This window comes from Microchirus variegatus, assembly GCF_963457635.1.
Source record: "Microchirus variegatus genome assembly, chromosome: 5".
Taxonomy (NCBI): Eukaryota; Metazoa; Chordata; class Actinopteri; order Pleuronectiformes; family Soleidae; genus Microchirus; species Microchirus variegatus.
In genome coordinates, this window is record NC_139806.1 from 14,720,237 (window position 1) to 15,008,594 (window position 288,358).

Genomic DNA, 288,358 nt, shown 5'->3' on the forward strand with positions numbered 1-288,358 from the left:
TGACAGCAAACAGTTGTGTTCACGTCACTGTGATCAAGGTTGTGAACAAGGATGTTTCGGAGATTTCTGATATGATATCAGCCTCTTTATTATGGAGTTGGACGCACGTGAGGATGAGATAAAAATCACACCGTCATGACAGCATGTCAGTGACACACTTATGATGTGTGTAAGATATGATGAGAGTTTCATCGATGAAAATCAAATCTTCTTTATTTTCAGTATGAATGATGCTCATGAGAAGGTGTTAATTTGTTGCCTTGTGCTATAATCAGTCGTGTCTTTAGCAGGACTAGACTGGGCACACACTGGTGGGCAGACATTACCCAACCCCAGTCCAACACACACACACACACACACACACACACACACACACACACACACACACACACACACACACACACACACACACACACACACACACACACACACACACACACACACACACACACACACACACACACACACACACACACACACACACAGAGTCATTTTTCACCCAGTCCTATTGCTCCTGTGACAGGTCTGGGACAGGGTCTGGCTCCATGTAAGGCAGACTGGAAGGACTGACACCTCCATATAGCGACGTTAATTATGGGCATCTGCTTGGACGCCCCTGTCTGGGGGCCTTACAGGGGGGTCCTTGGCTGTTGCCATAGGGACCAAGGAGAGCCGTTGGTGGTTTAGGGGGGCACACAGAGACCCCGTTATTCTCCTGAGGGGTGGCCAGACATGACCTCCCGTGACTCTTCCCTTTTGAGTTGGGTGGGAAACCGCGAGCAGCCAGTCAAGAGAGGGACACATCATTTCAGCTTCATTTTGTGGACCATGGGTGCAGATCCACAATGACAGCGAGCAAAGACAGTGTGAAGGTTGGCGCAATAATATTGTGGAAGTCTTTGTTCACGAAATTCAGAATAGTATATTGAGGTTTGGTGCAGCCCTGTGTAATGTTGTGTTTTAATTTAATGTATTATGACATAAATTAAAGACAAAGCTCATTAGAGGACATTGCATTGACTTGCATTCATTTCCTGGAGACTTACTGAAAGCTGAAACAGAATTACTCCTGGCCTAATCCTAACCCTGACCACTAACCTCAGCCTAACTTTAACGTCTTCACCTTAAAATCCAATAATTTACGTTATAGATGTCCCCATAATGTGACTTTGTAAACAGATTAGGTCCCCATAACATAAGAAATACCAGTTACACACACACATAGAAAAGCAGTTTTAGTTAACTATAACTAGTTAAATTGTGAAAGGTTTGTCTCATTAGGACCAAGATCTTGATCTCCTTGAATATTACTGGTCCTGTGTTTATCAGTGTTTATGCCAGAAAAGGTGCTAAAGAGGTAAAGGGGTAACAGATACAAGTACACACAAACACATGTAGAAGCACAGCACCCGCCCCATTTGCCCTCGGACACACAACTGGACTGGCTTTATCAACTGTGTATATATCAGCCAGTCTCTGTGTTCTGAAGTACATTGTTGTGTTTTCCACACCTCTATTTGATGTCCCTAGTGTGAATAACTGAACATGTAGAAGAGCAGATACATAGGCAGGAAGCCACAGAGGCAGTGGGCGACCCCTGCTGGACAATATGTGAAAAGCAGAGAAGAAACTCCTGCTGACGAAAATATTTGAAGCTTTTATTCGTTTTATAATTATACAAAGCATAGAGTCGTGGTGTAAGACAAAGGGTAATCAGGACACACAAGCAATTAGCAAAAAACAGAAAAACAGCCCAGAAAACAAAATGAATTTATATTGTGATGCATCAAAATGCATGTATTCACATTTACATTTCATATTATGTGTATATACACACTACCGTTCAGAAATGTGGGGTCACCTGTACAATTTTTGTCTTTTCCATTAAAACTGACACTTTTATTCATCAAAAGAGTTGCAAAATGATTAAAAAATTTAGTCAAGACATTGACAAGATTAGAAATTATGATTTTTATTCAAAAAAATAAACTTTGCTTTGGTCAAAGAACCAGGAAAACTGTTTTCAGCTGTGCTAACATCATTGCACAAGGGTTTTCAAGGGTTTTCTAATCCTCCAATAGCATTCTAACACGATTAGCAAACACAATGTACCATTAGAACACTGGAGAGACAGGGTATCTGCGGGGTCTTAAAAAGTCTTAAATGTCTTAAATCCAATAATTTGAATTTAAGGCCTTAAAATGTCTTAAATTCTCCTAAAATCTCATAAAAGGTCATAAATACTATTTTGAAAGGACTTAAAAATCTATTACCGTTACTTTTATTTAAAACATGCATAAACTTCAGTCTCGCTTTGAAATGTTTCTATTTTTGAGGATGCGATAACATAACTACAACATGGAACTAAAGTAGGTCACCTGTGCTGCCTGGTGACAATTTATCGAGCACCACTAGCTATTGCGCGCGCTGCGGTGTGTTACAGCTTATCATAGCAGCGGAGAAAACTTAATGAACGCCCACAGCTTAAGCCGAATTGCAAGTTCAACAATTTGTGGCTCCAATTTTCCTTCATGTCTTTTGTACTTTTTTGCCAGTATGGATTTGAAATGGGTCTTAAATTGTATTCATTATGGTCTTTAAAAAAGTCTTAAAAAGTCTTAAATTTGACTTGTTGAAACCTGCAGAGACCCTGGAGAGATGGTTTTGATTTATCCCTTATATATATATGTATACATGTGTAGTTCTCTATTCTTGCTTTTGATATGAAGCATTATGTGACAGTTACATCCACTAGATGGCCCTAAAACACCAGCATTCATGCTACTATAACAACGTCCTGAATTCCCTCAGAAATCCTTCACCTGATGAGAAGATACATTGAGTCTTGTGTTAAAACAGAAACAGGGTTAAAAAAAAAAGAAAGAAAAATAAATTCTGCTTATAGTCAAGAGTGAAAAGACAGAATAGCACAGGGTTTCTCTCATGGGCTGCATGGCTTTCATCACAGATACCTCTCAAAGTTTATTGCACATATTAGAGTCAGTCTGCCTGGTGTTGTCAGTGAAACCACTGAGGTTCCAGAGGCCTTGCTCATCACTTCCTGTCTGTCAGACTGAGTTTGAGGTGTATTTTATTGGACAAGCAAGAGCCAACTCAGTGCCCTTCAGAAAGCTCCTCCAAACATTCATTAAGCCAGAAGTAACTGAAAGAAACTGAGGCGTGGATGCGGGAGAATGTTTCCGCTGCGTTGCAGTGAGGAGACCATTAGTGACACAGTGTTGAGAAATGAGGAGACGTGAGGGCAAGAGGAGGCAACCTGATATCAGGACTGTGGGAATGTCACAGTCCACAACAGATCGGCTCTGCTCGGGCTGTTGAGGTTTTAATTAGAGCGACTTCTTTACCCTTGAGGTTAAAGAGCAGCATCCACTGTGTATGTGTTTGCATGTGTGTGTCCGTAGTTTTAAAGGTCCTGTGTGTAGGAATTAGTGATATCTAATGGGACTGCAGACCGCAACAAACAGAGGACTGTCTTTCTCTGATGGCCTTTTTCTAACTCCTTCACAACTCTCTCCTCTTCCTCACTCTCTGTCACATCCTCCATCTTTGTTGGTTTATGCATCGATTTTGTGCGAGAGCCTTTTCATCTTTGTTTGCACTGTAAGCTTCCACTTTAAAATGTGAAATGCACATGCACTGGGACTGATGTAGAAATATTCATTCATTCATTCATCTTCTACCGCTTTATCCTCCACATAAGGGTCACAGGGTTGCGCTGGTGCCAATCCCAGCTCTAGAAACATGACAGCACAAAATACACACACACAGCTAGACCCAACATGATTTTTTTTTTCTATTTTAAAGTGATTTTACACTCATGCAAACATACTAATGGGATGTATGAGCAATGCATGTTATCGTCCCTTAAGGATAATAAAGGTTCACTACCGTTCAAAAGTTTGGGGTCACTTAGAAATGTCTTTTTTTTTTTAAGGAAAATCGGAAAACGACTATTTTAGCTGCAAACATCTGGTTTTTAATGTAATATGTACATAGGTGTATAGAGGCCCATTTCCAGTGTTCTTATGGTACATTGTGTTTGCTAATCGCGTTAGAAGGCTATTGGACGATAAGAAAACCCTTGTGCAATTATGTTATATATATATATATATATATATATACTGTATAAATTATATTATGAGTTTTAATGGAAAACACAAACATTTGTATAGGTGACCCCAAACGGTGACTTCAAACTTTGTCGATACAATTTCTACCTGAACTCTCCTAAATGTTACACAGTGGACCTTTAAACCTAAGCTATGTGTGCTATAATGCTGAGACTGCAGAGTGTAACAAACAAAAGACTCCTCCACAACCTCTCCCTTTCTCAACAGCATCATTGAATTACAGTGGGTGTTGTTCTTCTTCTACAGGAGTTTCAACGATTCAGTTTCAAACTGGTTTATGGCGGCGACACAAGATGGCGGCCACCGTAAAGCAAGGCCCTTGAGTGAAGTGCACGTAAACAGTTTATTCTAAGGCTTCTGTCTTGAAGTCAAATTCAATTTCTGAAACAAGCAAACTCTCAGTAAATTCGACACACTTAGCCTCCAGTCAGAAACAAAACTGTGTGACTGTGAGGCACCAGCATTTCTGCTGCTGAAGGATTTACAGCTCTGTCAGAATAATCTTCACACAACACATCACCAGACAGACAGACAGAGCAAAGGCACCAGAGTATGAGCTTAGATGTTTAGTGGACACATTGTTGCTCAGAATGACAATGAGGCATGACAGGTAAATTCCAGAATGAATTATTTGACAGCGTATTTTGTTTATTTGCCCCTGCAATAAGAGGTTGGCGATGAATGGATGGATGAATGGATGAATGTTTATTTGCTTGGTGGAGACTATATTTGTATGCAAATATGTATAAAGCTACTGCCAGTAGGCAGTGAGCTGTAGGTCAACAGTGTATATATGAACACAGTTGAGCTTTTAGCTGCTAAAGAGGCAGATATTCACCACAGGAGTTGGTTAAAAAAAAAAAAAAACACAGTTCCCAACAAAATGGCCAGGACTTGAGCTGGATGGAAAAAAAAACCCATAAGGAGCAAACATTATGTTTTATATTGATTTCCTGGAAATGTCACGTATTTAATGACATACCACAAGAAAATGTTTATTAATTAAGGAACAAACAAGAGTTCCAAGGCAGATTGGACTCCACAAAACAGGCCCTGGGTTTGTATCGGGGGTTAGAGTTTTGTGTGTTTTTGAATTCTACTTTCTATGTGGCGCTCTTTAACTGGCACTCTTTTTATAAATGTGTGCGAGTATTTTTAATGGAGTCATGTTCTTCAAAAAATATGTTGGATTCACACTGTGTGTTAGTGTTCTGACAAGCCAAATGTTTTGTAATTAGGAAAAGCTAACAGATGGGCATTTTAATTAGAAGGCGTTAAGTGTGTGTGTGTGTGTGTGTGTGTGTGTGTGTGTGTATGTGTGTATGTGTGTGTGTGTGTGTGTGTGTGTGAGTTAATATAGTTATAGTTAATTTGCAGGTTTTGTGAGAAGTATCTAATCAACATCACAACAGATCAGTTTTATCGCTATTGTGCCAAAACATATTTTTATTCCACATCATGGTTAATAGAAGGTGTTTTATTTCTCACTGTTAAACACTGTGAAATGACCAAATGAATAATTCAGCATGATCAAATTCATTAGAACTTATGACTGATTTGCTGTTACATAAAAAAATGAATGACATGCATTTGTGTTTGCAGAGATGGGGAAAGAGCTAAGGTCTATGTTGAGGCAGCAGACTACGTTTACTGTCATATGAAATATTGTCCTTGAACATAACAAAACAACACCATTCTAAATAGAAATTGGAGCGTGTGTTTAAGGAACCATTTTGAGTGGTGATGTTAAAAAAAAAAAAACAGATGGAAGAAGTTGGTGTTAAAACTAGTGTGAGGAGGGAGGAGTGAGCCTGCATATGTTCTCGATGATTTCAAATCATATTTACCTCAGTGTCGACGAGGCAGAGTGAGGCAATGTGTCTGAAACACACTATTATGAGGCCAACTGGGGCAAGACTTACCTGCAGCAGTGAAGACAACAAAGGATCACAGACGTGTTTAGTTCTGATGTAACAGTTTACATCAGTGCGTGAGCAGATGCAGGTTCACTCACATTTTCTAAAACAAGTGCTATGATCATGTGTATGTTGTGTGTGTGTATGCCAGAGGGAGGTGCTGCTCCTGTTGTGTTTGGATTTTTGCAGGTGGTGAGTGGAGATGCTGATTGGCCAGGAGCTGATCAGGCCAGCTTTAAAAGGATGCCTTCTGCAATGTCTCCCCCCCCAGCCACACCATGCTGACCTGCATCGTGACATGTAAGTTTTATTGGTGTGAAGTGTGTATCTTCGTTTAAAAGTTGTGAACAAAGAAACCGTATTATTGAGTGCAGTCCTGGTAGGAAGAGGTGAGTAGCCATTTTGTTTTTCTCCTGTTTTTCTTTTCTATTTATTTGTGGATAGCCAAGTTAGTTTTCTATTGACATATATGTTCTTTGTTATTTTGGCCTTGCTCACAATGAATTTAAACTACCATGTGTTAAAAATACATTTGTGTTGGACTGCAACTTTGGTCGTCTTGCTCTCTGGGAATTGGGGGGAAAAGGAGAGCACTTTGACCTCTCTCTTTAAATGCAAGAGTGTACGCATCTGCTCATACTGCTGTGAAGTTCAGTGCTTCCCAGGGATTTTCTGTCTTTTAAAGGCGAAATATTATGCAAAATCAACTTTTTAATCATTTGAATACTTATATTTGGGACTCTGGAGGCCCTATCAGTCGGCAAAGTGTGAAAAAAGACTCACTGATGTTTTCGTGATCCTCCTCAGTCTAAGTACAGGAGATGAAACCTGCGATGTTGACTTCCGCACTCATTGTTACATCACATTGTGCAAATGCCTGGAATTGTCTCACGGAGCTCCGCTTTGTCTCTAAAAAATGCGACAAGCAATAGTATCCTGAAGAGCGGAAGTCTGCAAAGTGTTATATTCTTGGCTGCACAGTGCAGCACAGAGTTCTACACACACTTCCAGCCTCAGACGATTTACGTGTCCAGTGGATACATTTTATATATGAAGGCAATGTGGCGGCAAATGATGGCTTTTCCAAATGCTAACTGCTATTAGCTGCTGGAGCCTCAGTGACGCTGACGTAGTTTCCTGTGTCTCATTTGTATTTAAAGAGACAGTCACTCAAAACCGAGCGTTCTGAACAGGGCTGTTTTGTCAGGGTGATTGAACTACTGTGGTGCTTCATCCTTAAGGTATTTTGACCAAAGCATGTCACAGACATGTTCATTAGGACACCAGGGAACTAGGTTAACTTGGAGAAATGGGGTATAATATGTCTACTTTAAACAAACAAACTGAAAACCCAGAGTGTATCTTAATAGAGTCAAGAGAACCAATTATTTTCCATATTATTTGCAAGTAAAACTGAGCGTGAGTTATTTTTAAACGTTGCCTCAGTAATCTCTTACACAGACACACACAAAATGTCCATAACGTCTGAGAATTAGGTTGTACTTGCTCTTAAATAAACCTAGCTTACTTAAGGGATTAACACCCTAACCGCTCATTTCACCGCTCATTGCCTCACAAGGTCTAATTTTTGCAGTGTTGCAGCATTTTTCAGCAGACGGCCACAATATAGAACAATGTAATTTAAACTAATTGTTAAAGTAAACACAAAATACAAAAATATTTTTCTTAAATAAGAGTAAAAAATAAATGAGCGATAAGAGCTGCAATAGTTTACACCACTACATGGAGAGAAGAGCTAAGACAGAGTTGACTATGTACAGGATATAATAATCATAATGATTTTCTCTTGGAATATTTTTCAATGTCGTCTATCTGGGGCGACGCTAATGAACAATATAAACCTGCACTCAGCGTGTGTGTCTGTATGTGTGTGTGTGTTTTGCTCACCCACCATGTGTGCAAAATATAGTGTATTTGCTCAAGCCGCTTGCTCTCAAAGCTGTGTGATTTCCATTTGCTGCTGTGAGGACAGTGAATGCCACACATGCTGAATGAAAGCAGGAGGTGGAGACAAACGAAGGCAGACCACAGATGCTGCACAGGAGAGCTCATTAGACACACACACACACACGTTCATGTGCAGCATCCATAGTGAGGACACTCACAGACCAAATGCATCCCATAACACCTAACGTTGACTATCACAACTTAATGCCTCATCTGAGCTCCTGACATAAGCCACTTCTAACCCTTAACCTTCAAAGTCTTCATCTTCAAGCCTTCACCTTTATGTTGTGAGGACCAGTCAAAATGTCCTCACAAAGATAGGTTTGAATCAAAATGTGTCCACACAGTCGACTCCAGACCTACACACACACACACAGACACAGACACACACACACACCACAGCTGCTCCTCCGCACATGACCTGAATTTTAACTGCTAAGGTAGATCACTGCTTAATTGAGCATGTGAAAGGTTTTTTTTTTCTTTCAGTGTGACTGTGAATATATACAGGTGCATATCTGTATGTGTATCTCAATAAATTGGAATATCGTGGAAACGTTCATTTATTTCAACTCAAATAGTGAAAATTGTGTATTATATACATTCAGTACACACAGACTGGAGTAGTTTAAGTCTTTGGTTCTTTTAATTGGGATGATTTTGGCTCACATTTAACCCTAGAACACTATCGCTCAAATTCAAAACACCATCACTAACGTCGGGTGATTTTTACCCGAGATAATAACTACACCCAATAAAAAGTACTTGTCATCAAAATATATCAAAACAATGACAATACATGACATATTTGAGTAGTGTTCTTTTATTTTAAACTGTGTCATGTCTAACAAAATGAAAGAAAAGCATCATTAGGGGGCCATATAAAAATGCTCCAAAATTACTGGAAAATTAGCAATTTGGGAACAAAAAATTTCTAAAAAAATAAATAAATAAAGAAGATGAAAACATACATGTATTTGCTCGGGTGAAAACCACCTGGCAATGGTGTTCTAGGGTTAACAAGAAAGCAAAATTGTGTGTACTTAGGGTTAGGCATTAAGTGGTTCTGGTTAAGGTTAGGGATAATGCTTTGCCACAAGATGATTGGCTCACAGAAAGCGTGAAGGTTAGAGTTGGCATGAAAACATTAGCTCAGTAGAAAGTATAACTGAGAAATCATAAAAAGTCAATAGACCTGTTCATGATCTTCTCTAAATTTTCCTGTCACCCTTCAACTGTAAGTGTCAGATTCAGGCAGCGAATTTGGGAAATCCTAAATTCTACAGACACATGACATTTCAGACACAGAAAAGAGAGAATTGGGCCAAACCTGAACTAACGGCCCGTGGGCAGAGACCATTGATGTGTTCCATGTAGTTATCGCGTCTCCCTGACTTCCTCCATGACTGCTGCTGCTGCCCAGATGGGGTCATGTGGCGTAGAAGCACTTAAACTCAGCATGGTGGTGGAAGCCAGTCTGAACCACTGCTTTATCAGCACAAACACCGGAGTTCATAAATGTCCAGCTTAGTTTAGACTTCACTCTAAGAGGAGAGATCCTGTTTCCTTTCCTTTTTTTTTGTGTGGCTTGTTTGATCTTTTGCACACCATAAAATCCAAACCCATTACCAAATGAGACTGCCCAGTTAAAAAAAGAAAAAGAAAGAAGCAAACACAGGAGCCAAAACAGTCCACTTTGTAAGAAGGAAATCTTAATTCTGTATGCAAAGCTTCATTACCCTTTCTTTTTCTAATACGGAGGACACTGTGTGGTCCTTGGCAGCCGTGTTAAGGAATGTTGCTTCTAAAAATAAAGCGGGAGAAAAGTGGTTCTGTAAATTACTTTGCAAAATCGCTGGAATTAAAAGGTATCACAACATAACCTTTTAAGAAAAGATGATAAATAATGAAAACCCCTAGGATTTATTGAACATGTTTTATAGTCAATGCCTCATTATTACAAGGCTACGTCACAGGTATTTCACTAATGATCTTACAGAAAGTTGAGCTGAACTCTGGCAAGTCCAGATTTGTGTCAATATTTTCAACTAACACTTTTCACCAATCAAACACTTTAAGAAGCAAAGAAATATCGATTTAATCATTCAAAAATATTGTATTTTATTAGAAAATACACTTGTTCTTTGCGCTCCCTGATTTGTTCTTTGTGCCGTGGTTTTTTGTTTGTGGGCGGGCCTTAAGAAGCTGCCTGCTCATTGGCTACTGAGTTTTGGAGTGACGGCTTCAATGGACCGGAAGTCTCAACGGGTAAAACTTGGGGAACGAGTTCCTGACTCTAAATCGGGGAGCGCAAAGAACAAGTCGGGGGACACCTCAGTGTCTATTTTCAAAAAATAATAATAATAAGATACAATATTTTTATAGATTATTCAGGGTTTGAGCACAACTGTGCAAGAACCCTCTTGAAAGTGAAGTAGTTCTTCTTCTTCTGATTTTTCCTTGAAGTAAATGGCGTTTTTGAGGGACTGAACATTACCCCAAAACTCACAAATTTTTGCGACCGCATCAATCCTGCTGAAAATGTACATATTTACAAGGTTCAATGAAAAAGCGTGGAAAGTGGGAGGGGCAAGTAACTGCTCCGCCCCACAAAAGAGGCTGGCCAGAACATGAGCTTTAAGGTACATGCCCGGAACTTGGTACATGCGTTCATTAGGTCAGGACGGTCAAAAAATCTAGTGAAGACCTATGCTCTAAAACGAAAAGGGAAGCCGCCATCTTGGATTGAACTAATTGGCGATTTTGGCGAATTTGCACCAAGGCTACAAAATCTATCTAGTTCTTTTTTTGCTTCTTAAAAAGTGTTATTTGATTCGTCAAACCTTCACAGTTAACATCTCCTTCCACCCTGTTGCCGTGTTACCATGTTGTACAAGCTTGCAGTCGAGTCCCTTGCAGTTGTCAAGCTCTTGTTAAACAGACACAACTTGCATTTTACTGTGTTATTCTTGCGCTTTTCACAAACTAGTTTTCAAAATAAATGCAAATGCTTTCAGCCGTCTCACTTGCTCACACATGAGCGGTGACACAATCTGGTGTCTGCCTGCCTGCCCAAGCAGAAACGCTGCACATTTGTGGTGGAGTTTCTTTTTTGTGTCAAGTTTTGGTTCCCTCGGGAACATTCATCGCTACCGAGTAGAACAAAATCATAAAGCTGGCGAGAAACGGGAAACAATAATCACTATTTACAACAGAAGGAACACAGGCTCCACTCGAACACTCGAGTCACCTTCTCGCGTCACAGGCTGCAGAAATAGATCACTTCCTCTCAGGACTGAAGGCCATGTCACACTTTGTGCCAACTTCCATCAAACTCATTAATGGTTGATATATATATCATACACAATTACTCTTTATTGCTCCTATTTAACACTTCTAACAGATGATACGCCATGAATACTTACCGAAAATGATGTTTTGTATGTCTTATGTTGGAGAAATGGGATTATTTCATGCCTTACAGTATGTTAGCGTGATGATATGAAGGATGTTGATGTGAATGGTGTTATTTGGATTAAGTAGCCTACTCTGATTGTGTATCTCATTTAGGTTACTAACACTTAACCTTGTAACATGTTACTCCCAACAAAGATTGAAAGTATTAAAGTGGACCTAGACCGGAAGTTCCAATTAACGCTGTTTTTTTAGTGTGTATCTGCGTCATTACCTTGTTTACGAAGCCCTGAAGTTTCGAAGCAAACAGTTCAGCCGCTGCTGAGAACGCTGTGTTTTATTGTAATCTTGGGCTCAGCGAGATCTCTGAAACTCCTCATGAACAGCAGATCCTCCTGCTCCGGGCACTAGTCCGGGTACATCCGGTTGCGTACATTGTACCGCAGAAGAAGAAGAACGTCAGTTGTGGAGGTGTTTCACGAGCGACGGTGACTTCTGACTCTGGGTCTGACTTTGGGTCAAAGTCATATAAGAGGCTGCGGCGGGGAGTCGTGACAAAGCTGTTTTTAAACATTGTTAAAACAATGTTTTGATGACGAGTAGCAGTGCATCCACCGTTCCAGAGGGGGGAGCTGCGCTTCTGAGAGCAGGTGTGCTGATTATGTCACTTCCAGGTATTGGCCAATCACAAGACAGTTGGGAAGGCTCTAGGCTGGCTGGCCAATCACAACACAGTCTGTCTTCTGGGTGTGAGATTTCAGTCTGAAATATCGCGGCTCAGGACAGCATTAGAAAAGAGAGATTTCTGTCAGCTCATTTACAGGCACTATTAGGTTTTTGACCATAAAAACAAGTTAATGTATGTAAGTAGACCATAACTAACATATATGTGCAACATTCAGAAAGCGTTCCAGAAATCATTGTTGTGCCATCATCCTCATGGCACTTGTGCACTATACTAACTTCTGTATTGTGTGTTCACCATTGTGTGTGTATGGCTGCTCCATTGTTTGAGAGTGATCGACATTCTTCCTGTGTTTGGCGAGGTGCCTGACATTTCTAAAAGTCACGGCTCATATTAAGGCTGAGCTAAACTGCACTCTCTCTGTCTCTTTCTGTGTGTGTGAGAGAGAGAATAGTGCATGTAAATGTTGTGAAAATCCCATTTCTCTTTTTTTCCAACAGTAACAAACCATGTCAGATATCCACCTTCACTTCCTGCGGTGAGAAAATACGTCGATATTTATGATTTATTATATTTTGTCAATACTGTGCTGCAGCTGTAGAGCAAAACTGTCTGTGCTGCAAAGACCGAGCGTTCTTATTCTACATGTGCTGATGATCTCTGAAGGTTTTCACATGTTCTCTCCCCGAGCGGCTCCCTCAGGCCTTTGCAGTAAAACTCTCTGAGTTGTGTTTAGTGCGTCTGCAAACACTTTTCCTCTCCTCCTCCTCCTCCTCCTCCTCGTCCTCCGCTCGTTTTCTAAAGGAATCTGAGATGCAATAAGAGCCAGATGTATCTCACACTTTTTGTGTGTGTGTGTCACTGCATGCGTCAACAAACTTGTTTGTAAATTTCGCTTGCCTTTGCAAAAAATGTGTGTATTTTTAGTGCTATCGCTGTCGGGACCTGTTAGACCTTATAAACACAGATGATGCATCAGGATCTGCAGATCGGTGAAAGGAGACTTTTTTTTCCTCAGCCATTTATTAAAGATTTATAAAAAACAAGCAAACAACAACAAATAATATCCATATCCATCAACGACTTACAAGTTGCGCTCAATAATCACAAACTGGTTCTACACACTTTTAGCATTAGTTGAACATTAAAAAATATTGAATTCATCATTTATAACGCATGAATACTCATTAGTATGTAGTTTATAAACACAGTTTTAAATGTTTTCCCTCATCCCATCAGCTGAGGAACAGTGTCCAAATAGCTGCTGTACTCAAGCAGCCAATCAGCATCCACCTCCAACAAAGAGCTCTTTGATCGACTTACAAAGGACTGCTCTCTCACCTCTCTGTGTGTCCAGCAGTCCCTCAGTACATGCTAACACTTATAACAGTGTTTAAAACTACATACTAATGAGTATTCATGCGTTATAAATGATGAATTCAATATTTGTTAATGCTTAACTAATGCTAATACTGTGAACTTGTTATAAAGTGTTCCCGAAAATGGGCGTTTTTTTTTTTAACAGAAACAAATCATCCTTTCTTACCATCCTATATTAACTCTTTAGTACCTTTTTAATGCAAACAGCAGCTTTTAGTGTCTCCATCATACTCGGTCAAAGGACTGGATCACACACTGCAGCTTTCCTCAGCTAACACTGAATTTGGAAAATCCTGTTTTTCTTACTGTGCACCTGCAACCTGGTATACTAGCACACTTTTATCATGAGGACCATTTAAATCTATAATTGCATCTTATTTTACTTCCAACTGCTCCTGTTTTTAGCTGGACCTCTCTGTTTTCATTATTTGTTTACTTATTTTTTGATATTTTGGATATGCTTATGTATTTTTTTTAAACGTTTTGTGTTTTGTTTCAGCTATATTTACAATATTATTGTAAATGAGGTTTCTCCTCAATATATTTCCGAGTTTAAATAAAGCTTATTATAATAATAATATCCACAAAGTAAGTTGTGATTCATTTATCTCATTGAAATGTTTGGTTTGTGTTCATTATATTCTATTTAAAACACTATTTGGCGTTCGAGAAAGTGCTAAAGCATTATTAAACATTATGAACATTACACATTTGTTGTGCATACATTATTTTATATTGTGAATATGCACAATAGTTTGTCATCTTTAAAAAGTTTAGGAACACTTTTATACTTTTTTAATTAACAGCGGTTAGAGAACGGCACCATAAAGAACGCATTATGTCTCTGACTGTCCTCACTATTATAGAATAATACGTCTTTGTGCATGTGTTTGTATCTGTTGCTTCTTGAGGACCTTTTCTGACATAAATACTGACCTTGTCAGGACCAGCAGTCCCCGTGGAGACCAAAACCTGGTCCTAATGATGTGGAACCTCATTTCTGAGGAGATGGTTAAGTTTAGGTTCAAGAATTGGGGTCAGGTTATAGTTATGGTGAAGGGTAATGTCCAAATAAATGGAAGTCAATGCAGTGTCCTAAGAAGAATAGCTACACAAGCCTGTGTGTGTGTGCGTGCAGTGCTGTCATTTGTCTCATAAAAGTATTACAAAACATGCCATTGTGTTTGGATTCTAGTGAGACTGACCCAAGAGACGAGGTTTGCAACAGGATTAGAGACCAAACCAAAATGCAGCTGTGTAAATGCGATTACACACTAATATGTCTAAGATATGTTTTCCGAGTCATCAAATTGTGTTGTTTTCTTCAGAATTGTTCAATATGAAAGACTTTAGTGTGTGTGTGTGTTCTGTGCAGTGACTGTAAAACAAAGAAAAATAACATCACCACACCAGGGAGGTGATTAGATGGCTGAATGAACTTGAACATTTGCCTTGAAGATGTTCAGCTGGTTCATGCCTCATTGTCACACACATTGTGTCGCTCAGCTCTGCAGATTTATTTGCTGACAAAAAGGAAGAAAAAAAAAAAAGCTTTTGTGTCAACCCGGAGGTGCACTTAGCTCATATTTGCACTCCCCATTTCTGGCGTCTCTGCGGCTTCTCGCTTGCAACCGAAAATCAGACAATACCTCATGAATCTCTGTGATATTTATGTCAGAAGACGATAAACTGTAAGCCTACACTGTTCAATAACCGTAATGGACTGAATCAATAGTTGTTATTGGAAACTCTCCTTCCTCGGTGGACTGGAAACTCAGTTCAGTGGCACAGCGGACAGACGATCTGGCCTCAGCTTCATTTCCACAGGATCACTTTCCAGATGAATTACAACAAGTCTCTCTCTATCCGTCTCTGGGTGCAGTCGACCTTGTTTGTTATACAGTCGGCTCCGAGTCCCTTTGGTGTTAGAGCTGCGAGCAGAAACACAACAGTGTACTGATGTGTCATATTTTTGCAGGTGCTGAAGTTTTTTCTGAGCACAGAAAATAAACTTTTAATCTCTATGCTATGGTGTGTTTTTCCATGTAGGTTTAGTTCAACCGTGGATGGAATGACGGACCCACAGGAAATCGACTCACACTTCTTTTCAGCTATTGTTTAGTTTTATTCACAAACATGTTACTATTACAGATTCTAGTTCACCGTCACCGCTCACATTAGTCTTATCCCATGTTACGTTGACGGCTAAAGCGGACTAATAAACCCGCCATTAGCAGACGGATGAAGGTAATGAAGGCATTCAGCGGTGAGAGAAAGATATTTGCGGCTAAAACCAGAACATTAGGTGAAATAAATACTCCTTGTCTGTTGGATTTGTTTTTGTTAACGGCGCCATAAAAATGTTTGATGTTGTGTTGTTTACAGCTTTGCCAGTGGCCCAAAAAAAGAAAAAAAGAAATACAACTTTAAGTAGGATTAGATCAGAAAAGAAACATCTTATTCCTCTGTTCCTGTTACATATTTTTAGTATGTATCACATTGTACCAGCCCTTTAGTGAAGTCCTATGATGTTTATGTAAATTATTTAAACCCAGGACTTTCAGAGATTCTCTTGTCTTGTCCAATTCTCTTTACACTCTCCTCACAATTCAGCCCACTGGAAACTCTGACATTGCCTGCAATCATTTCAATACATTTATTCAGGTTTGAACAAAGTTCATCTGTGCAGAGGGAGGCTCTTATTCAATAACTCAGAGGCAGGTCTGTGAGGTTAAAGCAAAGTAAAACTGAAGGTTTGCAAAAAAGCTGAAAATCCAAGCTGTGTTACTTGACGTGGACTCTGACTAAAGTTTGTTATATTCAAGGTCTTTTACCTGCAGAAATAACAGACACGACGAAGGGAAATCAACCCTTTTCCTTTTGTTCAGATTCATCTTGATTGTCATAATTTGTGGCTCTATTAAGATTCTGAAAGTACCTCTTACCTCAAAGGGAGGATGCATAATTCAACAGACCTACAATATGATGAATAACAAAGAGGAGTCAGGTGTTCTTCTTTCACTTCATCGTGGACCTGTCCTGTGGCGAGATCAGCCAGTGTGTGTGTGTGTGGGTCACAAGAGTTCAGGTCTGAGATCTGCCCACGAGCAAGAAACACGCTTCCCTGCTCTTTATTTAAATTCCATTGACCGTTCGGCAGCAGCAGCAGCAGCAGTTGTGTCTGCTCAGCATCAGTCCAGCATATTCCTGCACACATTAAAATGCAGTGTAATCTGTAAATTGTCATGATGTGTAGCTGTGTGTGTGTGTGTGTGTGTGTGTGTGTACAGTATAATCTGCTGGACAGACTGTCAGTGTATAATCTGATGTAGATTCTAATTTAATTGACAGACACCCCGGATCGACCTTTTGAGGTTTATGTATGAATCGGATTATGGTCATATGAGGTGCACCCCCATCCCTCCAGCCTCTCTCACATTTTTTTTTTCACCCCTTAACCCTCCCCCCTTCTCTCATCCACACACCACCACCACCACCACCCTCTTTGAAAGGGGCCGTCTGCCTGTCACCGCTTGCCTCTTTGTTCAAACCGATTGTGCTTCTCTCCCTCAGCGTATAGCTTCTGGCGAAGAGGAGGAGGAAGAGGAGGAGGAGGAGGGAGCACCTTGGTGTGTGTGAGCACAGTGGATGAACGGGCGCAGAGGCTGCTGCTGCTCACTGAGGAGAGGATAACGCACCGGGGAAGGGAAGAGTGTGAACTCCAGGACGTGGAGCTCTGGTGTACACAGACACACACAGACACACACAGCCGGGTCTGTGTCTCTTTCTTCCTCCTCTGCAAAGTGCTGTTTCACGCTTGTTCCGTCGTGTGCAGTCTCTCTCTCTCTCTCTCTCTCTCTCTCTCTCTCTCTCTCTCTCTCTCTCTCTCTCTCTCTCTCTCTCTCTCTCTCTCTCTCTCTCTCTCTCTCTCTCTCTCTCTCTCTCTCTCTCTCTCTCTCTCTCTCTCTCTCTGTGCATCCTCTGGGAGCTTTAGACAGAGAGGGCACCTGCACTGAGGAGAAAATCTGCCGCTCACATTCCAGAGGATTGCACCATTAGGAGGCACCTCGTGCTGTCACATCAGGTAGAGTGGAAGATTTTCTTATTTTTTTTCTATTTTCATGCATGCTCTAAAAACAAAACAAATATCTGTGATATGTCTTCTTGTTGCTGTGTTTTCAGTTTCTTGGTTAAAACACACTTTTGGTGAAGCATGGTGCAACCCCCCCCCCCCCCCCATCATATCAGAGTTGTTTCACATGCATGCAGTGTCTAAATCTATGCGTAAGTCCAAGTATTAAGTGTTGTACCAATCACTGCATTCCTCACCGCAGCCTCAGCTTCACTCGTTTTGGAAAATCTTTAATTATTTACAAGGTCAACGCTTTTAATATTGGTCTATATTTACGAGCCGTGGGGGGGGGGGCATCGTATGCATAAATCATCGAGTCACAAAGTAACCTTGCCACAGTGTCCCTTACATCTTCTTTACGTCACAGGAACTTTGGTTCACGCTCACACACACACACAGATGTATAGAAAAACAAATAATCAGTGTAAAGAAAATGACAGGGTGGAGGTGATGCTGCCTTCTGCTCACTGGTGTAATTGTGGAGATCTGAAGGCTTGAACAGGTGTTTGTGAGCTCTATTATGGAAATCATCACCTGGTGAACAAACATGCTTTGAATATCTGCCAACTTACCCTCATTCAGAAGTGTCACCCGGGCATGACATTAAATGTATTATTATTTGGTTCATAGACAAGTCTGTGCTTCACTGTCCTAACTTTGCTTTAGTCGTGACAGCATAAGTAGGAAATTATGGTAATTAAAAAGAGTGTTTTCCTGGCGCCGAGCAGGTGAAAAGAACTCTGAGACGTGATGTGTTGATGACTGGCTGCTCTGTAAACAATCCCTGGCATGTACCGACACAGTGAAGGAGCAGAGCAGTTTGGGTCACCTTGACAAATGAGCTGTATTGTCTGAGAATATGAGAACCCCCTGTTGCCCAGCGAAGCCCCCGTTCTGGTTCTATTCACTGCTCCACTCCGGAGGAGTTCAAGGCTTTTTCTTCTTTTTCTTCTTCTTTGGCCTTGTTCGAGAATCCACCACCAGCTGTGTGTCAGTGCCATAAAGCAGGACAAGGTTAACTAGGCAACGGCACATTACAAACAGGCTGGAGTTGAGGAGAAGAGGAAGTGTGTGTGTGTGTGTGTGTGTGTGTGTGTGAGATAGAAGGGGAGAAGTTGTGTTTGTGGGATGAGGAGGAAGGTGAGGTGCGAGGCAACGAGACGCGACTGAAAGTTTACAGCATGCATTTTAGTGTGTGTACATGTCTGAAACAGGCTGCGAGGACACATTTTAATTCAAGCCTGTCTTTGTGAGGACAGTTCGACCTTCTGAAGATATTATCGCTGGTCCTAATAAAATGAAAGGGATATTTGTAGGTTAAGACTTGGTTTAAGGCTAAGGTGTAGAAGTGGGTTTAGGTTAGGGTTAAGTTAAGGGTTAGGGTCGAGCATTAAGTCATCAGGGTCCTCACTAAGAAGGCCGCATAAGACCACGTGTCCCACACACTACATGCAGTCGTTGTGTGTCGACGACTGCACTTTCTGAAGCAGAAGAATCAGAGAGCGAGTTGTGAGGAGCGAAAAAAAACCAGGCTCTGATTCTAAAATAGGAGTAGGAGCTCAGTTCAGTTGCAGCTCGCTGTCTGTTGCAGCACGGGCTGCACTCAGTCAGCCTCGGCCTTGTCGATCACGTCTGACGCCGTCCGCGTTTCCAGGAGTCACTCTGCATCAGTGCAATATAGGAAATGTGGATGAAATACTGTCGAGCTGGAAAGAATGTTAAAAAAAAGAACTAGTCACTCAACAGAGATAATTATTATTCAGCCCAAATGTCATCCCACTTTGAGAAGCTTCAGTTTTTTTCTTTATCAGATATAGTAGATGTCTTTAGAGGTCTGTTTGGAGGAAGCAGCAATTCTAGTTTTCCATTATTTCTTTAGCATTTTTTTTTAAATCAGTTATTTATCAGCTATGAAGATTTGGCCAAAACTGAAATATTAGCCGATTAACTGATTCTTTTGATCATCAATGAATGGTTTGAGTTATTAACAAAGCTGTGAAACATTTTATCCCTTCTGGTCTCAATTGTGCATTTTTCTCTGCAGTTCACTGCTATGAATGTGCACTGAGAGCCTTGCTGATGCTGTGTTTTCAGGAGAAGCCAAAGGTATTTATTAGTCATGGCTTCGCTATTGGTCCCTGTGGCATGAAAGTGACCATTCTCATGTGACATTTGGGTCATTATGATGCATATTGAGGCTCATACAGTGCTAATAGCTGACAAAATGATACAATATAAATGCAAATCAGCAGCAGTCTTCACGTAAAGAGGCCTAGGTATGATCACAATAAGCTCCACTCTATATTTACCCCCGAAAACGTGTTGATTTTGTTTTGGATCAGGACCTTGTTGTTGTTCAGTGCAGTAAATAGATTGGACTTCTTTGCTGCAGTCCTTGTTTTATTTTTCGCTCTTAATGTAATTCATAAACGGCACATTCAAGTGTGCACCAGACTGTAAACCAAAGTGGGAATTTTATGGTCCTTCTGAACTTTGTTGTTTGTTTACAGCCAGAAGGGGAATGAGCTTTATAGGCTAACAATGACTTCACAGCGACTGGAGCAAAAACCGTCTGTGGTTTCAGCACTGGACAGCTCTCAAATCTCAGAGTCCAACGATCCGTCCATTTGTCAAATGGTAAAAGAGCAGTTCATGTTTTCAGCTGAAGGATCTGTTTGTAATGGCAAACTGCATCTCTCGCTCCCTCTCACTCTCTCTCTCTGTAATATTGAAACCCTGTTCTCGAATCCCCAGCCACCAAACCCCAAACGGGATTGTGTAAACCGATCCATCAATCAGCTGCAGTCTTTAGCCGGGGCGGGACTAAAGCAGCCCACCAGGCCAATCATTACAAGCGTAGATGAGACCATGGCTGAACAGCTCACCCACACAAAGAGAGAAAGGTCCCTCTCTTTGTCTTTGTCCAGTGGAGCTCTTCTCCTCTAAGTGGAGACTGGTGGACGGCAAATGTTTGTCTTAAGAAGCTCATTAAAACAACACCAAAGTTGTATCAGTTGCTGCTGTGTGAATTTCGGTGATTACCATAGACTGGAAATAAAAATGGACTCCAGGTGTGAAGCCGCGGGATTCAAGAGACAGTTTTTGAAGCCAGAGATTCATAGACGTCACCTGCAAACAGGCCCCGACGAGACAATACTACCATTCTTTTGTGTTTATTTTCCTCTAAAGGAGACATCGTTTATTAGTGATTGAGACCATTAACTCATCAGGAGGTAACGGCTCACTTTCCCATAGACTTCATGGTGATTATTCAATTTCTAAGACAGTATAACTGTATGATCAAAGAAGATTCTTGGATGAGATCCCTCAGTGTCTATATTTGTGCAAATTATAGACGAACAAGGCGAAGACGAGTGTAGAGCGGTAGATTTTCTACACAGAGATGAATGTTCCTTTATTGGCTTTGTTACCGAGAGCCAACCTCCAAACCTTCACCTTTGAACTCTGGTGTTCTCTCAGACACAGCTGGTGTAGTGGTCACTTGAACTGCGCGCTGACAGCCCCTCGATACATGAGTTTGACCTCTGATCCTAAAATCATTGTCCCCGTCCATGTTGATGTTTAGTCAAACAAATTTACATGTATTCATTTGAGTAGTTTCAGTGGAACAGATTCTTAAAAGCTGCGAATGCTAAAAACAAGATAGATAGACAATAAGACAATAAGATACGTAAATTAAGTAAATTTACTACATATAAAAAAGGACAATATTAGGAATACGTGCAATATGCAATAATGTTTAATATTGCAATAAATAAAAACGTATACAGTGTTCATGTCTAAGCTGCTAACAAAGACACAAACAGTGAGAAGTTTTATCTTTTTATTCAAAAATTGGGTCATCTTCATCTTCAAAATGTTTTGTCCCCTAAAACATTATCTGCCACAGGTTTATTAAATGTCATTGCTCTGTTTGTTGTGACTTCCATCAGATTATAACATATAGATGACACATCTATATCATCTACAGTATTTTTCTGTACTGGAAAGTAAAACAAACACATGGAATGTTTCTCAGAGTTGTAAGTGTGTAAGTTTTAAATATGCAAGTTACCGTACATTCAAGCCCATTGTCAAATGAGTTCACAGAAAGCTGGATTAAAGCCTCTCACGCACGTGCAGCAATGTTTTATTTTTATGTCTGTGGTGACTTTGCTGTGCCGCACACAGAGAGATGAGTTTTATGTCACAGCTGACAGACTGAAGACCAAGGCTTAATGCTGGTTTCACACATACGCCCACTTGAGCGCTCGGTGGCTATCGGAGGTTAGCAGAGCGGTGTCTGTCAGTGATGAGTAGAGGCCTGTTTATACTCCGTTTATACTCCGTTTTACAACGCTATCTGTCACTACCCTACATACCTCAGTGCATGTTTTGCGTCGGTACGGATGATTACACAATTCTTCCTGTACAATAGGGGGAGTGTCGAGTACCAAGTTGCAGGCATCAACAAACATAGCGACAGTTAAAAAGGGTTATTTTTTATTGTGCTTGATCTGAAATAGACGGAAAAGAAAGGGGATTTCGTGGCGGTGGATTGCAAGACCACTAAGTCGTTGGTGTTGCCAATCAGAGCAATCGACGGCGAGGGGCATTTTCAATATTTCCATACGTCTGCCATGTCTTTTGACAGCTTGAACCAGCAAGCATCATGTTTTACAGTTGTTTTACTGCAGCTGTTGTACTGCAATTAAAAGATTTCTCTTAGTTCTTTTCTTGAGTGATTGGGCTATTGACTCTATACTGCCCCCATGATTTCAGGTGGTATTGCTCCGTTTCGTCTGTCATTGTATATATTGTATAAATGGACCTTAAGAGTTGTCAACATTGATAAAGTGAGCGTAATGTGATGGGTTAAATTTGTCCAACATAACAACCTTTTCTGAGAGCCCTGTCGTGTTTAAGCTAAACATAGAAAAGTGATTTCCTCAGTTGGTGTATTTGCCTACATGTTCTGATTGGCTGACAGCTACACTAATAACTCAACGTGAGCATTTGCAATATGGACCTAGAGTGACGCAGCAGTGTTTCGGCGACAGAAGTAACAAATCAATGAATCAATCTTTTATGATGCCTCTCAGATACGAGAGGTTGATTGATTCCACTGTGGTTGTTGCCTGGTTTCCATCTCCTCTAAAAGCCGTGTTTCAATACTCTCTCGTAGATATATCTGAATTGATTTTCTTTGTCCAACTTGTAGTTTAGATAACACACGCTCATCATACTCTATAAAAAATTACAAATAAGTCAGCGCCAGAAAAGAGGCTGAGGATGAAGAGGTGGAGAGACAAAATGAGCAAATGGGAGATAATCTGGTTGCAGGTCTGATGAGTGCAGCTCCTCAGCAGCTTAATGCCTCTTCACCACGGTTAGAAACAGATGGATGTTTCTCTCAGGTGTGAACAAATAATTGCAAGATACTGATGTTTAATGCATGGCATGACATGTATGACATCAGTATTACCTCGTGGATACCTGTGTACACTGCACAGTACTGAATAATTAATGAAATGAACATGAAAACTGTAAAAGCCAACTACACAATTTATAAGCTATACTATTACTTACAGTTACTCCTCACTGTTTCACGCTGACTTTATTTGTGTGTCAAGGATCCTTCTTCTCTGTGCTTTGCTGCACACACGCGTCTATCCAAATTTGAACTTCTAAACATGCTATAGAGCTGGTGTAATAATCCCTGTGTCTGTGCCCAGTGAGATCAGTGATTTCACTGTGAGAATATTGAGTGTGTAATCTTGAATCGGCGGGACGAGCAGCTTTCCAAAGTCCTCTTGCCATCTGAAGCTCAGGCCAGAACTGCATGAGTCGTTGGTTGCCTCGAGTGCGATTAGTCACCACGCATAAACGCAAAAGTCTGTCTTTGTGTGCAGGAAGTGAATAAATGATTCAGTTCACTTCGCTCTCCCTCAGCAGTATGTCTTTTCTCTTTTTTTAATTTCTTAAACAATTAGTGTTCACGCATGTTGGGTTAATGTCACTTGTATTACCCCCACGCATCAACTGCAACGTGATTATTTTTTCCTATATCTTTACAATTCATGAATGAAAATGGCTTCTGCGTGAGAAATGTCGGCGATGCATCTTTTTGCAGACTGACTGGCTTGCGGCCTTTTTTCCAGCGAACTGCAAATGAAGAAAACGTAGAGCCTCCTACGCAGCTCGTCTGAAGCGATTTCATCATGGAAGTGTTTTGTTGTCACATCCTTGATAAATTGACCCTCTTTTCGTTCCTCTTACTTCACTCTCCTCCTCACCACTTTGTCTGTCACTCATGTGGTGATGTTACTCTGCTGTGTTCACTGTACGCGACTCACTCCAGGTAATAGTTTTATGTAACCTAAAGACAAAGGTTAAGGGAGGAACCGTCAGGTCCTAGGGTTTTATAGTCAAAGATTTATCTTCAAGTCTCTTGAGTTACTTCACATTTTTAGACTTTAACGCTGCTGTTTCTCCTTGCCGTCATGCTGTTGCTCTCCAAAAGGTCACTATTAAAATAAGAAGACATTTAGAAATGCATTTCCCTGAACTCACATGTATTGAGGAAGAAAAATTTTTCCAACCAGAACGATTTTTATTTCTGTGAAAACAAAAGTGACAAAGTACAAATAAAAACAGGGACCAAAACATTATAAATAACATATTGGATAATGTGTTCATCTGTATGTATTTTTTTTTTTTTTTCTTTTTTTAAAGAAAAAATATTAGATATTACTTGTAAATATCTAAGACATTTTTACAATTACCTAACTGCATTTTTGGAACTGGTTTATAGTCTATTAGAAAAAGCCTCGTTCAGGACTGACATTCATTTTGTGTTTATCAGAATTTATATTCACAACATTTTTTTTTCTGTATTTAGTTTGGGAAGGTTCACACAAATCAGACACATATTTTCTATATTCATACATATTTCCTTTTTTGACTAAAAGCAAAACATATGAGCAAACATAAATCTGACTTCTGGCTTCTTTTTCTAAATATGTTTATCCATAATAACCATCCAAACACTGTTATTATTCACTTTTGACCAAATTGCTGCCTTTAGCAAATAATGTACTATAACCATGCAATGTCTATGTTCTCCTGTTTTCATTCGGACACAATATATTTGAATTGTTTATCATTTGTCATCATGCAGGATGTAATATTTAATCTAATATTTAATAGAAACCAGGCAGTAGTATTTGTAGGCTACATGTGGTGTTTTCCTTCATGGAAATGTTTCACCATGTGCAGAAGTGAAGAATATTTGGGTCAAGACATCACGCTGATCACACAGATCACAGTTGATTTCCAGCCTCAACAGATTGACAGCTCCGAGCTGCACTGTGATGTAAGCCTGCCAACCTCATGCATTAGCTCTCTTTGGACCTCTGTCTCTGCGCTCCCCGGCTCTTACAAAGCGCTAAGAATGCGTCCTATTCACGCGACGTCGTGAAAATGTGTCAGATGGACGTCCACATTGATGTCCACTGAAGCATTTTAGAGACTTCTGGCTCTTTTCTCCTCAAGACACAACTGTGCCTATGGAAGTGAAGCGGGGCGTTTTAGAGGGGAGGCGTTTACAACATCTGATGCTTCATCCTTAACAAAAAGTGCTTGTGGTTTAGTATGCAGCTGGTGTGACTGGATGGTCAATGCGCTGTATGTTGTAAATTCCCCGGGGGGAAAACTTCGAATGGCGAACACAGTTTGCATATTGCAACCATAGAGATGTCCATAAGCAGAACTTTGGATTCTGTTGCTGTGGTAGTAGCTGAGGCCCCTGCCAGGCCAAGGCACTCATACACAGCACTCTCCAAATGCTCGCTGTTCGCAAGACTGGGCAAACTCCTCCGTGTCATGACCCTCTCCAAACCTTTAGAAATCTCTTGTCGCCCTCCCAGCAAGCTCAACCAATGATGCAAGTCCCTCAACATGCAAAGAGTCCAACGGCTCGACCCCAATCTGTCACAGCCCATCACGGGGTCCTAACCCACCTTTATGGTAGGATGCCTCAAAGTGTGTGGCACAGTGGGATCTCACCCTCACCAGAACACCTCTTTACTTTCAGCCTGAGACCACTTAAAAATCACCCTACAAATAGTTTTTTAAGGTGATACCAGGCAATTTATGAGAAACGTTATCCTTTGACTCACGCGCTCCACTTTCATATCACAACATTTAACTGAGCCTTCACATGGTCAGAGAAGAAAGCCGGCATTATCCCTGTAATTTATAAAGGGTCGAGTTGGTGTTGCATAAGCCTCTCTCTGAGCATCAGGGATGCTGTTGGCATGAGTTACTCTTACCTTGGTGAATGCAAAGAGGGCATTTACTTCCTTGGATTGATTTTTTTTTAAAGGGAAATCTATGAAGTTGGACCAATATTTGCTTAATTTGCTTTATCGTCTTTAAAGAGTCTTCTTGTAAGCTCCCGTTGGTAATTCCCGTAAAGTCGGGATGGTATAAAGAGACATTTTTGTCCACAAGTAAATGAATAATTTAGACCAGAGTTATTACAGCTGCTTTAGGATCAGCATTACTGTAAAATGTAAAGCTGTGTTTACTTCAAATGGCATATCCCCCTCTTCATCTCCATTTCATACCCGTGCAAGGCAATAAAGCTTCTTCTCGGGCGTCTCTCCATCGAACTGAGAAGCATCGGGCCCCAAGCCAAAATGCTCTGGCAAAGTCAGCAGCTCATCTCTAATGTGTGGTAGAATTTCTTCTATGTGGTGCAGCAGGAATGCACCAGAATCATCCTTTTACTGCAGCGTGCTGAAAGTTAATCCAGACTCATAGTTTTCATACATCACAGTTTTACCATGTGTCTGCCATGAGATCAAATCCTTCTTAACGATGCCTGATAACCTGGTATAGCTATGTATGCCATCATTGCTGAATACCATTGTTTGTATTAGTGACAGCGTTGGCTGTAACATGGACGAAAAATGGAATTGGAAAAAAAGCTTCTGCAAAATAAATGTAAAGCAACCGAATGGGTATCCTCCAGTCTCTAATAGTGAATGGATTAGCTCCATGGCTGCAGTGTGCTGAATGAGCAGTTTGCCTAAGCTCCAATAAACTGTGTCTTTAGTCTTTAAGTATCCTCACCAATTATATTAACTTTTTATTTATTTATTATGTTATTTAGACCAATAAATAATGGATTTGATACATTACTACATTACAAACTGTCCCTCTGTGATGCTGCCGTCTGTGCATGCAACTGAATCAACATGACGTTTACAATATATAGATAGCAATATTCCAATATTAAAGATGCAGTAACTTCTAGGAGAGTTTATCAGAAACGGACAGATTAAATATATTTTTTTGTACTATGTAGTGTATATATACTGCAAGTGTACATAGTGATTTATAAGAAGAAAAAAAGGTTTCTGTAGCATTGGAAAAAGCCTTTTATATGTGCGTCGCCAAGGTTATTGCTTAATGGAGGCCAGTATCTTACGGCGCTGTGCTTCTACTGCAGCCTGAATGGGCAAACCAGTGTGCATTTTGAAGCAGAAGCTTACTAGGCAAACAAAAAAGAGTAACATCTGTGACCTTTGATACCTGTACAAAAATAAAAAAAAATTACTGTATTATTCAGATTTAAACTGGACTTTTAAAATACCTGTAAACATGTTAGTCTGAATTTCTCCGAGTTGGACTAACTAACAAATTACATGATTGGTTGAATTGGTGTTGTATGTATACCTTCAGTCAGACCACAGTTGTGGGCTCTGTGCATGCACCACAGTTCCAGCCCACACAGAAGAATAAGCAACAAAAACATGGTGAGATTCAGGTCGGTACATTTGTTAGACTGACGACGTGTGCTTGTATACCGCGATTTCTAATTACCCTGAATAGGGTCACGTCAGAATGAACAATAATCGGGTTAAGACGTGTGTGGTCACACTATAGGTCTCATTATGCAGGTTACATCTTAATTGCATTATCATGTACTGTTTTGTACGTTTACATTTAAGCATTTAGCATACTTACAAAAGAGGACATAGAAGTCATCTTGGACAGAACTCCACTAAATAGGAAGAGTGGACTGGAACTGTAGATCTAAATGCAGAAGGAGATGGGGTTAATGCTAGGGCAGAAGATGATCTTGGAAGAGCAGGGTCTTCATGAGCTTCTTGGAGATAGACACGCCCCTGTTCTGTTAGCGATCGGTCGGTCATTCCACGAACATGAAAAGAGTCTGGATTATCTTGTGCGGGGTGTTAGCACCGCCAGACGACAATCCTTTCATGAAAGGAGTAGTCGAGGGAAACCACGAGCCTTTAGGAGAGCATTTAAGTAGGTCTGAGCAGACCCATGAAGCCCTTTTGTAAAGTTGAGTCACAAATGAACAGGAATATAAATGGAACATTAGCAACTCATGTAAACTTCATTTACAAGGACGCTTTGGAGGTGTGGTCAAAGGTGAGCTGGAGGACAAGATCATTAAGATGAGTAACATGTGGTTATGACAGAAGTAAGTAAAGGTCAGTATCACAGTAAAAAAACATTTAATTCCGGTGAGGTGACATCTCTGTTTTACAGCTTTTAGCTCACTTTGTTTGTATCACAGTTGGGTGGATTGAAATGCTCTAATTGGCTTCAAAGGGGTTTGACAAAGCTAACAGCTGTGGAAGGTTTTTTTTTTCAGGCTCACACAGGAGCGAGCGGCTCCTCATCTGCTCATTCAATTAAAAAGTGCCAAATTGTTACATAGGACAGGAAAATGGACTGCATTTATGGAAGGTTCTTCACAGGTCGTCTCTTGTTTTCCCACAAACACCGTGAACAGTGAACACGTGTAAGGATTAATGAGTGTTAGTTAGTTACTGTTTCTATTTGTCTTCAAGGGGAAAGCAGGCATATTAATATGGTCGGGGATTACACTTTTGTGTGCACAGGATCATCATCATCATCATCATATTAAATGAAAGTGCATGAAAAATGTATTCAAATGTATAATATGTTTGCATTTGAAAGATTTTGCACGGTTTTAGCAGTTAAATAAATTAAATGTTTCCCTTATTTGTCATCTCTCTCTTTGCAGGTCCACCATGGGTCTCGCTTTGTGTGACGCTGGGCGGCAGATCATCTTCACTCTGATGCCGCTGCTGCTTTATTTAGGCTTCGGTAAGTTCTGTTCTGTCCAAGTTCCACTCTTAACCTTTTCATCTCTAAGTGCTGCAGAAACTACTCGATATATGTGTAAAGGAACAACTGTCAAAGAGGGTTCAGCGAAAGAGAATGGAGGTATTGAACAGGAGGAAGAGAAAGAGGACAAATGGGACGACGGAGTAAAGGGCTGCATATGGACCAGAAAAGAAAAAAAAACCTCACATTATTCTTTTCAAAGACACAAATACACAGAACAGGTGTGCACTAATTTGAGTGCTGTACGTGAAAGCTGAGGATGTTTGCAGACACCCATGTTGGAATTGAGCTGGAACACCTCCAAACCCATTTGTGCAAGTTTAGTTCACCATCTGTTCCATTACAACTATGCATAAAACTTACAATTATGGAACAAAGAGACTAAAAAAATGTCTGAGCTGTAAGTCTCTGGTGGATAGTATTGAGGGTTTGCTGTCCCACATGGAGACTGACTGCTGCCTGTTGTAAAGATTAGCTGCTCTCCTTATTTATGTTTGGAAGTCGCGGTGGTCGCTGGTCGAGTCCTGGCACTTTCTCCTTTCAAGGAAATTAGAAACCGTCTCTCTTGTTTCTAAATATAAAATATGACCTTAGCCATTTTTTTTGCAAAATGCTGTATTAAAAAAACGCTTTTAAACATTATTTATTGTATTATACAACATGAATTCCTACTTACAAGTTCACGCTCACATTTTTCAGTCATCAAGTATTGGTTAAAAATGTCATTGTCATGTTTGTGGGCATGAAAATGCTCAAATTCAATTTCACTCTGAAAACTGCAGCTTTATTAATACAATTATCCATAATGTGGACGGCTCAGTGGACTGTGGAGAAGAAAGAGCAGGAATAAGAGACGGCATCTGTTAATGACAGAGAGTGTCCTTTCATGTCACTCCCAGCTCTCTGCTCCTCTTTGTAGGCTGTTTGTCTTTTGTCCCATCTGTCATCACCATGCTACAGGACACACTTGTCATCCAAAGTCCCTCAATTTGCACCATTCAGTCGCTTAGAATCTCCTTCCTTCCTCCCCCCCCCCCTCTTTCTCTCTCTCTCCTTCCCTCCCTGCCTCATTCTTGCTCTCTGTCATGTTCTGGCTCTTGTGCTTTTCCCTGGTATTTGTGATTCTGTGATTACATCTGATTTGCTGCGAAGGCGGAGGCTGTGTTTTTTCAGCGCGGGGCGATGCTCTCGGGGGCTTAACTTGTGGAAACCTTCCAATATAAATGCAGATTAAAATGCCGTTCAGGGATTCAATTCTAGTGGGTGCAATATTCCACATTAATCTTTCTATTTTTTTTCTTTTCTTTTCTCTATTTTCTTTTACACATTATGCTCATATCAGTTTTCTACATATTGGTGTATTTGTTTAGTTTTTGTCAATTAAAGTGTTGCATTAGGGTCCTCTGCATTTTTGTATGTGGGCCCTGTAGCACAATATGGGCAACTACACTATGATACTCTGGATTATTAATGAGCAGGCAGTCAAAAGTTAATATAGATTCCCCAAAAAAACCTTTAAAATAAAATAATAACAAGTAAGAATAATGGCTGGCCTTTACATTTAAATAAGGTCTACACAAACTGAAACCACAATAATTGATTTGTCAGACAATTTCGCTGTAGATAATTATGTTGTCTGTGTAGATGATCACGTTGCCATGGTAACACTGAGCCTGTATCATGGTCACCAGACTGGTTGCCCATGAGCATTTATATCCGGCTCATCACATGAAAATGTATTTACGCTGATACGTCTCTGACATGTAATGATGAGATAAGTAATTTGTGATGATAAAGCAAATGTAGTGAGTGAGTGATTACACACAGTCTGGGTCTGAGTCGGCTGTATGCTGTTGTACACAATCTCTGTTTAATTCCTGGCAAAATGTGAATAAAACGAGCGCCACTCAGACGCACACGGAGCAAATAAACAAACAAAAGAATAAGAAACAAATGTGTTTTAATTAAGTCATTATCTATCGCTTTTACCTCCACATAAGGGTCGTGCAGAGCTGGAGCTAATCCCTGCAGGGCCAACATACAGAGACTGTCAACCATTCACTATCACACCTTTGGTCAGTTTAGAGTGTCCAATTAACCTGTGCATGTTTCTGGACTATTAGAGGAAACCGGAGAACATGCACACCCCACACATAAAGACACATGGGGGCGGAATGGGTCGTGAACGTGGACCTTCTTGCTGTGAGGCAACAGCGCCAGCCTCTACCTGCCGTATGACCCTAAATTTGCATAAAGAAAACCAAATAAAATATGTATACAGAATACAAAACATAAGAGATGAAATAGTCACATACCTAGTCCCTGGCATATCACAGCAGAAAGGGGAGAGGTCATGCAGAAGAATGCACAGGGGCTTCCATACAACAGTGAAAACAAAACTACAAACTCGCTTGCAACATTTTAAAGGAGACATACTATGCAAAATCAACTTTTTAATCATTTTAATACTTATGTGGGACTCTGGAGGCCCTATGTGTAGGCAAAGTGTGAAAAAAGATGACTCAGTCATGTTTTTGTGGTCCTCCTCAGTCTAAGTACAGGAGATAAAACACGCGATGTTGACTTCCGCGCTCACTGGGACGTCACAATGAGACATTTCTGGAATTGTTGTCTCACAGAGCTCCGCTTTGTCCCTAAAAAACACGAGAGTGCAGGCGACGGCAAGAGTATCCGGAAGAGCGGAAGTGTTCTATTCTTGGCTGCACAGTGCAGAGTTCTACACAAACTTCCAGCCTCAGAAGATTTACGTGTCCAGTGGATACAGTTTATATATGATGGCTAGAGTAGGCAAATGATGGCTTTTCCAAATGCTAACTGCTGTTAGCTGCCGGAGCCTCAGTGACGCTGACGTAGTTTCCTGTTTTCCTGTTTCCTCATTTGCATTTAAAGAGACAGGCACTCAAAACCTAGCGTTCTGAACAGGGCTGTTTTGGCAGAGTGATTGAACTGCTGTGGTGATTCATCCTTGAGGTATTTTGACCGAAGAATGTCACAGACATGTTCATTAGGACACCAGGGAACTAGGTTAACGTGTAGAAATAGGCTATAATATGTCGACTTTAAATCGCACATTTAACTAATGTTCTGCTCTGGTGTTGTTACTCTCCAGGCGACGCCTCCTCCATCGTGAACATGCGTAGGATCACCCATCCTACAGTTCAACAAACACTGGCAGGCAAAGCCGTCCTCCCGTGTGTCTTCACCCTGCAGAGCGGCTCGTCCAGCGAGCCTCCACACCTGCTGTGGACTCGCACCAGTTTACCAGGAGGAGATGGTGACGCTCAGGAGCAGATTGTGCTCTCAGCTAAAGGTAAAACAAAGTCAAAATAACATTACTGAGGGTTTTTTTTTTTTTTTTTTTAAAGCTGTGCTAAATATTTTATAGTAACACTGGATCTTGTGGCTAAGTGTAAGTGGATATTTCACAGATTATTATCACCCTGACTCTGCAGTTCTACTGAGCTCAGGGTGAATCATGAATACGTCAGACGGCCAAAATGACAATAGCAGCTCCTGGTTTTAAAATTATAAGTGTTTTTATAGTGGAGTGGAAGAGTGTCCACAAGTCAAGTCTAGGTACGGGTTGAATTAATGGCCCTTGGTCCTTTTGTTTTATAGTTTGAATTCATTATTTTAGTGCTTAAAAATGGCTGTCATTTGCTGGTGAACACTGGAGCATTTAGCAGCTAAAGAGCCAGATTGAGTGCAGCCTGAATCCAATTTGAGGATGATAGTCAGTGAATATTTTACTTGCATTTGTGCAAACACGATTCCAAATATTGAAAAACATAAAAAGATTGTGAGGTGTACTTTTAGTATCCTCTTAAAATGGTGAATACACATGATGATTATTATAGGGGCTAAAAAGCTGATTCTTAGGGAATCTGAAGGAAAAAACAATACAAGCTGACACAAGCATTCTAATTGTATAATAATTGTAAATCTTTTTATCTTGGGTTCTTTTAAATGTTCCCGTCTATCATCATTTAGATAGATATGATCGATGCCTGTGGACGTTTGTTGTGAACAAACATCTTTTTCTGTGCCAAAGGTGATGTAATCAAGCTGAATAAGGCTTTCAGTGGCCGTGTCATGCTGCCAGGGTACGCTGCCAGTCCTCTGAATGCTACCATGGAGATCTCCAGCCTCCGTACCAACGACTCAGGCACTTACCACTGTCAGGTTGTCATTGGTAACGACTACGAGAGAGACACTGTGCCCCTGGTGGTCTCTGGTAAGTGCAACAGCCGCTTTCATTTCATTTCACGAGAAAAGTTTAGTGCCACCACACCCTGAAGAAAATGTTTAATTTGACAGACAGTAATAACACATCCTTATCCGAACTTCATTAACCTTTGTGTGCTATTGTATTGCGTCGCTAATTTAAGATGTGGGAGATATCAGATATAAAAACAGAAATCTGACCAACAGTTTGTTTTTTGTTGATTTGCCATATCAATATTATAAAGATTGACCCCACGTAGCTTTTAATTATCTTGGTTTGTTTTGCTTGTATTCATTTCTTTCCAATTGAGTCACTGCAGTTTTCTTAATTGGACTGAACACTGGTGGAAATCCCTCTCTTCGAATCACACAATAACATGCTTGTTGTTTACATCTCACTAATATATTGATTTTCAAATTCAAATGTGCTTTAAATAAGAATTGTAAAAGTTCACTTTAAAGGCGATATATGATGCAAAATGCAACTTTTTAATCATTTTGATACTTATATTTGGGACACTGGAGGCCCTATGAGTAGTGTGAAAAAAAAATGACTCACTCATATTTTTGTGGTCCTCCTCAGTCTAAATACAGGAGATAAAACCCTAAAAAACACGAGAGTGCAGGCGAGGGCAATAGTATCCGGATTAGCGGACATATTCTATTCTTGGCTGCACAGTGCAGCACAGAGTTCTACACAAACTTCCAGCCTCAGAGGATTTACGTGTCCAGTGGATACATTTTATTATATGACAGCAATGTGCCGGCTAGAGTCGGCAAATGTTAGCTGCCGTCATTGATGCAGACGTAGTTTCCTGTGTCTCATTTGCATTTAAAGAGACCGCCACTCAAAACAGACAAGGTTGTTTTGGCAGGGTGATTGAATTGCTGTGGTGCTTTATCCTTAGGGTATTTTGACCAAAGCATGTCACAGACATGTTCATTAGGACACCAGGGAACTAGGATAACTTGTAGAAATAGGGTATAATATGTCTACTTTATCACTCACAGCTTTGTCTGCCCATCCAGGTGTGGTGTTTCACTACCAGGCTCCCAGTGCCCGCTACACCCTCTCATTTGCAGATGCACAGCGAGCCTGCCAGGAAAACTCTGCTCAGATTGCCACACCAGCCCAACTGTGGGCCGCATACTATGATGGCTTTGCCAGCTGTGCAGCCGGATGGTTGGATGATCAGACCGTGCGGTGAGAAATAAGTTGCCTCTGCTCGTTCCAACTTCATATATCATGGTTTCTTGCTAGTTGCATCGGGTTGCAACGTTTGTGTCAACTGTATCTTCAATGTAACCTACAGGTCTGTAACTTTTCCAAAAGTGGACCTGAAACTATTAACTGGACATTCTCAGCTTGTTTTTCCACAATTTTAATTTAATTAATGGTGACAATAATCATGAAGCATATTACAATCAGAGCTAAACAATGACTTGTTTTCAAATCAAAATTGCAATTTGAAAGAGCGCAATAAGCAACTTGCAAAGGCTGCAGGTTATTCATTCCATTTTTGATTATTAATGTATTGTTTTATATTCGGTGTCAAATTAAAAATGCAGTTCATATTTTTAGGTTCTCATCTATATGTTATAGGAGTCACTATTTGATGGTATCTCATGTAGCTAACTATAACATATTTCTACATATGCCAGTTAATTATCTTGTGTGAAAACAAATGCTTTGTTTTGTATACTAATTGTTGTGTCTCTTGAATGATCTGCTGTTAATAGTCACTTCTGGACCACGTCATTATATTTCAATCTATTTTAACACCTTGCCTGTTATTCTGATTTGAAGTTTTAATAAAACCCAATACTTTCAATATGATATTGCTCAGACAGTAACAGTCGCCGAGATATTTATGCAGCTTATTTCCAGTGATTATTGAAACGAAACAAGGTAAAACCCATTTGTAACTCCCACATGGTCATCTCCACAGTTACTCTGTCCAGCTACCCGATCTTGGTTGCTATGGTCACAAGGAGTACTCTGCCGGAGTGAGGAATTATGGGAAGAGGGATCCGAAAGAGCTGTTTGATGTCTACTGTTTTGCAAAGGAACTTGATGGTACACACACACACACACACCAAAGACATTATATACACATCAATCAATAAACATACATACAGCAGTGAATTGATCTGCTATGTGTGTCACCAGTTAATCTAGTTGCTCCTGTGTGATTGACTCCTTAAAGTAGTTAGTAGTAAGGGTGGCGTTTCCCATCATGAAAATGAAAAATTAAGTAAAACAGTTCCAGACAAATGCCCCATTTGTTCCCTCTGATACATTATTGGTATATTTTAGGAAATAGGATGTTTATATTTGTCACATATGGCTTTGATAAGAATGAATATGAAACCAACAGTCTCATCCTTTAAGCACCAGGACCGGTGTCATTTCGACTACTTCACATACAGTTATCTCTCCAGATGTCTCCGTGTGAGAAATCCCTAAGGTTTTTTATTTTTTTGACATGCTGTCATGTTTTGCTCCTTCAGGTGAGGTCTTTCACTCCTCAGTCCCTGGCAGGTTGTCTCTATCCTCAGCCTCAGACCGCTGCGTGTCCCTCGGGGGACAGCTGGCCACAGTGGGGCAGCTTTATCTGGCCTGGAGAGCTGGACTGGACAGCTGTGCCCCCGGCTGGATGTCTGATGGCAGCGTCCGCTACCCGGTGACTTGGCCTCGCCCAGACTGTGGTGGGAGCCAGCCGGGTGTCCGCACCATCGCACCCAACAACACTGCCGACAACACCACAGTGCTATATGATGCTTACTGCTACAGAGGTATTGTAACTCTGGTGGTAAGCCAAAGGCTTTGTCTGTATACGACTTTGGTTTAGGGGAAAATATAGCACTGAATCGTAGATTGTTTAGATGGCAATAAACCAGTCTTGACATAAATATCGTTTTTGTAACGTGTGGAGCAAAAACGGCCAAGAAATGAAATACTGCACTGATTTTACCTCCGTCTCCCTCATGAGAGAAAGTGTTGCTGTTGCCGTGGAGGCTCTGACAGCTATTAATGCAGTTTCAATGAAAACAAATGACATTACCACTGTTGTAGCTATGGCAACTCTGATTCCTGATGCACATAATCTACCCGAACCATCATGCATGTGTGAAACAGTTGGAGTGACAGGGGAGGAGAACAAAAGGACAGGATCGTAATATCAACTACCTAGATGTGTGCTTCCGTGATAAGCTTTAGACTGTAGACTGATATTGGCCTAATCCCGTGAAATTACAACGGTAAAACCAACTGCATGATATCATCCAGTGTGACTGCCATGTGGACGGCCAATCTCATCAACTTGTTTCCTAGGTAACACGAAGAACACAGACTCCGTCTCTCAGATTTACACCTCCCTGTGGAAGCCCTGGAGCTACCTTACAGGCTTAAGTGATGCTGACTCTACAGGGACAGAGACTCCCGACCTGACTACACAGCAAACTGTCACTACAAGAGGTTTTACATTTGTCTCTAATCAGCTGATAATAATCAGAAAATCAAACGGTAGATTTATATTATATATATTTGTGCAGGATCCTTGCACGGTGGTGATGGTTCACCTACCAACTGGACAGGATTGGTGGATCTTGAAGAGGAGGCTGCTCTTCAAAGCACTGATGCTCGTGAGTCAAATATTGATGTCTGTAAATAGCGTTGTTTGTATTTTGAGGTGTATTTGATAGTTTGTCTTCTCACCGACAGACCCCTGGTCCTCAGAGTCTTCAGCGTTCTATGTGACTCTCCAGCTGATCCCAGGACAGAGCTCCTTGGACTGGGGAGAACTGGAGCCTGGTCCTGACTCAGAGGAGTTTCTCAAACCTCCAGTTCAACCAACTCCTGCTGAAAAGAAGGTTGGTCTGATTTTTAGGATTTAGTTATGAGGTTTGAAATACATGGAAAATACAGCAAAAACAAAAATAAAATCTGTTCATATATGTTCATTAATTCAGGTGATGTCAAAGATTGTCAAGTCCATTTGGAAGCCTTGGAACTACCTGTCAGGGACTGGAGATGAGGAGGGAACACAGTCACTCATTGCAAAGGCTGAGGAAGAGGAAACAGCAACAAAAGAGACTGATCAGCCCAGTACTTCATCACTAGGTGTGTGGATGATTACTGTACAGTTTAGTAACTGAGTGTCCTATCAGATGGGATTTAATCACTGATTGCACTGATGTGCCAGTATTTGTTTTGAATATATTTATCTTCAAACGTAGTTAGTTCATTAAAGTGAGCATTTTATTTTGGCTCAAGTGAACCGTTTGGTATGAGATTAAGAGACAAACAGACAAGAGAGCTCATGTGTTTCTTATCCAAACAATGTCACAGTCGGCACTACACACACACACACACACACACACGGGTGCCTACAGGAGTGTATTGCATTCACTTGAAAAAACAATTTTGGCTGTGTTTTTCTGAATTAATGCAAAACACATTAAAAATGATCTCATTAATTCTGGGAAAACTAGAGGACACACACTGATTCCCTCAGTAAGTCACCTACCAAGTCTGAAGCTTGTCAAGTGACCTGTTTGACAGTTGTGCGATTAACAGTCAGATTTATTGATACATTTTCTTCATCTTCATCATTAGCGTCGAGCACAAGTGAAGCTGTTTTTGCTGTTCACCCATAACCAGAAATAGAAAAAAAAGGCACTTGTTTCTGTCACCACAGGTTTGCACATACGTCTCACAACTGTCTTCCTTTCGCTGCATTCTCATTATTCACACAGGGACACGTTTATTGTGGGTTAAAAAGATCAGATTCTGTAAACATGGCCACAGGCAGGCGATGTAGAAAATGGTGAAATTTAACTCGACACCATGTTCTTCTTTGTGCTGGAGACAGCCTTTCCCTTGGGGTCTTTGAGGTTTACAGGGTTTTATGCGGTGTCTGTTGAGGAAAATCGGTTTTAAAATGGTCAGGATCTGTGTTACAGAGTTGCTGATTATATTTTGAGGCAATTTGTGAGAGCATGTAGGTTCTTAGTTTCACACTTTGTTGTCGTTGTGAGTGAGTGTCTGTGTCCACAGGCAGGGTCACTGTCTATCCCTCTGTTTCACTGAATCATCAACAGTTTAATTAGGTGCTCATGTGTCATCACATAATATTCATGATGTTTTACCATGTTTTTGATAGTGATGCCTACGATATGCATCTCTGAGGTCAACTGGTGTGTAAAGCAGTGTTTCCCAACAATGCCGCTACACTCTTAGAAATCTAAGTAGAACCATATAAGGTTCTTCGGCTTGTCCTCATAGGAGAACCCTTTTTGGCTCCAGGTAGAACCTTTTTATAAAGGTTCCACCTGGAACCCTTTTGGAGGGTTCCACCTGGAACCCTTTTAAAACCCTTTATTCAGGAAAGGGGTTTTAAAGGGTTCTCTGGATCAAAATGGTTCTTACTAGAACCATTAGTGTTACCAAGAACCCTTGAAAAACCCTTTACTATTATTCCAAAGAATATCATGTGAGGATTACAATAATATAATGTCTATTTAGCACTACTAGTTGTTCCTTTGGTAACACTTTAGATTAGGGAACACATATTCACCATTAACTAGGTGCGTACTAACATGCATATAAGTAGCATAGTAGCCCTTTATTAGTAAATATTAAGCACATATTAACACCTTATGTAGGAAAAGGTTCCACTAAACATATCACAACATCCCTCCTGTTTAACTATGTACCCCAAGACTGTCAGAAACACTTTTTCTCTCCATATATTGGTTATTATTTGCGAAATGTAGTGGCTCTATTTCTTTCAAAACTGTAATTTAACAACACAGGAATGTTGAGTGTTTTTTGGTTCTGCTGCATTAGAGTCAGTTCCACAAGGTGGTGACTCCCCTGGCCTTCATCCAGTGATTGTGGCTCAGCGAAGTGGATTATTTTTCACATACTGTTGCATTTGTGTGTTGTACGGAACACACAGGTGGCTCCTGAAATGCCTTATCGTATTTCCATTTGGTGTTTCCATTCCACCTAACTCTCTAGCTTAGCTTATTGAAGTTTTGCACGACAACTGCAGGGCGCCATGTTCCTCTCTACTTGTTCAACACAGTCACATGTTGTCCAGGGTGGAGAGCGGGGTAGTTGTTCATCACCGCTGTTCTGTGATCCACATGCTGCCATTGTCCTTCTTTACCTTCGGCTTGGCAGTTAAGGTGGTAACAGGTGTGCCAAAGATCAGTTTTGTGGTTGTGGTGAAGCTATTTGCAAAAGTGTGCCTCTCTGAATCCTCTGTATGTATCTATATGTTGGGTCTTGGTGGTGCTGCCTGCAGTGGTTTTGCACAGATGGTCACAAGTTGTTTGTGGTCTGTTATTATCACAGTGAATGATTTGCTATAACAGTAAGTGTGATTCCATGTACTGTTGACTGGCAGCCTTTCAGTGTCTTTGATATGAATGCAATTGGTCTGCACCCGGTTTCTGCACCAGTGCTATGCCTAAGCCAATCTGTGTTACATCCACTTCACTGTCTTATTTTAGCAGGTTTTATGCCGCTGTCTGTGTAATGGTTGCAGAAGAATAAGATGATCTTCTGCTTTATTATTATTTTGTCACTGTTAAACACCGTGCCTGCTTCAGGTGATCGTTACAGAAGGTTGATCGGTTGTGATCTTCCTCGTCCTTGCCACACATTGCTGTGTCATCAGCTATGTTGACCATGTATGGCCATGGACGCCCTTGAAGATCTGGTCCACATTGGCACATTGGAGATCTGGAGAGACACTTTAGTCTGAATGGAAGACATTTCCATCTGCCAAATAGAGTGAGAAATGTTATAAGGAGCTGAGAGTCTCTGTCAAGACATGTGGACCAATAACCTGCTTTTGCATCAAGCTTGCTGAATACTTGTGCATTTGCAAATTTTGGATGGTGTCGTTAGGCGATCCATTTCCACTGCCATCATGAAGCATTATCTGGAGGCAATGATGAGGACTGGAGAATAAGATTTCATGTAACATTACTCCATGTTAACTTGGGCACACTACACACATACAGAGCTCATTACGCTGTTTACATTGTAACGTATCACCCCACTTAGGGAGGTAATATTGTCCCACTTTTTTTTTTTTTTTAAACTTACACTTCAGTGAATTCAGTGTTATTTCTTCAAAAACATTGATTTAGCCCACTTTTTTTGGTCACGTTGGTCTTTTCCCCCACTGGTGAAAAACCCATTAACACCCACTAACATCTGGATTTGGCTGAACTGGGAATAAAAACCATCACCATTCCCTCGTAGGTCTAATGAGTGAGGTAAACATGACACCTGCAGCTTCTGATACCTTTAAGACCATTCATTGCACACGTGAATATATATATATATATTCAAGTCTAACCACTTTATTCTGTTTACCTTACATAACAGCACCTGGATACAAAAGCAAACTATTCCACAGATTTTTTTTGAGTGGCTGTGTCTGTGTTGCACCTGCGTTTAACCACGAAATATGGTGTAAAAGACCTGCAGGTTAGAGAATTATCATACAGCACACAGTATTTAATTCTGCTCTGTGCAGGGGAAATGCTGTAGGTGATTTAGATTTTTTAAATGTTGTCATTACGGAGTTCACAGAGCGTTTCTTGCCAGCAGGAATTATATTAAAATAGAGATGGTGCAAGTCTAGTGAAAGAGGAAACCAGGTGAATAATACTGTATCTCAGGACAGCTGTTTATTATGTCTCCCTCCTGGAAAGGTAGAGAAAATCCATGAAATGATTTGACTGTTCATCACTCTTGGCTTTGTCTTTTGTTCTTTTCTCTGTGTCTGACTTCACTCACTTCTTTCTGTCTGTGTTTTTCATGCCCTCTGCAGGTCTGTTTTCTTGGGGAAGTTCATGGTTCAATAGTGCCCCGAAGGAGAACTCTGCACCAGCCGGTGAAGACTCGCCTACTCCTCTGGCATCTACATTTGCTGCCTCCAGTATTGCTGTGACTACAGAAAGCGTTAAGAGCTGGGGGACTTCAGAGACCCACAAACCCACCACCTCCAGCTCTGCACCTGAAATCACCTCATCCAGCGGAGATAGCTGGGTCCGTGTTGAAGCAGAGACCACAACCAAGCCGAGTGACAAGAGGGAGGCAACGGTGGCCCCTAGAGGGAGTGGGAGAGGTGGCAGAGGGAGGGGGAAAAAGTACAGAGGGGAGGACAAGAGCAGAGGAGAAGAGAAGGGGAAAGGAGATGACGAGGGGAGTGGAGAACTCACCGGTGCAGAGGCAAAAGGGGAAATTCAAGTCTCACGGCGACCAGCAGGAACAAATAAACCAAGAGAAAGATCCAGAGAAAGATCTAGAGAGAGGGGTCACAGAAAAGGACAGTCTACCACCACCACCACCACCTCTACTCCCACTGCCAGCTCCCTGGAGCCCACAGTGATGACCACAATTGACGTGGAAAATACCAACTCGTCCACATTCAAATCCTTTTCTACTTTGCCAGCAGAAACCCCATCACCTTCAGTCTTGGCAGATACACTATCCACCTCAGCATCCTCCTCTTCTGAATCATCTCCATCTCAACCCATGACTGAATCCCACACTCCCTCCCTCTCACCATCTCTTTCCTCTTCGTCCTCCCCCTCTCCAAACACCACCTCACCTTCACTGACTTCCCAGAACCCATCACTCTCACCATCATCATCACCCTCTTCCCAGTCCCTGTCTCAAATGGTGGGATCAGGAGACCCATCGCCTGACTACTTAAATAACCAGCACAGCTCCACTAACCTCTCAATAACACTGCTTGACTGGGTCCCAGTGAAGAAAGCAGGTCAGAACAGCTCTCTGGATTATCCTCCACTGCTATCTGGGATTGTGGATGAGGAGGAGCCGGCTTGGTCTCATGCTGTGGGCTCGGGGGCCCTGTTACCTGGCAACATGGAGGAGGAGAGCAGCAGAGGGGCGAATGTCAGTACTGTAACCCTGGGACCAACAAGTAAGTACTGTTTGTCATGGCATATTTAGAACTTACAAATGTTGAATAGATGATGATGAAGGGGCAGACACTGGGGCCACAGGTGTAATGCTACAGGTGACTTCCATACCACTATATTTATAGTGTTCTCCACGTGAGTGTAGATCATTTTCAGTTGTAATCCATACTAAAATACTTTATATTCAAATACAACAGGACAGGAACAGGAAGAGTGTCATTGACCAGACACAACAATGACAAAAAGTATGCAATAGTAATGCAAGGAACTGCATCATCGTTTTTGTCAGATTATCTGAATAATGTGAATAATGTTTCTTCGTCAACTAGCATTAAATATAAAGACAAAGTAATCATCAAATCCACTGCTAACTGCGGCAAGATAAAAAAAAAGGGTAATGATACTGAATGACTTGATATTGTGAATCAATGAATCCCTTCCATTTGTTTTTTATGATATATATATATATCTATATATATATAGATATATATATATATAGATATATATATATCTATATATATAGATATCTATATCTATATATATAGATATAGATATAGATATAGATATATATATAATGTGTGATTGAAACATCCTCATTGGCAGCTGTTTCTGTCCTTGCTGCAAAGCCACTGATTTCTGAAACACAATCGTCACCAACAGGAATATCAGTCAAAAGATGAAAATAAGACCCGCAAGACTGTTTTCATTACCCTTGCTCTGTCCTCTCCTCTGGCTTATTTTTTATTCAAAAGAATTTATTCCGACCAGAAGCAGAGATCACATCACTGTCACCACACACACACGCACGCACAATCAGGTGATTAAGTCTGCACGACTGTAACGGTGCTTTTCAGTAAAGCTCCCGGCTGGCCACCTACTTTACTACTTCTTTTTTACTTGATAATGAGAGTGCATGTGGGGGGAAGAAAATCCAGCGCCTTAAAGCCCCGCAGACATGATGCGATCACACATTTCTAAGGGTGATTTATTCTGCTGCTGCTGTTGATGTTCCTGCTCATGTCTGCAGCAGATACGACTGAGCTTTCCTGTTCATGGTGTGAGGAGTCTCCAGATAGAAAACAGCTGTAAACTGTACTGACAAGCAGCCGAGGGCGTCCATCTGGACTGCTGCTGTACAGTAGCAGAGGAGATTGATTGACTCCGAGACCCTGGAGTCGTGCAGCCAGAAGGCCATAAACATACAAACACACTGATAGATTTGAGGGGAAAGGATGTGGATGGATACATTTTCAGGAGATTGGAGCAGAGTAATGGCTTTCAGCTGACATCTCTCTCACTCTCGGCTCCTGTTCAGTCTCCTGTGGTCGGGGCTCATGTCGGTGGTCAGCAGTCTTCACTCTCGTGACTGGATCACGGAGCACTTCATCAGTCTGCTCAATCAATGAAAGAGGAAAGGAAAGAATTGGATTCATGTACATGAGCACACACAGACACACAAATGCACACTTAAGCCTCTTCCACATTGAAAAAAAGGGATTTGTAAACCCAGGTGCACCCACTTAAAACGGCAATAAACACTGCCCAGTGGTGGGGTTTTTCACCTGGTTTCCTCTTTCACTAGACTTGCACCATCTCTATTTTAATAGAGATGGTGCAAGTCTAGTCCTTTAGTGATAATGTTAACAGAGGTTAGTAGTTTGCATCTTTTATTTCAGTCTATATTTAAATCAATTGTTTGGATGATCTGATTGATGGCACTGAGCACTGCCCCAAGTTTTAAAAAGTAAGGATCGCCAAAAACGGAGCAGACGAAGAAGAAATCAGGGTATTTACCCGAGTCGTACATAACCACTGATGCCAATCGAAGACAAAGCCAATATATATATATTTGTCCAGTGGGATTGGGGGGTATTAGTCCACTAAGACGCTCTTCTCTCTCCTGTTTTCATCTTATATCCTCTGCCATCACAGAAATGAGTCTCCTTATCCAAAATCATATTTCCAATGCAAACCTTATTTCTTGAGTGTCTGCAGCAAAGACCGTGTGTAATGTGCAGATAAATACTTCTACGCGATCTCAGCGTTGCATTATCCACTCGCACTTTTATCTCTGCAAACGTATTAGTCGGCTTTTTTGCTGTTGCTCGGCTTATTATTGTTGTTCGTAGCGGCGCTGTCAACCGCTGCATGTGGAGCGAGGGACAGTCCACTTTGTCAGTTCCTTCTACCAGCTATTGATTTTTCTGCACCACTCGCTATAATGAATGGCCAGTCACGCAAGGTTTATCTTTCACACACACACACACACACACACACACACACACACACACACACACACACACACACACACACACACACACACACACACACACACACACACACGAACGTACACATACGCACACTGTAGTAAATCTGCTTGTCATAACAGCTTATATTTGTCAAGACGTGCCATTGACCTTCGCTGATGCACTGGGTGCAAGTGCACGTTGGGTGAGACTGCTGTACATTAAATAAAATGCATGGCTGGTTTTAGCACCTGACTTCAGCAGCTTTTCAAATCATGAGCCGAGAGGTTTACTTTGTAAAGTTTATCATAAATCTATAACGGTGAAGCCGAAAATGGAGTTCAAGTTGAAGCTATTGAGGTATTTCTCTCTGCTGGGGTCCTTGTGATTGAAACCCTGTCAGTTTTGAGACGTGAGATTTGGTTATAGTTATTGGGCAGGAATGGCTGCAGGGATAATCATCGCCGTGGTATTGATTTTCGCTCATCGTACGGCGTGAATGCAAACGCACAAACCTGCACAAACACACACACCGCGTTGTCTTCACAAACCACCTCCCCCTAAGCAGTCCTCAGTGTCAGACAGAGAACTGGCAGAACAAAGAGTCCCACAGCCGAGCTTTTGCGGCCAGGATGAACGAGTGTAATAATGAGCGGTTCAGGGGAGAAACATGTGGTGTTGTGTCAATTGATATGGAAATGTGTAATTGTGGAAGGGGACCACACACGTGAAGACATTTTGGGGGTGAATAGCGGGGCCAGGGCGCTCAGCAGGAGGTCTGCTCGTTTCTGTTGAGGGTGGCTAATGTCTGAAGTTCTCACGCTGCCCACTATGCTCGGCGGAGTGAGCCAAGGCTCGCTTTCCATGCGGTAACCATGACAACTGTGGCTGCGAGTGGATGGAGAGGTTGAGGCTCTGTGGCTTCTGATCCCTTTGAAAAGACACAGAGTGTGAAATGGATATGCGCGAGTTGTAACCGCCGCCTTTCAGCTGAACTGCAATTATGGAAAATTAGGGTAGCATGTTTTTGTGTTTGTATGACGCGGGTGTTTATTTTATCCTGAATCCAGACAAAGGTTGAGGGAAACTGTGTTTAAGCCATACAAAACATGAGAGTCATCATGGACTGGTGAGAATTTAATGTAAGATTCAAAGGCCTGGTGTGGAAGTGGGAGGTGGAATTATTTAGATTCTGAAGAAATGGAACCTAAAATAGTTTTACTGAGGCTATTTTTAAAATATACAAACACCTAAATATACACATTGTTGTTTTCACTACCACAGACTGAGCCTTTATGCTTTACACTCCCATGTTGGACCACCATGTTTTTATCGACTAACTAAACACATTTTGAGTTTTAATGATAACTAAGGCTATATGCTTGTAAGGGAAGGTTGAGGTGAGAGCTGCAACATGCATGAGGTTGCTAAATCCTACACATTGCTAGCTGTGGACTAGTGGTTAGGGCTTCGAGCTCGAGACCGGAAGGTAGCCGGTTCAATCCCCGACCAGTCCGCAGCTGAAGTGCTATTGAGCAAGGCACTTAACCCCCTCACTGCTCCCCGAGCGCCGCTCACTGGCATGGCAGCTCACTGCGCTGGGTTAGCATGTTCTCCACCTCACTGTGTGCTGTGTGTGTTCACTAACTCACTGCAGAATTGAATTTCCCCTTGCGGGACTTAAAGGGTTCTTAATCTTAATTGTTTCTTTAATTTAGGGCTGTAAAAACATATTGATCAATCGGCAACTATTTTTGATTAATCAGTTCATATATGAGGTAGAACTGATACAGTAATTAGTATTGGTCCAATAATTGCCATAATCACTGGGGTGGATAACGGAAAAAGAACAAGAAAAAGTGCTTCACTAACCACAGACAGCATGCTGTAAAGAAAGATGTCATGTGATCAGGACTGCTAATGTCTTCAATGCAGTTGGAGCATTACGTTTTTGAGAATGCTGAGTATAGCTATGTGGTAAATGTTTATCCGACTCATATCTATATCACAAATTGAAGGTTGTGATATTGTATTGGACACAAAAGTGGTCTCCTGAACTGAATATTTTAAATAAAATCAACCATTTTCTGACAGTTCCAAACAGACAGGACCAAACAAGTCATTGAAATGGGAAAAGGGATTGGATCAGTTGACAAAGAAAATTAATTTTATCACAGTCGTATTTACCTATTTGGTGATTTATTAGTGACACGCTTCGTCCCCAAATCACATTAACAATCACAAAGAAATGTAATTTCCTAATTCCTCCTCCACGCTCTTCCATGTGTGTCTCTTTTAGTGGAGGTGGAGCCCTGCGCGACAAACCCGTGTCTGCACGGAGGAAAGTGCCTTCCTCAGGGAACCGGCTACAGCTGCTACTGCCCACAGGGGTTCACTGGGGAGAACTGCGAGATTGGTGAGTAACACTTAAACCCACGCGGCACAATGAAGTCAGCTCTGCATCATTCTGTGCATATTGATGTCAGGCTCTTTAACGGCATAAGTCCACCCCAGTGTTTGAGGAGGTTAAGCAGTGGTCGGGGTCAAAGGTGAGGTTTAAACAGTCAGAGAAGGGTCATGGTTCATTCCCCAATATGGTAGATTTTACTGGCAAGGTTTTTATAACAAACATTTTTATTGTTGTTGTCATTATTGTGTCATACCTAGAAAATATGGCCAGCCCAAACAAGCTACCATTAAAAACAGAGAGTTACAATTCAACTTTGGGAAAAAAGACTGCAGATCCATCACTTAGTCAGGAAGTGAAACTAAGAAATAAATGAATGAAGCTGCAGCTGTTAAAAATGTTGTTGTTGCAGAAGTCTAGAATTTTAAAATAAGTGATACAAATCTGACAAATCGTGTTACACTATTTTCACAATTAAGGAATTGACAGCCCCACAAATCATATTCAACACATTTCTCCAGGCTTTAGACACATAAACAGCCACATATATACATGACATTAAAGGACCATTCCACTGTGTCACCATCAGTGCACCAGAACATTTTATTCCATTAAGGCGTTTTAATTCATCACGATGAGGACAATAGCAGTCAATTTTCTTCCTGAACAGTTTTAACTCTGCCAACTTCCAGGGTGAGCGAAATGATTCCTGAGAGACTTTTGACTCTGTGATAAGTTTGATGTAACGTAAACATTTCAACAAAATAATTGTGCTTGATTGAGTATATTTTCAAGAGGATGATTCCATCACGAGGTCATACTTATTTTACACAAGTACAATATAAATGTATAATATCCCATGCTCAATCTCTGATTATAATGTAAATAGTATTGTGGAAATTGTCTATAATGTACTCTATACGTTCTATTTACATTTTTTATACTCTCAGTGTTAATGTCTTTTTATATGGTACATTTTTTGGTAATGCATGTTTACTATTTATTATCCTTATACATATATCCTTTACTGTCTTGCTGCTGTAACGCTTTTCCCACTGCGGGACAAAGGGACTATGTAATCTAATCTAATATACAATCTGTATAAAATCTACTCATCGGGCCACTTAAATTTCCATTTGTGCTCACATCAACAGCAGTTTTAGACGTCAAAGTGTAATTTAATTTCATCATGGCTTAACAAATATGTCGTTGGAACTGTAAATCTTATGTTCAGGGCTATTGATGCTAATTTAAATTCGGCTTTGTCACTGTTGCACTGTTTTCCTGAGTGGAAAACTTACAAAATAAAGTACATATTAGTTAATTAATTTGGAGTGGATGTTGATGGACGCTATTATCCCACAATCCAATACAGAGAAGACATGGACAGACTGTTAACAGGTGAAGCAGAGTTCAGATAAGTTGTGGATCTTTTGTCTGGAAACAGTAAGAACAACATTAAATTGAATTTAGGCAGAAAATGTCTGAAAGGCTTTAGGATTTCAGGAATTGTGCTATATCGTGATACCATGAATACATGATGTGTATGTTGGTATTGCTCTTCACCCTCATGCCTCGTGTTCTAAACTAAACTGGTTAGATTTAGAGCAGCTGCTCGCGAACACTACTGGTCTGACACTTTGACACAAATGTGTAAATCTGTCTTCAGAGGCCTAATTTGTTCCTTAACACATGTTCAGCTCATTAGGCAGCCGTTCCTCTTGGAAGTGATCACTTTATGAATAGAAATAATTCACACACAAGGCAACATTATCATCTGTATTCACGGAGCCATTTGGGCTGCGAACACCTCAACACCTTGTTATGTGTCACAGAGAGAGGGACGGACAGACGGAGAGACAATCAAAGTGACAGTCTGTCGCTGATGTACGACTGTATGTTGTAAGGATTTGTTACGGATTTGCGGGAATTTGTAGTACTAATTCTCTGAGGAGAAGCTTCACCCTCTGCATACCAGATGAGAGAAAAGAGAGAGGCGCTTTTTATCGTCAACAATGAGGCGCTGGACTGATTTTTATGGGGAGAGAATTGAGTGACGCGTCTTTGACTGTGTGCTCGCATACATCAAGGTCATTCAATGACATTCATTAGTGCGGTATATTTATATGTAAATATTTATATAAAATTTAACGACGTGTTCAGATTGCAAAACATACTTTGACATTTAAAGAACCGGGCTCCTATTGGACGATTCCAGCTGTCAATCACACTCGGTGGCCACTCATGTGTGTCATGTTTTTTATGGTCCTCGTTTTCCTCTAAATTTAATATAAAATTGACATCATGTGCTATTGAAGAAGAACATTTGGTAACACTTTAGATTAGGGAACATATTATTAAGCACATATCAACACCTTAATTCATGTCATAATAGAGGTAGAATAAGGTGTTAATGCGTGCTTAATGATAACTAATAAAGGGCTAGTATGCGACTTATATATGTTAGTAAGCACCTAGTTAATGGTGCATTATGTGTTCCCTAATCTAACGTGTTACCGAACATTTTAAATTGAGTGAAAAGGAGGGCTTTTATTCTCTTAACAGTCAGTGCAATCACCGCTTGGTGCTACTTCCTGCTTATGGCTTCACTTTTCAATCTGGTGACTATTATTGCAACCATTTAACATTTTAGTTTTAACATGTAGTCATCAATTATATTCTCCGGTGTTAATAAAAGATTCATAAAATAAATAATATAGGAGCTGCTGCTAATCCTTATCGTATATCATCTCACAATATTTTGCAAACTTAAAAAGCTAGTGTACTATGTTTTTCTGCCACGGTGTTTCCCCCACATATGGTGTTTTTATGATTTAAACCAGTGAGCCCATCTGTGTTTTTAAAAAAAAAGCTGTCATTTAAAACATGTCTGCTACTTTAAAGTCTAAACGATATTTGATCTCACAGATAAACAATGACTGACCTTTTAGCTCACTGAAGATTTTACAAGAAAACACAAATCTGTGGTTTCGGGGAAGAAGAAAACAGCACAGTTTTCCTCCATCACTGTGTTCAGAGCTGCCATCTTTCAAAACAGATAAATAGCCTCTCCTGTCAGATTAAAGCCAAACCTAAAACAGTTTGATGCCACAGAAGAAGTTAAAGCTTAGGAAATGTGATTTAAGATGATTCAAAAAACAGTTTAGGCTCAAGGTTTAATGAATAACTTTAAACCTTCAGTGTGTAGAGTGAGGACAGTGTGGCAAATGAAACCTTGTGGGAGGCTAGAGGTCATTCTAGTTTGATCTGTCTGAAATGTTTACAGTAGATTTTCACAGTCGAGAATTTTAAACTTGTAAAGCTTTCTTCTCTGCACACTCGCTGTTAGTTTTAATAGTTTTCTGCAGTCCTGGGGTGCAGTGTATGTCTGTTATCCTGGGACCAAAATAACCCCACAGTGGTGAAAGAGGATAACATGCACCACATTTCCAACGATAAAGCTTTGCTCTATTGATCCAAGAAGAGGAATGTTCCTTATGCCGGTCACAGAGAGGTGAGAGAGCACAGTGAGCTGCAGAGCATGCTGTCCTGGAGCTGGGGGCTCGTCTGGTGTTATTTAAGTCCTCCTCACTGTGGTGGACGACATCTGCTAAAATGGGGACCCGAGTCCAGGCCAGGTCCAGCCTGTGTGCTCATTTGTCCTTCAAATTTATGTCCTCTCTTTAAACAGCTTTAAGAAAAAAAAGCAAAGCAGTGTGCAGACCTCTGTCTCTCCCTCGTGCAGCCTTTTGTAAAGAGTGACAAAGAGCGAGAGACAAAAGAAAAGACGGAACACATGGAAGGCGTTTTGGAGAGTGAGGGGACAAAAAAAAATGTAGAGGGTTAGATTAGACGGTCTGTATTCTCGTCACACTCTGTTTGAATTACGACACTGTACACACCAACATGAAGACGTTCCGCTGTTTAAACCAGCGTTTCTCACGTCAGGACGTCTTGAACACATGCAGCAGTTTCCCCCCTCTTGTTTATGAACAAAATCTGAGAGCTGCAGAAACCATCTGTTTATGCCTGCCTTTTCCCTCTCTGCAGATGTTGATGACTGCCAGTCTGAGCCATGTGAAAATGGAGGCACTTGCATCGACAAGATTGATTCATTCCTCTGCCTTTGCTTGCCCAGCTACGGCGGAGACACTTGTGAGAAAGGTGAGAGGCAGAAAGCACGCACACACACACACACACACACACACACACACACACACACACACGCACACTGATGAAGAACACATGACTCCATGCTATCTGAGGTGGATTTATTATGCATTGTGTTACTGGATTGTGGAGCACCAACACATTCAGGTGCATTGTTGTGTGTGTGTGTGCAGCCGCTGTGGTGAGCTTATTAAGATTCGCAATACCAACAGCAAAAGGTGCCGGTGGAAATAATCCTGATTAGTGTGCAGCCGTGCAGCACCGTGAGACACTGTGTCACACACTGTGATGGATACCGACCGGCTCTTCTTTCAGCACAAAAATGTATTCACCATTTTCCACGTGGCACTTTCTACGTACACAATCTGTTAGTTGTTGTCTCCTATTATATGCACACATGCCTGCATGTTTTGTGGTTCGTATACAACTCGTCAAAAACAAAACTCTTTTCTTGTGTTTTCTTTGGTAGTAAAAAATGATTTTTTTTTTATGGCTTGAGATGACTGAAGTAAGTGAGTTGTTTCGTGTTCATAACAGTTATGATTACAGTCAGTACATCATTCGGCAAATTAAGTTTAAATGAACTCATGTAGGTGTTATCAAATTGAAGTAATATTTTTAGGTTTTTCAACAATTTTCTTCTTTTCAGTATATAAAGTGTAATGTGTAATATATTTGCAATACAGCTCAATTAGATGTTTTTTTAAATGATGCATTACTGCCACCACCTGTTGATCAGCAGGACAGTGTGAAAGTGGACGTGCATTTACAAAAACAGTGACTCACTCCTTAAGACAAGGGTGTAAAACTCATTTTCACTGAGGGCCACATCAGCATAATGGTTACCCTCAAAGGGTCAGATGCAACTGTCATACAGAATAAATGTAACCAAATATAATGTAAAATAAAGGTAACTACTCCGTAACATATTGCTAAATAACTTTCTGTATTTATTACTTATTCAGGTTACAAATATGATGCATTATAGATGTAACCCAGTCCGCGTCTCTTGACAAATTAACAGTTTTAAAAGTCTGTATCTGGTCAGGGCAGACCTGCTCACACACCTTCAGAATGCACTGCTTCAAAAACAAACCCTCAGACTCTCAACCCTCATCGTTCACATGATGCATATTCAATGATACACTGCGAGCTAGTGGCAGAATGCCGTTACTTTGTGAGTAACGTAATCGTCATGCATTGTGGGAAATGTAGTTTATGGTCAACGCAGATTTTTAAGACCAATTAATCACTCACGGGCCGCATAAAATGACATGGCGGGCCGCATCTGGCCCCCGGGCCTTGAGATTGACACGTGCCTTAAGATTACCATTTACAACATTTGAACTAGTACTGATCTAAAAAAAAAGGCAGGCAAGCACAAAGTATTATTTTCCTTTTTCCAAGTGGACTCAAAGCAGCTTTATAGATGAAAACAGAATAATTAAAGTGTTTCAAAAACCAATGTATGGTATGCTAGAACTTGGAACCAGGAGAAGCCCAAACATGACTCATTTGTACAGTTTGTGCATAGTGAAGCATGTGACTTTTGAAGGCTTTTTGGATTGTATCAGATTTAACATTTTTATCTGTCTGATATCCGATCCACCAGTATCCGACCAATACTGACCGATACCGATTCCCATCCCTAGTGCATATACTAGATTTTTCTGCTTTTGGATCCTAAAGTGTCATACATGGCACTAATAACCCCCCATACAACACTCAAACCTAATTGCACACAAACACAAGCACTGATTATACTCTGAATATGTTTCTTTTTTTGGCGAGTGTAGGTTTGTTTACCCTTACAGTTTCAACTGCACTCCCTTCAACATATATATACACACACACACACACATATTTATATATACATATATATGTGTAACACCAGAGCTCACAGCAACATCACGTGACACTGCTGAGCCTGATTGCAGGAAGTGCAGTCGAAACTATAGAGGTAAACAAACTTACACTAGCCAAGAAAAGGAATGTAGTCAGAGTATCATTTGGTGAGCCAGAATGAACCTTTTTCAACCTGCTTGCTTCAGCTATCTCCACCTCCTGTGTGTGTGTGTGTGTGTGTGTGTGTGTGTGTGTGTGTGTTCGCGCGTGTGTGCGTGCGTGTGTGTGTGTGCGCACTAATGAGGATTAATGAATATCTAACCTTTGCAGTTTTACATTAATCCAGAGGCATTGGTGTTATTAATGAATCCTAATGGTGCAGAGAGAGAGAACTATGTGTGCAACGAATTGAAAAACAGTCCTGTATAATCACAGTTCTTGCATTTAGCCTCTCAAGATGCCAGAGTTAAATTGTTCTTCTGCTTCCTCCCTCCTCCTCTCTTAGACACACTATTTTATCTTTCTCCATGTTCCTGCTCTTAACGATGCTTTTACGTGCCCTTTAAGGAATAATTTTATTTTACCTCATTTCCCCTCCTTGCTTTCTCTTCATCTCTACAGACATAGAGGGCTGTGAGCATGGTTGGTGGAAGTTCCACGGCCACTGCTACAGGTAGGAATGATGAAAAAAAAAAAATGGCTGCACAGAGAGAATAAATGGAGTCACACAATATATTTATCTGCTGCAACCTCAAGTGCCCCATCTATCTGCATTACTTCTTTATACCCTTGAGTTATCCGTGACATACTTACTGCTGCGCTCTGAACCATTTACACTTGTCTCGCTGCATAATGTATGAAATATGTTATTTTCATTTCCACTTTCATGGCATTGTTCCTCAGGTACTTCACCCACAGACACACGTGGGAGGACGCAGAGAAAGACTGCAGAGAGCACAGCGCTCACCTCAGCAGTGTCATCTCTGCTACAGAGCAGAGCTTCATCAACGGTGCGTTGGTGTCTGTGGGTCGCAATTTGTTATGGAGTATTTTCAAAGCATGCAAAAGTAAAGTCGTGTAAATTCACCCTCAGAAATTTAGGAACAACGAATATGTAATATACATACAGGGCACATAACAAAAAGGCAGGAGGTGGCACCCAGTGTGGTCCTCTGTATACTGTATACTGAGGTTGTAACAAGTAGTTGTTTCAGTTACAGTTTACATTGAACTCTACATTGAGCAGAGAACTGCTGCTCACTTGATATTTTCCCTCTTTTTTGGACCATTCTCTCTAAACCCTATTAACGCTGCTGCATTTAAACCCCAGTAAAACAGCAGTTTGATCGCTTAAATCACCTAATTCGTGATGGAAAATGAAGAAGAAAAGACAGATAGACTGATGCTTAATATGCGTGAATGGTTGAGCTTGTCACAGTGTGATTTAATTAAAGATTCAATTGTACTTGTGTCTTTTTTCCAGGTCTGGGTCACGACAATGCCTGGATTGGACTGAATGACCGTACGGTGGAGGAAGACTTTCAGTGGACTGATGGAAATGATCTGGTTAGTGGTGCATGAGAATCATCATTTCCAGTTATGAAACTTCAAATGGCGAAAACTGGTTTTCATAAAATCACTGAACGATTAAAGGCTGCATTTCTGAAGAAAACACAGTCGGTTCTTATTGCCTAAAGGTGCAGTAAGTAGTTTATAGTGACATCTAGAGGAGAGGCTGAAATTTACAACAAAGAACTGCTCCTCTGCTCACCCCCTCCCTTCCCTGAGCGCTACGGTATCCTCAGCTGGTCAAATGTCGTCCTCGTCGTCTTTCTCCGTGTCAGCAGATGAGGTTTGTGAGGTGAGGGAGAGGGCGAGCTACCGCGGCCGTAGCAGATGATGCGGAGAGAGTGGCGGCGGGACTTCCGCTACAAGTAAAGCAACGCTTGATTTGTTCTCTCGCGTTTGTCCTTACAGGCTCCGGTAGAAACATGGCTTCGTGGCAATGCAGTAGCGGCCCGCGACCATGTTATTTTACATGACTTTTTGAAACACTACGAAAATGAAACAAAGAATATTATACAGCGACTAGACAATGCAGGAGCACATAATATGTATAAAAAAGTGGATTTTGGGTCATATAAACCCATAAATACTACACTTTAAAGGTGAAGTAAGTAGTTTATAGTGACATCTAGAGGAGAGACTGAAATTTACAATAACGAACTGCTCCTCTGCTCACCGCCTCCCTTCCCTGAGCGATACGGTATCCTCAGCCAGTCAAATGTCGTCCACGTCGTCTTTCTCCGTGGTGCGGGCGTACGGTCAGCTACTGGTGTTCCTTTATCCACTGTAAAATACGTGTGGTCCTCCATTCTAAACGCGTAAAAATATCCGCTCTCAACCTCGTCTCGGCGCTCGATTTGTTCTCTCGGGTTTGTCTATACAGGCTCCCGTAGAAACATGGCGTCGTGGCAATGCAACAGCGGCCCGTGACCATGTTATTTTACATGACTTTTTGAAACACCATGAAAATGAAACAAAGAATATTATTCAGCGACTAGACAATGCAGGAGCACATAATATGTATACAAAAGTGGATTTTGGGTAATATAAACCCATAAATACTATGCAGTGTCCCTTTAAGAATGTATTACCCCAAAAAACACTGATACATAAGGATACACTTTAGCTGTTAACCTGGCAAAACAAATGTGGATTTGTGAAGGACTCTGTTGCAGATGCTGATAGAAAATATTTTCGGGACCTTTAAAGCTTAATTTTGCAGTAAAACTCTCTTCACAAGCAAAATTCTCTTTGTAATTGTAAGAGAAAAACCTATTATTCAGCCTTCTTCAAATTAGCAACTCGCATTCCTAAAAACACACATCTAACAAACTCAGGACAAGGCCATCTGCAACTCTGTGTCGCCCTGGCCCCATCATTTGTCTACAGTCTAGAGTGTGCCTCATTATATCTCTGTTGAACCTCACCTAACTGGGGCAGAGGATAACGATAACTCGACGACGCAGTCCTCCCCAAGGTCGACTCTCGGTATCAGCAGAGGAAGGCACCATACATTTTGACCTTCTCTCTCCCCTCTCCTTCTTTAATCCAAAACCTCAGATATACCATAACTCTGGGATTCACAGGCAGACTGACAGAGGACGGCCAACTCCTTGTTTGGCGTTGTCTCAGTTCTCCTCACATCTGAGCTGTTTCCAATAACGCTTATCAACTTAACTCTTCACTGAAACTCCATCCTTGCTCGTCTCACCTGATAATCACATCTCCGCAACAGTAGTTGGACAATTTATCAGAAAATGGGGGGAAATTGTTGCTTTTATAAAGATTAACCATCAGCAATATTTCCAGAGCAATAATAATGACACATGGAAACCAATGCAGTTGAATTGTGGCGTTTGCTCCTGTGCAGGTTTATGAGAACTGGAGGGAGAGCCAGCCCGATAACTTCTTTGCAGGTGGCGAGGACTGCGTGGTGACCATTGCCCATGAGGACGGCAAGTGGAACGACGTGCCCTGCAACTACAACCTGCCCTACATCTGCAAGAAAGGCACAGGTACCGCAAAAGTAGTACTGGACTCAATGGACTGTTTGGTTTTATTCAATATATTATACATGTCGTGTGCAGAGATTTGGCTGTTTTCATGTAATATGGTTGCTTGAGTGTTATTGCCGACCAGCTGGTCACCTGTTGTGCCTTTTAAATAGAGATTATTTCTCCCTCACAAACCTTCAGGAACAACAAACAACAAATTATTTTGAGCTGTTGAAAACTAAGCAAGGAAACCAACTTTCTTAATCTGACTCAACAAGCTGTAATTGGTGAAATCAGTGAGAAAGCTGACGATACGGAAGATGTACAGGATGAGATAGAAAAGGATGGAGAAAGATGAACAAGGACAGGGAGAAAAGTATGAAGTAGTTTGAGTGTTTGTTAAACTAGCTGTGGTCTCTCAGGGTTCTGTGGTTTGGCTGTGTTCCATGTCTGTTGCATGATTACCTTCCTCTGGTCCCTCCACGGTGCGCGTCAACAATCACGTACAGCAACAATGCTGCCATCTACAGGCAAAAAACCCACCTGTGATGTTGTGCATTGCAAAAAATAAATAAATAAATAAAGGACTGTGGCCTTATTTGTATTCACATGTAAAAGTGGAACTCCAGACTAGTATATGCATGAAGGTCGTGTGCTCTTTGATTCTGGATTGATAGAAACATGGGGGTAACACTTTATAATAAGTACACACTATTAGTATTAGTTAAGCATTAATAAATATTGAATTCATCATTTATAACGCATGAATAGAGTTATGAATGTTTTCCAAAAAAACAGTTCTTTGATCAACTAACAAAGGACTGTTCTCTCACCTCTCTCTGTGTGTCCAGCAGTCGTGTTACATGCTACATACTAATGAGTATTCATGCGTTATAAATGATGAATTCAATATTTATGAATGCTTAACTAATGCTAATAGTGTGTACTTATTATAAGGTGTTACCAAACAGGGGTAATAACGTTTATACAGCTTTTATCTGCATTATTACATTATTTAAGTGAGTAACACTTTCATTCTTTTTTTGACAGTGTTGTGCGGGACTCCGCCCACAGTGGAGAATGCCCACTTGATAGGTCGCCGGAGGTCACACTATGACATCCACTCAGTGGTGCGCTACCAGTGCGCTGAAGGTTTCTACCAGCGTCACATTCCCACCACTCGCTGCCGGGCTGACGGGAGCTGGGAGAGACCCAGGATCATCTGCACAAAGTGTAATTCAGTGTTACCCAATATGTTGGATTAGATTGCTTCAGTGTCACAGGACACACTTCTTTGAACTGGATTCCAATGCGTCTTTTAAGAATTTAAGAATATTTTGGATTTTATAGCTAATTTATCTTGCTTGGAAAATAATGTATAAAGAAAAACCCATTCATTTTCAGCAACTCATGCATTATTCTCCTAAACAGGACACTGGAATCTGGTGCTTCTTATATTTTCTATGAACATTTTTTGCATGGTATTGTCCTTGGTTTAATTTGAACGAAAATGTATGATTTAAAACCTGGCACATTTTTGTTTTCAATAGCCAAATTGAATTACTTCTCTGATATTGGATTTTTGTGCTTCCAGTATTCTGCGTGAGTATTCTATTCCACAAAATACAGATTTATTTAAATAGCGTCCATGTCGTGTGAGCCACTGGCTCCAAAACAATGGCAGATTGTAAAATGTAAAATATTATTACCCTAGACAAACAGGACATACTTTTCTTACTCTTCTTATGTCAAGGTGAAGGGGCAACAAAAAGTCAGAGTTAAAGGTCCAGCGTGCAAGAATTAGTGACACCTGAGACTGCAGTTTGTAATCAAAGGCTTATATTTTGTGCAGCCGGAGACGACAGAGAGGCTCTCCGACAGGCTCTCCGGCAGGAGTGTAAATTGGGCTTTAAGTCCTCCTTTTCCAAAGTGTGTCAGGAAGCTACGGTGGCCTTCTCATACTAGAAAGGATATAAATACTCTTTCAAAACTCTCTGACATTCTCTCTTTTTTCTCCTGTTAATGTGGGCAGAGCTGCTCTTCATGCGTCGAAACTTCTTTGTTTCCCTTCTCTTTGTAGCCCGGCGATCACACCGGTACCGACGACACCACCACAATCAGCACCATGAACGCCACAGCCACAGGAGACACGGAGGAGGAGGAGGAGGAGGAGGAGGAGAGGGACACAAGGCCAGAGAGGACACACACAGCTTCTACTGAACCAAATAACACAACGTCTGCGATGCCTAGGTGCTAACCATGGCCTTTAAAGAAAGACAGTCGTTTCTATCGCTCGCTTTTTCTTTTCCTGCTTTATCACGCTCTCTGTTTAACTGATAACAGGTTTTTCTTACCGTCTCATGGCGTTTATCTCCATAATCCAATCACTTTGGGTGTTTTATTGCTTTTTTTTCCTCTTTGTTTGTTTGTTTGTTTGTTTGTGATCTCTCTTCCTTTAACCAAGGTCCATGCGAACACTAACCCGTCTTAACGCTAACTCAAATGAACGCCCTCCGTCCGCAGACATTTCAGTGTAGTCAATCCTTCACCTGTCTATGAACTGAAGGCCTCTTTAGGCAGCAGTATGTGAACCTGTGTGAGCGTATGCATGTAGGAGAGACGCATCTATAAGTGCTGAGTCACTTCAAGTTCGAAAAATGTACTTCTTCTACCTTAAAACGCGACTCGCATCCTAGTATTCTGTTTACAAGCACAGATGTAATTGATGCAAGACAGCATTCAGTCCTTGGTAGCCCTGACTTTTTTTGTACGTGTACTGTAGCTGTTACTTTTTCTCTCCATAGAGTAACTGAATAGTTGGTCTGTCTTAATCTTACTGACATTTGCTGTTTTATGTGTATTGTTACTATTTATTATGGATCATTTGCAAGTGAATACGCTTTATTAACTCCAGAGAACCAATGTAACACCTTTTTCTATACAAGTCCAACAATCAATCAGTAACAAAAATGAATCATTTGATTGCCTCTAATCTCTGTATTGTAAATATCGTGGTGTTTGTTATTGGCTGATTTTGGTCAATCATCATGTCCAATCCAATAGGCGCCGTCTAACTCCATGTAAAAGCACCCTCGACTAATCCATATAACCCAGTGACAGTTAGTTTGGATGGGTTTATACTATATACTTTCTTGAGGTAACTACATGATTGTATCTGAATTGCTAAATTCTTTTGATCTTTGCACGGCTATATTTACATGCTGGGTAGAATGTCACAATTTTTCCTTTCTCTGGTCCTTTTTGATATTTGATGGGTCATCCACTATTTTCGGTGTTCTTATGACTTTTTGTCCTGCTGTTGTATTTCATTCTTAGTAAAGTGAGAAAAAAATTAATACGGTTACTGTTTATTCTTGACTTTATTGGCCTTTAACTTCTCAGACCAAGCATGGTTGTAACACATCATGTGACCATTGCAGTCTGAACCCTGGTTCACTGCTTATCAGTTTGACAGCAGTTCAGTGCACATAGGGCACAATGACATCACCAGATGGGGACAATATTGACTTCTGCAGAACGTGATTTATTAAACCGTTGCTGAATCATAGAACATCAGCGTGTTTCGTACAAAATTATACAACTTTAAAGTGATCATATTATGCAAAATCTACTTTTTAATCATTTAAATCCTTATATTTGGGACTCTGGAGGTATCAGTCGGCAAAGTGTGAAAAAAGATGACTCACTCATGTTTTTTGTGGTCCTCCTCAGTCTAAGTACAGGAGATAAAACACTCATTGCTACATCACATTCCCGGAATTGTTGTCTCGTGGAGCTCAGCTTTGTCCGCAAAACACGCGAGAGTGCTGGCGAGAGCAAAGGTATCCGAAAACCGGAATTACGCGAAAGGTTCTATTCTTGGCTCCACAGTGCAGCACAGAGTTCTACACAAACTTCCAGCCTCAGTGGATTTATCTGTCCAGTGGATACATGTGATATATGATGGCAATGTGTCTGCTAGAGCCTGTAAATGATCACTTTTCCAACTGCTGTTAGCTCCCAGTAGCCTCTGTGGCTGATATCATTTCCTGTCCCTCAAGTTTCGTTTTACTTTTTTTAAGGTGGACCTAAAGAGATACTACTAAACCGAGCAAACAGGGCTGTTTTGGCAGGGTGATTGAACTGCTGTGGTGCTTCATCTTTATGGTCTTTTGACCAAAGCATGTTACAGACATGTTCATTAGGACACCAGGGAACTAGTTTAACTTGGAGAAATAGGCTATAATATGGGACCTTTAAAAGTTCAGATGATCAGAGAGACTCGGAGATATTGCACCATGTTTTTATTTTACAAAATAAAAACTACAACAGACACTGAGATAACAATTACTTTACAATTACTCAAATTAACGGACAGAATAGAACAGGTGGAAGTTATTGGTCGTGTTCATTTATCCTGATAATGTTAGATCAGTAAAAACAAAGTATAAGCTCTACTGACTTATGTTCCAGCAGTGTGTCGTCAACCTGTATATTCAGGTAGTTTGTGAAGATACCATCTGTGTATCTGTATGAGTCACCTCAAAGCTGTGCAAGATGATCACAACCCTCAACTTCATCTACTGCTTTCTTATCAGAGTCCAATAGTCCATGCAGGGAGTGCTGTTCGTTGTGATTAATGTTTTTTTTTTTTTTTTTTTTTGATTTTCTCCGGGTTTTACGGTTGAAAATGTGTGTTTGAAGCACTTAAGAGAGTCCCCAGAAAACATTAGCCCTGTCACAGTGTGAGGTATTCTTTTAGAGTCTGTGCGGCCAGTGTGCCGTTTAGTCTTTCTTCTTCCCGTTGCTGGTCTGGCCCTGGGGAACAGGTTTCATAAAAAAGGCAGGATTGGTGTAGCAGCGCAGCGCCAGCAGAATTGGCACAGCAGCGAGCAACACGTTGAGGGCGATAACAGGCCGCCATTTGTCGACTGGGACCCGGTACGTGTAGGGAGTGCGTGAGTGCAAGGATGCACCAATATGGCACCACTGGCTCTGAAGAGAATAATGGCAAAAGATAAGACATCAGACATTTTTATTATTTACTTTTTAAAGTAAGGTTTTCAAACCCCATTTCTTTTTTCTTTAAAACTAATGTTTCTTTTCCTGCAGGTTAACTTTTTAGTCAAATTTATTTGTGCATGATAATAAACCTGCCATATCTCGTATCTTGAAGATTACAACCGCAAAACGGCACATAACCAGTTACCTGAGCCATGGCTCCAGCAAAAAAGATAGTCCAGTCCAACATCCAGCTGCACCCAGGTGTTTTCAGACCATAGATGAAAACAGTCAGCAGCGGCACAGCATAAAATGAATACACCAGCATCTAAAAGAAGTGTGCAGAATAATGAGCAAGAACATAGGGTATATTGTAAATATATATAGGGCTGTGCAAAACTCTTAGATTGACTGAACTTTGGTGTACAGCTTATATATAAGCTGTCAATGTGTTTAACTTGTATAACGTGTGTATTTAATGCTCAAGCATGTCTTGAATGTACTGGTGAAATAGACCTTGATGTTTTACAGCATGCAATAGTAGGGCAAACACATGATTACTAAATACTCGACACTTTAACCTGTAGAAGCTGTTTATTTTGAGCCATATTTTCTGGACGTGTTCCAGTAAAGTGATTGAGAAATAATTATACAGCACTGCTAAAAACACTACAACATACCGTAACCCTGGGGAAGCCAACTGGGTCTTTGAGATATGGCTCATACTGATAGATGTAGGTGAAGCAGGTGTCCAGAGGACAGTCAAGCACCACCTGGAGCAGAGCATGTGGAGAGATACTGCATTAATGTTCACGTTCATCAGTGTGATTTGAGGCGGCAGGAATACTGAAAAACAACACAAGCGTTGATGCTTGTTTTACTCACAAAGCCTCTGAAGACACAGAAGGCCATCGCTCCCATCAACAGAAGAGAGAAAAGCAGGTCGAGCGGTCGGGACAACAAACCCTTCTTCTGCTCTTCTGCAATCTTATCAACAAACAACAATTCTCAGTAAGTGGGCTATGATTGATTTAGTGTCGGTCACAGTAATAAATGTAACGCACATGTGTTTACATATAGTCCAATTAGATTTATATAGAAAAAAAAACATTGTTTTTTGATGTGCCAAAAACCACAATTCAGATATTTAGAATATTGTAAATGTCTCTTAATGTGTAACTTACCTTGTCTGCTGTGATAACGGGCATCTCTCTGGGTCTGCTAAAGAGCAGGGAAGCTGCCCAGAAAGGCACCAAAAAGAAGGGGACGTTCCTCCAAAAGGCTGGCCGAATGTTTGAGCCATATTTACCTGCACAAATCAGCAGATAAAACAAGACTCAGTGATCTACAGTACGGTAACACAAAAGTGCAAAACACTGATTCTTCAAGCAGCCCCTCACCAATGACGACTCCTGGAATGAGAACAATTTGATGGGCGATGGAGGAGCCGGCCCACAGCAGGCCCAGGCTCCGATACGACTTCCTGAATAAAGAGAAAATCGACACATTTCATCAAGAGCCGACTCCAGACGCACGGAGATAGAGCTCATACCACAGCTTACCCTTTGAACATGCGATGGATGATTGTTTGGAAGAGGACAAAGTGGACAATTCCTTCCCAGTAAGACATCATAACAGCGTAGGCAGAGCTCAGATGGGGCTCACCCTGACGAGATGGCAACATATAACAAAGACGACCTTTACTTTTAACATCGGGACAACATCTTTTAGAGGGTCAAAACATGTTGTAAGATATCTTACCTTCTTTAGATAAAAGCCCATGAAGCCAGAGATGAAGCCATCTTGCTCTAAAGCGTTGGTCAGGCCGACCATGCAGGTGAAGGAGAACTCTGCAAACACTGGAGAAACACACAAAAACAAAACTGCTACATTATCACTCTATCCTTCACAATACCGTTAATTGTTTCTTTATCTTACGGTACCATAGAATAAGGGGTCCACTGTCTTCTTGTGCTGCACGGTGGCGAGGAGGACCAATAGAACTGATCCTAAAATGACCATTCCCATCCCCAGGATAGGTAAAGTTCTGAGGAACAAGAGTAAGAGCTCATTGTGCACTGCAAGAATTTAACTCGAAATAACTCTGTCAAGGAGGTGATGTTTGAGAGCAGCATGACTCGAAGTCATGGCAGAGGTTTCAATAACTTCAGATAGATGAACAGAAAATGCACCAAAAACAATCACTATAAAAACGTTTCTTTTGTCAGATTTTGGTTTGTGTGAAACCAACCAATTTCAAGACACTCCAGGTTATGAGACTATTCTCAAGTCTATTAAGTGGATCAGTGGATTTACGGGGCAATGCATCCAGACAGCAGGCTGAGTCAGTGGGAACACACACACACACACACACACACACACGATTTCAGAAGACACTTACATGAATTTTTCTGGAGACTTACTCTAACCCACCTCATCCTAACCATACAACATATTCACCTTAAAAGGTAATCATTTATTTAATGGGGACAAAAAAAGAGAAGTCCCCATAATGTGACTTTGTAAACATATTTAGGTTTCTTCAATATGCGTAATACCTGGAACACACACACACACAGACGCAGACACACACACACTTACTCCTGAAGTGCAGGGATGTTGTTCAAGGTGTATAAAACTCCAGGAGCCAGGAGGGAAATGAGAAACACGGAGACTTCCACCGGCGGGATCATTGTTCAGACTTATTGTGTGACCTAATGGGGGGTGAAAAGGAGAAACGTCCAGAATAATATTCCCAGGTAAACCACGCGCCTAACGAGGCATGTTGGAAACCAGCGTCTTCTCCGCCGCTGCTTGCCAAGGGAAGGGGATACTTTAAAGGAGTGTCAGTCCGTTGGCTTTTGATCTGTGATGAAACAACGCACCGCTGCTCCAATGTTCTGCTATCTATCAGGTCTCAAAGTTCAACCGTGCTGTTGTGTCTGACTGATTTAAAGGACACGCGCGCGCAAAGTTCAGTTTAATGATTGCTGATTCGTGCGTAAAATGTGCATTCATCTGTCTTTGATAGATTTAATATTTGGTTACTGTTGGATCAACAGCGTTGATTACCATTAAACTCCATGAAAGGCACGTGTTTCTGGTAAATCGTCCAGACCACCAAGGACTATTCAGCATTTTAGTAGAGACTGCCACCTGCTGGAGGCGCCTTTCTGCCCCTGAACCATTTGTCTGAGCTGCCTTTATTATTTGGATTCTTGGTACATGATGAGTCTAAGATAAACCCCCCCTAGCATTTTTAATCATTGTCACATTGCACAGGTTGGACTGTTGTCTCGCCTCCTGTGGCCCCAGGAGTTCTTTTAAGGAGCCATCTGTCCTGTTTGGTGTAAGATTAAGATTAACTAATCCATCTGATGTCTCTTGTCTGATTTAATTCTGGATTCTTATATTATATATTTGAGAGAGCACATACATTTCAGACTGGATTACTGGATTGGATTGTGTTGTTGTTTGACTAGTTTGTTGTTTAAAACAAATCATATCATATATAATTACATCTCTTGTCAGATTTCATTGCATTAATATGGGCTCGTGCCACTGCAGATCAAGACCATGTGCATTATGCAACAACATCTTATGGATGAACAACATAAAGCAGGCCTTCATCTAATGCAACTTTATCTTCTGCAACAAAGCGGCTGAAGAGGATTATGCTGCTGTTGCCACAGAAACTTAGTGACCAGTGGAAAGAGAGAGCAGAGGGGTGGGGAGTTCACACAGAGAGGGAAGAAGCTCACTGATTCAAACAGACGTACAGATAACCCGTCGCCCACACAGCTTTTTTGACATTGTCTTCTTATTCCGCCGCGATGTGGCACCCTTTAATCATCGGCATCATGACTGTAAACACATCTCTAACCGTCGTCTACTGGATGTTCATCCTGGGAGACGCTTACCTCAAGTGGGTGATGGAGCCAGAAGACAAACCGAAGAAGGTGGTCACCCCGGCCTGAGGGAGTCACTGTCAATATGGACCTACTTGACTGAGTGACTAGATGCTATTTTGCTTAAGGCTAGCACAGCTTGTAGTGCTTTCTGAAGAAACTCTAGAACGTGAATGGATGGTACAGTAGACGAGAAGGCAGTCCTCGTTACAGGTAGAGTCTGGCATTTATTTTACTTTTACACAAGAGAATATGTTGATGATTTGTTGTCTGTGAATTGAATATTTTTGGCACCAGCTCAAACTGCGCCTCAGGTGATGTTACTGTAAATGAACTCCATCTTCTGTTTTGCTGTTCGCTGACTGGGGGAAAGGGTGTTGCTTATGACGGTGGCATGAGTCAACCAAATCCTTCCAAGGATTACCATAGAAGATGCAGCCTTATTCTCCTGACCACCTCCATCCTGAGACACCATTCAGATCCCCTCACTGCTTTTCCCTCCGTCGCACACATTCATCTCATTTGTTTTTCCTTCCATCTCGATTTTTCTTCAAACTTGCCTTTCTTAACATCACTCAACATGACGCATACCTTCTACTACGGCCTCCACCCAGTCTCTTGGTTCATTCTCTTTGCGAATGTAGCCATCACCATCATAGAATGGCAGTTCCTCGTTAGACAGTTTTTGCAAATGCAAAAGTCTCCAAAGGAGGATGAGTCTAAATCCTAGAGAAAACAATGCAACAATGAATGGATAAAAGTGCATTTTTTTAAATCAGAATTTACTTGTAGTAAAAATCATTGATGGTGGGTTTCATTTTTTCCCCGATATCCAATGAGAGAGCACCTAACCCTACGGTAAGCCTTTTGTTTGCATGACCTTTACCTTCTGTCATGTTTGTGGTTATTTCTAGAGCTAATTTGAAAGTCCTTGTCATGCACAAGGCAAAGAAAAAGGCAGAGAAGCTGTTTCAAGTCTTGACTTCAAGGTAAGGAGGGGTGTTTTTTTTGTATTCGGTATTGAAAGGCTGGTTGCCATATTTCTTGTTCTTAATGTCATGTGACTCTTTGATAAGTGAGGGATATATACACCCATGGGAATATTTACTGCCTGGCTGAAGTTTTAAAATATCACCATCTGTTCTGTTATAAAGCAAGAAACGAGCCGTGAAAATTTAATGTCATACCGTATTAGTGGATTTATGTGACACGATATTTATGGAATGTGGTGGTTAAAGCACATGACGTAAAATTATGTCCGTTCAAACACAAAAGGAATGGTTTTACTGTAATACGCTGTACATATCCTATGTATCCATATGCAATATGGTCATGGAGGACCATAAGCCTCTTTGGCATATTACTGCCTATACCTCTCCTCACTCATATCTCTAATCCCTGCAGATGGAAAGCTGATATTACTCTGTGACAGACTCAATCCTATTAACTATGTCTGTCCTATATTCACCTCTCCTTCATCTCACATTCTTTGCTCCACTGGAATTTTTTTTTTACGAAGAATCCCTCCTTCTGAAAATCTTAGCGGGGGGGTGCTGGGATTTAAGTCTAGACGCCAGATTAGGAGAAGTGGCACACTTATGCTGTGAGATTCTTCTTGTCTGGTGAACTATGTATTTGTAGCACTGTTCTGTGACAGGGGACATTGGCTCCTGAGAGATAATATGATAATGGTTTTAACAATACATTTGTCAGTCGAGTTCCAGAAAATGTTGTAAATCTTCTAATACTCAGTTCCTCTTCACCCTCCTCCTCCTCCTCCTCGTCCCCTCTGATGCACCTGTATCACCAGTTTTCCACTGATGGAGCTCGGATCTACAACAAGACAATGAAATAAACGGCACTAACATTACACCGTAGTCACAACCAGCCTCTCCCTTTAAAGGAGCATCTGATCTTTTAGTCAAAATCACCCACAAGCCAACAATCAGTTATGTCCCTGAACGCCTCAGGAGGAGCTTCACTTTTGAACCTCACACAGATGGTGTTTGAGCACCGACGACTCCTCCAGCTGCCCAGAAGAAAGGAGGAGGCCTTTTTTGTGGACTACATCCCACCAGCAAGAGATGCTGTAACTCTGCCACGTAATGTGGTCTATGTCCTGGTTGGGGTCGTGTTGGTTTTAGTGGCCACTTACGCAATAGTGGGACACCTGATTAAAGATTTGATGCATGACCTGGCAGGTAACCCCAGGCTGTCTTGTCCTTCCCACTGCCCCATGTTGGTGTCCGTGTGTTTGTGGCGTCACCAAGACCTTTTTCTTACTCTATATTGTGGAATCAAAGTGGTGTCAACACTTCGCCTTCCCCTTTTTTGGTGGCCGTGTTTGTTTGATGACTTTCCTTCAGATTTAACCCGAGGTTTGTGTGAAAGGTGTCCCACTGTCTCTCTGTTACACCATTAAGATGAATACTAAAACATCATCAACAACTGAATGAAGAAGTTTGCTAAAGGTCTAATGTGTCAAATTTAGTTTATTATACTTAAAGGTGCCATATGTAAGAATGTGGCCAAAAACGGTTACTACATTCAAATTCAAAATACCGAGGTCTTTTATGTTTTGTTTTCTGACGTAACTGGCAACCCGTGGTTGCTCGGTAGCTGATACTCTACTGACTACAATGATTGGTAGACGGCGGTAGGTGGCGCCACATGCCAAATCATGATTTCAAAACATAAACATGATTTGCAGTCTGCAAAATATTTTCTGTACTGTTGTTGTTGGTGAGTTCAGTTTGTTATATGAACATTATTCCTGAGTCTTATATTAGGAGGATTTTATGGCCAGTTGCTTTAGATTTATTACATGATGCACTCATTTTTCTATCAATATACAAACCTTACCCAGAATGGAGGCCTCCATTTTGGACCACCATGTTTTTACAGTAGCCCACAATGGACAAACTAAACATCTTTTGGGTTTACCCTAACTGAAGGCTACATAGGTTATCCAATACACTTGGAAGGAAAGGGTAAAGTGAGGGATATTCAGCTGCAACATGCAATTTCACCAATAATTGTTGCTAAATTTCACACACTGTACCTTTAAGCAACATAGACATGCTGTCATTTCGTCAAAGATCATTTATTTCCCATAATTAAAGTCAGTTGTAACTTCAATTAGATATTTCATGCCTACTACAATGTTCTTGAAAACTCTGTACATCCCTATATCATAGAAAATGGGCTCTAAATGTAAGTTTCGACAACATCATTATTTTTACAAATTAGTCTTCCAGAGCCACAGAAAAAATTAAATAATATGGAATATATAACATAACTCTTTACAGGCTTCACACAGTAATTGAATTAAACTTTATGTATATTGCCCCTTTAAAAACGCACTATTACTCACTATTACTCACTGAAAACACTTTTATTTCTCCCTCACAGACTGTATCCTTGGTCCCAAACCAGTGGAGGATGACACAGAGGAAGGCAGAGCAGACAGTGAAGAAGAGCGACGACTGACTATCTCTAGTACGCTAATGGGAAAAGACATGCTGAGGATGGAGAGGGAAAAAGATGGCCCGCTGCCCGGTTTCCACCTGGGAGAGGGAGAGTTTCATCATCCGTCCACTGCTGTGGCACCGAGAAGTGCCATCTCTTCATCGTACCCTGGAGAAAAAAGGCTGTCTCGAAGCGTGACCTTCACCTGCCCTGTGACTCCTTATGTCACTTCCCTCTGAGTTTTTGTGAATCAAATGTAGTCCGAAACGTAGTTGAAGTGCATTTTTGTCACATCTCATTTCAGTGCAGTGCTGTGCAGCGTTGTCTCTTTGCCGTAGTGATGCTGAAGCTTGTTGTAGTTTGTGCTGAACTGACAAGAAAATGTTGTCTCCAATGACATCTCCAGTGAAAAAGTCGATGCATTTTATCATGTATTTTATTTGCAGATTGTGAATTGCATCACTTGAAGTCACTTTAATTATGAAATTGAATTAAATTTCTGTTCATTTTTCCATAAATGTCATTTGCATTGTGTCCATGCTTGTTGCTGTAATGTGTTACCGATGTTAATACATCTGTTTTCCTGTTCCGATGTCTGGATCAAGCTTTCTCTCCAGTAAACAACCCACTCACACAGTTGTGTCTTGTCTGCTTTCATTAATCCATCTTACCTCACTCTAATACCTGGCTGAGTCAGCGGCAGTGACCTTCACTTATAAATGCCAGGGATTATTCTATATCAGCCATATTAACTACTGTCCAATAATGATGTCTGTGTAGATTCTTATTAATCGTTATCCAAAAGTCATCAACAAGAAAACACTTTGAGTCCAGTTCCTACAGATTCACTGTGTTTTGGATGTCCAGTAACGAGGCACACACAGACAGCATAGATGTCTTTGGAAGCTGCTTCCACAGTCAGTCCTCTGACCTTGTATGACCTCAAGCCACTGCAGCTAATCTTTTTTTCCAAATGAGCAGCTCGACAAGCAGACGGACAGGGAGGGAAACAAAATGAAAACACCTTCAGGGTGAGAGATATGGATGTGCTTTCATGAGAAGGTTAACTTAAAGACAGCTAATGAAGTTTGTTATACAGGGGCATCTTAATGACACACAGAAATATTGGACAGTAGATAGTGGATAGGCCACTGGCTGATTAGAGATCTCTGAAGACTACCACGCGACGATGGACGTGCCAGTGGAGAGCTTGAATATCCGTTACAAGGCGGACGACGGGACCGTGCTTTTTGAGTCATATATACCTCCATCTCGGGACGCCATCCACCTGCCAACATACGTCCTCTACCTGCTCATGGCTGTCTTCATCGTGCTGTCTGTTCTTTATGCCATCATCGGGCACCTCATCAAAGACCTCATCCACGACTGTGCAGGTTTGTTACTCCACCTGTGCGCTTCAGTGCATTCTAATGTGTGTGTATGCATGTTGGTGTAGATGATATGTGCAGGAGTGTGTATATAAGTACAGATTATGTGATGAAATGTTGACGAAAGGAAGCCGTGTTGATTAATTAATCCACATTTCACTCTTTTGCTAATGAATGCGGTTGATTTGATTCGTATGTCTGCATTTGATATGAACTTTTGTTCTTCATTATGTTCAAAATAACTGAACTAAACCTGTAGCTCTTAACAGAACAGAAAGTGCACAATTATTTCACTCACTGAGCTTTTTCCTCCTACTCATTCTAATTCTTCTTCCTCCTCTCCGGCTGTGTTCCAGATGGGATGCTTGGAGAGCAGCCTGAGGAAGTGGTGGTCAACTACTGCGAGGCAAAGGATAAGTTTGTGGCTGACTGGTGCCCGGAGACCTCACCTGAACTGGAGGCGATGGCTCGGGCTGAGGAGAACAAGAATGTTGACAGGGACTTCATTAAAGCCCCAGCCATCTGGTTCATCTCCACCGAGCCTCAGACGACCAAGACAGGAGCCAGAGTGGCTTTTGGAAGGAGTACTTAGTGAAGACATGAATGAGGAGGATCACGTTTTCTTCAAAGACTTATTTGTTATTTTATTTTCTTAATCTGGGATGAATACATGAATACTGCTGCATTTTTCTATTGTGTAATGATGGTCTGTGTTGGGGGTTATTCTGCAGGCTGGGGCAACATTTAGATGGTCTTTGAAGGACATCTAGTGTTGGTTGTGGTAACTGATTTACAACAGCACAGTAATCACACACACACAACAGTGAGCAGAAAGTGTGAGATGAACAATCACTACAAAATACATGAATTGCCATTAGATCTCAGATTATTTAAAATCTCATCTCAATCTTGCGTATCTCTGTTAATAGCTGATAGTAGAATATGTGTACAGTACGTCTCTGTAGTATCTATTCATGCTCATCCATAGACTGATTAATTAATATGCAAGACATTTGGAATAAAAGCAATTGGAATAAAACAGTTGTTTCAATTTCACATACTGTATGTCTTACATGTGCATATATATATATATATTTATTTATTTTCTTTCTCATCATTATTCAGTTTGTTACATTTTATTATATTGGAATTGACATAAAAACACAGAATACAGTTCAAAATATTGCATTAAAACAAACAAAAGGAAAAACAAACCCATTTAGCTAATGTCATTATTATTATTATAATAATAATGCAATGATTAATGTTATATACACATGCAACATTGATGAATTATGCATGGTTTACATTTGTGAAGAGAAAACATGTGTAAATATGTTCTAAATATATCAAATGCCCTTGTGTCTTATTGTTTTTTTTTTCATATCTGAATAATGGTTTCATTTGTATCGCACCGAATCACAACATATATTATTCTAAGGCACTGTACATAATAGTGAGGCAGGAACTTTTACAATATTATAAAGAGGAGATTGATGATAAGATATTAGACTGATATCAGTTTTAATCATAGCATAATAACTGGCCACACACAAACTAGGGAGAGAAAGAATACAGTAAGTATGATTCAAACCAGCAGAGGGCAGTATCTGACATCCCAAGAGTCTGCTTCAGTGGATATTTGGGGTATTTGAATAACACTGTGATCCTTGACCCTCTCTAATCAATGACATTAAAAAATCCTGTCATCATATGTAATCACAATAAAGTAATCCTAATCTTTGCCACACGATTAAAATAAATGATGAGTGTAAAGGGAAACCTTTCCCCCAAGAGAGGGCGCTGTGGTTCATAGTGGTGACATACAACACACCTGCTCATCTTCAGGTGTTTTTCAATCAGCTGATGACCGTTGATTGTTTCCGCTTCCTCCTCCTCCTCATTTAGCTTACTCCGGCCAACAGTCCGGTGTTGTTGCCTTGAAGAGAGGCTGCGTAAAAGAGTCACAAAATTAAAAGTACAGAAAACTTCAGAAAACGTTACGGGAGGAGAGGCGGTGGTAATGCACCAAATCGTTGTTTGCCAACCGACTTACAGTCTCAAAAGAATTAGGGAACTTTGAAAAAGAACAATGAAAAAGTAGAAAACTACCTGCGGCGTGACGTCAGACGCCGAAAAGTTGGCCTCTTGCTCGGCTTCAGGAGATGGCGGTGTTCGACCTGGTCCAGCCTGGTGGCCAGTTCAGAATGGTGAGTAACTTTTATCAAGTTATCTTAATGGTGGCTCTGTTTGCTGAATTATATGCTCAAGTTTAGCCCTTCACTGTCAGCTCAATTCTGCCCTAATTTTAGCTATTTGCTTAATTTCAGCTTTGGTTCAAGCTACGCGTCATTGTAAGTTAAATGTTTGGCTTAATTTTAGCTTAATTATTTGACCGGGCCTCATTATCAGTGTAATGTTGGCTTAATGTTAGCTTAATTGGTTGCTATAGTAGCAAGTAGCATTTGATCAATTTTATCTTTTACCGGAGCAGTGCTTCATTGTAAAATCAATGTAGTATGCTTATTGTTGCTTATTTGTTCAAATACAGCTTTGACTGGCATAATTGTTAGCTCAATATTTAGTCTCGGCTTATTGTGGCCCATACTTTGTACCTACCAACTAGAAATATTTGAGCCAGTTGTGGTTAATTTCAGTTATCTGAATTGGCAGCCATTTTGTCAGTTCACAGCAGTTAAATCATTGGTTCAAATGGGTCTGCAACTCATTTTTATTTTCATTCATCTGTGATTTATTTTCATGTTTGGTACATGCGCAGAACTCAAACACTTAACCAATCCAGTATCTAAATGGACAAAAACAAAACAAGACTAAAAACAGGTTGAAACCTGAAAGTTAAAATGCTGTGCCATGTTAATTCACTGTTGCATTCATGGTCATTTCCAGTTTTTCACTGGAAAGATTTATTTGTTTTATTTTTAATGTGTTAAATGTTTAAAGGCAGATTCAGATACACATGTCTTTGATATAATGTAATGTAGTCATTAAAATACAAACTTTTTAAAGGAACAACCTTCTGCTTCCTGCTCACGGAGACCTGGTTGGACCCGTCCTATACAGAAGTCAGAGACTTTCAAAAAGTGAGTGACTATTTACTACCCTTATGAAAATGTTATGGCTAATTAACATAAATCTATTTAGCTCATTTCTTTGTTTCACTGTTGGGTAGCTTTTTCCACCAGTGTAAAATAAAATAACATAAGCCTAAAATAACATAACAGGCTTCAAATGCTGAAAATATCTAGTGATGTCAATCAAGCCTTTGAGCTCCTATTTAATGTTCTGTCACATAGGGTGCAATAGCATTCATATAGGAGCATGGCAAACTAAAAACAACGGTAATTAAATGCAAACAAGTCTCCAAATACATTGTGAGCTGAGACGATACAGTGACCAGCCACAGTGTAGATTGTCTACAGTGTTATATTTACGTTTCAGGTTGTCATGAGGTGTTTAACATTTTGACTCGAACATGAAAAACAAGGCCATACATTTTAGTTTGTAATATTCTTCTCTACTCAGAGAATGTGTATAATTTAACCACTGGTGTATATTCAGCATATAGCATTACCTCCAATTAGGATATGAACGCTTAGTTTGATCACTGATTGACTAATAATACTTTTTTAAAGTAGCTGTGATCTTAAAACCTGGATATTTATATTCCTATGATCAAACAGGCATACAGTTAAATACTCTCATACTGCCACCTACTGGTAGAGAGGGTGAAAATCACTAATTGTCTATCTAATCTCTAATTTCGTTCCTCAGATGTAAAAAAAAAAAAGCAAAATAAATTGTCAAAACAAAATTGGGCTGTTTATTTGAATTTGGTTTTCTCGTTACTTTTTCTTTTATATTTTGGCAACAAAAACTGTTTTTTCGTTTATGGATAAAAATGAAAAACAATGGTATTTCCGTTTTCTCGCTCATTGGTTTAAAAAAAAAAAAAAAAAAGTCTAAACGTACATGGATTCTCACTCCTGGTCCTGGGGAGCCACTGTCACTCCTCCCCAGGACCAGGAGTGAGAAACCCTGCTCTTTAGTCACAAAGTAACACAATAACTTACTGATGGAGGCAGCAGCGGACCAATGACGTGTGCTGTGATGTAAAATCACTAGTTTTCTCTATGGACTTAGGAGTGGGAGAGAGCATAACAGACCCTATTAAATGATATGTTCACTGATTTATATCCATGTTTAAGATTATATAGAATTTGTGCTGGCAGCAATCTTTTTACTGAAATGGTCTTTATATCTCAGGCTCGGTGAACCATGTGTGTACCTCATACAACCACTAGAACACCTGACATAGTTATTTTTCACTTATAACAGGAACTATATATTTTTTCTCCCCAGATTGATCTTCATGAAGATTCTTCTAATAGTAAGGTGTCATGATTTAATTATGGGTGGCCGCTGTGTCCCCACTCTTTCTTGGCCACTGCATGGCCTATATCTATCTGTATTGTCCATCATGGCCACGTTCTTTCTATTCTCCAGCTTTCCATCTGTCATAGCTGAGGGTTATACATGGAGCATTTACCACAGGTTGGTTTTGCATGTTCCTGGTTAAAGTCTGGTCCTTGTTGGTTATGTTTTTGTGGAACTGCTGAGCGAGTGATTTGAAAGAATGAGGTGCGTGACTGATGCAGTGTTTGAAGTTCTCTGGCAGCTTGTCTGAAAGAAGTGTGCGACTGACTGACTGGATTGAATAGTTGAGATGCTCTGACAATAGGATTCTGTTCAGCAGTTCACATTATAGTAGATATGTTGTGAAGATGCATGTTTTGTCTTGAAGGGCTGCCGTTCCAAGTCTTAGAAGTTGTAATGCATTAACTTTTCCTTTTTAGGTCTGTCTACAAAGGGTGAGTCCATTTTTTTTTCTTCTTTGGGTGGATACCTTGTTGGCCTCCAAGTGTGGTAGGGTATGCAGAGTAGGGGAATAAACAAGATAAAAACTTGTTGTCTTTCTTGAAAGTGAAGGTACTTAGGTGTCAGCAACTGACTTGCTAGCCAGGCTGCCCACAGCTAACTACTGAGTCACACTGACAATTTCCATGCAAAGGTAAGAACACGCCTCTCTATGAAGGCGTTTTCTTCCCTTGTCACTTTGCCCTGAACTACTTTTTCATTCCAACTTTTTCGTGTCTAAAATGAAAAAAAATCAACTTAGATTTTAGAGAATGGAACGGTTTGCTTAAGCACTAAACTTTAGTGATGTTGGAGGACCAGATGTTAAATGAGGTAGGAATACAATGTTGTGCCTTGTACGCTATGTCACAAGGCTTAGGCTTCTTGGCCTCTGTGACATTTTTTTTTCATCTTTTCCATCGTGGCCATTAATCAAATGTTAGCCCTAGAACGTAAAAATAGATCCTGGTGATACACAAACATAGGTCCTGGCTTTGTCGTCCCATAATACAAGTCGGCAATGACGGCCGTCTACCCTCACGGCCTATTTGTATTATTGTACGTCAGGCCTTGCGCGTCTAGGGATTTTACATAGGCCAACATGGATGCCAATCCGCATCCATGTACGGTAAGTGACTAACCATACTTTTCAGCGCATCATGAAGAGGAGCACCAGACATCCATGAATGTCCAACCTAATTAGATTGCGTTTTAGTTAAATAAAATTACAGAGTAAGTGCAATTTTTTTTTTTTGTGCCATTACTATACCTGCGCTGATCTTTTTCACATCTGTCTCTTCATTCTTCATGGCCACTGTACTTGGTCTTGGCGGCCGTGCCAGTCTATAATTTCTGATCTGTTTTTCCTACTATATTTTACTGGATTGAGTGTGTGTGTGTGTGTGTGTGTGTGATGACTGACTTGGACTGACGTTTATCTGACCTTTGGACCAAGACTAACACTCTAATTGACTTTACTGGACCAGGAAGGTCTCTGTCTCTCGCTCGCTCTCTGTCTCTCTCTCTCGTGCGTGTCTGTTCCGTCTGTCTGTATCGTGTGTCTTGTATGTGTGTATGTCTGTCTGTATCGTGTGTCTGGTCTCAGTCTGTCTGTATCGTGTGTCTGGTCTCTGTCTGTATCGTGTGTCTGGTATCAGTCTGTCTGTATCATGTGTCTGGTATCAGTCTGTCTGTCTGTCTGTATCGTGTGTCTGGTCTCTGTCTGTCTGTATCGTGTGTCTGGTCTCTGTCTGTCTGTATCGTGTGTCTGGTCTCTGTCTGTATCATGTGTCTGGTCTCTGTCTGTCTCTATCATGTGTCCGGTATCCGTCTGTCTATGCCTCAAGTCTGGACCCCTGGCACCCCTCGCAAGGTAATGCAGCATCAATTTAATGCTTTGCATCACTGGATGAACAGTAATGTTACCAACTTCTTCACGAAAATCATACTCATGTTTGAAGGTAAACTGGGCCTTTGAGACATCACCTGCCCCCAGTGGTGCTGAAGAAGATGAAGGCCTGGATGTCTGACTCACAGGTGATTCGCTCTGGATCCAAACCCAGGAAGGAGCTTGAAGAACTAATGGCACAAGTCACATCACTGGAGGCACAACTAAAAAGCCCTGGACTGGAGGGAAAGGGTCAAGCAGAAGAGGGGAAATGTGCTACTTTGCCTGGGTGAGTGGACACAGACTGCAAGATTGTTACCTTTGGTGCCTCTGTAATCTCACTTTACATTATCTAGAGTACGTATTAGTCTCCAAAATCATTGTTGAGGTTACTTGTCCCTTTAAATGCTTTCCCTTCCTTTACAGGAAGTACAACTCTCTGATCCAGGCACAAGCTTGTGAGCTGTCCTACCTGAGGCAGAGAATGAGCGGGACAGGGAGTCTGCCATATCCTCACCCAGCACCTGGGTGACACCATTAAGGTGCCACAAGCCATCCTGCATCAACTGACTTCTTCATTTAATGATATCAGTTCAGTTTATTTGTCAAACTCGAGGTTCAAGTAATTATAATAAAAGCAACAGACATTAATATAGTCATCACTATTGAGTTTTTCACTGAAAAGATTTATTTGTTTTTAATATGTTAAACGTTTAAAGGCAGATTCAGGGTGACGCATCATTTTTTATATATATATATATATATATAATTCTAACTTTTAATGTCATCATTAAAATACAAACTTTTTATTAAAGGAACAACGTTCGACTCCCTGGTCACAGAGACCTGGTCGAACCTGTCATACAGAAGCCAGAGACTGTCAAAAACAGGTGAGTGACACCTATATACTACCCGTATCTAAACTGTATGAGGTACTGACATTTTTACACTTGTCTCTCTGTCTTGTGTCTGTCTCTCTCTCTCTGTCTGGTCTCTGCCTGTCTGTATCGTGTGTCCGTCTTCGTCCATCTTTCTGTGCTTTGTCAGGTTTAGTCAGGGTCTCAACTTAAATGGATGATTTTATTTGATTAATCTTGAGGCTTCCGTTTTCTGCAGGAAATTATTTTACCTTAATTTTAAATAACTTATATTTTTTGGTCTTGAACCTCAGTTCTCATAGTTGCAACTTGTTGACAAACTTAGAAACTGATGAATCCTGTGGCAAAGGCATCAAAGTTTGCTGTAACTTGTCAAAAGTTGTTTGAAAGTGTTTTTAAAATGTAGTAATTGATCATGACGAGCTAGAGCAGATATCCCTTTGTCAGCTGGTAATTGCATTGATAACTGGTTCCTGATTTGATTATGAAGCTAAACTTTGATTGATATGCAAGTGTAGTCACTTTAGCTTTTAGGTGTTATTCAGCCCATGGATAATGTTATGAAATGCGGCAAAGCTGCGATTTGTTGGCTCATTTTTATATCCATTGAAGTCTTAAACTTCATGTATGGCCATAAGCCTTTGTAGTCGCTAACTTAACTGGAATTCAATATTAATGCTGACTTGTCTCACTCTGTCAAGTTTATTCCTTCTAAAAACTGGTGTTGAACCTTTTTGTGTTCATTAAGCCTTTTTGCGTGTCATGTTGGGAGGCCTCCCAGCAGGGGATTTACATCATCCCCTGCAAAACTCTGCGTTACTCGTCTCAGGGATGCAGGGCTATCCTGCATAGTTTCTTTCATAAATAGGATTTTAAGTTGCAGGTTTAGAGTGCGTTTCTTTAGGAGGAAACAAACCTGGCAGAGAGACAACTCGGATTATTTAACTGAATGTTACACCAAATGTTAAAACTTTTATCTTTACATACGACACACTTTTGACACTGATTTATTTAAATTAATTTTTCATTTTTTGATTTGTTTCTTGGATTGACTTGGTGTCAGGAGCTTTGTGGTTTACCCTGATCATGTAAACTTGTCAACATAAGTTGTCTTTTGTTTCTAATTTGCAAAACTGGCAATTGGTGGAAGTGATAGGACTTTATGGTTTGCCCAATGTGGGGTTTTTGACCGAGCTTAGGGTTAACTACTCGCTAGCAATTTCAGCTAACAAGTGTCTTTCTTTCAAATTCAAAATTTGACATCGACAGCCACTTGGCCACAATTTAGGCAGCTTGTAGAGTCAATTGGATGAAGCTTAATCCCAATGTCTTGCTTGGTTGCGTGAGAAACTGCTATCTCTTAGATGTGTTGGCGAAGTTCCTCCTCTGATTTTTGTAGACTTGCCCTAAAGTTTCTGTCAACTTTAACTCTTGTTGAACTATGCATTAAATGTTTCCTCCGACTTGTCTCCATATCAATGTTTCCTCCCTGCAGCCTTCCACCACCCACTGCTGCTGTTGCATCTGCAAAAGGTAGCGGTATCCTGATTCACTGCGTCTTCATGTGTTGGGTAAGACGTGTCATTCGACTGCTGACGAAGCTAATGCCTTTAAATGCTTGATCTAATTTACCCATATGGTTCATCAGTTTAGGACAAAAAAATCATTGAATTGGGTGTTCTTGTGGTCAGTAACCTGACCTCTAAATGTTTGGGAAACCATGCAAAAGATCGCAAGCTCTCTGCATGACCCAACAGAATCGATGTTTGAGTGACTTAATTGCTAAGTTTGTCAATCAGTCAAGATTCAATAAGCTGGGTCTTGTTCACACAACAGAGAACAAGGTTAATTGAGTCGACTCGTAACATGGTAAGGCATTTTGTCCTTCCCCTTCTTCTCTGTGTGTGAGGAAATCTGGCCATGGATCCTGACTGAGTGGCATACCATGGCTGTGCAGTTTCCAAAATCAGACAAGGATCCATCTGATTTTGTGACTCAGCTTGTCATGATATGCATTTATCTTCCTCCAAAACAAAGGATTGGAGTGGACAGGTTTGTAGTGTAAATTACTTTTAGACAGTGAAGCATTTGTTTAAATTAGTTATCAAGCATTTTCAGGTGTCTGCTTTGTCAATTCTCTGGTGCCACATCTTGCTGAACACAGGAGAAGTTCTGAATTGTGAAACTGCTGCCTCTTGCAGATGTTACAACAGCAATGGCTGTTGAAAGGCTGCAGGGAGAGAAAATGAGATCTGAGGGCAGGAAAGTGGAAGTAATTTCTTGCTTAGCAAAATGAGGGTTTAAGCCAAGGACCTTTTGTGATGAGGCTACAGAATCAGAAGGAACGTTTGTCTAGGCAACTGGGAGATTTACAGTTTGTCATGTAGCCAACCAAGACCATGAGGTTAGCATCATCACAAATGGCTGGCAAAGTGAGGCACAAAGTGAGTGGATCACTTGTAACTGTCCGTGTAGAACAGGAAAGGCAGGTATAGATTAGGGAGGGCAGCCATTGGTGGGCCCTGACTGGATGTGAGGACCTCAGGATTTTGTCCCGTCTTGGATGGCTGCGGTGAGGACCTCGTCCAAGATGAATCGACCCTTCTACGAGGACGTGGTCACCAAGCTTGTTTTTTTTTTTTTATAAATGGACTTTACCACCTCATGCCAGAACCCCCACTGACCCACAACCACACTTGACAAAACACTGTACATGCACATGATACATCACAACACTAAAATACAGACACAGCTGCTTACAGCCTCTAATGGTTGACATTGAAACCTGCATTTATTGCCCTCTTTATATCAAGTAAAACTTTTGTTCTTAACTTGATGGTTGACTTGTATTTTTTTTCATTGGTTCTCGAGGTTCTGACGAGTGTTATTGTGACAAGTTAGTTCTTTGAACTTAAGATGTGGAATTATTTAAAGACAAATTACAATAACCTGTTACTGTAGACTCTGCACCTTTTGACACTGCTTCGTACAGGTCCCTTTTTTAAGACCCTTTTGAGACGCACAAACTAGGGAGAGAAAGAATACAGTGAGTATGATTCACCAGCAGAGGGCAGTATCTGAGATCACAAGAGTCTGCTTCAGTCTCTGAAATAGAATCCATGTCAACTATTTGGATATTTGGGGCATTTGAATAACACTGTGACCCTTGACCTTCTCTAAGCAATGATATATAAAAAAACAACTCTAACAAGAGTAATTAGCCCTTGTTTGTCTACAATGATCCTGACATCATGTATAATCATAATAAAATAATCCTAATCTTTGCCAGACTGGGGCCAGATTCAACAAACAAAAATAAATAATCACTTTAAAGGGAAACCTTACTCCCAAGAGAGGCCACTGTGTTTCACAGTGGCCCCATGTGTCACCTGCAACCACAGCTGAAGCAGTAAAGGAAATGCAGGTGTATGGAGGTCTTGTACTATCAATCAAAGTGGCTTTCTGTAAAGGCATAAATGTTTGTTCTTTCAGAGAGCTGACGTTTCATTCTCGAGACAAAACTGTTTCTGTCTTAAGGACAATTAGTTCTTCGGTGGCCTCTAACAAGATTATCAAAGCAGCCGTATCCCTCTTCACATCCTCAGCATAATTTGGCACTGAGTGTGAGGCAAACAATGGCATAATCTTATTAACTTTGTCCCTCTCTAATCCCTTTCTCTCCCAGAGCAGGACCCCTGAGATGATTTCACTACCTTCACTTTGATAAAAGCAGCAACCGAAAAAATACATGAAGAGGAACAAGGGGTAAAAAACCCTGCAAATATTACAAATCATGATAATGAGAGTGTGCAATATTCCATTGGTTAATTCATCCAATAAAGAAAAACATGTTAATCTGCCTGCATGATTTAAGACTGGTGGAATGTCTAATCTGAGAAAGTAAATAGTACCAACATATTCAGAATATTTGTGTGTACAGAAACAAATAAACTGGGACAGCGTTGCAAAAGCTTTTCACATCTGTAAAGTGTGAAAGGATGTGCTTACTGCCTGTCAATATGCTGGATTTTATCTCATCTTCAGATTAGATTGAAGGAGGAAACTGTCACCCATTTTTTTCTCACCACTTTGGAAAAACAAATGAAGCATAAAGTGAAAATCAGTATGATGCTGCTGCGTTTGTTTTATTAGTCCAAATTTCATTTAGTATATTTTTTTATTGATTTATTTTTTATTTTGTTTTTTTTTTAGATCTTTTACTCCTAAAACTTGAGGTGTAAGGGCTTTTATTTTCTTTGATGGAAGTGATATTTCTCAATTGTATGATTATTATTTTTTTTTTTTCAATCCCAACTTACTTTGTTGTTGTTGGAATGAGACAAACAAAAAACAACTGTATTTTTGGGGTGAAGTGGCCCTTTAAGTTAATATCTGTGTTTAAAAGTGTGATGTGTTTATGATGACTGAGCTCAGCAGCAGCAGCTCTGTGAGGAAGATGAGGGAGGGGGGATTTTCCCTCTCCATCCCGCTGCTGTTTCAGGGGCGCATCCTCACACTCGCACACACACACACACACACACACTGACACACTGACGGCACAGCAGACCTGTCCTGAGTGTGTGCGCTGCGTCGACGGCGTAGACAATGTTCCTGAGCGCTTGTTCGATCCGCGATGATGACTCCGTTAAGATGACTGACGCACGGCTGATTTGAAGACAGCGGCTCACCGGCATGGATGCCCGTTGTCTGAAGAAATAGCCTTTATGGATTGGAGCTCGTCATCGGCGGAGCTGACCTGGGGACAGTCAGAGAGGTGAGGAGAGGCGTGCGTGTGAGTGCGTGCGTGGCGCTCTTTTGGCATTTTATCATAACCAGTACGGTTCGAGCTTTAATTCTGGGCAAACATACACACACACACGTTGTATGTTAATTCCACTTCTGTGCCGTAAAGAGCACTAACAATAAAGGCCTCTCCTCCACAAAGGACGTGACTGTGTCAACACAGTGGCCATCTGCAATTTTCTGCACGCTTTACAGATCACTGAGAGCCGCGAAGCCGTCGTTGATTTCACTGTCGTGTTGCGCCGTTTTTACCCTCGTACTTCCATCATAGGGTTTTCCTCTGATGGTGGAGTAATTGCATTCAAAGAGGCTAATTTGACCCACTTTGCTGCTGAAGAGCACTCTGCAGTACAGTGACACGCGTGTCCCAGCTGTGTGTTTTAGGTGATCGAGTCAAGGAGACACTTAACCAGAGCCGGACAGAGCCTTTATGGGGCCCAAAGCAAATTGTTATTTGAGCCTCTTTATATTGACTGTTCAGTATGAGGACATGGCGGTATAAACATTAATTGCTGTTAGTCCGACTAATACCTGACTTAAAATACTTGTACAATTAATCCTGCCCCACACTAGAGGATAATTGACTTTGATTTATGTCCCAAACTGGACCTTTTGACAATCGAGGGGGCTGATTTTAGGCCGATTTGAACAGGTTATCTGGCCAAATTATCCTGTAGTGTCTGGGGTTACAAGACACAATTATTCAGTCTTCCAAATTTCAAATTGTAATTCTTAAATATATTTGGATATTTATGGGCTACACGGTAGTGGTAAGTGCTCTCGCCTTTGCAGCACGGAGACCAGGGTTCGAGCCCTGGTTGGAACGAGGGCCTTTCTGCATGGAGTTTGCATGTTCTCACCATGTGTGCGTGGGTTTTCTCCGGGTTTCCGGCTTCCTCCCACAGTCCAAAAACATGCAGATTTGGGGATTAGGTGAATTAGTCACTCTGAGTTGACTGTAGGTGTGAGAGTGTGAGTGAATGGTTGTTAGTCATTATGGCCCTGCGATGGACTGACGAACTGTCCAGGGTGTACCCTGCCTATCGCACTATGTCAGCTGAGATAGGCATAGACTTTCCAGTGGAGGATAAAGCGGTAGATGATGGATGGATGGATATTTATGACTGAACAGTGATTGGGGCGTGAGCAGAACCTAACATAACCAATGAGAGCGACTCAACCGGGAAACGGACATTACGTACTTTTGTTTAGAACCGAGCAAAGTTTATTCCATGACCTCATCCACAGTTTTTGTTGAGTTTCTCAGCACAAAACATAGCACACACACTAACTGACACGCCGTCTCCATGTTTGTTTATATTCTCACGTTAAATCACACGAGTTTCAGAGCGATCCCAAATCTCCTCCTCCCTGAAACTGTTCGACTAAACGCCAAGTGTGTTGTCCTGCGTCTTGACTGGATCGTCTGGTATGTTCTTTCACAAGATTAAAAACAAAATCTGTTACAAAGTTCACTATGTCTGTGCTCTGTGGTCTACCACATTTCTAAAATCTAGTCAGATTTGAAAGTCCTCCGACAGGCTCTAGTCAGACTAACATTTTATTGAACTGATTTTCTCAAAGTCGGACACACCCAAATAATAATAACGGTTAGGAGTCATGTTCAAGTGGACTCACACTGGCCGAGTCACTCCACAGTTCCCATCCCAGGCTTTGACCAGGATCTTAAAGAGGAAGTCAGTGCACAGAATAATAATGTTATTCTAATAATACCAGTTCATGTTTGACCTGACAAGGAGACAGAATCTATGCTCTGTCAGTTTTAAGAATATTTTGAAGTTAATTGGATTGTTGTAAGACTTGAGTCATAAGGGTGCTCAATAGCTAAAGTTGTTTTCATCTATGATGTAATCGGTAAACCGTGCATCATCACCATCTACGTTTAAAAGGCAACAGCCAGCAGGAATCGGTTCATCTACTAGTATTTGTTTGAATTTGTTGAATTTTCAGGAAATGTCTGCAATGAGACCAGAAACAAGTGATTAAACACTATCACTATTTTGTGGGGGGCTGAGCTGCCTTGGCGCAGGTCTGCGCTCTCCGAGTGCTTTTCTAGTTAACATAGAATGCGGTTAGCACTGTTGCCTCACAGCAAGAAGGTGCTGTGTTCGATTCCTGGTCTGGGACCTTTCTGTTGGTTGGTTCCTTGTGGCGTTGCGCTCAATCGTCCTCCACCTGACCGAGAAATTACGTTTGTATAAAGATAATTTCCTTCCTTAAGTGCTCTTGGGGGCCCCATAGCAGCTACGATGTTAGCGTATGTGTTTTGCTGTCTCTGCTTAACACAACGGGTCCAGATGTAATAATGTCAAATTGAACAGTCCAGTTCTGGGAGTGTCTGTAAATTAAAAAAAAAGCCCAACATATAATCATTATGTCAGTCATTTACTGTAAAACGAGGCTAATCTACAGACTAAAGGTTAGTGCATGGTCAAAATTCCTCCCACAGACTGAAACCAATGTCAGATATGTGGAGTAAAATAAAGAGCACTGGTGCACAGCAGTGACACCACCGCAGCATGGGCTGTTCCCCCACCTGGTGAATATTTAAATCTCTGGCACGCAGCAGCAACTGTCTTTACATTTTGCGTCGCGGCAGCTGACCGAGGAATTTACAACGTGCAGAGTGTGGAATGAGGAGGACCGATGGGCAGTAAAGCAGCAATGTAAAAGACGCCGTGATATGGCAAAAATAGTGTTTCTCTAAGGCCACGCGTGGTGTGGTACTTGCACTGCCATGTTTTTTTTTTTTAATTCTGTAGCTTTTTGCCGTTTATTTAATTAGTGTATTGTTTTGTGAACATGTGTTAAAATGCTCTCTAGGAAACAAGTATTCCACTGATTTCTTAGAGGGTTAGTGGTTGAACTCTGACCCCCTGCACCCCCACCCTCTTCCCCCCTGCTGTGACCCCTATTCTCCCACAGAGATGCAAATTGAGTCATGCTTTTACAGTGAAATGGTTTTTAGTGGCTTTTTCAGTTGAGATCTAAGCTCGTGGGAATGACAAAGGCAGTCAGTCGGTGATCTTGTGTGATATTCATGCCTCTATGAAGGGAAAGAATAGGCTGCTGTGGGCGTGCAATATTTGTCACAGGTTTATTTCTTTTCCTAGCTCGCTCGTGTTAAGTGTATTGATCAATACCTTTGTTTTTTGTTTCACTCCACAGCGCCGTGAAAGAGGACATTTCATCCAAGAACACAGGTCACATGACAGGTACATATCTCTCATTTTAGACTTTAAAATACATGATAAATTCTTTTATATCTGGCAATTTCTTTTAATACTTATTTTGTCCTCTGTTTAGATTTGTGCAGCGATGAAACAGGCAACTCCCTCCCTCTTCAGCTGCACACACTCAAGGAGTTTGAGCAGGTAAGAGCCTTTATTTTGAAAGATCTCAGAGTTGTGTTCCCCTATCACTGTGGCTGAGGCTGATTATGGACTCCACAGGGCCATCGTGTGGATATATGTGTTACTGCATGACTTGATGACCTGATTCAGTGATGTTGCATTCAGAAGCAGACTTTGTCGTCTTTATGTTTTCTAAGGACATTCAGGAAACATAATGAAGCGTACGCACTGTGTGTCTTTAATGAAATACTGTGCGGAAAAGTAGAACACCTGTAGCCAGGGATGGAGAGGGAAAACACCCTGGACTGTCCTGGTGGTTAAAGTCCGCCTCGGGCTACAGCATGGCCTACTTTCTCAATGTTGCACAGTTTGAGTGTTGTAATGATCCCTGAGAACTGTATACTGCAAAAGTGTTGTGCAGATTTGCTGCTGGAAAGTTGCATTTAATAATGTGGAAACTGGAGAAAGTGTGTCCTTTTCAGGACTAAAAATGAAACCGTGTAAGGTGGTTGGAATAAATAGTGTAGCTAATGAGTCCCGAAAGAAATTGACCTTTGAAAAAAAATGTATTCCATTCCAATTCCAATGGATATTTAGTATATGGGCATTTGTGTATTTGTGTCAGACAACTCTAATTCTCTCTAATGAACACACTATAATCATTGAAACAATTTGTGGACATGCAATGGCTCTAACAGACATTTTTCAGTTATTTCTGTCATGCTAAAGTTGCTGTTGGAGGAACATAACATGTCCCACCTACCTTTTAAGTGAATCAGATTCTAATCTAAACAACTGTATGGGTTTAAATCGAATGTTAAATAATTTAACATTAAATAATTTTCTTCTTATTTATTTATTGTTTCAGGACAATGCACATTAATGAACATATACAAAAGTACATGAAAATGCCAGATTATAGCCCAGGGGCTCATTTCCATCTGTAGTCCATTATGGAGTTCTTGTTTTCTTCATTCTCTATTTGGGTATGGAATTCTTTAGGGGAGGTCAGAAACGTTCAAGGAACAATCATTCAATTTTGTTGGTTTAAAAATCCAGATGTGGATCTGGATTCAGGAATTTGTTTTAACTAGTTACTGATGGGAAGTTACAGCACTGTAGAAAAAAAACCCAAAAAAACAGAGAGGTCACACCGTGAAAGCACAGTGGCACCTGCCTTTTCTAAAAACAAGCATGAACAGTGTGAACATGCAGAGGCAATCTGAGTCAGAAATCCCTGATAATCCTGGTGGATTGATACATCGGGAAGCTGGTCGACTGTCAAAGGACATTGTCTTTGTATGCCTGTCGTTCAGTACTGGACCTGTCAGAATCACTGTGTATCAGTGTTCTCTTAGTGTGCAGCAATGTAACCGATGTAATCAATCCACACCAACCCAACCACTGCATCCCACTCAGCACCGAGTCAGAAGATCATTTGCGTTAATCCCTGTAATAGACACCTCACTGAACTACTCCTGAGAGCTGCTGCTAACGCTCCAGACAAAGATTTCACGATTAAAGATTTGATGAAAAGACAACAACTTTCACTGAAAACTCACCTGATACCCAGTGAGTCTTGGGAGGAGCTAACTCAAAGCTGGAGTCACTCTCATGGCTGCTACATGTCACCAACATAACGTGACAGTCCTCTCTCACGAGCATGAGAGTGAGGACGTGGCTGCATGTGCATAAGTCGTTCAAAAACACACTTTATGATCATGATCTAATCCCTGATGTCATATAGAGACTCTGCTTGGCGCCCAGCCTATCTTCTCTCTGAATTATTTAGCAGCAGCAATGTAATGTGACACTTTAATAGCCACACTCACAGAAAGCGTCAATAATGACATAACTGCATAGGTTGCATGTCTCAAACACTGGATATTAACGTGAAACGCGATTTGTGTGTGAGGGATTTTGCTTTTGCTCATAGATCAAATCGTTTAATCGGAGAGAGCCTGTCTCCTTTCTGATTCTTTTTGCTGTTCACTCATCTCTGAGGAACATTCCGGGATTCTCTGCTCTGTGAGATTCAGGACACCTTCCTATTAATAGATCCATGGCTCAGTGGTCTCAGCCAGCTCTCCTATTTCATCTAGCCTCTCACCTGTCTTCCCCACTCCCATCACCAGCTCTGATCACAGGGAGAATCAGTGACACATAATATGACAAATCCTCTAAGGGACTCGGGGTCTGGGTGGAGGACGTGATCATGGAGGTCACTCCAAAATACAAACATTTGTATTTTATTAGATTATATGAATATGATCTACCAAGTGTCTTGGACTGTTCCGATCCATGACAGCCATGTTGTGTTTGTGCTGATAAAGGCCTTGGTGACTGAAACACATTGGCATTGTTTTTAGTGTTAATATGATTTATCCGCTTTATCCTCCACATGAGGGTCACGGGGGGTGCTGCACTAATCTCAGCTGACAAAGGGCGATAAATACTTTTCTTTTCCATTTTACCATCTTGAGTGCCTTAGATTTTTTTTTGGTTTCTCAAACTGAAGAGCACCAGAGGGACATATTATTCACCACACTTGAGTAGCACTTCTGGCATGTTCTTTGTTTGTTTATTGACTGCTCCTCTGGTTAGATGATATGGCTTTAGTTTTAGGCACTCTTGGAAATAAGGGTTCCAAAAGGGTTCCTACCTGGAACCATTTGCTTCTGAAAAGCCCTTTCCCGTAGAAAGGGGTTTTTCAAAGGTTCTTGGTAACACTAATGGTTCCAGTAAGAACCATTTTGATCCAGAGAACCCTTTAAAACCCCTGTCCTGAATAAAGGGTTTTAAAAGGGTTCTTGGTGGAGCCAAAAATGGTTCTCCTATGAGGACAAGCTGAAGAACCTTATATGGTTCTACTTAGCACTTTTATTTCTAAGAGTGTAGTACCCATGCACACACTGGGAGAACATGCAAACTGGAAAGGTCCTCAGTCAGACTAGTTTGTGTCCTGGATTATTGTATAGTATGTCCCCAAAATTAAGCTTACAGTACATAAAAACAGTTTTCCCTTCCTTGATACATTTGTTTTAAGCAGCCTGAGTTAGTTCTAACACCAGAATAAAACAAATCATCATGGAGACAGTCATACCCTCAATGTAACTGAGACTAAATTGCAGTAATTGAGTGTTGTGGTTACATAAGATGGAGGCTGAGACTCTCAGCTGTTCCCTCAACAGGGGTCAATCCCCAGACTCAAGAAAATTAAAGGAAGGATAGGGTAATTTTTTTAATCTGGACATATAGGATTCTTTATCAAGAGAAAGTAGATAACATAAAAACATCAAAAAAGGGATCTTCTCCCTCTCACTTTGTGTCTTTACCTTCCAACAGCTGTGTGTTTTGCAGACGGTGAGATTTGCCTTCATGTCACAAGTGCTTGTGAACCCTGAGCCTTTTTACACCCCCCCCCTCCTGCCCTTCCTCCCTCCCTCCCTCCCTTCCTCCCTCTCTTCTCCCCTTCCACCCATCGTGTCCCTTGGCAGTCTGAAATTCCAGGGATGTCTCCTCCAGTAAGATAAGCTGCTGTCCGGTCCCATAGCCGAGCAGATCTCACCATGGAGCTGAAATGGCTGCATCTCTGACCGCCCGGGCTGCAGAGTCGCCCTCTGCACTGCAAACGCCCTATTAGACTTTAGTGTGTATGTGTGTGTGTGTGTGTGGGTGTGAATGTCTTAGTTTTTGAGTGTGTGTTTTGTAGATGGTATCTCAACGGCCTGTTAGAAGCTGGGATGCTTCTCTGTAAATATTTGTACAGCACTATGCTCTTTTGGAGTAGGAGGTAGCATGTCTAACGGTTGCCTGACTCTAATACAAGGACATGGCAGGACAGCCCATGTCCTTTAAAATGGACTCTGTATTCCCGTACAGCACGGAGACGTCAAAGACGACCGTTTATTTCTGAACTGTACATATACAAACGGACATGTGGAGAAGTGTCGGTGCCCTCTGATGGACATGTCTAACGGTTACCGAACTTTGTCACAGCACCTGAATGACCTGAAGAAGGAGAACTTCAGCCTCAAGCTCCGCATCTACTTCCTGGAGGAGAGGATTCAGCAGAAGTACGAGGAGAGCAGCGAGGATGTTTACCGCACGGTGAGTACAGCGCCCACTGAGTATCTGTTTGACTGCTGATCAATGAGATTATATACTGTAATTGGTCTTCAGTAACATTAACAGACTCATTAATGGTTAGCACTAGTTGATTTGTGCTTTGTTGAACATGTGAGTAGATACTTAATGAGCTGATTTGTGCCTTGTTTATTTAGTGTTACTATTAGATGATAACATTCCCACTTCCAGCTGTACTGATCTGAGGTGATGGGACCGTCATGTGTTTGTTTTATCAAGTGTTTGCCACTTAGGACTATACTAGTTTGTTCAGGAACTTTAAATGTGTGTGTGTGTGTGTGTACCTGGTTTCCAGTCACATTTGTGTTGCAGTGTTTTGTTGTCTCATACTGGGATTTGTGAAGATTGGATGTCTTTTATTAAGACATTTATAAATGAAGTCGTAGCCCACGGCCCAGCAAAATCCAACTGCAGAACTGTGGAGGGCATAAACCTGTGAACCTATATTAAAATCTCAGTTACTCAAACATACTGATTTGTGGCAGAAATGATTAAAAACATGTCTTTAAAGTACCACTTTTAGCTCTAAATCTTTATTATAGATTAAGTCAATATTATTTGACATTTAATAGATTACACAGTTTCAAAAAGTACAATTTATATTATTTTAGTAGTGATCCTGCTGGTCTATTTAAATAGATACATTTGTCCCACTGTGATTTTTATATTATATCACTGCATCGACTTCTGCTGCCAAACAAATGTTTTTTTATAGAGAAGAGTGAGGCAGAAAAAGCAGTTAAAATTTCTGCCTTGGACAGTAAATAGAGCTGCAAAAGCAGTGTGTTGTGTGTATTGTGTGTATTGCGTGTACCGACAAGGTGACCCTGCTCAGCTAATGTCCGTTTACGTGAGCCACTCTGAGCATTTAAAACTCTTCACTCCCATCTTCATTCCAAATCCCTGTCGATAATTGACACGGTATGAGAAAATGATGCAGCTGAACAAGTCCTCCACGTCCAGACTCTTAAAGTCCACAGTTACTGTTTAACTTGCAGCACTGACTGAGTAAAGAGTAAAGTATGGAAGACGACAAAATAACTTGCTGCTGGTGCACTTTTCTATTCACCTGCACAAAACCCTGATCTACACAGAATTGTTTTCTCTGCCAGGCAGAAGTAGTCAAACTGAACCCTCACACATCAGTAACCAATCCTGCTCTAGACTGAGCCGCGGAGCCTCCTACTTCATTTGCATACGACACAGAAATACAGAAATAAATACATGTGTAAATAAATAAACACATAAATAAATCATGCTGTGGCTGAATGTTAATCACCTGTTGTTTTTTTTTTTTATTGGAGACTAAATCGCTGCACCATTGTGTTATCAGACCTGCTGCCGTAGGAACATACTGATCTCTCCCAGACACTATTTATAGAGCAGGCTTGGGTCCACTGATTCATTTAGCACATGTATGCTTACGAGGATCAATATGACACAAGACACAATTTATTACATGGGTTGGTGTGAGTTTGTGTGCGTGCGTGTGCGTGTGTGTGCTTCCTTTCAGGATTTATTGCAGTGGCATTATTTGTGAATGTGTTTGTGTCAGTTCAATACTCGCATTACAAGATAAGATAAGGGTAACACGTTAGATTAGGGAACGCATATTCACCATTAACTAGGTGTTTACTAACATATATAAGTAGCATACTAGCCCTTTATTAGTAACCATGAAGCACGCATTAACCCCTTATTCTACCTCTATTACAAAATTAAGATGTTTCCTACACAAGGTTAAAATGTGCTTAATATTTACCAATAAAGAGCTAGTATGCAACTTAAGCTAAGATACACATTGTTTATCCCTCATCTGGGAAATTACCTGTTACAGTAGCAAGGGGTTAAAGAAAGGTCAAACAGGAAAAAATAGGATAGTCTATGAGCATATGTACAAGTTATTATGATTATGATTTAGGCTTCCCATCTTAAATAAATTGTAGTTGGGATTATTAGGCCCACTTAAACAGAATAATCTGATAGTTTAGTCTCTTTCACTCAGTATTCCCAGAACCTAACAGCACCTGATGGTGAAAGCTTGTTATGTTGGATTTAAAAAACCAGTTCAAAATCCAAAGGTATTTAAGGGCAGGGTCAATATTCATTTTTATTCTGTCTTATTTATATCTGGTGTATTATATGTCCTTTGCTGGCTGTTTGTGTGTCTGCTGGCTATTGTTCTGCAGCTGTTGTTGCACTATTGCCCCCAGGTATATTTTATCTGATTTGACTGGTATCAAATTTGTATAGTATGTATACACAGTACACAGTATACTATGTAAAGCAAACCATCTTGATATATGAGAACCTAAAACAAGTGGATTCTTGTTTGTTTTATTTCGTTTTTTACTTGAAAATGATAATGTGAGTTAATGTTAAAGGTCCAGTGTGTAAGTGAGCGAACTCATCAAGGAACTACAGTACTCTGGCCTTCACATACCAGATATTAATGTTAGTTATTGGAAAGCTCACATTCTAACAGTATTGTCTGTTCAGGCTCCTGCAGAAACAAGATGGCCACCTCTGCAAAGAAAGACCCTTTGCCTAAAGTACATATGACAGGCCTGTGTTCAGGCTATGAAGTGATTATACACTATTATACATATATGTTCAATTTCTGCAATTACACACTAGACCTTTAAGAGACAGTACAAGATATTAATCTTATTTCCATAATAAAACAGAATGGTTATACCTGTGTGTGATATACTGATGTATGATGAATCAGTGCAGTCATCTTTCTCCTCCTTCACTGAACGGTTATTATTGAACCTGTTGCTGTGGCCCAACAGGCCAAGAGGGACAGGAATAGCAGGTGCACTGTGATGGGGGGTCTGACTGTCTATATTTAGAGTTGTTTTCAAGATGTCTCGCTTACTGTAAACCCGCTTTAACACAGACGGAGAAATGCATGGGCATCTCACACGTGTGCTACATTATTTGTTGTTGAAGCATTTTGGATTAGCAGGTGCTATGATTAGCTTTGCAGAATGGTACACATGCTGCACCTAAGGCAGCAACTAGTGATTATTTACATAACTGATTAATCCAGTTCTGGTTTGGTCTATGAACTGTCAGAAAAAGGTGAAAAATGTTGATCAGTGTTTCCCCAAATGACGATGTTCTTGAACGTCTTGTTTTGTCCTCAAACCAAAATTATTCCATTTAATTGACGACTAATTTAGTAATCTGCTGTATTGAAGAGTACAGTGCTTTATGGTCATATATACATATGGTCATAGGTTGGTCTCAGTCTACACTTAGAAATAAGGGTTGCAAAAGGGTCCTTCTACAAGGGCTGAGGTTCTACCTGGAACCATTTGCTTCTGAAAAACCCTTTCCTGAAAAAAAAGGGGTTTTCAAGGGTTCTTGGTAACACTAATGGTTCCAGTAAGAACCATTTTGATCCAGAGAACCCTTTAAAACCCCTGTCCTGAATAAAGGGTTTTCAAAGGGTTCTTGGTGGAACCCTCCAAAAGGGTTCCAGGCGGAGCCTTTATAAAAAATATTCTACCTGGAGCCAAAACGTTTTCTCCTATGAGGACAAGCCAAAGAACCTTATATGGTTCTCCTTATCACTTTTATTTCTCAGAGTCTAAGAGGGTTACTGCACGTGTAGGGACAAGGACAGTGGGAGGACAACAGACTTGATCATGCATGTCCAACATTTCTAGCAGGGAGACAAATCCAAGCTGCACTAACACACTGTTGGTGGCTGAAGCAATAACAGCAATTATCTGATCTGAGTCCATCACTCAGACTGACAGATAAACTGTCCTCTCTCTAAGGTCAGAATGGAAAGAATGGGCACCATCATTCCCCCCTGTTTAAATCTTCTAATCCAGTTTAAGAGTCCTGATTGGCCCGCAAATGTCCCCCCACGGAGTCGAGCAGGTAAACAAACTGCAGAGTTTAGCCTTTTGGTCTCTGAGTACTGAGTATCTGAGCTGCCTCCGAGTCCCCCAGCTCTAAATATACCAGCCATGACAGCACGGTCAGATGCTAATGATACACAACACCCCCACCAGCCGTGATTCACTCAGCAAAGACACCAGAGGATGAGAGGATTCAGACCAACGCAGTGAACATAAAAGTATGCAGAACAGGAAGAGCAACATGCGTTTTACCTACAGATGTATTATCCTAGTTAAGATTTTTAGGTATTTTGTCTGTGTAGTATAGGGCATTTATATTACACATTAGACATATTCAGTTGGTTTATTGTAAGGATGGGAATCAGTATCGGTATCTGTAGCTATATCGGTCCAATATTGGTCAAATTCACTGGATGGGACAGATAAACATGTAGACTCCGATGCAATCCACAAATCCTACATATATCACGTTTCACTATCCACAGTCCGTAAAAATACGAATAAAAGTCAGTAAAAGCATTTTAGCTGAGTCATCTTTGGATTTTTTTTATTACTTCTTTGTTGGAGAACAATATTAGTTACACAGTAGGAGAATTATGTCTTTGAAATGACTCGGCACAAATGTTTTGTAAACGTTCATAAACGGTCTAAAATGACTGTATCAGAATAATATCACTATTGGTATTGGACATAAAAAAGTGGTATCGTCCCATCATTAGTATATTGTATTTGTACAAACACAGTGAAACTATAAAATGTCCGAGTTGGCGTAGATTCAGTCCTGATGTGATACATTTGATAACTTCCAATATCATGGCTTATGTACAGGGTTCTCCTTTCAAACGTCTCATAGCCACAGTCCTGATTGTGTGAAAAGAAATGTGGGTGGGTGAATCATTTCTTCGTCTACTAAGACACTTTGTACTTGTCACAGATGGCACTGTGAGTAAAAAGCCTCCCCAGAACACCATTGCTATTTGTATTTGAAAGCTTTGTACCAGATGTAGTGGATATAATGATAAGTTATGCAGGTTAACTTGCAGAGTTTACTTTCATTTTTTTTCATTCAAAACGGGTTATGAATGAGCATGTGGACAAATAATATGCTGAGAACTTATGGTGGTGGTGCACAGACAAACTGGGGAGATTTAATGATGATGATGATTGACTGACTTCACTGCTCGTCTCTGTCTGTTGCAGAACATCGAGCTGAAAGTGGAAGTAGAGAGCTTGAAGCAGGAGCTCCAGGAAAAACAGCAGCTTCTGGACAAAGCCCTGTATGTATTAATACTAATCCTTTCCTCCTAAACGAACACGCCTCAGTCTGTCCGTGTGACCTCAGTGTCAGAACGATGAAAGTCTCCTGTCAGTCTAACCGCAGACGAGAGCAACAACGACACTGTGTATATATACATCCCGTTATATCATTGTGTTCTTCATGCAGTATATAGAGTGTATATATCAGTGCAGGCATGTACACAACTCTCTGCAGTGGGTTAAGATATTTATAACACAGATGAATTATCTGCTGTGTTTCCTCACCCAGAGATTAGCTGGGATTCTCTACATGGTCACGTTTCAAGTGTTGTTTAATTGTTTTCATTGCAGAACAACCTGCTGACTAGGATTGTTTAGAATCTTTACGACTAAAACTGTGAGAGATGCTCGTTAAAGGTCATGCTTGGTGAACTTTAAATTCATCAGCATCATTTGCAAAAAAGATACACAGGCTCTTATTACTTGTCTCTATTTTAGTCGCTGTTGTCGCTCCCTTCCTGCGCATCCTTTAGTGGTTTTATGTTGCAGGATGTGAAAAAACTGACTTTGTGCTACACTCACATATTTTTTTTTTCTTTACCTTTCAAGGCTTACAACAAGCTCCTGTAAAAGCTACACGTCTGCATATGTTTGATGAAAAACACATTTGAGTTGTTTTTTGTTTTAGTCCACAAATCTCACATGATGCAACTTATTGGTGGAGTTTGTCGTTATCATGGAAATGTTTATCTGTAACTGCAGATTTTTTTTAGCATTAACACCATCATTTCCTTTTCTGCACATATAACAAAAACACAAACTACATTCTTGGAAATAAGGGTTCCAAAAGGGTTCTTCTACAAGGGCTCAGGTTCTACCTGGAACCATTTGCTTCTGAAGAACCCTTTACAGAAGAGAGGGTTTTTCAAGGGTTCTTGGTAACACTAATGGTTCCAGTAAGAACCACTTTGATCCAGAGAACCCTTTAAAAGCCCTTTCCTGAATAAAGGGTTTTAAAAGGGTTCCAGGTGGAACCTTTATAAAAAAAAAGTACTACATGGAGCCAAAAAGGGTTCTCCTATGAGGACAAGCTGAAGAACCTTATATGGTTCTACTTGGCACTTTTATTTCTAAGAGTGTACAATAGGTTGGACTCATGACTAGGTGCTGATAAGTCGTTTGCAATTGGTTTATGAGCTGGGAGTTTTTCGGTCGTTTTTTTATATGAATTTTTCCTTTGCTCTGAGTTGAATTTTTAATGGCTGTTCCCATCAGTTTATTCAGATTATTATATATTATATTATTATATTAAATACACTGTTTGGGAAATTTACAAAAAATGTACCTTTGAAGATTGACAGGAATGTATGCCCTCATCCCTAAATGGAAAACCATCATAAATTAGATGTATGTAGATAAGACAACATATTCTCTCTTGCTAAAACAGCTGACTTCTCACACTGGTGCTGTAAACCCAGACTGAAGATCTCGTCCTCTACGCATACATGACACTTGTCCATGAGACAGACATCTGCATTACTCAGGCTGGTTCAGAATATCTCAGTTATTTGAGCTGTTGCATGTGGTGGACAGAGTTAAAAATGTATGTCGAGAGCGTCTAGAACGGGAGTCATGGGCGACAGAGCGGCGTGTGCCATTCTGGGACAGGGAATTCTGGGATTGTTGGTGGACTAAGTGATGTAGACAGATGCTTGCACAGTCGGATTCCAAAGACGTGAGAGAAACACTTCACGTCAAGAGCCGCAGTTGTTGGAGAAGACAAAGAAACAGGATGTTTTAAGGCATCAAATATTCATCATGCATTTATGACTTCACCGGGGTGGTGCAGCTAATGATTTACCACAAAAAATACATCCATTCAACCTTCACTTAAGTAATATGAGTGTCTGGGTAAAACTAGGGCTGAACAATTAATCGTAATTTTAATGAAATCGCAATATGGCCTACTGCAATTTTCAAATCACAGGAGGCTTAATATTGGTGCAAAAATTGGCGCAAAATGTGTGTCAGCATATAATTTTAGATGAATTATCTGCACAAATATCACACAGTTATCGTTTTAAATATGTTTTTTGAATGAAAATGAGAATAATGATGTAAAAATTACCAATTCCTATCATATCCTATTGTTCAGCCCTATTTAAAACCTTTTTCACTACTGCCGAATCATGAACATCATCATGAGTATCTGACTGATTCCTCTTATTGTTTGGTTTTGTCGTCCTGTTTGAACGCCTTTTATGTGTAAGCATACTGGGAAAGTCAAATCCCTTGTCTGTGAACTCCTAAAGTTGTGATTCTGATGTGGTGACCACGTCTCTCTCTTCGCTAGCACATCAGCAGAGAGCTTGACCAATCACAATGAAGCAGAGGTGCAGAGAAGATGTCGGGAGAGACAGCAGGAAATCGATCACATGCAGCAAGTGCTCGAGACCAAGATCCAGCTCCTGCAGGAGGTCAGTCCACGTCGTTCACCGCTGTTTAAAGTGACGCCAAGCTTCCTCTGACTTTTCAAATCATAACCACTTCACTTGTGTGTGTGTGTGTGTGTTATCAGGAGGCCCAGCTCGCACGCAGCGAGACAGAGCGAATGGTCTCACTGGCTGGATCACACTCCCACGCCTCTGTCCTCTCCCTAGACAACCCTATGGAGGACATCCCAGAGGATGAGAGCCCTCCAAGCATCCTGTCGCCATCCAGCACCAACAAAGACAGGTGCAAAAAAAAAAAGAAATCATAAAATCTACAATATCCTATTACGACTGGTTATAAAATCAGTTTAATCCTGGGAAAATGGGTTTCAGTGGGAATGTGTTTAATATGGCATTAACTTCTGGATCATATGATTGCAATGTATGCAGGTTTGTATTGGTTTTGGCTGCGATCAGCATTAATGGGTTGGCAAGACCCAGGGGAAGGAGCTAAATTTGTATTTGCAGCAATGCATTGTTTGCACTATAATGCACATTCATCTTCTGCCCGTTAGCGATTAGTGTTTGCAGCCAATGTTAACAGCGTGGGATAGCGCCCAATTTTCTGTGTTTTATCAGATCAAGTGAACGATTGATTGAACAAGGGACGAAAGTTAAAGATAGAAAAAAAGTTACTGAGGCATGGTGCCGTTTTCTTCTTCCTCTGAGTCCCAATTCACGCACAGGTGTCACAGTCATGAATAAACACCACAGTCAACAGCAATGGTGTTAATTGCCCTTTTTAGCAGCTTTACCTGAGTTCAAAGATTCAATTTTAATGTGAAAGAGGCTCTAGTGTCACTGACTTTTTCTCTGCTTCTCTCTGTCTGTGTTCAGGTTAATAGAGGATCTGACCAAAGAGCTTTGCTCCAAAGAAGCTCTCATCATGGAGCTCAGCGGAGAGAAGACGACGCTCACACTCAGGGTGGGAGAGCTGGAGGGACAAGTGCAGGAGCTGTCTTCATCTCTGCTCCAGAAGGACAAGGATGTGGAAGTACGGATGTGCCCCTTTTAAATGACAACTAACAAACAAAGAGACTTCCTTTGTGTAACCTGGGGAAGTCTTTTTACATATAATTTCTCCTTTATCTATATGTGAGTTATATCAGCAAAGAAGACACGCTTTCATTATCTCTGCGTTCTTCTGGACCGACATGATTTTCTGGTCAGACAGGCTCCTGGTGCAGCATATGTGACATTCCTCTGCCTTTTTTTAAACAGCTATTCATGTAGGTCACAGTTTACACGCCCAAACCACTATTGAAATAAACACAGATGCTTATGAAAGTACTGACATACTCACGCACGCCAAAAATAAACCCCATAACATGAGGTCATCTGATTAAACCATTAACTTCATATCAGTGAAAATGTACGCCACAGTTCAAAGGTTTGGGGTCTCCTATACCATTTTTGTTGTGTTTTCCATTAAAACATACACTTTTATTCATCAAAAGAGTTGCAAAATGAATAGAAAATATAGTCAAGACATCGACAAGATTAGGAATAATGATTTTTATTCAAAATAATAAACTTTGCTTTCGTCAAAGAACCAGCAAAACTGTTTTCAGCTGTGCTAACATCATTGCACAAGGGTTTTCTAATCATCCAATAGCCTTCTAACACGATAAGCAAATACAATGTACCATTAGAACACTGGAGATGGGCCTCTATACACCTATGTACATATTCCATTAAAAACCAGACGTTTGCAGCTAGAATAGTCGTTTACCACATTAACAATGTATAGAGTGTATTTATGATTCATTTAATGTTATATTCATTGAAAAAAAAAGTGCTTCCCCCATAAATCTTAAGATAGATTATAATAATATATGTTGTCATTTCTATGTTAGTACATACAGTAGATTTATACTCTCCCCTCTCTCATTTTTTAAACAGTTCTATCAGGAGGAACTTGGTCAAGAGCGTCTGCGTATCGAAGAGGAAATGCAGGTACGTGAATCCCTGAGCTGGATCACTTCAGTTATTGTAAATAAAACATCTTTTCCCCTCTTTGTTCTACCACGTGTTATACCACAGTCTTTCACAGAGTGTCAGAGCAGCATCACTGTAGAGCTGCAGAGCACTTCATTGGACACACTCTGCCTCCTAATGGAGAAGTGACACATAGCATAGGTTTTTTGAGGAGCTGATGACTTTAAATATAACATAATGTGTGTGGTACAGTGCAAATACACCCATGGATAATTTACTGACCAAGCTGAAAGACAAAAATAAATTCGTAGTGGAACAACGTCGAAAATGCTGCACATTTTTCTGGATCAATATTTGAGTTGAATTATGATTAAAAACAGAGCGGAGGAGGAGGAGCAGAATACAAACAGAGCATGATGACTTATAATACAACATTCCAATTTACCCCAAATCTGCTTGTCTTTGGACTGTGAGAGGAAACCAGAGAATCTGGAAAAAATATAATACACCGAAAAAAGAAAAGAGCAGCATACTGTTGGAATAATCTATTTACCAGATTTTTAAAGATGACAAAAAGTGACAAAGACACTTCTTTTCCCTCAGGCTGCCCAATCAAAAAACCCAAAGTGAACTAGTGTGCAGGAATATGCTGCTTGTTTGTGATGCTCGGCAACAGTCAAGTCAGTTCGGTTGAGAATCTATTTAGTGTTGGTGGAGCCGAATAATTGATTCAATGAAAAAACAAACAGTCTGTTGTAGCTCCTCACTGTCAATAGAAATAACAGACTCACACTCTCTCTGGCGATGGTGCTTAGTTAGCTTAGCTTAGCTTCTGCTGAGTGTTTTCATCCTAGCAAAATCAATGCAACAGAAGCGTCATTTTATTATAGATAAAAGAACTGACCGTCAACACTGTCATGGTCAAAAGTAGACAGTACAGACCAATAATACATATTGTGCAGCTAGAACTAACATTTAGAGCAGGAGCACGACAGTGACAGAGATGATCACACCTCTAGTGGATGGATTATGACGTGATGCTCCCAGTGAGAGTATTTATTTCATCACTGTAAGTGTCACGATCTCATTACATTTACAGGCTTCACCTGCACTGACATCCCGAGGGACATATGTCTCCCCAGCTACATAATGAATCTGCAAATGAGGATTGGTCATTACCCAGAGAGCAGCTCTCTATCTCTCACTCTCTCTCTCTCTCTCTCTCACCCAGAGTAATAAACCATAACAGTAACTGTAGCATAACCTGTGTAGTGTTGGCTCATGTTATTTGTCTATGGCCCGGACGTGTGTCGCAGTGTTTGTTGCCAGTATATTTGTTGTCCTCGATGTTTTAACTTGTAAATCAGGTTGGGATGAAGTATGTAAATGTGCTCGCCAGGCACAGGCGCAGGCTCACTGCTCTGATTGTGGACGCCAATCAAAACACTTTGTACAATGATGGACATGTGCACTGTTTATGAAAGACAGGTAGTCACTAAGGGAACAGTGGGGCTTTTTGTATTATTATATTATATTATAATTTGCATAGCGTGGAAAAACATGCAGCTTTAACATGAGTGCAGCAAGGAGTCATGTTTGTTTCTATGATAGTTGAATGTGTTGGATTTGGAATTGTTGGAGCAGTCGTGTAGGACTTTTGACTTTGTAAAACAAAAATATAACAAAAAATGTAGTTATAGGACTATATATATGTATATAAAGTGTTGATATATGTTCTACAAAGAGCTACATTTGCAACTTCTCACAGAGATCAAGTAAGGATCTCTCTATTTGTGTGTGTGTGTGCGCCTGGTATTCCTTATGTTGTGGGGACATAAATCTGTTAACACAGTCACATTATGGGGACTTGTCTCCCTTATGGGGACTTGACTTTTGTCCCCATAACATAAATGACTACCTTTTAAGGTGAAGACATGTTGAGCTGAGGCTGAGGTCAGGGTTAGTTCAAGGTTAGGGTCAGGGTTCAGATTAGGCCAGTAGTAATTATGGTTAACCCTAGAACACCATTGCCAGGTGAAATGGTTTTCACCCGAGCAAATACATTTATGTGAAATTTTTTGTTCCCAAATTCCTAATTTACCAGTAATTTTGGAGCATTTTTATATGGTCCCCTCATGATGCTTTTAACCCACATGACACAGTTTAAAATAAAAGAACACTACTCAAATGTGTCATGTATTGTCATGTTTTGATATATTTAGATGACAAGTACTTTTTATTGGGTGTATTTATTATCTCGGGTAAAAATCACCAGTGTTAGTGATGGTGTTTTGAATTTGAGCGATAGTGTTCTAGGGTTAAGGTCAGAGTGTCCAGTCTCCAGGAAATGAATGTCAGTCAATGCAATGTCCTCTGAAGTCATGGAAACCTGTGTGTGGGTGTGTGTGTGTGTGTATGTGTGGGGACACATTCCCATGGGGTGCCCTCTTTCATATGTGATGCAAGCATCTTACTGGTTGGCAGTTTCGTGGCTCTGGTTTCAGCGGGGTTGTCGATAGGTCAGGTTGACCTTAACACAATCTGTGACCCTGATGCAGATGTATCAAGTTGTGTCGTTTCAGACCGACGCCCACCACAAAAATGGACACCGCTGTCCATCTTAATTAGTTCTGGCGCAGACACCACAGCCATTAAGAACAAAAAATCTATGTCTGGGAAAAAACCAAGACGCAGGATTGATTGTTAAACTTTTTTTGAAATGTACTTCATGACGTAGACATGTGTAAACATTCAATTGAGCACAGAGCAGCTCAGCACTGGTTTCTCATCGCATTTTCCTTTTCTCTGGCTTCTTCTCACAGTCCAAAGACGTGTAGATTTGGATTAGGTTAGCTGAAGAAGTAGGTGTTAGTGTGTGTGGGAATTGTTGTGTGTCTCTGTATGTTGCCATTGTATTACCGCCCAGGGTAAACCCATAGAACAAATATATAAGCATATGGTAGTCTCCTGGTTTGCTGGCTGACTTTATTGAACATTCACCTAGGAGCAACTCCACTAATGGAAATCTATTGGAAAATTGCCTACTTCTCACATTTTCTGAGGAAGTAAAGGGGACAAATTATGCAAAATCAGCTTTTTAATAATTTAAATCCTGATATTTGGGACTCTGGAGGCCCTATAAGTCAAACACGACATTGACTTCCGCGCTCATTGGGACTCAATTCCTGGCATTGTTGTCTCGTGGAGCTTTGCTTTGTTTTTTTTTGTTTTTTTATAAAGAGATGCTACTAAACAGAGCATTCTAAACAGGGCTGTTTTGGCAGGGTGATTGAACTGCTGTGGTGCTTCATCCTTATTACCATCCTTAGGTATTTTGACTAAAGCATGTCACAGACATGTTCATTAGGACACCAGGGAACTAGTTTAACTTGGCGAAAATTTTATTTTCATTTTCCTCCTGGTTGGCAGTTTCGTGGCTTTAACTCCTTTAAATTTCCATTAAAGGAGTAATTGTATACTCTATTTAATAGAGTATACAATTACTCCTTTAATGGTCTCAATCGCTATTTACATGCCAATGAAAGCTGTAAATGATGTTCTTATTCAGAGGATAAAGCCCAGCACATATGAGTGGACACCCACATCATCCAGTAGGTGCCTGATTGCAGGTGATATCTGTGAACATCAGGTTGCAAACACTGTCATGGTGCTGGATTGGTTCCAGCTGCCTTTGTAACACTCAAAGAATAATAAATTACTTTTTTAAATTCAGCTGGATTCCTCTTACATTCAGTATATTGTTATACATCTGCCTTAAAGAAAATGACTTCAAATTAGACTTCAAATAATCAATAATGGAGGACCACAAAGCAGACCTTTGGACCTACGACTGTGACTCACACGTCGATGTCGGTGTGCGAGATCACTCTGTCCCTGAAACAAAGGAAGTGCTTTGAGGGTGAAAGCGTATGGATGAACGTCACTGGATGTTTTTTCCATGGTTTATTTGAGAGGGCAAGTCACACTGTAGCTGCATGATCCAGGATCCATGTGTGCCCTCAGGAAAACAAAAACTGCGGTTTCTGCACGGGACAAAGATGCACAGTCAAATGCAAGAGAAAGACCTGGCTGTGAGATCGTCACAGTCTAAGTGCTGCTGGAATATTTGCACCATGACGACAGGAAATATTGAAAGTAATAATCCTGAAGCAAGAGCATGTTACACTGTTCTATCAAGAGCAATATTAAAAGACCATAACTAATACACTAAGCAGTATGACTAAACTGTATATTACATCATATGCAGTTCATTTAATTGCTGTTATGAACCAGTAGTCCCTGTATTTATATATCATAACCTAATATTTATTGATTATTTAATCAATAATATATAAGTTCTCTAAACAGTTACTAGTTATATACAACAGTAGTTTGTGTAGTTATTAGGCCATGTGTTGTCATGGTAACCATTTGTGAAAATAGATTTTTAGCTGGAATCAGGGCTGGTATTGTGGATGACAAGTATTATTGATTAAAATGTTGATTTTTATTTTTGAAAAATAATGCATTTATTCTAATAGAGCATTTTAAATAGCACATTTAAATCATTATTAGCTACAATGCTATACAATGAAAAATATTGTTAAAATGATTAGAATATGAAGATAGATTATTGTCTAAAGTCTCAGTTGTATTTAATTTCCAGGGCGTCACTAATGTCACCATCACCATGATGATGCGACTCAGTTTTGAGCTGTTCAGCGAGGCGAACCGGGCAGGGCGAAGTCACAGACTCCCAGGGGAACAGCGCTTCTTCTTTTTAACAATAAACCACCAAATACCGTTTATCTTCGCTGTGTTTGTGCGACATTCGTTATTGCGTGTCACATTAAATGCGTGTCTATGAGTCGGAATCACAGTGGACGTTAAATATTCCTCCTCCGTGAAGGATTGCACCGGGCTTCCCCACCCCCATGTTTCCTGAATAGTTCGCTCCGCCGCTGCAGGTCTGGTTCAGCCAGCCACAGCCTTATCTGCCCGAACGATCTCCGGCGTCTGTCAGCGCAGACTCGCGGTCTCCGTCTCTCCGTCTGTGGTGGTCGGTAGCGGCACTGGAATAAATGAGGAGCCCGTTCTTCCGACGCAGATACCGGGGGAAGACTCAGACGACCGTCCCGGGACGCGTGTTATTGCTCCGTGTCCGTCTAAAGGGCAGTGGATTATTATCGATCACCACTCGTGATGAACGTGACAGCAGCGGCGCGGCGCAGCGCGTGTGTCCGTGATGTTGCAGAGGATTGTGGAGGATTGCTCTGTTGTCGGGGAAATGCCGAACATTTTTGCGGATAAAAAAATATATCCATCTGACAGAGGAGACATTAGTAGATGTAGGTGTGCGCCATATTCCCCACGCACCTGCACCTTCAGGAAATGATCCTGTGATTCTGAGGTGATGGTGACAGTGTCTTAGTGATCGTGACATTTATTAACCTACATCAACCACCTGTGCTACCATTTTGTACAAGCCTATTTTTTCTACCTCATCTTAAAGTTTTTGAATTAATTGTCATTGTAAGGACGATTTCCTCTACATCAGAAGCTTTTATTGTGATATGGTTGTGTACGCTGCTTTTTGTGAATCATCATAATGATCCAGGCGTCTTCATACTAGATCAAAACAGACATTTTTTTTTCCAAACCTGGATGAGAAGAAACCTGTGGAATGCTCGATCTCAAGATGAAGGAAACGTGTCGCGTCTGTGGCCGTGAGCTCTGCGGTAACCAGAGGCGATGGATTTTCCACCCCACCGCCAAACTCAACCTGCAGGTGCTGCTGTCCCACGCTCTGGGGAAAGAGCTGGCCCGGGACGGCCGTGGAGAGTTCGCCTGCTCCAAATGCACCTTCATGCTGGACCGCATGTACCGCTTTGACACGGTCATTGCTCGCGTGGAGGCCCTGTCCATCGAAAGGTTGCAGCGGCTCCTGCAGGAGAAGCATAGGCTGAGACAGTGCATCGGTGGACTCTATCGGAAAACAAATTCAGAGGATGGAGCTGTCACATTGGGTGGAGGCGAAGAAGGGCCAGTTGATGGCATGGTGGACTTTTCAGGCCTCACTCATGCAAAGTACTGCGCCCTGCTCCAGGACGACCTGGTCTACTCTTTGTACGAGTCTTGGGCTGACGACAGCCTGGACGGTCACCATCACCACCACTACCACCCAGCAGCTTCAGGGTCAGAGGTTACAGTTGCAGGCTCACAACGCTGTCTGTCCAGCACTCCCAGGAAGTGCCAAGGATGTTCCTACTGGAGAGTGACAGACTCTGATTATGAGGCTGTTTGTAAGGTGCCCAGGAAGTTGGCACGGAGTATTTCATGTGGGCCGTCAACCAGATATTCAGCCAGTGTTATCGGGGGCAGTGTGGTTGGAGGAGTGGGAACTGCTGAAGAAGAAGAAGATGAAGACATACAGAGTGTGGACAATTCAGAAGAACCCCCATCTTCTTTAACTCTGGTCCCTGGTTCTCAGGATCCCTCAAGGAGATCAGACAGTGATCGCACACTGGCTGGACATGCCAGCTCCAGCCCCTCTGTAACATCTCTGGAGACAGCTGAGGACTATGTCCAGCCTTCAGCCATAACAGATGGTCCTCTGAGTTCCCCTAGGGAACCCATGGATGACCAGATATTTGACTCCCTCTCTGAGGAGCACATGGGAGCCCAACACAGTCAATCCTCATCTGGGCTCAGCCTCTCACTGTCCCTGTGTTTGCTGCAGAGCTACAGCATCTACCGGCCAGTCAGGACCTCCAAGGGGAGCAAACTGCCAGTACTGCTCAGACGGAGCTTCAGTAATGGAGGCACAAGGCTGGGATACTCTGATCCTGCCTTTGGAATAACGTACGGAACTCCAGACAGAGAAAGGGACCACAGCGTGCCAGTTCCCGGGCTGGAGACCCCTCTGATCAAGCTGGAACAGGATGTGAACATGGCTTATATGGCGGATCTTTTTGAAGATTTGTACAAAGAGTATCCTCGCCCACCTCCTCACCAGGTATTAAACCATGAAGAAGATGGTGATGGAGCTGAGTCAAAGTCTTCCACTACTGTAGAATGATAGCACTTGGTGTAGGAGGGAGATGTGTCTATGCAGTCTGCAGTATCTGTATGTTTGACATACAAACAGTGAAGCCTTCCCACAAAAATTATCATTCTCACCATTTTTAAGCTCAGTTAGCCGTATGATCCAGCTCTCAGTCGCTGATGAGGATGTGATCTGTAGTGGGATTTTTTTGCATAGTTGTCTGTGTTGAAATCCATAACATGAGTGGTCAGGTGTGTAGGGTGTAAGCAGTCACACACACACACAACATGACCTAATTACCTAATAGCATGTGTGCACAAAGAGGTCAGTGGTCATGGCAACAAAGTCGAAAATACAGACTATAGAAGGGGGGAAAATGTGGCATTTTTCCTCAAATGTAAAACCAGTATTTTATCTTAAATTGAGGCCATGTATCCACAGTGACACACATATAAGAAGCTGTTAAATACTCAGGCATGAACACAGCCTGCAGACAAACTCAAAGTCTCCCTGTTTTTCCAGTTATAAATTATGTTGAAGCACAGGATTTAAAAAAAATTAAGCTTCCTCAAGTTAATATTTATCTTTTTTATTGCCACAGGGATCATTTTACAAGGACTTACTAGGTGACTTAACTAGGAATATTTAATAAGAGTGCGTGATCTTGGTGCAGGGGCTGCTGACTGAAGTAGGTTAGATGTGGGGAGATGGTAACACAAAGTGACCCCACTACTGGCCTATTTTCACTCAGACCTTGAGGCAAAGTGATCCATGCAGTGTCAGACCTCCCTGTCATCTCAGTACTGCTTGGCTACTACAGTAACAACATTGTTTATTATATTATAATTTAATCTCTATATGCCGTGACTTCGCCATGTATGGATGTTTTCAGTCGGCGTGCATCATATTGTTTTCCTTCCTATTTAGCTTTTAAGAGCTGGCATTGTTGAACAATGGTTATGTAAAGACAATAGTCGCACAACGCAGTTTGAACCCACTCCGATGTGCTAACTCATGCATGCAGATGCTCACACACACACACCACTCAAGAGGCTCTCTCTCCACATCTCCTGCCTTTTAGAAAGTACACACACATGAATGAGCAGAGTTTCTAAATGTCCATGCACAGTCTTACACAAGGCACTGTGAAAATGAAGCAGCCTCTGCCCTCAAGATGTCGCTGACATTACAAAGCCAGCAATTAGTGTATTTGGTATCCATTAACCCTCACTTCTTGCATGATTGTCTTTGTTCCAGAGTCTTGTCGAGGAGCAGCAAAGCCAGCTCAACCAGTACGAGTGTGCGGCCGGTCAGTGTGTGAGTGAGCTGCAGAAGGCCCAGCTCCAGGTCCAGTCCCTGCAGGCCAAGATCCACGAGGGCGAGGCCAACAATATGGTATGGCACATTAAAAGCACGTCATCACAGTTTAATTTGTCTGAAGACTACCTAACAACGACCTCTGTTTCCGCCTGTAGAAGCTGCAGGAGAAGCTGAGTGAAATGGAGTGTGAGCTGCGTTCGCTTCGCCAGGAGGCTCACAGTCAGGAGAGAGCCATCCAGGGCCTCACCGAGTCTATTGGTACAAAAGACAGTGAGGTGAGTGTGTCGTTGTTGTTTTTTTATTGTGCTTTTAGTAGTTGAATGTACCAAGAGTTGAAATCTGCATTCTGATGTCAGGCTCAGGAGCTGTATCAACTCATCGAAGGGCAAAATGCCACTCTGTGCAAGCTGCAAGAAATAGCCCATCGCAACCAGCTCACTCAATGCAAGGTAAGGCCTGATTAAATAGCACTATGACACAGCTTTTACGACATGGGTAAACATCAAAGACAGCCTACTCACTCACATCTCCTACACAGTATACACTACCGTTCAATAGTTTGGGGTCACCTATCCAATTTCTTTGTGTTTTCCATTAAAAGTCACACTTTTATTCATCAAAATGAAGAGAAAATATAGCCAAGACATTGACAAGATTAGAAATAATGCTTTTTTTAATGTTATATTAATTGAAAAAAAATGCTTTTCAAAAATAAGTTTCTAAGTGAACCCGAGTCGTCAGAACCATGTCAAGATGACTTACTCGTGGTGCAAATCCCAAATTATTCATTTGGATAATAAGAAATCTTTTCACCATGCGGATTAGATTAGATTAGATTGTGTCTTGTCTGACCTTGATCTGTTGTTATTCCATCTCTAGGTTCCAGAGGGGGTCAGCGAGTCCTTGACACTCGCCCAGCTGCAGAGCGAGCTGGTGGGCGTGCAGAGCTCCCTCTTCACCCTTGGTCTGGAGCTGGAGGCCAGCCAGAGGAGTCTCAGACAGAGTCAGAGACAAGGAGACGACTTGGTGCGGTTCAAGAACAGACTGAACTCTGATCTGCAGGAGGCGCTGCAGCACAGGGAGGTGACTGAAAAACACAACCAGGTGAGTGCATCTGAGAACATTAGTTAGTGTGAGTGAGACAAACGTTTATTTATCATGAAGTACTAACAATGCGGGCATGTGTCACTGTCTTGTCCCCCGCGCTGCAGGACTTGCACTGTGCCCTTCAGAAAAGTCGCTCTGAGCTTCAGGCCAAAGAAGCTGCGCTGAAGGAGAGCGAAGCAGAGAAAGTCTCCGCGGTGCAGGAAAAGGACAAGACCATCGCACAACTCGAGCACTCTCTGCAGGACAAGGAGCAACAAATACAAGTAACACACAAACCAGCACCTTGTGCATGGCTATAGTATGTGTATACAAAGCAAATGCACAGATATCTGATGTTTGTCATATCTTTATAGGAATACTCGGACATGCTGGAAACGACAGCAAACTCCAAATCGAGAGATGCCCTGCTGGAGAAACTAAGAGAGCGGATTAAAGATAGAGACAGGGCTTTGGAGGTAAAACACAAACACACACACAATCATACACACACCTAAAAGTTAAAAGACAAGTCTACACGTCCTTAAAGAGCAGAGGACGGTGGCCTCTGGGTGCCCACAAATAGCAGCAGTGTGATTTTTCTCCTGCAGCGCTCCATCGACGACAAGTTCCGCAGTCTGGAGGAGCGTGAGGGTCAGGTGAGGAGGCTACAACTGGCCCTCAGGGAGAAAGAACGAGACTTGGAGAGGCTGCGCTGCATCCTGTCCAACAATGAAGAGACCATCACGGTATATGCTCATTATAATCATTACAAAGATACGCCCTGATCCACATTCTAGACGTAGTATATGATGGTGGTGTGTTTTTTTTTTTTACACCTGTTCATGACTGTTCTATCAGAGTCTGGATGGTTTGGTGCGTAGTAAGGAGCTGGAGCTGGAGCAGGCTGCAGAGGCCTACAGGAACCTGCAGTGGCTAAAGCAGCAAAGCGAAGAGCAGGAGAGAAACACGCTGAGAGAGAAAGAGACCATCATCAAGCAACTGCAGGCAACTCTGCAGAGCCAGAGCCTGGAGACGCAGGTAAAACTCACACACACACACACAGTTAAACTGAAAGTGAAGACAAGTAACACAGGTTTGTCTCCCTGAGCTGGTTTTTAAGAGCTTTGAAAATGACACACCAAACAATTCAAGGACAATAAAACCATCTCTATCTCTTTCTCTCCTTGTGTACAGGACCTGACAGCTGCCCTCATTGCCAGAGTTCAGTCTGGTCCCACTGATATCGTGGAGGAGCTGAAAACTCGTCTGGCACTGAAGGAGAAACTGTTCCAGGAGCTGCTCTCTGACCGTAGCCGCCAGTCCAATCATCACCAAGCACAGGTCCAGGATCTGTTCAACGCTCTCAGCTCCAAAGACCAGTATCTGCAGGTAGCCCTATGTCGCTGGTGTTTTCAACTGCCTGACCGTAACGAAAAGAAGGAAGTTTTTAAAAACCCTTTTAACCGCTTGCCGCTTCCTCTCTCAGGACCACACCTACAGACTGTCCTTAGTGATCGGTGAGCGCAGCAGCCAGCTGCAGGAGCTGCGCAGGCAACTGTCGCTGAAAGAACAGGAGCTGTGCGACGTGAGACGGGACAAGGAGAGAGACGCGGGAGGAGAGACGGAGCGTCTGCAGAGTCTGCTCAAAGAGAAGGAGGCCTTCATCAAGGTACCAGTGCGTGGCATGAATTCCCCCCCCCCTCCCTCCTCTGTCTCCTGGATACCTGATCTTCACACTTTTCTCACCAGGAGCTGATGCAGAGCCAGGAAGAGGCGATGCTGCAGCTGTCGTCTAAAGAGAGTGACGGAGAGATGAAGGCTCTGCAGGAGGAGCTGCAACTGGTAATGAAGAAGGAGAGGGCGGCTCAGGTATGTGTGAGATCAAGCATAACTACTATCCTTAGTGTATAATCATCATTCTGACAATTACAAGTCCTGTCTTCATTTCCTCTCGTGGCAGGAGGAGCTGTCTGCTCTGCGTTTATCTTTAGCTCACCAGCAAGGAGTTGCCAAAAAAGCCAGCAGCGATCAGCAAGTAAGATTTGTCTTCTGTCATTCTGCAGCCAGTTTTTAGGAGTGCGACGAATGTAATAAATATCTCTTTCCTTCTCAATCTGACTCAGTGTGTGCTGGAGCAGCTTGTATCAGAGTACAACAAGCTGAATGATGCCCTGAGGGTAGAGAAGAGATTGTACCAGAATCTCATGCATGTGCACAACAAGAGTGATAGGTAGAGAAACATAGCACCTTTTTTTATATACATATATACATTTAACTGTACAGGGGTTTTATATGTACGTCCTAAAAATGCTTCTCTCTTCTTCTCCACGCGGCAGCAGCTCAGAGAAGATCCAGGCGCTCCACACTGAGCTCGACTCAGTGCAGGCACTGCGTGGACAGCTGGAGGAAGTCCTGGCCAGGACCTGTAACATGGCCCTGGCACTGGAGAGGGCAGCCAAAAGGCAGCCTGACTTTGGAGGTGGGGACAGGAAGGGTGGAGCATCCAGGGCTGCAGGGGGCGCTGTTACTAACATTCAGTGATGTCACAACAGCACGACAGGATGATGCCAGTTGTATGTGAGAGGAAGCGGCCTGTAGCCACTGACGGTCATTTTTTTTTTTAGAATGGAAACAAAATCCTCACGAGAAATAGAGCTGCAAGTAAGGATTATTTTTGTAATCGATTAATCTGTCGATTATTTTCTCGATTAATCGTTTGGTCCATAAAATGTTAATCGATTAATTGTTTCAGCTCTAATGAGGAATATTCTAGAGTCTGTTTGAATGAAAATGACTCTCAGTCCAGGCTACAGAAAGCTTCAGATAGCACAAGCACTACTCACCCAGTATGAAGTGACAACATGCAACTCAGAGTTTTATTTCATTTAATATATTCAGTGAGTGTGGTGTTTTTTTGTTTTATTTTATATATTGTTTTATGGAAACTGCCTGCGTATTTCTTTGCAGTGTGACTGTCATGTACTGCCATTTCTGTGTACTGTGTCTCTCACCCGGTGTTCGCTCTTCCAGCCTTAACTGTCACAGTGAAGTCACGTCTTGTGGAGAAACTCAAGCGCTCATGCCTTACAGTCGAAAAAGTCTCACCATCCATCGTTTATTTTATGTCATCTGTTCGTGAACTGGATGTGCACACGTAACACGGCCCCCTCCAAAAAAAAAACAAATCCAAAAAAGAGTCAGACAAAAAGTTCCGTTGGACCTTTGCTTTTCTTTGCTTTCATTCTCACTTTAACAAAGTAAACCTGCTCTGCTCTAGTTACACTTTAGTCTGCATTGTTTTTAGTTTATTGCACAAACTTCAGTTACAAGATAATAGTGAAATATCATAAGTTCTTCTACAGTTTGCACCCTGTAAATCACATGAGACGTGAATGCCAGAAATAACTCTTACTTATTAATTATACATATATCAGGCAGAGTTCGTCGTCCTGGGATTTTTGTCCTGATCTCTCATCTAGTATCCTTGTCAACACATCTTTTTTTTTTTTTTGTATGTTAAATTAAACAAAATAAACGTGCTGGCTTTTTATCAAAAGCACTTCTGTTATGGATGTTTCTTCATTGTATTAAATTGGTTTAGAAATGTCCCAAACCTTAAAAACCCCCCACTTGGCCCCACATTGTTGAATCCATGTGAACCATACATACCTACTATAAACACTTCTGTTTTTCTTTGTCCTAAAAAGCATTTAAAGTACAAGTAAACATATTATTAATGGTTTGAAATATTGACAATAAATATCAGAAACTATATGAATAATTACCTGACATTTCTAATCTAAAGAAGTTCTGTTGTTTATGTCCTTGCTCCCTCATGCATGAGACTGTGGCATGGTTTTCACGTTTGCATGGCTCTTCCATTTGAGTTTAAAAGTGTCCAGAAATGTACAAATATAACCAAGCAAGGGATGCACTTTCAAACTATTATAATATACAGAAAACACACAACATATACCCTTATTTTAAATGACAGATAACAGACACAGTGCACAGCTACAGTGTCTCTGTATGTAAACAGAGGGCCCCACATTGAGTCAGTTCAGCTTACAGAGCACATTGTTCGATCAATAATAACCCGCAGGTTTGACTCGAATTACCTGCCCAGAACAACAGTACAAAGACACATAGTGCATTTAAATGTCATCTATTTTTAGTATCTTACAGTTGGTTATTTATTTGAACTTCCCCTAATTGTTAATAATCCCATTTTACATGTACAACAATACACTGAGCAGCTGTAGCGATACACACCCATACACGTATATGACTCACACCTATAGCCCTGCACAGTGTGTGTGTGTGTCTATTGAATATCACGAAGACTGTACAACAGTTTTCCTTTTGAAATTCCTGCCTGCTTCTTTCCACTGTGCCTCAGCTTCCTGGCAGCAAACCAGTGTCCATTTATGTGTGTTTATGTGTGCCTCACTCGCTCTTTCTCTCTGTGAGTCAGTTAGTGTCTGTGTGTGTGTGTGTGTGTTCAGTACTCTCTCATAAACACCACCAAAAACATTCACGTATGTGAATATAAATGAACCATGATCCAATAATAAACCTGTTTTTACTTTACATGGTTGGACGTTATCCTCATGAACACACACACACACACACTGGGTTGTACTGCCTTGAGTGAGCTGTTGGCTGGTTCACAGTGTGTGACATAACATTTCCCTTCAGTCCCATGACTTCCAAAGTGGTGATGCAGTGTGCAGCCAGAGCAGAATGAGCACCAGACGAGGACACATTTACAACAACACTAAAGCACGACTACATTTGGAAAAAACGTTGGATTTGGACAAAAAGAGCTTGAATTAAGTGAATGTTTATTCGTGTGATTCCAGAGCTCAGTACAGAAGAGGACGAGGAGGAGGAGGAAGGAGACGACGAAGATGGCAGCAGCAGCGACGAGTTCACCGACAGCATAGAGGAGGATGATGACAAAGTGACGGCCTTCACTCAGGTAGAATGTTTGAGTGTATTTCAGAGAGTTACTTAAACCTTTAACCTGTAAGTTGACTTAAACAAAGGCTCTGACTTTTTTTTTTAGGTGTCTGAGAAGTCATGTGAAGGTGTGGCTGCAGAGCTGGTGAGGGGAGTTTTGTCCCAGAGAGCTGATGTAAAGCAGCTTGAGGAAGCAAGGAGGATGCTAGAAGGCCAGCTTGAGGAAATAAGGTCACACCTGGAGAGAGATGGCTTCACATCAGTGGCCCAGATGAGGTGCATGTTTGTGCTGGAGACTCTGGAGGAAACTGTATATTCTAACTGTTGTCTCTGTCTTCTGATCTTCTTGCACCTGACGTCTCCTTCATACTAACGTCGGAGTGGCTTCATGTCTCGCAGGAGTGCGCTGCAGAACCTGCAGGAGGAGAACCAGGCTTTGAAAGAAAGCCAGGAACGAGCTGGAGTCCTGAGGACAAACACAGAGAAGAATCTCAGGAGTCTCACCTGGGAAGAGGAGGAGGATATTGAGGAGGAGGAGGAGGAGGAGGAGGAAGAGGAAGCACCTCAGCGATGGAAGAGACAGTGTACAAGGCCTTGCTCTCTGGACCTGGACACACAGACGTCCCATCATCACGCACAGCAGATTGAGAAGGTACCACGTACACACTGAAATATGAATTAAATAACGTAGATCACAGTTTGTGATACAATTCATTGAAATGATTAATTAACGTATCTTTAATATGTGCATGTGTTAGTCATGTTGTTATTTATATAACTCGTGGATATAAAGGGACGTCAGTTGGCATCGTGCTCACTGTGATGCAAATGAAAACATGAACCCCTGTGTGTTTAAGTGATGGAAATTGCATTCCTGTGACATGTGATCTTTGCAAACACAACACTCTCGCAGGAGGCGGAGCCTGCTGGTAACAGGAGTGAAGTGGGAGCACCGTGGCAGGATATCGACGAGGGCCTCCGCGAGCAGGCGACTCACCTACGCTCTGATCTGGCTCTGAGCCACCAGGAGAACAGAGAGCTGCAGGAGAGGCTGATGGTGTCTGAGGCCACAGTCCACGCTCAGGCCGAACAACTCAAGGACTACAGAGATCTGCTCAGTGAGTCACTGGCAAAAACAAGTGTGAAGAAACACACACAAATTGTACAAAACATAACCAATAATGTCTCTTCACAGCAGAGACGTCAGTCCAGCAAGCCAGTAAACAGGTGCAGGTGGATCTTCAGGATCTGGGATATGAGACATGTGGTCGCAGTGAGAATGAGGCTGAAAGAGAAGACACCAGCAGTCCAGGTAACAAATGGAGATGATAACTTTATGTTACTCATGTTAAATGCAACTACTAATCACACAACAATAATATCTTCCTCCTACAGAGTTTGATGATCTGGAGATGTGCACGTCACTGTCCCATCAGCAGGACTATGACGGTGTGGGCAGCAGCTGGTACTCCGCTAAGAGCGGCAGTAACAGAGGAGACTATGAAGTGGGCGATGACGCCTCTCTCCAGCATCTTGTCCTCGATCTGCGCTCACAGCTGACACGCTGCCACAAAGTGATCCGTGGGCTGCAGCTCCGCGTCCGCTCCCTGTCCGCCACCAGCGACTATGCCTCTAGTCTGGAGCGCACGCCTCGCAAGGTAATGCAGCGTCAATTTACTGCTTTGTATCTCTGGATTAACAGTAATGTTACTCGACTTCTTCACGAAACTCATACTCACTATCGAAGGTAAACTGGGCCTTTGAGACATCACCTGCCCCCAGTGGTGCTGAAGAAGATGAAGGCTGGATGTCTGACTCACAGGCGATTCGCTCTGGGTCCAAACCCAGAAAGGAGCTTGAAGAACTGATGGCAAGAGTCACATCACTGGAGGCACAACTAAAAAGCCCTGGGCTGGAGGGAAAGGGTCAAGCAGAAGAGGGGAAATGTGCTACTTGGCCTGGGTAAGTGGACACAGACAGATTGTTACCTTTGGTGCCTCTGTAATCTCTCTTTACATTATCTAGTGTTCATATTAGTCTTCCTTGTGTCCCTTTAAATGCTTTCCCTTCCTTTTACAGGAAGTACAACTCTCTGATCCAGGCACAAGCTCGTGAGCTGTCCCACCTGAGGCTGAGAATGAGAGAGGGACAGGGAGTCTGCCATATCCTCACCCAGCACCTGGGTGACACCACTAAGGTGCCACAAGCCATCCTGCATCAACTGACTTCTTCATTTAATGATATCAGTTCACTTTATTTGTCAAACTCAAGGTTCTAGTAATTATAATAAAAGCAAAATAGAAAAATAAAAACATACATTTATGATTAAGTTAAGTTAATACCAATTTTTCCATATATAACAACAGCAAAACAACAGGAGCGATATATATAAACAGTACATTCTTGCATGTTGGCTTGCACAAGGACCAGTATGTGATCTATTTTCCATACATCACCACCACAATAATAGGCCAGAGGACGATCTATGGCTACTATTCTTGTAGTTAATCAAACTCTCTGCACCTTTCAGGCCTTCGAGGAGCTGCTGCGAGCGAACGACATTGATTACTACATGGGTCAGAGCTTCAGAGAACAGCTGGCACAGAGCACTGCGCTGGCACAAAGAGTGGTCACCAAGATCACTGGACGTAAGGAAACATCTTCACCCACAACATTTTTAAAAAGTCTTCATATCTGACAGTTTTAAATTGCTTTTGTCTTGCTTTTAATACCTAAAGATTTTTTTTTATTATTTATAGTCAGTTATTTTTATATTTTTTAAAGATTGTTCTGCTCTGTTTTGTTGTGTTGTGTTACCCAGGTGACTGTGCAGAGAGCCACGATGAAAAGATGGGTCATGAGCTGCTTGCCTTGCGGTGAGTGACAGTATACATGTACAGGGTGTAAATCAATTTTGGGGGAAAAAAAGGCCCTTAAAAAGTATTGAAAAGTCTTAATTGAGATATCATGAGGTATTAAATTGTGTCCATAGATTTTGACTGCAGGCACCCTTTTGGAGGGTTCCACCTAGAACCCTTTTAAAACCCTTTATTCAGGAAAGGGGTTTTAAAGGGTTCTCTGGATCAAAATGGTTCTTACTGGAACCAATAGTGTTACCAAGAACCCTTGAAAAACCCTTTCTTCTGGAAAGGGTTCTTCAGAAGCAAATGGTTCCAGGTAGAACCTCAGCCCTTGCAGAAGGACACTTTTGGAACCCTTATTTCTAAGAGTGTATAGATTTAATTGCAAACTAAAACTGTTAAATTTAAATATGTGTTGCTGATTACAGCTTCAAGTGGCGATAAGGTCTTAAAATATCTTACAAAAATCTTACATGGGGAATGAAATGAACTTCTATATAGATCTTATTGCACTTTGTCATTTGACAAATGAGTCCCTTTACCACGTGAACAAATGCCAGACTGTGGTATCACCTGCTGATCTCTGCAGAGCCCGAGCTCTGACCCACTGATGAGTTTACTTTGTCATGTGACGCTCTGCAGCACGCGAGAAGCCTCTCACATGTAGAGAGGAGGCACAGGGTTACTGTTAATCCACATACAGGCATTAACTGTTAAGTTGCTTTACTTTGACAGATTCACAGGTGTCCCAGCAGCCAGGCTTAAGAAGCCTGTCCTGGTTGTATCTCACTCTCTTGAATGTGAGACTGTTCCTGTTGGATCATAACATTGTTTTTGTATATATCTCGGGGAAAGAACCAGGAGAGATTTTTTTTTTTAGAAGAAGTGGCCTGGTGCTCGGCTCTGTTTGTTATGCATTGAGGATTCATACTGCGGTGGGAGCATGGCCCCGTTGTGGAAATCTATTTTTTCTAAGAACAGCCACATGTACAGGGATTCTCTGTGGTCTTTTTCTGTGAGTCGAAGCCAAACCAGAGAAGCGGCCTTTGTTAGAATGCTGTTGGAGAGAAACAGAGAGTTAATACTGCAGCTGAAACAGTAAGAGATGTCTTTCATTCACACAGGCGGCTTTGTGAGATGTTAGCAGATTCAAATGCAGCAAAAATGATTCCTGAAATGGAAAGACTCTGAGATTTTTACATTTATATTATGTCAACATTTTTTTTTATGACAAAGTAATGAAACAATGTGATTGAATCTCTGATTTTTGTGTTCAGTTTATTTCATGTGTGGAAAATATTTTTTTTATATATATAAAAAAAGTATATGGACAAGTTATTTCATTTTCAGAAAAACTGCTTTAGTGGTGATATTTTGTCCTTATCAAATTAAACATATCATGTATATTAACTATAAACCAGTCATAACTAATAACCAGACTCGAGTGTAACGTTTCGTCCTCATGTTGTGCCCCTACAGGCTGAGTAAGGAGCTGCAGCAGAAAGATAAAATCATCGAGTCGCTTCACACCAAGCTGCAGCAGCGTCCCGAGACCCCGTCCAGCTGCCACGCCCTCTCGGAGACCACCGACCAATCGGACAGGACCTCGTTGGTGTCCGAAGAGTACAGAACCAACGAAGACCTGGAGCTGTGCTCTGACTTAGATGGCAGAGAGTTTCAGGAGGAGGAGCAGCAGCGGCTGCAGCAGCCAAGACAAGGATCAGAACCAGAAGGTATTGTTGCAGCTTAATTCTTTCTCTGTGTGTGTGTGTGTGTGATGCTTCCTATTCTATCCTTTCACCTTCCATTCCCCTCTTTTAGTTCGTCCACCTTTCCTTCTTCCTCCTCCTCCTCCTCACGGACTTCTCAAGTCCTCCAACAGCTGTCCCAACATGCATTACTCAGCCCCTGTGACTTTGACCAGTCAGGCCTCTCGAGGTATGGCACTCGCAGATGGCGATGACTTGAATCAAAGAATTGATCAAATCAGACTTTCTTTTCGTCCTCTTCCTCAGTGTTTCTGTATTTGTCACTTCCTGTCATTCTCCTCCAGCCCTTTTCAGTGAACCCGTTTCCTCCTTCTTCCCCGTCCCTCCTGGCCCTGACGTCTGGGGTAAAGAAGTTACTTCTGACCCCCGGCCCAGGGCCTTGTCCGTGATCGCTGTTCGCCCAGAGCTGGACACGCTGTACAGACAGATGAATGAGCAGAACAGGGGTGAGGGTTCAGGGAGAGTGTGTCGTGTGAAATCTGTTTAATTTAACTCTACTTAGGGTTGGGCAATAAGTCAATCATGATATACCACATCGTTCTCTTCAATATCTATATCACAAAGGTGCTGTATGTCAATATAATGTGTGAATAATCTTTAATTATCTGACATTTTCTCGATTAATTGTTTGGTCCATAAAATGTAAAAAAAAAGAAATGTTGATCAGTGTTCGCAAAATTGGAAATGTTCTCGAATGTCTTGTTTTGTCCACAAACCAAAATGATTCAGTTTGAATGATTTCTTTGTTACATGGAGCAAAGAAACGAAGAAAATGTTCACATTAAAGAAGCTGAAACAAGCAGAAATCTTGTTTTAATCATGAAAAAAGCTTCAAACCGATTAATCAAAATAGTTGACTATTAATTTAGTATCGATTAATTGTTTCTGCTCTAATCAATATCTTCTCATAGTCCTCTCTGGTCATTTCACACACACTTGTTTAATATAAATGTGTATGTGTGTGTTTATGATGAACAGGCTTTGCAGTTCCCAGTGACAAGGCCACGTTCCCTCTCTCACCTGGCGCTCACAGCCACAATGACCTCTCCAGCTACAGCCTGCTGTCCCATCATGCCTTTCAACAGTACCAGCTGGGCGGCATCCCTGAGGACCGCTCGCTCAAGTCTGACGTAGGACCAGTGACGGGCGGGACGCTGTGGGACATGGAGAACATGGTTCAGCAAGTAGGGAGCTATCCTGGATCATCTGGGCTCCAGCCAGCTCCAAGCAGCCATGCAGGTGTGAAAACGCTGTACGGTGTTATTTAATCCACCCCCCCCCCCCCTGCCCTAGATGATCACTGGAAATGGCAACGCTAAATTTCATCTCATTGTCTTTAGGGGTGAATGTGATAGAGGAGCACCTGCAGGAGGTGAGGTGTCTCCGTCAGCGTCTGGAAGAGTCCATCAGGACTAACGAGAGGCTCCGCCAGCAGCTGGAAGAGAGACTTGCTCATGGTGGGCATGGTGGAGGTCAGTTGAGAAACACCAAACAAGATCACCGGTGTCTCTTGAAGAAATAATATAAAAGCGTGTGTATGTTTTGTTTTTTTCAGGGGCACCAACAAACATCTACATACAGGGACTGGATTCAGTCACTCAACTGTCCAACGAGATCAGAGTCCTTAAGCAAGAAAACCTGGCCCTGCAGTCACGCTTGCAGGCTAGCACAGGTACGCTGTCTGAAAGCCAACTGAAAAGGCCACTCTTCTTCATATACACAGTAAACTACCACCCCAAAGCTCAAAAACATATAATAATTTTGCCCTTCAAACTTCGCTTTGGTCAAAGAACCAGCAAAACTGTTTTCAGCTGTGATAACATCATTGCACAAGGGTTTTCAAGGGTTTTCTAATCATCCAATAGCCTTCTAATGCCATTAGCAAACACAATGTACCATTAGAACACTGGAAATGGGCCTCTAAACACCTATGTACATATCCCATTAAAAACCAGACGTTTGCAGCTAGAATAGTCGTTTACCACATTAACAATGTATAGAGTGTGTTTCTGATTCATTTAATATTATATTCATTGAAAAAAGGGCTTTTCGTTCAAAAAATAATGACATTTCTAAGTGACACCAAACTTTTAAACGGTAGTGTATATACGTTAATTCACTTTCTCTCCCCTCAGACACTTGTGAGGAGGTCGCACAGTTGCGGGAGGCTGTGTTTACGGCACAGGCTCGCCTGAAACAAGCAGAGCTGGAGGCCCAGCAGTGGAAAGAGGAGCTGCGGCGGCTTCAGAGTTACAGGCAGGAGCAGGGAGAGCAGATCCACACGTTAAGGCAGGAGAGACAGGCCAGTCAGGAGAGAACCAACAGGTCGGTGTGTTCGTCTTCAGCATTTCAGCGTGCAGTATAGTCACAGTATATGTTGAACAATATTTTCATTTATGTTCATCCTCAGGCTCCAACATGAGGTGTCGCTACTGCAGCAGCAGCTGTGTGAGGGCAGAGAGCTCATCCACTCCCTGCAGAGTGAACTGCAGGTCTACGATCGAGTGTGTTTCAGTGCAAAGGCCAACAAAGGTAAGAATTTATTTATACTGTACACAAGCTATGGTAGATATTAAACCATTTTTAAATATGAAACACATTGAATTCAAAGGATTCTTTTGTCAAATGTTACTTTAGCACCATCTTGTGGTAGTATAAAGAATGACACTGTGGCAGATCTTCTGCAAAGCACACAAACACAAACAATATTCATATTGACGTGTTGAACAGGACAATAAAAGTTCTTTAGCCAATTTAATGTAACATCTGGGAAGGTAGAATCCAAAGCCAGATAAAATACCCTTAGCTTTCTGCAAGCACAATGCTTTGGTCAGATTCTCCTATTTTTTTTTATTATTATTATTATTATTACTATTTCTGTTGTTTTGAACCAGTCTAGCCATTCTCCTCTGACCTCTGGCATCAACAGCAACAGCATTTTTGCCCAGAGAATGGTTGCTCATTGGATATTCTCTCTCTTTTTTTGGATTATTCTCTGTGAACCCTAGACATGGTTTTGCAACAACCTCCCAGTAGATCAGCAGTTTCTGAAATACAACCATGCCACATGCAAGAGTCACTTAAATCATCTTTCTTCCCTGGTCATCTTCACCATGTCATCATTACATTGCTGCCCTGTGATTTGCTCATTAGAACAACAAGCAGTTGAGCTGGTGTTGAATGCAAACCAGTGGTTGGAGGGAGTGAAATGGGGTCAACGTGTGTTGTGCATATTTTTGTCTCTAGGCTACATGTGCGGTGAGCCAGTGGAGCTGGGCGAGCTGCTCGGAGAGGTGAGGAGTCTCCGGGCGCAGCTGCAAACCAGTGTCCAGGAGAACAGCGCTCTCAAACAACTGGAGCTCCACAAGCAGCTGGAGCAGAAGCTGGGTGTCGGCTCTCCTCGGTCCCCGTCCCTCTCTGCCCTCACTGCCAGCCCTCAAAGGGAAAACTTCTACAGACGACAGCTGCTCCACGGTAAGGCAAAAAAAAAAAAATGGGTGCGACCCAAACGTAGCATAAACACAAACTGATTGTGAGGCTTCAGTGTGCTGTGGTGTGGTTTTGCACTGTGTCCAAGCCTGGTTTGTGTATGTGTGTGTGCTCCACAGACCCAGCTCCGTCTCCACCAGTCAGGGACATTGGTCTGTTTAACTGTGGATCGCCTGGTCCTCCCTTCTCAGACCTGGACGACAGCCATAGCACTGCTAATGGTGTGAACTGTGCATGACTACAGCTTAATATGCCTCCACTGTGCTGGTTTATCGTGAGACATCGCTTGTAACTAATGAACTCGTCGTTGTGATTCTACTGTGCTTTTTTTGTCATTTTGCTTCTGAACTGCATAACGTTATTTCTTACAATGCCAACAATGTCGTTTTAAAGTCCACTTTTTTCCTCCAGTAGACTCTCTGGACCCTCACTGTGAGCTCGAGGGGGAGGCCCCCGATGGATCTTTTGCAAACCGTAATGGCCGCCACGCCATCGGCCATGTGGATGATTTCAGCGCTCTGCAACAGCAAGTCCTCGAGGGGCGGAGCCTCGTCCAACGCATGGAGACGACCCTGCAGGCCTGCCTGGGCCCAACTCTGCTGGACGCCAATGAGAAGCACAGTGGTGAAATGGTGAGAGACTGAGGGCCAAAGAAACTTTTTGACACATCATGACGTGATAACTGCAGAGCACAAACATCTAACTGAGCTCTTGACGCAGGTTGTGGACTCTGGGTGTGTGAAGAGTCTGCTGTCCAGTACCAGGACTCTGAGGCAGATCCTGGAGGAGTCCATGTCTCTGCTGAAGATGTTCTGGAGGGCAGCGCTGCCCAGCAATGATCTCACCATGCAAAACCTTAAGAAGGTTTGGAAACAATGATGTTTGTCATTGAGCTGAACTTGCAATAGCTATAAACATGTTGTGTGTGTGTGTGTGTGTGTAGGAGCAGTGTATGCAGGAGGAAATCTTGTCCCTGAAACTGCGTATATCAGAGCAGGATGAGGTCCTAAAAGGGACGATTCAAAGACTGAGGAGCACCAGCCGCACCAAGGAGAGCATGGAGCACTTCATAGTTAATCAGTGTAAGTGTCTGCAGAAATATACAAAGGACAAGAGTAAAACACACAAACAAACAATCTATGTGTAGAACTTATATCTAATGTTCAGATGTTGTTTTTGAATCATGCCGCAATAAATCTATGTCTCACCGTTTGCAGTGTCAAGGACTCGTGATGTCCTTAAGAAAGCCAGGACAAATTTAGAGGTAAGTGAGTCTCACTTATCTGAGATAGAATATCCCACAGGTCACAGTATGGCCGTAAATCAGTAACGTGTCCCTTCTTGTTGTTGTCCTAAACATCCTTAAGTATTCGTATTTGTAAGGTAAATTCATCACTTTTGGATTTTTTGTCTCTCTCGTTCCTCCATTCTCCTCTCCTTTCCTCTCCTCTTTAAACCCCCAGAAGAATGAGCAGAGACTTTCCTCTCTAAGCTCGTCCTCCTCCTCTCCTCATGCTGGTAACTGTCTGACATCACGTGGCCTTTTGTTCATAGGTAGACGTTGTCCCAGACGCTCTTTGCAAAGAACTGCATTGATTTAATATCAGTATTAGCCTATTTCCTCTGGCTACACTACAAGTTTTAAAGTACCTTTCTGTAGTCTGGGGCAGCTTTTACCTCAGTGTGGAGTTGGTTTTGTCGACTCATGCTCACTTCACCGCTTCATGATCACATCCAACAGCGAACTCCATCCTGATTTAACAGTTTATTGTCGTATGTTGTAACTGAATGCATGTTTTCAGGGGCGTACACAAAGAAAACACCCATATCTACATATATAAGACAACACTGCACCTAAGTGTTAACTTTGAGTCTATTTCGAGTGTCGAGACACCCAACAGTGACCTCCACGCTATGCATAGTTTCCGTGTGTGTGTGTGTGTGTGTGTGTGTGTACACTATAACAGAATCGCACAAATGTGTGTGACAGCTTCATGCAGTCTTGGGATTTTGTTGATGTCGTAAACGTCTAAGTTTCCACCACAAGATACACAGCACACAGACAGTGTGTGTGTGTGTGTGTGTGCGCCCGCGCGTGCGTGTGTGTGATAGACTAACGCCACTGCTTATTCTCTAACGTCTCATTCCCAGCTTTTCATCTGCAAATGGTTGCCTTTTGGAAACTTTATTAAATGGAATTAAACAGTTGTGCTACTTATTTAAAAAATATAAAAAGATACATTTTAGGGTAGAGACAATTACATTGAATCAAATTGAAGTAAATTAAATTAAATTAAATTAAATTAAATTAAATTAAATTAAATTAAATTAAATTAAATTAAATTAAAATTATTAAAATGTACAAATGAATAAAATCAGATTGCTTCATTACTATTGTTTCTTTGATACATTTTGGAGTAGAGACAATAAAATGGAATTGAATTGAAGAAAATAACATTAAATTAAAGTAAATTCAATTATATTAAATTAATAGAACAGGTTGCAGACTTCCATATTTATAAAAGTAAAACAGTAAAAGTAAGTTTTTTACTTATATACTCCCTGTTATATTTGTGTTTTTACTCCAAGCCAGAATCATAACATCTTTCTATGAGTATGTCAACTAAAATATGAAGCAGGCCAAACTTATCTTACCAGAGCCAAAGTGTTTTGTCTTGAGTCACTTTGAAGGCTGAGCACAAAACATCATAAAAGAAAACCAAGAAAAGTAAGGACAAATGTATTATTGTGTAACTATGTCTTCATCTCTAGTGGACAAGAGTAGTATTACTGTCAACTCTGAAACAAAGTAAAAAAGCGAATTTCCTAAAATGCTGAAATGCACCTTTAACATTTCACCTCACTAGCAGTGTGTCAGTGTTCCTGCTCTTCTGTTCTGAATACACCTGTGACGTAGACGTGTGTGTGTGTGTGTTCCTCTCTTCTTTTGTCCCTCACTGAAGCTGAGGAGCCAGGAGTTGCTTCCGGGGAGTGGCCTGCTGATCGCACTGTCCTGACAACCAGCGCCGCTTCCGGAGCTGCAGCCAATCAGCGACCGGCGACGAGGAAGCGCAACAGCCAATGTCTGCTCTAGACTTTATTCGAGAAACCAGCCTCAATGCTACCACCTCTGACCTCTATGCTCAAACAGCCAAGACCCATCTAACACCCCGCGCCCAGCCCACGGCCCTCAACAGCTGCCATGAGAGTGTGTCCACCCTTCTCTCCTCTGGTGTGAAGTTTACTTTACTTGAGCCTTAGCAGAATCCCCTCGCTCCCTCACTCCCTCCCTCCTACACCCATCCGTGTTTTTGTCTTTGAGTGACGTCGTCAGCAGTTTGCCTTGTGTGTGACAGAAGAAGGTGTTTGAAATGTTCTCCCGATGGATTCGGTGTCGTGTGTCCTTCTGATGGAGCTGGTGGAAGATGCTCTTACGTGCTGATCTCAGACCAGATTTTGGTCTTTTCCTTAATCTGGTGTCAGTGGAGACCCGAGGTCTGAAATTCAAAGATTTTCTATCAAATAACTCAAAATGTACACTAGCGTTCAAAAGTTTGGTGGTCACCTATACAATTTTTTTGTGTTTTCCAGTCACACTTTTATTCATCAAAAGAGTTGCAAAATGAATAGAAAATATAGAGACAATGACAAGATTAGAAATAATGATTTTTATTCCCTTTCGTCAAAGAACCAGCAAAACTGTTTTCAGATGTGCTAACATAATTGCACAAGTGTTTTCTAATCATCCAATAGCCTTCTAACGTGATTAGCAAACACAATGTACCATTAGAACACTGGAAATGGGCCTCTATACACCTATGTACATATTCCATTAAAAACCAGACGTTTGCAGCTAGAATAGTCGTTTACCACATTAACAATGTATAGAGTGTATTTCTGATTCATTTAATGTTATATTCATTGAAAGAAAAGTGCTTTTCCTTCAAAAATAAGGACATTTCTAAGTGACCCCAAACTTTTGAACGGTAGCGTATCCTTAAAATGAACGGAATTGGCATCAAATCCAAAGTTTCTCTACTGTCTGCCCTCAGATCAGTCTACACGAGCATCCTCTCCTCTGAGAAACCTGTGGACGGAGCAGATGTTCATGCATGTTTAAAAAGGCTTGTGGGATAGAATTCTGCACACACGTACACACACACACACGTCTATGTGTGTGTGTGTGTGTGTGAGATCAATCAAAGCTCACTCAAAGACAAGACACACTCAACTTTGACTGCCACACAAATGTTTACCTCTTGTGGCACTCTCATGAACAAGGACATCTTCTTTCTTTCTTTTTTGCCAATGCAATGCAAAGAAAAAAACCACGCCCACAGTGTTGTCACTGTGACACAGTGGAGGAATGTGTGTGCTATATGTCTGTATTTGTGGAGGAAGCTTTTGAACGATATGTAAGCCATCAGCCGAGAGTGAAGATAGACGCCGGAAGAAAGTTCCACTTGAGTTACACGCCTCCCTTTTTAGCTATTAATGTGGGGTTTTTTTTTTGGTTGTAGTTGTGAAAACTGAAGACGTGCGATTTGGATCAGTCACGTTCTTAAAGCCAGCTTCTGTTTGATCAAGTGTTATTTCTAAAGCTGGATGTGTGCACTGCAATACATCAAAAGAAAAGAGAGAGAAAAAGTGCTCAAGTGGAACCAGGCTAAACACGCGTATTCAAGCTCCTCTGTAGGAGTTCTCATACGAGCATGTGCAATAATAATGTTTCTTGAATAATCATGCTGCACCAGGATATTATTATTATTTCTTTGCCTGACACTGGATTATTAATCACACTCATAATGATAATGTTATGACTTCAGTGAGTGTTATATACGATTGTACCTTTTTTTTTTCTCTGGAGTGTCGATGCATGACAAAGACTGACAAAACGGTCAAAACTGAGCTATGGAACAGGGGATTGCCAATACTCGCCAAAGTTTTGAAGTCGAAACTCTTTATTTCGCTTTGACTTGCCTTTGACCATGCGATTGACAAACGAGACAAAAAGAGACAAATGCAAAGATGCATTGTGTCGACGAGGATTGAGAAACACAGAGACGGTAACCGTTAGACTTCATTCTCCTTTTTTTTTTGGACCAAAAAAAACAAACAAAAACGGTGCGTATTTTTGCACGGCATTATATGCTACAGTGGTCATGTTATATCTTTTGGTTCAGGCCGTCTTTAACATTCCCATGGCAATGGCAATATAGGTTATAAAGTTCTGATAGATGACACAAACTTTGGCAGGGCACTGGTATGATCATTGTTCTATAATTCATCAGTTCTGTTTCACATTTACTTTTTCTCTTGCTGTACATTTGCCATTTCATGCTGTAAATAACCTGCTTATTCTTGTGTGTGTGTGTGTGAGCGCGCGTGTGTGTGTGTGCGTTTGTTAAGAAAAAAAAAAACATCCAACATTTGCTTTTTGCAAAGTTGATTATCTGGGTAGCTGTGCAATAGCTTTATATACTTCATTTTGATGTTAAACATCATCGTATTACAAGTATGTTTGCGACATTCACTCCCTGCAATGTTTTGAATTATATGCAATGTACATTAGAGGATTGTGTCCCTTTGAATCAGTTAGTCACATCGATGGGGAACTCCGTCATTGTCCATCGACAACGAGTAGTTTTTTCGCTTGCCTTCACATTTCGCCCGAGAGCTTCTTCAGTCTGCTCTCTGTGGTAGCGCTCGTCTACCGGAGATCTGCCAAATTAGGTTTTATTTGTGCTCGAGTTGTTGAAAGAAAAAAAGAAAAAGCCAAAAGTATTTCAATACAGGTAAAAAGTTTGATATTTCCTTTCTAAATTGAAGACATTAAAGGAAAAGTTTTGAAGACTTGTCTGCTGTAAGGAAAAAGCCAATGACGAAATTATGAAAAGACTGGAGTGGTGAATCCACAAAGCACCTTTTTATAGCGTAAACAAAGCCTTATTGCTATTTATTAAGAAGGGAATTAGTGAGAGGTCGAATTAAACGGCAGTTTGTATACCGCGTATTGTTGGTCCTGAGTTGCGTTTGTATATACCGCTATTTGATTGGTGCAGCTTTGTTTCTGATTGTACGTATAATGAAGTAGAAAGCCGATGCAGGACTCATATCGATCTTGTCTCTGACGACAGTTAAGAGTGTGTTGTGTTGGCACGGGTAGTTATCAGTTAAAAGAGTTTGGAAAAGATGGAATAAAACCGTTGAAAACATGTGTGGTTTATTTGTGTTGATTTGAATTGCTTTGAATTTATAACTTTATAATTCATAATATAATAATAATCTATAGAGCACTTTTCTAAACTTTTTGACATAAAAAAAAACAACCATGCCCCATATAGTACATATTAGCATATCGTTAGCCTAATAGCATAGTTGCCTAAGTCATGTTTGAATGTTTTCGGAAAACAAGAAAAAACAAATTTTTTAGCAAGCACATTAGGCAGATATCACGATTACGAAGATTAAAATTAATTTCAATTAGCCTAATAGCAATTACGCTATTGCTATTGGTACAGCAATTATGCTATTGCTATTGGTGCAGCAATTATGCTATTAGGCTAATGATATTATATTTGGAAGAAGCAACTCCCTAAAGCAAATAAAGAACAACCAGTAGTAGGCTGAGCAGAACGTTTGTTATATTCTGCTGACTTATCATTAGACATTATGAATTCTTACATACTGCACCTTTAATGAAGAAACAGCCTTAATGGTGCTGTGTGTATGTGTATGAGGCTTTACAACGCAATTCAAAGACTTAGTCCTGAGACTTTCAAGAAAAGGTAATTTATTTTAAATCTATACAGTTGACATGTAAAGTATTCTTCTACTTTTTTTTTTTACATACATGTATTAGCATTACACATAATATACTAACTAAAACTATACAAACCACGGCGTGTGAATTCTTACACGAGACAGAAAGACAAACACAGAAGTTAGGACCAGCTTTGTCCTCTCTTTATTTGCATACAAGTAAAACTATGCAAAGTGGATGTTCACACTGGTTCTCCAAAGACTATTAAAACATTCATGAAACAGTTGTAAAATTCAAGTTTTGGTTGTAGCCCTACATAACCACTGCCATGGCATTAGTCCAGACCCCCTTCTTATATCTGTCTAAAAAAAACCTTTATAATTTTAAGCATTCACAAAATACTTTCACTCTCATGGAGTCACTTAATATCTCTCTGTACAGTTAAGTTAACTGCGGATTTATGCTGTAGTGTAAGTGCAGACGATTAATGATACAACTTACAGGACAAAAACGACTTTTAAAGACTGTAATTCAAAATACAGATGACCTATGTATAAAAAGCACACGCAATGTGAACAAACTTTATGTAATGTTTAAAATCATGGCGATATTCATACTCATAGCCCTGTTTTGAGGTGCGAGTGGTCAAGCTGCTTCTGCACGTGAACCGCAGAGAGTGCCATTTCTTTGAACATTGCAGGACATTCAACACATGCAAAGCAGTAACTTGAAACAGCTTGGAGATCCATGCATCTAAATGTGACGACACATGTAACATACAGTACATTTCTATTTGATAAACACATTAAATCACTGTCGAGTTCACCATATCTAGAGTAAAGAGAAAGCAAAAAAATGGGCCCTATAGTCCAGAGAAAGACTTGCCTTTCTACATAGTTAGAAGCTTTTGTCAACACTCCTGCTCACAGGATGGTAAAGTGCTCGCAAAATGCCAAGATCGAGGCAATAGGACTAAACTTCAACCTTTCACTCTTCAATATTTTGAAAGCAAGTTTTTCCTTTTAAAATAGGGATGTACCCATACATAGTTACCATTACATGAACAGAAAGTCAATGCCTGCTAATACCAGCTTCTGCTTCAGTACTTTCCTTCCACAGCATTATTGCACTTCATATTCAAGCAAAGCCAAGTCTGCTGCTCCCTTCACTGGCTTGAACATGACTGGGCACCTAACAAAGTCATTCTGTGATTCTGCACCAACTTTCCAGCAAACAGAGTTTCAGTGTTAGGGCTTGCGATATAAAAAAAAACACGTTCAAGTCCAACTGTTGATCCACACCAGAAACACTCAAAAGCCCTCACATAATGATGAGATCATTCCTGAAAAGGATAAATTACTGATCCTTCTGCTTCCCAAGATGGCACATGACAAAGATATTCACCCAATCTTTACACACCAAAGCATGCAGGGAAATCACGTGGTGCAGCAAACAATCAAATGCACACAGTGATTTGAGTCCCTTATCCGTGTGTAGTAATCACAGGTAAAAGCCACAGTATGGTTTTCATGTCACAGTATGGACACCACACAAACACATAGGTCCAATGTAGCAAGAAAGCCACGGCTAGAGGCCTAAAGCTCACCTGTAAACTTGTCTCAGTGCAAGATTTGGCTAAATGTGATTATATAAAAAGAAAAACAGCAGAATACAAACAAGACTGCTCTCTAAAAGCACCGTGGTGCACCCATGTTGATTTTTAGATGGGCTTATAAAGCAGAGAAGTGACATATTTCTTCTTGTATCTGTGAGTCGCACTCAGCACCATCACTCCATCCTACACACAGAGAAAGACAAACATACAGGCAGGTTAGTGAGATAAAAATCCCCTTTAGGGAAATAACAGTAGTATTTCAGTTATTTCTAATGATCCTACCTTTATTGAGAGAGCATAGAGGTGATTTAGCATGACGTGGTTTGGCTCAGGCAGCAGAGCAGGATCACACTAGGAAGTAAAACGTAAAAGAAAAGGTTACAATAAAATCAAAACATGATAAGCAGCAACAGAGACAAATTAAATCAAAGCCTAGACACTGACGGATATATTTGTATCTTTGTTGAGTATGACTTGAAGGAGGTGAGGCGGGAGGATGGGCGGGGCTTTGAAATGCTCCTCAGGTCTGCACACATACTGTTCCTGTCCGTATGGACCTGGAGGAGAGCTGGACAGATCTGTGAACACAGTACACACACACACACAATCACACTGCTGACAAAAGTTTAAAAGTGTTCCAATGCTCAGTACAAATAAGTTGATAATCTAATCTGGCCAAGTGAAAAGCAAAGCCAGCAACTAGCAAGGTTTCAGACTCACAAAGCAAATCTCTTCGGCTGGTTTAAATCTGGTCACACGCTTGTTTCATCACAAAGCCAGCAGCATTTCAATTATTTCACAATCAACATTTGTCACCCTAATAACATTTGAACAAAACCAGTGTGTGAATGTTCAGGGACGGCCAAACCATCCATGTTTGTTTGTGTGTCTTAAAACATTAAACTTCCCTGATTAAACATCATTAGAATCATCAGAACCAGTAGAAACAGTCTCGATGCACACTGACCTGATGTGTCTGAGCTATCCAGAGAATCCACCTGCAGAGCGTCAAACACCTCAAAGTCAGACTTCTTCACTTGGATCAGGTTGTTGATGGTGCCGAGCTGACTGGTTACCACTGGCTGCAAAAGATTAAATGTTGCCAAAGTTCATGGTAGAGCATTTCATAATTATTATTTAGAATAATTTGAGATGATGATGATGATGATGTACCTCTGAGGGATCATGGACCCACTGCCCATCAACAAAAAACTTGTACTGGTGCTCTCCTTCAGGAAGGTCCAGGATCGCTACAAAATCATTGTGGCTTTGAAGAGAGGAAAACAACAAGACAGACGATGAAAAGTCCATCACCAGTCATATGTGGCAGTGAAAGTGAGAATGTACTGACATCTGCAACTAAAACCACCCAGTTTACCTCTTATTTAGCGGTATCTTCGTGCCCCAGCTATTAAAGGAACCAGCTATGTAGACCTCCTTTCCTCCACCTGCCCATCGGATCACAGTGGGCCGAGCCTGAGGACCAATCTTCACCAGGTCATCCAGATCTGGAGTGAATTCCTTCTCTCCCGATACCTGAAACAATCAATTCATTACAAATACAAAAAAAACATCAAACATAACTAACTGTATTGAACTTGACACGTGTTCTTAAAGAAAATAATTATAATATAATAATAATTCTCCATTATAATCCATGTTTCTCTTTGAGCACTACCTTGGATTCAGACCCGTGTGTGTTGAAGATGTTGGGGTCATCTGTGCTGTCCATCATCTTGTTGCTGGGTTCCTGTTCTTTCTGACTGCCGCTGCTGTCCGAGCGATGGGCTTTGGCTCCATGGCGATCACTGGACACTCGGTCACTTGTGTTTCCCATTATGCTTCACTATTTGAAGTGCTAATGAAAAGAAAAGACAAACTGTGAACTATCAGGGAAACATTTAATGCATAATATCCCTAGTTTTTAGTAACAAATCAATGTGATCATATTGCTATTATGTACAATATTACAAGATGGAATGACATCACAAGACAGGGAAAATCAGGGGCTGTCCAAAATGTGGTAACTACATATATACTGTTGATATTAAATTACATAACTAATATGATGACGCCAACATTGACAGGGTAATAGGGATTGCACAATAACACTTTTCAAACTGGAGTATCTGTCAATACACCGGTGTAGTCATTTTACACCTGCTAAACTATGACACTGATAACAACACATTTGTGCTACACATTTCAAGCTATTGTCAAACTGTGTAACACATATTCTTGATTGATTGGAATTTCAAGATATATCAATTACAAACACAATGAGCAGCAGTCCAGTTCACAGACTAGGCTAAACGGTTTCCCAAACAGGCTAAAAACAAAAGCTTATTAACAGATGAGACAGACAGATGTGGCTGTCTGGTCTGGAAACTGTGAACATGGACTTGCCAGAACAAATCACACCAAACCACAACAAGGCGTTCACAGTCATACTAAGAGTTGCAAAACATAATAAACATATATTAACTGTTTCGATAAGCTTAACTTAACACACTGAAACACACATTGCAGTACAGAGCAAGCATGTTATCAGTAACCTACCACTGTGTCCCCGCGGGCTGCTCAGCTGTGTCCACCCGCTGTTGACTATTTTTAGCTGCTAGCTAAACTAGCCGCTAGCTGTCACTTTCTGACAGACAACAAACTAAATATTTTGTTTGCAGCGTCGGCGTAGACTAAGACAAAGCGACGGAAACCAAAGGTAATCACCGTGTAAACATAGACAGAGTGGACGAACCCGGCAGTTGTGACTGTTATTTTACTCCGGAGCTTATTATCAGCAGCGCAGGAACAAACTATGAGACAATCCTCCTGCTGGCGTCAACAACCGCTGCAACACCACCGCCGTGCTCTAACTACGGTGCGCAGTAAGGACAAAAAGGATAATTTTACCTCAATGGCCAGAAGGACAAACTAAAACAGAAACAACAAAAGGCCCTGATATCCTCACAAAACATGCAAAACAGATATACTGAGACCTTTGATCTACCTTCATTAAATGTACCGTTGCCTTTAATGAATTTTAATGTCCTATTGGAAAAGTTGCAGGAAATAGGGAATTCAGATTTCAATATGGAGGAAAATAAAACAGATGTCTCACCTTTTCAAATCAAAAGTAGTATACAAATCCAAAATATTCTAGAGCCATGGTTCTCAAACTGTGGTACGTGTAACAGAAGTACGCAGCCTTCTTCTGGTAGTATTTGGGAGGAAAATCATTACAGAACACAGATATAAATAAAAACATATTGTCTTCTTGTTTTTGAGTAGGCAACAACCTCTGCGACCTGTTATGCCTTCATGCTGTACTCTAGTTATCTGCTTAATTACATTCATTTATTAGGGTATTTAGGGTGTATTATGTTATTTCAGAGTTTCTATTGAAGCCCATATTGTCATTTTACCTGCTTCTGCTTTGGATAAACTATATAGTAGGAAAGGGAAGGAAAGAAAGAAAAACAAACATAATTCGAGAACAAAAATACTTTTATGACCTGATTTATTTACTGTAATGCCATTAAAACAGTATTGAACTAGTTCCACTTTTGTTTTATTCTTTATCATCCTCTCCACAGGGTGGAGCTCTTATCATGCCCCGTAATCTTTAAACCAGAACACACTGGAAATGGGTGACCTTGATATCAGTGATACCGTTCTTAGGAAATCCTTCAATCAAAGACCATGTTCAACTTCGACATGAAGTTTCCACGTGTTCAGGTTAACGACATGAGTGTTATTCATTACATTAAAAAAAGAGAGAGAAAAAGTCCACACTGACAACTCATGAAGGGAAACAGAAAGCTGACTGCAGATGGCAAATCAACCACTTCATAATTCCAGAACAATAAACAGAAGTAATAATAAGATCACATTGTGGTTGTTTACGGTGGTGATAGAAGACTCTTCAATTCAGTGACAAAAAAAACAGTAGTGTTGCTTTAAAAACACATTAAACAGTAGTAACCATCACTAAAACCATAAATAAATCATAACTATAAAATATACTGTATACATACATGTATTAAACAAATATACAGTATACTTATATACGTTAAAAAACAAACACCTGCTGATGTGACAAAGTTCACATCGAGTGGCTGTAAGGCACATTTAAATGATAACATGGCCCTTTGAATTACTGATGTGTGTGTGTGTGTTGTCATACACACAGTATTCCAGTGTTAACATAGTATTGATTTTCAAGGCCATTTATTTTTAGCCGACAGCCGGTGACTGGAGCAGTCTTTGTCTGGAGCTAATGTCCCTCCAGGGCAGATGTTTATTTTGAAAGGTATTAAATTACCTTCAACCAGTGGGCATGTAAAAACATTCACAAGTTGGCCTGGTGTAAAAGGTCCTGGATATGAGTTTAAATAAGATATTAAACCGAGCATGTACAGGCTTCATCTTTCTCTGAAGAAAACATTTTCTTTAGAGGAGCACAACAACGTGTCCCACAGAGATTACATTTGGGTTGATCACAGTCTCAAAAATAAAAACAGTAGGATAAATTAAATATAAAATTGTAATTGTACGGTTTGTCTCAAGTAATGCTTTGTAGAGCGTGTTATATGTGTAATAGCAGAATAAAAATTAAAGCATGCGTACCACAAATCCTTAATGCTTATGCTACAGACAGACAACCCTGGAGTACATGCAGTTCTCCATTGACAACTCATGTCCTGTGCTGTGCTGTGCCAGCTCAAGGAAGTCATGCTCCGTGTGTTTCGTGGCCATCTCTTTTTGGACTTCAGACAATCATGGTAAATGTTCTTTTTTTTCTTTTCGCTTGCATTATCGTTTGGAGATTCCTAAGCCGCTCTTCATGTATTCGTAAACCACATAGCTAATGCTGACAGCAGGAATGACTTTCATGAAGTTTGGCAGGATGCCCCTGTAGAGTCCAAAAAAACCATCTTTGGCAACGATCTTCTTCATGAGGGAACTCATGGAGGGCTGGTCTGATGGATCCAGAGATGCTGTAAAGAGACATTAGGTCAGTTGTTGTTTCCAAATTTCACTCATATTCATATTATTGTCCAAGAGATAGTTAAGCCTTTATGTAATTCTAAGGTTTTTTTTTCTTCCTATTTATCCAGGCTTGGGACCAGCACGAATAGTACACTCTTAGAAATAAAAGTTCCCATACCATATAAGGTTCTTCAGCTTGTCCTCATAGGAGAACACTTTTTGGCTCCAGGTGGAAAACCAAGAACTCTTTTAAAATCCTTTATTCAGGAAAGGGGTTTTAAAGGGTTCTCTGGATAAAAATGGTTACTGGAACCATTAGTGTTACCAAGAACCCTTGAAAAACCCTTTCTTCAGGAAGCAAATGGTTCCTGGTAGAACCTCAGCCCTCGTAGCAGGAGCCTTTTGGAACCCTTATTTTTAAGATTGTACAATGGATGTGGGTGAGGTGAATTTAGAATGTCCAAATAATCTGACGGGGCTTTGAACTGGCAACCCTCTGGTTACAAGCCCAATTCCCTTCCACTGGGACTGTAAATGAATCAATATTTATATGATCATGATTTATCCATTTTAGTTGACCCCAGGACGTACTTAAACTGCAGTGAGTAACGTTTGAATACAAACAAAATGTCCTTGAGATTCAAATCACGGTCAAATAAGTTCGCACCGTGCTGATTAAGCCGGTCACGACTTTCAACCAACCTCCCTAAGTCAGGTGTGATAGTTGACAGAGATCGTTTTCAAATGAAGGACGCAGCATGCAAAATGATGTTACACTGTCTCTGTTTACCGAGGCAGAATAAACACACCAACAACAAACATGACCAAAGGTTAGCCACTGCAGCTTTAAATCAATAAAGACCATTTATCACAGTGTGTACAATTCATTCAACAATGTCTTGCTTCTGATGACAAAACATGCTGTGCAGTAATAACTTATGTACATACTGTAAATAATAGATGTTGCAGCCGTTATAATGTATATCTGTATGGATTATTTATTAATATTCATTCTGAACACTTCGATCTCGTCGGCACAGGTTGGGAGTGGCGGCAAGATAAACGTGCTGTTGCTTTTGTGATATAACATAATATAAATCAGTTTTACAGGCTATGGCGTAAATCAGTCCAGATTAGGTTTATCAAGCCTAGAATCTTGGCTTTGGTTTTATCTTGTCATTTTATGGCTTTGAATAAGGCAATAATCACCACAGTCGTTATCAAATGCAACACTCAGTTTACCTTGTGCCTGCATTCGTGTGCGTACAAGTGCCAGTGGATAGCTGGCCAGCTGACCACAGGTGCTAGAGATGGTCCCGCAGCCCAGCAACACCAGAACTCCAGGGTTAGCCGAGTCTTTGGCATGGTACGACAACCACGTGTTCTTTAGACTCTGAGAAAAAGGTGTACATCAGCAAAACACAGACATAGACTTCTCTGATTGGATTAAATGCAGTCTTGCAATTGCAGATGATTTGGTTTTTTTTTTAACCCTTATGAATTAGTTCATTAAACAAAGTGCCCTCTGGAGTAAAATATCGTTACTTACCTCATAAACAGCGAGGTCTATCCCAGCGTAGGGAATGATGCCCAATAAGTTTGGAATGTAGCCCTTGTAGAAAGCTTTGACTCCCTCCTTCCTCAGGATATTCTTGGCACAATCGAACACTCCTGAATACTGGCCGGTCTTCCTCAAAGTCAGTCGGGTTTTCAAAACCTTAACATTACAAAAGAAGATAATGTGTTGATATCTGTGACATTTCTAACAATGTATTTATTTCTTTAATTAATTACTTATTTAATCAATTAATTAATGATGTTGTTATTTATTTATTTAATTGTGTATTTAATTAATTAATTATGTTGTTATTTCTTTAATTATTTCTTTAATTAATTAATTAATTAATTAATTAATTAATTAATTAATTAATTATTTCTTTATTTAATTATTTCTTTATTTAATTAATTATTTTATTATTTATTTAATTAATTAATTGATTTTAAAAATGTATTTAGTCGCGGTCTTACCTCCATTGGGTAGATGGACGTCTGTGCTGTGGCTCCTGCCAGAGAGCCAGCCATAAATCTCTTGTAAGTCTCGATAGTTTTGCCTTCTGAAGATAACAACTTCTTATACTGCAACACAATCGCATAGCAAGAAATAAGCAGCACGGCAAATTTTTGTCACAAATGTTTCCCTTCACAGAGGCGCTCTCTTACTTGTTCATATGCCATGAATTTGATCGCTGTCTCGGGTGCAATCTTTAAAACGTTAATTCCATTTCCCCTCCAGAGTGACCTCAGGCCTCCCTCTCTTATCATTTGCCTGAAGCCGCCGACCAGGCCTATCTTGTTGGTCTTAGAGGAATGAACCTGCAGTAAAAAAACAAAAAACGATAATAATGTCAACTCCATCTCTTAAGAAGGAGAGGAGACATTTGGTCATTTTCTTCACCTGCATGAAGACTTTCATCCTGTCCAGAGGGGCAGTGCCAGTGCGAGAGATGGCTCCTGCCACAGCGCCAGCAAAAAGCTGCTTCCACCAACCGCCAGAGCTTTTCTCTTCTGCGGTGAACTCATCAGGAATGGCGAGGCTGTCGCCGATATCCAGCATCTAGTGTGTTTAAAAAAACAAAAAACATGTTTACTCACTTACTTGTATTGTCTTTAAATCCTATATTTATGCTGTTTTATTTGGAGGGTGAAGCAATTGCTGGCATACGAATTTTGGGAAACACATATTCACCATAAACTAGGAGCTTACTAACATGCATATAAGTCACATACTAGCCCTTTATTAGTAAATATTAAGCACGTATTAACACCTTATGTAGGAAAAAACGTAATGCATGTCGTAATAGAGGTAGAATAAGGTGTTAATGTGTGCTTAATGATTACTAATAAAGGGCTAGTATGCTACTTATACTAATAAGCACCTAGTTAATGGTGAATAAGTGTTCCCTTATCTAAAGTGTTACCGAATTTTGTTCTTTACAATTATGATAACAGATGCATCACAAATTAAGTAGTCATTGGAGAAGAAAGAACGTTTTTTAATTAATGCAATCATTGAGAAAACAATTTGGATAACAGCCAAATGAACCAATCAAACAGACAAATATTCAGAATAACTGAATATTCCTGCCCATCGCGAGAAAGTAAAGTTATAAATAAAGACATGTGGGGTCATGGAGAGTGTAGAGAGTGTACAGCGGGTTGTCTTCCCACCAGAGGGTATTCATGGTTTGATTCTAGGCTCTGCTCGTCTACATCAGCACGAGTCCCTGGGAAAGACACTTAATCACAAGTTGCTCCTGACATCAGAGCATGTGAATAGCTCCGTTAGTCGGGGAAAAAAGCATGTGTGTGTGTGTCTGTGTGTGTGTGTGTGTGTGTGTGTGTGTGTGTGTGTGTGTGTGTGTGTGTGTGTGTGTGTGTGTGTGTGTGTGTGTGTGTGTGTGAATGTGTCAAAGGCAAAAACTGTAGCGCTCCAAGTAATCATCAAGACGAGAAAAGTGCTGCATAAATACAGGCCATTTACATGTATGCTCTTGGCACGCTTTAACTGTGTAGCATCAAAGAGACAACACTATATACAAAACCTTAAAGGTTATGTTTTTATCCAGGTGCACATCAGGTATAGCCCTCTTTTGTGGTGTATCTATTCAGTTTTTAAAAAGGCCACATTGTGAGGAAACACTAAAAGTGCTGCAGTAGTCACAATTTTACACAAATCAACAACTTATCCTTTAGCTGGAGGTGCTTGTGAAACCCTAATCACTGCGCTGACTGAGCCCTCATCATACATGTTTTAGCCGTTTCAGATAAACAAGTCCACTGTTTTCCTAAAAGCATTAAGGTGTCTATTACAAACAATGGTATATGGCAGCAATTTAATTCAATGCAGGGCCTGCGCTTTAGTCGTGCACATGTACTGCACGTAAAATATGATATAGGAAAGCAACTCTGTCCAGGTTTGTTTTTCATTTTCCCCACAGTGGAGCAAAAAGTCAGAAATCTTTATTTGCACTAAGAGGTAGAAGACGGTGTAGTACAATGACCTCATTATCTTGGAGAGTCCACTCATTTTAAACGACTGAGAAAATGTGGACTGTGGTGAAAATCCATTCTGTCAAACACTAGAGGAGTAGAGTGTGTGATTTATTCCACTGCACCATTACCCTCTGTATGTGTGGGTGGAGTGTTTGTGTGTGTGACTCTTGTACCGAGGAGTGTTTCCAGTAGCGTATGATCTCTTCCAGGTTGTGGCCCGGGTAAAACAGGAAGTGTTCCCTCCACTCAGTCCAGTCCACCATCATAGTGCCGTCAATGTCCATACTGAGAAAACAAACACAGAGAATAGATTACTTAGACGACTGAAAGCATCTCAATTCTCCATATTTGTTTTGGGTTAAACTGGATAGAAACATAAGTCACAAAGTGGGTCAAGGTGAAAGTCAAACCTCTGTAAGATTTTTAGGGCATCCTCTCTGCTGACGTCCATGCCCAACTCTGCAAGACTCTGCTGGATCTCTGTGGCATCGATGCGGCCTAAGGCGATAAAAAATACAACCCTCTACTGAAATATGTGCCAGTAGAGACAATAGGCACGTGGCCTAGTAAACATTCTCTGGCATTTGTCATTAGGTGTGAGCACTCGTGCCAAGCATTTTAGCAACGAGGCAACGTTTCACTCACTGCCCTACCATCATTGTTTCTGTCTAAACTCTTGAACGTCAGCCGCAGCCTCTTCTCATGCTCTTTCAGGTATCTGGTGAACTCGTTGAAGTCCAGACTCCCATCTTTGTTCTGGTCACCAGACGTCACGATCTTCTGCAGAGATCAAAGACCAAAGATCGAACATTAAAGATCATAGATTGTCTGTGTATGGGTCACTACTCGGTCAACTGATTAGGAGCTTCCAGCTGTGCAGGTCAGTTAATGAATTTTTGAATATCAAAACACATCACTGATCTCCCACTAACCCGCCAATCTACTGCCGAGCGGCAAGAAGCATTTATTCAGTCAAACTGCTGTACGTCCAGTTGTTTGTTTGTTTTACAGTAGAATTCACTTCTGAATCCTAACTGCTGTATTCCAAACTGTTGATGTTATGCTTCCTCCTTGCACTTCCTGTATATTGACTGTCACTACACTGAGAAATACACAGAGAGAGTTGCATGGCACTTGTGGGCGTAATCAGCACTGTGTGGACTTATTTGGCAGCTGCCTGAATGTAACGACATGGACGTTCTTTTACGGTCAAAAGTTTCACACTGCAGCTTTAATACTTAATACTTTATTATCTATATTTAAAATATTTAAAGAACCAGTACGTAAGAATTGGTGACATCTAATGGTGAGACTACAGATTGTAACAAACACAGGACTCCTTCACTCAGTACGTTTACATGCACAGTTTAATCACGCTAATGCCATAGTCTGACTAAGACAGGCAATCGGACTATACATGCGGAGGATGCATTGGCTGTGTACGTCTGACTTTGTCTCCGTAGGTGGCGCTGTATCTCTCTATAAGCTAGTGAGTGTCCGTTTCCTGTTGACCTGTACGTCACAGAAAAGCAGACAGCGAACGTCTCTTTGTCCGTCCAAAAGTGGGTCTTCTGCAGAGCTTTCGCTCTCGCCGGCACAATCGTGTCGTCTTGTTTTTTTTCCCAGGAAACAGAACTGCAGTTTATACTTTGTCTACGTCTTCTACTTCCTGGTCAAAGACCGGGGAGGAATGTTCTGTGCATGTGCAGAACGCTTAGTCCGACTAATCATGCAGGAGTAATCGGACTATGTGTTGCATTATCCAGGTATGTTAGTCCGACTAAGACTGGCTTGATTTTAGTCGTCCTAATGTGTTTGATATAAAGAAAAACTAATTATTGTCTTAGTCCAATTAAAATTGGACTTTTACCATGCACGTAAACGCACTGACTCGCTGTCCAACTCCATAAAGCAAGGCCCTTGTCTGAGTACATACATAAGGCTTATTCTAAGGCTGTGAAGAATGTTCACAAACCTCTGAGAAGGAGAAGTATGCATTCAGTTTTCACTGCAGTGTAGACACAAAAGGTTTGAGAGACCATGATCATATAGTTCAAGAGTTTGGCCAAACATATCAGCCAAAAATAAACTGCATCGAACTGTACATAATACAGTTTCATGAGCTGCCAAGCTCAGCATTGGTGATAAAAAATGACACATCGGTCGAAACTCTGGGATATGAAAATGCAACAGCAGCAGAGCAGGATCTGACGCCCTGACTCTACCTCGACTCTACCTTGACTCTACCTTCTCGTGTCCCATATGTGTGTTTGTTTCACCTGTGCAGCCCCCTGGCGGAACATGCCCATCGCCTTCAGGCCCGCTCGCAGCTCAGCGACATCCACCTTCCCATCTTTGTTGGTGTCGAGTCTCTCGAACAACTCCTGGTATGACTTGCTACTGTCGGCATCCCAGCACCGAGCGCTGGACAGTAGCGCAGCGCGTAACGCCTCATACATGGTCACTGAATGTGGAAGTCGCGTCCGAACAGACGAGCCCTGCTTCCTGTAGTCAGGTCAGGTTGTGGATGTTGTTGTTTTTTTAATCCATGCTGAAAAACCCACCCGTGAATCCTGGAGAAGCTCTGACACCGAAGCTCGCGCTGAAAACACTTGTCCTCTGCAGTTACTTTATTTTGCAGCAGCTCGCCCAGCGCGAAGGAGGAGGAGGTGTAATAATCGTAGTGTTTCAGTTCTGCAGCAGTCCAGGAGGGCGGAGTCAAGGAGGTGACGTAGCGCCTCGACGTTTAAGGAAAAAAAGCAGGAATTATAAGAATGTAGGAAATGGGTATAAAAACAACAAACCCCGGATTAACTGAAAATATAATCTGCATTAGGTATCTAACTGTGGTGTTATTTTACACTTAATCCGTTACACATGCAGCAGCATGACACATTATATCTAATCTCATCATCTGAAAGGAGGTGTCATTTCCCAACACACACACATACAGTATCATGTTCCTGCAACGCAATAACGCAAGTCGCCACTAGAGAGCAGTGTTTCATCAGACAAGACAAGTGTGGTCTAAACGTGTAGTCTAAAGGTGTAATATAAGTGTGTAGTATAAGCATGTAGTATAAGTATGTAGTCTAAACGTGTAGTCTAAAGGTGTAATATAAGTGGGTACTATAAGTGTGTAGGCTAAGCATGTAGTCTAAGTGTGTAGTCTAAACGTGTAGTCTAAAAGTGTAGTATAAGTGTGTACTATAAGCGTGTAGTCTAAGCATGTAGTCTAAGTGTGTAGTCTAAACGTGTAGTCTAAAGGTGTTATATAAGTGTGTAGTACAAGCATATAGTCTAAACGTGTAATATAAGTGTCTAGTATAAGCATATAGTCTAAACGTGTAGTCTAAACTTGTAATATAAGTGTGTAGTCTAAGCACATAGTCTAAGCGTGTAGTCTCAGCACGTAGTCTAAATGTGTAGTCTAAACGTGTAGTCTAAACGTGTAATATAAGTGTGTAGTCTAAGCATGTAGTCTAAGTGTGTAGAATAAGCATGTAGTCTCAAAGTGTAGTCTAAATGTGTAATATAAGCGTGTAGTCTAAGCATGTAGTCTAAGCGTGTAATATAAGTGTGTAGTCTAAATGTGTAATATAAGTGTGTAGTCTAAGCATGTAATATAAGTGTGTAGTCTAAACGTGTAGTCTAAGCATGTAATATAAGTGTGTAGTCTAAATGTGTAATATAAGTGTGTAGTCTAAACATGTAGTCTAAGCATGTAGTCTAAGCGTGTAATATAAGTGTGTAGTCTAAATGTGTAATATAAGTGTGTAGTCTAAACGTGTAGTCTAAGCATGTAATATAAGTGTGTAGTCTAAACGTGTAGTCTAAGCATGTAATATAAGTGTGTAGTCTAAACGTGTAGTCTAAGCATGTAATATAAGTGTGTAGTCTAAATGTGTAATATAAGTGTGTAGTCTAAATGTGTAATATAAGTGTGTAGTCTAAACATGTAGTCTAAGCGTGTAATATAAGTGTGTAGTATAAGTGTGTAGTCTAAACGTGTGCCTGTAGTCTAAGCGGTCAGCAAAAAGTAGGACTTCCCTGTTCACCCAAAAACTCACAAATGTGACTTTACTAGTAATGCTGACGTAACACCATGTGACTCATATCCCCATATGTGACCGTCGACATATTCAGTGACCATGCAAAGAGCCGGCATCTATAATAAGTCGGATACAGTCATTTTTATATTCTCCCACGTTGTAACAATAATTCTTTTATACAGTGTATAGGATTTTTGGATTGTATCGGATTTTACATTTTCACCTGTCAAATATCCAATCCAATGATTTTGACCAGTATTGGACCTGTACTGAGTATCGTATTGGCTCATCCTGACCTAAAATTAAAAGACAAATGCATATGGAGCCGGACTGTGGAACTGTTTTTACATTTCAAGACTGATCTGATCGAAAATATATGATTCTTTGAAGCTTGATTTCAAACCTGAAAGTCAAACTTTATTTTTCCCCTCATTATTTTCAATGACCGCTCGTGGCCTATAATACCCAGACCACTACAAGATAAAAGGTATTCCAAGGACCCCCTAATATATTTCCTTTGGAATAATTTCACTATTAATGTATTTGTATTTATTTCAAAGATAGCATCGTTAGTTTAAAAGGGACAAAGCATATTTAAGAAAATCAATATGCCAGAGTTAGCAGAAGCTTGGCAGGTGACAGACAAAACATACTGTAACTCATTTTTTTTAAATATTTAATTTAATATTTGCTGATAAAAATGCCCGTTCAATTCCCTGCAAAGATGAAAGTATAGATCAAAGATCAAATCTGATCATGTTCTCTGTCTGTTTACGTGTCTCACACACACACACACACACACACACACACACACACACACAGCCTCACAGATAATCAGTGGCTGATTAATGACATAGCCTTTGTGACAAACTTAAATACTGTTAAGTACTGGAAAACGTCTTCTTTTTCATTATTTTCCATACTGATTGAATCAGGTCTTTAAACAGGTCAGTGGGAATTTGAGTATGACAGATGTAGTGATTACACTGATGTCTCATTTATATTTCAGGATTTTATATTATTTAGAAAAAAAAATTGTATTGACTGATTTTTTTTTAAATCTGGGATCAACAAATGGTGTATAGACATTTTTGCTTCTTGCTCTCATCAGACATATCTACAACTCAGTATTGGGGCCAAACTGAAAAGAAAAAAAACATTATGAGCATAAACTTGTAATATGAAGAGAATAAAATCATTATAAATCAAGGAAAGATGATTATAGCAGCAACCTGCGACAAGATGCGAAACATTTTGTGAAGTTCTATTTTGGTTTGGGGCTTCACAAATAAGGAAATACTTAATCTTTTGACACATCAGCACCACATTATCATTAGCATCAGGACTTTGAAAAGATTGTGCAAGAAAGTGGGTTTGTTTTTTCGAAGAAACAAATCACACAGACTTGGAGAAAATCATCAACTCTATTCTCGAAAGATTCTGTTTTTTTTTCTTTGTTGTTTGGCCCTAATTCTCTGTGTACATATCTGTGTGTTCTCACCAGATAAAAATGTAAGCCTAAATGAAAAGCCAGAGGTTTTGCAAGGCAGATGTGTTGTTCTCTGCTCCAGCGAGGCCCCACCCACAGCTGTTGGCCCTAAGCCTGTCCGGGTTGAAACGCCCCTGTAACACAAGCATGTTGTCCTCTCATTATTCAGTCATTATAAGGAAGAATGTCAATCACTGACGATACAGAAAGTTACTTTTCCTATAAGTGCATGAGAGTGTCTGCGTAAAAGTCCCAAACATTACAGCCATGACCTCATAGTTGACTCTCTTCTCTTTACTTTTTTTCTTTTCAGTGTCCAATGAAACCGCAGAATCTTCTCCACGTCACAAACCTGACATGTCAGTGGGTGTGAAGGAGGAGATTTGAACTTTGAGACTTCATCACAGCAACAGTGTGTCTGCAGTGACAGCTTTATAAGAGCAGCACAGCTGTCTGTGTGTCTGTGTGTCTGTGTATGTGAGTGAGTGAGATTCACCAGCAAACACCATGTCGTTCATCCTCATGAAGAAGAAGAGGTTTAAATTTAAAGTGGACTTCGACCTGGAGGAGTTGTCCTCGGTGCCTTTCGTTAACGGAGTTTTGTTCTGTAAAGTCAGGCTTTTAGATGGAGGCTTCGCCCAAGAGTCGACTCGGTGAGAATGTTTGCTATTTATAGTTTGACTTGCTGCTGGAGTTAAATTTAAGCTTAACCTGTTAACTTGTTTTGTCCATTTACTTCACTAACTTACATGGTTATGGTTTGACTTTCTTTTTTGGTTCGAAATTCTACAGTTTCCAAACAAATGTAACTTATTAGCTACATAAACTCAAGCTAGCTAACTAACTAAGCTACACTGTATACTTGCATTGGCTAAAGGCTAACGCTAAACAGAGCTGTTTTATGTCAACAACTGAAGAAGTGATGCAGAAAATGCTGTGATTTGATATGATTTTTTTAAAGTGTCATTACAAAAACAAGAATTAGTTCACAACACACAATGTATTTAATACAAATTGATTCATAAATAATATATACAAATAAACAATATGTATCTATGTAATCATCTATTACTATTTTTATTCTTGTTATTATTATTAGTGGCTGAAGATAGTGTATTATATGGCTGAAGAGCCTGTTTTTTTCATTGTTTGTATGTTTGTTATCTATTTGTTTTCCTATTGTTTTGCATTGACTTGTGTTTCAAAGAAGCTCACGTGGTCAGTCCTTCTTTTTGGTACATGATTATAACTGTTCGTAGCTCGTAGCACTTAAATGAGTCACTCTGGAAAAAAACAGACACAGGCTCATTACTTTGCCATGGCAACCGCCTGCTGCAACAAACTATAGTGTAAGCACTACCAATTTGAGTTTACCCACGCTCCAACCACAGCTTCCCGTTTTCCTATTGTTTAATTAAAATATTCTCATATGATGTATGTAGTTTTACAGTATTTCTATAACACATTTTCCTTAATACTGTGAGTTCAGTTTTTAATATCTTTTGCCTGAATAAACTAAAGTGTGTGTCTCTCTCTCTCTTTCTCAGGGAGCCAGTCCAAGCCCACTGCGTACACTGGAGGAAACGATTCACTTTTGTGTGTAAGATGAGCGCTAATACTGGGAAAGGTGTACTGGAGCCCTGTGTGTGCCGGGTGTCTGTGCGCAAGGTAAAGGAAATGCCTTTGTTGCCATCATCATGTTTTGTTGATGCCACATAAATGTATTACAATGCATTTTTTTGTGGTATAAATGCATTGTAATGCTTTTTTTGTCCATAGCAGAGTTGAGTCCAGACTGTTAACTGATGTTTTAATGGCAAATTTAACTCTTAACTTATTTTTTGTGTTTTGTCATTTTCAGGAGTTGAAGGGTGGGAAATCGTTTGCAAAGGTAATGCCACATCTAAAACATACATACTGCCATTTGTTGTAAAAAGCGGCTTCAGCACAGATGACCCATTAGAACAGTCTCGCTAGTTTCCGGCTTTAGTTACTGATTTAAAAATTGGTGAAAGAAAACTCGCACCATGTTAATCAATAACTTAAATGATCAGTTATAGAATGAGGTTATTTCAAGGTCTTATGTCAGAAACCCGCACTGTTTCCTCTAATCTGATAGTGGATTGATTTTCTCAAATGTAGTTTACTGTTTTAACAATAAAAACCTCAGGACAATGTTTTGGCCTGACATTTGTGAGCACTTGTGCTATTCAGTTTTTAACGCGTTAAACAGACTGCTTAACTGTTCACACTGATCTGCTCTTGTGTGCAGCTGGGATTTGCTGACTTAAACCTGTCAGAGTTCGCTGGGTCTGGCAGCATGACTCGACGGTGTCTCCTTGAGGGATATGACACAAAGAACACAAGACAGGACAACTCAATTCTCAAGGTATGGTGATGAAGCAACACAGACAGTCCCACATCCATTTTATAGTGTGGGAAATGCCCTTAGGAGTCTTTACCACATTGTCATAGTGTTCCTTTAACATGATAAGCATACAAGACCACTTATCCTATGAGTGGATCTAAAGTAATTGTTGTAGCAACAATCAACACTATTCTGTTTGGGAAAGTGTGACTGATGAGTTTGATGGGAAAGTTCTGATCGTTAATACAAGACATGCCTGAGCATGTTACCTGGCTTTAAAGTATGCAGGTTATTCCTGGGGCACAGATCTATTATCCTACTTGTATCAAAGTCTCTGTTCTGAATAACAGAACACTTTACAGGAGAACTGTGCCTTTTTCTGCCTCAAAGTTTCAATTGCATGTCACTTTAAAACTAACTGGTATTATCGTTTATTGTATTTCACAGGTCATCATTACCACACAACTTATGTCTGGAGATCCCTGTTTTAAAACGTAAGTGCTCCTCTTGACCTCAATCATCTTCTAATTACTGCATTTATTCAGTTTGATAACTGTAAGTAATAAGTCGTGGCTTTTACATTTAACTATATTCATATAATATAGTTTTCTTTACAAAAATGATACACTCCTCTTGCCTGACACCAAGTTATGACCTGCTGTTTCGTAGCTGGGATCTTACCACACTCTTATCTAAGAGCTAAACACACCTTGGCCGGACATTAATCTGCCCAACCTCAGCAGTGAGCAGCAGCTGGTGTTGTATTTTCATTAAAGTCAAGAGCTGTGCGTTGGACGGTTTGTCACACAGGAGGTGATATCTTATCGTAATACTGACAGACTGTCACTCACCGGAGTATTTACCTGCATTCTTTCATGTTCCAACACCGGCTCTGCTGTCTAGGCAAATTTTTAGTCGAGGATAGCACAGTCATTCATCCCACGCAGTGTTACTCATTGTGTGGAAGACTTAACAGCTCACAGCACAAAGATGACGTTCACTTCTGACACATCTTCGTCCACGCCCTCACTTTTGTAGAACCTCAGCAACAGAGAAGCGAGGGTTTCCTGTGTTAGTGTCTCCTAAACTGGAAGTTGTTAAAAATTAATCTAGTATGTATGTATTTATCACCTTTGCACTTGTATAGTAACTTAGACATAACTTGACCAGAGACCTGTGAGGCACTGATGTGTTTCAATACCAAGAGTTTATACATAAAACCCTTTTTAAAACTATCTTCTATATGTGGTTTCTATAATTTAAAAACATTACATTACAATCTGGGTGTGAAATGTTTAAAATGTAATTTATTCTAACATATTTAAACTGGTTTAGAAGGTTTAGTTTATAACAATCCAAGGGAGTGTCTCATTCGAGATTGACAGATTACATTAGAAACCTGATGACACTTTTGATTTATCTGCCATCTGTGTTCCTGACAGTCCTCCATCTACAGCCATGACTCTGGGAATCCCACAGGATGAAGGAGAGCGCCTCCTAGAGGACAGAAAGGGAGGCAATATGCACATATTCCATTCACTCACTGGTATGTGCATGTGGTACTTGTTCTACGGCTTTGAATAATTTGCCGCCCTTTACAGTAGATGAACTTTGATTTTATTTGTGTGTAGTGGAGTGTTCAAAGAACAGTCCTCTAACTGAATGATGTACGATTACTGAACAGTAGTTTGTTCAGCGTTAAAAGCATTATTAAGAAAAGTAAACTTAATCCTCTTTCATTTCACCATGAAGAACCAACAATATCTGAGTTTAATTGTAGATTTTTTGACATTATCTGATCTTTTTAGAGACCCCAAAGAAGTCGGTATCAGTCCCAGAGGAGCTGGTCGTCTATGGCCACTCGAGAAAGTCCAGCTATGCAAGTCAGAAGTCAAAAATCTCAGGTACGACGCATTGAGGCACATACTTATTTCCTTACCAATTTTCAACAGTTTTATAAACCATTAAACATGTTCTGTCACACCTGTAGGTTACAGCTCAAATCACTCCAGTTTAATAGATCTGAGCCATCGGAGGAGTGCATCAGGAAGTTCGGCCTCAACAGGCACTGGCAGCATCCTGGAACCCGTTGATCAGCAGGTAGACAAAGGAGAGGGGGAGAGCAGAGTCACTCCACCTGCCTCTGCAACCGGTCAGCATGCACCTGAAAACCCAACCACCCCTGTCAAGCCTTTTAGGTAAACCACTCATTTGCAATAACTGACTGAAACTGACATCCACTCTTTTTCCACTAAAAAGTTGTGTTTGGTGTCAGGGTGAACTGATAAGACATGCTAAGTGCTATCATACACACAGTATGTAATACCAAGTACTTCAAATTGACAAAAAGCATTACGATTGTTATTTTAAAATATTTTATTATCGTCTCTGTAACTCGCCTTTCTTTTTCACTTATTTCTGTTTTATAGTATATTGTATGTATGTACGTGATCAGTGAACCCAATACAGCTGACAATATGGGATTGTTATAGGGGGCCACAAAGCTGTAAAGTTTATCCTGTCAAATAAAAGATTGTCTTTTATTTGAGTTTTGATTTGAATGCCTTTCCTTACCAAGGCCATATTTATTACATTCCATCTTCTGCTTCCCCAGTAGACATCCTGTCAAGCAAAACTCCATGGAGAATCAGTTGAAGAGAGTCGATGCCACCAGGGTGGACGCTGATGACATAATAGAGAAAATCCTGCAGAGCCAGGATTTCAGTCATGGCATCTTGGACTCCAGTGCAGAGGGTGTGTACACAATCTATGGATTTGCCTATGCTCGCTTGGAAAGTTTCCTACTATCCTGCTGATGGGATCGGATTACTGTCAGGCATTGCTAGTGCAACACAACACAAATACTTCTTTGACACGATGAGTGTTAAGTTACTGCTTATGATGATAAAATTTATAAATTAGACATTATGTTGAAAGTATTTATTGATAGAAATGTTATATACTACCCATATGTTTGTTTGTATTTTGGATTAGGTTTTCATAGGCTGAGATTTGGCCTTAGAATAAGGTCACTGTAGATTCCTCACATGCCTGGGCAAGGGAGGAGTGAGCCAAGGAATACCATTTTGGTTCCACTCCTCAGTCTCACCATTGGATGTCACTAATTCTTACACACTGGATCTTTAAGGTTGTTTATCAGTTATGATGTACAATATAGTAGAGCACAACATGCTGCTGCCCTGTTGTTGTCCTTCCTCATTGATATTGATGTTTTTAGTTGTAGAAGTGCATCTTTTTTTATCCTATACCTTAACTTTCATCTACTTCCACTACTATACTTTGAGGTATATAACATATACTGTCTCACCAGTTTCCCTACAGTATCCACAATCTTTAGTCAGTTTTGTAAATTGGTTAACAGTGTCTTGCATGTATGTGCTTGTTGTTACAGAGGAGGGGCTCAGCTTGTTTGTTGGTCCTGGTGGGAGTACTGCCTTGGGAAGCCAGCACACGAGGTGGGTGCGATTATGTAACTGTAAATTGTTGGGTCTGTGAAGACATAGGCATTAACTATAAATATTACCTATTCTATTTATATTATTATAACTGCGAATTACACATCTGGCCATAACACTGTTTCTAACATGTACTAAGTTGTACTAATATACCTTCAGTGCCACTACATAGTTAGATTTGCCCATAAAAGAATGCCCACTGTCAGATCAGATAACCACCCCATTTCCTGTCATATAAACAACATTGTGAAATTCTCTTTCAGGGTTGCAGCAGGAGCCTTTGAGCAGGTGGTGTTCAAGCGCTAGGCCATGGTAAGCACTGTCGGTGGCTATGGTAAGCATGTCCCTCTCATAAGGGTTGTTGCATTACACTAATGCAGAGGACACAAGACGTGAGTGGGGGAGATGCCAGAGGAATTTACTCAGGCCTCACCAGGACATTTCATTTCTCTTATGTAATCCCTCTGCACCGGACCCACAACTTCTGTTGACCAGGAGAGTCCTCTAGTGTTCATGTAGAGTATGTGAAGGCCACATTATCGGAACATTAAACTGTAATGATGGAAATAACTGTCTTCTTTGTGTGCTATGGAATTGTGAGACATGGGATTACTAATACCACCATTACAACCATTGTCTTTTTTACTATGTTCATTTTTATATATTTTGATATGAAGGTGTTGTGATTTTGTTATTGCAGGTGACAACAGGTGCTTTTTTAAAACATTACTACATTTACTGTGTAACAGATAATGTCAGAAATCGAGACAAATCTTGTCCTTAGTGTGCTATATCTCGGTAAATAGAAAAATAACCATGTGGTATTAATGTTATGTGGCACTGCTGTGTGTCTTTAACCCAAAACACCTCTGTTCACCTGGTTGTGAGGGGGCATGTCTGCAAATACATGTTTTGTATATGCATGGGTACGTGTGTTGTCTGTAAACCCCTTTTTTTTTTTTTTTTTTTTTTTTTTTAAATTGGCCAAACTTGTTTAACTGTACATTTGTTGTCATATTTTAAGTAAGCTATGGTCCATGTAATGAATGTAAGCTGTGTAAAACAAATTATCAAATTATGTTTTTTTTTAAGATATCTATGAGCTTCTGAATGTTGACTTTATTATTTAAGGCCAGATCTTTAAATAAAAAAAAAAGATATGCACTCTTGATAAGAATCACTTCCAGGTACTCGTTGCACTGGTTCTCAGTAATAACTATTTATAATAAAATAAAAGTTTGGAAAAATGCTATTAATGTGTAATGTGTATGTGTATATGTGTATTTAAAATAGCATAGTTAAAAAAACAAATGTTTTTTGTTTTTTTTTTAAAAAGCACAACACACATAACAAGTGGAAAGATTTATTGATTTGATCAATGATAACAACGATTATATGTAATTGGGGATATGTTTGCAGATCTATTCCACGTAGCTCACAACAACAACAAAAACATTGTTTAAGATATGTTAACGTTTTGGTTTTAGTCTGCTCCTCCATTTTCTTCTTACATTTTCAGATTATATGGCAGTGACACTGGGGAAAATATAAGGGATGGGAATCAATATTGTCAATTGTGTTTTCATTCACATTCAGTGTTTACATCTCAAAGTCTCAGAGTTGAGGTTTATAAAGTGCGAAAACTGGACATTTAAACACAACCTAGTCAGTCCTGGTCAGAACCTATGGTACTTTTTGTTTTTATTACATCTCAAATTTGATAAATTTCCGATGAAAAAGTGAAGAAGGTGACAGGAACCAAATACGGAACGGTCACTGTGGTGACGGAAATATAGTCACGGCTACACTTCCTCTCACACTGCACCAATATCGGTACACTTCCGCTTCCACCTCGCGCCAGGACTCAAGCTACGCCGACGGCGGGAAGCTGTTATTATCGATTTAGCCACAGATAATCAGCAGCTGAACCACCGAAATTGTTCGAAACCGACAATTCCTCATCTAATATTAATGGATCTGTAAGCGGAAATACGCTAACTGCACGCAAGTATAGCGGCGTGGGATTCATCTAGCATGGCTAGCGTCGGAAACCAGCTGCCAACACAGGCCGTTAGCAAGCCTCCGCCAGGGAAACATGGAAATGTACTGCCCCTGTGGGGCAACGAAAAGACTATGAACCTCAATCCTATGATTCTAACCAACGTGCTATCCTCTCCGTATTTCAAAGTTCAGCTTTATGAACTGAAGACCTACCATGAAGTTGTGGACGAAATCTATTTCAAGGTAACATTAGCGGCTGCTAAACCCGCATGCTAGTTAGGTAACCAGTGTCCAGGGAGCACCGCGTTACTGAAACAGAAGTGTGCTGCAGTCGCCAAAGACGAGAAACCCGTAACGGATAGTGTTACACTTTTATGTAATTTAACTGCATGTCCATGTATTGTATCTAACTTGTATCAAATAATTACGTTTGATTTTACGAAAGCTTTATTGACGATCGGTGGCTGCCATTGTAAACACGATAGTTCAAAGTGGCGCCTGTTTCACCCAGGAATTATTGAAATAGTTGTACTGTTTTGATGCTGTGTATGTTAGCTTCATGTTGGACTATTAAGACAGATGAACATGATTATTATGGACACGATATAAGCCGGAATTTGTTTAAATGGTATAGTACACTTAATGCTTTATTTTCAGCTTTTCTGATTTTCAGCATCCTAATTGTGAATATTTCCAGGTGTCTTTGCTCTGTAGAAAACTATAATGTTGGTCAAAACGAGACATTTGTGAACTTTAACCTTTTCTGACGTTTTATGCAATTAGAGTTACTAACTAATTAGGTCATGGTCAAGTAATGTTGATTATTTTCTCGATTTGTTCCTGAATGGACTGCAATGATTCATATATTATTCATCTATTGTTAAATATTTTGATAATGGATTTGGTCAGTTTGAGTAATTAAAAATAAATAAATAAATTAGGCTCAAAGATTTTTTTAGCTTCTAATAGGTGTTTGGCTACATCTGCTCCTATACATCTTGTTATATTTTGAGCTCTGCTACTGTGACAGGCGAAGGTTGTTAAACTCTATTATTTCCATTGTAGTCTTTCATTGTAGTGATTTTTCTGCTTTTTTACTCGACAAATGACTTTTCATAGTCGCACATCAAAATTCATGTTTTAACCAAAAACTTTGTCTCCCCCCTACATCGCTGCTATGTTCCCTCTTGGGAAACTCATGGCATGATGGTCTGTCGCTCCAACTTCCATCCGTTCTGTTCTACCATGTTGAAAACAGTTTGTCCAGAGGAGCTGTCATTTGATACCGCGGCATAATAAGAAGAGCAGCTCATGTTTGTTCTTGAGATAATATGACATTGACAAAAGTTTCAGTCATATAAACAAATGAGTTAGATAAGCTTCTTTTCTCTGTGCCCACAGGTGACTCATGCTGAGCCTTGGGAAAAGGGAAGCAGAAAGACTGCGGGCCAGACTGGAATGTGCGGAGGGGTAAGTGAGAAGTACGTGCCTTTTATTCCCCCATCTCTTACCCCTTGTATATCTTCTTGAGTAGTTTGGGTCGAGTTTCATATCCTTCTGAAACTTCACCAGATCCCATATTTTTTTGCATTGTTTTGATGGACCCACACTGAATGACTTTACAACTGTGTCCTTGTCTCCTTTAGGTGCGTGGTGTTGGAACTGGTGGTATTGTTTCTACCGCATTCTGTCTCCTATACAAACTGTTTACTCTCAAGTTGACTCGCAAACAGCTGATGGGTCTGATCACTCACACAGACTCACCATACATCAGAGCACTTGGCTTCATGTACATAAGGTATGTTTTTGTTTGATTGCAAAATTGACCCACCTCAACTCTACTCCCCCGATTTAATACAGTGCATATAAAACTAATGCATACAAATTGAATGAGATAAATGCAGCATGATTGTGTGGTTTGAGCTCTAATGTATTCTCCCCCAGGTACACTCAGCCCCCATGTGATTTGGTTGACTGGTACGATGGGTTCCTGGATGATGAGGAGGTATGTCATCTCGGGTAATACTTTAATGTTTCTTTCTCTCCATTAAATAAACTTCCACTACACACGTTAAATGCTGTCTGTTCCCCAGTGTGATGCTCATAACTGATTTTTCACCTTTGCCTTCATTTGGCTTAATTGTCCTCAGTTTTTGTCATCTAAACCTCAGTAGCTATGTTACTTGCTCACTGCTCTACTGCTGAGTTTTATCAGGGTAAGTACCATATATGTAATGATGAGTCACTTATTAAGTCCAATGTGATATTAAGGCATGCTTTCTTTTTATTCAAAGATGTTCTCAGGACTTGTTGCACAAATCAAAATTTTGGTAAATTGCAATTGGTCAGTTATTACACACAAAGACACTGAATGCACATATCAAACTTGGCATTATTCTAGTTTGCTTAAAACAGATCTTTTTCAAAATATAATTTGATCCCATGCTGTGCAACCAGGCCTCCTCTGATGTTCTGTTGCATTATATTTGAAGTGATCATTTGAAATCCTATTCAACTGGTTAATTGCCCTGTTTTTTTCTTTAGATGCCTATTGTGCGGCAGGTGAATTGGATATTGTATCTCAGCACTGTGTTGGTTTGCGTGTGTGAGTGCAAAGCAGCTGTTCCCTACCATTTTCATTAGATAACTATTCAACTGGTGTGCACTTACCTACCTGTTCCAGTCTGTGCTTACACTGTGAGCATTTCTTTTCACCCAAATGTTGGGAGAATAAAAAGGAAGCCACAGCTTCATTGGCTTTGTCCTTCTATTCTCTGTATTTATGGTCTTAAATAGTTAACTCATTCACTGCCAGCCATTTTCAGAGCAGTGTCCCATACTGCCACCCGTTTTCAAGCATTTTGACCCATCTTTCCCACAGACTATTGTGTTCTATGAATATATAAGAAGAAAGAATATACTTCTTTCATCTGGGAAAAAAGGTATATTTCTACCTGTTTCCGTTCTTTAGTAATCGGCATTAGAAAAAAGGCTGATTTCACCAAAAACAGTTTTTGACCAAAAAAACGGAGAAAACAATTGTTTTGTGAAAATAAGCATTTCAAGCAGATCAGTGACTTTGGGGCTGATATGTTTTACTTTAGTGACACCTCAGACATCTGAACAGTGTTTGCCTTCTATAAAACAACAAATACAACACTTATAAAAGGTGTTTGATGGCAAAACAATCATTTATTTACCAATGTACTTTATATCAACAAGTGTTACAACTGACAAAAAACCTTTTTACTATGTATGTTCATGTGTGTGAGTGTTCTCAACACTCAGAAAAGGCCTTTGATGGCAGAACAATAACTTATTTACAAGATTGTCAGTTGAGACTACACACGATGGAGAAGTGCGACTCTCACCGCGTCACCCCGGGTCCTTTTTTGAGTCCGCACGTCTCTGTAAACTCCCCCCTTTCATGATCACTTTGATCTCCCTCGTCACCGTTCACATTCGCGACACTCTTCGTCACCCAACTTCCACGACACACGCTCTGTTCCAGCGTGAGCTGCACCAGCTTGTCCTCTTCCCTTTCGCCATTTTCTCAGTCCGCATCTTTGGTCTTCTTCTTATGATCTATGCTGATCACCCATCCAAAAAGAGCAGTACTGCAATCTACAGGTTCAGTTCTTCATGAGAGACAATCTCAACCAGAGTGTCTCGCGACCCTCCTTGGCGAAAAACACAATTGACGTCAATGGCAGTGAATGAGTTCATTGGCTACTTCTGAACTAGCTTGATCAACAAATTGCACTTTGTAAATGCAGTCTATTGGAGCTAACAGGTAGGTTAGTTAAAGCAAACAGTTGTTATTTTGACAATATTGTTTCCTCTAGGCAGAAATTGTAAAAAAAAAAACATTTTATTGATATGCAAGATTAAGCTAGATGAACAGAGGTGAAGGTTCAGTATTTGGTCATCACAAATTGCATTTTGATATGAGGCAAATTTGTAAAAGAAAACAATCAGACTGACCTCCTTCCTGCTTGTGTGCTAACTGTCTCTTTATGGCTCTCGGCCAATTTTTCCTTATAGGAGCTTGATGTAAAGGCAGGAGGTGGTTGTGTGATGTCCATAGGAGAGATGCTGCGCTCATTCCTAACCAAGCTGGAGTGGTTCTCGACTCTTTTCCCCCGAATCCCCGTGCCCGTGCAGAAGAGTATTGACCAGCAGATGAAGGCGAGGCCACGTAAGATTGCTCAGAAGGAGGAGGTGCAGGAGGAGGAGGAGGAGGAGGAAGAAGAAGAAGATGAAGAAGCAACAGCAGCAGCAACCACATTTGCAGATTCGGGGAAGCAAGGGGAACGATGGCGCTCCAGGTGAAAGATTAACAATATTGTGCTGGGTGACAGTTATTGTGGTTGTATGTCAGGGTGTGTGTGGGGTCTTAAAAAGTATTAAAAGTTTATAAATGAGTTGTGGGGAAATCAAGGCACTTAAAAGGTCTTAATCGCAATTTCGTGAGGCATTACATTTTGTCCATACAGTTTGACTGCATAAAGTATGCATGAATGCATTTATTTTCCTCCCCACGTTTGTTAAAATCAACGATGTGCAGGCATGCTCGCCCTGTAAGATCAGCTCGGCGCCGCGCACGTAAACATATCTTGTGACAGGGAACTTGCTGCAAGTGTTACTTGTTTATTTTAAAAACTTTGCCTTTAGTTTAATTTATTCTTTCAAGCATGTTCCTTTTCCGCTTATGAATCCCTTTGTATGGTTGTGCTCTATAGATTTGATAGCAAACTAAAACTGTTTTGTAAGTTAAATATGTGTTGCTAATTACAGCTTCAAGTGGCGATAAGGTTTTAAAATATGAAAGTCTTAATATGGTGTTGTAATTAACTTCAGGATTCCTGCATATACCCTGTATTTGCCTGACGGTTGTGGTTCCTTTTGTTTGTAGGACACCCAGACGAACACCAAGCCCGAAAAAGTCGCCCAAACGGTCAAGGAGCAGGAGCCACCACCGTGAGCGAGACCGCCACGGCCCCAGCTTTGACCGAGAGCTGGAGAGAGAGCGTGATCGTCAAAAGAAGGAGCGAGAGGGCAGGGACCGAGATAGGGACAGAGAGAGACGGCGGTCCCGCAGTGCAGACAGAAACCACGACCGACGGGAACGTAGAAAAAGTCGCAGTGGCAGCCGAGAACGACGAGGTGAACGCAGAGACAAGGAAAGAGATGGGGGGGAGGACAAAAACAAGAGGAAGGACAGGGAGCACCATAAGGATAGAGGCCCAGAGAGTGAGCGGTCCAGGGATAAGAAGAGCAGGGGAGAAACGGATGACAGGAGGCACAAGGATGACAGGGAGAGGCACAGAGAAGAGAGGAAAGCCAAAAGGACGAGTCGGAGTCGAAGCAGGGAAAGGAAGCACAAGAGTGGAGAGGACAAGAACAGGAAAAAAGAGGGCAGCCACACCAGGGAGAGGGACAGGGACAGAGATGGGGAACGGCGCTCTCACAAACGTAGTCATAGCAAAGACAAGAGTCATCACCAGCGCGAGACCAGTAATGATCATAGTAAACGCAGAAGGAGTCACAGCACTGAGTAAATGTCGCCTTGCAGCAATATTACTTCTTCGGTTCCCCATTGGTTTCTTCTTTTTATCTTTATCCAGTTGTCTGATCCGTCACTTGTGTTAAAGACTAAGTATGTGAGCACGCCGGACTTCTGGATGTGTTGTCTTTGGCCAACCATTACTTTACCTTTCTATGTTTTTCTGCCTTTTTTCACTCAAGATTAGATCCTTGATAGTCTTCACTTGAAATTTGAAAAGAGGCAAAAAAAATGGCATTTTAATTTCTACGGTTGTTTTTTTTTTTTTTTTTTTTTTTTCTTTCTTGCCCCAGGATGAAATTGGGTTTGTATATAATGTTATTGAAGCCGTCTACACATCCTAAGTGGTCATGGTGGCCTTAATCACTGTTGTGGGTGCGGTCCATGTAGGAAACTCAGCTCAACACTGTTGTCATATAAATTATGAAGAATAGTTGTTATGTTCAGGCTGCACGAAAGCCATTTTTTTTACTATATTACAGTGATGTCTTCATACCTAAGCTGTTTTATCTGTTGTTTTTCCCAATTAAACATGCTTTGAACAGTCCAGTGCTGACGGTAAACATTCATACTTGAGAGGAGCGGTGATGTGGCTCACTAGCTTGAGATATCTGTCACCGATCGTGTGTACGCAGCCTGAAAATGTTTTATTCCTCCAAAGGGCAGTATGCAAAGGGTAATTATTATTTTTTTTTACCACACACACTTGAGCCCTGCTTGTGCTGTGATTGGGTTGTTGCTCTGTTGCATTTTGTTTTCTATTAAAAAAACACTTTTACTAACATGCATTTTGTATTTGAATGCCACACAGTCACAGCGCGCTGTAAGGTCAGTCAGACAGTGGAAAAAGAAAGGCAGAATGCAAATTAGGGTTTTAAAAAGCAGTTTTATTTGCATGTAGTGTGAAAATAATCTCATGTCAAATATACATTCTGAAAAGATCGCGTATACACATGTGAAATTGATATCACCAATACATAAATTATAAAAAACTGATTAAAATATAGTGAAGCAGGTGTTTAACAAAGCCCCAGATAAAAGATGTATAACCTCAACCAAAGGTAAACAAATCATTTACCTCTACACATGTATTTATCTTTGGTCATTTGAATCTTACATTGTAGTAACCCCAGTCTAACATTTCATTACATGACCTGAGATACAGTAAAAGCAGCTGACAAAAGTATCTGTCAGAGAAACCCACACTACCGCCCATGGTTTACCAGATCTAAAGTTATTGTGAATGTGTGAGCAAATGCCAGAAAGTGCTTTTTGATTACAACACTGTCACATGTATGTGCACAGACCTCCAGATAAGTCGACGATAGTTCATCCCCTGCCGTGTCTTGGATGCTTGTGAAAGTCAGATTGTGAGATATACGTTCTCCATACACTATACCAGAGGTGTCAAACTGGGGGCTTGTGGGCCACATGCTGCCCACCACTTAATATTATATCATCATGAAAACGTGGCTCATGAAAGAATATAGACAGAATATAATACTAAATATATTTGCCAGCAATATTTTTTATTAATAATAAGACTTTTTTTATTTTAAGTGTTATATTAACAGTAGAATGTGTTTGGTGTCTCAATCACAGTTGTCCACGGTATTTGGATTTGTTTTGCATCATAAATATGTTATTATCAGTATCAAAACAAGCACTTTTACTTGGAAATATTGTGCATATCTTTATTGTGATATCGTGATGGAATATTGTGTTATAATTTTGACCAGACTAGATGCCCATTGGCCCACAGGTCATCTGAGTTTGACACCCCTGCGCGATGCGTTCCTCATCATTGGTGGAGTTGTCCGAGTGTTTGTGTGATCTGTAGAGTTGGAGCTGGGAGGTCCTCTGTTTGGGTAAAGAAGACGGGTGTGAAATATTATTTCTGTGACCAATGACTTAGAGATTGTATTGAAGTATATTACTGTATATTAACAGTTTGTACACACACAAAAAACACAAACACCCACCATTCTGCATTCTAGTAAGATCTCCCCTGCTCCGTATTTATGGTCCTGTTATGAAGAAAAAAGCTCACATCATTTAATTTGCTTTTAAAAATGCAGCTGAATGCATTTCTCACCATGCACATCAGTTCCTACCTTAACTGATCGGTGCTTCTGTACTCTCTCCAGCTGCATTGCTGGCTGTGACGACCAGGTTACTGGAAGTGATGTTTGTGAGGAAGCAGCTCTGCCCCGACACTCTGCACATCTGAATCCGTGGTGTGACACTGTTGTCATACACTGTGTATTCTGAAGCATGCGCTGATGCAGTCCAATGAAGATGGGTCATGGGGCCAATGGGCATGTGCATTGAATATGCTGGTGGACAAGGAGCTGGGAAAAGAGAGACATTTAAAGCACCTTAAACAAAGTCAAGCTTTTACCACATAACCTGAAGTACTTTTTCGATAAATTAAATACCATATCAATAGCAGCTTGAAATACATTTTCGCCACAATTTGTAACAAACTAAAATAAAATTGGTTACATTCCAAGTTAGAATTATGAGCGTTTCTATTTATATACGACTCCTGAGTGGCCAGGATGATTGACGGCACCAGTTGCAGCATGTCTATTTGAAGAAGAAATGATGTATGTAAAGTCCTGGGAAGTGTCTGGTCTTGTCATTATGGGCTAGGGGCCTGAAATGTTTGGGAACCCCAGGCTTAAACACTTAGATAGTTTCATGTTGGCCTGTGAAATAGTAGTTTTTGATGATGGAACGATGGATGGACGACTTACTTGAACTGAATGGAAAAAAATGTTGTTTTTTAATGTTCCGATGAGTATGAGTATTTGGTGCACCGATGGTAAATCGCTGTGGGAATAATACACAACTCCTTATATGGACATCCTGGCTGGGGTGTGTGTATAGGTCACATATTCAGGCTTTAAAAAAAAATATTTTACGTTGTCTTATGTGTTGCTGAATCAAAGTTCTGATTCATTTTTTATCGCATTTTTAGTAGCGATATAAAGTAGCAACAATTGTGCAGAAGTCACAACATAGTGCGTTTTTCGTGAACTTTAACTAGTCAACCATTTGGTCGACTACACTTTAAGTCACTATATCTCATTGAAAAATGCATCAAGCTGAACTCACTAACACTTAATGTGACTTGTTCTGAATGTTGTACTTTATGAATTATGCAAACCAGGTTTATTATGAACAGACGTCTCAACCGTTTGGTAGAGGCCTGTATCTGTAATACTGTAGAGTAAAAATAAATGTTGATTGTCGTAATTATTATCATAAGTAAATAAAATAAAATAATCAAATATGCAAATACATTTTTTTTTCTTGGTGCGTACCTTAAAGGGTTAAACTGCAACGCATTTCCAAATTTAACAAATTCAATCAGATTTTGAACATTTTAGTACTTTTTGCTCAGGTGCGTTTATATAGTCAGTGATTGCCTAGGTGCAGAAAAAAGGATATAAGACACTATATTGCTTATAGCCTCTGTATATACTGTACGTTTAAACATAGTAATGGAAAAAAGCAGCCAAAATGCTCTGTGTTCTATCGACTGCAATGTGAATAAAAGACAGTATGACATAAAAAGTTCCTCAGCTCTCATGTACCTGTCGGTCCACTGAGAGTCTCGGAAGGATCGCTGGTACCAGCATCGTTTTTGCTCTGCACTGTGGCGTTGTAGAACGACCCACAGGGAAGTGGAATCTCAAAATATAAGCTCTTTGTCCAATAGGAAAGTATCTCAAACAGGGCCTGGCCGTCTCCCAGGAGATTCCCTGTTACTGTCACCAAGTACCAACTGTCATTACAGGAGACCTGGTCCCAGCTGAATAACAGCGCCTGGTCCGCCGTCTGCGGTGGCAGCACCAGCACTTCAAAAGCATCTGGAGGGCAGGGGACTGTGGGGGAGAGATGGGGGGAGGATTGAATTGATGTATTAACACACATCACATCACAACGTTATAATATCAAAGAGTCGAGAAGGAATAACATCCAGCTATTTTACCTGCCCCCTGCTGCACTGGGTCACTGAAGGAGCTGTTGCATGTGCCATCTGAGGCCTGGACGGTGAAATTGTAAAGTTCTCCACAGTCGAGTCCCTCAAAGGTACAAGATAGAGATGTGCTGTAACAGTACAGCATGTCTCCAGTCTCAGACTGAGCACAGCCGTAATACTCTGCAGCGTTCATGGCTGACATCCACGACAACTCTGCAGACTCGTTATTACAGTGGAACGCGACGGAGACTCCAGTGGGCTGGCAGGGACCTGGAAGGAAAATGTTATATTCTTAAAGTCCTGAAAGTGGAATGTGAAGTGGTTATTTACTTATGATATATTATGTTAATTTCCTGAGTACCACAAAAATAATAAGTACACACTATTAGCATTAGTTAAAGGTGCCATATGTAAGAATGTGGCCAAAAACGGTTACTACATTCAAATTCAAAATACTGAGGTTATAGGTTTTGTGTTTTGACGTAACTGGCAACCTGTGGTTGCTCGGCAGCTGAGACTCTACTGACTGCAATGATTGGTAGATGGCGGTAGGTGGCGCCACATGCCAAAACATGATTTCAAAACATAAACATGATTTGCAGTCTGCAAAATATATATTTTGAGCAAATATTTTGTCTGTACTGTTGTTGTTGGTGAGTTCAGTTTGTTATATGAACATTATTCCTGAGTCTCTGTGACATATTAGGAGGATTTTATGGTCAGTTGCTTTAGATTTATTACAAAATGCACCTTTAAGTTTGAATACATATTGAATTCATCATTGATAACCCATGAATACTAATTAGTATGTAGTTTATAACCTTCAACAAACAAGCTCTTTGATCGACTTACGAGGGACTGCTCTCTCACCTCTCTCAACACTTTAGCACATGAGGAAAACATTTATAACTGTGTTAACAAACGACATACTAATGAGTATTCATGCGTTATAAATGATGAATTCAATATTTATTAATGCTTAACTAATGCTAATAGTGTGTACTTATCATAAAGTGTTACCCAAATTGGCAAAATTAGACAAGCTGGACGCTTTCTCCTCAATTCAAACTCCTTTTACAATCTGAAGTGGTGGAGATAATACGTTTATTCCAGATCTAGCAGATTACAACATTTTAATTAGTTAAGGCAGGGGTATCAAACACATTTTAGTTCCCGAGCAGTTAAATAATAGGATAACTAGAAAAGCACTCAGAGAGCGAGACCTCATTTTTATGCACTATTATCAGAGGTGGAAAGTAACGAAATACATTTACTCAAGTTACTGTATTGAATTTCTTTGTGTATTGTGTATTTTTTAAGTACAATTTAAAATCAGGATTTTGTATTTTACTTGAGTACGTATTGACTCAAGTATTGTACTTAGTTACTTCATAAATCCTATCCGTTACTGAGTAAAAAAAATTCAGCACAATGAAGACCTACAGGGGGAAAATATACACCAGAACCAGACAAATGATGATGTGATTAGCACCAGCACAGGCGCGTGAACGTAGAGGACGTGCGCCAAAAGTGACGTAATATCCAGTGTCGCGCCGGGCGCGTGAGCTCCAAAAAAGTTTTGGATTTCTGACCCCTTGTCATATTTCTACTACCCTCACACCCCCACGCAAAGTAACTAAGTAACTTTTACTTAAAGTACATTTCAAATGAACTACGTTTTACTTCTACTTGAGTACATTTCCAGATGACTACTTTTACTTCTACTTGAGTAATATCTCATCAAAGTATTGGTACTTTTACTTGAGTACAATATTTTAGTACTTTTTCCACCTCTGACTATTATTATGACTCAAATGCGTTACCTGTATGTAGGTCGATGGTGGCACTTGGCTGACTCTCACACTGGCTGTTTTGAGCAGTTACTTGGAAATCATAATGTACACCACATGCCAGGTCTTCTACCTCACACGTGGTGTTACTGCAGGTGCTGCAGTTAGCTGTGTAGTCGGCTCCACCGACAGCTGTCACTGTGTAGCTGTCCGCCCCCAGAGCAGCGCTCCATGATATCCGAGCAGAATTAGTGACGCAGTCGATGTCACCGCTGATTCCCTGAGGCTGGCAGGGAGCTAGAGAGCAGATATAGAACTTAAAGCTGTAGTGCGTGATCTAATAAACACGGCAAGTTTTCCTTTTGTAAACCGCCATTTTGTGCTCACCTGACTGCAGAAAGGTGTTTTCACTGGAGGTGGAGTTACACTGCTGATTGGAAGCGGTGACCGATACAGAGAAGTTGTGCCCACAGTCCAAGCCTGTGACATTCAGTTCATTCGCAACAGACGTGGCTGTCGTCGAGACGCCACTGTCGCTCTGCAAGGAGAGCGTGTAGCTGTCCGAGCCATCGCCGGCCTGCCACGACACCACGGCGAAGTGCGAGGGACAGTTGTGATACACTGAGATTCCCGAAGGTGCACACGGCCCTGGACAAAGAAACAATGTTAGACGTGTTTGACCTTCAGTCTAAACTCATAGAAAGGTGTTTCACCTACATGTCTGTATGTAAGCGCGTTCACTCGAGCTGCCGGCACAGTGATTACTGTGAGGTGTGACGGTGAGGTTGTAGTCTTGTCCACAGGTTAAGTTGGTAAAGTCGGCCGTGGTGACGTTAGTCATGAGCTGAGTCATTGTATTTTCTGACTCAGCTTTTACGTAATATGTTTCTGAACCATTACTTGCACCCCAGGTCAGAGAAACAACTTTGGTGTCGCAGTCCGCAGAAGCAGACAGGTTCTCTGGCACACAGGGATCTGGGAAAAAGAGGGATGATGGAAATGATTCAGAGACCTTTTTAAATTATTCCTGTAAATGTACACTAGTGTTCAAAAGTTTGGGCTCACTTAGAAATGACCTTATTTTTGAAGGAAATGCTCTTTTTTCAATGAATATAACATTAAATGAATCATAAATACACGACTATAAACGACTATTCTAGCTGCAAACGTCTGGTTTTTAATGGAATATGTACATAGGTGTATAGAGGCCCATTTCCAGCAAAATCTCTGCAGTGTTCTACCGGTATATTGTGTTTGCTAATTGCATTAGAAGGCTATTGGATAATTAGAAAACCCCTGAAAACAGTTTTGCCGGTTCTTTGACAAAAGCGAAGTTTGAAGGGCAAAATTATTATTTTGAATAAAAATCAATATTTGTAATCTTGTCAAGGTCTTTCTATTAATTTTACAACTCTTTTGATGAATGAAAGTGTGACTTTTAATGGAAAACACAACATTGTAATAGGTGGCCCCAAACTTTTGAACAGTAGTGTATGCACAGATGTTGTGTAACATACCCATACAGATGACTGAGCTGGAGCTGGGCAGACTGGTGCAGTTGTCATATTTTGCTCTCACGACAACAGTGTAGCTCTCCCCACAGTGCAGGTCGTCCCAGGTGCAGGAGGTGGTGTTGCTGAAACACTGGTGATCGTGTCCGTCCAGGCCTGTCGCCTCAGCCACATAAGATTCTGCGCCGTCGCTTGACCCCCAGCTGACCGACCCCGTGTTTAACTCACACTGCATGTCGGTTGTCACATTCTGGGGGACACACGGGCCTATGGAGAGAGGAGGTGTATGAACATGCGGCCACACGGTGACACACAATACAAACTTGAATGTGTACAGAAGCGTACCAGTTTTGAAGAAGGCAAGACTGCTGGGGACACTTTCGCACACATAGCCCTGTCCTTGCACTGTGACGTTATAGTTCTGTCCACATGGCAGAGTGACGGACAGAAGGGTGTCTGTTGTATTGTAGTCTTTTACACACTCAAGGTTTCCTTTGACTCTAATGGTGTAATTCACAACACCACTCGTTTGACCCCAGGAGATCTGGACCTCCTCACTCTGACAGTGTGTCTGAACTGATGTAATCACAGGCTGGCAGGGCCCTGAGAGGGGAAAGAGGAAACACTCAGAAAGAAGGACAACATGGATTCAAACAAGTCAGTATATGAGTTAAAGTAGACATATTATACCCTAATTCTCCAAGTTAACCTAGTTCCCCAGTGTCCTAATGAACATGTCTGTGACATGCTTCGGTCAAAATACCTTAAGGATGAAGCACCACAGCAGTTCAATCACCCTGCCAAAACAGCCCTGTTCAGAACGCTAGATTTTGAGTGACTGTCTCTTTAGATGCAAATGAGACACAGGAAACTACGTCAGCGTCACTGAGGCGCCGGCAGCTAACAGCAGTTAGCATTTGGAGAAGCCATCATTTGCCGTTATATATAAAATGTATCCACTGGACACGTAAATCCTCTGAGGCTGGAAGTTTATGTAGAACTCTGTGCTGCACTGTGCAGCCAAGAATAGAACACTTCTAGAACACTCTTCACCCTTTCCCAACAGCAGCAACAGCCTGGAAAGATGCCACTGTCTTCTTGGATAGGTGAGTATGACTTTACCTGATGTGAGAGACACCACTGTGCTGTCAGAGCTGTTGTACTCTTGTCCCAGAGCTTTGACCCAGACATTGTACACTGTACCACATGTCAGTCCAGAGACTGTACACTGGGTGTTGGTTGTGGCAGCACAGGAAGTGCAGTGGCCACTTTGGTTGTCAACGTACGCAACATAACCCACAGCGAGGGCACTCTGGTCCCAGGAGACAGTCACAGTAAGACTTTCACAGGCTATATCGGCCTGGACATTTGTGGGTGGACAGGGTTCTGCATAAAAATTCAAACATACATTTATTAAGAAATTGTCCTAGTAATAAACACATGTATTTACAAGTCTTCTTGATCATGTAACCAACCTGTGAGGACTTGATGAGTTCCAGACATTGAACTGTTACACGCCTGGTTGTGTGCCATTACAGTCACGTTGTAGACCTGACTACACTGCAGGCCAGTCAGGAGGTAGCTGGTGTTGCTGGTGTCACAGGTGACCAGTGAGCCCTGGTCACTCACAGCTTCGACAGAGTAGGAGTCAGCTCCGCTCGCTGTGGCCCACGTCACCTCTGAGGTGCTTGCATTGTAATTGACGGAGAGAATCGTGGGAACGCAAGGCTCTGAAGAGAGTGGAAGAACAACACAGTTGTCATTTTTGGTTTGGTAAAACATGACCGTAAAAGTTCCAGTGTTTGACACTGACTTAGGAGAGGGTATTGGCATAAATTGAATATAATACTTATAGGTGTGTTTGTATAAAAGTATACTTGCTAGTTATGGCAAAGACATCATTCATGATACATATAGATTGTACAATGTTGACACATATATAATTATAGACTATGAGCTACACTACCATTCAAAAGTTTGGGGTCACTTAGAAATGTCCTTATTTTTGAAGGAAAATCACTTTTTCAATGAATATACCATTAAATGAATCTGAAATACACTCTATACATTGTTAATGTGGTAAACGACTATTCTAGCTGCAAACGTCTGGTTTTTAATGGAATATGTACATAGGTGTATAGAGGCCCATTTCCAGTGTTCTAATGGTACATTGTGTTTGCTAATCGTGTTAGAAGGCTATTGGATGATTAGAAAACCCTTGTGCAATGATGTTAGCACAGCTGAAAACAGTTTTGCTGGTTCTTTGATGAAAGCAAAGTTTGAAGGGCAAAATGATTCATATTAGTGTTTCATATTATATATAGAAATATATACAGCATATATATAGATATATATATATACACATACCTGTCTGGATGAACACAGTACTACTGGCCTGGCTGCAGCAGCCTTGACCATGAGCTGTGACAGTAAAGTTGTATGTCTCTCCACAGACCAGACTTGGGAATTGACAGGTCGAGCCGGTGGAGTTACACTTCTTCATCACTCCTCCTGATGCCTTTATAGCAGTTGCTTTGTACAGTTCAACATCAGATGTCTCCATCCAGGACAAGTCTGCAGTGCTGGAGCCACACTCAAGGTCAACAGTTACACCATTTGGTGGACAAGGACCTGAACAGAGGATACGGGTCAGATTTTGAACAATGATCTAGAATGATAAAGTCCATCAATGAGTAAAAGAAAAGTCTCACGTGTGGTGACGTTAGTGGGCATCATGGCTGTGATGCTGCACTCTTCATTGCAGGCAGTGATGTTGAGGTAGTATGTTTGCCCGCATGGTAGATTTGTCACATTACAGCTGTTCTGCTGAGTCATGCACAGAGTCTGACGACTTCCACTGACAAAGGCTGTCAGGGAAAAGTTTGCTGCTCCAGATGTTGTATTCCAGGACACAGTGGCAGCACCATCAGTGTTACAGTTGACTTCTGACACAATATCTCCAGGCAGGCACGGAGCTGAGGAAACAGTGCGAGTATTAGTGGATGCAAATCAATTCTAAATGCACACAACTTCTCAATGAGTCATTACCTGATGTAAGAGACGCCACTGTGCTGTCAGAGCTGTTGTACTCTTGTCCCAGAGCTTTGACCCAGACATTGTACACTGTACCACATGTCAGTCCTGAGACTGTACACTGGGTGTTGGTCGTGGCAGCACAGGAAGTGTAGTGGCCACTTTGGTTGTCAACGTACGCAACGTAACCCACAGCGAGGGCACTCTGGTCCCAAGAAACAGTTGCAGTGAGCTGTTCACACACCATGTTGGCCTGAACATTGGTGGGTGGACAGGGTTCTGGGTGAAGGGATACAACACACACTTTTATACTAGACATACAAAGCCAAACCTGGATGCACTGAAGGTTTTCATGTATTTCACATGTTCTGACAATCAAGTGACCCACCTGTCATAACTCTGTCGGATTCTGAAGTCACAGTGTTGTTGCAGGCCCAGTTTTGTGCCATCACAGTGACGTTGTAAACCCGACTACACTGCAGGCCACTTAGGACGCAGCTGGTTGTTGTGGTGTTGCATAACACCAATGGTCCCTGATCAGTCGTAGCCTCAACACAGTAATAGCTGGCACCACTGGCTGCACTCCACGTCACCTGGGCAGTGGTCGAATTGTAGTGGACGTTGAGATTTGTGGGGACACACGGCTCTGAGGGGGTGGAAGTAATCAACACAGCAGTGAGAGCATTCAGTGTGATGAAAATGAAATGCTGAAATTAATGCAGAAAACCAGCATATATTTGTCTTCTGGTCATAAATCAGTCAGAGGTGGAAAGAGGACTGAAATATTATATATACTCAAGTAAAAGTACCACTATTTTGATAACATTTTACTGAAGTAAAAGTACTTAAGTAGTCTAAAATGTAAGTTAGTTAAAGAGTAGCTTCTTTTTTTCCCCACCTGTCTACATCATTCACCTGTCCTCATAATTCACCTGTCTTCATCATTCACCTGTTCTCGTCATTCACCTGTCTTCGTCATTCACCTGTCCTCGTCATTCAACTGTCCTTGTCATTCAACTATCCTCGAAATTCACCTTTCTCATCATTCGCCTGTCTTCGTCATTCACCTGTCCTCATCATTCACCTGTCCCCATCATTCACCTGTCCTCATCATTCACCAGTCCTCATCATTCACCAGTCATCATCATTCACCTGTCCCCATCATTCACCTGTCCTCATCATTCACCTATCTTCATCATTCACCTGTCCTCATCCCTCACCTGTCCCCATCATTCACCTGTCTTCATCATTCACCTGTCTTCATCATTCACCTGTCCTCATCATTCACCTGTCCTCATCATTCACCTGTCTTTATCACTCACCTCTTTATCACTAACCTGTCCTCACCATTCACCTGTCCTCATAATTCACCTGTCCCCATCACTCACCTGTCCTCGTCATTCACCTGTCCTTGTCATTCACCTGTCCTCATCATTCACCTGTCTTCATCAATTACCTGTTTTCATCATTCACCTGTCCTTGTCGTTCACCTTCCTCGTCATTCACCTGTCCTCATTATTCACCTGTCTTCATCATTGACCTGCTTTCATCATTCACCTGTCCTCATCAAAGTTTCCGGTGAGTGATGTATTATTTTTATTCAGGCCAACATTTTTGACTCAGTACTTCCAAAAAATATACTTAAATAAAACTCAATTACTCAGTGTATCTGCCACAAAGAGCTGAAATGCTACAGACACACCTGTGAGAGCAGTGTACCTGTGGTGAGGTGTCCTGCCATCTGAGCGCTGCTGTTGCAAGTTTCCCCCAGAGCCATCACAGTGACGTTGTATTCCTCTCCGCACTGCAAAGAGCTCGGCTCACAGTCGGTGTGGTTCGTGGTGCAGCCCGCGGTGTGGCCTGATGTAGCTGTCAGCTCAGCAGCGTAGGACACAGCTCCAACACCGAGCTGCCAGGATATGGTAGCAGAGAGAGCGTCGCAGTCCATCACCGCGCCAATGCTGCTCGGTTGGCAAGGCCCTGTGGAATTATGGAAGAATGTGACCTAACATTTATAATTTGAATCATATTTAACAGTTTCTTAGCTCAATTATTCACTTAATTCATATTTACTGTTTAAATTGTATTCCTTTCTCTAGCCTTAAGATCAGTTTTAGGGACTCATAATGAAGACACTAGCTGAAAGCACTCTTTTTTTTAACCACCTCTGTGTTAAAGGCCCAGTGTGTAAGTAATAGTGACATCTACTGGTGAGACTGCAGATTATAACAATCTTCTCTGCTCCTCCCTTTCCCAACAGCAGCAACAGCCTGGAAAGATGCCACTGTCTTCTTGGATAGGTGAGTATGACTTTACCTGATGTGAGAGACACCACTGTGCTGTCAGAGCTGTTGTACTCTTGTCCCAGAGCTTTGACCCAGACATTGTACACTGTACCACATGTCAGTCCAGAGACTGTACACTGGGTGTTGGTTGTGGCAGCACAGGAAGTGCAGTGGCCACTTTGGTTGTCAACGTACGCAACGTAACCCACAGCGAGGGCACTCTGGTCCCAGGAGACAGTCACAGTAAGACTTTCACAGGCTATATCGGCCTGGACATTTGTGGGTGGACAGGGTTCTGCATAAAAAGTCAAACATTTATTAAGAAATTATCCTAGTAATAAACACATGTATTTACAAGTCTTCTTGATCATGTAACCAACCTGTGAGGACTTGATGAGTTCCAGACATTGAACTGTTACACGCCTGGTTGTGTGCCATTACAGTCACGTTGTAGACCTGACTACACTGCAGGCCAGTCAGGAGGTAGCTGGTGTTGCTGGTGTCACAGGTGACCAGTGAGCCCTGGTCACTCACAGCTTCGACAGAGTAGGAGTCAGCTCCGCTCGCTGTGGCCCACGTCACCTCTGAGGTGCTTGCATTGTAATTGACGGAGAGAATCGTGGGAACGCAAGGCTCTGAAGAGAGTGGAAGAACAACACAGTTGTCATTTTTGGTTTGGTAAAACATGACTGTAAAAAGTCCAGTGTTTGACACTGACTTAGGAGAGGGTATTGGCATAAATTGAATATATTGCTAATAGGTGTGTTTGTATAAAAGTATACTTGCTAGTTATGGCAAAGACATCATTCATGATACATATAGATTGTACAATGTTGACACATATATAATTATAGACTATGAGCTACACTACCATTCAAAAGTTTGGGGTCACTTAGAAATGTCCTTATTTTTGAAGGAAAATCACTTTTTCAATGAATATAACATTAAATGAATCAGAAATACACTCTATACATTGTTAATGTGGTAAACGACTATTCTAGCTGCAAACGTCTGGTTTTTAATGGAATATGTACATAGGTGTATAGAGGCCCATTTCCAGTGTTCTAATGGTACATTGTGTTTGCTAATCGTGTTAGAAGGCTATTGGATGATTAGAAAACCCTTGTGCAATGATGTTAGCATAGCTGAAAACAGTTTTGCTGGTTCTTTGATGAAAGCAAAGTTTGAAGGGCAAAATGATTCATATTAGTGTTTCATATTATATATAGAAATATATACAGCATATATATAGATATATATATATACACATACCTGTCTGGATGAACACAGTACTACTGGCCTGGCTGCAGCAGCCTTGACCATGAGCTGTGACAGTAAAGTTGTATGTCTCTCCACAGACCAGACTTGGGAATTGACAGGTCGAGCCGGTGGAGTTACACTTCTTCATCACTCCTCCTGATGCCTTTATAGCAGTTGCTTTGTACAGTTCAACATCAGATGTCTCCATCCAGGACAAGTCTGCAGTGCTGGAGCCACACTCAAGGTCAACAGTTACACCATTTGGTGGACAAGGACCTGAACAGAGGATACAGGTCAGATTTTGAACAATGATCTAGAACGATAAAGTCCATCAATGAGTAAAAGAAAAGTCTCACGTGTGGTGACGTTAGTGGGCATCATGGCTGTGATGCTGCACTCTTCATTGCAGGCAGTGATGTTGAGGTAGTATGTTTGCCCGCATGGTAGATTTGTCACATTACAGCTGTTCTGCTGAGTCATGCACAGAGTCTGACGACTTCCACTGACAAAGGCTGTCAGGGAAAAGTTTGCTGCTCCAGATGTTGTATTCCAGGACACAGTGGCAGCACCATCAGTGTTACAGTTGACTTCTGACACAATATCTCCAGGCAGGCACGGAGCTGAGGAAACAGTGTGAGTATTAGTGGATGCAAATCAATCCTAAATGCACACAACTTCTCAATGAGTCATTACCTGATGTAAGAGACACCACTGTGCTGTCAGAGCTGTTGTACTCTTGTCCCAGAGCTTTGACCCAGACATTGTACACTGTACCACATGTCAGTCCTGAGACTGTACACTGGGTGTTGGTCGTGGCAGCACAGGAAGTGTAGTGGCCACTTTGGTTGTCAACGTACGCAACGTAACCCACAGCGAGGGCACTCTGGTCCCAAGAAACAGTTGCAGTGAGCTGTTCACACACCATGTTGGCCTGAACATTGGTGGGTGGACAGGGTTCTGGGTGAAGGGATACAACACACACTTTTATACTAGACATACAAAGCCAAACCTGGATGCACTGAAGGTTTTCATGTATTTCACATGTTCTGACAATCAAGTGACCCACCTGTCATAACTCTGTCGGATTCTGAAGTCACAGTGTTGTTGCAGGCCCAGTTTTGTGCCATCACAGTGACGTTGTAAACCCGACTACACTGCAGGCCACTTAGGACGCAGCTGGTTGTTGTAGTGTTGCATAACACCAATGGTCCCTGATCAGTCGTAGCCTCAACACAGTAATAGCTGGCACCACTGGCTGCACTCCACGTCACCTGGGCAGTGGTCGAATTGTAGTGGACGTTGAGATTTGTGGGGACACACGGCTCTGAGGGGGTGGAAGTAATCAACACAGCAGTGAGAGCATTCAGTGTGATGAAAATGAAATGCTGAAATTAATGCAGAAAACCAGCATATATTTGTCTTCTGGTCATAAATCAGTCAGAGGTGAAAAGAGGACTGAAATATTATATATACTCAAGTAAAAGTACCACTATTTTGATAACATTTTACTGAAGTAAAAGTACTTAAGTAGTCTAAAAATGTAAGTTAGTTAAAGAGTAGCTTCTTTTTTTCCCCACCTGTCTACATCATTCACCTGTCTTCATAATTCACCTGTCTTCATCATTCACCTGTTCTCGTCATTCACCTGTCTTCGTCATTCACCTGTCCTCGTCATTCAACTGTCCTTGTCATTCAACTATCCTCGAAATTCACCTTTCTCATCATTCGCCTGTCTTCGTCATTCACCTGTCCTCATCATTCACCTGTCCCCATCATTCACCAGTCCTCATCATTCACCAGTCATCATCATTCACCTGTCCCCATCATTCACCTGTCCTCATCATTCACCTATCTTCATCATTCACCTGTCCTCATCCCTCACCTGTCCCCATCATTCACCTGTCTTCATCATTCACCTGTCTTCATCATTCACCTGTCCTCATCATTCACCTGTCCTCATCATTCACCTGTCTTTATCACTCACCTCTTTATCACTAACCTGTCCCCATCACTCACCTGTCCTCGTCATTCACCTGTCCTTGTCATTCACCTGTCCTCATCATTCACCTGTCTTCATCATTCACCTGTCCTCATCATTCACCTGTCCCCATCATTCACCTGTCCTCATCATTCACCAGTCCTCATCATTCACCAGTCATCATCATTCACCTGTCCCCATCATTCACCTGTCCTCATCATTCACCTATCTTCATCATTCACCTGTCCTCATCCCTCACCTGTCCCCATCATTCACCTGTCTTCATCATTCACCTGTCTTCATCATTCACCTGTCCTCATCATTCACCTGTCCTCATCATTCACCTGTCTTTATCACTCACCTCTTTATCACTAACCTGTCCCCATCACTCACCTGTCCTCGTCATTCACCTGTCCTTGTCATTCACCTGTCCTCATCATTCACCTGTCTTCATCAATTACCTGTTTTCATCATTCACCTGTCCTCGTCATTCACCTGTCCTCATTATTCACCTGTCTTCATCATTGACCTGCTTTCATCATTCACCTGTCCTCATCAAAGTTTCCGGTGAGTGATGTATTATTTTTATTCAGGCCAACATTTTTGACTCAGTACTTCCAAAAAACATACTTAAATAAAACTCAATTACTCAGTGTATCTGCCACAAAGAGCTGAAATGCTACAGACACACCTGTGAGAGCAGTGTACCTGTGGTGAGGTGTCCTGCCATCTGAGCGCTGCTGTTGCAAGTTTCCCCCAGAGCCATCACAGTGACGTTGTATTCCTCTCCGCACTGCAAAGAGCTCGGCTCACAGTCGGTGTGGTTCGTGGTGCAGCCCGCGGTGTGGCCTGATGTAGCTGTCAGCTCAGCAGCGTAGGACACAGCTCCAACACCGAGCTGCCAGGATATGGTAGCAGAGAGAGCGTCGCAGTCCATCACCGCGCCAATGCTGCTCGGTTGGCAAGGCCCTGTGGAATTATGGAAGAATGTGACCTAACATTTATAATTTGAATCATATTTAACAGTTTCTTAGCTCAATTATTCACTTAATTCATATTTACTGTTTAAATTGTATTCCTTTCTCTAGCCTTAAGATCAGTTTTAGGGACTCATAATGAAGACACTAGCTGAAAGCACTCTTTTTTTTAACCACCTCTGTGTTAAAGGCCCAGTGTGTAAGTAATAGTGACATCTACTGGTGAGACTGCAGATTATAACAATCTTCTCTGCTCCTCCCTTTCCCAACAGCAGCAACAGCCTGGAAAGATGCCACTGTCTTCTTGGATAGGTGAGTATGACTTTACCTGATGTGAGAGACACCACTGTGCTGTCAGAGCTGTTGTACTCTTGTCCCAGAGCTTTGACCCAGACATTGTACACTGTACCACATGTCAGTCCAGAGACTGTACACTGGGTGTTGGTTGTGGCAGCACAGGAAGTGCAGTGGCCACTTTGGTTGTCAACGTATGCAACGTAACCCACAGCGAGGGCACTCTGGTCCCAGGAGACAGTCACAGTAAGACTTTCACAGGCTATATCGGCCTGGACATTTGTGGGTGGACAGGGTTCTGCATAAAAAGTCAAACATTTATTAAGAAATTATCCTAGTAATAAACACATGTATTTACAAGTCTTCTTGATCGTGTAACCAACCTGTGAGGACTTGATGAGTTCCAGACATTGAACTGTTACACGCCTGGTTGTGTGCCATTACAGTCACGTTGTAGACCTGACTACACTGCAGGCCAGTCAGGAGGTAGCTGGTGTTGCTGGTGTCACAGGTGACCAGTGAGCCCTGGTCAGTCACAGCTTCGACAGAGTAGGAGTCAGCTCCGCTCGCTGTGGCCCACGTCATCTCTGCGGTGCTTGCATTGTAATTGACGGAGAGAATCGTGGGAACGCAAGGCTCTGAAGAGAGTGGAAGAACAACACAGTTGTCATTTTTGGTTTGGTAAAACATGATTGTAAAAGATCCAGTGGTTGACACTGAATTAGGAGAGGGTATTGGCATAAATTGAATATAATACTAATAGGTGTGTTTGTATAAAAGTATACTTGCTAGTTATGGCAAAGACATCATTCATGATACATATAGATTGTACGATGTTGACACATATTGAATTATAGTCTATGAGATACACTACCATTCAAAAGTTTGGGGTCACTTAGAAATGTCCTTATTTTTTGAAGGAAAAGCTGCAAACGTCTGGTTTTTAATGGAATATGTACATATGTGTATAGAGACCTATTTCCAGTGGTACATTGTGTTTGCTAATCGCGTTAGAAAGTTATTGGATGATTAGAAAACCCTTGAAAACCCTTCTGTTTATGTGTGCAGAGAAAAGCCTAAAGAAAAAAGGTGTCCTTTCCAGTATAAGAAGGTCACTGTCATTCCCTGACACACTAGTGAGTTTTGAGCTATACTCACCAGTAGTAAACATGGCAGGGGAGCTGACAGGTCCAGGACAGCCAGTGTCCAGTGGCTCAACAACAACCGAGTACTGCTCTCCACACACCAGACTGCCAAGGTTGCATGATGTCCCAGCCGCACTGCAGGAGGAGCTATGTCCATTGGTGGAGTTTGCCTGGACGTTATAAGCGTCCGCTCCGGCTGCACTGCTCCAGCTGACCACAGCTTCATGTGTGGTACAGTTCATATCAGCTGACACACTGGTAGGAGCACATGGGCCTGTAAAAAGAGAAAAGCACAGCGTAGGAGACCAGTACAAATGGGAAACATAAAATAGACTAGAATTATTTCGCTTTTAACTTGTTGAATATACCAGTCATCTTCTCTATTGGTGTGCTCATCTCGCTCATGCACACATCGGTGTGTCCCATCACGGTGAATGTGTAGAGTTGACCACAGCTCAGGTCCGGGAAGCAGCAGCTGCTCCCAGTGGACACACAGGTGGAGTTAGCACCCGATGCAGGAGAGGCGGTAACGTTGTAGTTCTGAACTGCGTTACACTCGCTCCACGTTACTGTCACGTTGTTGCTGCCACAGCTCTGCTCAGCGGTGGTGTTCTCAGGTTTGCAGGGAGCTGGAGAAAGTTGAAAGACAGAACCCCCTTTTGTTTATTCTTCTTCATCATAATTATACATACAGTATATACTATATATATATATACATGAAGGAGCAGTACACACCAGCCTGAACCATGTAGTCAGAGCCAGCAGTGCTGCTGCATTGAGAGGTGGACGGGGTGACAGACACCTCGTAGACTTTGCCACACTGCAGGTCACTGATGCTGCAGGAGTTACAGGTAGAATTACAAGAGCCGCTGTGTCCGTCAGCGCTGATCGCGGAGGCCGTGTAGTCATCCGAGCCAGTTGTCTGTGCCCAACTCACAGTCATCACATTAGTGTTGCACTCTACGTCTGCTGTGACATTTTCTGGAAGACAGGGAGCTGCAGGAGAGAGAATTTGATCACAGGTTAGCACAAGAATTTAAGTCATCATACAAAACTGACATCATGTCCTATTATACAAATATAAGTTAAAGGTGTCATATGTAAGAATGTGGCCAAAACGGTTACTAAATTCAAATTCAAAATACAGAGGCCTTTTAGGTTTCGTTTTTTGACGCAACTGGCAACCCGTGGTTGCTCGGCAGCTGAGACTCTACTGACTGCAATGATTGGTAGACGGCGGTAGGTGGCGCCACATGCCAAAACGTGATTTGGAAACATAAACATGATTTGCAGTCTGCAAAATATTTTTTTTTAATGCAAATATTTTGGCTGTACTGTTGTTGTTGGTGAGTTCAGTTTGTTATATGAACATTATTTGTGAGCCTCTGTGACATATTAGGAGGATTTTATGGTCGGTTGCTTTAGATTTATTACATAATGCACCTTTAAAAAATGATTCCCTGACATTGATGATACAAAAGAACACAAACTTCAATGCAGGTGACTCTCACCTGTTGTCAGCACCGCGGCTGAGCTTGGTTGGCTATAGCAGCCCCTGTCTACTGTTTGTACAGTGACTGAGTATGTTTCCCCACAGTGGAGATCAGTGAAATTACACGTGTTGAAAGAGTTTGAGCTGCAAGTGTGATTATGTCCATCATCTGCACTTGCTGTTGCTAAGTACATCTCTGCCCCTGCGACTAGAGACCAGGAGACAGTGTTGTCCTCACAATCTGGAGACACACTGACGGTAGTGGGAGCACAAAGACCTGAAGGAAATTGTAGAGAAAAAAAAAAAAGTTAAATGTTGTGTTTTTGCTTTCTGATTTGTAACCTGACAGTTGTAAATGGGTGATGGAGTCTTTGTGCACCTGAGCTGAAGCTGTAAGCAGCACTTTGGTTTCCTGGGCACGTCATAGAGTACGGCGTGACTGTGATGCTGTAGGTTTCGCCACAGTGAATATCAGGTACATCACAGCTGGAAGTGTACGTGTGAGAGTGGTGTGTGTGTCCATCCTGGCTCGTCAATGTCACGTTGTAGCCGATCGCACTCGGGCTTCCTGCCCACGTCACCGAGGCTGAGTGATTCAAACACCCCAGTGTGGCACTCACATTCTGAGGGATGCACGGAACTGCGGAGGGAAGACATGTGGGTGATGACAAAAGTCAAAACATAAAAGGCATCAAGTGACGACTGACATTTATTGAGACCCTTATTGAAACAAGTACACGAAGTAATAATAATAATAATAATGCATTATATTTAAGGCGCCTTTCAAGACACTCAAGGTCGCCGAGACACTCAAGTACACCTGCGTTACACGAAAAGATTGATCCAACATGTTTTTTCCCTTACAAAGTCATTTTCAATCAGTTAGCATACCTTAGCATAAGGACTGGAATAATTTAAAATACATTATAGCAGTTAACAAGAAGTACTAAAATAACAAGTTCATTAAGCAGGGGTCTCAAACTCGGGGCCAGGGGGCCACATTTGGCCCGCCAGTCAATGTCCTGCGGCCCTTCACTTATTTTACAAAATTCCACATTTAATTATATATAAGCCTTTCTAGTGTTTTAATTACAATGATCTACATGTATATTTCGAGTTAATGTTTTAATTCTGTTTTATTTCTGTCTGTTTTTGTTATTTACAGTTTCATTTTGCGTCATAAATGTATTTTTTTGTCTTGAACTATCTGTCAAAACAAACCCTTTTACTTTAAAATGGTGTGCGAATGTCAGCCTAAATATTTGTAATTGCAACATCATGATGGATTATCAAGATATAATTTTAATTTCTAATTAATTTTAATAAATTTTCCCCAAACTGTTGGACATTTTTCACTTGACCTGGCCCCTCCTGACCAGACTAGAAGTTCCCTGGCCCCCAAGTCATTTTGAGTTTAAGGCCCCTGGGGTTAAGTGTCTTGCCGAAGGACATAGTGGCATGTAGACTTGTAGACCGCTCCCTCATGACCCTCATGTGGTAAGTGAGTAAGTGATAAAAAAAATAAAAAAATAAACATCAATGATTAATTACTTTTTTGTGTACAATTGCTGTTAGCAGAATGTTCGTGGAATAATTACCTGTTTCCATGGATTCACTGGCACTTGTGGTACTGTTGCATTGTGGTCCCTGAGCTTGGACAGTTATATTGAAACACAAATCACAAGGAAGGTTGTGAAACACACAGCCGGTGTTTGTAGTGTGGCAGTTATCCTGATAGCCCTCTCCTGCGACGTGAGCCACAAAGCTGAGGCTTCCTGCGGGGTTAGTCCAGCTGAACTCAGCCGTGCTGGTGTCACAGGTATACTGCTTAGATATGACAGATGGAGAACAAGGTTCTGAAAGGAAAACAGACCACACGGTAACACAACCAGTGTTAACTTGGTGGAAGAAGCAAGAGGGGATTTCCTAGACACAGAGTCTGGTTTCCATGAAGCCTAGGAAGAATGCCCAAAGTAGTAGTTAGCCACTAGGGGCCGGCTCCACTGGTTGCAAACATTATTTGGTGAAAATTAGCCTAATTCTCACTCAATTTATAACTTCAGTAAACATTTACCTAAGGATTTAATGGTCTCAATTGCTAGTTGTGGGTTGTGGATATCAATTTTGTAAATTATTGTAACATTTAGAGGAATATAGACGATAAAACGCAACACATATGAGTGGACACCGGTGTGACACCCTGGCAGACACTGTCTCCACTTCATTTCCATATTTCTCTACTTGTGAAGTAAAAAAAAAGTGACCCATTTTCACATTTTGAAAAAAGACATCTCACCTAACTAGCAAACCAAAGGCTGATAAAGTGCATTTGCAGAGGGGGTTTTATGCTGCTTTATTGCTGCTGGAATTACACACACACTCACCTGTAGAAAAGTTAAAGCTCGGTCCAGGCGGGCTGTCACACTGGCTTCCTCGTGCAACGACTGTGGCAGTGTAGGTTTCACTACACTCTAGATTTGTTAGGGTGCATGTAGCAGTGGCTGGGTTACACGAAACCTGGTGCCCGCTTGTAGCTGTCGCGTTAACTGTGTAACCGACTGCATGAGCCATCGACTCCCATGACAGAGAGGAAGAACTGGTGCCACAGATGTTGGTGCTGTTGTGGATGGAGGGAGAGCAAGGAGCTGAGAGTGGGGAAACAGACAATGGGGATAAGGATCAATAATGTTGGATTTGTTGTCATCTTAAGTCTGTCAAGCTGTCCTCTCTTGTACCTGTCATCAGCACCGCTTCAGTGTTTCCAGTGCTGTTACAGCTGCCATCCCCGGCAGCTACAGTCAGGTTGTAAACTGTGCCGCACTGAAGCTGGCTCAGCTGACAGGAAGTTGTACTACTTGTATAGGAAGTAGAACTCTGACCGCTGGTATCTTGGACCACAACGGTGTACGCCACGGCCCCAGCACTGGCAACCCAGGACACTGTGGCCATGTCTGATCCACAGTGAAGACTGCTGGTCACAGTGACAGGGTCGCATGGTTCTACCAGAGGAGGAAATGAGTTGTGTGTCATAAGATGTGTTCCGAGTCAACAACAATAATAATAAAAGGTCAAAAATATGTTAACATCACCTGTTGTTAAAACAGTTTCAATGGGAGCACTGGTACAGTAGCCGTCTTGGGACGTTAATGAGACATTGTACTGACTGGAGCACTGCAGACCAAAGACAGAGCATGAGACGCTTGACGACGAGCAATTGTCAGAGAAGCCATTAGGTCCAGTCACTGATGCTGTGTAGGTGGTGGCACCAAGAGACGTGTTCCAGGAGGCCAGGAGAGAGTTTGTGCCACACAGGGCCTCTGCTGTTAGACTCTGAGGAGGACAGGGGGCTGCACAGGGCATCACAGTACGTCAAATACATGAAATTAACAATCATGATTTGATGTTATTGTTGTGTTTCTATTACCTGTCTGAACAGTTTGTGGGGAGCTATATGCTCCGCTGCAGTTGTCAGAGGAAGCTTTGATTGTGACATCATAAGTCCCTCCACACTGAAGGCCACTCAGAGTATAGCTGGCACTGCTGGTGTAGTAAGTCACTGCACTACCAGTCAGCGGCAGAGCAGTAACAGTGTAGTTAAAGGCATTAGAGGATGGGACCCAGCTGACTGATAAATCATTGGTTCCACAAATGGGATTCGTGCTGATGTTCTGTGGAGGGCATGGAACTAAGAGGAAGAAAAAAAAAGTAAGAAAGTAGTAGATTCACGTTGGATGTTGGTGTGAACTTTTGTTGCAGTTTTGAAAAACAGAACAAACAAAAGCAAAACAGATAGTTTCCTGTGCAAACTAAATCTTGCCAAGAGACTTTGTAATCCTCATAGAAACCAGTGTGTTCAGTTAAACTGTTATTTTACTATAGTATAGAAAAATATATGTAATATATATAAATATAGAGGACTGGTATAGCACAATGATTACCCATGGACAGAGTCAGGCTAGTTTCCTGCTGAAATGGTGAACGATTCCTTTAATGTGTGTCATTATAGGTTATGTTATAATGCCATGTTACGTATCACAGAATCTTTTAGGATTCATTAGACATTTTGCATTTACGTTATATCTGGAATTACCACATCAGATCTACAGCCAGTCAGAGAACATGAGTGGTAGTTCTGTTCAAATGTACCTGGGTCTTGGCTGAAGGCAGCGCTGAAATCGCTGACGCACATGCCATCAGTGGCAGTTACTTGAATGTCATACGCTTGGTCACAGACCAGGTTGCTCAGTGTGCAGTTGGAGCTGTAGCTGCTGCAGGTGAGAATCTGTCCGTCGCTGGTGGCTGTCACATTGTAGCTCACTGCGTTTGCGGTGGGGCTCCAGAACACGTGAGCAATGGCATCGTCGCACATCAGCTGGCTGTACACATTAGAGGGAGTGCATGGCTCTGGGGAGGGAAAAACACCAATACTGTATAATATACACACATACAGTCTTTATTTATCCTCGACAATAATATTGAGAAAACGAGACTGAGAGACGAAGAACAATTTGATCTATGTCATATCTACAGTAAAATATGACATCACACAGGTCCTCAGATCAATACAATGGCTTTCCACTGAATGGTCTTGGACCAAAATACATCCTTGACTTATTAGTTCCCGATGAAGCACCCAGATTCTGCTCCTCATGTGTGGAACACAATTCCTGAACACTACTGAACACTCGATAGCTTTTATTCAGTGATTTTCTCAGTGTATTTCTATGCCCTTGCAAAGCACTTTGCAAGCACAAGTGCTTTGCATTTTCTTTTTCCCAAATTACAACTTAAAAACCTATCAACATTGCTATGTTTTCTGGTAGTTTACCAATCAGAGCCTTAGAGATGACCAAATACCACTGCACTGATGAAAATCACATTTGAAAAGAGTGCAGTGGTGCATAAACATCAGTGATGATGAATCTCATAACAGAGTAAAGTACAAAGTGTAGTCCAAAACTGACATGAAAACAGCCTTAACCGCTGCATCAGTCACTGTCAGTTCTCACTGAAGTGAAGTCAGTGGTCAGTGTTTTGTTACCTGTATCCAGAGAGACCGTGTTGCTCAGTGGCCCTGTGCAGTTGCTATCAGCTCCTGAGACACCAACAGAGTAAACCTCTCCACACTGGAGCCCAGCGAGGCTGCAGGAAGTCTGATTGGTCGAGCAGTTTGTGCTGTGACCTCCGCTGCTCGTGGCAACAGCAGTGTGATATTCAGCACTGTCACTGGCTGCCCAGGATACGGCAACGGGAGCTGAAGAACACGTCTGAGCGACTGTGACGATGGTGGGGGGACACGGCCCTGAAGGGAAACGAGCATGAAGAAGCACTTTAAGTAGTACTTTAAGCAGTTATTTGCTTTTCGATCGTCAAAAGTTCAGTACTTTTTCTGTGGGGTGCCGAGCTATTTGGGCAACCTAAAGGGTGGGGCTAGCTAGACACAGTGTGCAGTTTATGAAAAACCATCACTTATGGGCAACAATGGGAAAAACACAAAACACTGCAATGTAAAATATAGTATTGTTGCCCTTTGTTTAGTGTTGCTTTCTAATTCTTCCCGTAATTGTTATGGTGTCACCCTATTTGCATAGAGTAGCTATTAGAGTAGTAGAGTTTACTGATCCAAAAACACGCTGCTGTGAGCTAAAATCCACTGTGCTCATAATATTCTTGTTCTTACATGTCTGCACTGTGACCTCTGTACTCGGCAGGCTTGAGCACATCCCAGTGGTGGATGACACCGTCACACCGTAGGAGCTTCCACACAGCAACCCTCCTGTGGTGCACTGTGTCCCCGTAGAGTTACACTGCAGCGTGTGACCCGCCTCGCCGGTGATGACAGCGGTGAAGTTGTCAGCAGGGAGGGACATGTTCCAGGTGAGAGTCAGCTCTTCAGTATCGCAGACCACACTGGCGATCAAATCCTCAGGACCGCATGGCACTGAGAGAAGACGACACACGTGATTTAAGATTTTGGACATTAGTCTTAGAGAGAGGGCCACATGGTTGGTGTTTCTGCATGGAGTTTGCATGTTCTCCCCGCGTGTGCGTGGGTTTTCTCCTGGTTCTCCGGTTTCCTCCCACAGTCTAAAAAGGGGGATTAGGTACACTACCTTTCAAAAGTTTGGGGTCACTTAGAAATGTCCTTATTTTTGAAGGTTTTAATGGAATATGTACATAGGTGTATAGAGGCCCATTTCCAGCAAACATCTCTCCAGTGTTCTAATGGTACATTGTGTTTGCTAATCACGTTAGAAGGCTATTGGATGATTAGAAAACCCCTGGAAAACCCTTGTGCAATGATGTTAGCACAGCTGAAAACAGTTTTACTGGTTCTTTGACGAAAGCAAAGTTTGAAGGGCAAAATTATTCTCATTCTCATTATCATTATTTCTAGTGTCTTGACTATAATTTTCTATTCATTTTGCAACTCTTTTGATGAATAAAAGTGTGACTTTTAATGGAAAATTTGGAAAAATCGTATAGGTGACCCCGAACCTTTGAATGGTAGTCCACACTCTAAATTGACCATAGGTGTGAATGTGAGAGTGAATGGCTGTCTCTGATAAAGCGCTAGAAGATGGATAGATGGACTCTTACAGAGAGAAACAGTTCACCGTACTGAGTTTATTACCTGAGTCCATGCTGATAGGCGTCGAGGTGGACACACAGTTTTCTTCTGAATAGGCAACAGTGACGCTATATGTCATTCCGCAGGGTAGAGCGCTGAATGTACAGTAGTTGACTGTGTCATTGGTGCAGGTGAGTTGAGTGCCACTTTGGTCCTCTATTGTTGTTGTGTAGAGGCCAGTGGGCTGATGGTTCGTCCACTCTATCCGAGCAGAGTTTTCATCACAGGATCTAAGTGCCTGGACGTTAGCCGGAGCACACGGTGCTGGAGAACAGGCGGAGGACTCAGTCAGTCAAAGTGCAAAAGATGCGGTGAATCTGACTTTGCCATACTGTGAGGAAGAAGAACGATCACATTTGGTGCCAATACAACCTACCTGTGGTGAAGGTAAGCTCCTCGTTGTTTGTACTGTTGCACTCGATATTTGTGGCAATGACTGTGACCGTGTAATTATTTCCACATGTCAGGGCCTCAATCAGGCAGTGGGAGCCCATTGACAAGCACCCATGGATGTTTCCATTTGACTCCTGAGCAATGACAATGTAGTATATGGAACCAAGGCTTGTGGTCCAGTTAACCCTTGCAGAGTCTTGGCTGCAGTCAACTGAAGCAGAGGCATTTTGCGGGGTGCAGGGAGCTGAAAAGGGGGCAGAAAAAGTTTACAGATAATCTTCTTGAGGACGACACAGAAAACAATACCGTACAGTTGTGTCTTGCAGCTCCCAGTACATACCCGTCTGAGCAATGTCTGCAAGCTGCGCAGGTGTGGTGCACATTTCATTGGATGCGGTGATCCAAATACTGAGGTGTTCACCACACGGCACACCAGTGATCTCACAGCTATTGGAGGTTGTGTTGCAGCTGTAGGTTTCGTCAGTGTTTCCCAGCGTCGCCACAGTGTAAACATCGGCTCCTTCAGCAGAGTCCCAGGCTGTGACTAGCTTGTCAGCGAGACACTGATAAGATGTCTTTACATTTCCTGGTTGACAAGGAGCTGCAGGGGAAAATATGAAGGGGAAGCATCAAAAAGTGTGTGTTGACTTCTCACAAGCTGATAGTGTATAGATGATAATTAAAACAGATTTTCATGCCATCTAATAAATATATTATACAAATTATATATTATAATCATGATTTGTTCAGTGATCAATTCATCTGCACTAAAATCAGGAACAATTACCGTATTGAACTGAATGACATGCACTGTCTTTGTCTTTCACACTTTGTTTGAGGTACAGCTGTTCATCGTGAAGACATAAATCATTAAAAGACCCAGTGCATAACTTATGGAACGGAAGGTTATGATGGTAGAATAAGGGTTCTTCACATCTACAGCAGTTGGTGCTCACCAAATGCTGTGGTTCAGTTTGTTTGCGTAGGTGTGAATGTTTTCTCGGCCCTTTGATGCGCACCAAATCAACCTTTATCCGCCCTACCTTTGGTACTGGTGTGAAAGCAACCAAACCAAATGGGACGAAGAGGTCTAGTTTAATGCATTATGGGTATGAGATACGGGATAACCCCGGATCTCCACCGGGCACGTCAGCGCCTCGGAACCTCAGCTGTGCAGTTTTGCGCCGTTTTCTGCCCAGCTTCAATCCCCAACGGGCGCGTTATGGCTGCGCATCGCTGCCATCAGCTATGAACTATGCATATTTGAAAGCGAACCGTACCTACGTCTGTTTGCTACATTGATACATTTTTCTGACTGGTGCAGACCAAAGCAATGGAACTATAGGTGTGAAAGCGCCCTTAGACACTTTAAAACTGCTTCATTGCTAATGAACAACATTTAATGGGTAGATTCTTGTTACAGTTTCAGAAACGACTTGTTTTCTCACTCACATGTTTGGACAGTTTTGGTCTGGCTGACATCACTGTTGCATTCAGAGGTCATAGCGAACACAGTAAACGTGTACACTTGGCCGCACTCTGCATTAGTGAAGTAACACTGGTTGTCCACCGTCCAGCATGTGGTCTCCATGCCATTTTTGTCCACTGACTTGGCTTCATAGGAAGTGGTTCTGTTGGTGTGGTCCCAGCTGAAGATGATTACGTTGGTGGAGCATGTGTGATCAGTCTTGACATTAGCTGGAGCACAGGGCGCTGGAGGAGACAGAAAGTGGAGAGAATTGCACAACAAATGAAAAAAAAAAAAAAATGAATGCAGGTTTTTCTATTTAACAACAGTTGACATCCTGCTGTGTCAGTGTCCACAAACATCATCCAAGAAACCAGAACCAGAAACTAGAACTCAATGATTTCCTTAGACAGAATTTCCATCACCATTTTGTTCTTTCCAGACTGATAGTTGACCTTTGGGACAGCTCACTGATTTCAATAGACTGTAAAAAGCAGTTGATTGTCTGGTGTTGGATGGCAGGTTATGGTGACTAATAAGAGGGTGCATTTCACCTCTCAGCATGAGAAAAGATCATGGGACACCATAGAAGAAACCTAAACTAGCCTCCCACAGGACAGACTTATGGGGTTAGCATGTGCTGCACTCACTTGTCTCGAACGTGGTGCCGGTGCTAGATGTGCTTGTACAGTCGTCAGAAATGCCAGCCACTTCGACCTGGTACGTCTCACCACAACTGATCATGGCGATCGTACAGCTGGTGGAAGCAGACGTGCAGTTCAGGGACGCACCAGTGCCGTCAACGACTACGGCTTTGTACGAGTTGGCCCCGAACACCAAATTCCAACTCACTGTCACCGAGCTGTCGGCGCAGCTGTAGTCTGTAGACACTGTCGTCACTGGATTTATATCTGAAAAAAATAAATAATGTGAAGGTACATGTTATTACAGGGATATTGTTACAGTAAAACTAGATATGTACAAAGGAGTATCTCAGTTAGAGCTTGGTAATCATCATCAGTGTAATACTTTCACATGAAAACACTATATTACAGTAGAGTAACAGCATGTTAATTCTCGCTTCCAAGCTATTACCTCAATATTGATGACAACATAGTATTTCCTCATACTATGACGTTTTGATCATTTTTGGATGACATATACTATATAGTATGTCATTTTTTACATATTTTGTACGACTTACTATACTAAGACGTTTTGACCAATTTTGCCCATTTTTGGACAACATACTTTACAATGATGTCTTTGACAATTTTTGACCAATTTTGGACGACATACTATACTATGACGTTTTTGACCCTTTTTGGACAACATACTATACAATGACGTTTTTGACCATTTTTGGATGACCACTGAATTATTACCATTTTTGTCAACAAGCTGGAAATTGCATTATAATCAAGACAATTCACCTTAATATGACCTTCCCATTATAGAATTATAACTGTGTTTTTATGTGACATTTAATGGGCTTTTCCCATACATATTCACATGTTCAGTTGCGCAAAAGAGTTGTGTAGCTGTGTTGGTTTGATTGTGTGAAACGCTTACTTGAAGTTGTGTATGAGACAGTGATGGGCTCCCCAGGCACCAGGAAAATATTATATGATGACACTCCAATTGTGTAGGTGGAGCAGGGTTCCAGATTACTAATATCCATAGATGTGCCACTGGTGTTTTTGGTGACTGGGGCGTTGCTGGGGTTGTCGGCGTCAGTCACAGTCACCGCATAAAGCAGGACATCGGTCACAGGGGTCCACGTTACATCCACTGTACTCTTTCCAGTCGATGTCACATTAGCTTCAGCTGGTGGCTGCTCCACTTGCAAAAGAAAACACAGGTGTTACCTCAATAAATTCAGAACCACTACCTTTGTTTTCATTTACTTCAGCTGATTCTGGTGAACTTACACGTCATGACTGTCTTTGTGGAACTACTGTCACTAGATCCAGCACTGTTTATGGCATAGATATAACAGTTGTATGTTGTTGTGCGCTCCAGGCCGTTCATTTGTCCCGTCAATCCCGTGAAGGTCTTGTTGTATTTTGTTGAGGGTGAATCAAACACCTCCACAAACAGGAGATAATTGACCACCCCTGCTTCATTGCTCCACTCAAAGTTTACAGCCGAACTCGAAATAGCTTCAGCAGAGATGATCTGAGGCTTATCAGGCACTGTGGGAATGTGACTGGATTAATTCATAATGTCGCTCGACAAAAGGCATTCCGATTTATTTATATGTGTGCATTTTAATGCTGTATTTACCTGTCGTTGTTGTGTCAACAGCTGTGCACGCAATTGAAAAAAACACAAAGACGTTCAGTGTAACCTGGTAAACAGTTCCAGGGCTTAACCCTTGAATCTGCTTCTGTGTGTAGGAAGCTGTAATGGTCACAATCACAGGGGCAGTAGTGGTAGAGTTCACAATTCTTAAGTCCAGTTGATAATATGTAGCTCCACTGTAGGGGCTCCAAACCACATCAAGCGATGATGCTGATGGGGATGACATTGACACAATGCCACATCCTGGAAAAGAAAAAAGAAAATCATTAAGAGCCATTTGATTTATTTCAAGAGGAAAGCAGTAGACCTGTAAAATATTTAAGAAAATGAATGGACGGGCGATATTGAGCGTGAAGGTAGCTCAGTGGTGGAGGGAGTCGTCGTTCAACTCCGAGGTTGTGGGTTTGATTACCGGCTCTGCTTGTGTATGTGCTGATGTGTCTTCGGGCAAGAGCCTTAACCCCACGTCAAGCTTTGTATTATGCGCTGTATGAAAATGTGAGTGGGTGAACTTTGGGTCATCAAGACTAGAAAAATGCTATATAAATTTAAACCATTAACAGGAGAAAAAAACATAGTACTTTGTGAGGTGTTTTTTTTTTTTGTAAAATGGCTGATGAACAAAACAAATTGGGAACACAGAGAACTGATTAATAGCATGAATACATTTGATGGTGGCACTAATGTTTATTATTTGAATATTAGTGGCCCCGTGTGGTGGAAACACGTTTTATTATTCTCACGTTCTATATTATTTTCTATGGAAGCGTACTGCTGCCACACATACAGAAAAAAGTGGGGTGCTCAGTATTACGTTATAATGAGAAACTATTACATTATAACGAGAAACTATCACGTTAAAACGAGAAACTATCACGTTATTTCGAGATAAGATGTTTTGACGTTACAACGAGAAAACATCTTATCTCGAAATAACGTGATAGTTTCTCATTATAACGTAATAGAAATAATGTGATAGTTTCTTTTTATAACGAGAAAACAGTTTTATCACAAAATAACGTGATAGTTTCTCGTTATAACGAGAAAACAATCTTATCGCGAAATAACTTGTTAGTTTCTCGTTTTAACGTAATGCTGAACCTTGTAAATACGTTGAAGGTAAATTAAATCTTTTGTTTTGCTACTTCTTCAAAAAAAAATACCACTCAGCAAGAGATTGCTCTTAATTGGCATACACTAAATAAAAAATAAAAAAAACAATTAGCTGCCGCCTCTATTGTGCAGTTTTTCTTTGATATAAATCAAATTAATTTCAAGACAATTTCAGAACCTTTAAGTCAAGAAGATGTTAAGTAACTGTAAATAATAATAATCATAAAGTGAAATGATCAATCCCACTTTTCTAAATAGTGATGGGAATCATGTAAACCACTCAACATAATTTAGAAAGTATCACTCACCTGTAGACAAAACATGTTGTATCTAAAAAAAAAAAAAATAATACAGAAGAAAAAATAAGACAATGTTTATTAACATAGATTAAGAATTTGACCATGATCAAATAACAAGAAAGCTGAAGGTATATGTTACCTGTACGACAGACAAAAAAAAGGCTGATAAATAAAGCGTCCACATTGTCTCTTTTGTCAGGCTGAAGGTTTCAATCAGTTACATCCATACGTAGGTTTTGGACTCAGCAGTTCATCTGAAATCTTAACAGACTGAGGTACTGTAGATTAACTTCATGGGAACCAATCAGGGCATCCTAAATGAGGACAGTCGATGCCTGTGGGCTCCCTGTCATCATGAGAAGGAAACAAAGTATGTGGTATGTTGGCTGGAGGTGGGGGCGATTTCAACCCACCTGTGCATCCCATTATGTCCAAACTGCACTTGTTCCTTGTTCCTGGAAGATTTTATGTCTCATGTCTTGGTTCATGTCTTCACGTGTCACATTGGAGTCTATATGATCTGTCTGAGCACGTAAAAAAAAAAAAGTTGTTTTTTTTTTGCTACAATTTCTTTAAAATGTGTTTTCTTAACTAATTCTGCCTTGTATAAAAAAAACAGGACTGGCCTGCTTTAAGGAAACATGATCTACTTCATGTGACTGAGTGACTCAAGAGTGGACTTACCCAAGTCCCCCTACTGCGTATTTCCTTCCCAGATTGATGTCATTTGTCTTCCAATCTGTCAATCTGTCATTATATAACGGCTGCCCATTATTGACTTGTGTCTGTCGTCGTTCAAACACAAATGTCCTTACTTTTTGTATTTGGTTAATTACTTCTCTGTTGTAACCATGCGTCTTGGCAATAAATCTTATACCATTGGAAAACCTGTTTGGTAACACTCTAGATTAGGGAACACATATTCACCATTAAGTAGGTGCATATAAGTAGCATACTAGTCCTTTATTTGTAAATTTTACGCATGTATTAACACCTTATGTAGGAAAAATCTTAATTTGTGTCGTAATAGAGGAAGAATAAGGTTATGGAGAATAAGGTGTTAATACTTGCTTAATGATTACTAATAAAGGGCTAGTATTGCTATGTTAATAAGCACCTAGTTAATGCATAATTATGTGTTCCCTAATCTAATCTAGTCTGTTTATTTCCCTTTCAAATGGTGCCACATTTGTGAGGAAAAATGCCTCTGTGGGTTGAGCAGCAGAGGCGATAAGCAGAGTTTATCAGAGACTACCTCCAGAATTTGGGAGTGGAGAGGATGGAAATTGGACACTGCAGATTGACCGTAAGTGTGAGTGTGAGAGTGAGAGTGAATGGTTGTTTGTCTCTATACGTGCCCCTGTGATGGACTGGCGATCTGTCCATCACCCTATGTCAGCTGCATGGGATTGGCACCAGTGGTCGAAGATGATTGCATGAATGAATGAGTGAGTGAATGACTAAGATAAAGTCGAGATCGGTGTCGTAAATGTGCCTCACTGAGTCATTCTGGGTTTGGTCAAGAGAAGTTTGTCTCAAATTTCTATTATTATTTAACATAATAATTTAAATATCAATATTTTGTTGTATGACAGTTACACAATTCCTTCCACAATTGTTAGGATTTTTCTTTATAATTAAATATAAAAACTTGGTTTCCCAATCTGACAGCACACTGTAACACGGGTAACGTTTCTATTCAAGATTAATGATTGATATTCAGTTACTTCCTGTGTTTGTGTCATGTTTTATTATTGAAAATCTAAATACATTTATTTATTCATGAGTTCAATCATTTATTTGGTTAATTTATGTATTTACATTGAGACAGCAAAAGTGATGGACTGAGTACATAACATGTCCGAGGATAAATATGTGGGCAGCAGCAGGCAGAGGATAGATTTGTAAATGAAATTCTATCTGGAAGTGGAAAGAGTACTGAAATATACTGTATACTATATAGTGAAAGTACAGTATATGTTGTGAAGGGGAAACCTTTCTCTTCTTTGAATTAGTAGATCAAGACATTGAACCACTGAGCTCATTCAGGAAACACTGAAATGTAAAATACTAGAGGTGCTCAGGCAGCTTTGGCTCAATTACAGAACTTAAGGTTAGTGAACGTCTATGTCATGTATTACGTAACAAGTATGGGCTGTTTTACCAAAATTTCTCCAATCTGATTTCAGATTATTTTGAAGAAGTCCACCCTGTGATGGACTGGTGTCAGCTGGGATTGGCACCAGAATGGCCCTTATTGTGGACGATAAAGCGGCAGATTATTTTGAAGCTGTGACTATAGTTCATGTCCCCAAACCCACACACCAGAACACACCATGTTGTGATGCAAAAACAAGGGTTTTTTATTGTTGTCATCTGTCAAATTGGAGAAAACAAATGCAATGAAAACAGAGGTAACACTGACTCTATCTTCAGCAATCTGATCAGACATATCATCCATATAGGACACATGCATGACTCCAGGCCAAGAACATGGATACCTGTTGTCCCGCTTTACAGACAACATAACCACAATCCATCAATGAACCAGACAAGTCAAGCAGCAGCCATATGAAGGTCTTCTATTTGGAGATATCCTAAAGAGTTATTTTGAATTTAGAATGAATTAAAAAACACTGTTTTTTTGTTTCTTCCTCTGCATTTAACTCTATTCGTCATTGCATGGTAAAAATTACATTGGGTTACATCATATACGGATAGAAATGAGGAAATGTTGAACAGAAATAATAATTCAAACATTTTAATTTGTGTTTTAGCTTCTTCTTCTTTTTTAATTCGAAGTTCGAAAAACTGTACGGATAAAACAGGATTATTTCTAAACAGGACTTGATGTTTTCATCTAAGTATACTAGATCTCCACAGTCTTCGCTGCCGGTGTAAACGCAGTCATTTGTGATTCCATGCTGTGATTCTCATAAAAGTGGAGATGTTCATCCTTAAAGACAAAATAGAGACAAAGAAATATCAAAATGTCATCAAAGTTTCAGCACTGATTCAATATCAAAGATATCCAAGATGACTGTGTCATGTCCCTACAGCAAATAGATCTATGTCTTCCTATAAATAAGTCGTGTTCCAGTCATTATTGCGCAGAAACATGACGTCTCAGAGGTAAAGACACTTCTCTGCTATTGTTATACAACTATGGACAGAGTGAAAGATAGCCTTCAGTCTATGACTCTAAGCCTTCAACTGCTTTCTTTATTTCTTTCTTTCACAGCACAATGTAAAGGAGAGTACGCTCACTCAGCTTTCACATGCCGCCGCTTTATCAGAACGTGAGTATCAAAATACCACTTACCATGTTTAATCGATTTGCCATCCCAGATCCAAGCCTTGAGAGGAAGGAAAGAGGCGACAGTTAAGTGCAACTGCAGTTTTTACTTTAAACGGACAATTTTGCTGTTCAGATACATAAGTCCATGTGCTTTTTTTTGTCGTTTGTTTGGCTGAGAGTTGTATAAAAAGATCGATGTATGTCATGTCTGGACACAACTTCAGAAAATGACTAGTTCCAGCTGAAAAATGTGTCAAGTTGATTCATTCTGAGCTGCATTTTGGTGAGAATGTATGAAGAAATTATGAGAATTTGGTGGTGATTTGAATACAAGTTCTGATTCTTTTTAATTTTCAAATGTTTCATTCTTAACCTTGTGAGATAAGAGTGTGAAAATGGAGTGGCCTTGGTGCAGGTTTGTGCTCTCTGAGTGCTTACTATTGCTCCCACATTAAAATGCGTAATGCTAAGCCATTCCTTGCTTTAACAACTGCAAAACAACAGTGAAGTAAAGTTGAGAGAATACTCACCCATACCATTACTATTTCCTGGGCAGGGAACTGAAAAACAAGACAAAACAAAGTGAAACCAAGATCACACGCAAATCATCATCTCATCATTTCTAGTATGACCTACCTGAGAATGTCCTGGACTGGCAGAAGTTGATCGTGACCCCATTGTGTCCTATTGGTGCCACAACTACTGTATAGATGTTACCACACTTTGTCTCCTGGACGTCACAATATGTGGTAGCAGGGTGTGCGGTGCAAGTGTAGTTGGCTCCTGTGCCGTTCATCGATACTTTGTGGCTGTGGATCCGAGGGCCCAAAGAACGCCATTGCACCCTGAGAGAGCTGTTAGCTCCATGATAGACCTTGATGCCTGTTGGACAGCAGGGACCTACAAGAAAGTGAGAGGGTTGTGAATATTTGAGTCACGTTCCCATGACTGAATACATTCTGTCTTTCCATTCTGGATCTTCTTTTCATGCACACATGGTTACCATGGGCTAACGTTGATGGCTCTTGATCACCACTTGAGGAAGTTATGATAATGATTGATGACAGTTATGATTTTTCTTACCCTACACTCTTAGAAATAAGGGTAAACAAAAGGTAGAACCTCAGCCCTTCTACAAGGGCTGAGGTTCTACCTGGAACCATTTCTGAAAACCTTCTGACGAACCGTTTCCCGAAGAATGGGTTTTTTCAAGGGTTCTTGGTAACACTAATGGTTCCAGTAAGAACCATTTTGATCCAGAGAACCCTTAAAAACCCCTTTCCTGAATAAAGGGTTTTAAAAGGGTTCTTGGTGGAACCATTTTGGAGGGTGGAACCTTTATTAATTGGTTCTACCTGGAGTAAAAAAGGGTTCTCCTATGAGGACAAGCCGAAGAACTGTATATGGTTCTACTTAGCACTTTTATTTCTAAGAGTGTAGAAATCATACATTGTATATAAAAATGGTCACATTCTTCCTTTTTATTTAAAAAAACAACCTCCTGTTGTTAAAGCCTCAGGGTTTGGGATCTGACCGGCACTAAGTCAGTTTTTGAAACCAGAAATTCACCAAAGTCAATTGAAACCTGGCTCCTATTGAACGACACTAGCTGTCAGACACAGGTGCTTTATCATCTATTTTCCTCAAAATGTGACAGAAATGACCAAATTTTATATAATGCATGATTGAAGAAGACCTGAGACCAGAAAATCAAGTGATAAATAGGGTAATTTAGCTATTCAATATATTTTTACAATTTTTTATGTCAAACGGAAAGTCTATGTCAATTTTTAATGTACACTCTATGATATAAATGCATGTATATTGTCCTCACTCGAAGAGAATCCTTGATATGTGCACTCTGACTTGTGTCCTGTGCTGCTGATGGCTTCCAGTGTAATGCTGTAGTTGGTGCTACAGGTAATGCATCCCATCAGGCAGTGGGTTCCCACAGTGTGGCATTTAGCATGTCCGTGCGAGGACGTTAGTGAGGTGATGTAGGAGCGAGCACCACCAGCAGGAGACCAGGTTACGTTCGTCATAGCCTGCGTGACCTGGGTCACATTCACATAATCGGGACAGCACGGAGCTTGTGGAGAGGAAGAACGTGAGATTTATTAGAAGAAAAAAAAACAAGCTTAAACTGTAAAGCTTTGAAGTGTTAAAGCGTAGCAATAACCAACCTTGCTCTCATACCTGTTTCCAAAGGTTCACTGTACCCAGGCAGACTCTCTCCCACAGTTGTTTCGGCCACTGCTGCGACGTCATAGACTGAACCACAAGGCAGCTGTGTGAGGTCACAGGTGTCGCCGCTCGTCTGGCACGAGTGTGTGTCATGTCCAGTGGCGCTGATGGTATAGTTTGCATCGGGTCTGTTGGGGTTGGTGATGAGGACACTGTACGTGTAGGGGTCTGTCTGAGTCATATTCAGGATCTCAGGAGAACACGGAGCTGTGGAAACACAAGCAGGACAGGGATTTGAGAATGTTATTCCAACTTATCAAGTATGAGATATTATTTTTTATGTATTTTTATCACTCTCTTCCCAAGACTGAGGTGAAAGGACTAACTATACTCAACAAAAATAGAATGTCATGACATTTGCTCAGATTCTTGATGCATTTGTTTATGGAATGATTTGTTTTGCTCAAACCCAGTAGTCCAGTGTCACTCCTACTGACTACAATCTCAGAGTATTTCAACTCACGAGTCATGGAGCATGGCAGAGTGGTGATCAATAAGTGTGACTAGTACACAGACACTCCTTATGGTCTGGTCAATAAAAGGGCACACCAAAATGTGCACTCACCATGCCAACGTGCCATTGGCATGGTGAGTGCTGGGTTGAGCGTTACAGCTGTGGCAACACAACTGAATGTGCATCATTCCGCTGTCAGCCGCCTGTGGAGAGACTGGAACGACAGCGAACCGTTACTGTTATTTTTGGATAGTTACTCTGTTTTGACACAAAACAATAACTACACGTTTTTCTTTGTGCGTTTATATATTTGTTGAGTGTACTTGAGTGTCTGTACAATATCTATAAAACTACCGACAACTCACTTAGCTCTGTCCAAATGTGTTTTCAAAAAACTACCAGTTTATTTATGATTATTTATCAATTATTTTATGAATACTATATTACTTTATTCTATGATTATGTGAGTATACACATATACAAACATAGTTGAGTATTGGAGTCAATTTCTGCCAATTAACCCCCCAAGATGTTACAAACGGGACCTTAATATGTCCGAAACTGTCAAACACTTTCTCCAATTAACCTATTTTAAGGAATCACGTAACCTGGTCCATACCCGTCTCGTGTGCGTGTGGTTTGCACGTGTGGTTGCATCCTCGTATGTCGCTGCATGGCGTGACCTTCACAGAATAGACCGTGTTGCACCTCAGGTCCGACAGGGCGCACACTGGTGCAGTGTCGTTACAGTGGATAGTGTCATGAGTCTCTTCTGCCGTGGTCTCGTACAGCTCGGCCCCGCTGACTGCAGACCACATGATCTCCAGGGTTTCCGTAGACACCAGCTTTATGACAACATCGTGTGGACAACAAGGAACTTGGGGAATAGGACGGGGGGAAAAAAACAAAAAAAATGGGTGAAGATAATAATCAACAATGGGCAAAGGACCATACTGGTGATTATACTGTATATTTGTTCCTTCTACCTTCCATATGAGCCATTGATTTCACTTCATGTCACCAATGTAGGCCTACTACTGTATATTTTTGACTTTTATCTGACTTTTACAGATTATCTGATGTTTCACGTGTCCTAGAAGCCATGCCATGTGCTTAGTATCAAGGATGTGGTGTTATGTCAAATGTGACCTGGGCTAGATGGAAAATGGCCAGCATTATAAATTACACCTGTGCTTTTCCCTTAACAGTTATTGTCAATGTAACCTGAAGTATTGTTTTTACAATGCCATGGCGAAACTCTCTGAGGCGCTCCGACATCTGAGATTTTGCAGGCAAATGTATGATGTCAGAGAACCAAACCAACAAGGTTTGGTAGGAGGATCAGCACGTGGCATGAATACGTTAAGTCATTCTACACAGTAGCTGTGATGAACTATGCCTTAGCCCAAGTTTCGTGACTGCTACTTGAATTGTGAAATGAAACGCCGTCACTGACACCAAGTGTCGTGTTACACAGACGATCTTTGGGAAATGAATGGAAGGTCGTACAAATAATCCAACACAATTTCAATGGTCCTTTGACCAATCAAAAAACTATATGAGTGGTCAGGCTATAGTAGGGTGCTTGTGTGCGGGAACCTTACTGGTTGTGTAGTTATGGATGGGTGAGAAAAGGCTAGCACCGGCCTGGTTGTAGGGGAAGACACTGGTGAGGTACGTGTGGCCGCACTTGCAGGTAAATGAGCAGTTGGTTTCAGTGGTGTTGCACTTTTGCTCGTCTCCATCATCTCTCTTTATGAAAGCCACGTAGTGATCCACCAGCAGCACTTCGTTCCACACCAGCGAGCAGCTACCAGTCTCAGGCTCCTCCACCGTGATGTTCTCTGGAGGACACGGGTCTGGAAGAGAAAGAGGGGTGGTGGTTCAGGTTCCTAATGAGATTAAAATGTGCTATTGCTTATCTGTTGTGTTTGAAATATACATAACTAAAAACCAGGAGATGTGTGTTTATACATTAAGTAGTTTCTTCAACTCTTACAATCTTTAATGTTTGATCTTGACTGTGATAAAAATGTCTGTGCTTGAGTGTGATATACCCACATGTGATATAATCTGCTGGTTCAGAAGGGCTGCTGGGACCAGCGCTGTTGTAGGCTGTGACAGTGACAGTGTGGTTCTGACCACACTGCACGAGCAGGTTACAGAAAGTATTTGCAGGTGCTGTGGTACAGTTTTGACCATCGGAAACGCGAACAATGTAGCTGTCCGCTCCCTGCACTCCTCTCCAGTATATGCTGACCTCATTAGACCGTCCCTGCGTCACTTGAATGTAGGACACATATGGGCTCTGTGGACCTGCAAATGAAAGCCAAATAGAAATGTTGTGACCACCCATTTATCGAACGCGGGTTGCACTTTTCTTTCACATGCACGTTCACCAGCTTAGGTCTTATGCTTACGCGTGATCTTGCAGTAAGTCACGTCATCTCCAAGGCGACCCTCTGCATCAAAGGCAGTGCCCTTGATGCAGTAGGTGGTCCCTGCTTCGAGGTCGTCAAAAGACCACATGGGATCGGTGGTGTTCACATCGAGGCGGGAGGTGGAGCCCTGCTGGATAATGCAGAGCGTGTAGAGGACAGCGTTCTCAACCACGGGCCAAGTCACATCCAGGGTGTTGTTGTCAGGGGAGGTGATGTGCAACTGGGGTGCGACCACCACTATAGGAGAGGTCAAACATGGTCTGATTAGGTATGATGGAAAACAGAAATTGGAATGGAGAAACAGATTCTATCTCTTTTTGTAAGGTGTGAAATGGAAACAATTTCGCTGTGATAATATTACGGTCATTTCTCCTTCAGGAAGGGAGACGACCAAGTTCTCATGGTTTCTTTTTTCATGTCATGAGAACAGTATAGTGCAGTGGGATGGATACAGTTTCCACCCTACTAAGTTGGCTGCAAAGAGTCGAGACTGTGTGACAATGGGCATGAAATGACATGCCGTTATGGCCGGCGGAACGAGATAACAATCTATTGTCCCACAGGAACAACAGAAAGGCTGCATTTCACTCTCCATACACAGATTATCACCTTGAGTACACTGCTTGCAATGTGTGTGTTTGAACAGGTGAGAGTGGACAGAAAATGTTAATTCATTTTATAAAGTATTTGACAGAATATCATCAGTAATAATCATTAATGTGAATTTAGTGAGTAGATCTGCCTGTTAAACAACAGCCTTTAACATCTACTATAAATGTAGAAATTTAGCCACAGCTTAAAACCAGGCATTTACTCTAATTTAGACCAATTCATCCGTACCCGTCCTGGTCTTCACAGGGTATGAGGGCTGGCTCCTCCCTCCTGTGTTGACAGACATGACGCTGATCATGTATTCTGTGTAGGGCTGGAGATACAAAATGGTGCCTGGGGTGCCGCTCACTGCCATCTCAAAAAAGAAGTCTTCTGCCTCTGCCCTTATGATGTAGCTGGTTGCTCCTGGAGACTGCGTGAACTCCACGGTGATGCTGTCACTGTGTTTGGAGTAGGCCGTTATGATGCTGGGGACCTCGGGAGCTGGAGAACAAGAAATATCAGTCAGACAGAAAACAAGAACAACAAAAGAACACCTATAATCCAATCAAAGTAAGAGGGCCCCAGAAAAGGGAATCTTGATGAGCCAATTCTAATCCTGAGCCAGTCCTAACCATAAGATCCACCAAGAACCTGCTCATAAATGATGAGTGGGTGCCTTTTGGACTGAACCTGGGACATAATTGATCATTGATAATTGAATATGAGCTCAGATGGAGCCATACCATATGGGCTTTGCAAGTGAGGTGGACATTTTTAGATTAATTTCTAAATTTAGCAGGTAGATCTATTTATTTGGTTCTTGTCAGTGCACAATGTGCTGTAGCAGTTATACAATAAGACACCCTGTTGTTGTTATAATAATAATAATAATTATTATTATTATTAACCCTTAGAACAGAGCATTTAGGCTGCTTTTTTCTATGTTTAAATGGCGATGAGAATATGCAACATAGAATGTCTTATATCCTTTTTTTCAGCACAATCTATAGGCAATTTGATGAAATTATTTTTTTATTTTTCATTTTCACCAACTATATAAACACACCTGAGCAAAAGTACTGAAATGTTTTAAAATTCGGATTGAATTTGTTCAATTTAGGAACACATCACAGTTCAAAGTTTGCTTGGCTTGTTTTTATGATCTATTGTGTGACTTCTGCACAATTATTAATCAACATAATTAATCGTAACTTTGACTCCACAACACATAAGAAGATGGAAAAAACGCATTTATTTCTGTAAAGCCTGAAGGTTTGACCTATAAACACACACCCCAGGATGTCCACATAAGGAGTTGTGTGTGATTCCCCCAGCAATTTACCAAGGGTGCCCCTGCGGCACGGATCTGAGCCACACAAGCACGAAGGGTTAAAGTAAATTTTTCTGAATCTCTTCAAGGTTAGACATGCAAAATTTAAGCAATTTTATGTCACTGGATGCAATGCCACTCATACACTTAGTTTGATAACAGAAAAAGATTCTGTTTGTTTTGTTTCTTAGATAAGTTTTCTAACAATACATTTCTCGATGATGGATAATGTAAATATAATTGGGCTGAGCACGGAACCCTGAGGAACTCCTTAATTAACACCAATGACATATAACTGAGTTTCTTCTTCTTCTGTTAACGAGTAGGTTTCGGCTTTGCCATTGTGAAGGGCCTTCTCATATACATATATATAGACTGCATGATATTTTTTTTTACAATGGTTTCTTCAAGATATTTATGCTGCTGAAACATTCCGTTTATAGAAATAGATAAAACGGCAGCAGGTCCTCACTATGACGCCACACAAAAAATACATATTTACATAAGTAATGCTGAATGCAGGACTTTTATTTATACTTAGTTTGTACCCAAGTAATGGTAGTATTCCTTTTATTCAAGTAAACAATTTGGATACAGCAGTATAAATACAACACACATTAACTATTCACATTTCTGCCTCTGTACAGAAGCTGAATATAAGCTGTCGTTTTTTGTACTGACCTGTCGTTTCCTCAGTGCTTGCACTGCTGAGGACATTGAGATCATTGTCCAAGGCTTCCAACTGCACTATGTACAGCGTATTTGGTGACAGAGAGTTGACTGAGCCCATCACAAAATAACTACTGAACTGAGCAAAGACGGGATCTTTTGAGGAGTTCTTGGGTGTCAGTGTGATCTTGAAGGAGCTGGCACCAGCTCCACCACTCCACTGCATCGTCATACTCTTAGATGTGACTGTAAACACTGAAAATGTGACGTCTGTAAGGGACAAGAGAAGAAAACAATGTTGAAATCTATATTTTTATAGGATTTTTTTTGTCGTTGTTGTAGCTTGCATTTGGAAGTTCAAGTTTACAATCATCACAAATTATCAAACTAGAAATGTAAGAAAAGTTTTTTTTACCATGGTCAGCAGATATAATCTGAAAAAAAAGCAAAAAAAAAAAAAGTGGATGAGAAGAGGAAATGACAGGACAAAAGTTATTTGTATTTTTCACATTATATCCTAATTATGAGCTGGATCATGTTCTTGGAGCATGAGAGGCAGCAGGCTGCACATTACTTTCACTCAACACAGATTTCAGGACTGGTCAGTGCAGGTATTTCTTTCAGGTTGGAATGAATTTGTCTATTGAGCTACATTTGGATACGCGACACACACTCGTTGAAAGCAAAGACATTCAAAAGAGCCAGTGTTCATTTTCAAAAGTCCCCCAGCTATTCACTATTCTTGATCTGGCTGTATAAAGTGTGTTTAACAACAAAAACAGGAAACCATTTACACCGATGATCACAAAATAATTATTTATACCTCATAGGAAATGAATATATGATAAAATAATCTCTTACCTCTGTAAAGGTCAATAAAAGTAAAACTTTTAGCACGTTTAACTGTGTTGCTCCCATGCCTTCAGCGCTGCTCTACGTTGCTGCCTGGAGGCGAGAGGAATGATGCTTGCTCAAAATGACTTCAGGGAACCTGCTCAAGCTTAATATTATTTTAGATTTTTTTTTTTCTCTTGCGCTCTCCCTCCCTCTTTCTCTCTCATCTGAAACGACAGGTACTTTATTGTTTCAGCAAATACCAAAGAGCCCAAAGGCTGTAACTCCTCCCCTCAGGGGCGTATGGGTGGTGTATCACAGCGAGAGGAAGAGGGCTCACCTGTGATAGATGAGGGTGCAGATAACAACACTTCTGTTGAAAGCTTCCAACTGGTTGTTTGTGCATGCATGACCTAAAAATGTAGAAAAACGTGGTGTTTTTGCTCTAAAATATTCACAAATCCACTAAATGTATTATGCCAACAGTAAAGAGACGTGCAGCCTCACACCTTACATTTTTGAAAAAAACAACTTGATATGGATTAATGACCTATTTGTGGCGCTTAAGGTTTCCTCCCAACAATGTTTGATTTGTCCCCGTTTCCACCTCGGTGGTATCTTGTGTCATTGCCTGAAGACTAAGCTGTAACATATTTATGTATTGTGTTTTGGGATGGATGTCCATAAAGTAGAGCATTTTATTTCAACACAAAAATTAGAAACAAAAACAAGCTGGATTATGTGACCACATCTCCAAATCCCGTTTGTTCATTTTGGCTAACTGTTCAAGCAGGATTACCGTCATACAGCATGTATATGTTCAAATACTGTATAATACTAATACAATACTGTACACTTCACTACTGCTTGTGCTTTGAAAGCCACAGAGATGACTTTTTAGCCACCCCGTTGAATATGTGATGTAAAAGAATACCTTTCTATTCCCCAATGGCACAGTATCTGCGTCAGGTGTGTATTATGAAAATGGGCGGGGTGGATCCTGAAAGGCTCATCTGTGGGGAAATGCTTTTGTGAGGAAAGGCCAAAGGAGAAAAATGATCATATTCAGCTTTACATGGATCCAAGGTTACTGTTCATAACATTTCACAGAGTGTTTGTACTCAGACCAGCCAGTCTGGCACCAACAAAATCACCCGTTTTCCCCCGTTCTAATGCTCGTTTTGAACTTAAGCAAGTTGTACTGACTTTGGCCCTGTTCAAACCTGGTGTTGACATCCATCCTGAATGTGTCCTCAGACCCTGTTCAGACCTGTATTTACATCTGCTCTGGGCCGATCTGTCCTTAATGTTTCCTCAGATACGAACACAAAAACCACATTTGGAGACTTTGTCACAGCAGCAAAGACAGTAGAGACAAAGAGAATAAGTAAAAAGAAAAAAACATGCATTTCCACATTATGTGAAAGTACAATACAGAAAGATAATAACAATACAACTATAAATAGTTAAAATAGAATGTACATTATAGACAGTTACCAGAATATATACAGTATGGGCTATAAAACAAGGATTGAACATGAGATCTTGTATATTGCACTTGAAAAACCCTTTCTTCGGGAAAGGGTTTGTCAGAAGCAAATGGTTCCAGGTAGAACCTCAGCCCTTGTAGAATGACCCTTTTGGACCCCTTATTTCTAAGAGTGTAGGGAAAGAAAAATCATAACTGTCATCAATCATAATCATAACTTCATCAAGTCACTTTATCCATCAAGTGGTGACTAAGAGCCATCAACTTTACTGGAACCATTAGTGTTACCAAGAACCCTTGAAAAACAAATGGTTCCAGGTAGAACCTCAGCCCTTGTAGAAGAACACTTTTGGAACCCTTATTTCTAAGAGTGTATGGCACTTCTAGAATTGTTATACATATATAAATTATTATCATCTGAAAATGTTGTTTATTGTTTTTTACACAATATGATAATTTGTGCTATTGAGGAACACAACCATTTAAAACAGTGGATATTTGAGATGAACTCTGTCATTCCACAACTTTGTCAACCAAAACAGGTTTTTATCATACACTGAACATGAGCCACTGAACTCATAACCTCCACACAGTCATACAGTGGAGAGGATGGAGGATGTGCGGTGTGGATGGTGACTCTACAGTTGTATTACAACGTGAGAGACAAACAGGAGTCATCGTGGGGGATCCACAGGTTCACCTGCTCTTTGAACAATCGGCGGGGACAGTGCGAGGAATGTTGTTTCCTCCTCTCCCGATACCCCCTTAAGAACAACAGCGAAACTGAATACCCAACAACAAACACCTCGGCACAGCCCGGCAGCAGCAGGCTGTGAGGGAGCCAGGAACACGGTCACAAAGCCATCCTACAGAAACTCAGTAAGAGGACACTGTTCCACGAGCACCCACAGGCCAGCAGGACAGCAATAGAGGCATCAAGTTAGCAAATTTGCTAAAAGCTAAAGGAAATGATATTCATTTGAAGTAAAGGTGCAGGGGGGGTTTTCCTGTTTAACAATATTAACAATCTGATCTGGATTAAATTTGATTTAACTTCATCTCCTTACCCTGCGGCTGCTTGTGTGTGCTGGACTGAGAGAAAACAACATGTAGATGAGACAATGTACTATTATTGAGCAAAAATACAGTTTATGCACCAGTTTTACTGGTGTTCTCTCCTGACTTGACTCAAAAAGAAATTTAATTGATTCATTAATTACTTTAATGAAACCCCTGGTTCACTTCACACACTATTGTTAATTCACTGTCTATATATAGATTTAGTGTTTCTTGTATCAGTAAATCACCTGCTCATTTAACTACCTTTTGTCTTTATTGTGCTTGCTTTTATATGTGCAAGTACATAGAGAAATGGAAAAAAAATCATGTGTACTCAAACTTAAAGTATACTTATGTTTTTATGGATACATTACTGATAAAAGCGAAGATCTAATCTTAGTAAAGTCATATTAATCTATAAAGCCTTCATTTTGTGTAGTAATATTAATAATATACTTAGAAAATGTTTAGAATGTGATTGAGATGCTGAGTGATTTTCATAACATTACATTTAAGTACCCTACGTTTAAACAAAAGCTGTCCAAAATCAAACCAATTCATATTTTTTTTTAACTTCAAAATAATATCAACTTTTTATTTTTAGAGTTTTAGAATCAGGTGCTTTCAGGCTTTTAGTATGTCTGTGACAAATACACACTAATGTACAAAAGCAGCAAACAAATCCTTAAATTACAACAAAAAGATATTTAATTTCCATGACATAAATATTTACTCTGTATAACATCTATCACAGGTAGGGCGAGCACTAGACCCATAGACGTCTGGGCGTCACAGTGCATGGTGTTTCCTTCTCCCTAGTGGCTGAGTGCAGTGCAGCTTCCTGTGGAGTTCAGCTTTGGCCAAGTCTGCTGACAGTTTCTTGGCCATGCGATCTGTGGTTCTTTTCATGCTGCGAGCCACTTCAATCGCCTTGTCCAGAGTTTTGTTCATGTCTTCATCCTGTGAAATAGCAGCAACCCTTCTAATGACCCCTATATTCACATACTAACTGCAGCATTACACAATATCATCATTATTATTATTACTATTCAGCAGATATGCATGTATGGACAGTTGATGAGATGACACAGATCTCACCTTGCTGCCTCTGCGTCTGCCTGTCCTGCTGGCAGACTTTGAGGACACTGAGACAGGAGACAGTGTCCGCTGGAAGTACACATTGCTGGGCAGGAGTGCTGTGTCTGACTGAGTGGATCGTTTACTGTGATGGGTCGGGGACTGGAGCAGCGGCTCCATCACTTTATAGCTGGATTTGATGATAGAAAAATCAAGTATAATTCAGCGTTTCACAAAGAGTGGGCCACGAGCTACTCTAAAGTTTCAAAGGAGTCATATTATACCCTATTTCGCCAAGTTAACCTAGTTCCCTGGTGTCCTAATGAACATGTCTGTGACCAATTTTTGTCAAAATACCATAAGAATGAAGCACCACAGCAGTTCAATCACTCTACGCCCGCACTCTCGCGTGTTTTACGGACAAAGCGGAGCTCATTGCACTAATTCAATTTTAATGCATTGTGATGCCCCAGTGAGCGAGGAACTCAACATTGCGTGTTTTATCTCCTGTACTAAGACTGAGGAGGATCACAAAAACATGAGTGAGTCATCTTTTTTCACTTTGCCCACTGATAGGGCCTCCAGAGTCCCAATATATAAGGATTTAAATTATTAAAAAGTTGATTTTGCATAATATGTCTCCTTTAAGTTTTGTTCTGAGGTAAAATCTGCATAAAATATATTAAAATATGTCTCACTACAGTCAAAATCAAATTTTATTCACAATTTCATTGTTTGTGAACACTTTGCTTCTCACTCATGTACAAAATAGCAGTTAAAGTGGCTGTGCGTTAGATTATTCATGCATCGATCATGATCATATTATCATAGTTTGATAAATATTGAGATATTGCATTATATGTGAATGTCCTCTGTTTACTTCAATGATACACTTCATTCTTGTTAGAGTAAAAATATATAAATATATAAATCTTTCAGCTTTCAGTGAGCGACAGGTGTGTTTACCTGTGTGTTTACCTGGCAGGTAGACTGCTGGAAGAGCAGTAGTTGACCTGGAGCAGGGGCTTCTGCAGAGATGGAGAAGAGAAGGGAGACCACCTCTCCTTGGAGTAAAAACTCTCAATCGTGGCTGCTGACAAGAGAAGCACATATTATTGGGTGCCCGACTAATACACAACAGTGCATTTATTTCCAATATTGATTCTTGTTTGATGCTGTAACACAGCAAACAGATTTGGACAAATGTATATAGTTTAATCACTTGGATTGAAATCTAAATGTTAGAAAATGTACTGACTCTGTGGTGTTTGTTTAGCAGAGCTGTCAGTCGCTCCCCCTTTCTCTCCTTTAAAACTGGAGCAGGTGATTACATGAGCTTTCACTAAGCGATTTCCTTCTGCGCCTAAAGCAGTAAAACATATTTTTTTGTTAAAGTTGACCCACTTTAGGACAAAATATACAATTATTAACAACGCAGAATGTACTGTGAAATGTAAGTGTGGCCCTGACCTCTGCTTTTTCCTGGTCCAGATTGTAAACTGCTGCCTCTTCTGCTCCCTACTGTTGAGTTGTGGAATTGCAGCATGACTTCTGAGGCTGCTGTATCACCACTGTCTGTACCTGGAGAGAAGATGAACAAACTTATGATGAATGAAGACACTTATACACTTATACACGCTCACACATATACATGTGTAATCTGCTCTTTGGTTTGATGGAGTACCTTTGCTCTTACTGGGGTCCATGTCTGTAGAAATCCAGTCCTCTACTCTTGCTGGACTGGAAGTAAGATTATTCATACTTTGTCTGCTGTTTGATCATTTCCATATACTAATGGATTCATTTTAATGATAAAATCAGTAATTGTACATCAAACTTTCACCTCTGACGAGCTGGTCTTAGGTGAGTCTTCTCTCTCGTTTTGGACCTGCGCTCCTGACGATGCTGTCTGTATTTGGAGGTGAGGTAATCCATCTTCTGTGCTAGGTGAGGCAGCTGGACTAAGCCGTCCTCCAGTTCCTTCTTCAGCCTGGACACTTCTGACTGCAAGGCCAGTATAGCCTCGCTAAACACACATACATGAACACACATACACACAGATATTGCAATGTTCTATGTGTGAAGAGGGGAGAGTAGCCAGGGGTGATTATTTTATAAAACTCAAACTGCTTGTAGCCTTAGTTTTCAGCAGCCAGCCACCAACAGTGCTAACTGTGAGGAAACACTGACCTATTACAGGAGCAGGAATACACTTGGCTGCCTCTATCCGGTGAACTCATGGTAGTGCTGAGTGCAGGTTCAGAGACGTAGTGACTGCGCTGAGAAGGCAGGCTTTGGTCCGATCCTGTCGAACGAAAGAGTGTTCAAGAAACGTTTGATACTATTTTTATTGACATGTTATGATGAAGGAAAAACAGAAGTTACACAGCAGAATGCTAAGATTAAAGGTCCAGTGTGTAAACATTTGTGGCATCTAATGGTGAGACTGCAGGTGATGGATGTCATTCTTTGGACTATGTCCATCCGGGCTGTTGTAGAAATATGACAGCAAAAGCAATCAAGGCCAGTACATTGAAAAGGTTTATTCTTAAGCATTTAAGGCCTCCTAAATGTTACACACTGGATCTTTAAAAAGATGAAAAACCACACTGATAGTAAAGCAATATGCTGCTCACCCTGCAGCTCGAGTGAAGGCTCCTTGGTGGTGCTCTCTACCCACAGCTCCACTTGACCACAGGACTCTGTTTGGACAGATGGGTGAGAGTTGGCCCACCGCTGGGTGTTCACAGACGCTGAATAGATGGTTGTCTGCAGTCTGGAGCCGCTCTCACTCTCTGAGCTACTTAGACCGTCATTATGGGACTGAACACTGGAATTAGGATAAACCCAAATAGTTCTATTATTCCAAGTCACATGGATCAATCACTGGATCAGTGTTTATGTACTGTAGCTTATGTTGTACCTTTCGATGAGCAGATTTGGTTGAAATGATCCAGACGCTGATTGAGTCAAGTAAGAGCTCCCAAATCCACTGTCTGCCTCTGGGCTCACAGTCCTCTGCACCCCACCAAACAGAACATCACTCAAAACGATGCCGCGTCTGTTTGCAGCACTGTGACTTTAACAACATCCCTGAAAATAAGCCGACTGTTATCTGCGACTGACCTGTGATGAACAAGAGGTGTTGAGAGGAGGCTCTGCGTGACTGTGTGAGGAAGGGGAGACCTCCACAGCCAGACTCGCACAATCGCCCAGATCACATTTACCCTCTGCGACACGGACGTGATCCACAGTGCTATGTCTGCAATAACAACAATAACAACAATAACAACAATAACAACAGTAAAGATTCGTGTGACAGATGTTAATTTAGACTGTGGAGTTACAGAAGATGATGTACGATTGTACTTCCTGTTTCTAGACTGACAACACACATATCCAGAAGTAGCTCACTTACTCTGAACCACATTTGTTCTGATGGTTCTGAAGACTTTAACATCACCACACTGACCTTTCGTGGGTCTGCGTTGAGGATAAGCTGATTCCACTCAGACACGCCTGGATGTTACGACGAACCGACCCCTCTGACAATGCAGAGGTTCTCTCCTCTTCGTTGCCATCTTCACCAGCTCTCTGGTTGTCCAGTCTCTCCACAGACTCCCGTGTGCCCCTGGAACAGGACAGAGAAGAAACACGGCTCACACCAATCCCAAAACACCCTGTTGCCTCTGCACGGTGGAACCCAACACCGACGCTGTACCTGTGCCTGAAACACGACCTGCCCACGGTAAGGCTGAGAACGTGTCTATTATTTGAACATAGACACACACGAAGCAGCACACTCTTAGAAATAAGGGTTCCAAAAGGGTCCTTCTACAAGGGCTGAGGTTCTACCTGGAACCATTTGCTTCTGAAAAACCCTTTCCCAAAGAAAGGGGTTTTCAAGGGTTCTTGGTAACACTAATGGTTCCAGTAAGAACCATTTTGATCCAGAGAACCCTTTAAAAACTCTTTCCTGAATAAAGGGTTTAAAGGGGTTCTTGGTGGAACCCTCCAAAAGGGTTCCAGGTGGAACATGTGTGGTGCATGTGCAAAGTACAGTGCAAAAATCTCTGGGCACCACTTTTTGTCTTTATTTATTATGTCTGTCAGATCCTGTGATCAGGGTCATGTGGTGGAGTAGTGGGTAGCACTGTTGCTTTACAGCAAATAGACCCAGGTTTGTCAGTCTGGAGGTTGCATCTGAGTGGGGGTTTTGCAGTGTCCTCCCACGGTCAGGCTAATAAATAAAAGGGTAGTAACATTTTCCGCAGCAGGTATTTTTCAACATGCAATAACAAACACAAATTAATTTGACTCCACTTCATTTTAAAAAAAAAAGGGTAGGTCACACTAAATACTTTTAGAATTGAATATAGATATAGATCATAGAGACTAGGAATATTAGTTAAATACAAAATGAGGAGGGGAAAAAAATCTAATTTATTATATATATCTATATATATAGATATATATAGATATATATGTTTTTTTTGTTTTTTTTACCATGAAGTACAACTTTTATGTCCAGTGTCCAGAACAGAGTCAAGGGTTCCGAGCTCACGGCTTGGCTCCACTTCCTCACTGGCCTCCTCCACTTCATCCGCTTTTAATTCCTTTTCGCATGATGTCTCCATCTTATAAACCACTGTGGAAAAATCTGCATGTGGTCCCTGAAACATGAAACCCAGTGAGATCTTTTGTGGTTAGTGCAATCTTACATGCGCACAATAGCAAAACTACTGAAGGAAAGTTAGCAGTGAAGAGTTGTTGGTGCGTCTGTGAGTCGATTACCTGATGCAGGGACGGTAGAGGTGAGGTTATGAGTGTGCAAAGAGGGCTAGGGCTCACATGAAGCTTCTCCTTCACGGGTGTGGGAGTGGACGATGAGTGAGGTGGAGAAATGAGCTCACACATGTTTTTGTCTATCGTCTCCTTGATGTTGTCCAGGTGCATTCCTATCCTGAATATGTCTCCCTCTATCAGCCTGAACACATGCCATGGATGAGTGAACATCATACTGACTTATCAACACGAGTGAAAAAGTAAATAATAATAATTAAAAAAGTATTTTCAACCTGTTTGGATCAAATAGGCCCGTGTTCCTGGACAAACCCCTGTAATTCTGCATTTCCATTGCTCTGTGTTCCTCCTTCTTACTGATGTACTTCCTCTCCAGCTGGTCCTGAGCCTCCATCATGCTCCTCAACATCTGACAAAAGCGAACAAAGGGATCTCCTTGTATCTCAAATGCTGCATGATGATCTTCTTCATGTAGTAGAATGTGAGAGGTTCTCACCATTTGCTGTTCGTCAGTGCTCATCGAAATGTCTTTGACACTCACTTTGAACTCTTCCACCTGAGTAGAAGACGGTTTGTTTGGTTGTTTGTTTGAGGCATTTTTTGCACAAACAGCTTAGTTCTACCTTCAGAATTACCTTCTGAATGAAAGGACCGATGATGTCTCTCAGCTCTGCAGTCATTCGTTCTCCTTCACTGGGACCCACCTCAGGTTGGCCGAGACAGGAAGAAGCTTCACCCTTAGTGTCACTCTGGTTTGCTGTTCCTCCCTTTTGCACAAAGTTTTCTACAAAAAAAACCCAAAAACTTATAAATGTACATCAAGAAAGAAATATGATAAATATTGAAAGTTAAATATTTCTGTGGTCAGGTTGCCGTCATTGTTAAAAGCAAAGTAGAGATGTTTGTCGTACTAGAAGAATGTAATTTGACCCCGTTTGTCTCTATGGAAACCAGTTGCACTTCACTGCATAATTTGCAGGTTGCAAAGCAAAGCAGTGATCTGTCATAATATCAGATGTCAGACACGGAGACGTACCTGATGGGGGACGATGAGGAGCCAAGGCTCCAACATGGCTTCCCCCTGCTGAGTTTCTCTGATGATCGCCATCATGCTCTGCATAAAGCTTCAGATCAGAAGAGGGCTGAGTCTGCAAAACAAGTTCAACAATTGTGCTTTGGTTTCTTTGGATTTATTTAGATTTCTGAAACACACGCCATGGTTTAGGATTTACGTACACTGATTCCCAGTCTCAGTTGATCAATAAGATTCTCTGCTCCGGCATATTTAGTTAATAATTTATCATATTCAGCCTAAAGAAATTAGACACAGAATAAATATTAGTCAAGTGCCTGGAAATAAATCAATTTACATATACACCATATTAAAGAGGGGTTAAATTTAAATTAGGGAACACATATTCACCATTAACTAGGTGTTTACTAATATATATAAGTAGCATACTAGCACTTTATTTGTAATCATTAAGCACGTATTAACACCTTATTCTATATAACCTTATTCTACCTCTATTACGACATGAGTTAAGATTTTTCCTACATAAGGTGTTAATATGTGCTTAACATTTACTAATAAAGGGCTAGTATGCTACTTATATGCATATTAGTAAGTGTTCCCTAATCTAAAGTGTTACCTAAAGAGGACACTAAAGCAAAAGAAGAAGGTGTAGGAATGATAATACGCTGTAAAGACGACATTCCAGAGGTTTTCTACCTGCAGTTGATGAACCAGTGCTGGTGGAGTTTGTTTCTCCTCATCTCTGAAGACATAAGGCTTCTCTGGTGGTTGGACAGAATCCTCCAGGACTCTGCCGATCACCTCTAACATACCTGGAGATGACTGGGCTCTGTGCATGGTGCTGAGGTACTGAGGACCAGGTCTGGAGGGTCCACTTGGAGCTTTGGGGATTTTTACCTTGGGGGCAACCTTAGAAAAATCAGGAAGGGGGTAATGGATTTGGCCTTGGCCATATTTCATTTCACTGAAGGACCTGGCCCGCATGAGTGGGTTTCTCTGAAGCTGATCATTGTCTTCAGACTTTTCCTGCTTCACTACATCTATGACACTGTTGTCTCTGCTGCTCTGGTTTGAGTCTATGCTGGACGCAACACTGTCAGCAACTGAGATGACGTTGATTTTACTTTCAGCTTCTTCATGTAAACTTAAGCTCTTTGATACACTATGACTCTTTTCATCAGTCCCACCAGAGTGACTCTCAGATTTACTTAGAGTAATCTTCTCTGAGAGGTTACTGTTTGTATTATTTGTGCTGTTATGTGTGGCAGCCAAGCTCAAAATGGTGCCCTCCATGCTCTCCAGCAGGGAAACCTCTGGCAGGGTCTCCGCCTTGATGAGTCTGTCAGGCAACATCAAATACACCGCGGGGAAGAGTTGCGACGATGATGCTGCAACATCACTGGGCATGGGAACATCATGTTTGGTGCAGGCAACCTCTTGTGATAAAGATGCTGGTTCCTCAGCAGTGTGCTCATCGAAAACCAAATGATTACTGGTGTCATCTCCATCTTTTGTAGTCAACTCAAGAAGACCTGCATCATCTGGACTTTCATGGACAGTTTCTCTTCCATCTGAGCTTGTGTTGCCCTCAGTGCTCGGTGTCTGGTTGAAGTAGAGGCTACCGAGGTCATCATACGGCAGATCCTCCTGATCCTCGTCACTTGTATTTTGCCCTGAGTCCTCGTAACGCCGCTTTGAAAGTGGAGCATCTTGCATTTTGTTTGGTCTTTGGACAGACACGTGCAATATACTGCTCTTTGTCTTGTTCTCCAGAACCCTCTCACTTGGACTGGTTACATTACTGGACTCTGAGGAGGTGTCATCCAAAGCTGACAACTCACCACTGCCTGCAAATCAAAGAACGGCAACAGCACAAAATATGATTTAAAAGGTCACACGGATTACTTAGTTTACTTAAACACACCTCCTTTTGACAAACTGTTGACAATGAAACCTCAAACTGTCACAGGCCCTGGATCATCCAGACACTTTCTGTTAAACATTTATTCAGTTTGTCTCACTTTGTACAGAAGGCAATAAAGAAATTCTCTGGTGTTCAAAAAATGGCACATATTTTAATTACAGTTTGTAGTCCTACCTTCCTTTCCTCCCTTACTTGATTTCCTTGTTGTTTTTCTTGTATTTATGTGTGTGAAATAAATAAGATAAAAATAATACATGCCTATAGTAACCAGCTTTATGTTCAATGCCATCTTTGATACGTGTGTTACCAAACAGTTAAGTTTTTAACAGTACACAAATGCACATTTCGTCACTCCAGGACTCACCACTTAGATGGATACTGGCGTCTGAACCCGCAGACTCAGCCTGGGATAGATGTAAAGCTAGAGAACCATCCAAGTCACTGAGATGGAGACTTTCGTCCTCGCTTAGGTCGACAAAGATGGTCTGCTGGATACACTTCTTCCACAGCACAGTGGATCCCCAACACTCCTCCACTGAATCCTCTGGATCGCCCTCCATGTGACGGAAAATGTCTGGGCTGTTTTCAGCTGTGGCAAGATAGGAGGTAAGGCAAGAGAGCGGAACACCTGTTCATCACTTAGCAACACAACTTATGAGCTGACAACATCGGATCGAAATGTGCTAAGCTGTTAATTATTCAAGAATCAATACATTATGTGGGGAGAGGTTTGTCAGAGGTGTCATGATACAGTAGGTGGACGTGTTAATGCTTGATTGAATTTCTTGAATTGAATTTCAGATCCTGTATAGTGTGTACATTTCTGTGATGATCTATTCCAGCCTTGCAGCAAAGTGGGTTGAGTTAAGTCTTAGGCTATGTTATTATTGGAGGACTGTGTAAAAGTGTTCATATCATTGAAATTCTTACTATCCTTCTTCATAACAATGGCCAAAGTCTCCTGTGACCTCTGGCATCAACAACCATGTGTACATGCCTCGATTTAATGAGTTGCTGCCATGCGATTGGCTGATATTAGCGTCAAAAATCAGTTAAAGAGGTGTACCTAATAAAGTGACCGTTGAGTGTCTAACTAGTTGTAAATATAGTGAAAGCACAATAATTACTTCTAGACTGTAGTGTATTAAAGTATAACGTAGGCCCTACGTGTGTCAACGTTGTGAATAAATGTACTAAAGGTACTTGAGTACTCTTACAAAAGTAATACATGCGTTATAAAGCTTCAATATTACAACCGTTTATGTACTTCAGGTCTGAATTAGCTTACTTTTTCAGCCACGTGCTACAGTGACGGCTCGGTGACAGTGTGATGATGTTGTTGATGTTGTTGATTACTCACTGTGATGATGTCTCCTTCAGTTTTTGCGACATTTGCGGGTTTATAAGTTGACGCCACACGCAGCCCGAGCTCTTCAGAGGCATGTTCTTCAGACCAGGAACAGTTTATGTGAACCTGTCTTTCTCGACATATGTTTTCTGTGACAGGTTTTAGTTTCTGTGGCATCATTAATTATGAAGAGATCCGCGCTGTGCGTCTGTAGCTGTCCGGGCAGCGTACGACGGACTCTGTCTGGTTGCTAGGTAACGGCGAAACCTGTAGTCATTTACAGTTTTAGACCGTACTTGTTGGTACTTTGCTCATTGGTCCATTATTTCCAATGAGACATTAAGATTTGTTTTCCTACTATAAGTGAATAACAATGAACTATATGGTATTTGGTCTTAACACCACTGTGGTATCCTCATGTGCTATGCTAAGAAACCAGCCGTATTTATTCTGGGTAACTGTCTTTATTATTAGCACCAGCAACAGGTCACTTGGCAGGTATACAACAATAACTTGGGCCCACAACATAGAAAACCCTCTGAGTCGTCCCCATATTACCTAGCGCCCCCACGCCCCCTTCTGGTGCGGAGTGTGATGACACCTCCTCAGTCACTTCATAACAACCACCTTTCACTTTTTTTGTAAAACATCTGAAACAACACCCTTTATTTAACATAATTAAATTATGTTAAATACATAATTAAATTATTTAACATAATTTAATAAAATGTGCCATGCCATGTCATGTCTCCAAGACACCAATAGAGGGCGCGCTATGGTCAAAGATGGCTGACACTCAACAATGAACATCTTTGCAGATGAGGTGCTTCAATATAAGGAAACCATCCACAAACTTTTAATCTTACATGTATTTTAGATTTCTTTTCCCTTCAGATTTTTCAGATTATAATATATATATGTGTGTTTTTTTACCCCACAAAATGTTGCTATTCCTCAATCAGTATATGTGTTTTCAGTATATGTACTACAAAATTACCTCAATCTGAATGATTCACTGACATAGTTAATTCCTTGTATTTAGCTTTAGCGAACATATGAAGATATAAACTATTCAAACCTTGTAATCATTATACGAATGAATTGATTTGGATGGATTTGTTGAGTGGTAAACATGTTGTTACGTTATTTATTTGTTTAACTTTACATTGATGTATCCAGATTGGTAAAATAGTTCCAATCTAGACATTTTTATCAGGAGCACGGAATAAAAACCAACAAAAACATTCTGACACAGAAAGTACCATGAACTATGAATTAATGAATAAATAAAGATATTTTTTACACATATTTGTTAATGTGCAGTTAAAATGTAATGTTAAATGAGAATTGGTGCTACAAACGTTATATAGCATTATTGAGGTCACGATTTGTTTGACATTCATGTGAGATACTAGTGACTGACAGCTTCAGCGTAACACTACGTCATCTCTTTTCTATTCAAATCTATTGGTCCAATGACAGGTACTCTGGGCGTGGCTAATCTTTGAATGTCGTCCTCCGATTGGCTAGTTGTAGAAAACAGAACGCTTGTGCTGCAGCTACACTGTTGTACTTCTTTCCCTCGCAAGTAAAATCAAAGTTTTAAAAGTTGGAAGATAATGTAGCGCCAGGCTGGGTAGCCTTCATATTATCGCCTTACAGACGTGTGTTTTTCCAAAGGACCCATGTTTTTAATTCTTGTGAAAAAGTAAAGAAAAGAAAAGAGGACAAGTCCCCATTGTTCGAACTGGATCGGTTAACGTAAGTTTAGCAGCTAACATGCTAACTAGCTAATGTGGTGCTAGTTTGTGATACAGCACCCAGTGTTGACTGTTAGCTTGAACTGTTCCGTATATTTTATATATTATTGTTTTTATTGTAAGTCCGGTGTTTACATTCCGCTGCTGAGTTTAGCGACTTCCACCCATAGTAATACGATCTGCATGAATGAAGTACGACAAAGTCTGAATCATCAGTTTTTGTACTGTTTAAATGCCCATGTGTAGTGTATTTACAACATTTTGCATTTTGACTTCTCTCATAATCATGAAAGTCTTTTATCATATACTTTTGCCAAAACTCACATTACAAGTCTATTCCTATTTTGTGGAGTGTTTTATTTTGTGCTGTTATATTTCCAAATGTATGTATACACATAACATATGGACAACCTTTATCCTTTATTTACACTGGATATACTGGAGAGTTGACTCTTCTGTGTATACATATATATATATATATATATATATATACATTTATATATATGTACACATACATATGTGTGTGTAATGATAATATAATGGTACGCTGGCAACTGTGGATTGTCTGGTGTGGAGAACAATATGACAACTGCAACATCATCTTGTTTTCCCTGGAATGAAATTCATGGTCACCACAATTTTCATTGCAGGCTTCCCAGATTTCCTGTTCCTGTGTGGAAGAATTTTCGGTCAGTATTCACTTAGTTTTTCCCTTCTCTTGTTTTGGTGCTCGATGTTGCTGGCTCATGGTGCACTGTTGAGTGATGTTTCCTTTTTTAGACTTTGCAGCCACAGGCAACAGCAGTTTAGTGCATCTGTGGGCTGTAAAAAATATAGACACTTCTGTGTCATCATGTCCTATTTATAACTCAGCAAGATGTCACCTTGCTTTTACTTTCATTAGTTTTCTGTTTGATGTGCCTTTAGGCACACATAATTTCTTCATGCACAACTCATGTTCATATACGCTGCAGCTCGGTAAGCAGGGCAGGTCTCTTGGAAACACACCCAGTTGGCATACAATAGTGGAAAAGTCTGCACGTACACTTGAATGCGTCAATTGGCAATGGGAATAATGCTGATGGGCTGTAGATTTCATGTTCATGGAGTACTAGTCCTCTTATGAGACCAGTTGTTTAAACACACGTACGTCACTTGTTGGATATAAATGACCAAATCATGTTAAGCGTTTTGTGCCTCATTACTCAAATAGGAATGCTGACACTAATAATACATGACTGAAATGTTGTATTTATTGTGATTGTCATTTGTTCTTAAGGCATCTCACTGTGTGAGCCCAGTGCTGAGCTAATAGACAGAACTGGATTCTTAAATTTAGAGGGCATCTGACATTGTTTTGGGCTTTTAAGTAGTACTGACAGAGCTAATATAAGCTTCATAGTTATAAACATTTTTTACTATTCATCAGCGTTCAGGCTCTCTGTTAGTCTGTTTTGCTTCTTTGATGTAAATTGTAAAATAGTCATATTTTCACACAGTTATTCTGTTATAAATATAATCATGATGAATAACAAGGTAACAGTGGGAAAAGACTATCACTGAGTGACTGAGATGTGAACACACTTCTTGTTTACCATGACTGTCTTTTAGCTGTTGTTTGGCACAGGAATAGATAGAATGTTTGCTCTGCTCCAATTCCCTTTGGGTGTGTGTGTGTGTGTGTGTGTGTGTACAGAAGGGAGGGGCAGAAGGATTAAAATTTGAGGAGAAATGGGTGTGGTTAGCTCTGGTTTGTATTTGGTGCTGTCTGTCTCAAACCATGCACGTAGCTTGCTTATTGCTGTCCTTTCCTTTGGTGGAAGTCATATAGGCACAGTCGATTATGTGTCTTTCCCTATATCGTAACATGTGTTGCAACATGATTTGTTCCAGTGCTTCTCTTTTCCTCAGCCAATCGTGGCCTCTCTCTCCTTGCTGAAGCATACCCATCTTTCTCACCTTGTAGCAACTTTACGCACTACATACGCACGTCTCCAAGCCTGGATAAACTGAGTCACCGTCTTTAGTTAGACAGCTTGCCTGTTTTGACCCCATCCATTCGTTCCCGTCCTGCTCCCTCGCTTCCTGCCTGCCCCCCTTGTGCACACTGCTGTTTGGTTGGTGTTGCCATGGCACTGTGTGGCCAGAATGAGGCTTCACATACAGCATCTTGTGTTCTCTTTGCAGAAGGCCGCTGAGGAGAGATTGAGGGACAGTGACGTTCTATACGAAAGCAGCAGTGTGTGGACTGACACTCAGGACTCTGCAGCTTCTATGCAGTCACTGTTCCTTGTCAACATTCAGCGGAGAGACAGTCGCATACTTCACCACATTGGTTGATGTTTTTGTTAGGATCGCCTCCTCCTCCTCCTCAACTCCTTTTGACCAAAGAATTTTATTTCTTTCTCATTGGCACTTGTTTTGAACACGGCCATTTTTTGGGGGGACGAAACTGGGATTTTCCCTCATATTATGCACTTCAATGGATACCAGTGCCTCAGTGGTTAGCACGCGAGTTGAGGAGCAGTCTCTTCATGTCCGTTACAGGTAGGAAAAACACTCTCTCTCAACTTATAGTTGTAGAGTTGAAACTGGGGCTCGGGTTTCATAGCTTTTCATATTTTCCTCTTCATTCATTTTTTGATTGGATTATTGATTAAATCATTTGTTGATAGATAAGAGAAGAAACACTCCGTTATCGCAATTATTTGAATGCTGCTTATATTAGATATAACAGTGTCATGTTGCTCATGACAGTATTTTTCGTATAATGTGGACCTGAAATTGTGGCGTCTCATTTTACTGTGGTTCTGTGGGTTTGTTGACTAAAGGCAGATGAGTCTCCTAAACAATAGGCATCAGCCAGCTGTCCATACATACCCAGGTGAAGAGCGGTAGCAGGTGTGCAGCAGGTGTGACCTGCTAAATACAAAGAGACTTGCTCCAGCTTCAATATTTAACAAGCCCTGAAAAATTCATCAGTGTCAGTGTTGTTTTTCTCAACATGTGTGTCCATCTTGTACGGATGGAGTGGGCATCTGCTAGTTTGGACGATGTCTGTTCCTATAAGGGCTGTTTTCAAGTTTGTTAACCTAACTGATTCCATTATACCACACTTCAGAGTCTGTTTGTCTCTGACAGCTCGGAGAAATCTACTTAGCGTCTCTTTAATCTGTCGTGTGTGCCCTCCAAAGCCGTAATCTCAGGTGACCAGGTCGCAAGAGAACCTGCAGGAAAGATAAGCAGATTACCAAAGAAAATGCTGATTGAACACTTTCTTCGCCATGCATTGGAAGTTAATACTCTGATAACGCCACGCATCTCCGAGACAGTTTTGCAGTGTGTGATGCAAAAATATCTCTGACGTCAGATGGTATCAGAGAAAAGGAAGGCTGTTTTTCAACCTTTTTCAAGACTTAATTGAAACACAAACAAAGATTATCATCACTTTAACTTAGTAATGGCTAATTAATTTGGTTGAGTTAATCCTATCCATGCTTCAGAGAAAGAGAGGGAGCAGCAGCCTGGAAGGTTTTTCCAGTGGAAACATCAGTAGATGCCTCTCAGATGCTCCGTGTGTTCCTGCTGCTTTATTAAGACAGGAAAAGCCAGCAGGTAGGCTAGTGTTTACCATGGCTATAGTGTTCAATAATGTGTTGTGAACTTGGTAGTAAACAAAAGGCTTTCTACTTTAATGCCCAATTGATTGATGGAAAAACTTTTCAGGAGACCATGTCTGCCTTTATTCGCAATTTATTTGTTGTTTTTGTGTCAATTAAATAGCTCACCATAGACTGTAAGTGTTAACGTCATCTAATGAAGTGCTCCCTGGGTTAGTTTTTTTTAGAGCCTTCACACAAAACCTTGGGTTGGGTACAGCAGGAAATCCTGAGATAAACAAACTGAAAGGACTTTGTGTGAAGCTGATCTCCTTCCAACAATACAGCTTCCTGAAAAACAAAAGTTCTTTAGAGTAAAGTGTGCGTAGAGTGTTATAGAATAGCCGTACGCCATTGTTTTACTCTCCCTTTCATCTTTGCTTGAAAAATCTTATTTTTTACAGTCTTGATTATTCAGTTAACTGTTAATACAGTCTCATTCTGTTTTTGTGTTGTTTTTGTTGTTTGTAGATTTTTTTGGTAACGCTATTACCAAAAATAAAAACATCACCCTCATAAGCTACTATATACATTGTCAAAGTGTTTCTTTCATTAAAAAGACTAACTTCTAACTAATTCACAAAATCCCACTTGTCAGAACATCAGCTCATGAGCTCTTTGCCTCTCGTGACTGCAAAAGCTCTCTGCCATACTTTGAAAGACGTGTTAGTGTGTGATCCATTGTTTTCTGCAGTGGAAGGAAGTTACTTAACGGTTTTCCTTTGCTTAGAAAGAGGTCCTCTCAGTTGGCTGAAGTCACAGTCAGAGTAGGTCTGTTTCTCCACACCTTCTACAACGTTTTGTTTTCCTGACTTTTTAGAGAAGCTTATTGATATTTTTCTCAATTTTTTTGAGGCTCAGCAAGTTGAAACATAAAACCTGATTGACTGATTCTACTTCCCTCTGCTGCTGTAGAATGGAGGTGTCCTGCCTGGAGTTGGCGTTGGAGGGAGAGCGGCTCTGTAAGGTCGGAGACTACAGAGCGGGAGTCTCCTTCTTTGAAGCTGCCATTCAGGTGGGCACAGAAGATCTGCAGGTGCTCAGTGCGATCTACAGCCAGCTGGGCAATGCTTACTTCCACCTGCATGACTACACAAAGGCCCTGGAGTTTCACCGGCATGACCTCACATTGACCAGGTGAGATCATCTACGACATTCCTCCTTACTCTGCTTGTAAATCATGGTTTTATGATTGCTCACATACTGTAATGTGTCTTGTATAAGAACAATTGGTGACCTGCTCGGTGAAGCCAAAGCCAGTGGAAACCTTGGCAACACGTTAAAGGTGTTGGGGCGCTTTGATGAGGCTGTGGTTTGTTGTCAGAGGCACTTGGACATAGCGAGGGATATGAACGACAAGGTGAGGCAGAGCTGGGAATTATGGACAAAACCATTATCACAATAGAAGCTCATGAAATCGGTGATTTATTATTGCGATAAAATGTAAAAGGCTGATTTTCGCTCCTGAGTTAATATTGAATTAACCAGTTAGTTGTGGTTTTAAACTTCTTAATCAAGAAGACGTATATAATGAGTGGTTTTAAACTTCTTAACAGACTGGAAACAACTAACACTTGTTAAACCATTTTACAAATATGAAGCAAAACATTCAAGTGTATGTGTTGTGTCTGAAAATGTATTTGCATAGTTGCATAAACGTTATATTGATATATATTGAATCTTTGTTATATCGATACTGAATTATTGCCCAGCCCTGCTTGTAAATGATATTATGGTGTGTGACGGATTCAGAAAACACTCTTCTTGTTGTTCTTGACTTGTTTTTCTTTGATTTGTGGGTCAGGTGGGTCAAGCGCGAGCTCTGTATAACTTCGGGAACGTGTATCATGCCCAAGGCAAAAGTATCTGCTGGAGTGGAGCGGAGCCAGGAGATTTCCCAGAGGAAGTCATGGTGGCACTGAGGAAGGCAGCTGAGTATTATGAGTAAGTCTTTCAGTGTTTGTTTTGTGTGTGTGTTAATTGTATGGTGTGATACCACCGAGTGGAACGGGGTTCCAGAGTAATGGTACGGTACGGGTTGTTGGGTGTTATTATTCCTGTTTTGATCAGTTGCTGATAGTTGAAGTGCTGACTGACTTGCTTGTTATGTGGATTTTCAGGGCAAACTTGGCCATCGTGAAAGAGCTCGGAGACCGAGCCGCACAGGGTCGAACTTACGGGAACCTCGGCAATACGCACTATCTGCTGGGATACTTTCGCCAAGCAGTGGCTTCTCATGAGCAGGTGTGAAGGAACCCTTCATTCATTTTAAACCCAAACTCTGTAACAGGCTATTTAATGAAATATGTTTCTAATTACAGTGATTTTAATCATAGAATTATTGTGTGATTTGTGTTTTTCAGCGCTTGCTCATAGCCAAAGAGTTTGGTGACCGCTCGGCGGAGAGACGGGCTTACTGCAACCTGGGGAATGCCTATATATTTTTAAGTGAATTTGAAGTGGCGGCTGAGAATTACAAGTAAGCCACAGCTCACACATGAACTGACAATATGATACAGCATGTTTACACATCATACTTTACATAGTATACTGGATAGTAGAGCTGAAACAACTAAATTTATCGTCAAGTAATTTGATAATTGATTAATCAGTTTGAAGCTATTTGATTCATACAAGATTTATGATTGTTTTAGCTTCTTAAATGTGAATACTGTCGTCGCTTCTTTGAAAAACTGAATCATTTCCGTTTGTGGACAAAACAAGAACATCGTCATTTCCAGGTTTGACAAACACTGATTAAGCTTTTTTAACATTTTCTGACATTTTCTTGACCAACCGATTAATCAATTAAATAATAAACAGATTAATTGATTGCAGCTCTACTAGATAGACATGGGAAAATCAGTTCATGTAAATAAATAATGTCTGCGCTTTTCTTGATCCAACTACAGCCGTCTTACCAAAAACAGAAATTTTTACACAACTGTGATCTAGATATGAATATTTTGTGTGATGTCACCATTACATCGCTACTGTGACTGTGTTTAGATGTAGCACATTGAATGTCATACCCATATATATATTTTTAGGCCTCTTATATAGACAGTGAGTGGTGATAATCGATGTGTCTCGGTGTGTGCGGCGCGTTGATCCTGTGTGTGTCTGTGTGTTTGTCAGGAGGACGCTGCAGCTGGCGAGGCAGCTGAAAGACCGAGCTGTGGAGGCTCAGGCCTGTTACAGTCTCGGCAACACCTACACACTTCTCCAGGACTTTGAGAGAGCCATAGACTACCATCTCAAACACCTCATCATCGCCCAGGACCTTAATGACAGGTAAATGCACTTACAGTCGGATGTATGCTGATATTTACTGTATTTTCTCTGTGCCCCTTTATATGAATTTAAATGTTTTTCCATAGGATTGGGGAGGGGCGTGCATGCTGGAGTCTGGGAAATGCTTACACTGCACTGGGGAACCATGACCAGGCCATGCACTTTGCTGAGAAACACCTGGAGATCTGCAAAGAGGTATAAAATGTTTTAAATGGACCAAAAACATGTCAAGATATTTTGCTGTTGTAAAAAGGTGAACTTTTTCTTTTGTTTTCCTTCCAGACTGGAGACAGGAGCGGGGAGCTGACGGCTCGTATGAATGTGTCAGACCTTCAGATGGTTCTGGGTCTGAGCTACAGCACAAATAACTCCACCCTCTCTGAGAATAAGGATGCAGACTACAACCAACATGGTAAAGAGAAACCACTACATCAATCAAACAGCATGAACCCACAGTTCTGTCCGGTGTGCCATTGTCACAGGCGTAAACTGTTTTCATCTGTTTTTAGGAGCGAGGCCAAGGATGAGCAGGAGACACAGCATGGAGAACCTGGAGCTGATGAAACTCACTCCGGACAAGATGAATGTAAGTACGGCCCACTGTGTAGGCTTTTCAAAGGTTTGTCCTCCCTGCGTCCTGTTGTGGTAACTCATCCATTGTTGTGTTCTGAAGGGTCCGAAGTACAACAGTGACATCCTGACCAAACAGTCCAAACCCTCACTGGCTAAGAGCTCCTCCAAACTGTTGTTTGTCAGTCGTCTGCGCGGGAAGAAGTTCAAGTCTGGTGGCTCCAGTAAGGTCCTCCAGGACACCAGCAACACCCTGGACACCAGTCAGACGTCGACACAGGGACCACAGAAGGTAAAGGGACCACTATTTAGTCTCCACGCAGCCAAAACTCTTCTGTTATGTTGTGTTTCATGATCGCGTTTTTCTTCTCCATTAGCGACTCAGTCCTGAAATGCTCGGAGACGAGGGCTTCTTTGACCTGCTGAGCCGTTTCCAGAGCAACCGTATGGATGACCAGCGCTGTTCTATACAGGATAAGGGCAGCAGGTTATCATTAAATGGCGGCCCAGAGGCACCTCCTCGAATCATCAGGAAATGTGAGTTCATACATTCATAAATTCACTCATTGTCTGCCACTTTATCCTCCACATAAGGGTCACTGAGGGGCCAGAAGGCGGGTTAGACCATGGACCTGGGCGCCAGTCCATTCTAGCACAACATACACAGAAGAACAACCATTCACTCTCACACACACACACCTATCCATGTCAATTTAGAGTGTCCAATTACCCTTTGTATGTTTTTGGACTGTGAGAAGAAACCTGAGGAAAAGCTTCTAGCTGTGAGACAAGGGTGCTTGCCACTACCCGGCTTTGTGGCCCCTCACACATACAAATACTCAAAAACTATAGATTTCTTTATTTAAACTTCCCTCTCATACTAAAATAAAACATCCCTCGTGTTCATCTTTAATCCTCTCTCTCTACAGCTGTGTCAGAGACCGCGAACATCTCGGGCGCCCAAGGCCGGCGGTTAAAGGAGTCATCATCAGCGGCAGCGGCAGGTGGAAGCCTTCCTGGACTCAGGCTCCATCAAAACAGCAACCAGGCTGTGCTCAACCATCTGATGGCCAACGCTGACAGCGATGAGCCCGACGACAACTTCTTCGATATGCTCGTGAAGTGCCAGGTACCAGATTAGACTGTGTATTCACTGTTTTTTGTGTGTGGAACCTCTGAGTAACTGGCACAATACTGTGGTTCTGGTTTGACCTAGTTTTTATCCCCCACCCTTCCCTAGTCTCACAGAGAGAGAGGGATAGTGACTGGAACTAAGCAAGGTTTTTTTTTAACACTACAGTTCAAAAGTTTGGGGTCACCCATACCATTTTTTTGTGTTTTCCATTAAAACTTTTATTCATCAAAAGAGTTGCGAAATTAATAGAAAATATCGTCAAGACATTGCATCCAGGAGACCTAGGGCAGCTAGGCACATGGAGGCACATTGTTACGTTCGTGAGAAGCTATAAGTGCGATTATGATCGAAAATACAACTATGAACTTGCACTGATATTAGTAGAGTATGCTTTTCAGACTTTTTGTGGGCCTTTCTAGTGTTGTCAGCCATTGTGCTGTTGTGTGACGCTGCATTTCATTACTCTGGCTGCCACAGACATTAAAACGAGTCTATGGTGGCCTTCACACACCAGAAAGGATGTCACGCTTCTTTCTTTGTGTCATAACTTTTCACTGTCCTTTTTAGCTGTTGTAGAAACATGGGAACACCATTATACATATGCTTGTCCAAACAAGAAACTTCACTTAAAATGCCCTGAACAGAGCTCAAACTATTTTCTCTTTCTTGCAGGGCTCCCGTTTGGATGACCAGCGCTGTGCCCCTCCCCCTCCTTCAGCCCGAGGCCCCACTGTACCAGATGAGGACTTCTTCAGCCTCATCATGCGCTCTCAGGCCAAACGAATGGACGAGCAGCGCGTCACCCTGCCCTCGGCAATGAGCGCAGTAGGCAGGCCCACCTCCAAATCTAACTGAAGTAAAACACTAAAGGGACAAACAGGTGTTAGTTGGCTTTTTCTTCTATAGCTCATGAAGTGGACAATGGGGTGGTCACTGAGAAAAAAAAGCAACCGCTTGTCTGTCGTTATAATCCTCCTTTTGGACATTACGCACTGTGCACTGAGTGTATATAGAAGGGAAAACTCTAAAAACAACTCTACAAGGACTTGCTTCGCACAACTTGCACAACACAAACAATTCAGTAGCTTCAGGGACAAATGTTTTTTTCTTTCTTTTTATTCCTTGTTCTTCGTTATCTGGTGCTCCGGCACATTTCATATCATGTGTGTATTTATCAATACACAACTACAGTTATGTTTGTATTTATTGTGGATTTTTATGATTGTTCTAATTCTAACAGCCGTCCCACCACTATTCATTCATGTGGTTCTACATAGCAGTGGACACGGAGGTACAGCACTTGACTTTTTCCATGTATTTTGTTTATGTGTGAGTTTTTTGGTGGGTGTAAGAGGTCAGACAGGAAATTAACAAAAAGTATTTTAAGCAAAAGTGTTTGATAAAACAATGAATTTTACCCGTCTTTTGTACTAAATGTTCAGGGAGATAAGATGAATAAATCTTCCTGTAGGCATCTTGCTTACTCTCCATTTCAACAACACACACAACACAACTTGTGTAAAAGACACTTTATTGAACGTACCAGCAGTTAGACTAGAGTTAGCTTCAGTTAATTTAAGTCACCTTTTTAAAAACAAGAATTAGAAAGGCTTGATACGAAGAGCCACTAGCATTTCCAAAACGCACTAACTGTACACACATGAACACAGAGGAAATAAATACACCTATGTACGTATTAGTTTGGCTTCATTTGTTAAAACAATATACCGAATACTATACATTAACATATACAACTTAAATATGCATCTCGTAGAAATAATAAATCCATGTTAGAAATAAAAGTGCTCATGTTAAATACAAGAAAATAATAGAATGCATTTGCTCTGAATACTGGCTCTAATCAAATATTGCACCCGTACTTCCAATTCCACTGTGCATATGATTAGATTATTTATATGGGCAAAGGCTGCACCCTACAGTTGTTCTCTCGCTACAGCAGCAGACGAACCAAAGCTTTGTAACACTGAAGGCAGAGCACTAAACCAAACGTTACATGCTGTATTTCCCTTTGATGCCAACACAACAATCTTCCACTGTAAGCAGGCCATCACAAGACACTGTAACACCTTCAGTGCAAAGAACAGGCTTTTAAAAATCCAAACAAATGCGTGAGCTAATTTACACTTTGCGTTGTATTAATGTGGTGGACAGAATAACAGTAGACATCGGTAAATCTCACAGTTGGACATCCACAGATTCAGCCTCATGATGAGAAAAGCTCACCACTCAAAATGTACATTTAACATCACCATATTTGACTCTTGTTTCCCTGGACAATAATAGCAGCATGATACTAGCTGTGATGAAATGATATGCATAAGAAGGAATGGTTTGTTTTTGTTTGTTTTTTCCCTTAAATTACAAAATTCAATCTTTGAAAATGCAACTTTTTTTTCTTCCCTTTATGGAAACTGCAAACTGAAGGAAGGCACCATCATGAACTAACCACCTCTGTTCAGTTAAACCTCAGCTTCAAAGAATGATGAATGATCCTGATGTTTTACCCTTTAGTGAGACGACTATCAGTATGATGGGGGTGTGAAGTCAAAGGAGGACATGCGTGTGTGTGTGTGTGCTTTTCATGTGTCACAGGTTTGTATACATTTGTTTTTGTACAGACAGGAGGGGAAACACTCGTTCACCTGTGAGTGCGTTTGTGTCGACAGGGTGAGACCATGTTCATACTGCAGGGGAGTGCAGTGTTGTTTTGAGGGAGGGAATGTTATGTCTTTATAGATTATAAGAACTGCTTATATATATATTCTGTAACTATGTTACGGGTTGTGTGTCCAGAGTGTGACGGTGCGGTCAGCAGAGGATGAGAGGAAGGACAGGTCGTCTGTGTGCCATCGACACTGAATCACCTTGTCGCCGTGCTCTCCCACCACGGTTAGAGGCAGCTGTTTGGTCAGGTCACCTAAACACACACGCACACACACGCATCACAACTCAGTGAGACAGATCACACAACAGATATAGTCCACAGTTTCTCTACTGACCAACTAATATAACTACTATGGTGTTAACAAAATACTTGTGCTGTTAACAGTTTCATTTTTTGATTTGTTGGTTTTGCAATTTAAATAAAAGCATAAAGGAGAATTTATGCAACAGTCGCACACCTAACAGTTAGTCTGCCCCAGTTTAGTGTTTGTGAACAGTTACAGGGAAAAAAGGCAAACTCAGACATTTGGTTTCATTAGTAGGATTATAATTAAAATACATAACAATATACACTCTGTTTTCCTTTTCCCAGCTTCACATCACACTCCTTTAACCCTTTGATTTTCTCTCGTCTTTATTTGTGTTTGTATTGACGTAATCCAAAAGTAACGGAAAGTAATCAAGTTACATTACTTTAATAATGTGGTACTTGGATGAGGTTACTAACTACATTTTTGAAAGGGTAATTAGTAACCCTGCCAACCTTGGCTGTGTCCTTCATCAGAAAACAGGTTTTGTCAAGCAAAACTATCAGACCTGACTGAGGGAGCATTTGTAATCATCTTGCTTTACTAGCACAATGAGTGAGAGTTGGGTTTCACTAATTTGACAATGGTTTAAATGTACCAGACATTCCATTATATTTATTATACTAATGTTTATGCGTGACAGTTTTAAAGTAAGACTTATATCAGGGTATATCAAACTAGGTTGTATGAATAGATCATATAATCCATGAAGAAGCATCTGGCTGTTGGTTATCACCGATTTTAGTCAGTCCAGTGTTTAAAACCCTCGACCTCACACTCCTCAGGTAAGACATTAATGTTGGATTAAATTCACTTCAGATTAAAAACGTACCTTGGAGGTTGGTGACCATGACCTTTGTATCATAGGAACCAGTGAGCAGGTAGTGCGCTCCGGGGGAAAACCGAACAGACCGGACGTCGCTGCTGTGCGGCCGGTACACCTGGACGATGCGTCCTCCTCTGATGTCATACAGCATGCACGCGCTGTCCTCTTGCCCCGTTGCCAGGAGACGGCTACTTGGATCGACAGCTACCGAGGCAACGGGACTGCCTGTGGAGTGAAAAATGAGGGGTAGGTCTCTGAAACAGTGATTCTAAAAGTGTGGGCTGTAGACCCCCTAGTGGGCCATTAAGGTATTGCGTGTGGACTGTGAGAAACAAATAGTCAAGGCTTTTATTTTTGTAATTAAGTTTTAAAAAAACAAAGCTTTACATATTTTTTTTTAAGGCAATCACTTTCCTTGACATATTTTAAGTAAGTAAAATTTGTTTTACAGTGCAGTTTACAGAGGCCAGATTCAAGGTTGTGGCAAGTTGCCTGTTTGTATACAGTATGTAATGTAAAGCTTGGTTATGGCTGCTCTAGAAGGATAAGGCCATTATATGTGGAGGTGAATGTGATGACACAGGATTTCAACTATACCTGAGCCATGGAATGCAGTCCCCACTACTCGGATACAGCTGGGCACTCTGAGGTCCCAGAATCGCACAGTCTTGTCTTGGGAGCCAGATGCGATCATGCAGCTTCCCCACGTGTAAAGAGACAGAATGTGACCTGGCAGAAACACACAACAGAGACATTTCGCTGGTAATGTTTCTGTCTTTTGGCTCTGAATTCAGACGGACAGGGACGAGGGACAAAGCAAACATTGTACCTGTGTGTCCACTGAGGGCATGCAGACCCTGTCCCCGCTGACAGTCAGTCGTGTAGATGTTACAGTCTCCTGCTCCGGCACTGATCAAAATGGCTCCTCCACTTTCTGGACCCTCCATGAAGGCCAGGTCTCTGATGGTGCCGTCGTGCATGCTGAATTCCAGGTCCGGGCCTGAGACACAAACAAGAATGACAAATCTGACGGCAAAGAGCGCAGATGCGTTCATGCAGTCGGGTATGATGGCGCTCACCTGTGGCGTTGCATGTTTCTGCATTAAATGGCAGAACTTTGACATATTTGTCATTCGAGCCTGTGGCTAACAGCTTCCCACAGTGGCTCCAGGCCACACAGTAGATGGAGCCTTTGTGGTGTTTGTTCCTCTTGAAGCGGACGACCGGCGGATTTGTTGGATTGCTGCAGAAAAAAAGAGAGAAGAGGATTGTTATGATCATTGTTATTACTTTGCTCCCGCAGCATACGACTGGTGTTTGGCTGACTGTACGTAGATCACCTTGTGTCCAGTGTCTCTGGATAAGCGCACACTCGTAGAGTTTTGGAGTTGGATCCCACAGCATACAGAGATCCAGACGGGTGAAAGGCAACAGCGCGAACGGCCTGAGTATCTTCCAAAGTGTGCACAGGAACAAAGAGACTTTTTGGCTTGTCACTCTGAAAACAAACCCACACATACGAAAACACATTAACAGAGCAGATGACGTTTAATTTGCTGCTTAATCTCATCTGAGTTTCTTTGTGATGCCAGTGTGACATCCCTGCCAATCACAAACTGTAATAATCTGCTTAGTATAATTATCATGACACCGTATCTGCTTGTGTGATGAAAACAAAAAGGTGCGATCAATCAGAGGTGCTTAGAGGCAGCCAAATAACAACCGTTCCTGACCGTGGTTCATAAGAGACACCATTTAGAAATTGAGACTAAAACATCACTCCATTTCACTAGAAAAATTACTGAAATTACTGGATGAGGAGGTATGCGAGGGCTGAAGACGGAACCACATTTCCATGACATTTCCACATGACCATAATTTGCTTGGCGCTCTTTATTTACTTTGTCATGTTGCGCCTTCTTATCCTTCTGTTTGTAAAGCTTAGCTCGGTGAACAAACTGCCAAAATGTGATGGCTCAATAAGTGAACAGAAAAATGCATAAATACACATTTTCTTTAAACAGATTTTTAAAAATTCTGTTAAAATGTGCAATACATTACCAGACTAATGATAAACAAGTGTTAATAATATGAAGTAGGGATGGCACGAGGCCACTTTTTTTGTGTCCGATACTGATATCACAAAGTTGCATGTGCATAGTTAAGCTTTCAATATTTAAGACTTTTGGACTGTTTCAGATTTTAAACTTTAATCTGTCCGATATCTGATCCAGTTAGTTTTATCAGTATCGGACCGATACCAACCCTTATACAGTATAGTATCACCTTATTGCTAATAATAATAGCTGTGGATGAACGGTCATTTTTGGTTCATTATTCTGCAAAATCAAAATGATTAAATGCTGTACAACTTATTCACAGCAGGACTCGCCAAAGCCACTTGTATCACTGCTGCTTTTCTGTGTATCATACCTCTTTGCTCCGGGTGAGAGAGCCTGGAGAGTCGTCTTTCTGTTTCTGCTCACTGCCAACAAACAGACAAACTCTTATCATCTGATCATCATCATCATCCAATGATATGACATGAACTGCGAAAACACAGCTACCTCTGAGAGACGACAGGGGACTCTTCTGGAGGCGGGACTGTGCGCCCCCCCACCGTGCGCTGTGGCGTGCTGCTGAGCACCCCTCCCCCTTGGGTCTGTCTTTGTTCCGGAGTCACAGACGGAGGGTTGTTATTGTCTTCAGAGGCGGGTATGTTCCCATTGCCGTTACACTGCTGGGCCAATGATTTCACCTCTTCTCCTAAATTCTCCATCCCCACATTCAGCTCCTCCAGCTTCTGAATGGACCTGAGTACAAGTATACAAGCATGATTAACTGCAACAGCCTTTGCCTTTGTTTCTGTCTTTTCCAAAGTGTTACAAAGTATTTTTAACAGAAAGAAACTACCACACATTTCATTCCACTTGTGGGTACAGGATGAACATCCACTGATCGGGTTGACAGACTATTTAAATCGAATTAGGGCAACAAATAAACACAGGGCAAAGGAAAAATAATGATGTCACTGTGTGCAGATTCAGCTTCCCATGTGAATAATGCAGAGGTTTAAGAGGCGAGGCGAGGTAGGGGAAATGAGGAATGGGGAACTCCTCTGGGACAAATCTAAAGGTCTTTGTCCTGCTGAGAGAGAGAAAAAACAGCAAATCCTCCCAATCATCAGTCACGTTGTTGAATTTTAATGAACTTGAGTCGTTTAACAGTATGTTGAAGTTTCAAAGGTAGATGTTTTTTTTTCTTCAGGTTTTTACAGAGGCCCAGTGTGATGTGAGGTCACTCACAGATGAGGCAGCAAGGACTGAGGGCAGGTTTTGGGGGAGGAGGTGCGTGTCATGCAGAAAAAGCCACATGGGACTCATTAGTATCACAGCTTAACAAGTCTAGTTGTCCTTGTGTGACAGCTGCTCCTCCATTGTGTGAAGATAACAAAAGCCATGCGATAATGAACAGGTTTAATTCGGTCAGAATGCAATAGATTTACTCTGACAAGTACTTTGCCTGAGAACTTAACACGTGTTCATTCATTTATGTGAGTATGTGCACTCTCATTGTGTCTGTACCTGTTGAGGAACTTCTCTGTGAGGCTGTGCTGCATGTCGCTGGGCGGCGGCTCCTGCTGGACTCCTCCCTCCAGCAGCATCTGCTGATACATCTGCCTCTGCTGCTGCTTCTGCTCTAGGTGCTGCTGCACGCGAAGACGCTGCCGATAAAACTCCTCGTACTTCTCAGTAGAGTCACGAAGCTGAAGAAGAAACACAACCCATTGGGCCCATGAAAACATTGCACGGACTACCCTTTTTTCCCCCTGTTTTAGATCAGATTTTTCACCAAAAAGAACAGTGTGAATATATCATAAATCCATACTGCACCATTTCCTGCCATATCATTTGTATTTTATTAGCATGCTCACGTTTCTTATAACTGTTATGCATTGTTGATGGCAGGATCCCCAAGGACCTCCTCTACAGAGAGCTGGTGCAGGGAAAACAGACCACAGGCAGACTCCGAGAGAGACCTGAAGGCCCTGAACATCAATCTCAACACCGGGGAGACCACAGCATCGAAACGATCGGCTTGGAGGCAGACTGTTCAGAAAAGTCTACCCACACTCCCAGAAAAACTAGCCCGACAGTTGCAGGCAACAAGGCAGAGGAGGAAAGCCCAAAACCAGGCAGACAGGTAAGTATCAGAGTCCACCTGCATCAGGTGTGGAAGGGATTGTCATTCCCACACTGCCCAGCCATTCTTGACGTTGTACCAGACTGACCTCACAGAGTGCAACTTTAGTTTCCAGAGAGTGTTAGATAAATGCCTATTATATATATTTTTAATCCTGTTGCTTTGCTCAAAATTTTGCTCGAACAAACTAATATTCACACACAGGTAAGCGTGTTAAAAGTCCACTACCAAGTCAGTACAGTGATCATTTTGATCATTCGGTTGGCTCAGATATTTGAGGAGGAAGGAGGGTGAGACTGGAAGCTAAGGACGGGTCACTTCCCCTCTCTGTCCTCTGCTTCCTGCCCTGACAATCTGATGAGAGCGGATCTCTGATTATGGGAGGGACAGTGGCAGAGTGCCAGTGCTGAGGAAAGAGAGAAAAAAACAGATGGAGGCCAGAGAGAAAAACAAAAAACCAAGAGCAGCGAATTGACAGTGAGATCACAGAGGTCGCAAAGTCTGCTTCTGCTTTTTTTTTTGGCTTCTCTATGCGTCTCCGTGGCGACGAGCAAGGCGGATCAGAGCCCGAACTTCACATCTAGGTGCACAAAGAGCCCAGAATAGACGGCATGAGCCAGACAGAAACATACTGCGCCAACACAGTATTTACAGACATCATAAGGGCTGTAATGATGACTCATTTTTGTTTTTATGCTCACAGTGTCTCGAGTTACATGTTCACACTGACCTGGGATCAAATCCGCTTGGGGCTTGTTTTTCTACCACTTTCTACAAAAAAGTGGACCAACTCATTGTTTCATAATCTTCACAACATAATGCACAATGAACATAAATAAAAAATCATTAAATTAGTTGATTCAAATGCCTGTTTTGAGTATGCACTACTGACTAATATTATTATGAACCTAAACCAAAATCTAAACCAAAAAGAGTAATAAATATTTTGCTCCATAAAAGGGATTTTTGAACTGTGGCTATTTTGAAACATTACATGTGCTGCTCAGGACGACAGCAGGGGATTGACAACTCCTGTGATGGTGTGCTGTGATGAAAAATGGCAGATTTTCTCTCCTGGACTTGGATGCTGTGAATGTACCTGCAGTTGTAAAAGGCTTTGTCTAACTACAACAAAAAGCAGCAAACACATTCTTTCAATATCATAGATATTGAAAGCTAGGGAAACCCTTTGTTAAGTGGCTAAAATCTGTCTCTCTCTCTCTCTGCCCCTGCAGTTGTCAGTGTCCATCAGTATTTCACACAACCAACAAAAACCTTTAAGTTGTGATGAGCTATCCTTGATAATCATATTATTGTGAAGTGCAATCACACTGATATCACAGAGCTATAATAAGCTCAGCGAGCAGCAGTGACTGTAATTAAGAGCTGCAAGAGGAGGATGAATCAGACACATCATACTAAAACCACTCATGAGAAATGACTTATATTTAGACTGTCACTTTAGGATACACCCATCGAGGAAAGTCAAGTGTCAAGTGTCAAGTGTCAACAGGTCTAACAAGTTAGAAAAGAAAAGGTTAGTGATATTTACCTCGTTTTTGTCTGCAGAGTCAGCAGATGGTGCATCCTCGCCTGGAGCTGAGTCAGGGCGCAGGTTCTGGGCACTACCTGAACTCATCATTTTGTCCACAGGAGTGTCTGTCCTTGATCTTCACAAAGAAAACACACAGACAGCAACAGTTAACGTATCACTTAATGTGGCAAGGTACTGTACACATCCACACATCTTGCTCTGATTTAACTCATAGTCAAAATAAGTTCCTGTTTAAATCTAAGCCCTTACGTTTCAGGGGATTCCTCAAAAATGCTGTGGCAGTCAGAGCTCTCCATCATCAGACTCCTGCTCAGGCTCTGCCCTCCTGCTCCAGGATAGTGGAAGTTGGCAAACGAGTGGGACATTGGAGAGACTCCTTTCCCCGGAGCTATCTCCCCACCACTCGCTCTCTTGTCTTGGCCAGACAGCCCATAGGACAAGCCGTCCAATGCTGGGTTCAAGGAACGGGACATGTAGGTGTCTGCAGACTGCGGGCGTCGGAGGGGAGAGGAAGGGTATGGAGACAGTTTGCTGATAAGCGGGGTGAGGAGGTCGGCGTAGCCCGTCTTAGCGGGCTTGACCAATCGGTCCACGTGGATGTTGAGTTGCTTCTGTTCAAAAGCGCAGGAGAAGACGGTGTGGGGGAGGTTCTGCATCCAGGAGAGCATGGACAAGTCCACGTCATCACAGCCGTTACCACACAACATATCGACGCCCACGAGGACCTCACTCTCTGTGATCTCTTCACCTGTTGCCTTGCTCTGCACACAAAACAATAACAGCGACTTTACCACCAACACAAAACACACACAAACAAAAATCCTGTATTTGTGTTTAGTTTTTGCAGTTCACACCTGGCAGAACTCCACGCAGCACTCATAGAGGACTCCCTTGATAAGAAGCTGGAAGAGTCGATCCCTGCTGGCTTTGAATCCAGCCTCGCTCAACTTCCTGTCTGCTGGGATGAACTCTGCCACCATCGTGCAGGCCTCCTCAAAACACTGCACCCTGGCCGTGCTCGGATTCCAATCCTGAGGCAGAGAAATCAGCCACCAAGGTAATTAACCAAAGAAAGTTCAGTTTTAATTTGCAGGAGACAACAAAACACTATATAGTATAAAAGGATACTTGTTTCTGACTACTAATATAATAATTAAGCGCAATCTAATTTGGTTTAAATCTTGCCTTGAACTCAGCATGGTTTGTGAGACGAGGCAGCGTGAGGAGGAGACACAGTTTGCTGTAGTCATCTTTAGAGGGACAGAACTCCTCCAGGGCGTGAAGACACTTGACTGCCTCCTGCATCGTGAACTCCAGCTGAAAAACATGAAACAAATCTCAGACTGGCTTTAAGACCAACATGCAAAAGAGAATAAAACAACATGCCAACACATTATTCACATGTCAAGCCAAACTAATGCCAGGGAATAGTCCAGTTAGCTAACACAAAATAACACAATCTGCCTTCTTCTTTCTTATTATCAGACAGATGGTGGGGTTTTAAGCTGGCATTGTATTAATTAACTGGTTCTTTTGCTTTTTGTCTTTGAGACTGAGTCTTCTTGTTTACTGCCATGACAACCAGTGACAGTCAGAGGGAAGACACAGCCTCACTGTTACAAAGACAATACAACAGGATGGAGATTCAAAGCTGAGGATATTTAGGAGGTTGGGAAAATGCAAAGCATTACAATCTGTTAATGTAGCGTTGGGACTCACATGCTGCGGCTCATCTTCTGCAGACATGGCATTGTTCACGCACAGAGCCTCCAGAAACTTCTGCTTCAGGATGATGTAACGAAACCTGAGCACAACAAAGAGCACTTGAGTTGTAACTGCTGCTTAAAAGGCACAATAAAATAGACATGAAATTGAACACGGGGAAACTGATTCAGGCAGTGATCTCACCTTTTTCTATCAAACTTGTCCATGCACTCCAAAGGCTGAATGAACTGCAGGACTTCATCCCACTGACCATCCAGCACCAGTTGCCTGCAACGGTTTATTTTCAAAGCACATGTGAAATTGTGTTCTCATATTTTTCGATTTCATTAAAACACACTGAACCATTGAACCACTGAATCCCTACTTACAGTGATCTTTTTCTTAATAAAGCTGTAACATGATGCCACAGCCTGTTAGCAGCAACACACTTGAAAAATAAAAATGTAATAAATAATCTGACTGAGTGTAACTGCAGATGACACACTCCCAGATGACTTTCAAAGGAGCACTGACATCTTACACTGCACTGGTGCAGTGTTACACTATCTTGAATGCAGAGGACACTATACGTGTGCCAGGAACAGACGCCTGTTGTTTTGTTGCCATAGTACGCAGCTTTTCAGAGCTGCAACCTAAGATGACTATAATCGGACTGTGTGCAGTGTGACTGTTGCTTGCTTTCAACACGGTGTTAGGAAATGAGGAAATATTTATTTAGAACTGACTGCAAGGCTCTAAAGGATTATTAAATCCAGGCGAAAAACAGTTACGCAACAACACAGATGCTACCAACTACCTGAGGAAGAGCATGTCGTCCGAGTAAAGCCCGTTGATCACGCCACTCTCCTTTTCTAGAGCCAGCATGCTGATATGCAATTTCCTGGAGTTTAGGAAGTCCAGGATCACCTTGATCATCTCCACTTCCTTCATATTTACGGTTTCTTCCGCTGTCATGGTGACGACGGGCTGCCACACCCACCAGAGCCATGATGCAAAGGACAAATGAAAAAGCAGCATTAGAGCAAGCTTCAGATTCAGTCAGACTCCAGACCAGAATGAGAAGATATGGAGGCAAGCAGGGCAATCATTCAATAATACTGATCATTTTATCACATTATCATTTTACAGATTTTTAAAAACCTGACAGAATACTGATGACTGAAAGTGAAGACTATGATCTTATGTATAACACGAGTTTGAGCCCCTTCTATTAAATATGCTTTTACATGCAAAATGTAAGCATATCTTTATATTTTTTCATAATATCTCAGAGTAATATTGATTTAGGCCACATCACCAGGGTCTCAGCCCAAGTTGTTTTTGAACAATGCTTGAACAAATCTGGACAGGTGGTTCTGACTGAAGGACTGTGGTTTAACTGCACAGCTCCTCAACAAGCATGTGTGCATGTGTGATGCACATGCACTCATTCAGGATGAACAAGATGCTTCGTCAGATTTCAATACACAGGCTGAGCAGGTTTAATCATGAAACTTGCCAAATCAGGCCAACACCTACTGTACTGCAGTCTCCAAAAATAAACAAATTGGCAACAGTGCAGTCTATAAATGTACCAAAAACTATTAGTGACAACTTGAACTGATCATTACTTTCAGGTAGAATAACAAGTACCAAGTACAATATTGAGCTCTCCAAGTACCACCATTATCTGCAACGTTAAAATACAGGAGGCATATAGGGAGGCTGGTATAGTGACATTAGATTAAGATGGAGCTATGAAGGATAAGGTGAATAAGACTAACTTTGTTATTTATTTATTTTTCTACGCACCCAAAATTCCTCAGCTCCACTACGATCACATACCCTGGTACATACAGTAGAACAGTATTTCTGATTTTCCTCCAAGTACCACCAGAGGAAGCTCACGTACCACTGGTGGTACATATGCCACAATTTGAGAGCCATGGGTCTACATGAATGAAGTGAGCACAGACGACTCTACACCAGTATATTTAGCGTTAAAGCAGCTCACACAAACAAAAACTGGCTCACACAGTAAACACTGCAGTGCTGCTGAGCTAGCATGAGGGATGGCTAGCTAATAACATTGACATTCAGCCACAAGTCAGAGTATTAAAAGCTTAAGCTGCTTGTTAGCTTTAACTCACAGTGACTGGCGAATTAAACGACAGGATTAAAGCACAAACAACAAACAGCTAGTTACCGCCGGAGCTCACACAAAGCTGGCTAATTTGACCGGTGCTGAGGAGGGGGAGCTGGAAGCTAGCATGAGAGAGGCATCATCCGCTATAGTTAGCTGGACTGGGCGGGGTGAGTGTGACAGATCTCCCCCCGTTTCAAAACAACACAAATCTGCGAACAATAATAGTAATAATAATAATAATGCTCACCTTGTTTCTATAAATACATGAGATGATGACGGTGTCAGGTGTTTTGTTTCCGACGCTGTCACGACAGTAAACGGCTCGGTGTTTGTCTGTGTCTGTGCTGGCTGTCTCTGAACCTCCTCTTCTCGCTGGAGCTGGATCTTTCTCTGCCTCCGCTGCGTCTGCTGCTGCTGCTGCTGATGGTGCCCGCCCAGCCCTGCCTGCTGCTGCCTGCAGGAGCCCAGCCTCCACCCACCCATCCATCCATCCAACAATCCAACAATCCATCCCTCCATCAATACACTCGCACGCAACTTCATATTGAAACAAATAACGTGACAGAGACAACTGGGCGTTCACGTGAAAGCAAAATAAATGATGTTTACCATCATTTATTTTTTCATTTTAATGATAGAAATTGAATATACTACAGTATGTGTAAGTGCAGTGGTGTGCACAGACGTTTGGAAGATCAGGGCCGGAAATTTAAAAAGGGCACCGAGTGTGCACTGGTGAGGCAGACACACACTAGTGTATAATTTCCCACATTCTCACACACAAGTTGTATTTACCTATACATGGACATCCTGTGCAGCACAGCTTCGCTTTCTGTCGCCAAGATGGGCCCAGTTTTCTATACAGCACTGAATATAATTTCCTCTAAGGACACCATTTGGGACACTGTCATGTAGAGACAGTAAGGAGCTTCATAAAGCACCCTTTTTGGTTTAAAGGGCACTCACAGGATCACTTTTCTCCACTGGAGAGGATATTTCGCTTTAGTTTTTGTCCATTATGGGAACTAGGACTTTGGTTTTCATAGCCTTATAAGCCTTTTGTATATTTTAGGCAGGGGCCGTCTTGCAGCAACATTTTTTTTAAAGCATCCTGAATAGGCGAATTGAAGCAGAAGCTTAAGCAAAGAAAGAAGAATGACATGTTTTCTGGTTTGCTAAGGCCACCGTAGAAGGCACAAATGAGGGCGTGAAGCTTTTTACCTTCCACTCCCTTACTTGTTAGCTGTCATTGATGGATTATTGAGGACCTGTCTTCACCTGCAAAACATTTCAACGAGACACACGCACACATTTTGCATTTGAAGTGAGGACACTCATACATAATGCATTCCCTAGCTGCTTACCCTAATATTACCCTTACCTTAGCCCTCTTTAAAGGGCTTTTATACCAGCTAAAATGTCCGCACCTTCCAAAAATGTCCTCACTCCCTATAGCTCCACAAATTTTGGTCCTTGCAAAGCCACAAAAGAGAATTCCAGCGAGACAATAACATTGTAAAACCACCACAGAAGAGACATAAAACATCCACAAAGACAACTAGCATCCACATGGGACTTGAAATAACAGACTACCCATATAGTGATTTTTGTGTCTCAGTTAGTGTCTGTGTCTTGCTGCTAGGTCGGAGGACAATGGGGCTTTCTGCACGTCCCACTACGTTCTTTACATATCCATATGTACTGTATAAGTGAATTTGTTTTGTTTAGTGTCTTGCTGTATTTTGCTCTTCCTGCTTCCAACAGAATCTCTAGTAGCTCTTAATGCAGGTTTAACAAGTGTCTTAATTCTACAAAATTTAGCTCAATAGATGAAATGTGCATCGTGTGTTGTCTTCATAGGGACATGCAGTGATTAATGCAGTAGGTGCCTTCTAACCCTATATACAGTATTACTGGTCATATATGTCCACCAATATTTCATATGATTTGACTTTATGCAAGAATAGTTTGTAGTGATATTTCTCGGGAAATCATCATCAATGTCCCAATTGGAGCAGTTCAGCTTTCTTGAGGGCATAAATCAAGACTGTCCATTTAAAACCTTTACTCTTAAACCTCACTGAAACAGACCACACACAACCAATCAGGCAAGTTCAGAAACAATCCTGATTTTCTATCACATGGTTTTGCTGTTTTAATCTGTTCTGACCTGACGTTATCTGCTGAGTAAAGAGATCCAATCTTTGAAGTCAGTGTCCAGAGTCTGTCACACGACACGTTGTACAGATTGTAACGTTCCTGAGGTAATCACTGTAGATTTAACATTATCATGGCATTGTATAAGTGTATAATCCCTATACTTACTGACTGTATTGACATCCATTCATCTTCTACAGCGTTATCCTCCACAGGGTCACGCGGGGCGCTGGTGTGAATCCCAGTTGACATAGGGTGAAAGACGGGGTACACCCTGGACAGGTCATCAGTCCATCACAGGCCCACATCTATCTATAAAGCAAGTTGCGTCTGTGTGACGATCGTTTGTCAGATCGCCCTTAGACTGTAGATATGGGTTGAGCATGGCCCAATGGTGTGCATCCTTGATTTTCAAATTTTTTGGAGTAATTTAAATTTTTGCTGATTTATCACACTGGACTTTTGCTGATTTATCACGCTACACCAGGTAGGCAGCGGCTCATCAGCAGCAGCTGTGCTGTCTGGAGCGTGGAGGTGGGAGTGAAGAGGCTGTCCTCACGGTGGGTGAGACATTTTCACACGGTTCACTTCAGAACATGGTGTTATACTGAAACAACAAAGTATTAACCAATACGCAAGCACTTATTTATTTATTTATTTAGCATTAGCATGCTTCTAATTTGCGGCTAACGGCGAACCTGTTTTCAAAGGTAAGCTAGCGAGGCTACGATTAGCATTAGCGTAGGGGTAACATAATACAAACACTGTGCAACCTCATTAGGCACAATGCAATTTTTTAAGATTTTCGATTAGCATTAGCGTAGCTAGCTGTTGTGACTGTCATCCACACCACGCCTTATCATGCATTACCATAACTGCATTACCATTGACTTATTTATTTAGTATTAGCATGCTACTATTTTGCAGCTAACTTGGCGAACCTGTTTTCAAAGGTAAGCTTGCGAGGCTACGATTAGCATTAGCGTAGGGCTAACATAATACAAACACTGTGCAACCTCATTAGGTACAACGCAATTTTTTTATATTTTCGATTAGCATTAGCGTAGCTAGCTGTTGTGACTGTCATCCACGCCTTATCATGCATTACTGTTGAGACGGAAATATGAAGTGAGACACCATGTGGACTGTTGATAGCTGGCATTTTAATAAAGCTCAAAATAATAATAAAAAGAAAATCCATACTTCGTTAACTAAAAAGAAAATAAACTCAGAAAATTATGATTTTTTTTTTTTAAAGTATAGTACTAGACTTCATACATACAACACCACAATAAGGCCTCATTGAGACTTCATCGACCTTTACACTTCTCTCACTGCACACCCTTTCTCTGCTTCACCAGCACACACCTCCAACGGATTGTTACAAAAAATACTTCTTTATGCCAAAATATATCTGTACAATGTCAAACAATATCGAATGACAACAAATGTAACAGTAATGTAAAAAGTAAAGTAACAAGCATGACAGTCGTAATCTTTGACCAGACTTGACAGTAGACAAGGTCTTGAAGTGCTATCCTAGGGTGGATGTTTTTGTTTTTATTATTATTATTTACAACTGTGGATAGCGCTGAGGGGAATCAAAATCAAACACTTCAGACAATCCACGTTAAAGTGACAGTTTTGAATGTATAGTATTTCAATCCAGCTGCAACATGGCCAGTGCTGGTTGTTTTAAACGACTCTTAGATCATTGCACAGACTGATGACACAGTGTGGGCATTTGCATCTATTCTAATACTGATGATCGTCTTATGAGTGTTCCTGCGTGAGTGATCACACTTTTTCTGCATTTGTAGCACGTGACAAAACGACACACGTACATGATAACTTATAAAAGACACACACAAGCAAATACAAGCTGACTTCGTTTTTGTTTGAGTGTCACCAGTCTTATGTACAATCTCATTTAACTTATTTAGTATATTATGTTTCTGCAAATAAAATCTGAAACACCTTTTAAAAATATCTTCAATAATAAATTAAGAGCTTTTCGCGATGGTTCTCCATTTGCTCCGTAATCTCATCACAACTGAGGTATTTTCCTCACTCTTCATGGCACATTTACTTTACACACACACACGCATACACTAAACTCGTGTTAAAAAAATGCTGCCTCTACCTGACTGTAGATCAGACAAACCACCCTTTAAATGTACACACACGCACAACCCTTCCTGTACCACAACAGGCGCTGACAAAATGCCACCAACACACACGTCCATATGACAAAAAAGCAAGCATAAGGCCACACATGATCAACGTACACAAACCAAACTACCTCTTAGAGGGGCGTGACATTCAGTGCTTCAGTGGTTCAACTAGGTAAGGCATTGATCCGCCTATTATTTTCTTCTCTTTTTTTTTTGGCACACAAGAACATTGATACACATGCTGACACACACAAACATGTGCTCCGCTCAGAGTAGTCCAGAGTGTCAAGAGTCCGTTCTGTATTGTAACAACAGAGTCTGAGAAGCTCACTTGTGTTCTACATTCCAGTTGTGATTTATAATTAAAGGGACCACATGTCCCTTTGACGAAATAGTAAAATCCACAAATTGGTCCTTTGTTCTTTTTTAAAAAAAAAAATAGCGTGTCCACATGTTGGTAAACCATCTGGGTTTATTTGGGGTGCAGTTTTTTGGCTATTCCCTGCTTCTTGCCGTGCCACAGATGGCTTGTGATGGTGATGGCGTCCACGCTGGCGGACATGGTTTTGGCAGGGATGCGGCTGAACTGCTTCCTGTCTGAGTTGTACTTGTAGAGGCCTTCGATCATCTTGGCCGTGATGCTCTTGGGCCCGATGCCTGCTAGCCTGGTGATCTCTTCGGTCTCCGGGCAGTAGGTGTACACAGACCTGAACTGGCATCCAGCGTCACGGAACAATACCAGGAAGTTATTGATTTCAGATTTCTCCATTTCCTGCAGAAAGATCGTAAAAGGTAATAATCATTATTAGGTGTTTTCTTACTTCATGAACACATACACTTAGACTACAGCCATACTACTCTGTTTTCATTTAAAAACACGGTAACACTTTAGATAAGGGAACACATATTCATCATTAACTAGGTGCTTACTAACAAAAAAAAGTAACATACTAGCCCTTTATTAGTAATCATTAAGCACATATTTACACCTTATTCTACATAAACTTATTCTACCTCTGTTACTACATGAATTAAGATTTTTCCTACAAAAGTGTTAATATGTGCTTAATATTTAATAAATAAATAAAATAAATATAATAAAGGGCTAGTATGCTACTAATATGCATGTTAGAAAGCACCTAGTTAATGGTGAATATGTGTTCCCTAATCTAAAGTGTTACCAACACATACATTCCCATCTGGATAGCGTTTTTACACGTTTATCAACTGCAGCCTCCAATTTCATTAGGAAACTGTGTGGCCACATTTTAGTACAAGTTTCTGAGTTTAGCTTCTTTCAAAACATGACTTGACACTTCATGATTGGTTCTTATCAGCCGTTACTCAACTACCAGCTCTGTTGAGCTCAGTTTCACCTCGTCATTTTTGTCAGATAACAAAAATCTTTTCCCCATTGTTGCGCATGAGCATGCACAATGCATTGGGTTAGGGTTATTGTCTGAAAGTGCCTTATTTTAATGGAAATGGAGTACTATGGATGTAGCCTTATACATATGAATGATAAACATACATCAAGTATCTTGTTTTTCTGCCCTTCGTTGACTTTGCCAGCCAGGCAGCAGTGAGCCAGAGCGTTCTGGATGATGTGCTTGTTGGACTTGGCACTGGGCTCCTTGTATAGTTTGGGTCCTGGAGGAAGGAGGAAACGTGCATACATGAGACTGCGACAACATAGATGTCATGTTGCTAATGTGCTGTAATGTGCATGGATGTTAACTAAACAATCAGGGGTCTTTTACCTGTGTACTCAGTGTTGGATGGAGTGGAGGAGGTGGTCGAGTCATTTTCCCAATCCTTCTCTCCGTTGCGACTACCACCAGAAGGACAAGGAGAAAAACCCTCGGCAGAGTCCGGCCTAGAGACGATCACACACACACAACAAATGACACACACACGAACCAACAAAACATAGACAGCACACACACATAAGCATGCACAAAGTTTGAGAGTGCACACACACACACACACACACACACAGACAAGAGACACACAGGGAGATGTGGCAAAACAAGGTCAAACAGTGAGACACAATTCTCCAAACCCTGCCTGTTGTCTTACATCATTCCATCATTCTGAACACAAGGGTGTGAGACAGAAAAGGCATGTTCAGCCAAGCAAAGCAAAGTCTCTGTGCCGTCTTTATGAGCTCAAGTGCAACAGCAAACAGCAGCGGTAAAGCACGGAGCAGGCAGCTTAGAGAAGAAGAAGCAAACAAGAGAAATGCTGCAAAAGACACTAGTGCACTTTAATACAGGCGCTAGGGTAGGTTAAACTATTCGACTGTAGACACATCCTTCTACTTATGTGAGTCTGTGTCGAAAGATCGACTGATGAAATGTAAACTAAACCAGAGTCGTAGAATCTGTGGAAACACTTCCTGTTCGCGGCATTACTGACCTTCCCTTTCTTTCTTTGGGGGAGCTTAGAAAGAATGGGGTATGTGCAGAGGCTAATTTATTGCCTCTGACGGATCCATGCAAAGGTGATGACAAAAAAGAGAGAGAGAGAGAGGGAGGGAGGGAGGGATAAAAGAGAATCAAGATACAGAGTGTGAGCCTGAAAGGAGTCAAATCACAGGAAGGAATCACGAGAAACAACAAAACACCACGTTCATTTGGGTTGTAATGTTTAAGTGGCACAAAGGCAAGAAGAAGCGGAGGTTATAAGTTAAAACGTCAAAGTGGGTGCAGCGATTTTAACATAGAAAGACACCATTTGAAAAAGTGAATCTTAAAAACAACAGGTAAGTTTCCAGCTTAAATCAGCTGTCATATTTTTGCTTTAAATTCATTTGATGATTTGAGGGTCAAATGTGTAGGATGTTTTACCCAGGATTTTAAGTGTATATGTTTTAAATGACATGCATAAAAGGATGTTGATTTATATATCATATACATCTTTTAGAAATGCTTATCGCCTATTAAAAATAATGTTATAGAAATGGCAGTAAAACTTATAGAATACATTGCACACAATATGATATAACGGAGGACAAATTTGAAACGGTTACAGCCTTTATTGACAAAGATCAATTAAAACTGCAGTATTGTTCAAAAACTTCCTATGAATCTGGATTTATATATTCTTCCTGGTGAATGTGAAGTTTCATTTTTAGTAAGACAGTTTCAGAAGACATTTCACACTGATCTTCTTAACATCACATTAGATTTCAATGTTATTGCGATTTAGAGTGACATACATATTCAATGTTTTCTGGTCTTACCTGTTGTTCTTCCTGTTATCTGGCTGATCTCTGTCGTTGTCGGCGAGGTTGAGAGACGCCAACGAAACGCTCGACACTGAGAAGCCTCGAGGACGCACGCCTGTAACATATCATTGACGGTAAATGTCGGTAAATGCACGCACAAATGGCAGTGGTCGTGTGCGTTGTTTGTGTGTTGCTCACCTGTTGCTCTCACTGGGGGGTTTGACAACTCCACGACGTCCCTGTGGATGGACTTGGGACGTGGCTTCTTCTTCAGACTTCCGGATCGAGGTTTGATGACTTGATCCATGTCCTCCATCAGTTTGAGCTGCCTTCTCCTCAGATACTCATGCTTGATGTATTCCCTCCTGGCTTTCTCGTCATCCTTCTTCTGTTGCTCCTCCTCTGCCTTCAGCCTGAGGTACAATGGTTATATCATAAGAAAAATAAAGCATAGTTAATATGCTACACATTGATGTTAAATGATGACATACCGTGCAGCTTCTCTCTTCTCCTCCTGGTCCAGCTCCTGCTGTTGCTTCTTCTCCTGAGCCTCCTTCTCCCTCCTCACCCTCTTCTCCAGCAACGCTGCTTTCTTCGCTGCCATGTCCTCTTCCCCTTTCACATCATCCTGGTGTTTGACACATCACATTTCTTCTATCAGATATCAAAATGCCTGACAGAGATGTCATCATTTACATTCCAACAACAAAGCTCTGATGAAAGCTCCATATGGGCGTATAGTTTATGTTATAAATGAGGAGTTAAATTAACCATCTGTGCAAATCATTTGTGGTTATAGATTCATTCCTGTAGTTCGTTTGTGAAATGTGGAGACAATTTTAGCTGAGTTGATGTTTCTCAAAGCGATTTTACACAACACGATGTCCAAGCTACCAAGTCTCCAATTACAATAAACTGCTTGGGACCCCCGAGCCGATAGGGGGCCCCTGACACTTGGAGTCTGAGGGCTGTTTTTGCTGAAATGTGCAGTGACCAGCCGCCTCCCCGTCCCCCTTAAACAACAATGGGCGATTTGCAATGACATCTCAGTAGGAAACCTAGCGAAAGTTATCGTTCTGCAAGTTGGAAAATGAAGAGGATTATTTGCATACATTACATATGTGTAATGCATATCTTTTATACTCAGTTTATATACTGTATGTTTTTTTCAGTTATTTACAGTATTTTATTGTTCTATATATTTATATTGTTTTATAATGTGGGTTCTTTACAGTGTAATGTATTTATTTACTAAGTTTATATCGTTTTTTAAAAGCCATTTACAGTATTTTTATTGTTCTTTACATTTATGTTTTCACACACTTTTTAATTACAAGGTTTTTTTTTTTTTTTTTTTTTTTTTTAAACTCGTACATTTTTCATTGGTGTTTATTATTTGGAAGGGCCCCCTGGGAACTTTTGCTTAGGGCCCCTACAGACTCTAGAATCGCTTCTGAGCACAAAGACTGGACACCTCGTAGTGTTGACTCTGTCTAAAGGGGGTCTCAATCTTCTTCTTTCATATATGACAACAGCTAACAGCAGCTTGATTTCACTCTGATAAAAGGCAAATATTTTGAATCTACAGGTGAAAAGAGAAAGCTCTTTACATCTAATGTATGTGCACATGTGTGTATGTTATGTATAATTCTGTATCTCACCTTGAAGAAGAATCCACAGCACATCTTTTGATCGTCACCATAGCTGTCCACTCCCTCTTCTGTCATCTCATGGCTGCGGTCGTCTGGAGGATTGAGTCCAGACAAAGACACCTCCACCAGGTCTCTCCTGTCCTGAGCGTCTCCTTTGACGCGACTGCCTGCGTCTCCTTGGATCTCAGACACCGGCTGCTGCAACACCTCTGATTTCTTCGACTGTTTGACCTCCCCCTTTGACTGAGCCTGCTCAGCCCCTTCCCTCTCTTTGGCAGTGTCTGTTTTAGGAGGTAGAGGAGTGCCAGCACTCTTCTTCACCGCTGTCTCGTCCTCATCTTCAGTGTTTTCTTTGTTGACCGTGGCCTCTTGGCTCATGCTCCCCCTGGATTCCGCATCGTGGCTCAAGTAGGCAAAAGAGCTGATCTGGCTTTGGCTGGAAGTGAAACGCCTCAGTCTGGGGAGGCTGTCCACTGAAGTGGGCGTGTTGAGCATTCGGTTCAAGGGGGTGACTTTCTGATCATTTGGTCGCGGGGTCCGAGGTGTTCTGGCATGGAAGGAGGCTGGTCGCCGCTTGATGCCAGCAGGGGAACGGTTGGGAGCGCGCGGAGAGCCAGAAGAAGACATGTTGGGAGACAAAGACCCAACTGAGCCTCGGCCTGTCACGCTGCTGCTCCGCAACTCACGGAGCTGCCTGCGCGAGAAAAATACTCATGAAATCAAAGAGTGTACAAGTTGAATGCTTTTCCGATCACATGCTACGGTACGAACTGACGTTAAGCGGTACCTGTGCGGAGATGGAGCAGGAGGAGGAATGACCCAGGCTTGTTGTTGCTGGTCTCTCATGGCCATGATCTTCTCCTGCTGCTGAGCCAAACGCTGCATCTCTGTCTGCAGGAAGCCCAGTGATGTGTTCAGCCTCTCAATGGAGCGTGTGTATTCCGTCAGGTCGATTTCTCCGGGAGTCACAGCTGGATCTCCACATTAAACACACACAGTAGATCGCAGGTCAGTCATGTCTAAAAACATTGTGGACAAATTTATGCTGTCCTTACTGTTACAATATAGCTCTCTGGTAACACTTTAGATTAGAGAACACATATTCACCATTAACTAGGTGCTTACTAACATGCATATAAGTAGCATACTAGCCCTTTATTAGTAAATATTAAGCATGTATTAACACCTTATGTAGGAAAAATCTTAATTAATGTCGTAATAGCATTAGAATAAGGTTGTGTAGAATAAAATGTTAATACATGCTTAACGATTACTAATAGAGGGCTACTTATATGTGTTAGTAAGCACCTAGTTAATGATGAATGTGTTCCCTAATCTTAAGTGTTACCACCTTTCTTATTCTGAGATTTTGGCCTGAAACACGTAGCTGATTGGTTAAGTGCTCCACAGGATCAACAAAAACAATTCAGGCCCCATTTGAATAATTTGACAATATTTTTTTCTTTCGTATTCCATGGATTATTTCACAGTACAAATTAAAATGTAAGTATTCCTTCTTTGTTAGTTGTTTGTTTTTATAGTGTATATATACAGTATATAGTATGGTCATTTTAATGGAGGAATCTGGAAACTTTTCACAGACCCCCATTTGAGAATCAATGTTTTAGGCTATAGGCAATCATATTCTATCCTAAGTCCAAGTCCTTAAATGTGAGAATTCGTACTTCTGATTTTCATTATTGGATTCTCAGTTCAATTAAACAAATAATTGCAATACTTAATAATTACAAGTATTTTCTTAATTTATTTTCAAAAGTGTTTTTAAGTGATGCAGTAAGCGAGGTTATTCACCTCCACCATCTTCACAAGGCGATTTGGGAGCTGCTCCGTCTGGTTTGCACCTCTCTGCGCGGTCCATGCTGCCCTGGCTGGTTTCTTTCATGGCTGTTATCGGCTCGGGGGAAGGTGTCTCTGCTCCACCTGAGCTGGGGCTGTGTGGAGCCGTGACTCCTTTCCTTCTCACAACATTTAGAAAGGCTGTTCTGCCCATCCTCTGTCGATGGCGAGTAAAAGCTGCTTCCACCTGGAGAATGTGAAAACACCAACATGGTGTGTACATCTACAATCTATTTCAAGATACATTCATCCCTCTCTTTATTTCTATTTCTTTATGGTTGTTTACCTTTTTCTTCTGGGCTTCAATGGCTCTGCGTTTCTCCTCCAGCTTCATCCTCAGTTGGATCATCTCTGAGGCTATGATGTGAGATGGATCTCTGGGTGAAGGTGTTACTGGAGAAGGAGAGATGATTGGCAGCGGAGGTGTGGAGATCTACAAGAAAGCACAATGATCGTATTTATTAACTCATCGCATCACTTCAATTAAAAATTGTAAATGACTCAGACCATGTCACAAACCTGAGAAGAAGTATTTTTTGTTGGGTGTGTATATGGTAAATTGAGATCTGTGCTCTCTGGTGTTGTTCCTCCACTACTCCTGCCTTCCAGCTTCCTGAATTTCTGCTCTGCAAAGCTCGTCATCCGCACCATGCCTCTTCCTGAGCCACCGGAGGATGATGTGGGGCTGATGGTGTGAGATCTGAGGAGTGTGGGTGCTGGACTGGGGCAGGGTTGACTACTGTCTCCTCCATCTCCCCTCTCATCCCCAGGATTAGTGTCACCAACCCCTTGGCATCCTCCTTCTCTGTTTCTTGGCATCTCTGTCCGCTCAGGCAGAGGACACGACCTGGTCATGGTCTCACAGTCTGGGTCTATATCTGAATAGTCTCTCAGTGAGGAGGAGTCCTCATCTAAGCTCTGGATGTCCTCTGTCCTCACATGGATGCCCGTGTCAACTTCATCAGTGGACAACGAGTTGGGCTCGTGGTCGTTCTGTCGAGCCTTAGCCGAACTCAGGTCGTCTCCTGGACCTTGGGCCCCTGGAGGATCAGGAGGCTCCGCACCGTGGAGAAAGAAACCATTGTCTCCTTCCCCCACACCCAGGAGAGCATGCGGCCTCTCAGTGTCATGGATGATCTTCAAGGCCTCCTCAATGCTCGGAGGTGTTGAAGGGCTGGTGTGGCCACCAAGGTTGCCATGGTTACTGTCTGAGGGGACTCCATTGGAGTACCTAGGGACAGAGAAAAGGTAAATAAATGTGTTGGTGAATTAATGTTTCATTTGTTTGGGTTGGTTTGTAAAAATGCATTGGTTGGAGTATTGTAGAAAGAAGTGGTCATTTTCAAAGGTGGTTCAAAAACTGTGGGTGTCGCCACCTGGTCTTTTATTTTATTTATTTATTTACTTGTTATTATTTATTTATTTCTCTCTTTTTCTTTTACTTCTTCAGGTTGCAATGTACCTTTTACCTTACCTTATCTATCGGAATAATGTACCTGTTTTCCCTTTAAAAGCAATAAAAAAGTTGTTAACAAAAAAAAAAGAAAGAAGTGACCCGGTCTGTTTAGCGAGCACAACTGAAATACTAAGAGAGCAGATAAAATCATGACTTGACAGATCTTCCTCTACCTGCTTTGGTTCTTGACTGAGAATGTGTTGCTCCGCCCCACAGGTTTGTGGGATGTGAAGTCCTGCTCCTCCTCCTCCGGTATGTGTTTGCTTTGACCGTTGACGGGCGTGAGGGAGAGGTGGCGTTTCATGCCTCCTCTGGATGCATAGTGGACTTTGAACCCGAGACCGTCACTGGAGGCTGAGCGGGTCATACCACTGAGGGACGAGGCGGCGTCACAGGGTGGCACTGCCGGGTCTTTGTCCAAAGGAATCTCAAAGGAGATTCCACGAGAGGAGGAACTGACGGAGGTAAAACAAATGTGCTTTTAATTAATTTTTTTTTTTATCAAACTGTAGACTTGTCCTATGTCAAAGAGGAAAATGTACTCACCGTTTTTCTTTGGGCCAAGTCCCAACACAGCCGTCCACATATGACATGGAGGTAGATCTCTTCATTGTACCTGTATCAGAGACACAGCAGACATTATTACACTGCTAATATCCACTCAACATTTCCTCTCACCTTCTGCCTATTAATCCTAGGTTTTTTTTTTATCAAGTTTTACTTTTTAATTAACGGTAGACATTTTAAACTGAATGGATAAAATGAAATAGGATGGCAACTGCATGGCTGTAAACATCCACTAGAGGGCATCTGGTTTCAAAACATAACACATCCACACCTTTTTCCACTGGTCTGTGTTAATGCAGTAGTAAAGTGCATTTAATGTAATTTTTCTCACATGTGCCACAGAGGAATATAATGTATGGGCAAATTCACAATATAGAAAATATGAAACATGACACAAAACAACACATATGCAATTTACATTCACATTAAGGCTAGAGTCTTACAATAGTCCAAAATGACTACTGAGTAACACTGTAGAGTTTCTGTAAAGCCCCTTTGATGCTAGTTGTGTTTGTCATGTTGGGCTATAGAAATACAATTGAATAGTCAATAGTAATAAAATATTGTATTATTTACCCTCAGCAGAGATGCTCTCTGGGCTGTCAGTTCTGTCTGCATAGCTCTGTTTGACTGGACTGCACACGGGAGCCATGTTTCTGGAGGACACTGGCTCACAGGCTACAGAGAACATGTGCGTCACAACCTCGTTCTTAAGCGGCGATAACGTTGCATTTACTGTTAGCGCTGACACAATGCTTGCAAACGTATTTTGTGTAGTTGTGTGCCGTACCGTTTGGGTTGAAGACTCTTGGCTGTACAAACGAAGGTTTAACCACTTCAAACCACCAGAAAAGCTCAGCCATGAAAACCAGATAGTTACTCTGCAAAAAGACCACACACACACACACACAGTTGTTTATTAAAGCCATTAGCACATTCGTCATCTTTAATCTTCATCTTAAGTCACTGCTTCTTCTCCCCTTCTGTTTCCATAACGATGGGAAATAGGCTTAAACCATAATTTGACATATCAGTGAGGTCAGGGCCTGACAACTGTTGCTAGGTAACAGACTCAGGTGTTTGAGTGCAGCTGATTGTCAGTACATAGTTCATTGTCTGACATGTTTAGATGTCAAACTCATACATTTCACGAGACCTGCAGTTTAGTCTAAATGCATGATCTATAGTCAGAAAGAAGCACGCAGCAGTGATACACGCATATGATGCACATCTGTATCTGTATAGGTGATTTCTTATAGAGGAACCACGCTGACACACACACACTAACTAATTAAGATTCAGTAAGCAGTAAGTTAGAATGGGCAACGTGCCACAGCCTTTCGCCGCTTTTCACGACCATTTCTCTCGTTATATTCCCCTCCTTCTACTTCTTGTGTTATTGATTGACTGTATAATCATTGCACACACACTAAAAAGAAATGAAGAGAGTGAGAGATAGAGAAAGAAAGAGAGAGAGAGAGAGAGTGAGCGATTGTGTTCTGAGAATGGTAACTCCCAGTCAGCTTGGACTGTGACTTGAATCCAAATGGTTCTCTTTCCCTCCACTGACTCTGCAGCTTCTACCGTCAGGAAGACGCAGAGATGCTCAGAATGCTGCACAGTAAGGGTTTTTATTCATGAAAACAAATGTGTGTGTGTGTGTGTAAAAATGGGGGATCTCTGCCTGAGGAGTGAGTGAATCAGCAGTTGTGTTGTCATCCTTGGTGATCCAATTGCAGTTTTTGTGTGTCTGTTTGTATCAATCACGAGAAACTGGATTAATTAAAGGCTACGTTCGTTCTACTGTAGCGTTAATGTCAGAAAGGCTTCTAAATACAAGTACACACGTCTACGCACTCACACATCAACTGGCATATTTATTTAATTTGGCAGTGAAGAAATCATCGCTGTATAAAAAGGATCTTTATACATCCAAACTGCAAGCCTGCCCCACACACACTATTCATTATTTCACTTTTCCTTGCATGACTCATGTTTGCCTATTTGTAATGTCCCACTCCTGCCATATTCCTTCTTCTAAAAAAAAAGAGAGAAAACACTTTCTTTGGACTCTTCAAATTTCACATTTACAGAGACATCCCTTTCCACACACTCCACATGCATTTGAAATGTGGTATGTCCCTACCTTTATGGATGCGTGTGCATAAAGCATGTCCTCCAGGCTGAAGTGGCAGCAGTGGCTGAGGTTGTTCTTGCAGAACTCTTGCACCAGCTGGAGGTTGTACAGACTGTCGGCTAGTGACATGGTCTCTTTGAGACAGATGTCTACTCAGCCAAGGGAGGGACACACACACACACAGGGCGGGGTGAGAGAAAAGGCCAGACAGGAAGACAAGGGCAGATAAGGCAACGTTTATGTTTTAAAAAAAGAAACGATGAGAAAATGACTCACTTTTCCCCACAAGAACTAGAGCAAAATGTGCCGTAACTTCTTTGAATCACACAAAATCCTTGCACCAGTTCATGAAGTAAACTTTCAAACTTCCTTCTGCATGACTCATGAGGATTTCTATCCCCTGACGTCACTGTAAAGACGCTCCATAGCATGTGTAGGATGTCTGACGTGCAGGAACAGATAAGGCACAGGAAACTAAACATAACTGCGCTTTACATGACTGTACTTCATAATTGGTTTTGGATTGAAAACAACTGCCAGCAAGAACTCAAAATGAAGTTTAACGCACATCCACATCTGGTCCACATGTGTACGAACTGCCCGTGAACTATAGTCACTCCCAGGAGCCTCAGAGCACCACTGAGAGGATTGTTTATGATTGAAATAGCAACCAGTCACTCCTCTAACGGTTCTCCATCACTGCGCCCTGGTGACCAATCACAAACCAGGCCGGGGCATTTTTAGAAAGTAGTGCGCAGAGATGAGAAGAGACAAGTCTTTGTCTCTCTGTGTCTTGTTCTCCAACTCTTTGTCTGACCAGAATCCACTATTTTACAGTAAAAGGTCAAAACTGGGTCTATCTGGTGATTGTGTTCAGGATTACTTTCATTTTGCCAAAGACTGTCTCCAAATATAAGGACAGCATAAAGCTGCACATAATGCAGACGCCAGACAAAGGGAAAGGATAATAAATACACTCTTTGTTTTGAGAACACGGTTCAAATGTATGGACACAGTTACAGCAGCAGTGAGAGCAGAAGACAGCATCCTTTGTACTGACCAGCTGAGACTGGAGATCATTGCGGTTAGCTCGCTGTAAGTGGGTGTGGGTAGTGAATAAAAGTGGGTGTGGTTACAGGCGGACCATACCTTCCAGTCTGATTGCCTGTGGGCAGTAGAAGTGCAATAAGGCGGTCAGGGCACAGCCATCTGTGTTGTCCTTCAGCAGGTTATCCACCAGGGGGAGTGACGGAGCGCTCCGATGCTGGGCATAATCCCTCCTGTAGCGGGCCTGAAATGAAACCATGGCAACAGCACAGACATCACCCATATGTGTTGTCAGGGTGGATATCCACAGCTGGATCTCTGTGATTGTTGGTGAAAACATCTGCAGACTCAATCACACACGCACACGCACACGCACACGCACACACACACACACACACACACACACACACACACACACACACACACACACACACACACACACACACACACACAAAACAAAAAAAAGGTGGGGGTTCGGGGATTCAGGCCCAACTCAAATAATGCAGACTAGATTAATCATGCAAAATATTAGATTAGACATAACTTGTCAATCATCTCAAATATAAGTTAAAAAAATGCAATCATAACATTTCCCCTTTTTTGACTCTGGGGTGTGGTTAGTTTTCGACATGGAGGCACAAAAGGCATGCTGGGAAATTAATGGTTTGAACTATCATACATTCAGAGTCACTTTAAACCTCCATTGTGGTGCAGTAACACACACTGAGATTTATTGTTAAATAATAATGTGGGTTAGCGCAGCCTTTCCTGTCTGCAGGTTTTTTTTGGTGTGTGCATAAAAAACCACAGAGACAACACAATAGGCTGCGCGTCCTCAGGACATCAGCGACCCCAGTTTACGCATAAACACACCCAAGTGCAAGGGTATATCATAGTGTTTCCTCAATTCCATTAGAAAAGTTACACAACAACCACGTGTTACCGCTCATGTTACTTTGTTTTCGTTTTGTACGAGTTGCAGAAGAGAGTTCTTCCCGATTGTTAAAGTATGGCAGAAGAAGAGTCCAACAAAGCGCATCAAATTAGCCGTGTGACGACATAATAAAGTATTACTTTTTTTGACACAATTTAGACACCATACTAACCGATGACTTTTTTGTCAAATTTTGGTCGACATATTAACCTATGACTTTATTGTCACATTTTGGACAACATACTATACTATGACTTTTTTGACCATATTTGGATGACATACTATATACTATGCAATTTTTGTCAAATTTTGGAGGACATACTAAAGTATGACTTTATTGTCACATTTTGGACAATATACTATACTATGACTTTTTTGACCAATTTTGGACGACATACTATACTATGACTTTTTTGACAATTTTGAATATTTTACGGCATACGAAACGATGACGTTTTTGACCATTTTTGTACGACACACTATTGTATGACCATTTTGACCAATTTTGATCATTTATGGACGACATACTATACGATAACGTTTTTGACCAATTTGGACCATTTTTGGACGACACACTATACTATGACGTTTTTGACCATTTTTGACCATTTTTGGACGACATACTATACTATGACGTTTTTGACCATTTTTGGAAAACACTAAAGTATGACTTATTTGACCAATTTTGACCATTTATGGACGACATACAATACTATGACGTTTTTGACCATTTTTGGACGACATACTATACTATGACGTTTTTGACCATTTTCGGACAACATACTATACTATGACGTTTTTGACCATTTTTGGACAACACTAAAGTATGACTTATTTGACCAATTTTGATCATTTGTGGACGACATACTATACTATGACGTTTTTGACCAAGTTTGACCATTTATGGACGGCATACTATACTATGACGTTTTTGACCATTTTTGGACAACACACTAAAGTATGACTTATTTGACCAATTATGATCATTTTTGGACGACATACTATACTATGACATTTTTGACCAATTTTGACCATTTTTGGACGACATACTATACTATGACGTTTTTGACCAATTTTGAAATTTTTTGGATGACATACTATACTATGACTTTTTTGACCATTTGTGGACGACATACATACTATGATGTTTTTGACCAATTTGGACCATTTTTGGACGACATACTATACTATGACGTCTTTGACCATTTTTGGACGACATACTATACTATGACGTTTTTGACCATTTTTGGACAACACTAAAGTATGACTTATTTGACCAATTTTTATCATTTGTGGACGACATACTATACTATGACGTTTTTGACCAAGTTTGACCATTTATGGACGACATACTATACTATGACGTTTTTGACCAATTTGGACCATTTTTGAACGACATACTATACTATGACGTTTTTGAAAATTTTTGACCATTTTTGGAAAACACTAAAGTATGACTTATTTGACCAATTATGACCATTTTTGGACGACATACAATACTATGACGTTTTTGACCATTTTTGGACGACATACTATACTATGACGTTTTTGACCATTTTTGGACAACACTAAAGTATGACTTATTTGACCAATTTTGATCATTTTTGGACGACATACTATACTATGACGTTTTTGACCAAGTTTGACCATTTATGGACGACATACTATACTATGACGTTTTTGACCATTTTTGGACAACACTAAAGTATGACTTATTTGACCAATTTTGATCATTTTTGGACGACATACTATACTATGACGTTTTTGACCAAGTTTGACCATTTTTGGACAGCATACTATACTACGACTTTTTTGACCATTTTTGGAGGACACTATTGTATGGCTTTTTTGACCAATTTTTTAATCATCTTTGGACGACATACTATAGTATGACGTTTTTGTCAAATTTTGGACCATCACTCTTTTTTTTAAAAAATGGTCAGATTTTCGACGAAATAGTGTAGTATGACATTGAGGTCGACGACATAGTATAGTATGACGTTTTTGTCAAATTTTGGACCATCACTCTTTTTTTTAAAAAATGGTCAGATTTTCGACGAAATAGTGTAGAATGACATTGAGGTCGACGACATAGTATAGTAAGACGTTTTGGTCACATTTTGGGCTAAAAAATAATTTCAAAAAAAATTACCGATTTTGGATGACATAGTATAGTATGACATTTTTGTCATATTTTGGACCAAATTTTTTTTTGAAAAAATGGTCAGATTTAGGACAAAATAGTGTAGTATGACATTGAGGTCGACGACATAGTATAGTATGATGACGTTTTGGTCACATTTTGGGCTAAAAAAAAAAGTCAACATTTTTTACTGATTTATGACGACATTGTATAGTATGACGTTTTTGTCAAATTTTGGACCAACATTCTTCTTTCAAAAAAATGGTCAGATTTCGGACGAAATAGTGTCGTATGACACTGAGGTCGAAGACATAGTATAATATGACGTTTTGGTCACATAATGGGCTAAAAAAAAAGTTTTTTTTTTCATTTTTCCGATTTTGGACGACATAGTATACTATGACACTTTTGACCAATTTTGACCACTTTTGGATGACATAAAATACTATGACTATGGTATTGTTCAGGACTAGATAAGACCACAACTCAACTAGCAATTCGGGAATTCTTTGGCTCAGTGGTCTATGACACTTGCTTTTGGGTGCCTGCCTCCCCCAGGGGACGCTGGTTTGAGTCCCACCCCAGACAGTAAAAAATACGTTTTTGGTGATTTTGAACGACATACTATACTATGATGTTTTTTACTATTTTTGTACGACACACTATTGTATGACCATTTTGACCAATTTTGATCATTTATGGACGACATACTATACGATAACGTTTTTGACCAATTTGGACCATTTTTGGACGACACACTATACTATGACGTTTTTGACCATTTTTGACCATTTTTGGACGACATACTATACTATGATGTTTTTGACCATTTTTGGAAAACACTAAAGTATGACTTATTTGACCAATTTTGACCATTTATGGACGACATACAATACTATGACGTTTTTGACCATTTTTGGACGACATACTATACTATGACGTTTTTGACCATTTTCGGACAACATACTATACTATGACGTTTTTGACCATTTTTGGACAACACTAAAGTATGACTTATTTGACCAATTTTGATCATTTGTGGACGACATACTATACTATGACGTTTTTGACCAAGTTTGACCATTTATGGACGGCATACTATACTATGACGTTTTTGACCATTTTTGGACAACACACTAAAGTATGACTTATTTGACCAATTATGATCATTTTTGGACGACATACTATACTATGACATTTTTGACCAATTTTGACCATTTTTGGACGACATACTATACTATGACGTTTTTGACCAATTTTGAAATTTTTTGGATGACATACTATACTATGACTTTTTTGACCATTTGTGGACGACATACATACTATGATGTTTTTGACCAATTTGGACCATTTTTGGACGACATACTATACTATGACGTCTTTGACCATTTTTGGACGACATACTTTACTATGACGTTTTTGACCATTTTTGGACAACACTAAAGTATGACTTATTTGACCAATTTTTATCATTTGTGGACGACATACTATACTATGACGTTTTTGACCAAGTTTGACCATTTATGGACGACATACTATACTATGACGTTTTTGACCAATTTGGACCATTTTTGAACGACATACTATACTATGACGTTTTTGAAAATTTTTGACCATTTTTGGAAAACACTAAAGTATGACTTATTTGACCAATTATGACCATTTTTGGACGACATACAATACTATGACGTTTTTGACCATTTTTGGACGACATACTATACTATGACGTTTTTGACCATTTTTGGACAACACTAAAGTATGACTTATTTGACCAATTTTGATCATTTTTGGACGACATACTATACTATGACGTTTTTGACCAAGTTTGACCATTTATGGACGACATACTATACTATGACGTTTTTGACCATTTTTGGACAACACTAAAGTATGACTTATTTGACCAATTTTGATCATTTTTGGACGACATACTATACTATGACGTTTTTGACCAAGTTTGACCATTTTTGGACAGCATACTATACTACGACTTTTTTGACCATTTTTGGAGGACACTATTGTATGGCTTTTTTGACCAATTTTTTAATCATCTTTGGACGACATACTATAGTATGACGTTTTTGTCAAATTTTGGACCATCACTCTTTTTTTTTAAAAATGGTCAGATTTTCGACGAAATAGTGTAGTATGACATTGAGGTCGACGACATAGTATAGTATGACGTTTTTGTCAAATTTTGGACCATCACTCTTTTTTTTAAAAAATGGTCAGATTTTCGACGAAATAGTGTAGAATGACATTGAGGTCGACGACATAGTATAGTAAGACGTTTTGGTCACATTTTGGGCTAAAAAATAATTTCAAAAAAAATTACCGATTTTGGATGACATAGTATAGTATGACATTTTTGTCATATTTTGGACCAAATTTTTTTTTGAAAAAATGGTCAGATTTAGGACAAAATAGTGTAGTATGACATTGAGGTCGACGACATAGTATAGTATGATGACGTTTTGGTCACATTTTGGGCTAAAAAAAAAAGTCAACATTTTTTACTGATTTTGGACGACATAGTATAGTATGACGTTTTTGTCAAATTTTGGACCAACATTCTTCTTTCAAAAAAATGGTCAGATTTCGGACGAAATAGTGTCGTATGACACTGAGGTCGAAGACATAGTATAATATGACGTTTTTGTCAAATTTTGGACCATCATTCTTCTTTCAAAAAAATGGTCAGATTTTGGACGAAATAGTGTCGTATGACACTGAGGTCGAAGACATAGTATAATATGACGTTTTGGTCACATAATGGGCTAAAAAAAAAGTTTTTTTTTTCATTTTTCCGATTTTGGACGACATAGTATACTATGACACTTTTGACCAATTTTGACCACTTTTGGATGACATAAAATACTATGACTATGGTATTGTTCAGGACTAGATAAAACCACAACTCAACTAGCAATTCGGGAATTCTTTGGCTCAGTGGTCTATGACACTTGCTTTTGGGTGCCTGCCTCCCCCAGGGGACGCTGGTTTGAGTCCCACCCCAGACAGTAAAAAATACGTTTTTGGTGATTTTGAACGACATACTATACTATGATGTTTTTTACTATTTTTGGACAGCATACAATACAATGATGTTTTTGTCAAATTTTGGACCAACATTCTTTTTTTTTTTAAATGGTCAGATTTTGGACGAAATAGTGTCGTATGACACTGAGGTCGAAGACATAGTATAGTATGACGTTTTGGTCACATTTTGGGCTAAAAAAAAAATATTTTTTTTTTACCAATTTTGGACGACAGTATAGTATGACATTTTTGTCAAATTTTGGACCACATTTTTTTTCAAAAAAATGGTCAGATTTTGGACAAAATTGTGTCTTATGACATTGAGGTCGATGACATAGTATAGTATGACGTTTTGGTCACATTTTGGGCAAAACATTTTTTTTTTTTTAAAAATTACAGATTTTGGACGACATAGTATAGTATGACATTTTTGTCAAATTTTGGACCAACATTCTTTTTTCAAAAAAATGGTCAGATTTTGGACGAAATAGTGTCGTATGACACTGAGGTCGAAGACATAGTATAGTATGACGTTTTGGTCACATTTTGGGCTAAAAAAACAATTTCAAAATGTTTTACTGATTTTTGACTTTTTTGTCAAATTTTGGACCAACATTCTTTTTTCAAAAAAATGGTCAGATTTTGGACGAAATAGTGTCGTATGACACTGAGGTCGAAGACGTAGTATAGTATGACGTTTTGGACGACATAGTATAGTATGACGTTTTTGTCAAATTTTGGACCATCACTCTTTTTTCAAAAAAATGGTCAGATTTCGGACGAAATAGTGTCGTATGACACTGAGGTCGACGACATAGTATAGTATGACGTTTTGGTCACATTTTGGGCTAAAAAAAACAAATTCAAAATGTTTTACTGATTTTGGACGACATAGTATAGTATGACTTTTTTGTCAAATTTTGGACCAACATTCTTTTTTCAAAAAAATGGTCAGATTTTGGACGAAATAGTGTTGTATGACACTGAGGTCGAAGACGTAGTATAGTATGACGTTTTGGACGACATAGTATAGTATGACGTTTTTGTCAAATTTTGGACCAACACTCTTTTTTCAAAAAAATTGTCAGATTTTGGACGAAATAGTATCGTATGACACTGAGGTCGAAGACATAGTATAATATGACGTTTTGGTCACATTTTGGGCTAAAAAACTTTTTTTTTTTTTATTTTACCAATTTTGGACGACAAAGTATACTATGACACTTTTGACCAATTTTGACCACTTTTGGATGACATAAAATACTATGACTATGGTATTGTTCAGGACTAGATAAAACCACTACTCAGCCAATAATTTGGGAATTCTTTGGCTCAGTGGTCTATGACACTTACTTTTGGGTGCCTGCCTCCCCCAGGGGACGCTGGTTCGAGTCCCACCCCAGACAGTAAAAAATAAGTTTTTGGTGATTTTGAACGACATACTATACTATGATGTTTTTTACTATTTTTGGACAGCATACAATACTATGATGTTTTTGTCAGATTTTGGACGAAATAGTGTCGTATGACACTGAGGTCGAAGACATAGTATAATATGACGTTTTGGTCACATCTTGGGCAAAAAAAAAAAATTCAAAAAAAATTACTGATTTTGGACGACATAGTATAGTATGACATTTTTGTCAAATTTTGGACCAACATTCTTTTTTCAAAAAAATTGTCAGATTTTGGACGAAATAGTGTCGTATGACACTGAGGTCGAAGACATAGTATAGTATGATGTTTTGGTCACATTTTGGGCTAAAAAACAATTTCAAATTTTTTTACTGATTTTGGACGACATAATCCAAAATCAGTAAAAAGTCAAATCATCATTTGACTTTTTTGTCAAATTTTGGACCAACATTCTTTTTTCAAAAAAATTGTCCGATTTTGGACGAAATAGTGTCGTATGACACTGAGGTGGAACAATAGTATAGTATGACGTTTTGGTCACATTTTGGGATAAAAAATAAATTTCACATCTTTTTACCGGTTTTGGACGACATAGTTTAGTATGACATTTTTTTCAAATTTTGGACCAAATTTTGTTTTTTTAAAAAATGGTCAGATTTTGGACAAAATAGTGTAGTATGACATTGAGGTCGACGACATAGTATAGTATGACGTTTTGGTCACATTTTGGGCAAAAAAAAAATGTTTTTTTTAAATTTTCCCATTTTGGACGACATAGTACACTATGACGGTTTTGACCAATTTTGACCATTTTTGGACGACATACTATAATATGACTTTTTGACCATTTTTGGACGACATACTATACTATAGCGTTTTTTTGTCAAATTTTGGACGACATAGTATAGTATGACTTTTTGTCAAATTTTGTACAACATACTATACTATGACGTTTTTGTCATAGTATCTGACGACATCAGACACTGCTTAATTACTGCTGTCTACTTGGCCCAGTGGTCTATTACATTGCCTTTTGGGTGACAGCCTCCCCCAGGGGACGCTGGCTGAATCCCAAAATTTGAACACATTATTTTTGTACTTTTTTGTCAAATTTTGGACAAATACTACATCAAATTCGGTTAGGGCTCCCCTCCCTTCCACAACTGCTCTCACTAGAGAACTGTACATCATATCATTGTTATTTCAACTACGTTTTTCTTAAAATCGACTCTTTTTGGAGGAAACACATTTCAATATATCGTCTTACTTATCCTATGTGTATCCTCATATCACTGTATACTGTCATATATATTGTATAGTCACCTGTGGATCAAGGATATATATATCAACAGATTCTTATATACCGAGCAAACAGCTAATGCAAACAACATAAAGGATAATTTAAACAAGAAAATATAGTATGTAGCGATACAAAGACTGTCATTAGATTCAAATATGATTTTTTTAAACTTGTAAATCTGACGTTGAAATGATGTTCGGAATCACAGGATTGTGGGGACAGAAAATGAGGTAGGACAGGGCAAGGGTGTCTGACCAGTGTAGGACGGGGCTCAGGGCCACATGCAATGGCAAACAAAAAAACTTGGGTAGGATTGCATCATCGCAGGGGATTTAGATTAAATAAAGACGGGGTCGGTTGTGATGCTGGTAAAGAGGAGTTCTTCAGCATGGATGGACTTACAGGTACTAATCTCCAGTACCATTTGCTGGGAGACTTGATGGTGGATGATGATTGGACAACAACAGGAGAGAGTGGGAAAGGCATTAGAGCAGCAGCAGTTTCACTCCAACAACTGAGTGTAATGGACAAAAACACTACTGCACATCTTTATACAAATACACATCATGAAGACGTTTATAGAGATTTTGACCTACTGAAATGCAACATCATGTGTGAGGACTGTATAATGGACTGGCTGGCGTACTGATTAAAGAGCACAAGGGTATATTGTTTGTAATTAAGGTTTGTACCAAACACAGACAGATCAGGTGTCCGACGAAGATTTCATTGCAATGTCAGATAAGTGGATAAGATAATACAGATTTACAGTTAAAATGTATTTGAAAAATATCCTTTAATGTGCCCGTGAAATATCAGTCATGATTGAACTCCTTATATCGAAGCATTATGGAAAGCTCTTTAAGATGAAAACTAATATACATGCAATAAAAGAGCTAAAACTCAAATTTCTCAAACTACAAACATAAACAGAACTCTCCAATGAGTCATGATTTGGCACCATTGTTGAGCACATTCACACACACACACACACACAAACACACACACATAAACACTCACACACACACACGCACACAGAAATGCAAAGAACTTAGTCATAAGACCACAGTTGAAAATCTTTCACACCATCCCAGAATAGACTAAATTTACTAAGATGGTCTTGTGCTTAACCATTAGTGTGTCTGTGTGTTGCGTGTGTGAAATTGTGTCTTCCTCTGTGAAAGGGCCTCTGTTGAAGTCGACAACACTGACAGAGACAGCGTGTGATGGAGCATGGAGCAAGAAAAGCAGCTGACTGACACAGAGCCCACATCATGCACATCACTCTCTGCAGCCTGTGACAAAGCCACAATATGTAAATGTGAATCAGTGTGGGACAGGACAGGGGACGGATATCAAGAACTGGTACTAAATAGGCATCGGTTCCTCATTGTTCAGCACGGAAACATTCAGCTTTTCCAAGCACTGTTAAACTGGACTATTGCCCATATCCCAGGATACAAACACCAGTGGGGAACTGATTTATTGAATTAAGTGTATCTACCTCAATTATGCTAAGTGGACGATATGCTCCCTTTCAGCTTGTTAGTATTATTAGACCAAAATAACTTTTATCTGGTGGTTAGTTGACTTCCACTCACATTATCTAGCTGTGTTACTCCAACTTTGAGAAATTTGATTTGTTACAATTTCAGTTGGACAAACAGGTCTTTTAAAAGTCCACTTTCTGATAACACAGAAACACAATTCTCTAGACTCTCTGTCTAACAGCATATAAACAGACAATCTTCTAAGTGCTGCTTGATATCGATGTTATGTTTATTCTAACTTTGCATGTTCTGATTCCCCACTGTCCCCTAATGATGACAAAGCTGTTGCCGGTTTTGTTTGTTCAACTGCATTTTGTCTCCTCTCAGGTCATCGTGGTGAACAAGGTCAAATCCAGGCTAACTAATATTTATTTTTTTCCATTTTATGACCTCTACCATCCTGTCCCTGTCGTAGAGCAGCAGACTGAAGCAGTGGCTGTGAGGAGGCAGCATGCTGAAACTTCTATAACTTCACAGTGAAATGAGATAAAGAGTACAGTTGGTAGCTCTGTGTTTGTCCCAATAGACTAACTTGTTATCCATAGATAACTTACATAACTACGAGGCCTACAGGATGACAACAGTGTCTCTATGTGTCACTGACTCTTTAGCTGCAGCTGACAATGTTCCCAAGTGCCCGTCTCTGTCTTTTTCCACTTTTCCACATTTCTGAATATCCTTCCTCACTTTTCTCCTCCCTCTCCCCCCCTCTTATATTGTCCCGTTCTCCTCCTCCTCTTGCCAACATTTCTCTGCAGCTGGTCTGACACTGAGCTCATCTGTTCCTCCGATTCACAAAGCGGCGTGTGCTGTGCGTTCATGTGACGTGCACATGTGACCTGTCTAACGTGGAGGTAAACAGACAAAGAAAGATAAACTAAACTATTAGGCCCAAAGTATATAGATAAACAGTTCTCAGATCAATACATGATCAATAAGATCAATACATGACTTCCTGCCTGATACTTGAGGCAGGAAGTGATGAGTTTATCCTAAAACAAAAGCAGGGTACAACCTGGACAGTTCGCCAGTCCATCACAGGACTCACATAGAGACAGACAGCCACTCACATCAGGGAAAACATGAAAACTCCACACACAAAGTCCCAGTACTAGCCATGTGCTTCACTGTGTGGCCCTTGACTTTGCATATTAGAGTCTTAAGCCAGGCTAGTTGTTGTAGTTTTAAAGACTTTAGAGTGGCATCAGTCTTCTTGATGTGTGCGAGTTTAGTGTTTGTGTTCTTACTTTGTGTGTTGCCGTGTTTGACTCCTGACAGGAAGCCTCTCTCAGCTTCTGCTCCTCCACGAGGATGTCCCGCAGGTGATCATTCACCTGAGGAGAGAGAGGAGAGAGAGAGCGAGATATGGGTTTCACATTCCACATTTTTTGTTTGACAATGAGAGGCTGAATGGGGAGTTTGTGGGAACAGGAGAAAGTCGAACAAGAGGCTCCTCACATCAAAGAAAAATGTTTCACCACTTCTGCCCATTAACTACTGCAGCATAATGTTACTGTAACCTAATATTGAAGCACTCAGCTGACTTCCAACCTGAGGGCAGTGTAAAAACAACTTAGTCTAAGAATAGTTTTCTTTCTTTCTTTACAAAGTCTCCTTTTCAAAAACACTCTTCTGCCTCCGAAAGTGTGATTTGGCCCTGAGGCCTTTCACTGGCACATCTGCCAATCATCCAAATTGGTCAAATTTTGGACAACATGCTATAGTATGACTTTTTGGTCAGATTTTGGACAACATTTTTTTTTCCTTTTTTTGGTTAAATTTTAGACATGCTATAGTATGACTTTATGGTCAAATTTTTGTCAAATTTTTTGGGGGATTTTTTTAAGGCCTGATTTTGGACGACACGCTATAGCATGACTTTTTGGTCACATTTTGGTAAAAAAAAATTGGGAATTTTTTAGGCCACATTTAGGACGACATGCTAAAGTATGACTTTATGGTCAAATTTTGGACAACATTTATTTTTTGACTTTTTTTGGTCAAATTTTGGACGACATGCTATAGTATGACTTTTTGGTCAAATTTTGGACGACATAGTAGACAGAGGACTTTAAACGTCTCATCAGCCAATCATCCGACATACACTGTTGAATCCTCAAGTGCGGCCTATATTCAACAAATTTTTTTTTCATTATCTGAGAGTAAAATGAACTCAACAAGCATCATATTCGGAAACACTAAAAACAAAACAAGATATCCTTACAGAGATTTAGCTACCCTCTACCGTCCGAGATCTTAAATCGAGCTTTGATTTTATTCATTCAATCCTGATTCAGTGGACCAAAACGTTGTCATCCCTTCAACATGATTGCACATACAAAGTTGCCAGTTCTCCATTTTAATAAATGCAGAACATTAAAACCCCCATTGAAACCTGCAGTGGAGGAACAGCACTGATAGCTTTTCAAGCAACCCGTGTGAGAAGAAAAAGTTGCCAGTGTACAAGGCCCACATTTGGCAGTCGATTCCGTGTCTGTACCTTGTTGATCCAGGTGGTGATTGCATCCTCAGTGTCATAAGGCAGCTCCGGAATGTGTCCGTCACTGTGCGATGGCTCAGCAGAGGAGAACCTGTTGATGCAGGACATCACCCTCTCCACACTCACCATCTCCACAGTGTACGCCATCATCAGCGTATCTATGAGCGCCAGATGGGAACTCTGTAGAAACAGACAGACAGAAAATATGAATTCAACTACAGATCCAGATTATCCTTGAACTATTTTCCCTTTTTTTTCATCCAGGCAACAATTCAAAAAGTATTGGATCAGGTGTACACGTCCTTTATAACACATTCTTCACCTTCACTGACATTAACATTACAACATAAATGGATGCTTTTTTTAATATTTGGATCAAACCATGATTCTGGGCAGACCATGGCCAAGTGGAAAGGAATCTTGGCTTGTAACTGGAAGGTTGCCAGTTTGAGTCCCTGCCAGGTCAAAGGGTAGTTATTCTATGTTCCTAATAAATGCTTTGTCAGGACCCTCAAAACAAGATGATAAATCATAAGAGGATATTCCTCATAAAATAATTTCATACAGTCAAAGGTTACATTAGTTTATATATTGTCTTTTAGTTGGCATATACTTATTGGGGTATTTTTTTTTTTTTTTAAATGCAAAATTGCTAAAACTGAGAAATATTCACCCATCTCCAACAACAACAATCTACATTGCAGCAATAACAATTTGACAACCTTCATTTCATAAATGTTACTCCTCTGTTTGAAATGCCTTTGGACGTCCACATATCCACCACTCTTTCATGCAAAACACATTTTAGTCAAAACGTGTGAGGAAACTACTCGATAAGTCAAATGACTGTGGAAATGTCCCTTGTGCACGGAACTGCTGAAAACTTTATAGGGGTACATAAAGTTTCTCAATCGCAGCGTTTTTTAATTATGATTTTTTTTTATTATTATTGGCGTCACACACTCGCTTTCCTTCCTTTGTGTAGAGCTGTTTGTTAACCTCACCAGGAGCTCAATGAGGATGCTGTGCATGTTTCTGCAAAGTAAGCAAAGATCTTTAATGCGCCGCACAAACCTTTGTTGGCTCACTGTGTAGTTTGCAGCACTCCCCTTTACTCAGTCTACAGCAAATCTATCATCAGTCTTGAAATAGACTTTGTTGGGTTGCTAGCGTGACAATAAAATGATCAGATTTATCGTTAAGTGAATCGAAATTAATGAATGACATTTTGTGATCACAATGTCCACTTTCTGTTTAATGCTGTTAAACATCTGTGCAACTACTCTTACATCGCAGTGCATAAAAACAGCGTTAGAATCGTTTACTTCATGTGTGTTTTCTTTCAATATCTACACAAAGCATGACATTTCCCTGGCCTTTCTAATCCCATTCCAGGCTCGTCAGACCAACAGACCTCCCCTTCCTTTTCCTGTCACACGACATGTCTACTTAAAAACACTTGTGCGCTGGGTCAACCTAAGTGAACAAACATGTGAAATCAGGTGTTCCATGGTCCAGAAGTGAGTGTGTACTGTTAAACACAGACTTCTCATTCATAACCACACAAAAAAAAAAACAAAAAAAAAACTGTTGGATTCTGTTACTGTGCTACAATTCTGGACTGGTCTAAACAGAGAAAAATCCCGCTGTTAGAATCAGTCTTCATGGAAAACCAAGGGTCACATGACCAATGCCACATCCAATTCACTGCTCCTAATGAATTGAAACACACAAAAAACACATAGAGAAAGCATTCAGAGAGTGCAGAGGCCCACAGAGTCAATACACTCAATACTATCTTACAGGTTTAACTACTGCTTTTAAATGTCACCAAAATCTGTCCTTTACTTTTAGAGTTACGCAATTCACACCAAAGATGAGATTAATGTGACCTTAATAACATGTTATTGAATTATAATTGTCCTATCAGGGTTTAAAGGTGCATTATGTAATAATCTAAAGCAACTGGCCATAAAATCCTCCTAATATGTCACAGAGACTCAGGAATAATGTTCATATAACAAACTGAACTCACCAACAACAACAGTACAGCCAAACTATTCACATTAAAAAAACATTTTGCAGACTGCAAATCATGTTTATGTTTTGAAATCCTGTTTTGGCATGTGGCGCCACCTACCGCCGTCTACCAATCATTGCAGTCAGTAGAGTCTCAGCTGCCGAGCAACCACGGGTTACCAGTTATGTCTGAGCTACAATAGCGAAGAAAACTAAACCTAATTTAGAATTTGAATGTAGTAAACAGTTACTACACTCAAATTCTAAATTAGGGTTGTGGTTTTGGCCACATTCTTACATATGGTGCCTTTAAGTAACAATTTATGTGTAATTTATTAATTTCAAATGAACCAATTAGTTCAGTAAATGATGGAAAAATATTATGTATACAACAATAAAAAAAACAAAAAATAAATAAATGACATTAATGATAATGTGAAAATTAGTGACAAATGTAAGCTAAAGACAGAATATTTAAGTTGTTTATGTTTGATTAATTACTTAAATCAAGGATCTGCATATTACTTATACATGACCAGAATCTAATCTTTACGTAAACTTATCTGCAGAATAATATATGGCGTTTAAGGTAATGTAATATTACACCTGTATTTAATCACAAGAGTAAACAGGATTGTTTGGACTGGTGTTTAAACACAAACTGTTATTGAAGCTTCTATGAAACAGAGTGTTTGACATTCTGAATTCCAGCCTCTTCAGGATATTGCCAGATATCTGACATTGCAAGCATTGTCCTTCAAAGTAAGAGTAACTGGACTTAAGAGAGGAATCTGTAATTTTCTCAAGAAGAATGTGACGGAGCGAGCACATACTGCAAACCCACTTTGAGAACCACTGAAATAGATGGCATTACTTATTGTTATCTGTTAGGAAATGTACGACTAAGGCTGAAGATATAGGACAAGAACAGTAATGAAGGTTAGTACTACATGTATAAAACCCATTTAAAACCACGTTTATACACATTTTTTGATCAGTGGGATTGTTAAATCGGCAGTCACCCCCATGTCAAAACGGGGATTTTTATCAACAATCTGGGTGACCACAATAATTAATAATCATTATCATTAAGCTTCCTTTTTACAACCTGAGACTGCATACAATGCAATTTTATTGCATCGTCCAGATCAACTAAGAGAGCAATACTGAAAGAGGGACTGCATTATAAGATTTTGTATCGGTTTCAACCTCTTCTTCTTCCCTGAAGAAGAGGTTTTGAAAAAATCTTCAAAAAGTTCTTGTAGATCCAGACAAATTACTGTAGATTCTTATCCCATAACTGACAAACCTCCAGCCTAATGGATCTAGCTCACAAACTGGTCCAGACTGATCTCTCCATGACCTATTCGTTATCTCTATAGCCACAGGCCTCCACCAGGGCATCTGCTAACTATGCAGGACAGTGACGAACATGTGAGTCTGTTTCTTTGACAATCGGAAATAAACACTGTTTTCATGCAGTGTGACAGTTTCATTACCAATGTGTCATTTTAAATGTGCATCTGCCTGTGTAGACGTACGGCGTCCACACGTCATGTACAAACGGGCGTGAGCCTAAGAAACAAGAAGACTACTGTGGATGTGGAGCCGTTGCTAGAGACTACTCCACTATTGTTGACACTACAGCATGGGCTTAAGAGCCATGTACCATCTATTATCCCTGACTAGAAACCTCTGATGTGCGTGTGAGAGACGTAAAAGCACTCATGGTTAAATTCATGCCTTATAAGGCCGTGGAAAGGGCAGACATTGGTTATAAAGACCAATAAGGTGGAGCAGTACACTCGTGTACAATGACAGAAGCATCAGTGTTTGTTCTTGCGGCTGTGTGTCAGTGAGAGAGAGAGAAGGGATCAAAGGCATCTATAGAAATTTATAGAAAAGTCCAACACACCTGAGCAAACAGATAATAAAAAACTTGATGTCAACATGATGGGATTTTCTATGACAATGACAACTTTAGAAATCAGTGCAGCCAATTGTTATTTTTAGTATATCTTTGGCTGATTTAATTTTTTTAATTTTTAATTTTTTTTAAATCTGACAAAATAACAACAAATGACACATAAAATTATTAATCTGTCGCTCCAATGTTCACTTAGTCAAATGAAGTTTCTGAAAATAAAAATGTGCGTAAAGTAATGTAAACTAGAAAAGCACTCGGGGAGCGCAGACCTCTGCCAAGGCAGCTCAGTGCCTACAAAATAACGTCTATGGATCACGCCTAAAATTTAATCACTTGTTCCTGGTCCCATTGCGGACATTTCCTCCAAATTTCATCCAAATCTGTCGGTGACTTCTTCGAGTTACATTGCTAACAGACAGACAGACAAACAAAATCCGGCGAAAAACATATACCTCCTTAGCGGAGGTCAATAAGTGATAATTGACCTGCATCATTCTGGACAACACAAGTGTGACTTCATGTTTGCTCCTTTGAGCTGACAATTTCATATTGCCTCTCACTTGCTTTGTGTCTGCACAGAGCTGAGTGCGAAGAAAGAAGCATTAATGCAACATTACAGGGGGTCCAACTGCCAAAAAACACCCCCCAAAAAGGAAGAAGAATGGCAGTGAAACAGACGCCCAGGTTGTGCGTATGCTGCGACTGAAGGACAACTCTTTAGAGGTACTGTAGATGTGTGTGCACGTGTGTGTTTGCAGAAAGGGTTAAAGAGGGTGTGGCAGGAGGTGAAGGAGGCTCTCATTAGTGCACCAGACGTGCTTTGACTCTCACTGTGAGACCCCACCCTCCACAGTGCTGCAGTGGTGCACATCACGTCTCCACTCCTCTCCTCAGCTCTCTATACAATCTGCTCTTCTCCTCCCCGGGCTTTCCCCCCTCTCTTTCCAGATGGCCATATTGAAGGAGGTCCCTTTCCACTCCTCCACTCCTTCTCTGGCATGCACATGTCATCATGCCCGCCAAAAAGGCAATAGCTCAGCCGTCTTCCTCTCCGCTACACTCCAACCACCCTCCCACACGCATACACTGCATGACAACTTTTCTCCCCTGTTCCTGTTTTTCATATTCCTGTCCTCTTTTGCTCTACTTTCCTGGATCCTTTGTGTAATAACATGCAACATAGCAGCCTTCTAAACTAAATACAGTCTTCTTGTCCCCCCCCCCCCTTTTTCCTCTCTGTTGGTATTTACTCTTTGACAGACTGCCACGCTCCTCCTCATCCCTGACATGAGTTTCTCTTCTGTTTGGAAAAATCGTGAGGTCATGATTTTTTTTTCCTGCACTCACAGTACCATGATGAAGAAAGCCGGTCCTTCATGGCTAAAACGATCCTGCCGACTCGACAAATACACGCAGTAATCTCATACATTAGACAACCCAATAAAGCCTTTAGGCTCCATACGTTATAACACTAAATCATCTGGTCTACACGTTCAGTTTCACAGGTGTGAAAGGACAAGAGATCACTGAGTGCTTGCACCGTCACTCCCACCCTCATGACATCCCCGATCGATAAATGATGAAGTGAGCACAGGCTACTGTAAACACACACGTGACCTTGAATGGGCGGCTTTGAATTATTCCCTGAAGATTTGGAAAGAAAGAAAAGAGCACAAACAGGGGGGGGGAATAAAACGCAGCTCCAATGTAATGTAATATGCTTTGGATTCAGTTAAATATTCAGGAGATGACAATTTTCTGTTCTCATTCAATCTACAAAGAGTTTGAACAAGAAAGAGGGAGAGGCAGCAGAGGAAAAAAGGCTAAAAAAGACCAAGACTGGGAGAGAGAAGAAAAGCAGACCATAAAACAGAAGGGAAAAAAAAAGACACAGAGGGAGAGTGTATGTGTGTGCAGGGGAGAGGGGTGTGTGTGTGTGTGTGTGTGTGTGTGTGTGTGTGTGTGTGTACATGCACTGCAATGCAGACACCTTTTGGCGTCAGCAGAAGTGCCAGTCTGCAGCCATGTGTGTGCTTCCCAGGAACAAAAAAAAAAAGAAAGACTGCTGTTTAAAGCTCTTCTCACGTCCAGGAAAAGGCGACAGTGTTAAAGTGCTGTAACAATGAGCCAATGATAATGTCCTTGTTTTGTTCAATATATTATAATAATATATAACAAGACTTCTTATCGACAGCCTCACCGTGTTCTTCCATCCAGATCAAATGCTGACATGCTGCGAGAATATTTTTGCTAGTGTGAGGTAATGACACGACCATCTAATGACACACAGACCAAACGGTGAGTAATGGTTGCTATAGGAAACCTGTCATTAGTGGTTGTTTTTCCTCTCAAGAGAGCAGAACTTTGAGGGCGGTCCAACAGTGTGACACATGGAGCTGTACATTCAAACCATCGCATAACACAAACTTCCCCCCAGAGGAGAAACAACGCAGAAAGTAACATGAAAACTTAGCTTATAATCAAGCAAAAAAATCTGAGGCGTGTGGATACGCTGCTTTTAGGCCACACTTTTGAGTTTTAGATTGTTTGCTGCTTAAATTATGTAATCTGAAGCTGTCATTTTGAGCACCGGAACAGTTATTAATAATAATAATAATAATAATAATAATAATCCTTAGTTGTAGCCGTGGTTCATGTGCGTATGTGCGGACACGTGTTGCACATGAACAGACTGAGATCTAAATATACTCATCCCACTTCACACATCCATCCTGTCGCCTTGGTTACTACTATGTACGTATGAGAATGTCTGCATTTAGTTGAATTGGAAAAATCTGGTCCACGCTCACTCACCATGTTTATAGATGTGCTGGTCAGGTCTCTCTCTGTGACCAGTCGGTCCTGGTCAGTGACGTACAGGCCTTTCTGGGCCAGGGCTTGGATGACAGCGTTGTGTCCCAGCAAAGGTTTGACAGCATCGCTGCGGAGGATGAGGCTTCCCGCTCGGCAGTAGAGCTCTGCAGACTGGAGCAGGCAGGCCACCGGAGGCTTCAGGTGCTCCTGGTTGTACTGGTCCCTGTAGAAAGGCTCGGCCAGCTCATCTGGTACTGCGTCTGACATGAAAGACAGACACAACGTAAGAGTTTCATCCTTCTGCACTCAAGCCACATTGCTGGCAAAGACTGAATGAAGCGACGGGTGTTATTGTTTCTCTATTTTAACTCGTTCTGTTTTGTTTGTGCTGTGGCTTCCCACCACTCCAGCCACAACATGTGCTCAAAGAACTGTTGCCCATACAAAATATACACGTATAAAGACAACACACTGGGATGTTACAGTAGCTAGCTAACCGCTAGGAAGTATGTATTTAGGAGCTAAAGAAGATTTTTCAGTTATGGTAATGCATAATGCATGTCAGCCACACTCTACACTGTAAAAAATAAAACTTTCAAGGCAACTTGCTGCAATCAATTTTTGATGTGCCCTTTTGAAACAAAAGATCTTAAGATTTTGAAAAAGTTCCATCAACTAATATTATTTTGTTAGACAAACTTGTAAGCTAGAGTTGTGCCAACTCAAAATTCAACATTTTATTTTTTAATAAATGTTTTACATTATCTGAACAAGATTAGTTAGCCAAGCCGTTTGAAAAGAGAATTTTGAGTTGGCACAACTATAGTATTAGTTGTGCCAACTCAAAATTAGTTGATGGAACTTTTAAAAAAAACCTCAAGATCTTTTGTTGGGCTGTAAACTCAAAAATTGATTGCATCAAGTTGCCTTGACATTTTGAGTTTTCGTTTTTTTTACAGTATAGCTACGCTAATGCTAATAGAAAATGAAAACATTTGCGTTGTGCCTAATGAGGTTGCACAGTGTTTGTATTATGTTAGCCCTACGCTAATGCTACTCATAGCCTCGCTAGCTTACCTTACCGAAACATGTTTCGCCAAGTTAGCCGCAAAGTAGTAGCATGCTAATGCTAAATAAATATGTGCTTGCGTATTGGTGAATGGACACCGACTTCGTCGTTTCAGTATAACACCTTGTTCTGCGGTGAACCGTGTGAAAATGTATCACCCACTGAGAGGACAGTGTCTTCACTCCCACCTCCCCACTCCAGACAGGCAGCTGCTGCTGCTGATGAGCCGCTGCCTGCCTGGTGCAGCGAAAGTGCAGCGTGATAAAATCAGAGTTAAATTAGAAAATCCTCCTAGAAAATTAAAATTCTTCCTAAAAAATTTGAAAATCAAGGATGCACACCATCGGGCCATGCTCAACCCATATCCAAAGTCTTAGGGCATTGTATTTGTCACCTCTTTAGGACCTTGTCTGGCATAAGACCAGTAGTCCTCATGGAGTCCAAAACCTAATCCTTGTCCTAATGAGGCAGAACCTCAATTGTGAGTAACTGGTTAAGTTTAGGGCTAAGATTTTAAATTGTGGTTATGGTTAAGGTTAGAGATAATGCTTTGATCCACTTTTAAAAAACTGCATGCTTAAGCATGAGTGTGTATTCCTGGTCTGTGTGGTTATTTCCTCTCGACTCACCTCTGAATCACACCGAGGGAAACAAAGGACACTAAAGATATCTGTCTTAAAGGGACAGCTCTTTTTTTTTCTAGCCCATGTTGCAGAAACAAAAACAGTTCACCAAAACAACACAATAAAATCGAAAAATATGTAGAGAAAAAATCTATTAAACGTGATTTTCAGTGGCAAAAGTTGAAGCAGCAGCTGCTCTCAAAGTCTACACTAAAGGACTAAAGGAAAAACATGGGCAGGATTGCGTTTAAACTGGAACAATACTTCTTCAGATGATCTTTAAGCTTCATGGTAATACAACGTTTTCTAAGAAAAAAAATGAAAAGAATTGAGTGCATGTTGTTCTGGAGTTCACAAAAATCTGCCTCATCAAGAAAAAAAAAGCCTCTCCTTTGTGTTGGCCATCAAAGAGGAAACAGACAGGAAGTAGCTGCCACAGGAAGTCCAGGCATGGACAAGACTGCTCCCCTGGAGACCCCAGGATCACAGCTCAGCATAGTTACACAAACTCACAGTAAGCAGCACTTATCTCTGCTGTTTAGTGCTCTTTTTGTAATAGCAAATTCACTTATTCATCTACACTCTTAGAAATAAGGGTTCCAAAAGGGTCCTTCTACAAGGGCTAAGGTTCTACCTGGAACCATTTGCTTCTAAAAAACCATTTCCCGAAGAAAGTGTTTTTCAAGGGTTCTTGGTAACACTAATGGTTCCAGTAAGAACCATTTTGATCCAGAGAACCCTTTAAAACCCCTTTCCTGAATAAAGGGTTTTAAAAGGGTTCTTGGTGGAACCATCCAAAAGGAGGACAACCTGAAGAACCTTATATGCTTCTACTTAGCACCTTTATTTCTATGTATGTTCCAGATTTCAATAAGAATAACTTATTGATTTTATACTAGCAGATAGGGATGGACAATATATAACTTTGGATATCGTCGTATCACGTTATGGCATCTGAGATAAGGTTGTTTCAGCGCTGATAATGAGGCGTTTAATCAATACATAAAATGTACAATACATCGAGATAATAGTTTTGGCCCAGCCTTGCAATTTTAGCTGTGGCCTCAATGCTGTTAGAATGTCACAAAGGTTCTATTTGAAATCTATCACCACAGATGCAAATTAGCGCTGGTGTAATTATGTTTAAATGCACATTGTCACGGTAAAAACAAAACATTATTCAGGGTTCAGTGTCTTGCTTACAATAGAGGTTAGGGAGTCGAACCGCCAACCCTACAATCATTCCTCTGCTCTAAATGACTTTGGTGAAAAGATAACTTGAAATTGATGATTATTCTCTAATTTAATCTATTAGTTTTCAAATAAAATGGGGAAAATGTTGAAACAAACTTTGCTCCCAAAGGTTTTGTTTTGTCCACAAAGCAAAGGATCAAAACTGCACATTTAAAAAGCTGGAATGGGAGAATTAGTTTTTTATTTGATCATAAACCAACTCAAAGCAATGTGCTCTGACATTCATTTCACAACCAGGCACACACACACAACACACACACACACAGTCGACATCTTTAAAAGCTTATTTTTCAAAACCCCCATTTCCACATCCTTATAGCCGTAAATGGCTGCTCCCATGCATTCACGTTTTAGGGTCAGTAGATCCATCTCTGTAAAGTTTCTGTTGATGTCAAAGTTGCCACATCTGAGCAGCACCAGATTCAAACAACAACTCATCACTCAGAACTAGGCCAAACACGACTCAGAGGATCAGTCATGAACTGGGCCACAGTTCTGTTCGGTGCCAGGGAGCTGAAACTGTGTCAGGACAGAACAACACAAGCGTATACTAACCAGACTGAGTCTGGCTCGGTCACATTTTCCACTATTTGAATTGGATCAAGCGTAAGCTTAAAGAAAAAGAGGCGAGTGCAGCTTTAATTGACTCACACTGCTGGATCAATGGCTTTGAAACAAGGTCTTCCTCTTTTGATCTCTCTCTCTTTCTTTCTAGGTTTGTCTGCCTGTGATGCTCACTCACTCCGGGCAGAGTGCAGTACAGTGTGTACAGCAGGAGCAGCTGTTAAAAGCATTTATTAGAAGTTGGAGTAAACCTCTGGGTTCAGTGCAGCGCTTGGAATTACTTAGTCTTTATGAGACGAGGCTGCCACAGCTGCCTCCAGACTACAGTGACAGGAGGAGACATGTCTGGAAGACATAGGCTACAGAACCTATGCAGTTAAAAAGAAAAACTAGTGATCCAGAAAGGACTTTTCTCTGCTCTATGAACCATACACAGATTCTACGTTAGAGAGGAAAATCTTGTGTAGTTTATTAATCCAGACAGAAACTTGATCTGCTTTTAATCTGAAGGATAATTGATCCTTTTTTAATGTATACTCAACAAAAATATAAACACCCAAACTTGAAATGATGAACAAAAATAGAATGTCATGACATTTGTTTATGGAATGATTTGTTTTGCTCAAACCCAGCAGTCCAGTAGTCACTTGGCCACTCCTATTGACTACAATCTCAGATTGAGTATTTCAACTCACGAGAGTCATGCAGCATGGCAGAGTGGTGGTCAACATGCGTGACCAGTACACAGACACTACTTATGGTCTGGTCAATAAAAGGGCACACCAAAATGTGGACTTTTGTCACTTGTCAATATGCTACAGATGTCACAAATCATGAGGGAGCGTCCCACGATCAACAACCTGGTGATGTCCATGCGTCGCCTGTGTATCACTCTGCGTGAGGCTAATAGTGGACACACACGTTATTGAAGTTTGTGAACTTGGATCATCGACCCCCATTGTGTTCTTCCTGCCGTTACTCCAGTACTTTTGTTTTGAAATTGATCCTAATGCTCGCAAATTAAAGCCACTTTATTGATAAAGTTGTACTGTTATTTTTGGATAGTTACTCTGTTTTGTCACATAACAATAACTACAAGTTTTTCTTTATGTGTTTATATTTTTGTTGAGTGTATATATATATACATATCAGTATTGGAATCAGTTATCGGCCCAAGCACTCCTGATATATTGGCATATCGGATATCAGCAAAAAGTCCAATATCATGCATCCCCATCAATTTTGACCAAGGTCTAAAAAGGTTCCTTATTTAAATATGTCTGATGGGTTTTTGCAACCTGAGAGACATTTTCCATCCAGTACAAATTGAACTTAATGAACCTATACCACACAGCTTCATTGTCACATGACATACAGTATAATCAGGTGATAATAAATACACCATGGCCTAACTTGTAGAGGAATAATAACTCATTGATTCAAATGTGATTTCTGGTTTTCTTTATTTCTTTGCGACAGTAAACTGCATTGTGGGCAAAACAAGAAGTTTGAGGATGTCGTTATTTGTGGAGTCTAAGAAATGTCAGTCGACCAATGACATTTCAGAGACTGTTAACCCCCCCCAAAACAACAAATTGACTAACTGTAATGAGACCAAGACAGAGAGCTGTGGTCTTGGATTGTGGAGAATCACAGTTGATTAGTGTATAGTTACTTGATGTCACAGAATCATTATTAACATATCATTAACAGAGATATGACTCCACAGACTGGGACACAGAAGTCTATGTTTTATTAGCTCTTAAAGAGGATTTTCCTTGAACTGCTGCTTTATCGTGATTACTATTAATAAAAGAGGAACACTTAAGTGAGTAAGTAGTTTATTGGAGTCAGATCTTAGGTCTCTCGTGTTTGTCAACAAGGACGTCCAACACGACATTGTGATAAAAAGCACACTCGATAAGTTGATCATTGCGAAATTACATTAGCATTATCAGGATAATCGTGAATGGGAAAATTGTTAATGTCTCTACTTAGAAATGCTGTCTACCTCGCCAAAATACAGATGGACTGGTTTATTTTGAAGTACCAAAAAGAGGCAGTCTACAGTTCCTCTTTACTGTGATACACTTTAAGTTTGGTCTTTTACCATGTTGTTGTTAATTGTGTTGTACTTTTGAAAAATGAGAGGCGTATACGTTGCTTTTTTTTGGATAAATGATGGCAAGTTTTAAAGGTGCATTAGGTAATAAATCTAAAGCAACTGGCCATAAAATCCTCCTAATATGTCACAGAGACTCAGGAATAATGTTCATGTAACAAACTGAACTCACCAACAACAACAATTAAAAAAAATATTTTGCAGACTGCAAATCATGTTTATGTTTTGAAATCATGTTTTGGAACTCGACCTACCGCCGTCTACCAATCATTGCAGTCAGTAGAGTCTCAGCTGCCGAGCAACCACGGGTTGCCAGTTACTTCAGAAATCGAAACCTAAAAGACCTTGGTATTTTGAATTTGAATGTAGTAACCGTTTTTGGCCACATTCTTACATATGGCGCCTTTAACAAACTCCTCCCCCCTTGCCCCCAAGGATGTTCGGAAACTAGGGTGGCCTGGATGCGTACGAGAAAGGACGTCGTTCTTCGACAGTACGCGGACACAGAAATCTTCCGCTGCTGTAGCTACACGGTGATGCAAGATGGCCGCCCCCGTAACGCAAGGCCCTCGCCTACAGTGTGTACGAAGTTATTTTTTTAGTGTTTTTTTAGCTTTTAAAGTATTATAGACTGCAAAACTCACACACATTTTACAAATATATTATTGATTGTAACATTAAGTTTGTTGTCTCATTTTGTGAGTTTAATGTAAATAAATTTATATAAGGTGTTGCGATGGGCTATATTTGCTTTTAAATTGGAAAATGTTCACTTGTCTTGTTATTTGTGTTGTGCCGGTTTGGACAAAAACAATTAATATAGTTTTTATATAGAATGATCATAATGATGTATAGGGTGCCCATGACCTACCCGAGCCGAAAGCCTTGGCCACCAGCCAGGTCAGGCTGCAGGAGATCTTGGCTCTGGTGAAGTCATAGTGGTCGAAGCTCTTGATGGCAGGAACGATGAAGGTCTGTCTCATGCCTCTGTCCTCTGCCGCATGATCTCCCATCTTTCCTGAGTCAGGATCCCCGCTACACACTGCGGCTCAGGCGCAAGTCAGCCCGAGCAACTCCTCCTGACTGCGGATGTCATCCCGTCCACAGGAATCCGAAGCAGAAAAAAAAAAAAAATCTCCACTCGTCCTGGAAAAAAACAAAACAAGAAACACCTCCAACCAAACCCTGAAAACTTTGATTTGTGGCTTTAAATGTGTCTCCTCGGCTACATGAGCACCATCCTCGTCAGTTTGACGTCCTTATGGCTCAGTGATGTCCTCACGGCGCAGTTTAGAAACGGGGCTTTCTGAAGATTTCCTCCATTCCATGACATTCTCAGAATCCTCCTCCTCCTCCTGATCGACAGCACGGAGCAGCAGCTGTGTGTCAGAGGAGGAAGGTGACGAGTGATCACAGCCAGCCCAACACACTATCCGCGTCCATGTCGTCCTTCTCTGTTTTCTTTTCTAACTGTTTTTCCTCCTCTCCTCTCTCCTCTCTTCCTCCGTCTCTCCGCTTCGTCTCCTCTGCGCTTTTCCTGCCGCACTGACCTGAGGACAGCGCGCACTGCACATGCGCACAACACCCCACTCGTGTGAGAGTCACCACCACCAGAAAAAAATAATGTGAAACACACAATGTGGAGTTCACTGACACAATATACACTTTATATACTATTAATATTCATGATTAAATGATTAAAGATCATTGGAGAACTTTATTGACCCACTGAATGTTATTGTCCCTGGTTTTAATGAATACAGTACATCACTATTTCCTTATCCCCAGATTGAAGACTGGAACTTCATGTGGGTTTAACTTTATATTATCACAGAGGAACACATCAGCAGCCAAACCTTCACATCACTTATAGTGTCATTCTCCTGTGGAGACAGAAGTCTCAGTAAAGATTAAACATAATAATAAAACACAGATAAAAGTGCAGCTTATGTTTACAGTAAAATAAGTAATGAGAGGAGAGAACGTGACAGTGGAAATAAACGGTCAGGACATGAAGACGTGGTGCTAATGAAGATTCATTCCTCATTTTTTTTTTAGTTGATACTGTCAAAAACAACCTGTCAGAGGAAAGTCTGACTCACTGAAAAAAAAAAACATTTGTGAAATTTGTGAGAAGTCAAACACAAACCTGAGCAACGCCTAACATTAATTTACTGTATCTCACCATATCTTATGTAGCCTGCTCTCTGTGTATGTACAGCCATGGAAGTGTGTTACGAGTGCGAAATTACAAATAAGGTGATGTAAAAGCTGAATCTGATCACAGTCGATGTTGAACACCACCTTCACACAGTCATCTGCTCACACTCCCCTGAATTAAAGGTGCATTATGTAATAAATCTAAAGCAACTGGCCTTAAAATCCTCCTAATATGTCACAGAGACTCAGGAATAATGTTCATATAACAAACTGAACTCACCAACAACAACAGTACAGACAAAATATTTGCATTAAAAAAATATTTTGCAGACTGCAAATCATGTTTCTGTTTTTGAAATCATGTTTTGGCATTTGGAGCCATCTACCGCCGTCTACCAATCATTGCAGTCAGTAGAGTCTCAGCTGCCGAGCAACCACGGGTTGCCAGTTATGTCTGAGCTACAATAGTGAAGAAAACTAAACCTAATTTTGAATTTGAGTGTAGTAACCGTTTTTGGCCACATTCTTACATATGGCGCCTTTAAATATCTTTTAACCCTTTAAGGTACTACTCAACCATTTGGTCGACCACACTTTAAGTCAATATATCTCATTGAAAAATGCATGAAGCTGAACTCACTAACACTTAATGTGACTTGTTCTGTTGTACTTTATGAATTATGCAAACCAATTTTATTATGAACAGACATCTCAACCGTTTGGTTGAGGCCTGTAGCTGAAATACTGTAGGGTCTAATTTAAAAATAAATGAATATTGATTGTCTTTATTGTTATCATAAGTAAATAAAATAATAAACAAAAAAATAATTTTTCCTTTGCTTTTTCTTGGTGCGTACCTTAAAGGGTTAGTCAGATTAATTTGGCTGTATCATTCAGCAGCAGCACTGTCATTGGATGACTGCGCTTTAGAGCAGCAATGAGGAACATGGAGCAACATCACACTCTAGTGCCTGTGCTGGGTTCATACAGCTGAAGAAGTTAGAACGTCTATAGAACACACATCCGCCAGTAGATGGCAGTCCTCAGCTAAATATTCATTTACAATTCCTTTGACCAGCATTCAAAAACATTTACAACATTCCATAGTGTTCATTATAAACTGTTAAAAAATATAATTGTATTTGCGTGATTTTTCTTTTCACGCGTACACCCTAGAAAATACCTGATTTAAAAAAAAAATAAAATAATGTTGTCCAAATGTATTTCTACTCCTCTGAGAAGATGGAATCTTCTTTGTCTGCACCTCCGCTGTGATCCACTGTCATTTGAGAGTCATTACCGATCATTATGTATTGAGCATGTTCAATATGAATGCTTGGTGGTCTCATGGCTCCGCTGTCACCAGCACCCTGTCCTGGTGAAACACAGGGATCAAGAAGAAGTTTTTGTTTCATTAAAAGGCTCAGGTTCTCTCTCTCCAGTGACCGTGCTGTTTTACTCTGCTGGATCAATTGCCTTTGATACTGGTTCAACCGCTTTAGTTCGTGCTGTCTCTCCATCTGACTTTTCATTCTCTGTCCCTCCTTCCAGATTCTCTTCTGCCTGTTAATGCTTCCAGCAGACAAAACCTTCTGCACCTTTTTGTCAAAGTTCCTGTTCTCCTCCAGTGAGACTATTGTCTTCAGCACCATGGGTATGTCTTCCCTTGGAATGCGGTTCTTCTGTGGCAGCAGAGGGATCACAGTGTTGTGCTTGTGTTTTTTGTTCACGGAGTTGATGAGGGCAGTATCTGTCTCCACTTCCACCATGCGAGTGTTGAAGTTGCGAGTGAGTAGCAGGAAAGTATAGGCCGAGTTGTTGATGGCATCCTCCACACACCTCAGAGAGCTCCTACCCGGGATGGCAAAGTCATCGGAGAAGGTTGCGCCATCACAACTGGTGGCTGTTTCCAGTCTCGTCTTCATACTTTCAGCCACATCTGCATCCTCTGGTGCATGAAGAATAACAAATGCATAAAATGTCTCCTCCTCCTCATCCTCCTCTTCTTCTTCTTCTGCACCTTTACCTCCACACATTTCATGTGAAACAAAAGGGTTTGTTGGAGTATGTAGATGCATTTTTGATTCCCCGCTTGGTGCGGGATGGCTTGTCAACTCCCTGGGCTCTGCTGCATCCACGTTTGATTCTGTATTTGCTTCAAACAGAATAGGGTCAACAGATTTAGACTGGGGTTCTGAAGCAGGTGCAAGGAGGACATGAGAGCTTTGCTTGGATTTATCTGATACTTCAGGAGATATTTTGTCTCCTTTAAACGAGGCTGTTGGTGGTATGCTAATCTCTAGATGAGTAGGGTATGAGGGCATTGAGGAGCTTGCCTGCAGAGGGCTGGCAAGACTAAAAGCTCTCTCGGGCTGATTAGGCATTTTCAAAGTTGTGTTAGCTTCACCCAGGCTTCTGTGAGGATCATAACAAGACTTGAGATCTCTTGAGCTTATCCACTCTTCAAACTCAGGCCCACAGACAACTTTAGCTTCCTCTCTGAGTGGATCATACTCCAGATTCTCACAATAGCTTGATTTTTGGCTGTCAATGGAAAGGGCCCTCAGATATGCCAGATTTCTCAGAAGCGGATCACACACTCTTCGCTCAGACAAAACTTTAAACATGCGAGCCAACACTGCCAAAGAGTCACCCGTGAACTCTCCGAAGTCTCCACAGTGAACTCCAAACTCTGCTAAATTACCTCCACTCATTTTCCACCTTTCAGCCAAGTGCGTGGCAAAGTCGTTGTCCTTCAGCGACTGGAGTTTGTCCAGGGCCTGCGCCTCTTTCTGGAGAATGATCAGACACAAGGCGTGTATGAAGTTCTCTTCAGGAGACTCACCCAACTGAATAGTCAGGCTTAACAGTCGCTCCGGGGGCTCCTTAAATAATATGTCAAAAATGTCCCTCAGTCCCGTCCCCGGATTCTCTTGTCCCTGGTCACTCATGTTCAGTTGTACTTGGTCGTCCACCTCCAGCCTTTAACAGAAACAGAGTCACATGTCATTATGCTTTTTCCTGTATTTGTAAAGATATAAAAACAGCACGCTGTCAATCTTTAATCTAATTTCTGACACTACAACAGTTTAAAATAGTTTGAATGTCACTGGATAACCAGCATGAAGTTCCAGTTTAAATAAGGAAGTCACTCAGAGTATCTCTTTTCTAGCTCAGTTCAGTACGATTGAAAAGTTTTTTTGTTTTTTTCCCCCCGTGTCCTGACAGGAAGCTGTAAGTGCACATCTGGAACTACGCTGTCAGGACATAACTCAGAAAGTTCCGTCTAAGTTTTGGATTCAAGTTACTCTGTCAACGTACCTGTGGCAGTTGTAGGCCTTTGCCAAGTTGAAGCATTTGTTCCTGAACATAATGATGACGTCACAGGTTGTGGAGTATGGGAACTCATGAGGGACAAAAGGCACAAACAGAAAGCATTCATGTCTGCTACAGGCACACTGTAGTTCTCCAGTTGGCCAGATGTAATGTAACATTCTTGTGAGAACCAATAGTTTTTATTACAAGCATTCAGCTTCATATTTGTCAAACAAAAAAAATCTACTTTATGAAGTTTTATGTGCTTAAACAAAGAAAAGAACTTGTGATAAGTGAGGAAGTCTGCAGCTCCTCGTGCACAGTTGACATAAGAGGAGAGAGGAATTCTGGCTTTTCTCCTTCTCTGCTGAGAGGCAAGTGTATTTTTATCTGCGGAGGAAACCTCTAACCCTGTATTTACCAGGGGTGGGGTCACACCAGGCAGAGTGCACGCCAAGATCGTTTCCCTCAATGCAGCGCAAGACACAGAGCCTCACTGTTCTGACTGCTGAGTGCACTGTGATATGTTTACTGTACGACCACTTCTGAAGGACTACAGTAACTCTATAGGAGGTACGGTTTCTCTGCCTTCCTGAAATATGACTATTGAGAGAATGGTATGTTCGTGTCTTGGCAGAATAATGTATCACCATTCAGTTTTGAGTGATACAGCCACCATACCACCAGGACCATGGCGCTGTTGTTATGAGCACAGACCCATCCATAGAGAGCGTTTGAGAATCATTAGAGGGAAAGGAGGAAGTCAGAAACAGGGTTAGGGTATTGTACTTTTTTCTTTTTTTGTAAATAAGTGGGATTTTGGAGTTTAATGGGGAGGGAAAGTTCTTTTTGTTTCACCATCTATTACTACCTTTTCAGGATAGAAATACAAAAAATATTATTTTACTTACATCCTAACCAACATGCTTGAACAGTATCAGGCTTTCACACATAATTGATCACAAATAATAAAAAATAGTACTATTTTTCTTATACATAAAAAAATGTGGCTACATAATCAAACATTCATCCTAATAAACAAAGTAAAATGTAAAAGGTTGTTACTCTGACATGACCATGTTATGGACTAGAAATGTCCTAATTTTTGAAGGAAATTTCCAATGAATATAACATGAAATGAATCAGAAATACACCCTATACATTGTTAATGTGGTAAACGAATAGCTGCAAACGTCTGGTTTTTAATGGAATATGTACATAGGTGTATAGAGGCCCATTTCCAGAAACCATCTCTCCAGTGTTCTAATGGTACATTGTGTTTGCTAATCGTGTTAGAAGGCTATTGGATGATGAGAAAACCTTAAAACAGTTTTGCTGGTTCTCATTATTTCTAATTTCGTCAATGTCTTTTGATGAATAAAAGTGCGACTTTTAATGGAAAACACAAAAAATTGTATAGGTGACCCCAAACTTTTGAACGGCAATGTAAACAAAGCTGACAATTTTCAATTTCACTTTGAAAGTGCGTATTTTACCGGAACACATGGTGCACACATTCCGCAGTGATCATCTTACTGTTGATAAACCATGTTCTCGGTGCCACACTCACACTATATTATGTCCCTCTCTGACCCACACACACACACACATGTCCAAAGATATAAAAGCACACATACACTGAGCCTGTAGGATCGTACACTTATGTAACACACTGCCAAATGTCCATCTTTATTGAGGTCAGTCCTTTTAACGAGAGACACGCTCTGCTAACAGCTGTAGTCAGCCTGGCATTAAACTCGCCTTCACCTTCGGGCCAAAATATGCGGTTGTCGGTTCTGCAAAACCGTGGCATTGCACGACTTCAGTAATGATGTTCAGAGAAGATGCAGTCTTGTTCTGCTTGCAACATTCTTGTTATAGTATTTTTTTTCTTTCTTTCCCTATAAAGTGCACAGATGTGTGTGTGTGTGTGTGTTTGTGTCAGTGGTTTCTGGCCGTGGGAGAGAGCCCTGAGGGAGACACAGAGGGGTCACATATAAGAGGCTTTAGGGCAGGCAAGTGAAAAGGAGGCCCTTTCTTGGACAGAGACTACGGATTAGGATGAAAGACATACGAGTGGGGGATGCTCTCTCCTTTTTTATCTGTCTCACCCTCTTGCGGCACCTCTCTCCCACATTTTGTATCATGTCTATTCAAAAATGAGTGAGAAATAATGAGGGCGATACAAAGAAGGACATTGAGGTCCCTAGATGGAGAGGGCGATAGATAAGATAGTGAGATACAGGGGCAGAGCAAAAAGACGACCTGAGACCTTGACAGATCGATAGCCTCTTTTGAATTCGGGGTTTGAGAGAGGCCATGCTACATGCTGCTCTTTTCCCAGCCACTTGATTCGTCACACATGCTAAGAGAATTTAACACACTCGCTTCTGGCAGGCAGATATATGCCCCACACACATGTTCACGTGAAAGGTGGACAGGAGATATGAGAGCATGCACTCATTCATCCCGGAGTCCATGCCCGTGGTTTGGCCTCTATTGAAACAAATGAATGAAACACCTGCACCTGCATTTACCGCATTCTCAACAGTCATGCTGAGAAAAACGCGAAAGCAGCGTTTAAGTGCTACTAGTGTGCATCTTGTTTGCAGAAGAAGGAGTTTGTGTGTATGGGCGGCTGCAGCGTTAGTTGGCCTACATACGTTCACACAAACGTGTGTGTGTGTGTGTGTGTGTGTGTGTGTGTGTGTGTGTGTGTGTGTGTGTGTGTGTGTGTGTGTGTGTGTGTGTGTGTGTGTGTGTGTGTGTGTGTGTGTGTGCTCCGCATCAAAGCACAAATAACCCGGGACTATGACACACCACGGCTATAGTTTGTGTGTTGTGTTGACAAAGTGGGTAAACAGATCTGAGTTAATGTGACA

At 41.0% G+C, this 288,358-nt stretch overlaps 14 protein-coding genes across 24 annotated transcripts; 7 read left to right on the forward strand and 7 right to left on the reverse strand.

Annotated features, from left to right (window-relative positions):
• Positions 1–28,742: 28,742 nt before the first annotated feature.
• On the forward strand, positions 28,743–58,505 carry LOC310927246 (neurocan core protein-like; the record flags this gene model as incomplete). Its single annotated transcript, XM_083889540.1, has 19 exons — positions 28,743–28,818; positions 31,970–32,170; positions 32,912–33,094; positions 34,114–34,288; positions 35,034–35,161; positions 35,596–35,880; positions 36,419–36,562; positions 36,640–36,729; positions 36,803–36,957; positions 37,057–37,207; positions 40,941–42,059; positions 46,603–46,719; positions 50,761–50,874; positions 53,347–53,398; positions 53,629–53,735; positions 54,209–54,291; positions 56,162–56,306; positions 57,336–57,518; positions 58,366–58,505. 19 exons carry the CDS (start codon positions 28,743–28,745, stop codon positions 58,503–58,505), a joined length of 3,648 nt encoding a protein of 1,215 aa, XP_083745666.1.
• Positions 58,506–61,070: 2,565 nt separating this feature from the next.
• Positions 61,071–63,979, reverse strand: tm6sf2a (transmembrane 6 superfamily member 2a; the record flags this gene model as incomplete). The annotated part of the gene is made up of 10 exons (XM_083889542.1): positions 61,071–61,280; positions 61,495–61,614; positions 61,967–62,059; positions 62,172–62,273; positions 62,471–62,595; positions 62,687–62,769; positions 62,849–62,952; positions 63,048–63,145; positions 63,230–63,333; positions 63,888–63,979. The coding sequence occupies 10 exons, from the start codon at positions 63,977–63,979 to the stop codon at positions 61,071–61,073; spliced, it is 1,131 nt and encodes a 376-aa protein (XP_083745668.1).
• A 5,872-nt stretch (positions 63,980–69,851) lies between these two features.
• LOC310927249 (uncharacterized protein) lies at positions 69,852–70,642 on the forward strand (the record flags this gene model as incomplete). The annotated part of the gene is made up of 2 exons (XM_083889543.1): positions 69,852–70,056; positions 70,407–70,642. 2 exons carry the CDS (start codon positions 69,852–69,854, stop codon positions 70,640–70,642), a joined length of 441 nt encoding a protein of 146 aa, XP_083745669.1.
• An 18,339-nt stretch (positions 70,643–88,981) lies between these two features.
• LOC310927606 (myomegalin-like) lies at positions 88,982–127,885 on the forward strand. 10 transcript variants are annotated; one of them, XM_083889948.1, is made up of 47 exons: positions 88,982–89,537; positions 93,365–93,470; positions 94,652–94,728; positions 97,062–97,185; positions 97,287–97,444; positions 98,038–98,194; positions 99,103–99,156; positions 107,441–107,578; positions 107,659–107,778; positions 107,860–107,952; positions 108,383–108,607; positions 108,715–108,873; positions 108,964–109,065; positions 109,198–109,335; positions 109,448–109,627; positions 109,784–109,978; positions 110,076–110,258; positions 110,339–110,458; positions 110,550–110,624; positions 110,713–110,819; positions 110,926–111,068; positions 113,452–113,570; positions 113,658–113,827; positions 113,951–114,203; positions 114,465–114,669; positions 114,747–114,863; positions 114,947–115,209; positions 115,299–115,513; positions 115,631–115,748; positions 116,082–116,199; positions 116,373–116,427; positions 117,892–118,145; positions 118,234–118,350; positions 118,466–118,627; positions 119,160–119,420; positions 119,522–119,653; positions 119,737–119,853; positions 120,317–120,506; positions 120,592–120,713; positions 121,428–121,655; positions 121,790–121,891; positions 122,082–122,302; positions 122,391–122,534; positions 122,614–122,752; positions 122,888–122,934; positions 123,134–123,188; positions 124,634–127,885. In XM_083889948.1, exons 2-47 carry the CDS (start codon positions 93,447–93,449, stop codon positions 124,762–124,764), a joined length of 6,627 nt encoding a protein of 2,208 aa, XP_083746074.1. In that variant the 5' UTR covers positions 88,982–89,537; positions 93,365–93,446; the 3' UTR covers positions 124,765–127,885. The 10 variants fall into 10 exon arrangements, with proteins under 10 accessions (XP_083746074.1, XP_083746075.1, XP_083746066.1 ...); XM_083889949.1 differs by having other exon boundaries at positions 93,370–93,470; XM_083889940.1 differs by lacking the exon at positions 93,365–93,470.
• On the forward strand, positions 104,822–106,216 carry LOC310926664 (uncharacterized protein; the record flags this gene model as incomplete). Its single annotated transcript, XM_083888847.1, has 1 exon — positions 104,822–106,216. One exon carries the CDS (start codon positions 104,822–104,824, stop codon positions 106,214–106,216), a length of 1,395 nt encoding a protein of 464 aa, XP_083744973.1.
• Positions 127,886–128,573: 688 nt separating the features above from the next.
• Positions 128,574–132,880, reverse strand: prkab2 (protein kinase, AMP-activated, beta 2 non-catalytic subunit). The gene is made up of 8 exons (XM_083889445.1): positions 132,608–132,880; positions 131,727–131,906; positions 131,427–131,584; positions 131,222–131,315; positions 131,016–131,130; positions 130,493–130,626; positions 130,331–130,399; positions 128,574–130,231 (listed from the first exon to the last, which is right to left on the reverse strand). The coding sequence occupies exons 2-8, from the start codon at positions 131,883–131,885 to the stop codon at positions 130,154–130,156; spliced, it is 807 nt and encodes a 268-aa protein (XP_083745571.1). The 5' UTR covers positions 131,886–131,906; positions 132,608–132,880; the 3' UTR covers positions 128,574–130,153.
• Positions 132,881–134,860: 1,980 nt separating this feature from the next.
• LOC310927250 (mitochondrial adenyl nucleotide antiporter SLC25A24-like) lies at positions 134,861–141,651 on the reverse strand (the record flags this gene model as incomplete). Its single annotated transcript, XM_083889544.1, has 10 exons — positions 141,370–141,651; positions 139,744–139,870; positions 139,501–139,588; positions 139,264–139,375; positions 137,493–137,651; positions 137,258–137,410; positions 137,066–137,173; positions 136,587–136,754; positions 136,280–136,430; positions 134,861–135,045 (listed from the first exon to the last, which is right to left on the reverse strand). The coding sequence occupies exons 1-10, from the start codon at positions 141,547–141,549 to the stop codon at positions 134,861–134,863; spliced, it is 1,431 nt and encodes a 476-aa protein (XP_083745670.1). The 5' UTR covers positions 141,550–141,651.
• A 3,459-nt stretch (positions 141,652–145,110) lies between these two features.
• Positions 145,111–151,363, forward strand: LOC310927807 (EEIG family member 2-like). Of its 2 annotated transcripts, none has more exons than XM_083890206.1 (11): positions 145,111–145,284; positions 146,179–146,299; positions 146,493–146,522; positions 146,904–147,020; positions 147,447–147,493; positions 148,442–148,545; positions 148,808–148,903; positions 148,990–149,197; positions 149,614–149,753; positions 150,412–150,475; positions 150,739–151,363. In XM_083890206.1, exons 1-11 carry the CDS (start codon positions 145,139–145,141, stop codon positions 150,779–150,781), a joined length of 1,116 nt encoding a protein of 371 aa, XP_083746332.1. In that variant the 5' UTR covers positions 145,111–145,138; the 3' UTR covers positions 150,782–151,363. The 2 variants fall into 2 exon arrangements, with proteins under 2 accessions (XP_083746332.1, XP_083746333.1); XM_083890207.1 differs by having other exon boundaries at positions 149,617–149,753.
• A 969-nt stretch (positions 151,364–152,332) lies between these two features.
• On the forward strand, positions 152,333–158,783 carry prpf38b (pre-mRNA processing factor 38B). Its single transcript, XM_083890531.1, has 6 exons — positions 152,333–152,719; positions 153,878–153,946; positions 154,123–154,274; positions 154,421–154,481; positions 156,521–156,804; positions 157,392–158,783. The coding sequence occupies exons 1-6, from the start codon at positions 152,510–152,512 to the stop codon at positions 158,035–158,037; spliced, it is 1,422 nt and encodes a 473-aa protein (XP_083746657.1). The 5' UTR covers positions 152,333–152,509; the 3' UTR covers positions 158,038–158,783.
• A 46,424-nt stretch (positions 158,784–205,207) lies between these two features.
• aknad1 (AKNA domain containing 1) lies at positions 205,208–213,818 on the reverse strand (the record flags this gene model as incomplete). Its single annotated transcript, XM_083889545.1, has 20 exons — positions 205,208–205,378; positions 205,517–205,685; positions 206,474–206,588; positions 206,966–207,076; positions 207,180–207,235; positions 207,339–207,521; positions 207,686–207,800; positions 208,132–208,352; positions 208,419–208,513; positions 208,622–208,757; positions 208,968–209,126; positions 210,002–210,168; positions 210,290–210,482; positions 210,574–210,707; positions 210,795–210,854; positions 210,934–211,082; positions 211,335–211,446; positions 211,535–211,609; positions 212,031–213,181; positions 213,623–213,818. The coding sequence occupies 20 exons, from the start codon at positions 213,816–213,818 to the stop codon at positions 205,208–205,210; spliced, it is 3,768 nt and encodes a 1,255-aa protein (XP_083745671.1).
• Positions 213,819–218,772: 4,954 nt separating this feature from the next.
• Positions 218,773–226,322, forward strand: gpsm2 (G protein signaling modulator 2). Its single transcript, XM_083889062.1, has 14 exons — positions 218,773–218,913; positions 220,941–221,162; positions 221,250–221,385; positions 221,830–221,969; positions 222,146–222,269; positions 222,389–222,504; positions 223,164–223,319; positions 223,406–223,514; positions 223,602–223,731; positions 223,829–223,905; positions 223,993–224,181; positions 224,267–224,426; positions 224,819–225,018; positions 225,697–226,322. The coding sequence occupies exons 1-14, from the start codon at positions 218,849–218,851 to the stop codon at positions 225,877–225,879; spliced, it is 2,007 nt and encodes a 668-aa protein (XP_083745188.1). The 5' UTR covers positions 218,773–218,848; the 3' UTR covers positions 225,880–226,322.
• A 410-nt stretch (positions 226,323–226,732) lies between these two features.
• Positions 226,733–238,829, reverse strand: wdr47a (WD repeat domain 47a). The gene is made up of 17 exons (XM_083890185.1): positions 238,699–238,829; positions 237,123–237,292; positions 236,510–236,593; positions 236,321–236,405; positions 235,787–235,918; positions 235,456–235,632; positions 234,851–235,362; positions 234,599–234,716; positions 232,428–232,609; positions 231,411–231,656; positions 231,277–231,328; positions 230,184–230,341; positions 229,923–230,086; positions 229,673–229,843; positions 229,441–229,572; positions 228,850–229,068; positions 226,733–227,962 (listed from the first exon to the last, which is right to left on the reverse strand). The coding sequence occupies exons 2-17, from the start codon at positions 237,278–237,280 to the stop codon at positions 227,820–227,822; spliced, it is 2,733 nt and encodes a 910-aa protein (XP_083746311.1). The 5' UTR covers positions 237,281–237,292; positions 238,699–238,829; the 3' UTR covers positions 226,733–227,819.
• Positions 238,830–243,070: 4,241 nt separating this feature from the next.
• Positions 243,071–281,014, reverse strand: camsap2b (calmodulin regulated spectrin-associated protein family, member 2b; the record flags this gene model as incomplete). Its single annotated transcript, XM_083890425.1, has 23 exons — positions 243,071–243,554; positions 244,314–244,432; positions 244,543–244,658; positions 245,201–245,266; positions 246,027–246,126; positions 246,210–246,424; positions 246,503–246,639; positions 247,673–248,357; positions 248,451–248,634; positions 249,476–249,707; positions 249,807–249,953; positions 250,040–250,751; positions 251,150–251,431; positions 251,523–251,592; positions 252,120–252,221; positions 252,334–252,424; positions 253,690–253,829; positions 254,830–254,971; positions 263,962–263,994; positions 266,357–266,443; positions 267,610–267,789; positions 274,370–274,629; positions 280,873–281,014. 23 exons carry the CDS (start codon positions 281,012–281,014, stop codon positions 243,255–243,257), a joined length of 4,542 nt encoding a protein of 1,513 aa, XP_083746551.1. The 3' UTR covers positions 243,071–243,254.
• A 2,000-nt stretch (positions 281,015–283,014) lies between these two features.
• ticam1 (TIR domain containing adaptor molecule 1) lies at positions 283,015–285,503 on the reverse strand. Its single transcript, XM_083889546.1, has 2 exons — positions 285,483–285,503; positions 283,015–285,143 (listed from the first exon to the last, which is right to left on the reverse strand). Exon 2 carries the CDS (start codon positions 285,110–285,112, stop codon positions 283,388–283,390), a length of 1,725 nt encoding a protein of 574 aa, XP_083745672.1. The 5' UTR covers positions 285,113–285,143; positions 285,483–285,503; the 3' UTR covers positions 283,015–283,387.
• Between the last annotated feature and the right edge of the window lie 2,855 nt (positions 285,504–288,358).

Coding starts and splice junctions, on each gene's coding strand:
- prpf38b (XM_083890531.1), top strand. CDS start 152,510: ATGGCTAGCGTCGGAAACCAGCTGCCAACACAGGCCGTTAGCAAGCCT. Junction 153,947..154,122: donor AGACTGGAATGTGCGGAGGG/GTAAGTGAGAAG, acceptor TGTCTCCTTTAG/GTGCGTGGTGTTGGAACTGG. Junction 154,275..154,420: donor CTTGGCTTCATGTACATAAG/GTATGTTTTTGT, acceptor ATTCTCCCCCAG/GTACACTCAGCCCCCATGTG.
- prkab2 (XM_083889445.1), bottom strand. CDS start 131,885: ATGGGAAACACAAGTGACCGAGTGTCCAGTGATCGCCATGGAGCCAAA. Junction 131,131..131,221: donor GGGTCCATGATCCCTCAGAG/GTACATCATCAT, acceptor AATCTTTTGCAG/CCAGTGGTAACCAGTCAGCT. Junction 130,400..130,492: donor ACAAAGATACAAATATATCC/GTCAGTGTCTAG, acceptor TTTACTTCCTAG/TGTGATCCTGCTCTGCTGCC.
- LOC310927807 (XM_083890206.1), top strand. CDS start 145,139: ATGTCGTTCATCCTCATGAAGAAGAAGAGGTTTAAATTTAAAGTGGAC. Junction 148,904..148,989: donor TCAGAAGTCAAAAATCTCAG/GTACGACGCATT, acceptor TCACACCTGTAG/GTTACAGCTCAAATCACTCC. Junction 149,198..149,613: donor ACCCCTGTCAAGCCTTTTAG/GTAAACCACTCA, acceptor CTGCTTCCCCAG/TAGACATCCTGTCAAGCAAA.
- ticam1 (XM_083889546.1), bottom strand. CDS start 285,112: ATGAGTGACCAGGGACAAGAGAATCCGGGGACGGGACTGAGGGACATT.
- LOC310927606 (XM_083889940.1), top strand. CDS start 89,391: ATGGACATGTCTAACGGTTACCGAACTTTGTCACAGCACCTGAATGAC. Junction 89,538..94,651: donor GCGAGGATGTTTACCGCACG/GTGAGTACAGCG, acceptor TGTCTGTTGCAG/AACATCGAGCTGAAAGTGGA. Junction 115,210..115,298: donor TGGAGCGCACGCCTCGCAAG/GTAATGCAGCGT, acceptor TCACTATCGAAG/GTAAACTGGGCCTTTGAGAC.
- gpsm2 (XM_083889062.1), top strand. CDS start 218,849: ATGGATACCAGTGCCTCAGTGGTTAGCACGCGAGTTGAGGAGCAGTCT. Junction 223,732..223,828: donor TGCAGACTACAACCAACATG/GTAAAGAGAAAC, acceptor ATCTGTTTTTAG/GAGCGAGGCCAAGGATGAGC. Junction 223,906..223,992: donor TCACTCCGGACAAGATGAAT/GTAAGTACGGCC, acceptor TGTGTTCTGAAG/GGTCCGAAGTACAACAGTGA.
- wdr47a (XM_083890185.1), bottom strand. CDS start 237,280: ATGACAGCGGAAGAAACCGTAAATATGAAGGAAGTGGAGATGATCAAG. Junction 234,717..234,850: donor TTTGAGGAATCCCCTGAAAC/GTAAGGGCTTAG, acceptor TTCTTTGTGAAG/ATCAAGGACAGACACTCCTG. Junction 230,342..231,276: donor CTCTCACCCGGAGCAAAGAG/GTATGATACACA, acceptor GTTTGTTTTCAG/AGTGACAAGCCAAAAAGTCT.